At 38.3% G+C, this 263,304-nt stretch overlaps 5 protein-coding genes across 7 annotated transcripts; 3 read left to right on the top strand and 2 right to left on the bottom strand.

Moving 5' to 3' along the window:
- The first annotated feature begins 61,247 nt into the window (after nucleotides 1-61,247).
- On the top strand, nucleotides 61,248-180,049 carry tjap1 (tight junction associated protein 1 (peripheral)). 2 transcript variants are annotated; one of them, XM_052151075.1, is made up of 12 exons: nucleotides 61,248-61,540; nucleotides 75,279-75,340; nucleotides 106,749-106,895; nucleotides 118,336-118,397; nucleotides 130,830-131,025; nucleotides 134,493-134,521; nucleotides 148,484-148,645; nucleotides 160,617-160,683; nucleotides 166,746-166,775; nucleotides 168,571-168,678; nucleotides 169,947-170,030; nucleotides 173,003-180,049. In XM_052151075.1, the coding sequence occupies exons 5-12, from the start codon at nucleotides 130,870-130,872 to the stop codon at nucleotides 174,434-174,436; spliced, it is 2,070 nt and encodes a 689-aa protein (XP_052007035.1). In that variant the 5' UTR covers nucleotides 61,248-61,540; nucleotides 75,279-75,340; nucleotides 106,749-106,895; nucleotides 118,336-118,397; nucleotides 130,830-130,869; the 3' UTR covers nucleotides 174,437-180,049. The 2 variants fall into 2 exon arrangements, with proteins under 2 accessions (XP_052007035.1, XP_052007036.1); XM_052151076.1 differs by lacking the exon at nucleotides 166,746-166,775.
- Nucleotides 180,050-185,041: 4,992 nt separating this feature from the next.
- Nucleotides 185,042-201,868, bottom strand: LOC127660709 (leucine-rich repeat-containing protein 73-like). Its single transcript, XM_052151088.1, has 6 exons — nucleotides 200,420-201,868; nucleotides 196,891-197,051; nucleotides 196,473-196,595; nucleotides 194,063-194,163; nucleotides 186,238-186,433; nucleotides 185,042-186,124 (listed from the first exon to the last, which is right to left on the bottom strand). Exons 1-6 carry the CDS (start codon nucleotides 200,689-200,691, stop codon nucleotides 186,030-186,032), a joined length of 948 nt encoding a protein of 315 aa, XP_052007048.1. The 5' UTR covers nucleotides 200,692-201,868; the 3' UTR covers nucleotides 185,042-186,029.
- Nucleotides 201,869-212,190: 10,322 nt separating this feature from the next.
- Nucleotides 212,191-225,435, bottom strand: yipf3 (Yip1 domain family, member 3). The gene is made up of 9 exons (XM_052151086.1): nucleotides 225,201-225,435; nucleotides 224,434-224,643; nucleotides 224,193-224,299; nucleotides 224,056-224,101; nucleotides 221,771-221,863; nucleotides 221,455-221,586; nucleotides 221,228-221,341; nucleotides 217,381-217,504; nucleotides 212,191-213,388 (listed from the first exon to the last, which is right to left on the bottom strand). The coding sequence occupies exons 1-9, from the start codon at nucleotides 225,270-225,272 to the stop codon at nucleotides 213,258-213,260; spliced, it is 1,029 nt and encodes a 342-aa protein (XP_052007046.1). The 5' UTR covers nucleotides 225,273-225,435; the 3' UTR covers nucleotides 212,191-213,257.
- A 3,462-nt stretch (nucleotides 225,436-228,897) lies between these two features.
- On the top strand, nucleotides 228,898-249,035 carry LOC127660702 (nuclear receptor coactivator 4-like). 2 transcript variants are annotated; one of them, XM_052151077.1, is made up of 10 exons: nucleotides 228,898-229,041; nucleotides 241,041-241,167; nucleotides 243,281-243,421; nucleotides 243,595-243,683; nucleotides 243,888-243,996; nucleotides 244,680-244,754; nucleotides 244,860-244,991; nucleotides 245,482-246,483; nucleotides 247,524-247,616; nucleotides 247,721-249,035. In XM_052151077.1, exons 1-10 carry the CDS (start codon nucleotides 229,034-229,036, stop codon nucleotides 247,724-247,726), a joined length of 1,782 nt encoding a protein of 593 aa, XP_052007037.1. In that variant the 5' UTR covers nucleotides 228,898-229,033; the 3' UTR covers nucleotides 247,727-249,035. The 2 variants fall into 2 exon arrangements, with proteins under 2 accessions (XP_052007037.1, XP_052007038.1); XM_052151078.1 differs by lacking the exon at nucleotides 228,898-229,041 and adding an exon at nucleotides 233,853-234,025.
- An 8,583-nt stretch (nucleotides 249,036-257,618) lies between these two features.
- On the top strand, nucleotides 257,619-262,106 carry LOC127660705 (zinc finger protein 501-like). The gene is made up of 2 exons (XM_052151080.1): nucleotides 257,619-257,737; nucleotides 259,963-262,106. The coding sequence occupies exon 2, from the start codon at nucleotides 260,041-260,043 to the stop codon at nucleotides 261,421-261,423; it is 1,383 nt and encodes a 460-aa protein (XP_052007040.1). The 5' UTR covers nucleotides 257,619-257,737; nucleotides 259,963-260,040; the 3' UTR covers nucleotides 261,424-262,106.
- The last annotated feature ends 1,198 nt before the right edge of the window (nucleotides 262,107-263,304 follow it).

The following is a 263,304-nucleotide window of genomic DNA, read 5'->3' as shown; positions in this document are numbered from 1 at the left end:
GTATGTATGTATGCATGTATGTATGTATGAATGTATGTATGTATGAATGCATGTATGTATGTATGAATGTATGTATGTATGTATGTATGCATGTATGTATGTATGAATGTATGCATGTATGTTGTATGTACGTATGTATGTATAAATGTATGTATGTATGAATGTATGTATGAATGTATGTATGTATGAATTTATGTATGTATAAATGTATGTATGTATGTATGTATGTATGTATGAATGTATGCATGTATGTATGTATGAATGTATGCATGTATGTTGTATGAATGTATGTATGTATAAATGTACGTATGTATGTATGTATGTATGTATGTATGAATGCATGTATAAATGTATGTATGTATGTATGTTTGAATGTATGTATGTATGTATGAATGTATGCATGTATGTATGTATAAATGTATGTATGTATGCATGTAGGTATGTATGAATGTATTCATGTATGTATGAATATATGTTTGTATAAATGTATGTATAAATGTATGTATGTATGCATGTATGTATGAATATATGTATGTATAAATGTATGTATGTATGTATGTATGTATGTATGTATAAATGTATGCATGTATGAATGTATGTATAAATGTATGTATGTATGTATGTATGTATGAATGTATGCATGTATGTATGAATGTATGTATGTATGTATGCATGTATGTATGTATGAATGTATGTATGTATGAATGCATGTATGTATGAATGTATGTATGTATGTATGCATGTATGTACGTATGAATGCATGTATGTATGTATGTATGAATGTATGTATGTATGTATGCATGTATGTATGTATGAATGTATGCATGTATGTTGTATGTACGTATGTATGTATAAATGTATGTATGAATGTATGTATAAATGTATGTATGTATGTATGTATGTATGAATGAATGTATGCATGTATGTATGTATGAATGTATGCATGTATGTATGTATAAATGTATGTATGTATGTATGTATGTATGAATGTATGCATGTATGTATGTATGTATGTATGAATGTATGCATGTATGTATGTATGAATGTATGAATGTATGCATGTATGTATGTATGAATGTATGTATAAATGTATGTATGTATGTATGTATGAATGTATGCATGCATGTATGTAGGTATGAATGTATGTATGTATGCATGTATGTATGAATGTATGCATGTATGTTGTATGTACGTATGTATGTATAAATGTATGTATGTATGAATGTATGTATAAATGTATGTATGTATGAATGAATGTATGCATGTATGTATGTATGTATGTATGAATGTATGCATGTATGTATGTATAAATGTATGTATGTATGTATGTATGTATGAATGTATGCATGTATGTATGTATGAATGTATGCATGTATGTATGAATGTATGCATGTATGTATGTATGAATGTATGTATAAATGTATGTATGTATGTATGTATGTATGTATGAATGTATGCATGTATGTATGTATGAATATATGTATGTATGCATGTATGTATGTATGTATGTATGTATGTATGTATGTATGTATGAATGTATGTATGTATGTATGTATGTATGAATGTATGTATAAATGTATGTATGTATGTATGAATGAATGTATGCATGTATGTATGTATGTATGAATGTATATGTATGTATGTATGTATGTATGTATGTATGTATGTATGTATGAATGTATGTATGTATGTATGAATGTATGTATAAATGTATGTATGTATGTATGTATGTATGTATGAATGTATGTATGAATGTATGTATGAATGTATGTATAAATGTATGTATGTATGTATGAATGAATGTATGCATGTATGTATGTATGTATGTATGTATGAATGTATGCATGTATGTATGTATAAATGTATGTATGTATGTATGTATGAATGTATGCATGTATGTATGTATGTATGTATGTATGTATGAATGTATGCATGTATGTATGTATGAATGTATGAATGTATGCATGTATGTATGTATGAATGTATGTATAAATGTATGTATGTATGTATGAATGTATGCATGTATGTAAGTATGAATGTATGTATGTATGAATGCATGTATGTATGTATGAATGTATGTATGTATGTATGTATGCATGTATGTATGAATGTATGCATGTATGTTGTATGTACGTATGTATGTATAAATGTATGTATGTATGAATGTATGTATAAATGTATGTATGTATGTATGTATGAATGAATGTATGCATGTATGTATGTATGTATGTATGTATGTATTTATGTATGTATGAATGTATGCATGTATGTATGTATAAATGTATGTATGTATGTATGTATGAATGTATGCATGTATGTATGTATGTATGTATGTATGTATGAATGAATGTATGCATGTATGTATGTATGAATGTATGAATGTATGCATGTATGTATGTATGAATGTATGTATAAATGTATGTATGTATGTATGCATGTATGTATGTATGAATGTATGAATGTATGCATGTATGTATGTATGAATGTATGTATAAATGTATGTATGTATGTATGAATGTATGCATGTATGTAAGTATGAATGTATGTATGTATGAATGCATGTATGTATGTATGTATGTATGCATGTATGTATGAATGTATGCATGTATGTTGTATGTACGTATGTATGTATAAATGTATGTATGTATGAATGTATGTATAAATGTATGTATGTATGTATGTATGAATGAATGTATGCATGTATGTATGTATGTATGTATGTATTTATGTATGTATGAATGTATGCATGTATGTATGTATAAATGTATGTATGTATGTATGTATGTATGAATGTATGCATGTATGTATGTATGTATGTATGTATGAATGAATGTATGCATGTATGTATGTATGAATGTATGAATGTATGCATGTATGTATGTATGAATGTATGTATAAATGTATGTATGTATGTATGTATGAATGTATGCATGTATGTATGTATGAATGTATGTATGTATGTATGTATGTATGCATGTATGTATGTATGAATGTATGCATGTATGTATGTATGAATGTATGCATGTATGTATGTATGTATGTATGAATGTATGCATGTATGTATGTATGAATGTATAAATGTATGTATGTATGTATGTATGAATGTATGTATGAATGTATGTATAAATGTATGTATGTATGTATGAATGTATGTATGTATGTATGTATGTATGCATGTATGTATGTATGAATGTATGCATGTATGAATGTATGTATGTATAAATGTATGTATGAATGAATGGTATGTATGTATGAATGTATGAATGTATAAATGTATGTATGAATGTATGTATGTATGTATGAATGTATGTATGAATGAATGGTATGTATGTATGTATGAATGTATGTATGTATGTATGTATGAATGTATGTATGAATGTATGAATGTATGTATGTATGAATGTATGCATGAATGTATGTATGTATGTATGTATGTATGAATGTATGTATGAATGAATGGTATGTATGTATGTATGTATGTATGTATGAATGTATGAATGTATGTATGTATGAATGTATGTATGAATGTATGTATGAATGTATGTATGTATGAATGTATGTATGTAAGTATGTATGTATGTATGTATGAATGTATGCATGTATGTATGTATGAATGTATGTATGCATGTATGTATGTATGTATGAATGTATGTATGTATGTATGTATGAATGTATGTATGTATGTATGTATGTATGTATGTATGAATGTATGCATGTATGTATGTATGTATGAATGTATGTATGAATGTATGTATGTATGTATGTATGTATGTATGTATGAATGTATGCATGTATGTATGTATGTATGAATGTATGTATGCGTGTATGTATGAATGTATGTATGTATGAATGTATGTATGCATGTATGAATGTATGTATGCGTGTATGTATGTATGTATGTATGTATGAATGTATGTATGCGTGTATGTATGTATGTATGTATGTATGAATGTATGTATGCATGTATGTATGTATGTATGTATGTATGTATGTATGTATGAATGTGTTACCAAACATGAAAATACAGAATTAATATATAATGTTGTAGCATTCACAACGGAACTGCAGTTGAAGGTTTCATGCCAATTATTTCCCAGAGCTTTGCCCAGCTGCCCCACCTGGTGCAATGGATTTGTGCTCACATTGTTGTTTGAAAATTTCCACTTTGAATGCTCGTCACTGCATGTCAGGTTATCATCTTACAGTAAAACTTCCATTCACAGGCAAAAACTTTTTGCAATTTTTTTTCTACTTTTGGGGAACGCTAAGTGTGTGTTTAATAGTCAGAGCTTACAGCTGAGCAGCTTGGATGTGAGATATATTTTTCTTTCCAAGAAAACAGATTCACACACTCAGCCAATGTTAATGCTATACCTTTGATATTCATGCTGTTCACATGAAGACTGGATCTGCTTTATAGTACAAGATTGAAGTGGAGGATAAAATCATATTCAAGAGACCATTTCAGATGGGATTTAAATACAACTCATCCTTTATACAACATTTCTGAATGACCTATCACGTATCAAGCAAAGTGGATGAAAATCACAGTATAATCCTGGTTTGTGTGTCCGTGGTGATCACTGTTACTATAGCAACAGAGTGAGGCTGCCTTCTGTATGTAGAAAGCCGAGTGAGATTAAAGTAGATTTCCTGCCTCCTATTATTTCAAACATATGGGTTAAGCACTCGGCATACGGCACAGTGATTCATACGGCCAATTTAGTCTGAAAATCCCTGATTCATAAATGTATTTTCTATTCTTCCTTTCCAATGAAGTAATTCTATCTATCTATCTATCTATCTATCTATCTATCTATCTATCTATCTATCTATCTATCTATCTATCTATCTATCTATCTATCTATCTATCTATCTATCTATCTATCTGTCTGTCTGTCTGTCTGTCTGTCTGTCTGTCTGTCTGTCTGTCTGTCTGTCTGTCTGTCTGTCTGTCTGTCCGTCTGCCTGTCTATCAACATTCCAGCACAATTAAGAACACATTAGCAACACTGAAGATCACCCTAGCAACCATTCAAAAGTTAAAAAAGATTTAGTATCAACCTACATGTATTTATTAAACTATATATTAATTTATCTCATAAGTGTGCAAGTGTACTTTTGCTCTGTTCTTATGTCTGTCAGCCTTGGGTCTTATGCTAGACAGCTTAGCATGTGCCAGAGAAAGAAGATTATGGAGTTACAATTTTATGAGGAAGTGATGGTATTTATGAGTCCATTTACAACTCCATACAGAGCACAGCAATATGTCCGCCTATGAATTTGAGTCTTACAGTGAGTTGCTAGTAAGCAATGCAAAGCCCTTTTATAGAATTATATCCTGACCAACAGCTTTCATTGGGACTGAATGGACATTTATTCAGGTTGGCAGCTTAATTAATAAATTCACAGAGAATGGGCAAGGCAATTACTCAACCAAAATAATCAAAATAATGTGATTCAAACACTTTGATTAAATAATCCTTGTAAAATGTAGGGTATTGTGTAGGTGAGACCAGTAACTGTAAGGTTTTGAGGCAAAAGTCCAATTACTCAAATGTGTGTTTTCTCTAGCAGTGTATTTGTATGTTGAATTCAAAAATCTGGTTCAAAAAACTCTTAAATCGTAAACAGTGTTTGTCAATTCTATCCACCAAATTAACATTTCAATATCCATTTTTTTTTAAATAATTGTTGGGTTCACAAGGGAACACAATAAAATCCACACCGGCAAAAATTCTGTCAGGAGTCAACTATAATGAAAGTACATTTTAACTAAAGTTTTAACTTTTCAGCTTGAATGTTCTTTAAACAATGGTATATTTCATAAATGTAATGTCAGGGCAAGTTGGCACATTTTATTCACTGAAATTGTTTACAGTTGTTTGAAATTGTTTAAGAATTTATTACAGTATTTTTGCCCAAAACAATTGTTTTATATTTACCTTATAAATGTATAGTTACCTTACCTTTTTCATGAATTGCTTTGTGTTTCAAAATTGTTCTGCTGTGTAAAATTGGCAGAAAAGCCCATAAAAGCCTGTTTAATGGCAGGTTCCATTGTTACAACTAACCCCACATAGTGTAACAACATGCCCAACATGAGTTCAATGAACTACAATGGTGGAATTTCAATAACTTTTTATAGCCAAGACCTTAAGGTATGTAGCTAAAATAAATGAATAAACATACCCTATGAAATATTCATTGGAGTACAAAGTGTGACAACTAGCCTATAAATACAAATTAACTTTGAAACACTTGCCCAAAAAAACATTTTTCACCTACCCTCTCTTATAGCCTGTGCCTGAAGTTCTTCAGCATGAATATCAGGGTAAATCAAGATCCACTGAATGTCTCTCACTGATCGAAACAGTACACTGTGGTGTTTTGTTCTGTCTCTGAGATGTGTCGCCTTCCCTTCAGTTAGTGTATGCAGGGCAGCGTCTGTCTTTGAAGTTATTTCGGCATGTGTCTAAGTTGCAGACAGCATGAAGAAGGGGCTGCTTGACCTCCCCTTCACCCTAATCCACCCTCTCAGATAGGGGAAAAGGAGGCACACGCGTCCATGCACTTCACAGCCTCTCACCCTGCTCTGCTGCTCTGACTCTGGGGGCTGTTCACACACTAAAGAACGTCACTTGAGACAGAGTGAAAGGCAAACGTTCATCCTTTGTCACCAAGCATATCGCCAGATAACATGTCTGAAGCAGTGTTAACCCCCTGATAAGATGTGACATCAAGCGGTGGACTAATGCTAAAATGTTTTATCATACAAAAAAGTCCTTAAAATCAAACCTTATTTAGCCACCTTACACATGAAACAAACAATGGGCCAACTATTACATCAATATAAGCCAAACAGAATAATTTTGCACAAATATACTGTAGAGGTTGACAGGAATTTTAAGTACAGTAAGTGTGCTTTCCTTCCATTTAAAAGTGATTAAGCTTACTTTGTTTTCTAACCTAACTCTGCACTATTATGTAATTTTTATACTATTTTATTATTTGCATTTAGCCTTGCTTTGCCTACTGTCTGTGATCCTATCAGAACAGACCTGCATCCCAACCTTTGGTCACTAGTGTTGTTGCGATATCAAAATGTAGTCGGTACCGAAACCAATACCAATTTCGAACCATAGAAAAAAGTAAAAGGTAATATGCTATTAATCACACCTGTTTAGCCTATTAAATGGTTAAATTTCAGTGTAAATAACAAATAAAAAAATAGCATGTTTCTTTTTAACATGTTTCAAAATAATAATATCTCAATAGATGTTTTATTATAAAATAATAATAATTAAGTACGTTTTACTAAACACTAGTTGTATATTACTGTCGCAATTTCTTACATTTCATGCGTAAAGCTTTTATTTTGAAACAAACTTTTATTTTGGCATGAAAATGATTTTGGTTCTGCGTGATGGTAAATTCACACTTGCGCATAAGACATTGGTTATATGACCCAGTGTGATTATTGAAGCGCAAAATGCTGCAGTTTAATGATATAAATATGTAGTCTGCAGGCGCTGTGCTCGTCACATTGAATGAGCGCTCTCTTCTTTCATCTACTAAAATAAGCACAGCGTGCGATGCTCATCAAATGTGATGTTTTGATCAGTCTCTGTTTCAACATATGGGCAACTTCACACATGAGTTTACAACACATGCAGAATAATCACATCACACCCATTTGCGGTTTAATAATCACACCAGGTCATATCACAATTTTAATTCGATTAATTGTCCATTTCTATGTAAAAGGAGTATCAGAACTCACAAGCTCGTGAGTATTTGTAAGCAGCCGACTGTCAGTCTGAGAGCGCTCGGAGACCGAATTGAGTCTGTGCTTGGTACTACCGGTATTACAGAAACATTGGTATTGTTATTGTTTTATTTAGTATCGACTTGATACCGAATACTGGTACTTTTGTCATCACTAGTCACAACCCAACAATTGAGAACCAGTTTTACTGTACTTATGTTCTCATGCAAATAATGGTCAAATTTTATCAAGATTATTCTTGGTGTTCCTCAAGTCCCTAAATTGTACTTTATGACATAATTTCTCCTTTAGGTACTCTGCGGTTGTCTTATATCAGACAAAGTCCAACTAATTCTTCTACAGTCCCTTGGCACTGAGAGGTATTTCCAAAACTGGCTTCAAGTCAGCATTCAAAGAGTCCATTTATGAAATGGCAGTGAGTTGGCAATTCATTTGAATTTCTCAGGCTCTGGAGAAAACAGTCCACAGTGAGAGGTAAAGTGATTTTCTGGTTTTGACATCCAAGATCACATTTTATTATGAAGACCCAAGGTCTCCTAATATGCCTGACATCTGACTGTGTGCTGAACACCAATCCCTTTGTAAGCTTTCTTTAATAGGTGAAACTCTAAAGCTACATTGGCTGAAACCTGACACAGAGGGAAAGAGCAGCTGAACTCACACCCAGCTGACCCAAGGAGGTCTATTATACCTGGAGAGAGCTATCCGTTATTATTCCCATTCATCTCAATGGCATTTATTTGGCTTGTGCATGACTCCCTGGAAGTACGCAGTTTGAATTCTGACATCTTTGCTCATGGGTACTTCAGAAACAGTAGTTTTTTGAGCCAATCTCCTCTTTGCAAAATGGTATGTGACTCACCACTCTGCATGATGATTGGCTGGTGGCACCACAAGAATGCACAAAGTCAGAAGCCCTATATTATCAACGTTCCTGAGCTATGACATCAAAGGGATATATTGTTTATATTAGAAAATAGAAATTATGAGCCCTCAAATACTGGAAAAACATACCTACCATAACAGACTGATCTTACTATGAGTTCTGCAACATTTTACAGGTGAAATGTCCACAGAGCGGTGCCAAAAGTAAGTTGATTTTAATTGTAAATTATGTCATATTTTATGAACTCTATACCCAACATTAAACCTAACCCAAACATTAGTGGAGTCAAAATTATAACTTAGAAGAAAACTGCAAAATCTGAATCATGCTTGTCATTAATTATGTGAAATCAATGAATTCCTGGTTTTAACGCGGGACTAGAACCCATGTCTCTGATGCTGCTTGTGCAGCACACTATCAGTTGCATGAGAGGAAAAGGTAAATACTTATGAATTGATGCAAAAATGTCTGATGGAAGATTTCGCTTGTCAGTAACTGTGCAGAATGGGGTTGATGTCCAGGTACCTGGACATTCGGTAGTAACATGTTGGCTACTTGTGTGATCATGTTGACCATAATATTATGAAATACTTGGAATTTGTGCAGCATATTGAAAACATTTATTTAGTCAGAATAGATGGGTACTTTCCAGTCAAAGGAGAAAGAAGCTTTTTGCCCACACTATGGTGGCTAACTGGACTATGCCAACCAAAATATGCACATTTTGCACCATGGTAAAGGTCCTGAGGCTTCTTCTGTAGGCGTTGTGATGGGACCGTGGCCCAAGTGATGTAACCCAATCTTGTATCTCATTGTTACATTAATGGGGGAAGAGAGGTAAGCAGGGAGATTGTGTGGTCTGTGGGATGGTGGCGAGGGCTAATTTTGACCAGGTTTGTGACTTTGAAATAGCTGGTGGTTGAGGGGTTGAAAGGTGGCACATTTAGATGTATTGTGCAGCTGTGGGATGCCGTCTTCTCTAACTGGTAGTAATATACACACAATGCACAGTGGGGTAAGGAGTGATCCATCAAGAGGCAAAGACCTTGATGGCTATAGTATTGAGTGACTCTCAGATATGCATTACAGAGGTACTTCCAGGCACCTGGCACAACATGCTTGCTTGTTTATGCTGGGATGAGAATGGAGCTGAACGGCCAGTGCAAAGAACAACAAACATTCCACACTAGCGATGGCCTTGACCAAAGCAGCTGAGACTAGAGAGGAGTACAAAGGCCAGTGGGCATTTGAAACCTTGGAGTCCATGGATGACAAGAATAAACACACCCTTTTTGCAGCCTGCTATGTGTAAGCCCCTCCCTCTCACACAGCTTGGCCTCCAAACATTCAAAGCATTGCAGTCTAGCATGTGGTGCTCTTCTGAAAGATGTTCTTTCTTATTGGAAAAAAGATATTGTGCACAATTCATCAGTGCATGTTATTGCAAAGAAAAAAGATTATTTTTACTCTTTTATTAAAATGGAATTAATTGTAATTAATCCCGGTCTAAAAACCTCGTAAGAATTGTGTGCCGGTGGTGTTTTGTAAGGGGCGGATTCTTCCACAATCAAACATGAAGTCAGACCTGGCTCGGTGGCTCCATTCTGACATCTTATTTTGATCCAATCAAAAGTCCTGCTCTTTTTATCTATTTTTAATTTTTTTTGACTATTGTTTCAATTGGAAATACAGTATGTTGCATTACATAAATAAAATTAGTTGTGAATACCATTTCATGTTGACTTAAAACTAGTTTTCAGTTAGATTGTTGGCATAAAATATGAACAGTCAATACATATTAGCTATATAAATTATTTGTGTCTACTCGATCCTATTCCGTCACCTCTTTTCCAAGCAATTTCTCCTTCACTATTACCTGCAATCAAACACATTATTTATACATCTCTTCTCAATGGTACCTTCCCCACTACATTTAAGCAGGCTCAAGTAACCCCACTGCTTACAGTAGGAAACCCACACTAAACCCTGCACTCTTAGAAAATTACACACTCTCTCATTCCCTTCATAGCGAAAACACTTAAATGGTTCATCTTTAACCAGGCTTCCTTTTTTATGTCCCACAACAACCTGCTAGACAGTGATCAGTAAGTCTCCCAAAGTGGACATTCAACTGAAACTCCCTTGTTGACCATCACTGAAGCACTGCAGAATCTGTTCTCATTCTGCTGAATCTGTCTGCAGATAACCATCACGGTAAACCATCAGATCTTCCTGTCCACCCTCTCGACCCTCTGCATCACAGGAACCGCACTCCACTGGTTTGAGTCTTAAAGTACAGTTAGGTGTTTCAGGATATTTTGGAGGAGAGTGGTGTCCAAGTCACACCAACTAGCTAACGAGTTACCTCAGGGCTCAGTATTTGGACCTCTCCTCTTTTCCATATATGAAATCACTGGGATCCATCATTCAGGTTCATGGCTTTTCCTACCACTGCTACACTAATAACATGCAACTCTCCCTCTCATTCCTGCCTGACAATCCAATGGTTATGCTACACTAATCTTGGCCTGCTTGTTAGGCATTTTGTGTTGGATGAAAGAACATGATCTCTAGCTTAGTCTTGTAAAGACGGAGCTATTGTTGTCCCAGCTAGCTCAACATTACAACATGATTTCACCATTCAGCTAGACTTGTCTACGATTACACAATCCAGGCAAAACCCTTGATGTAGTGTTTAACGATCAGCTGAATTTCACGGACCACATCGCAAAGACAGCCTGATCATGCAGATTTGCATTGTATGACATTAGGAAGATTATGCCTTTCCTATCTGAGCATGATACACAAAACCTTGTCCAAGCTCTTGTTACGCATATACTGGACTACTGCAATGCTCTTCTGGAAGGACTTCCTGCATGTAAAATCAAAACTCTTCAAATGAAAAACACGGCAGTGTGTTTGGTCTTCAACGAGCCTAAGAGAGCGCACGTCACACCTTTTTATTTCACTGCACTCGCAGCCCTTATCTACACATTTACACTTATTTCTTCAACTTTATGTGCCTTAAGGAAGGCTGTGAGTGGTGGGTAAGCGGCGGGTGACCTCATGGTGCCATCTCATTGAGGCAAAAATAATTTTCCCCAACATTCACTTCCAGGGCCGGCCAGTGGCATAGTCGACATAGCGGGTTGCCTAGGAGGCAAAATGACAGAAAGGCACCGCAGGAAAGTTTTTTATTTTATTTTTTGTCAGAAGTGCGCCCTCTCGTAACGACTGTGCACCCCTCTACCTATATATTGAGCACTAGTACAACACGATTATATTATAATCAGATCCTTATCATATGTGGAAAATATTTTTGAAAAAAAGCCAATATATCAGGTGCACAAGGCAGGATGTGGCACAAAGAAGAGGAGCAGAAAAAAAGAGCAATATAAAGGTAAGAATCACAAGTTAACGACTGTTCATGTCAGCCATTGATGTTTATTTACTCATTTGAAATAGCTTATTTAGAACCTCTTATCTGGCACAGACACTGTGGGCCGTTTTTGCTTTAGTTCAAGTTAACTGCAAGTTAAGTACAGTGTTAAATGCAGCTTCTATAATGTTGTTTTGATTTCAGTTATATTGCTTCTTGCTTTCACTTCACAAAAACTCCTAAGTATCTTCTTTTAAAAGAGACCATGATTAGGACTGTAGTCTAAAGCATTCATGCTAAGCACCCTTAAACGAACCTTAGAGCACCTTCAATTGCAGACCAGGGCAAAGTACTGGGTCGATTTATCATGACCGTTTTATATTAGATCATTAATTTATCTGGCTTTTATCGTGCATCCACAAGCTTTTAATATGCTCAGGGTTGCCAGATAATAGATGCAACAACCCAATCAGAGATTTATACGTGCATAAATAGGAAATATTTAGCCTTATGTCATACTTAATTTATGCAATCTGGCAACCATGCATGTGAGTGCATGCTTTCTCTCTCCTCTTAGCGCTCAGTGCAGTATTCTGCTCAAATATGGTAAATGGTCTGCACTTATTTAGGGCCTTTTAAACCTTAACGGTATTCAAAGCGCTTTACACTGTGACTCATTCACCCATTCATACAACAATTCAAACCACCAACCCTGCGATTAGTGGCTGACCCGCTATACAAACTGAGCCACAGCCGCCCCATAAGTGAAGTGAAAGAAAAGTGTGATGCAGCCACTCCGTGTCCATTCGTAAAGCTGTGTGTGCCATTTAGTGTCAAATCTGTGAGCAAACCTTTTCAGTGATGAACTTTAGTCAAATCTCAATAGAGCAAAACCAAGTGAGAGAGGAATATGTTTGTTCTTTGTGTTATTTGTAAAATGCTGAAGTCCCTCACACCTGTATGCAAATGTTACTCTGGCTGAAATCATATATCAGTGTCATGCAGCCTGTTTTATTCAGTTTTGTGTTGAATGGGGTGACAAAGAAACCATTGACGAGACCCACGTCATGACCCTTGTGCATGTAACGGGTTGATAATGTTTTCAGAATAAAACAAGTAAACAGGTCCACTTCAAGTCAAGTCAAGTGAGCTTTATTGTCATTCCTCTATATGTGGAGACATACAAGAGAACGGAATGACATTCCACAGTGCTACATATATAAACATTACACATAGACCTATCTAACTTATATACTATACATATACTTTATAGAGAGTTAACATGCATAGTGCAACAGTACAGAAAATAGTGCAAAGAAAATATTCAGGGCAAACAGTACAAGACATTAAGGGCATGAGGACGTTCATTCTTAAATACACTGGAAATGTATATAGGTGTAAACATACCATACGGTACATGTTTCCCTGGTGAGCCTGGGTAGCAGCGAAGATGTTAAAGTGACCAGTGTGTATAAAACTGAGAGAAAGAGAGAAGAGAACACCCTCACAGTATTGCACATAAGAATTGTAAACAGTTCTTAAAAAGGATCAGATCTTGTAGAATAGCAGCAAGAGGTTATGTGTCTATCGAAGTGTGTGTGTGTGTGTGTGTGGGGGGGGGGGGGTTGATTGGTATTGTTTCTGATTCAGGAGGTGGTGGGGGGTCAGAGGGAAATGGGGTGATTGGTATTGAGGGCTTTCACAGCCTGGGGGAAGAAGCTATTGAGCAGTCTGGTAGAGCGGGCTCGGATACCGTCTTCCTGACGGTAGGAGCTGGAAGAGACTGTGGGAGGGATGGGTGGTGCCCTTCACAATACTGGTGGCTTTGCTGGTGCACCCTACCAGGAAAATGTCCATGATAGAGGGGAGAAGGACACCGATGATCTTTGCGGCTGTATTTACTGTTCGCTGTAGTGTTTTGCGGTCTGCTGCGCAACATTAAACTTTGCGGCCAACATTAAAACAAGCTTTTAGAATCTATAATTTCTGAATTGTATTTTATTATTACACCAGACACCTGGTGTAGAGTGTTAAATTGTATACTAAATTACCACTGCATTGAAGTATGGTAAAATAAACAATTAATAATTTTATTCAGCCTTTATTCAGTTTTACTAGCACTTTAAGCAATCTCAGAATGGTCCATCAGTCTGTATACACATCAGAAAATTGTGCATCATTCATTGAGTGCAAAGACTAATACTTCTGGGATTAAAAGATACAACTATGTAGAACTTTTTATCTTCTCTCTTCCATGTTATGCTGAATGGCTGATGTGGCCCCTGTACCAAAATAATTGCACACTCCTGCTCAATTGAATATGTAAGACTAATACTGTAAATTGGCAAGCAGATTTCCTTGAATCTCAGCAAACACACAAAAATCCCTACAGTTTGTGAACACACAAAATGCTGCATCAGTGTATGTCCTAATCTGCAATAAATGTTTTGTACATGAAAAACTGTTATTTACATTGTTTTAGTAGCATTTAATTCTGATTAAATCTATTACAAAACGTGTAATTACAATCAATCTAACATCTCGCCTGGGGCACCAACAGAGCCTGGGCCGGCCCTGTTCACTTCCACCATTCCTCACTGGAATGTTGAGCACCTTTTAATGCTCTGTTTTCTTTAAAAAAAACAAAAATCTTATTCCACTCTTTCATTTTTTTCTTTTCTTTTTATTTCATACTTTCATTTTTGCTTGTACTTCTTTGAGCAAATTACTTGTACTTCTTTGAAAAAAATTAAACATCTTAAGCAGTGTTGCTTATAAAACAAGGTAAAGTAAATGTACCTTGTTTTAAAGGGAGCATGACATGAGGAATCCAGATTGCCTTGATCTTTTGACATATAAGAGGTCATTGAACTCAAACTTCCTCCTTACTGAAAAAAGAGCATTTGTTGAAACCAAGCTGCCAAACGATTTGTTCTCTTGTGATGTCACTCTGTGGAAAACATTTGCATCTGACCGCTTAAACAACAACACATCAACACCTACGCTACCATATCACTGCGGTAGCCCGCCCAGTAGCGTTGAGTTTGTTATTTTGTCATCTTCGTGTCTGTCTATTTAAACCCTGTTGTTTCCCCTCTCCGTTGTCGATCGTTTTGTCATTTGATGTTCCAGTGTTTGTTGTTCGTCCGAGGAAATCTTGCCCTTCGTGGATGTTTATCTTGCCCTTCGTGGATGTCTAATTAACCTGTGTTCTCCTGTGTATCATTCTGTGTTTGAGTTTAGTTTTGCCCATCGTGGCCCTTTCCTTTGTTCCTGTGTTTCTTTATTTTTGCTTGTCAATAAAGTACCGCATTTGGATCCCAACCATCCGTCTGCCTTCTCCTGTTTCCCGCACCCATAACACATGCATGACCCCTTTATGGATTTTTAGATAGATTTACAGAGAAACAATGCAAAAATTCTCATCAAGAATATGTTTCTTGCAGTATTTCTCTGCCATAATTTTCAAGATCTTACTAGAGAAAATGTTTTATCATCTTATGTGGATTTTATTGCTAGAAAATATAATCGTGCCTGATAACAGGTGCATATATAAGGGATAAAAATAGGATTTATGCTTAGCATAAAGCTAAATGTTCACATGTCAATTTACACAAGGATAACAATTTCTGCTGCTCCAAAAATTTACACAAGGACATCATCTTCTGGTCGTATAACATCATATTCACCTTTTCACTCCTAAATGTGTGAAATCACCTGTCTGCTCGTATGAAAGTAAAAAAAGTAACAAAGTGTTTCACGGTTGTTGAAACACTCCTCAGATCACATTATTTATATGGATGAATGTATTCCAACAAAGCAGACTAAAAATGTTATGAAACAAATGAAAATAAAATGCAAAGTAATCTTTTCAGTAATTAAATTACTTTTTGAATGTAACTGTTTTCTGATTACCAATTATTTAAATTGTAACTGTAGTGGAATACAGTTACTAATATTTTGTAATTTAAATACGTAATCCCGTTACATGTATTCCGTTACTCCCCAACCATTCATTAAGGGCCCCGGTTGTATTAGCCTCCCTCTTAATCCACTCTGTCCAGCAGAAAGGAGACTTATTAATACATAGTTTTGGGTTCAGCTAAATGTTCAAGGCTACAGTTAAATAAATGTCAGAATTAAACACTGGACAATTTTTTCCATACCGAGTTCAAATGCGTGGTAACAGGGTTTAACTTAACCTCCGATTAGTTTGATAGAAAGGCTTTGCAATGGTGAAATAGGGGCAAGAACTTTCTGTTCAATACAAAACCAGGGAGGGGCTCTCTCAGGTGGAAGCGACCAATGAACCAAGTGTCTGAGACCGAATGCATAATAATAAAACATGTGTAGGCCTAGCCCACCATTGTCAATCAGCCTATGTAACTTACTGAAATGTAATATGGGACGTTTACCATTCCAAATGAAGGACTTCGCTATGCTATCAAATTGCTTGAAATAAGAGAGGTGGACATCTATAGGGAGAGATTATAGCAGGTAGTTGAATTTTGGAATACAAATCATTTTAATAACATGAATCTTCTCAATCATAGACTGAAATGTAATAAAGCCCACCTGCCCATGTCACTTGAAAACCTTCTTATTAAAGGGTCCAAATGATCAATAAAATAATCAAACAAATTTGCTGGTAATAAAATATCTACTTAATGCTCTGTTTGGGTCACTGGAAGGCACCAAGCTGAAAAGCTGTTACTGGACAGTAAGCTTCATATTTAGACCACTTAACTCTGTATCCTGAGAACTTAGAAAAGAATGAATAATTCTGTGCAGGCAAGACATACAGAGACAAATAATAAAATATAATCTGCATAAAGCAAAAGCTTATGCACCACACCTCCTGTCACCACCCCTGGAAAAATATCCTCCTTTCTCATCGTGGCTGTTAATGGTTGCAGGGCAAGACGGAATAATAATGGGGAAAAAGGGCAACCCTATCAGGTGCCCCTATCCAGAGTGCATTAATCGGAAATGAATCCATTTGTTTGTACCATTTTTAATATCTTCATCAGTAGACATAGATGGAATTCTTTAAAAGCATTATTAATATCAGTGGCTGAGGTAAAATTTTCACAACCACCAGATTTCACTGAGAGAATGGTAGAAAAAGACTCTCTCTGTTTTATATATCTAGCCAGACGTTTTGCTGCTTTGTCCCCCGACTCAAAGTATGACTGTCTTTCCCTGAATAGCCAAAACTCCACCTTCCGTGACAAAATAGAATTATATCTGTATTTCAATCAGGTCAATTCTCTGAGGCCATCAGATGACATTCGGTGCTTCAGCTCTGCCTTGGCACTTTTAATATTCCCTTCCAATTTCAGGAGTTCTTGTGATTTGTATTTTTTGGTGAATGAGCCATACTGTATGATCCGACTCCTAAGAACCGCCTTAAGTGCCTCCCAAGCCACACGCACAGAGGATACTGAGGACCAGTTGATCTCCGTTTATTAAAATGCCAACAGTATGATTTATTTTTCTCTGTATGTGGCAAAACCTCTAGACACACCAGGGCATGATCTGAGACTAAAATGCTTCCAATTGAGCAATCAAAACTGATGAAATGAGGGACATAGTTGTTGTAAAAAAAAAATGTATAGTCCCAACCAGATGGGTTCAAACATCTCCAAACATCTGTAAGACAAAGATTTTTTACACATCCTATGAAGCATCAGTGTTGCTCTAGTGGGCTTGCACACTTTCAGTCCATCAGAACATTCAAGTTTCCTCCCAATATTATATCATGAGCGGTGCCAGCGGCTTGTAACATCCCTTCAAGATCTATAAAAAAAGCCCTGATCATCAACGTTCGGTGCATAAATATTAGCCAAAATAAGACTTTGCCCCTGAATTTCAGCTATAACAATAATGACTCTTCCTAATTTATCTTTACTCTGTTTGAGACATTTGAATTGTAGATGTTTACTTATCAGTGTAATGACTCCCCTGCTCTTACTTGAACCAGCACTGTAAAAAAATGCCCACCCCAAATCTTTCCAAATTGTTCCGCTTCCTGTGGAGAAAGGTGCGTTTCTTGAAGAACTTGAGAAACACTAGATCATATTTCTTACTCTTAAGTAGAGAAATAACCTTCCTTCTTTTTATGGGGTGCCCCAACCCATTCACATTCCACGTGGAGAGAGACAATCCACTCATAGCAACATTTGACATTTTGACATATAAGAAATAATAGATTGTGAGTCAAAAACAAGATTATAAAGACCACATCCCGACCACAACCTGAATATACCCCGGAACAAAACAAACAGAAGAAAGAAACATTTGCATAATAACCCTGAGCACGACAATGCCAACTGGCATCATCCCTCAAAACTCAAACAGTCCATGTACACCTACGAGGACCCCCACGAAAACTTTGCCATCAGATTGCTCAAGTCCAGTGTTTCTATGCAAATTTTGTGGGACAGAATTACACAGCAAATGATAATCTATAAAACAATCTCCAGCCAATAGGTAGAACAAACAAAAAGAGTGTGTAGATTCATCCACAAAACTGTCCCGGAGGTGTAACACTCTACAAAATAAACTCCAGCCACTAGGTGGAACCAGCACAAAAAATAAGAAATAAAATGCTGTTTCCTCAAACAGTCAAGTGAATGTTCAGTGAGCCGGTCTATCCTGCTGCAACGTGAGAATCACAAAATGACTTAACTCCATTGTCCTAATGAAGGACATCGCTTGCTTTGGGCATGTGAATGTTTTATGGCCATCCTTAGCATCTATTCTCAATTTGGCCAGGAATATCAGTGCAAAAGTGATCTTACATTGATATAAAAGTTTCTTGCATTCCTTGAATCGATCACATTTCTCTCTTGTCGAATTCGAAATGTCTGGGAATATGAAAATGCTGTGGTTTTTCCAAGAAAGCCTTCCTTGACCATTATTCTGTATGAGTGGCCATAACTGTTGTTATATGTTATGATTTTTCATAAATACTGACGAGGGCAGATTTTGTATAAATTTTTAATTATATGTAAATAGTTGTTTGTGTGGAGTCGCCTGGTGCCATGCAAGGGTTGGACGTGTGAATGGCGAGCTCTGTGCACTTTGCTAGTTTTTAATACTTTTTATGTCATAAACCGGTGAGATTCTATACAACCTGACCCATAACTGTTCTATGAAGCCAATGTCTCAAAGAATTAAAAAATCCTCAGGCACTGGAGACATTAAAAGAAACGTACATGCTCCAGCTGATACCCCAGACAGGGCTGCAGACCAGGGACTCGGTTTGGACGGTGCAGCGGGAGAGATTCTGCATCAACTGGCAAGCATGTCGGCAATGCTGGTGAAGGTCGTAGCTGACTTGGAGGATCTTGCTGTAATACGTTGATCGATCACGGACATGGAGACTAAATTCTCTTGAATGGTTACAAGAGTGTCGGACGTTGAGAAATGGATTGATTATCTGGAGTCTTCGGAGAGGGAATTAGCTGCTAACCAACTAGCGACCAAGATAGACTTGAAGCGTGTTTTGACAAGATTTTTATTGGATGATCTCAGAAATTTGGCCAGAATTGATCTCCTGTCTCCCTCCGATCGCTCGATTTCCAACTTATGGCCTGTTATGTCGAGCAGATTCGGAAGGAACCCGTCCAGGAATAACCATATCTCGACCCTCTTCGGCTTCAGGAATTCTGAAAATACGGATGTTATTTCGCTGGCAACGGTTCTCCATGTCCTCCAACTTCTCCCAGACATGCTCTAAATCCACCTTGGTCACTAGTGGATTAGCAGATAATTCCCTCTCCGATAACTCCAGATAATCGATACGTTTCTCAACATCCCCCACTCTTGAAACCATCTCAGAGAACTTCGCCTCCATTGCAGTGATCGATCAACGTATCAACGCCAGATACACCACGTCAGCAACGACCTTCATCAGCATTGCCGACATGCCCAGCAACTCGCCACATTTCCCTAATTTCCCGACCAAATCGACTCCCTGGCTCGCGGCCCTTTCTAGAGTATCAGCTTGAGCACGTAGGTGTCTTTTAATGTCTCCAGAGCCCGAGGATTTACATTTTTTTGACATATTGTCCTAGAACAGTTATGAAACAGAGTGTATCGAATCTCACCGGTTTCTATCATTAAAAGGGTTAAAACTAGCAAAGTGCACAGAGCTCGCCATTCACACATGTGATCCTCGCATGGTGTCACGTGACTCCTGTAAACACATTTCTAAAATGTTATAACTCTTGTTTTAATTGCATGAATGATGATGGATTGTTTTAATTTCTCAATATTGGCAACTAATTCACATTTTTCAGGGTCGTGGGATAAAGTGTGCAATTGAATACAGTTGAGTGGCAAGCAAAGCAGCCGACAATGTAACCTCAGCTCTCTCCCCTTAGAAACATTGCAAAGGTTTTGATTTATGAACACTATGTACTTAAACTTCTCACCCCAACCAGCTCCTAGTGTCACCAAGGAAAAACCGCTGCATAATGCTTTGCTTTAACTGCGACCCAACAAACCAAATGCTGTGGAAGTATGATCATTTGATAAGTTGACATTTAGTATTACAACCATTCCAGCACCACTGCATCTCATGTACCACTCTGTCTTTTATGATATTTCTATTTATTTATTCATTCATTTTTTTATTCCTTTTTGGAGCTTGACAGGTTAAATAGTTCATCCAAAAATAAAAATTCTCACATTATTTACTCACCCTCATCCATCCCTGATGTGTATGACTTTCTTTCTTCTGTTGAACACAAATGAAGAGTTTTAGAAGAATATTTCAGCTCTGTTGGTCCGTAAAATGCAAGTGAATAGTGAACAAAACTTTGAAGCTCCAAATATCACATAAAGGCAGCATAAAAGTAACCCATAAGACTCAAAGGTTTAATAAATGTCTTCTGAAGCGATTCAATAATTTTTGTGTGAGAACAGATGATAATGTTACTCTGTTTTCACTATAGATCTTGAAATCAGCAGTCTCCTTTGCAATAAAGATTTCAAGCTCGATTACATTTCCTAGCACCACCTAGTGCTCTGCACATGTATCACGCACTAAGAAGTGTAATCAAGCTTGAAATCATGATCCTACCTAGAGACTGCAATGACGAAATGTACATTGAGAAAGGAGTTATATTCAGAAGACATGGATTAAAACACTGGCGTATTATGGATTACTTTTATTCTGAATTTATGTTATTTTTGGAGCTTCAAAGTTTTGGTTACCATACACTCGCTCTGTATGAACCCACAGAGCTGAGGTATTCTTCTAAAAATCTTAATTTGTGTTCAGCAGAAAAAGAATGGCATGAGGGTGAGTAAATGATTAATGTTTGGGTGTACTATTCCTTTAATCACTATGAATTGTCAAAAAACTATGTGAATGTTCCTCAAAAATTCAACGTTTTTGCGGGTTTGAAACAACATGAGTGTGTGATGACAGAATTGTCATTTTTGAGGGAACCGTTCTTTTAAACTGTATTAGGAGAGTAAAAAACAAAAGCACATACCAAATGAGATGGTATTTTATAGAGTTTTTAGGTTTTACATTTTGTGTGAGTACTCCAAGTGAAATGGAAACTCATCATCCTAGGAAATTGCCTGAACCAGTGGGCCTAAAAACAACCTGCACATCAGTTTTAATATAATCATCAAGAGTGCTCTTCACTAGATCAGTGGAAACCCTTTCAAAAGCAATCCAATGAGGAGCCATAGACCAGTCCTTCCTGGCCATGTGAACACTTAGTGTATCGACTCAAGTCCTCTTGCCTACTTACTCTAAGTGATTGTAAAAAGTGAATAAGAGAGGCTGTCAAGGTTGTCTCTATTAAAAATGAATGAATGTTCTGTGTCTGGTGGCCAAGTACCACGTCGACTAAGTTCAGCATATACAGAAAGTCTACATCTATGGCGTACAGTATATGACATCTGATCTTTACCTCCTCAGTGCATCTCTTAACCGCAGGGACATATAGAGCATGTTTTATGATGACCTATGATTCAGAACGGCATTATACGATTTTGCCCCTGATTCAAAATAATAATAAAAAACACCATACATGACTCTACAAATCAAAGGTTTGGATTCACTCATTTTCTTGTGATCTTAAAAACCACCTTCTTCTTAAGGTTTTTTTGTTTTTTTTTGCTTAAATGTTTTAAAGTTATTTTGTGGAAAAATGTAAGTTTAAATCCAGGCATACAAGTGAACTCCTTAAGTTGGCTGAGAGAATACCCAGAGTTTGCAGAGCTGTAATCTAGACAAAGGCTGGAATATAAAATAGTTTGATTTATTTCTCTTTTTTTTTTAAATCACAATCAAGTGTGCCACAAGTGTAAAGCATGGAATTTAATCCCACTGTTTGAACTGATTGTATGCGATAAAATAAGTCCCAGAATGTGAATTAATAAAGTAATTAATTAGTCAATTTTGATTCATATTGACCTCAAAAGAGAGCCGCTCTAATGCTAAGAATGCAAAAGTCAATCAAAGATTTTGTGCACTGATTAAACAGAAGTAACATTTTAATAGCATTTGATTTTATAAATGTTTTAATTTTTTTTCTAAATGTCTAGTGAAACCATTCTTCATAGTAGCGTGATGAAAAGAAGCCCATGTGTTAAACAGTTGTTCCTTCCGCACATGTTTCACTTGTGTCTAATTATGTCTACGTAACACAAGTTCACAAAGCTGAAAAGCTTTACCTGTGCTGGAGTCTAAAAGGAGGAAAACCTCAAACCGGCAGTCCCAAATAATCCTTTTTTTCTTCTTTTTCTTCCAAACCACCATCACACTCTTCTATGACAGCAGGACAAACTAACCAAGGCTGTTTATCGCTCACTGCAATCTGTGATTCACTCGGCCCTCGAGTGCAACTGTATGCTGGGAACCACCTGTCTGTTGGCTGATCCTGTTCCAGACGTCACTGTTTTTAAATGATAATGCAGATGTGACATTGCCAATGTGTGACATATAAAGGCCTGCTAAACATTTATAGCACTTTTGAGTATATGTTAAAAGATTGTGAAATAGTTTAGAGCTGATCAATAAGTCACAAACACAGTCACAAGCTGAATGCGATCATGTTTTAAGCAGTACATCATCTTTTGTGGGAAAGTGATAGGAGAGATATATAACATCTCTCAGTTCACACACTACTGAGTGACAGCACTGTAAATGAATGGGGAGCTATAGATCTGAGAGGTTTCCGTGAATGAAATCAAGGATGTGTCGTGAGAGTGATTAAACCAGGCCACAATTAATACTGTATTTGAAATGAAGGGGCCTGAAACTCTTAAAAAAAAAGAGTCAGTCTTTTTTTTTTTTTTTGGTCAGTACAAGTAGGAACATCAGAAAATGTTGATTAAATGAGTTTAATCTAAATATTAAATAAGCTGTTTTATTTTCTGTACATTTATACAGGTTGAGGTTTTTATACAGACATAATTAATAAACACAATGGATAACATGATTGCAAGTAACAGGGATGCAATTTTAACCAGTTTGGGACATATAACTATTCACTTATATTTCCCATATTGATCATTTGTTTGATCATTTGTCTATAACAACAATAAAAAATGTGCTAACTTCTTAGATCCCATTAAGAAGGTCAGGATCTTTGAGCTTGGACATACATTTAATGTATGTACCTATTTTTTATGCTAGTCTAATTTTATGTAAGAGAATAGTTTATCTAACATGTGTATTGTTTTCATAACTAGCCATTTGTGCCTCTAATGCTTTAACCCTCGTACACTTATCAACAGAGAACCCCGTTCCATCTGTTCGGGTCAAATTTGACCTGAAACATCAAATGTGGAACCCCCAATTTTTATTTTTAAAGAATAGCTATAACACATCTTCACAAAAGTAAAATCGCCAAAGTTATGCATTTCTTTTGGGATATTATGTTTATTTATTCATTAATTTATCTTTACTTTATCTACCACTTAATTACTCAATTACTCCATTCATTTCCATATAAAATAAGCATGTTTAATGTTATCTTCACTTCAATAAATACCTTCATTTCAGTAAACGTAAAGATTGGCAAAACATCAAAATATGTGACACATTGGGGGTCTTTAGTGTTATCTGCTTGAATAAAAATAACATTTACATGACATGAAAACTATGTCCAGTAGATGTTTTCAGTGCTGCATGCATTGGCTGATCTTTAAAAGCTAAAATTGTTACAAGCTTAATGACTAGATATTATTTTATGTCTATTAGATATTAAGTTATGCATTGGATATACAGTATATTTAGACATTACAAAACACATTTATTTAAAAAATTGTAGCATTTCTTTTAAACCACTTGCGTGGAAGGGTTAAATTTTGCAATGATGCCACAATATGCTTACAGTCAAACCTGACCATGGTGTGCAGCTTATACACCTAACCATAAACTTTCTCACAGTGGGGTCAAAATAAGACTTTGATCTGATCTGAGCTTGTGTGTGTGTGTGTGTGTGTGTGTATATTTAAAATAAGGATAGTAAAGCCTGAAAATGTTGACCTTTCAGTCCACATGAGTAAAATAGCTTATAAATCATACTAAATTACAGTTTTTGAAAATGTAAAAATGCAGAAAGTTTTCTGTGAGGGTTAGGGGTTGTGTTAGGGGTTAGAAGATAGAATATAAAGTTTGTACAGTATAAACATTATGTCTATGAAAAGTCCCCATAAAACATGGAAACCCAACATGTGTTTGTGTGTGTGTTCTGCATTGTTTCTGATTTATTTTTTATTGCAAATAAAAATAAAATTCTCTGTTATAGTCTCACCCATTCAATTCCCATGGTGGGTCAAATCTTTGATAACACCACTTAGACTCATTGAATCTATAGTCCAAATGTTTTGTGTGTGCTGAAGTGGCAAGTTTAGGAAAAGTCACCAAGATTAAGGAAAACATTATTTAAATAAATAAATAAAATGAATCGAACAGTGATCGAGGGTTAAAAAAGTAGTAAGACTTCTATTTGTGGAAAGTGCCTACACTATACCTTTTTGTCAAGTAATCTAAAAATGTGATTCATGTGGTGACATCTACATTTATCGGTTTTAATCAAGTAAAACATTTTATTTAATTTGATTTAATTAACCTGACAAATTAGATTACATCAAATAAAGTCATTTTTATGGATTGAATCTTAAAGGTCTTTAAGGTAACAATTGTAGGTTACCACTTCTTTCAGTGTATTTGTGTCTTCAGTGCAATGGCCTGTATGTATGTGTGTGAGCCAGTTTTGTTCCATATTTGGTGGATCTTTGATTGATTTAAAGGTTATAGTGTTAAATGAAACTGTTGAGTACTGATAATGTATTCACACACCTGTCAGCTTTAAATCAAATCTCAGTCTGACTGTGTAAAGGAGCCTTCGGCATGTATATGACTAGATACTGAGCACCACCATCATTTACAAGCCCTGGCTATCACCGAATACCTCAATGGTCTCATACCATTTCTCACGGTGCATTTTTCCAGCCGGCTCACACGACCAGCCCTCTGATGTTCCCACAATTTAAATCCCACCTCCAACAATTTAGGAAAAAAGTGAGATTTGGACTCAAAGCAGAAGACAGTGGAAAGTCTCACATGTGTGTTTCCTCCTGTGCCACTTCAAAGTTGTTTTTGTCACCGTTAAACGGCTATAATAACTGGATCTCTGACTTCTGAAGGTGGGTGTGAGGATACTATCAAATGTATCAATCAAACAGATGGAGAATGTGACAACCAAGGACAGGGCAAAAAGAAGGGAGATTGTCATGTGAAGACAGATGCCATTGAGAAAGTTTGAATCAATGTTTTATTTAGAAGATGTATTGTTTAATATATTACCCCCCCCCTCCCAATCCATAATTTTTGAATGAAAATTCTTTGCCTTATTTTATATTACACGTGGGTGGGATTGTAGGCTGATCATAGTTGCACCGCCTCTACTGCCATGACATTATCTTATCATCATCGTGACACAAACATTGCTGACCATAAACAATAACAGGACCGCTAGCTGTAAGCTACTAGCTCATTGTGCTTTTTGTTGCATGGTGATTTTACACAAGTGTAACAGTTAAATTGGCCTGGTTGTTTTAGAAGCAAGCTTCCAGAAGCTGGTCAACTAAATAAAGTGAAGCTTTCAAGCAGAATATAGAGTTAACGTAACAAAACATACCATCCTCCATCGTGGACTCTAACAACACCGTGTCCGAGTCCAGGGCACTCTCCCTACCATTGCTCCTATTGCCATAGATAGCGTAGATAGATTGCACTTTCTTCTGTTTGAACCACTCCAGCTGTTGTGGACCTTGATGGTTCTGTAGTCACTTTTAAAAGATTTGATCTTTTACCTTTTCGACTTTTTCGTTTCGCGTCGTTTCGTTTGTCGCTAACGAGAGGAACGTCTGCACCTCATTTATTGACCACGGTGTGGTTTTGCGCACAGCCATTTCTTTTTACAATTCGAAAGTCGCGTGAACAAATGATACTGCTATCGCTGTTTCTAACTTTAAAACTAGCGGGTTGTTGTCCCGTGTCGAAAATCCAGTGACCCTGACCAATCAGTGATCTGCAGGATTTTGCCATCACATTTAGTGTCGGCTCGCTTGGAACCTCAACCGAGGTTCAGGTACCAGGTACTATCCACAGTGTAAAACCGCAAACAAGCGAGCAGAGTTTAGTCGAGCTGAACCCTGCAGTGGAAAAGCCCCATTAGTTTCATCAGTCCACAAAACATTTTCCAGCAGTGTTGTGGAGTGTCAAGATGGTTTTTTGGCAAACTTCAGCTGTGCAGCAATGTTTATGTTTGAAAACAGCAGCTTCCTTTGTACTGTCCATGGCTGTTTAATGTTTTCTGTAATGTAGACTCATGAACAGAGATGTTAACTAGTTCCAGTGATTCCTTCAAGACTTTAGCTGACACTCTATGGTTCTTCTTTACCTCATTGAGCATTCTGTGGTGTGCCCTTTGGGTCATCTTGGCTGGACAGCCACTTCTAGACAGAGCCACAGTGCTAAATCATCTTTCTTAATAGATGAATATCTAAGCTCTTCGAGATAAATTTGTAACCCTTTCCAGATTTATGCAAAGCAACAATTCTTGATGATAGGTATTCTGAGATCTCTTTTTTTGCCAGGCATGATCCATGTCAGCAGATGCTTCTTGTGAATAGCAAACTACATTTTTTTTAGTGCTTTTTATAAGTCAAAGCAGCTCTAACCCACACCTCCAACCTTGTTTCATTAATTGGATGCCAGGTTTGCCAACTCCTGGTTCTAGTTAACTTTTGATGAGGTCATAAGCCTAGGGGTTCACATATTTTTTCCAGCATAGACTGTGAATGTTTGAATAATGTTTTCGTTATGTACAAGAACAATACAATAATTTGTATCTTATTAGTTAAAACAGATCGTGTTTGTTCATTATTGTAATGTAGATGAAAATAAAACCAGACAAATTAAAGACAAATGTATACATAAATGCAGGTAATATCAAAGGGTTCACGTGCTTTTTCTTGAAACTGTATATATTTAAATATAAACATTTTATTTGCATTAAAAAAACTGTAATACGATTGTTTTTCACTCAAAAATGTTTTTTTTTAAGATTTAAACATTTTGTACAAAATATTTAGGTTTAATTAATTTTATTTAGTTAAAGATCACACAATTCAATTTGATGGACTTTTTTTTAATTAAATTGAAATGCTTAATTTCTTAAAGGGATAGTTCACCCAAAAAATGTAATGACCTTTTATGTGTATGACTTTCTTTCTTCTGCAGAACACAAATGAAGATCAATATTTAAGTATTTTTTAAGGCAAGGCAAGGCAAGGCAAGTTTATTTATATAGCACATTTCATACACAATGGTAATTCAAAGTGCTTTACACAGTAGAGATTAAAATAAGAATAAAAAAATAAGAATAATTGAAACAGTTTAGAATAAAATAAAATACAGTACAAACAGTCGGACACACAGTGGCACAGTGCTCATTCAGTAAATGCACAGCTAAACAGATGTGTTTTGAGTCTGGATTTGAATGTGACTACTGTAGGAGCACATCTGATCTCTTCTGGAAGCTGGTTCCAGCTGCGGCTGGCGTAATAGCTAAAAGCAGACTCTCCTTGCTTAGAGTGAACCCTTGGTATTTCTAGCTGATGTGATCCTAATGATCTGAGTGATCTGTTGGGTTTATATTCAGTGAGCATATCTGCAATATATTGAGGTCCTAGCCCATTGAGTGATTTATATACCAGTAATAATGCTTTAAAATCAATTCTAAATGTAACTGGGAGCCAGTGTAAAGACCTGAGGACTGGTGTGATATGTTCATATTTTCTGGTTCTGCTCAGAATCCTGGCAGCAGCGTTCTGTATGAGCTGCAACTGTCTTATGGTCTTTTTGGGAAGGCCAGTGAGGAGTCCATTACAATAACCCACCCTGCTGGTGATGAAAGCATGCACAAGTTGCTCTAGGTCTTGACTGGAAACAAAGCATCTAATTCTTGCAATGTTTTTCAGATGATAGTATGCTGATTTAGTTATTGCTTTGACATGACTACTGAAACTAAGGTCTGACTCTAGAGACACACCAAGATTCCTGACTTGATTTTTAGTTGTTTGACCCCTAGTGTCAAGGTATGCATTCACCTTGAGAACGTCATCTTTGTTTCCAAAGACAATGACTTCAGTTTTGTCTTTGTTTAACTGAAGAAAGTTTTGGCACATCCAACTGTTAACTTCATCAATGCATTGGCACAGGGAGTCAATGGGGCTGTAATCGTTAGGTGATAGGGCTAAGTAGATCTGTGTGTCGTCTGCATAGCTGTGGTAAGCAATTTGGTTCTTTCTCATTATTTGGCTCACTGGGAGCATATACAGGTTGAACAGGAGTGGCGCAGAATTGAGCCTTGAGGGACTCCGCATGTCATGGACGTCCACTCAGACTTATGGTCTCCTATACTCACATAATAACCTCTCCCTTCTAAGGATGACCTGAACCATTTTAGGACCATCCTAGAAAGCCCCACCCAGTTTTCCAGCCTGTCAAGAAGTATGTTGTGATCGACAGTGTCAAATGTAGCACTGAGGTCGAGTAGTACCAGTACTGATAATTTGCCTGTATCAGTATTTAAGCGAATATCGTTTATTATCTTTACGAGCGCTGTCTCTGTGCTGTGATGAGATCGGAAACCAGATTGAAAATTGTCAAAGTATCCATTTGAGTTCAAGAATTTGTTCAGCTGATTGAAGAAAACTTTTTCAATGATCTTGCCTATGAAAGGAAGATTTGAGATCGGTCTATAGTTGCTTAATATGGTCTTATCCAGATTGCTCTTTTTCAAGAGGGGCTTGACAACTGCAGTTTTCAGGGAGTTTGGAAAACTCCCAGAGAGAAGTGAAGAGTTTATCACTTCTAGGAGATATGCTTCTAAACAGTTGAACACACTTTTGAAAAAAGATGTGGGAAGTGCATCAAGGGCGCAGGTTGATGTTTTAAGGTGCTGTACGGTTTCTTCCAAAATTTTGCCATCAATTTCTTTGAAATCAGACATAGTAACTAATTCTCAGGTTGTGGTTTGATTTGTCTGACCCCAGCACAACTCAAGGATGTGCTGATCACCTTTCTGATATTACTGATTTTTTCAGAGAAGAAAGAAGCAAACTCATTGCACTTGCAGTCTGAGTGCATTTCACTGGGAATCTGGCTTGGGGGGGTTTGTCAGTCTCTCTACAGTCGCAAAAAGAGTGCGTGTGTTGTTTACGTTGCTGTTTATAATATTCGAGAAGAAAGTCTGTCTAGCTTTGCCTAGTTCCATATTAAAAGCATGGATGCTGTCTTTGTAGATGTTATAATGGACTACAAGTTTTGTCTTCCGCCACATGCGCTCTGCTTTTCTGCATTGTCTTTTCATATTTTGCACTGCTGTTGAGGTTTACAATAAATCTCTTCATTCTTCTTCTTTTGTTTTTGTCGTTTCATATTTGTTTGTGCATAGCACCTTCTACAGGGAAGGAAGGAGAATTTATAGTTAAAAAGGACTTAAATCTTGATCTTTTTCTCAACCACACCTATCCTATCGCTTCTGAAGATATGGATTTAACCACAGGAGACTACTTTTATGCTGCCTTTAAGGACACTTTTGGAAGTGTCCTTTTGGAAGATTTGGTCACCATTCACTTGCAACAGACAACAGAGCTGAGATACTCTTCTAAATATCTTTGTTTGTGTCCAGCAGAAGACAAAAGTCATGCACATTTGGGAAGGCATGAGGGTGAGTAAATGATGAGAGAATGTTTTTTTTTTGTGTGTGAACTATCCCTTTAAAAATAGGCTTAAAAATAGGCTTAAATTAAAAGTATATGAAAACTCAACTTTACACCTACAATATCACAAAATTCCTTCTAATCGAACGGCACACAATGAGGGAGCATGTGAGAGATTCTACTATAACCAATTACACCGAACATTATAAACAAGTTAGCTGCTTCTTTCAGCTGCACCTGTGTGGTTGTTATGCTCCCTTAGGAGTTCAAGTGTTCCTTGGGTGTTACTCTGTGGTGGTCATGGACGGTGCAGTGGAGGTGGTGAAATGAGATGCTATTTCAGGTTTGACATACTGTAAGGCTCTTTGCCTTTGAAGTCTGAAGAAGAAGAAGATGACTTTTATACCAATGCTGTCATCTGTCAACAACTATATATTGAAAGATGAGCAGTGTATCTCTCAAACTTGCTGACTTGCACAATCTATCGTACTTTTCCATTAGAGACAGGACGTTTGGAGAGACCAATATCACAGGCCTTCTAAAATTACCCTGTTGGTTGTAACAGAGGGACCAGGGCCGGATAGAATATTATAAGCTCTTTTTCTATTTGTTATTCATTTTATATGAGGTTTGCTATTTTAATGACAAATTTGAATCAATTTCCCAGCCTGTCTTTTCCAAGCAATAGCTGTAGATAGTGACTCACTTTAAAGCTTAAAAAATGTCTCAGACCCCAAAGTGGATGCAGGCGGTGTATCATTTGTTGGCACTCATAACACTCAGTCACTCTGTTTTAGCCTTAATTTACTTTGACAGTAACAATGATGGTAAGTGAAAATGAGAAAAGTTATCTTTATAATATGTGTTAAGTTTTGCAATCAAATGTACATTTGACCATTGTTAATTCTTTCTGATTATGTTCTTCTTAGTTTCATTTTGGAGAAAATGCACCTGTCTTCTAAAGTCACCCTGGCTCAAGCCAAGAAAAAGGGTGACATTAAAAATACAATGTAAGCTAAGACGATGTGCTCCAACTCTTAAAGTGTCTTAATACATGTTCTTTTTTCTCACAGGATATCAAATTCTTACTTTACTCAGCAGTTTAAACTTGACTTATACTGACAGTATTACAGACTTAATAGATCAGATAAAGTACTTTTACTTATTTGATGTTGCTCAAAGGAACACAGGAAGGCGATGACTCGGTTTGGCTCGATCTCTGTGCTTCATGATATAGTCAGAAATAGAAGTAATCATGTACAGCCACTGAATAACAATATCTCTTGACACCAGCCAAAACCTTTAATTATGTTCCTCATTTAAAATAGGACACACCTTCAAAAAATATTAAAATATTACCATCAGCATTTCTAAAATGCTATTATTGGCTGTTGATTGAGCTTAAAAGGATTGTTCACCCAAAAATTAAAATGTTATAATTTACTCACCCTCATGCCAACCCAGATGTGTATGACTTTCATTCTTTTGCTGAACACAAACAAAGATTTTCTCAGAGAGAGAAGAATATCTCAGCTGTTTTGGTCCATACAATGCAAGTGAATGTGTACCAAAATTCTGAAGCTCCAAAAAGCACATAAAGGCAGCATAAAAGTAATTCACACGACTCCAGTGGTTAAATCCATATCTTCAGAAGCGATATGAAAGGTGTGGTTTAGAAACAGATCAATATTTAAGTCCTTTACTATAAATTCTCCTTTCTGCCCAGTTGGTGGCGATATGCATAAAGAATGTAAATAACCAAGAATAAAAGAAGAATGTGAAAGTGGAAAAAGGAGATTTATGTAAAAAAAAAAAGTGTGTTAAATATTTATCTGTTTCTCACCTACACCTATCATATCCCTTCTGAAGACATGGATTAAAGAGGCCCTATTATGTTTTTTGGGATTTTACCTTTTCTTTAGTGTGTAATATAGCTGTTTGTGCATGTAAAAGGTCAGCAAATTACAAAGCACAAAGTCCACACCAAAGGGAGTTACTCTCTCCCACAGAAAACAATGCTCCTGAACTGCCTGAAACGCCTGGTTTGCAGTCCAGCCATTACTTCTGTGACTTAGCTATGTCACTATGTAACACATTTGCATAATGTCTGCCTAAGAGCTTCTTCGGTTATGGTAAGGGGCGATACATTTACGACACAAGCTCTAAGCGGTTCTGACACACCAATCACAATAGACTAGGCCAGCTGACCAATCAGAGCAGACTGGGCATTTCAGAAAGGGGGCTTTAAAGAGACAGGAGCTAAAACAAAGCGTTTCATAAAGAGGGTGAAAAGAGGTGCAAAAGCAATTTACAGTATGAGAAATATTATGTTTTTTGAACATTAAAGCATGTAAACCTATTCTGGTAAGACCACCAAATTAAAATTATGAACCTGTAAATGAGCATAACATGGGCTCTTTATGGAGTGTTTTATGCTGCCTTTATGTGCTTTTTGGAGCTTCAAAGTTCTGGTCACCATTCATTTGCATTGTATGGACCTACAGAGCTGTGATATTCTTCTAAAAATCATTGTTTGTGTTCTTTATTTTGGCAAAATAGCCAGAACATTGTCAGTCACCCAATAATTAATTCTGTGTATGGTTTGCTGTTAAATCCTAAAAGCCTGTGAAACGACAATGTAAGATACACCGCAGAACAATGAATACAGAAAAACTGATCTGTCTATCTATTCTTTGGTCTGTCTGTCTGTCTGTCTGTCTGTCTGTCTAGCTACTGGTCTCCATTTGGAATGTGAATGGGTTGGGACACCCCATAAAAAGAAGGAAGGATATTTCTCTTCTTAAGTGTAAGAAATATGATATAGTGTTTCTTCAAGAAATGCACCTGTCTTCACAGGAAGCTGAACATTTTTAAAAGATATGGGGTGGAAATTTGTTTTATGGTGGGGAGTCATTACACTAATAATAAACATCTACAATTCAAATGTATCTGCCAGAGTAAAGATAAATTAGAAAGAGTCATTATTGTTTTAGCTGAAATTCAGGGACAAAGTCTTATTTTGGCTAATATTTACGTTGATGATCAGGGCTTTTTTATAGATTTTAAAGGGATGTTGCAAGCCGCTGGCACCCCTCATGATATAATATTGCGTGGAGACTTTAAACTTTTGATGGAATCAGTCCTTGACCTTAGTAAAGCAAATGTGTGCTAGCCCCTTAGAGCAACATTGATGCTTCACAGGATGTGCACAAATCTTAGTCTTACAGATATTTGGAGACTTTTGAACCTATCTGGTAGGGACTATATATTTTTTTAATCAGCCCATAAGATTTACTCTAGAATATAGATATTTTTTTCGGGGCTTTATATCTAAGCCCCTCATTTCATCTACCGTTGATTTCTCAGTTGGAAACATTTTAGTCTCAGATCACGCCCTATTGTCACATTGCCACATATGAAGAAAAGGAAATCATATAGTTGCCGATTTAATATATCCCTTTTAGAAAATCCTGAATTCCAACAAATGTTAATGGCTGAATCAATGTTCATATGGAGACCATCTAGTCTTCAGTATCCTCTGTGGGTTACTTAAGACAGTTCTTAGGGGTCATCATACAGAATGCAGCTTTCACCAAAAATTCCAAAGCACAAGAACTAGTGGAATTGGAAGGAAATATTAAAGGTGCCGAGGCAGAGCTGAAGCAGCGAATGTCGTCTAATGGCCTCAGAGAATTGACTCGATTGAAAAACAGATATAATACTACTTTGTCACGGAAGGTGGAGTTTTAGCTATTCAGGTCAAGATAGTCATACTTTGAAGCAGGGAAGCTTCTGACTAGATATATAAAACAGAGAGAGTCTTTTTCTAACATTCCCTCAGTGAAATCAACTAGTGGTTAAATATTTACCTCGGCCACTGATATTAATAATGCTTTTAAAGAATTCTATCTTGATCTTTATTAGAACTTCCTAAACTTTCGGCTGGGCAAAAAAATTGTCTTGATTCTGAGATAAACTTGGAGGAGCTTTGTGAGGTAATGAAGGCCTTGGCTACAGGCAAGGCTCTGGGGCTAGGCGGCTTTTCAGCTGATTTTTTTTAGATCTTACGCTACAGAACTGGCTCCAATTTTTCTAGAAGTTAGTACAGAATCATTAAAGAATAGAAATCTTCCGCCTACCATGAAACAAGCCCGGATCTGTCTGATTCTTAAAAAGGACAAAGATCTAAGCAAGTGTAAGAGTTACAGTCCAATTTCCCTGATCCAGCTAGATGTTAAAATATTGTCAAAAGTTCTGGCTAACCAATTAAGTAAAGTTATGACATCTCTTATACATACAGATCAGGTGGGGTTTATTCGGGGCAGTAACTCTTCTGATAATATTAGGCGTTTCATCAATGTCATGTGTCAGTGGCAAATGATCAGACTCTGGTCGCTGCCATTTCACTTGATGCCGAAAAGGGATTTGATATGGTAGAATGGGATTATCGTTTTAAGATTTTGGAAATGTATGGGTTTGGGAATACGTTTCTTGGATGGATTAAGTTACTTTATAGACACCTCTGCCATTGATCGAGGTCCCCTTCGAGAGAATTGTCAAAGATCCTGTCGGGCCATTAGAGAGGACTGCACGCGGCCATCACTTTGTATTAGTTCTGGTGGACTACGCATCACGATATCAAGAAGAAGTGCCTCTATGCAACATCTCATCACGTAGTGAAGCTGGGGCACTCTTCAGAATTATCTCCCAAGTGGGGATTCCAAAGGAAATCCTTACCGATCAAGGCACAACATTCATGTCAGGTACACTGCGCAAACTGTATGCAAATTATTAGGCATTAAATCGATTCGTACCAGCGTTTATTACCCGCTAACCGATGGGTTGGTCCAACGATTTAATAAGACCTTGAAAAACATGATTCGTAAGTTCGTACACGAAGACGCCAGAAACTGGAATAAGTGACTTGCAGTATATGAGAGGTCCCAAAAGCATCCATAGGGTTTTCCCCATTCGAGCTACTGTATGGGCGTCGCATGCATGGTTTGCTCAATGTCACATTTGACGCTTACCCAATGCCACTAATTGACAAGTTTCTCGATCGGTTGGGCACGACTCAATTTTACTCAACACTGGACTTATCAAAGTGTTATTGGCAGATCCCTTTAACTCCAATATCCAGAGAAAAAAACTGCTTTTTCCACACCGTTTGGATTACACCAATTTGTGTCGCTTCCGTTCGGTTTGTTCGGTGCCCCGTCCAGATTTTAGAGCCTCATGGACAAGATTCTCAGACCACACACAGCATATGCCACCATATATCTAGACAATATCATAATTTAAAGTAATGACTGGAGGCGGCATATGCAACATCTGAGAGCACTGTGGCAGGCGGAACTCACAGCCAACCCGAAGAAATGTGCAGTTGGGCGGGTGGAAGTTAGGTATCTGGGGTTTCACTTGGGTCACGGGCAAGTGTCTTCACAGGTTAACAAAACCACAGTCATCGCAGCTTACCAGACGCCAAGACCAAAAAGGAAGTAAGGCAGTTTTCGGGGCTGGCTGGCTACTACCAGAGGTTTTTGCCTAGTTATTCTGATGTCACCAGCCCACTGACTGACTTTACTAAAAAGTGGGCTCCCGATCTGGCCTTCACCTTCTGTTCCGATCAATGGATCCCCCGTTGGTAACTGGCTCTTCAGCCCTTTAAGTTCAAGGTGACCCACAGACCATGGGCACAGATGGTTGTGGCTGACAATCTCTGCAGAAATGGTGGGGGGGAGTAGGCAGGCCGGATGTTGCCCCGGCTTGAGTCGGTGGTGGGGGTATGTGGCATGGGGGGGCTTGGTCAGGTGTCTGTCTGCAGGAGAGGGAAAGTGGTAAGGCTCGTCACCTGGGCTGCTCTAACACCTGTCTCTCATAATAGTGATGGCAGAAGGAGACCTGATAAGGCTCGATAGAGCATCAGAGGAGAGAGAGAGAGAGAGTGGCAGAGGAGATTGGTGTCTGAGTGGTTGCCACACAAAAAGCCTATGTTTACCCGGTGTTTTAACAGACAAACAAAAACACTTTTTGTTCAAGTTGGCTACTAAGAGCCCTTTTAGAGTATGTTAAAGTGTAGATGAAAGAATAAATAAATACTCACCCCAACTGTTTGCCGTCTCTTGACTCTTCCATTGCCCACCAACTTAACATTATCACAGTTGTATAGAAGGCTAGGTAGCATGGATTAGTTTAATAAAAAATGGGGCAACTCTTTGTCCTTTTTGGAGGGTTCTCGGGGGGGTGGCAGTGGAGGAGATTTGTAGTTTGAAATTAATGATTTTATTTTATTTGTTCTTAAGTGTTTCCTCTTGTCTGTTTTTACATTTGTATTTTGTGAAAGGGGGATTTGATTCAAACCCATAAGATGACAGAATTACAATTTGCATGGATGAACTATCCCTTTATAGAAAGTACAACAAACACAGTATATACCTACTACTTTAATATATACAGTAGCTTGCTACTTAAATGTCATCTTATTTAACCAATATTAGAGGCCTTCTAAAATAACCCTGATGGCTATAGAATGGGGCTGGGGCAGAGAGAGAACAGCAGCTGCAGGAGTCTGGAGAACTCACTGCATTGTTCTAAGCAAAAAGGTTCATGTGGGTATTGTCTTTCCCTATGACGAGCTCAGCTGCACTTGTGCTACATGCCATTGGAATGCAAGAATTGAGGGGCCATCTCTAAGGTCTTTGTTGAGATCGACCTCTCTGTCATTGTTGCTTGTAAAAATAACCACATCATTCTTCAGAAAGCAGCTGCCTGCACAACTGCAATCAACCAGGACAAGGAGAGACAGACTGGAGCAGCTCCCTGATTACTAATGTGTGCTGATAACAGGCAGAGTTTTATGTTAATGAGACACAAATGCTGATTAAAGGTACTATATGTAACAATTTTCTTGTAATATTTCACCTATTTATCTTACCAATGTGTGAACGGCTTGTAACGCAACTTAAAAAATGAGCCCTTCCCGGACTTCCTAGGTTGCCTATTAAAGCCTGAAGACTTTCATGTGAAGGGAGTGGGTCGCTTTTACCGGGAAAATCCAAAGGATGTGACGTGTATGCGCGCTCCCGAGAGCCTTACCTCAGAATGTAATCCCTTCTCTTCCACTATTCAACAGCGACATCAAACTGCAACAATAGGTAATGTGATCTTAGAGATTGAATCCAGCAAACGTCCGGCGCCCAGCACAACACCGACTCCTACACATTGCCTACTTAGAGTAAGCTAAAAAAACAAAAACAATTTATCTACCGAATCCCGTCTGGCTAAGAGGGAACATAATATCAGTGATATATCAAAATGACAGTTTTGATGGAATCGCATCAATACTGAATTATGTCAACATATTTATAATGTACAGTTTATTTTATATACAGCTACTGTCATCATCCACCAAATTTAGCTAACAGCTGTTGATTATGCTGGCTAGCTAGCTAACGCCGACATAGAATAATATCGTATAAATGCAGTCAATGTATCATGCAAAGATAAGTGAAACTACAGACCTATATCCACACTTTGTTTTAGCCCTGTTCCAGCACTGGAGAGTCAAATATATATACAGTCTCAAAATGTATATTCAAAGTTTATCAAAGTTTATAGTAAAACAATCATAACTGTGTAATTTTAATTATTGTACTTCACCTGTCATCATGATGGTGGTGGTGAATCACGTTGTCTCTTTGAGCGTTATACCATTGTTTTGGTCGATGCTCCTGTCCCTATGGAATGTGTGCATGAGCATGAGCATGAGCAACAGGTAGCTGGCTGCAGTTCACTTAACGGCCACAGGTGTCATTAATAACAAGGGTTTCTTAATCTAACATACTGCACCTTTAAGTTTTGTGTAGTTCTATGGCTGAGTGAGCTTCAACTAGCATCGAATGTTTCTCTTTGTAGAAGCTGCTTGGCCTTTTATAACCTCACAGTTTTTGTAAATATTTGGCCTCTTTGGTACTTCTTACGCAACAAATCAGCATCTGCCATTGCTAGTACAAAAGATGCATCCAAGACTCTGTTACTACTAGTATACAACTAGCAATGACGGTTTGGGATGAGAAACAAGGATGTGTGTTTATGTGTGTGTGTGTGTGTGTGTGTGTGTGTGTGTGTGTGTGTGTGTGTAGAGAGAGAGAGAGAGAGAGAGAGAGAGAGAGAGAAACTGAGCGTGTTTGATTACTCCATTTGTCATGACTTTCAGCTGTGATCGGCAATAATGCTGAAGCTGTTATTTTAACTCTATTTCTCAGCTGTGGTGTAGCAGTAATACACTCAAGAGTGAGAGACAAGCCGATGACATCAATGAAACATGCCAGTGCATTATCTCTCAAAACATATATATATAAAAGGCAGTCTTTTGTCACCACCTGCTGGCTCAAATCTTTAATGTCACAGGGATGAATCAAAATCCCTAAGTTAGTAGCTCTTACACATCTGCACTGCTCTATACACTTTAGTTTGAAACACCACAAACATACTGTAAGCGGAGTAAAACAAAGAGTAAAGCCTCCTAGTGCTGGTATGTTTTTTGTACAGCAATTTAGTCAACATTTGTTGATTTTAAGTGTGTTATAAAAATAAACTTTGATTTGATATGACTTCGCTATCAGCACTCCTGGAACACCTCTCATCCAATCAGATTCAAGGACCAGAACAAACTGTTTGTGAACTACGGTAGGTCTTTTTTAAAGAAACTTAGAAAATTACTAGAGAAAACAAGCATTTGTGTAACTGAACTTTCAACTCAAAACATTATAATTAGTGAAATATAGTGCTTGTGACATCTTCCCTGTGTGACATCTAGCCCCGCTCTTCCCTATTTAGTGGTGTCTGATCTGTGTGACTCAATGTCTGAGAGTGCACTTATTGAATATATTTTTGTAAGCCATATGACAGTTTATTACAGGCCTGAAGGCAGAGAGGCTGACTGTGTTGTCCTTCCTGTTTCACATTAGAGGTAGAGAGCTTGACTGTGCTTCTTCATGCATTAGCAGAGGAGTGGAAGATTTTCCCACTGTGCCATGAATTGGTTTTCCAACAACCTGGAAACCACTTCAACTGTGAAAAACAAACTGCCACCCAAAGTGGACGGGAGGGAGTGTAATGTTTGAAGTGCTGGCCCTCTGTGAAACCTCATGGTTCAACAGAAAACCAATAAATGAAACTGAGTAAACAATTACAATGTTAAGGATGGTCTTTGAAAGGTAACTGTTTTCATTTTACACTGATCAGCCACAACATTAAAATCACCTGCGTAATATTGTGTAGGTCCCCTTCGTGCCACCAAAACAGAGCAAACCCGCATCTCAGAATAGCATTCAGAAATGATATTCTTCTCACCACAATGGTACAGAGTTACTGTAGACTTTGTCACTTCGAACCAGTCAGGCATTTCTCTGTTGACCTCTCTCATGAACAAGGCGTTTCCATCCACAGAACTGACACTCACTGGATGCTTTTTGTTTTTGGCACCATTCGGAGTAAATTCTAGAGACTGTAGTATGTGACAATCCCAGGAGATCAGCAGTTACAGAAATACTCAAACCAACCCGTCTCGCGCCAACAATCATGCCACACTCAAAATCAAATCATTGAGATACATTTTTTCCCCATTCTAATGGATGATGTGAACATTAACTGAAGCTCCTGACCCATATTTGCAGGAGTTTATGCACTGCACTGCTGCCACATGATTGGCTGATTATAAAATCATATGGATGATTTTCACACACTACAGTCACTAGAAGTTACTCTGAATGGTGCCAAAAACAAAAAACATCCACAGAGCGGCAGTTCTGTGGACAGAAATGCCTTGTTGTTGAGAGAGGTCAACAGAGAATGCCCAGACCGTTTCGAACTGACAAAGTCTACGGTAACTCAGAATGTTATTCTGAGATGCGGGTTGGCGCTGTTTTGGTGGCACGAGGGGGATCTACATATTAGGCAGGTGGTGTTAATGTTGTGGCTGATCAGTGTACACTGTATCAGAATAGCAGTTTATGGTCACCACCCCAGTTTAATGTTTTGCAAACTGAACTGAAATAATGTTTACTCTAAAAACACAATGTAAGGTTTAGATAGTTACAGCAACCCTTATTTCTTTGAGTATGCACATATCACCCAAAACAAACCAGATCCTTAAAGTATCCTTTTAGACTGCAGCTGGTTAAATTGTTTATTTTGTACACAGTAGGTCAATGAGACAGCAGTTTCACATTCAACCTCAGTTGGTTGGGTGTCATTACAATGCTACTACTGGGTGAAAATGTCCAGGTCACATTAGATCGCTGTGAGGAGGAGGGGGTGGCAGGGCCGTGATGGTGCGTGGACTGCGCTGAATCAGCTGATCAGTGGGAGAGCATGATAAAGGGGAGCTGGAGGAGCCAGTTTGCGAGAGACGCACGCAGCCGCGCTGCATGTGTGTCTGTGTTCGTTTATGTTTTATGTTGTTTTAAGTTCATTTATATCATTAAACTTTTATGTTGACTGTTCAGCCGGATCCCACCTCCTCCTTGCCCAACCTTGCACTGTGACAAAGTGGCATTCAACTGATCACAATGTATAGTCAGGACATTAATAATGTGAAAAATTATTATTACAATTTGAAAAAAACATTCTACTTAATCTACTTCAAAGAGTTCTCATCAAAAAATCCTCCAATGACAGCTTTGCAGATCCTTGGCATTCTAGCTGTCAGTTTGTCCAGATACTCAGGTGACATTTCACCCCACACTTTTCTGTTTCAAAAGTGGCTTTTTCTTTGCAATTCTTCCCATAAGGCCTGCAACCCTGAGTCTTCTCTTTACTGTTGTACATGAAACTGGTGTTGAGCGGGTAGAATTCAATGAAGCTGTCAGCTGAGGATATGTGAGGCGTCTATTTCTCAAACTAGAGACTCTGATGTATTTATCCTCTTGTTTAGTTGTACATCTGGTCTTCCACATCTCTTTCTGTCCTTGTTAGAGCCAGTTGTTCTTTGACTTTGAAGACTGTAGTGTACAGCTTTGTATGAAATCTTCAATTTCAAGCATTGTATAACCTTCATTCCTCAAAACAATGATTGACTGATGAGTTTCTAGAGAAAGCTGTTACGTTTTTGCCACTTTGAACTAATATTGACCTTAAGACATGCCAGTCTGTTGCATAATCTGGCAACTCAAAAACAAACACAAAGACAATGTTAAGCTTAATTTAATGAACCAAATAGCTTGCAGCTGTATTTGATATAATGGCAAGTGATTTTCTAGAACCAAATGATCAATTTATCATGATTACTCAAGGATAAGGTGTTGGAGTGATGGCTGCTGGAAATGGGGAATATTTCTGAATATGTTCAGAAATATTTTTTTTAAAATAGTGATGTGCTGTTTTTTACATCAGTAATGTCCTGAATATACTTTGATCAGTTGAATGCCATTTTGGTGAATTAAAATACCAGTTTCCTTCCGAAACAGCAAAATCTGTACGTTATTCCAAACTATTGGCCACCAGTGTGTGTGTGTGTGTGTGTGTGTGTGTGTATATATATATATATATATATATATATAAAGTTACATTTAGTCAACATTATTTACCATATATCATCAGTGTATTTACATTATAATTTCACTATATTACATTCATTTAAATCAGCATACTTTACAGGCAGCACAACAAATATTTACATGACATATAAATATAAGTCCTTTTTTTACCATCTATCCTCACTTTCACATTCTTCGTCTTTTGTTTTTGACGATTCACATTCTTTGTGCATATCGCCACCTACTGGACAAGGAGGAGAATTTAAAGTAAAAAATAAATTAAATATTGGTCTGTTGCTTAACCACACTAATGAAATAGCTTCTGAAGATATATATTTAACCACTCAAGTCATATGGATTACTTTTATGCTGCCTTTATTTGCTTTTTGGACCATCAAAATGTTAGTACCCATTCACTTGCATTATATTAACCAAAACAGCTGAAAACCTTTGTGTTCTGCAGAAGAAAGTCATACACATCTGGGATGACATGAGGGTGAGTAAATGATGAGAGAATTTTCATTTTTGGCCGAACTATCTCTTTAAGTCTGAAAAGTTTATTATTTTATATTATTTACTTGTTTGTTGAACATTTGGTCTAAATATGGGCAAGTCTGTGATAAGCTACCTGTGGCAATATGTCATGGCTGAATCAGAGCCGTGCTGATATTCAGAACAACAGCACTCTTGCTCATGTGATATTGCTTTAAGTCGCAGTGATTATTTGGTATTTTGGTGTCCTCCTGAAAAAGGATTTTGAGGCATGTCGAATGGCTTGCTCTTTTTAAAAACAAATAGCCAATAGGCTTTAGTTTACACCACAGCACACATTTAAATGCTTTATTTGGATTCACAGTTTAAGTCAAGAATATCTTACACAGGATCCAAATGTTGTTGGGGGCAATTTACAACAAGAGAAACTCCTCACATTGTGCTCTTTAATAAAGTGGAAATTAAGCACATTAGGAGCAATATTCTCACTGAATGTGTTTACATGCACATTCTTACACCGAATGTGCTTAATAACCTGACGACGCATGTGGTCATGTAAACACAATAAACGGCGTTCCTCTGGCAGTGTAAGGTCATATACAGCATAAGAATAAACCAGTCGACACTGGTAGATTTTAGCCCATTACACCAATTTCACGTGGCATGTAAACACCTTTATCGGTGTTCTCATCAGCTTATTTAATGTGTGCACATGTTGAGTGCATGTCTCTTCACGGTTTGACGTCAAAAGTAGAGAATAACACGATTATTTTAAATCTCATGTAAACATGTCTTTCTTGCTTTGTCAATTTTTTTAAATAAGAAGATTTTTAGGAGTCATCAGCATATTGGTGTGGATGTGAACGTGCACATTGACAGCATACTTGTCCCCTTCTGCCTTAACAACGGTAGTTACGACAGATGATAATCTGTCAGCAGCGCTCGCATGCCTGACAGAAAGTCCACACACTATGCTGGTCATTTCAGAGCTGGTTACAGGGGAAACAGTGTAGCAATCTAAACACTGGCTTGCTTTTTCACTGACTTGAGAACCAAACGATGATCTAACTGACAACATTAATCCATAACTTTGAAGGGGTGGGGTTAAAACTTACAACTGATTTAAAACTTTTGACATTGGCTTAACTGCCTGTGAATGGCTAACTGAAGACAATATAATGCATCAAACCCATGTGCAGAGAACAAGACATGAACATGAGGGAATCAGGATATCACATGAACAGACAACTAAGTGAACTAATTCAAAATAAAAGACCTGAAAATATGAACATGAATCTAAACATGAAACAAGAACACACAAATATGTTACAGCAGCCTTGCATTCGTCAGCAGAGAAGAGCAAGTTATTACATTTTTATACAAAATTATGAGGTCAAATTTGTATTTATTTATAATAAAACATGAATGAAACTTGTTTTAAGCATTATCCAGCATTTTGTGTTTGATTCATGCTCAAAACAAGACAAAAATACAACAATTAGCCAATGGGGATAAAACAAATCTTATTCAAGCTATATTCTCCAAAAACAAGTCTTAATATCATGTGTAATTTTGCTTCCCAAGTAAGTTTAGATTTTTTGATATTCTAAAGACCAAATATGGATTACTATATTATTGTATTATTTATTTTTTGCTGTGTCTTTAAAGGGATGTGTCTTTGAATATGTAGGCAGTCTAAAATCTTCATGACGACGCAAGTCTGCAGGTGTTCTGAAAATGAGATTCATTTGAAGTCTTTGCTTGAAATGCAAATGTTTGCCTTCCCATCTCTTCAATACAAGCCAGCAGGAGGTCTGAGGTAAGCAGAACATGACCTCTTTAGAAGTACATGCTTTGCACCGGCTGTTCTGGGGTCAGCTGTCTGCTACTGTGACAGACTAGTTCAGCATTAGTATTCAACCTATACTGACACTGGCTGTCAGATAAAGGGCCTCTTGTCTGGGGAAAAAAGATAACAGCACAAGCATATGACTTGTGCACTATATTCCAGAATTTTATTTTTAAGCGAACTATTCCTTTAAAGGGGAGCAAAAGAAGAAGTTGTGGCATTGTCTGTCGACTGATACAGATAAAACGGGAAAGGTTGCAAAAAAGAAAGAGGAAGTACAAGAGAAATTAGAACATTTTTGCATATTTATTTGATCAAGAAGTAAATGTAAATCCTGATCTGCACAGAGAAACCAATGAATTAGTGTTTCTCAATGACTTTTGGCCAGATCTCAGTACATTCTCATTGACAGAATGAACAAACATTTTGCAGAACTCCTCTTGGCAATGAGATGTACTAGCAGCATTGACTGCCATCTGGTGCTGAGTTTTCTCTCCATGAGATCTTGAATTGACGGCTCAGTTTGAGTGTTTGTTATCAACATCTAAACAGGGTTTCCAACAGGGTCACAAATTAACGGGGGCTAAGGCCAAAAATGCCATCAAAAGTAACAAAAATGTCACTAAAATTCAAAATGTGTGGGCACAAAGTGCTTCTGTATTGAATGCCTATATGTGCTTTATTTGTAACATCTGATATAGTTCTTAATATTCTATTCAAAGACTAGGTATGCATATTTTTGCATTCGATTTAAGATCTAATTATTCATATTGAGAATTTTTGTTAATACACTTATTACTTGAAATATACATAGACTCACTGTATATTATATTTGATTGTAAAACATATGCCCTATTAAAAGTAAGAAAATGCTCACCCTCATGCCACCCCAATGTGTATGACTTTCTTTATTCTGCAGGACACAAATTAAGATTTTTAGAAGAATATCTCAGTTCTAGAGGTCCATACAATAAAAGTCAATGGTGTCCAGAACTTTGAAGCTCCAAGAATCACATAAATGCAGCATAAAAGTAAGCAGCATAACCCCGATTTCAAATATCTTGGGATAGTATGAAAAATGCTTATAAAAACAAAAGGAAGTAATCTGTAATTATATTTACTCTGTACTACAAATTATATATATATATATATATATATATATATATATATATATATATATATATATATATATATATATATATTTATTTATTAAAAAAATATATAAAAAAAATTATAACGTACAATCATTTCAAATCAGATGATTGCAACACGCACCAAAAAAGTTGAGATGGGCAATTTAAGACTATAACAATTTGACAAGTTGAAATAAGGCAGTGTGTTAAACAGGTGAGGCAAACATGTTGCAGCATATAAGGAGCTTCCCAAAACATCCTAGTCTTTCAAGAGCAAGGATCATTTGAGATTTGTCAATTTGACAGCAAATAATCCAGCACTTTGAGAATAATGTTCCCCGGGCCAAACAGGAAAAGGACCATCCAAGCTGTTATCAGCATCAGGTCCAAAAGCCAGTGTCTGAATGGGCCAGAGGTGTGTCAGTGCCCATGGCATGGGTAACTCCCACATCTGTGAGGGCACCATTAATGCAGACAGATATGTAAAGATTTTGGAGCACCATATATGTGGTGCATTATGAAGTGCACAAAATGGCAACGAAGACCCCGTACAAATGAAGACCTGCATAATGGATGAATGGGGGGAAATTCCACTTTTTTAGCTTATCAAACATCAGTGTTTAATTGCTTAATAATTGTTATTAGAAGAAATTATGATTTGTTTCACAATGGTAAATACTCGACTGTGCCAACTTTTATGGAGAGTGTTGCAATCATCTGATTTGAAATTACTGCACATAAAAAACAAAACAAAAAACCCAGATGAAAATATCATATATTCAATGACCACGCAAGATTCCACCAGTGATTTAAACAGGGTCACTATATTAACATCCTGTCCTGTATTTCTACATTGGTGGGATTTTAGAATAGCTAGCTTGGCTTGACATATTAAGAAATTGGCAAGTGTGCACTATTGTTGCACTATTGTGACCTTCTATATTGGGAGCCAAATATGAAAAGGGTATTTGAATATAAAAAATAAAAAATACATTTTTGTGATTAATTCTGACACTATTTCAAATAATGGACCAAGTCTTGGACATTCAGAAAACATGTGAATCACGAGTATTGCAAAAGGGACATGATAGTGAAATAATTTCATTAAACTTTGAGACTAAACTGCTTGAAGCTATAGCACAATGGAGTACCCTCCACTGTAGATCTCCACATCTCTTAGAGAGAGGAGGTTTATACAATGCATGTACATCTTCATAAGGAGGGAGTTCAGCTCTCCATTTAGTGTCTATCCTTCTTTGTAATTGTCCAAGGTGCACAGATTTAACACAAATGTGATATAAGGTTTTCTTTCCCACATTATGAAAAGCTAAATCCAAACAATTCAACAAATTAATCTGATTTGTATTTTACCCTGTTCCCCAGTCTTTAGGTGTCAGCTTTAGCTCAGGGAAAGCCTGAGGTATAAAACCATTCATCATTACAGAGTTTATAAAGGAAGATAATGTTGGTGGGTAATCACCTTCCCTACAGTTCTCAATGATTTTAATCCAACCTGTTCAGCAAGCGATTGTAGTTCGCCACTGGCATTCTGTTAAGTCCATCATTAAGAATTATTTTACTGACCCCAGAATAAAAAAAAGGTTGTAACTGAACAATATACATTGGATGGTAGTTCATTAAAAAACAGGGGTTCTGCAACACCATAATGCGCATCTTCTACTCTTGGCAGATTAAACAATTCCCAAGATTTAACTACTGATGTATAGAAGGTGGAAGGGAAACAATGTACCTCCTCCACAAATGGCTTCTACATTAAAAACAACTGCTAATCCATATTTATTCCACTCAGGTCTGTAAGTATAGACGAACCAAATTCAACCCAACTCAAGCGATCAGAACAGTACATCAGCTTCTGCAGTGTTTGTAGTCTCATTGCTGATATTTTGACTCAGTATGTATGAGTCCCTGTCCACCCTCTGCCACCGGAAGGTAAAGGACACTCAGAGGGAGCCAGTGGTGGCCATTCTAGAAAAATTCCACAAATGCTTTTTGAACTGTACTAAGCAAGTCCTTGGGAGGGTCTAAAACAGTAAGCTTATGCCACAGCATTAAAGCTGCCAGGTTATTGATAACTAAGCATCTCCCTCTGAAAGAAAGCTGTGGGAGAAGCCATCGCAACCTCTGGATTCATCCAATCACCCGATCAGCTAATCCCTCCCAGTTCTATTCTGTGAACTGGGTAGTCCCAAAGTAGACACCAAGCACTATGAAATCATTTCGAGCCCATCTGCATGGCTGTGGTAGTCGAGTTGGTCCTACGTCCTCCCAGTCCCTCAGCAACATGGATGCACATTTGTCCCAGTTAATGCGGGCAGATGTAGCTTTCTGAAACCTGCCTAAACAGGAAGTGAGTTTTGTAACATCATCAGTGCTCTTAATTACTACTGTCACATCATCCGCATGAGCTGTCAATTTCACTGGGACCGCATCTGGGAAACCCGGAACACCAAACCCACAAAGCTGTTTCCTCAGCATAACCAGCAGAGGCTCAATAGATATGGCATAGAGCAGTTCAGAAAGAGGACAACCTTGTCTTATTCCCCTGGCCACAGAAAAAGGCCTGGTCAAGGATCTGTTAATCCTTAACATGCTATTGTAAAGTATTTTGACAAGAGAGACAAAATGTGGACCAAAACCAAAAGCTTCCAATGTTTTGAACAAATAATGATTTTCCACCCTGTCTAAGGCTTATTTGTCACGAACCCCGCTCCTCTGCCCCATCCCCGCTTCCTCGAGCACGCACACGCGCTCCCCTTCGTCCAGCTCACGTGCACGCTCGGCTTCACTGAGCACACACACGCACTCCGTGAGCGTACTCGCTCGCTTCCCGCTCCCTCACTCCGCCCCCTCGAGCTTCTACGCTCGTTTTGCTCACTCGAGCTTGCACGCTCGTTTTACTCCTACGAGCTCACATGCTCGTACACTATCTCCCCCCCTCGGCCTCACATGCCCACTTCTATCACCAGAACATTATGTACACCTGCACTCGCGTCATCTGCACTCCTGTTCATTGTATACACCTGCACTCGTCCCTATCACCTGTCATTGTTTACACCTGCACTCGTCTCTTTAAATATCACAGCACATTTGTCTCCCGCTTGTTGGTTATTGTGTTTAGTTCCCGTCTCTTTGCCCCCCGCTAGTCTCGTCTAGTTTAGTACTCCTCTCGTTTACCCCTTAGCTTGCCAGCTCCCCTTGTTCCCCTGTCTTTTGCTCCCACTAGTCCCGTCTCGCTGATTCTGATTACCCCGGCTTTGACCCTACGCTTTCCACGACCTCTCTCTTTGGATTTGCCCCTTTTATATTCTCCGATTCCCCGGCTTCGACCTCTCGCTCCCCTTGACTACTCTTCACTGGATTTGCCCCTTGATTGTACTTTTGCCTGCCTGCAATAAAACGCAGTTTTGACTTACATTGTGACTGTCTCTTCTTGTGCGGGTTACAAAATAACCAACCCTTTACCGAAGACAGTCACAATGCCCCGCGCTGAGGATTCGCGCAGCTCACTAGAGCGGAGGTGCACGTCACATTCGGCGCGAGGAGCTACAGTTTGGAGGCAGGACCAAGCGCTCGCGGCCCAGGGGCAGCAGGTATGTTCCTTGTCTGATTTATGTCACCCTGTTTCACCTGTGTCTGCCCCTGAGCCCGTTTATGCCTCCAGTGCATTTCTGAGTGCCGTAAGCCTTCAACCCCCTGAGAGGTTTGATGGCTCTTCGGGCGCTTGCCAAGGGTTGTTTATGCAGGGCAGCGGTTGTAGAACTTTAAACCGTGCCCTTAACATTATGGACCCAGCGGCCCAACTCATGGTTTTGCATCAGGGGAGTCAACCCTTGGAGGCTTATGTGGTTGACTTTTGTGCCCTGGCTAACCAGGTGAATTTTGATGAGGTGGCTCTAAAAGACATTTTTCAATATGGACTGAATGAGCCAGCCTCATCATTCATGCCTGGTGGTCGCTGCTCTCTCAACCCTCACCCTACTGTACGCTGGTTCCTCGTTTACTGTGGGGGAGGCAGACAATGAACCAGCGCTCCACACCACGGCCCCGTCTCGAAGCCTACCACGGCCCCCGTCTCGAAGCCTACCACAGCCCCCGTCTCGAAGCCCACCACGGCCCCCATCTCGAAGCCTACCACGGCCCCCGTCTCGAAGCCCACCACGGCCCCCGTCTTGAAGCCTACCATGGCCCCCGTCTTGAAGCCTACCACGGCCCCCGTCTCGAAGCCTACCATGGCCCCCGTCTCGAAGCCTGACACGGCCCCCGTCTGGAAGCCTGACACGGCCCTAGTCCCGAAGCCTGACACGGCCCCAGTCCCGAGGCCTGACACGGCCCCAGTCCCGAAGCCTGTCACGGCCCCAGTCCCGAAGCCTGACACGACCCTAGTCCCGAAGCCTGACACGGCCCTAGTCCCGAAGCCTTACACGGCCCCAGTCCCGAAGCCTGTCACGGCCCCAGTCCCGAAGCCTGTCACGGCCCCAGTCTCGAAGCCTGGCACGGCCAGCGAGTCAACGCCCATGCCTGCCACGGCCAGAGAGCCAGCGCCCATGCCCGCCACGGCCAACGAGCCAGCGCCCATGCCCGCCACGGCCAACGAGCCAGCGCCCATGTCTGCCACGGTCAGCGAGCCAGCGCCTGTAGCCTCGACCGCCCCAGAGCCAGCGCCTTTAGCCTCGACCGTCCCCATGGCCACGTCCGGAAGAGGGCCCCTTCTCCCCAGTCTCGTCTTGTGCTCAAGACCGCAGAGGTTCCCTCAGAGTCTTCCACGGCTCTGCCGGGTTCTGCTCCGCCCTCAGAGTCTTCCACGGCTCTGCCGGGTTCTGCTCCGCCCTCAGAGTCTTCCACGGCTCTGCTGGGTTCTGCTCCGCCCTCAGAGTCTTCCACGGCTCTGCCGGGTTCTGCTCCACCCTCAGAGTCTTCCACGGCTCTGCCAGCCTCTGCTCGCCCCTCAGAGCCCTCGCGGCCTCCACCTCTCGAGCCTCCCAGGGCTCCTCCTCTCGAGCCTCCGAGGGCTCCGTTTCTCGAGCCTCCCAGAGCTCTACCTCCCAAGCCCCCCAGGGTTCTGCCTTTCAAGTCTCTCAAGCCTCCCAGAGCTCTAACCCTCGAGCTTCTCAGGGCTCCGTCCCTCAAGTCTTTCATGGCTCCACCCCTCAAGCCTCTCAGGGCTTCTCCTCTCGAGTCTTTCATGGCTCCACCCCTCAAGCCTCTCACAGCTTCCCCTCTCGAGTCTTTCAGGGCTCCTCCTCCTCTCAAGCCTCTCAGGGCTCCTCCTCTCAAGCCTCTCAGGGCTCCTCCTCCCCTCGAGCCTTTCAGGGCTCCGTCCCTCGAGTCTTTCATGGCTCCACCCCTCAAGCCTCTCACGGCTTCGCCTCTCGAGTCTCTCAGGGCTCCTCCTCCTCTCAAGCCTCTCAGGGCTTCCCCTCTCGAGTCTTTCAGGGCTCCTCCTCCCCTCGAGCCTCTCAGGGCTCCTCCTCCCCTCGAGCCTCTCAGGGCTCCGCCCCTCAAGTCTTTCATGGCTCCACCCCTCAAGCCTCTCACGGCTTCGCCTCTCGAGTCTCTCAGGGCTCCTCCCCCTCTCAAGCCTCTCAGGGCTTCCCCTCTCGAGTCTTTCAGGGCTCCTCCTCCCCTCAGAGCCTCTCAGGGCTCCTCCTCCCCTCGAGCCTCTCAGGGCTCCGCCCCTCGAGTCTTTCATGGCTCCACCCCTCAAGCCTCTCACGGCTTCGCCTCTCGAGTCTCTCAGGGCTCCTCCCCCTCTCAAGCCTCTCAGGGCTTCCCCTCTCGAGTCTTTCAGGGCTCCTCCTCCCCTCGAGCCTCTCAGGGCTCCGCCCCTCGAGTCTTTCATGGCTCCACCCCTCAAGCCTCTCACGGCTTCGTCCCTCGAGTCTCTCAGGGCTCCTCCTCCTCTCGAGCCTCTCAGGGCTCCGCCCCCCCAAGCCTCTCGAGCCTTCCAGGACTCTGCCACTAGAGCCTCCTACGGCTCCGCCTCTCGGGCCTCCTACGGCTCCCCCTCCAGAGCCCCCCACGGCTCCACCTCCCGAGCCTCTCATGGCTCTGCTCCCAAAGACTCCAGAGCTTTCTATGGCTCCGCCTCTCGAGCCTCCTACGGCTCCGCCTCTCGGGCCTCCTACGGCTCTACCCCCTGAGACTACAGAGCCTGCCAGGTCGTTGCCTCGGGGACCTCCCACGGCGCCACCTCCCTTGGCTCCACCTCCAGAGCCTTCCAGGCCTACCTCGCTAGAGCCTCCCACGGCACCACCGTCATTGGCTCCACCTCCTGAGCCTTCCAGGCCTTCGCCCCGAAAGCCTCCTTCGGCTCCACCACCAGAGCCTTCCAGGCCTCCACCTCCAGAGCCTTCCAGACCTACCCCCCTAAAGCCTCCCTTGGCCCCACCTCCAGAGCCTTCCAGGCCTTCGCCCCTAAAGCCTCCTTCGGCTCCACCTCCAGAGCCTTCCAGAACCCCACCTCCAGAGCCGCCTACAGTGCCGCCTCTGACGGCACCGCCTTTCACGGCTCAGCCCGGACTTCCTGACCCCCTTCCTGTCCTGTGGCCTCTTCCCTGGCCTCCGGACCCTATTCCTGTCCGGTGGTCACCTTCCAGACCCCCGGACCCAGTCCCTGTCCTCCAGTCGCCTTCCAGACCCCCTGACCCTGTCTCTGCCCTACAGCTGCCCCCTAGATCTCCCGACCACCCGCCTGTCCGCTATGTTCCCCCTGACCTTGCCTTGAAACTGCCCATTGACCCCATGGACTGTCTCATTTCCCTCTGTGCCCCTTGGACTGCCCTCAATTTTGTTTGTGTGTTTTGTGGGTTGTCTGTTCAGGGTTTTTTTGTTTGTTGGGATCGTCCAGCACCACTTCCCAGAGGTTGCGCTCCTCGCAACCGAGCGCGGCCGTCAGGAGCCGTCCGTTATAGAGGGGGGAGTACTGTCACGAACCCCGCTCCTCTGCCCCATCCCCGCTTCCTCGAGCACGCACACGCGCTCCCCTTCGTCCAGCTCACGCGCACGCTCGGCTTCACCGAGCACACACACGCACTCCGCGAGCATACTCGCTCGCTTCCCGCTCCCTCGCTCCGCCCCCTCGAGCTTCTACGCTCGTTTTGCTCACTTGAGCTTGCACGCTCGTTTTACTCCTACGAGCTCACATGCTCGTACACTATCTCCCCCCCTCGGGCTCACATGCCCACTTCTATCGCCAGAACATTATGTACACCTGCACTCGCGTCATCTGTACTCCTGTTCATTGTATACACCTGCACTCGTCCCTATCACCTGTCATTGTTTACACCTGCACTCCTCTCTTTAAATATCACAGCACATTCGTCTCCCGCTTGTTGGTTATTGTGTTTAGTTCCCGTCTCTTTGCCCCCCACTAGTATCATCTAGTTTAGTACTCCTCTCGTTTACCCCTTAGCTTGCCAGCTCCCCTTGTTCCCCTGTCTTTTGCTCCCACTAGTCCCGTCTCGCTGATTCTGATTACCCCGGCTTTGACCCTACGCTTTCCACAACCTCTCTCTTTGGATTTGCCCCTTTTATATTCTCCGATTCCCTGGCTTCGACCTCTCGCTCCACTTGACTACTCTTCACTGGATTTGCCCCTTGATTGTACTTTTGCCTGCCTGCAATAAAACGCAGTTTTGACTTACATTGTGACTGTCTCTTCTTGTGCGGGTTACATTATTATTGATCCAGGGAAAGAGAACCAATTCCAGATTATGCCTCTTTGCAACTATAATAATGTCTCTCACAAGGAAAAGATTATAAAAAATTGTCTGTTTAGGAATGCAAAATGACTGATCCTCATGGATCACCTTTGTTTTTTAAACCTCTTAGTCATTGCTTTTGCTAAAATTTTAAAATCTGCACAAATCAATGATACAGGTATCCAGTTCTTTAGGCACCCAATGTCTCCTTTTTTAAATTAATTTTGAAACTGCACTCCAACAACTGAGAGGAAGAGTTCTTTGATTAATACATTCCAAAAGAATGGCAAACAGGTCCTGTCCAATCACTTTCCAGAAAACCTGATAAAATTCAGCTGAAACACTGTCCAGTCTAGGTGATTTCCTGGCACTCAACTCCTGGACAGCCTGTGAAATCTCAGCAAAAGTTGAAGGCTTCTCAAGGTCCAGCTGATTCTTCTCTGACAGCTCTGGCAGGTCATGTAAAAACTCCTCTGCTGCTACCCCATCACATGGTTCAGAACAATAAAGTTTCTCATGAAAGAAAAGGGCATGAGTATGAATTTCCCCCTGATTTGTTGTCACGCCACCATGTGGAAGATTAAGTTTATAGAATTGTTCTGTTCCCTTGTTTTTTTTTTTCAAGTCCAAAAAAGAATGCGGTAGGAGCGTCCATATCGTTTAGTTGGGAATATCTGGTACTTTAAAGGGCTGATTTTCCTTGATACACCAGTAATGTCTTTAAAAAGCACTTATTCTTCTGAATGGAATCAGTAGAGGTGCCATGACTACTTTGTCTAAGGATGTCTCCTTCAATGGACTTATCCTACAGATAAACCAGATTCGACTAAATGCTGAGCCATGGATACTTCTCTCAGTGAAACTACTAATGGCTTTATTCATCCTGGATGCAGACAAAATATTTCAAGCTCCTATTTCCCTGCTAATCACATTCAAACAGTCCTCAACTGTTACAGATTCATCAGGTAGACATTTGCACCCGTGTCAGGCTGTTAAGTTATAAATCCCGTCTGAATCTGTTTAAAGTGACAACTTTGAATGCCAGCTGATTTTCCAGTGCAGTGTGGACCACCAGTGCTCAACTAATCAGCTGCACTACATATAACCACTTATAAATTAATAAAACGAGTTGTGTGGCACAAAGAAGGATAACTGTGAGAAGACATTTGGCATACAGAGCGAGGGATTAATCTTAATAAACATCTCAATAAGTGTGTGTGTGTGTGTCGCTCTTATCAATTGCTTCACGTGGCAACGAAACCCTGTCTGCGTTCACTGAACATTTTTAAATGATGTGTATGCACTGTCTGACTATTTGATGAGAGCGATAGCTCAGCTGCAATTCACATGGTGCGTTTTGTAGAATAAATGTAATATTAACTGAATGTCACGTTCACTGTTGTCTTTTGGTTTTGTACTGTTATTTTGAAGTTTAGTTTAGTTCCTGTTTCCTGTTTTGGTTTTTGTAGTCCTTTGTAGTTTCTTTTATTCTGTCATGTTCACTGTTGTCTTTTGTTTTGTGTTTTTATGTTGAAGTTTAGTTTAGTTCCTGTTTTGGTTTTTGTAGTCCTTTGTAGTTTCTTTTATTCTGTCATGTTCACTGTTGTCTTTTGTTTTGTGTTTTTATGTTGAAGTTTAGTTTAGTTCCTGTTTTGGTTTTTGTAGTTTCTTTTATTCTGTCATGTTCACTGTTGTCTTTTGTTTTGTGCTGTCATTTTGAAGTTTAGTTTAGTTCCTGTTTCCTGTTTGGTCTTTGTAGTCCTCTGTAGTTTCTTTTTATGATTGGTGTTCCCCTGATTGCTTCTCCTTCCCTGATTGTTTCCCCCAGGTGTCCCTCATTCCCTTGTTTGTTCCTCTTGTATTTAAACCCTGGTTCTTTGTTCAGTCCTTGTCAATCGTTGTTTGAATGTTGATGTTTGTTCATGTTTTCTGCTCCTGTATCTTGTTCGCTCGAGGTCTCCCCGTGTTTTAGTTTCCTTTTCCCAATGTTGACCTTTTATTTTTTTCCTGTGTTTGTACAGTTATTATTTGTTCATTAATAAAGCCGCGATTGGATTCACACCTCCCGTCTGCCTTCTCCTCCTTCCACAGAAGCGTTACAGAACGATCGAACACAATGGATCCAGCGGTTCTTCAGGCAAGCTGCCACCTCCTGAACCTGAGGCAAGGAAGCCGCCCGGTGGAGGACCACATTAGAGACTTCCTGGACCTAGCGTGGGCTACCGACTTCCCAGACTCCTCCCCGGTGGTGTTCTTCCGGGCTAATTTGACCGATTCGCTCAAGGAGCTGTTGCCACCGGTGACGCGCGGCTGGAAGCTCCGCGATTTTGTGGAAGAGACTTTGCTGGTCAGCGGCTCGCCACTCACTGTGGGCGTGGCAGAGGAGAACCCAACCTCATCTCCCGCAGTGGTGACATTCCACTTGCCCATGGCTCTTCCCATCACGCTTGCCCCACCTGTCAGCGAGCCAACCCCCATGCCTGTCACCGTCAATGAGCCTGCACGGTCCACTTTGTCTGCCCGGAGGAGGAGGAGAAGCTTCCGTCTCCCGGCCCACGCCTGCCTCGGTCTGCGAGCCTGCGCCCAAGCCTGTCACTGTGATTGAGCCTGCGCCCACGCCTGTCACGGTGAGCGAGCCAGCGCCCACGCCTGTCACGGTGAGCGAGCCAGCGCCCTCGTCAGCCACGGTCAGCGAGCCAGCGCCAGTAGCCATGACCGTCCCAGAGCCAGTGCCCCTCGAGCCTCCCAGGGCTCCTCCTCTCGAGCCTCCCAGGGCTCCACCTCTAAAGTCTCTCGAGCCTCCCAGGGCTCCGCCTCTTGAGCCTCCTGAGCCTTCCAGGGCTCCTCCTCTCGAGCCTCCCAGGACTCCGCCTCTCAAGCCTCCCAAGCCTTCCAGGGCTCCGCCTCTCGAGTCTTCCAGGGCTCCGCCTCTCGAGTCTTCCAGGGCTCCTCCTCTCGAGCCTCCCAGGGCTCTGCCTCCCAGGGCTCCGCCTCTCAGGTCTCTCGAGCCTCCCAGGGCTTCTCCTCTCGAGCCTCCTATGGCTCTTCTCCCAGAGCCTCCCTCAGTTCTGCCTCCTGAGCCTCCCTCAGTTCTGCCTCCTGAGTCTCCCTCGGCTCCGCCCCCTGAGCCTCCCACAGCTCTGCCAACCACGGCTCCGCCTCCGGAGTCTCCCGAGCCTCTCCCGGCTCCGCCTCCTGAGCCTCCCTCGGCTCCGCCTCCAGTGGCTCCCTCAGCTCCGCCTTCCATGCCTTCCAGGGCTCCTCCTCTCGAGCCTCCCAGGGCTCCACCTCTCAAGTCTCTCGAGCCTACGGCTCCGCCTCCCGAGCCTCTTATGGCTCTGCTCCCAGAGACTCTAAAGCCTCCTATGGGCCACCTTCCTCGGCTCCGCCTCCCGAGCCTCCTACGGCTCTGCCTCCAGAGCCTTCTAGGGCTCTGCCCCCAGAGCCTTCCAGGCCTCCGCCTCTGGAGCCTCCTGCGGCGCCACCTCCATCGGCTCCGCCTCCAGAGCCTTCAAGGCCTCCGCCTCTAAAGAATCCTACGGCGCCGCCTCCAGGGCCTTCCAGGGCTCCGCCTCTAGAGCCTCCTACGGCGCCACCTTCCTCGGCTCCGCCTCCTGAGCCTTCCTCGGCTCCGCCTCCTAAGCCTTCCTTGGCTCCGCCTCCAGAGCCTTCTAGGGCTCCGCCCCCACAGCCTTCCAGGCCTCAGCCTCTGGAGCCTCCTGCGGCGCCACCTCCATCGGCTCTGCCTCCAGAGCCTTCCTGTCCTCCACCTCCTAAGCCTTCCTCGGCTTCGCCTCCAGAGTTTTCCATGGTTCTGCCTCCCTTGGCTCTGCCTCCTGAGCCTCCCTCGGCCCTGCCTCCTGAGCCTCCTGCGGCCCTGCCTCCTGAGCCTCCCTCAGTTCTGCCTCCTGAGTCTCCCTCGGCTCCGCCCCCTGAGCCTCCCACAGCTCTGCCAACCACGGCTCCGCCTCCGGAGTCTCCCGAGCCTCTCCCGGCTCCGCCTCCTGAACCTCCCTCGGCTCCACCTCCTGAGCCTCCCTCGGCTCCGCCTCCAGTGGCTCCCTCAGCTCCGCCTTCCATGCCTTCCCCGCCTACACCTTCCATGGCGCCGCCACCCAAGTCTTCGACTGCTCCGCCTCAGAAGTCCTCCTTGGCTCTGCCAACTTCCCCAGTGGCCACTTCTCCTCCCAGGCCCCCTAAACCGGTCCTTACCTTGTGGCCACCTCCCTGGCCTCCTAAACCTGTCCCTACCCGATGGATGCCCCCCAGGCCACCTGACCCTGGCCTCACCTCACACCCCCATAGACTGCCTGCCCGCCTTTTCGGCCTCCCTGGTCTGCCTGCCCGCCCTTTGTGCCCCCGTGGACTGCCTAATTGCCCCCTGTGCCCCCGTGGACTGCCTAATTGCCCATTATGCCCCTATGGACTGCCTGATTGCCCCTTATGCCCCCATGGACTGCCTAATTGCCCCTTGTGCCTCCTTGGACTGTCCCTGTGCCTCTTGTGCCCCCTTTTGTCTGTCTGTTTTCCCCCTTTTCTAGCCCCTCTCTCCTTGAAAATTTGTTTATTTTTTCTATTTTCTTGTTTCTTAGGACCATCTGGAATCCGGTCCTTTTGAGGGGGGATTCTGTCACGTTCACTGTTGTCTTTTGGTTTTGTACTGTTATTTTGAAGTTTAGTTTAGTTCCTGTTTCCTGTTTTGGTTTTTGTAGTCCTTTTGTAGTTTCTTTTATTCTGTCATTTTCACTGATGTCTTTTGTTTTGTGCTGTCATTTTGAAGTTTAGTTTAGTTCCTGTTTCCTGTTTGGTCTTTGTAGTCCTCTGTAGTTTCTTTTTATGATTTGTGTTCCCCTGATTGCTTCTCCTTCCCTGATTGTTTCCCCCAGGTGTCCCTCATTCCCTTGTTTGTTCCTCTTGTATTTAAACCCTGGTTCTTTGTTCAGTCCTTGTCGATTGTTGTTTGAATGTTGATGTTTGTTCATGTTTTCTGCTCCTGTATCTTGTTCGCGCGAGGTCTCCCCGTGTTTTAGTTTCCTTTTCCCATTGTGGACCTTTTATTTTTTTCCTGTGTTTGTACAGTTATTATTTGTTCATTAATAAAGCCGCGATTGGATCCACACCTCCCGTCTGCCTTCTCCTCCTTCCACAGAAGCGTTACACTGAGTCAAATTAATCTGAACAATTAAGCAGCAGGGAACTTTTATTCTGTCTCACAGCATTGAAGAAGATGACGGTGCAGGTTGACCAATCAGAAGAAAGGGGTGTTTCAGGACCACCTAAATGTGCAAATCAAATATTCAAGCCATACAGTATATAAAAATAATCAAAATGCACAGTGTCCTGTGGCTATTTTTCCAATTTTAACTATTGTTTTTTGAGAAATTGTGTAAAAAAAATTATTTGTTTTTAAATATTTGTTTTGAAAATGAATAATTAAATAAGTCTCTTTTTGTTTTTCTGATTTTGAATTCCTATTTGATTATGCAATGAATGATACACTGATTGTATTACAATGCATTTTTATTACTGGACGATGGCATGGTATTCTTTAAAGATTCTTTAAAGAATACCATGGTACATGCATATGGAGATCATTCAGTAGCATACCTAAGGTTTGTTCACTCTAAAATGAAAATGTACTCACCCTCATGCCATCCCAGATGTGTTTGGCTTTCTTTCTTCTGCAGAACACAAACGAAGATTGTTAGAAGAATATCTCAGCTCTGCAGGTCCATACAATGCAAGTAAATGGTGGCCAGAACTTTGAAGCTTCAAAAAGCACATAAAGGCAGCATAAAAGTAATAAGACTCCAGTTGTTTAATTCATGTATTCATAAAGGATATGATAGGTATAGGTGAGAAACAGATCAATATTTAAGTCTTTTTTTTTTTTTTTTTTTTACTATAAATTCTCCTCCCTGCCCAGTAAATATCAATACGCACAAAGAATGTGAATCACCAAAACTGAAGAAGTGTGAAAGTGGAGATTAATAGTAAAAAAGGACTTAAAATTCTGTTTCTCACCCACACCTATCATATCACTTCTGAAGACATGTATTTAACCACTGGAGTCATATGGATTACTTTTATGCTGCCTTTTTATTCTTTTTGTGCTTCAAAGTTCTGGACACCATTCACTTGCATTGTATGGATATACAGAGCTGAAATATTCTTCTAAAAATCATTGTTTGTGTTCAGCAGAAGAAAGTAAGTCAAACATATCTGGCATGGCATAAGGGTGATCAAATGATGAGAACCATGTTATTGCCATTTGATACAATCACTGCACCATGATGCTGCTATCACAGTACTTTTATGTCTGGACTGTGTTTGTTTATACAACTTTTTGGTTTCATTTTAATATATAAGCCAACACAATATGATTTTTACAAATCAATGCATCATTTATGGGAGGAACATATGTTATTTGTCAGCTTCTAAAAACTACATCCAAAGGTCATTCAAGACAAGAGCAACAATGTACTGCTAAACGAAAGCTGCATCACTTTGTCCGCGTCCCACCTGCTGTACAGGTGAAACTCGAAAAATTAGAATATCGTGCAAAAGTTCATTAATTTCAGTAATTCAACTTAAAAGGTGAAACTAATATATTATATAGACTCATTACAAGCAAAGTAAGATATTTCAAGCCTTTATTTGATATAATTTTGATGATTATGGCTTACAGCTTATGAAAACCCCAAATTCAGAATCTCAGAAAATTAGAATATTACATGAAATCAATAAAAAAAAGGATTTTAAATACAGAAATGTCGGCCCTCTGAAAAGTATAATCATGCATATGTACTCAGTACTTGGTTTGGGCCCCTTTTGCATTAATTACTGCCTCAATGCGGCGTGGCATGGATGCTATCAGCCTGTGGCACTGCTGAGGTGTTATGGAAGACCAAGATGCTTCAATAGCGGCCTTCAGCTCTTCTGCATTGTTTGGTCTCATGTCTCTCATCTTTCTCTTGGCAATGCCTCATAGATTCTCTATGGGGTTCAGGTCAGGCGAGTTTGCTGGCCAATCAAGCACAGTAATACCATGGTCATTGAACCAGGTTTTGGTACTTTTGGCAGTGTGGGCAGGTGCCAAGTCCTGCTGGAAAATGAAGTCAGCATCTCCATAAAGCTTGTCTGCTGAAGGAAGCATGAAGTGCTCTAAAATGTCCCGGTAGACGGCTGCGTTGACTCTGGACTTAATAAAGCACAGTGGACCAACACCAGCCGATGACATGGCTCCCCAAACCAACACAGACTGTGGAAACTTCACACTGGACTTCAAGCATCTTGGATTGTGTGCCTCTCCATTCTTCCTCCAGACTCTGGGACCTTGGTTTCCAAATGAGATGCAAAATTTGCTCTCATCAGAAAAGAGGACTTTGGACCACTGAGCAACAGACCAGTTCTTTTTTTCTTTAGCCCAGGTAAGACGTTTGACATTTGAAGCCCATGTCCAGGACCCGTCTGTGTGTGGTGGCTCTTGATGCAGTAACTCCAGCCTCAGTCCACTCCTTGTGAAGCTCCCCACACATTTGAATGGCCTTTTCCTGACAATCCTCTCCAGGCTACGGTCATCCCTGCTGCTTGTGCACCTTTTTCTTCCACACTTTTCCCTTCCACTTAACTTTCTATTAATGTGCTTTGATACAGTACTTTGAGAACATCCAACTTCTTTTGCAATTACCTTTTGAGGCTTTCCCTCCTTGTGGAGGGTGTCAATGATGGTTTTCTGCACAACTGTCAGGTCAGCAGTCTTCCCCATGATTGTGAATTCAACTGAACCAGACTGAGAGACCATTTAAAGGCTCAGGAACCCTTTGCAGGTGTTTAGCTGATTAGAGTGTGACACTTTGAGCCTACAATACTGAACCTTTTCACAATATTCTAATTTTCTGAGATTCTGAATTTGGGGTTTTCATAAGCTGTAAGCCATAATCATCAAAATTATATCAAATAAAGGCTTGAAATATCTTACTTTGCTTGTAATGAGTCTATATAATATATTAGTTTCACCTTTTAAGTTGAATTACTGAAATTAATGAACTTTTGCACGATATTCTAATTTTTCGAGTTTCACCTGTATATTCAACATTACATAATGCATTTCAACACTCGAGGACGCGCGGCGAATGCGTCGCGTCGGGATTCCTGAGGATTACCCGGCGTGCCCCGCGGAAAAAGATGGCGCTGGACGGGAGAAGATGGAGATAAACTTTATCCGAAATCTGGAACAGTCGTTATCTACACCTGCGATCAGCGGAATCAATGTATCTGCTCACTGAGAGATAACGGCAAGAGGACGAAGGGTCGGCGGTCGCTCGTAAAGGAGCACACGGGGAGACTTTAGTGGACGTTAGCAAGTGTGTTAACCAGCGAGGGAAAAGAAGGAAAAGCGGCAAAGTTTATTCAGTTTAAGCAAGAGTCAAGACTGATCTTCACCAAACTCGGGCTTTAACTGCAGGAAATCAATCAGAGGTAGGCAAGAAATTAGTAAATATGTACCTCTCTGTCACACAGTCTGATCAGGTGTTATGAAAGGTATATTTCATATATTGTTGATATACGCGGGCCAAACAGTCACCATTAAGATGAAATGATAAACACACCCAGCAGTTCTGTACTGAACATAAACATCTATGTGGTCTGCTTCTCGATCTCCTCAAAGCAGCGATCGGATAACAGATTAGTCAATGTTACTATTCTTAAAAGTGCCGATGTCAGTGTTTCTCATATATATTTATTCGGCGGAGTCATTCATGACCATTGGCAGTATACATAAGACCCCAGGCAGTGTAGTCTGTTTAACGCGGCCTCTTTATTCACGTAGTCTGTGAGTTTATAGTAAATGTTTAATTATTAAATGCCCTTTTTCTGTTCGTGATCACATACTGCCAACAAGATCCGCTTGTGAACGTGATCTTGAAACACGATTTTATTTAATACAACACGATCAATTCTGGATCATGATTTCATTACGCGATGGGTTTATTACTTTTGTCCAAATATCCTAGCGTGGAAATGTAGAACAACTTAACGGGATGCAATTCGGAATTATATATATTTTTTTATTTTTATATATTTTCAGCGTCTATAGATCAGCCTAATGTTATCGTAAAAGAAACCGAGCGCGTACCGCTCAAGTTTTGTGAGCGGTATGCGCAATACTTATCTTGCAATATTAAATGTATTGCTAATATTTCCCCTTGCGTGATTTTTCCCCAATCCCTTTAGCGCAAGCCACGCCCCACATTCATGACAACCCTCAGGAACGTTTTCATTGGTCACCTCAATCTCGTGCTGATTGGCTACACAACGCTACGCCCCAAGTGAGATTTTCTTTAATTAAATACACAAAATACAAAAATGCCAGGGCTACACAAATGGGTATATAAGATAATTAAACATTACATACAGTTGACAAATTATGAAAACAAACAAATAAAAGGGTTGACATGTTTTTTCTGTGCGCTTTCTGGTATTTAGCAGTGATCAAAAACGATTTTTAATCTATGAAAAAAGAGGGGGAACCCCCCCACAGAGAATCTGTTATGTGTGAAAAAGCCCTCTGCCAACACAATAAAAAGGGTTATAAAAAACATTATTTTTGAATTCTTTAACTCATTCTCATTCTTTAATAAAGTCTTGCAAAAAATATTACTTTATAAAATGCTGTCCTAGCCTTGAATTCTAAACACTTCATCTGCATTAACTTCACATTTTGAGCCCCTTAGATGAATAATTAAAAGCACATTCAAATATTTGTACCATGGCTTGAACATTATTTTTAAACACCTCAATTTTAAACATTCTCTTAAATGTATTGTTTTACAAAATGTTAAATAATTTGTAAGCTTAAATACCATGGTATTTGTAGTAAAAACCATAATAACCACAACATTATGATTTTTATTACCATAGTTTTAATTTTCCTTTATTATTAATATTTGTTTACTATGAATATCAAGGTTAAAATATGGTTACTGTAGGGTCAATTTATTGCAAAAATGTTTTGTCTTAGTCCTTTAAGTCCCCTACGTACTGACAGAGTTCACCCATAGGTAATTTGTGAACCAAATTTATTAATATAAATCATAGTACTAGTATCAGACAGGGTTTATATCAAATTCATTTAATTCACATTTGTAACCTTCAGAAGTGAGGCTTGGTCTTCATCACAACCAGAGCAAACTTTCTCCACTGAGGGAGATCAGACTTAATATGATGAAAATTAAAAAAACAAAATCACATTGAGTTCTTCATAAACCATCAAGTAATTCTGATATTAAAAACTACCGTCAGGATTATGTATACTGTTGGTTGTCATCGGATCCATTCACGATCTTTCTGGAGTCTGAACTATTTACAGGTGACTGCGTGATTGAGATGACAAATGAAAACATTCCTGAGGTTTTAGTCATGATTGCGGTGCATGGTTTGTGCTTAAGTGGTTTGGGGGAATCACGCATTTCCCCTTACAGTTTGTGATGTGTACCGATTAAGGAAGTCAGTCGAAGCAATATGCAGAGTCAGCTTTGCCTCAAATTTTATTAATGAAAGTAATACAACTGAGCAGGAATTGTGCTGGGATCGAGTTGTATGAGAGTCCTTTCTGAACCAATCAAGGAAGTGTCTTTAGAGGTCACCTGTATTATAATGTTCATTATTCGCTTTGTGTCACCCCCAGCATGCAACATGATGCACATACCTATTTCTGGAGCTGCCAATGTTGATATAAGGCCGGAGCATCACTAAGCCAGCTCTGCGTAAATTAGATCAGTATCCTGATGTCACTGACTTCTCTGGCTGTGTCTCAAAACCCAGCGAGCTGCCTACCTAGATAGCATTTTTCAAAAGTTCAGAGCACGTGTCTATGGTGCCCCAAATGCAGTCTAGGTACACTTAAATAGTTCTGTGCATTACAGTGATGGTAAAGTGGTCATTTAATGAAGTTTTTCAATGTCAATACAAGCACTGATGTCTAAAAAGCATAGTGGCTGGTTTAATGTTGATTTATACTGTACATGCAAACAATTTACTGTGAGCAAATAAAATTGCTAAATTTTTTATATGATTTAACACTTAAGCTCCCAGTATATTTTGACAAGTGACACCAGGAGCGGCTCATAGCGAAAACGTTCTTGCATTAAAAAAAGCTATATGTAGGGCAACACAAATAACAGAATACTTCTGTCTCAAGATGCCCTTTTAAAAGTTGCAGGATATACAGGATATGAATGATAGATTTCTAAAAGTCAATTTTACCTAGTTATAATGCTAATTCTTGATCTCAGTAAATTCATTTGCACTAGGAAAAACTTTTACATAAAAAAAAAAAATGTAATTATTACAAAAATACTTGTAATTTTTAACTAGTAAAAAAAATAATTTTTAGTGCTGTCATTTAATATTTTATTTAAAATCGCGATTTATGTTTTGTAGTTAATCACGATAATTCACAGTTTATAGTGCTGAAATTTGACTCTAAATATACATCTTTTCTTGTCAAAATGCATGTATTTCTATCTTAGGAAAGAATGCAAATTATTTTTTTTTATTTTCTCCGCAATTTTGGAATGCCCAATTCCCACTACTTAGTAGGTCCTCGTGGTGTTACGGTTACTCACCTCAATCTGGGTGGTGGTGGACAAGTCTCAGTTGCCTCCGCTTCTGAGACCGCCAATCTGTGCATTTTATCACGTGAATCATTGTGCACAACACCGCGGAGACTCAAGCATATGGTGGTTTATGCTACTCTCCGCGATCCACGCATTACATATCACATGCCCCATTGAGAGCGAGAACCACTTAATCGTGACCAAGAGGAGGTTACCCCATGTGACTCTACCCTCCCTAGAAACTGGGCAAATTTGGTTGCTTAGGAAACCTGGCTCGAGTCACTCGGCACACTCTGAATTTGAACTCACGACACCAAGGGTGGTAGGCAGCGTCAATACTCACTGAGCTACCCAGGCCCCCAAAATAATGCTTTATTAACATTTTCCAACGAAAGCCTTTGACAGTAAAAAGATAGAAATACACTAAAATAGCACCTATTCAAGTAACATTAGATGTTTCCCAATGTCTAAGAGAGAGTTTGACTTATTGAAAGAACTAGTCTCCACATAGGTTGCATATTTATTGCAATTGGCATTAAATCTCTCATCCTCCACAATATTAATCTGCTGGTAGACTGTGGTTATCCGCTTTCCTACATCTTGATTCATAAGAGAGCATCAGTTTAATGTCTCCTAGCGGACGCATCGCCAGCGATGGTTTATGCTGGATTAAAGGTAAAGGCGTTAATCGCGATAATGCGTTAAACTATTTAAATTAATTGCATGCATTAATTCTGACAGCTCTAAATAAAATGTATTCCATTCCGTGTAAAATTACAGACATTTTTTGCAATTTATATATATCTTACTAGTAAAAATTATATTTTTTGATGTCAATAGTTACATTGTTACTAATGCAAGTGCCCATTCCTCATATCAACAATGGAATTACAACTAGTGAAATAGGCAGCTCTCATTGAAAATGAATGAGATGAATGAGTCTGTGTGAATGCCCCTAAAGGCATTCATTGTAAATGGGCCCCTATGGGATTTTGAGTATGTAAAATTACTTTAGACACCAGAGCAGAAAGGATATGCTCTTGCTCTAGGGCTTCTGGTTTTAAAAAAACAGTACATCACAAATTATTGTGATATCGCAAGTCAGAGTTCACCAAGCTTGGAATTTTTGTCCCCAACGGAATGCAAAATTTCTTCGCATGACCTTGCTTTTCCGGTCTGCCTCATTTGAATGGGAGTGAATGGAGCACAAATTGTAGCGTGATCACAGCTTTAATCGGTCAAGCTGGCCCATAATATCAAAATGTCTAAAGATCGGCCTATTAATCAGCCTGCCTGAAATATCGCTCTATCACTGGTATGAAATATACCATGCCATTCAGTATGTAGTATTACCATATGCATGCATTGTGGTATTTATATGGTACTCCAAGGTACTTCAAAGAATATCATGGTACTATTGTGCCATGGTTCATTTTTGTGTGTTTTTTTTTTTTTTTTGTAGTCAGCTGAACGATACTGGATAAATTGAGAATCACAATTTTTTGCATGAAACAAAGAAGAAAAACTGCTTGTTTCAATGATTAAAAAAAAACAAAACTTGGACATAAGGGTACTATACAAAGAAACATGTAATTTACTAAAGGTTCTGACAAAATGTTCTCTGAAGCAGCAGTGTTGCACTAGTGGGCTTGCACACTTTTGCTTCACTATGATCAAGGACTGAGTCCATCAAAAGATTAAAGTCTCCTCCCAATATTATATCATGAGCGGTGCCAGCGGCTTGTAACATCCCTTCAAGATCTATAAAAAAAGCCCTGATCATCAACGTTCGGTGCATAAATATTAGCCAAAATAAGACTTTGCCCCTGAATTTCAGCTATAACAATAATGACACTGTAAAGCAGTTAAAGGATGGGCAAGGAGGCGGCGAGAACCGGCTTGACGATGTAAATCATATTTTAATGAGAAACTCAAAGGACAACATAAACAAACATGACGGACATGTCCGCTAACGATCTCTCTCTACCGCACGGCCCTCTGCAGTCGGCCTTTAAACCTCACAGAGGCATAATTAGCCTAATATGGGACCGGTGTGTAGTATCACGACCCGGCCCCACCCTCCGCCCTGCCACAGACACTTCCTAATTTATCTTTACTCTGTTTGGGACATTTGAATGGTAGATGTTTACTTATCAGTGTAATGACTGCCCTGCTCTTACTCGAACCAGCACTATAAAAAAAATGCCCACCCCATATCTTTCCAAATTTGTCTGCTTCCTGTGGAGAAAGGTGCGTTTCTTGAAGAAACACTAGATCATATTTCTTATGCTTAAGAAGAGAAATAACTTGCTTTTTATGGGGTGCCCCAACCTATTCACATTCCAAGTGGAGAGAGACAATCCACTCATATTAACATTTGACATTTTGACATATGTAAGAAAAAATAGATTGTGTGTCAAAAACAAGATTATAAAGACCACATTCCAACATTGGTGCAACCATTAAAACCCGAACTTCCCCCAGAACCAAACAAACAGAAAAAGAAAAACGTGCGCATTAACCCGCCGCATGACATCGCAACTGCCGTCCATCTCTCCAAACTCAAACAGTCCATGTACGCCTACAAGGACCCCTGCGACAACTTTGCCGTCAGATTGCTCAGGTCTGGTGTTTCTATAAAAATGTTGTGATACAGAATTATAAACATAAAAAAAAACATATTCATCGACCACTATTTTTAACCAAACAACTATTGTAACTATTTTACTCTTTGCATTAAACATTTAAAATGTACCTAGAGTAAAAATTGAGTGATGATGCAAATGAATCTCTAAATGAGTTGTATACCAAATCAAGTGGACAGTTTGAACAGTTTGAGTTGCTTCTTGTGAGCAGTTTTCTGCATCTTCTCTCGCTCTAATCACTGACTGTGGGCTCTGTTAGCACTTCACACATTCATTCCACCGGTGTGTGTGTGTGTGTGTGTATTCTTTAAGAGGCTTGCGACCGGGTGACGGGTTGCAGGGATTTGTGCTAGGCGGTCTAGTGCGATAGTGCAGCCCCCTGTGGAGGTTTATCAATTAGGAAACAACCAGTGTGAACATGTTTAGGGAGGGATTTGTTGAAAGATTACTCTGTCAAGTACCTCTGCATGTTGCTCAATTTAGCTAAAGAGATAGAGGATGTGTGCTGTCTGGAGGGTTTAATTGGGAGAATGTGGTTGAGAGTCAGCTAATTGAACTTTAAGTCTTATTCCATTATGGGAGGTGCCATGATCAGATATGTAATATTTAATCTAGGGCAATCGGCTGTTTCAATAGCTGGGTTTCCACTCACCTATTTTTCTGTGAATTATGGTATGTCATACAAAGAAATTGCTTTATGTTAACACCAAGATGCAAATAAAATTTCCACAGTGTACATAAAATCATATACGCTCACTTGAGATGGATTTTATTCGGTAAGATCTTGGGCATCCACATAAACTACGATGGAAACACATTAACAAATAGTCATGTTACAGAACAATTCACTAATAACTGGACTAACCAGTATACCAATATCACTGCTTGGCATCTCAAATGTTGCTCTGTTCATTCCAAAATAACAGAGCCAAAGCCTGCCTCAAAATAATTGGCAACCACCAACCAGAATTGTCTTGACACACTGTCACTCTCATATATGTGACATCTAGAGATGTCCTGATCGATCGGCCGGCGATCAAAATATGTGATCGGCGATTGGCCGATCGTGCATAGATTTAGGGCCGATCTTTTTGCAACATGCAGGCAATCACACGTACAGCCGTGGCCAAAAGTATTGGCAGTGACAACAACTGAAGTTTTGTGCTTCAGTTGTTGTGGTGTTGATTCACATTGTTTGTAGATTATTGGGCAGAGTGATCAGCAGCAATTAAAATAATTGCAAAAAGCTTCATTGGCCAAAATAATCATTGGCCACTTTATCACAAAATCCCAAATTTCACTGTTTTGTGGCCCTGGCACAAAATGACCAGCCAACTTTATTTCACTAATCATATCAGCAGCACCGGGAAAGTGTGGTGCGGTGTGTGATGCTTTCCTGGTTTTTACTGGTTGTCAGTATGTCACAATGACATTTTGATATTGACAACAGAACTATTAATAACTGTTTCATTATTGTTGAACTTGGGCCTGATCAAGTGTAACTGTTCACTAAAATTAAGTGGAATTTGCCAAATTTAGTTTTTATAGAATTTATTTTTTGTTGTGACAATTCAAGTCAAGCTGTTTACACCATTTGTAAGTGTGTGTAAGATTGCTATTCATCCATACAGAACTCAGTGGATATGTGATTTTATTTTTGTACCTGAATATTAAAGTTAAAATATGCTATTACACCATTCTAAGTAGAAGTTGATTTTATATGTGTTTTATAAAAATGCATTAAGCTGAAGACATCTTTTATATATATATATATATATATATATATATATATATGTATATATATTTATATATATATATATATATATATTATATATATATATATATATATATATATATATATATATATATATATATATATATATATATATATATATATATTATGATTATTATTATATTTTAGTTACTTTGTTATTTTTGTAAACAAAAAAACAGTCTGCTGCTCTATTATCAAGGCAAATACAAGTATCGGATCGGGACTCTGTATCGGTAGATATTTAATATTTAAATATCGGATCGGGGGTCAAAAAAATCTGATCGGGACATCCCTAGTGACATCTTTCCCCAATCACTAGAAAACCAGAGTGTTTCGTCTGCATGCTTTTAAAGGGATAGTTTACCCAAAAATGAAAATTCTCTCATAATTTACTCTCCCTCATGGCATCCCAAATGTGTATGACTTTCTTTCTTCTGCAGAACACAAAGATTTTTAGAAGAATATTTCAGCTCTCTGGTTCCATACAAGGCAAGTGAATGGTGGCCAGAACGTTGAAGGTCCAAAAAGCATATAAAGGCAGCAAAATATTAATAATAATTATTAGTATCATCATCAAAACAACAATAATAATACTTCAGTTTTGAATTACTTACAGTTTTGCATTGAATTGGACTGCGTTCCAAAATCTAACATTAAATGAAAAGTGGATTGGGACCCTATTACAACTGGACCAAATTGGACCAACAAGAGGTCCGAGTCGAATTTTTAGTCCAGATTAAATGTGAACGCGAACAGTTATCTGTTCATTTTTGGACCAGTCGAAAGATGTGCATGTTCAGTTCTTTTAATGTAAACTCCATTCCGAACACCCTTAAGGAACAACTTTCTGTTGGCAGCAGATCATGTTCAAAACACGAACTAATTTAGAGATAAAAGGCTTGCTTGCTAATTTTTAGTTTATGCACATCCTGTTGAACATGTGAGCTGCTGTTTCAAAGTTATTTTATGCCTTTTTGTTCTTTTTGCCTTGATATCTATGCAGCGACAGTATGAGGTGTTAATTATTTTGCATATCGCAATTCAAATACATTGCACAATGTGTCCAAATAATTGCAACATGACCAAATCGTGCAGACCAACTCCAGACCATCACCTTGAACACACATTTCAAAGCAAGAATCATGTGCTTTTTCCTTTGCTTGACATACAAAGCAGAGCTGTTGAAGACGACCTTGCAGTTCAAATTGGTTTTGAATTTCACATTCACTCGTTTCATCAGCATTTGCCCACACACTGCATAGGCTTTCACTCAGAAAAGTTATGAGTCAGAATTTTCTGAAGCAACCGTTTGAATGGTTTCAATCTTCAAATACATTAAGGTAAATAAACCGTTGTTTTCACTATATGGTGCAGTATTGGAAGGAGGCACCTGTGAGGTTCTTCAGAAATACCAAGGTCATTCTACCATCGGATTTGTCCGAGGCTGTAGTGTCATTGGAAGCAACGAGAGTTATCATTCTACAAAATATTTGTATAATTTCAAAGGGTTACATGGATTTATCTGTCACTAAAAAGACTACAAGGACATTGTTTGCTGAGAACCTACATGTTATACTGTTTTGGAGGCTTCTTTGGAATGCACTAAAATTATTTTTGAATGGAAGGGAGTGCGAATTGTGAGGATTGTGTGGCAACATTCCATGGCCGAGCTCCCATTCTGGTGGAATGCTCCTCCATAACCAGCATTCAAATCTTGTGCAAATTTACCCTCCGCTTGCTTGCTCTTATGTAAGCTTGTCAGAGGTGTATTCCTGAAAGCAAGGCTAACTCACCGTGACATAAACCCTGAACTCTCGGTTGATTAACCCAAAACTTGCTTACTTGCTGTGTGTTGGTTCCAGAACACCTGCGTGGTGTTAGTTCACTCAACTGTGAGCTTGAAACTCTGAGTTTGTGTGCGTTCACGATGAACTCAAAGGCATTCTCAGCAGAACATGTATTTTAGAGATGGACCATACTGTATCTACTAATGTAGTAGAGCAGGCCGAGCATCAAAAAGACATCTTTTCATTAAATCACTTGACCACCAGCTAAAGGAGGGCACTGTAGGTTACTCTAAATGACAGCATGACTCATTTATATTTTCAGATAATTGAGAACAATGAACAAGTCTGGAAATGTGTGCATTTATATGTACTGTATATTACATGAATTAAAGTGATAAGGAATCACATCTCTAAATTCCATGCTGTATCTGTGGTCTGTGAAGTGATCGCATATTATCTAGTTAGTGTGAAATGAGAATGAGTGATTAATTGCTTAAGCTTTGAATTGGCAGACATTACCTGCATATTGATACTATGGAATGTAATGTTATAAATAACATGAATATAAATTATTATTATTATTATTAAATAAAATTATTTACAGGGCTCTCGCCGATCCTTAAAGTCTTAATGTGTTAAATTCAGTTTTCCAAAATTTAAGGTAATAAAAAGTCTGAAATATCTTAAATGATACAATAGAAGTCTTAATTTTTATTTAAAAAGGTCTTAAATTCATGGGCAGAAAGACAGAAATCGTGATTTGACCTAAAGTGATTATCAAACTTCAAAAGATTAAAATGTAATTAAATAAACATATTGTGAGTGTTTCCAGCTGTTGCAGAGCAGTTCACAATCATTTGGTTATATCGGATATTTATGACAAGCGATCACTAAAGACCAACTGTTAATCATGATTTAGTGTTGATGAAATTATAACAGTTTAATTTTAATTGTTCATTTTGTAATATGTTGTAGAGTATTGCAAGAGTGCACGTTTTATTTCCCTTATTTGTTTAAATGAGCAGCTGGAAGCAGTGAAGCGCAAACATTTCAAAATAAGAGTCCCTGCTGTATTTCAGCCTTTAAAGTTCTGCTCTATGAATCAAATCTTTTTTTCTTTTTTCCCTGGTTATTGGTATTTTGGTTGTACCATATACTGCCCTTCCCATCACAGGAAGGAAAGACTAAGAACATTTAATATAGGCTACCAATTTTTAAACTATTCTTTCTTTCAACACATTATCTTTCAAACTCTACAGCAACCCTGTATATAGTAAAAAGGCTAAATGTAAATACATAAAGCCCTTTCTTTACTGGTAGTTACATTTTGGAAAAAAAAATATTTTAATAACATTAACCTTCCCAGTCATAGATAAACAAACGAACCCTGAACTTCCCCCTGAACCAAACAAAAAGAAAAACATGCGCATTAACCCTGCACACGACAGTGCCAACTGTTATCCATCCCTCTTAACTCAAACAGTCCATATAAGCCTATAAGAGCCCACTCGACAACTTTGCCACAGGATTGATAGTCCGGTGCTTCTATAGAAATTTTGTGAGACAGAATTACATAACAGAAGAAAATCTATAAAACAAACTCCAGCCAATAGGCAGAATAAACACAAAGAACATGTAGATTTATCCACGTACTGTCCCGAAGTTGTATTCCTGCCCAAAACAAACTCCAACACACACAAAAACATTCAGTTTCCTCAGACAGTCAAACGAATGTTCAGTGAGCCGGCTGTTTCATGAGTGCAGCAGCTGACCTAGTCATTCCAATGTCCTGCAAAAAATATTCCACAAAACAAACTCCAATAGGAGGCACAAGCACAAAGAATGTGCAGATTCATTCACAACTGTCCCGAAGGAGTGTTATTCCACAAAACAAACTCCAGCCGCTAGGCGGAGCCAACCCAAAAAGAAACAAAAATTGGTGCCCAGCTTCCTCGGACAGGCAAGTTAATGTTCAGTGTGTCAGGCTCACTTGCTGCAATGTGAGAATCATTCCAATCATTCCAACTCATTCCATTGACTTTTTGAAGGACAATGCTTGTTGTGGGCATGTACATATTTTGCAGCTATCCTTGGTATCTATTCTCAACTTGGCCAGGAACGTAAGTGCAAAAGCGACCTTCCATTGATGTAAGAGCTTCTTGCATTCCTTGAATTGATCACGTTTCTCTTGACGAATTTGTAAAGTCTGGGAAAAATAAAATGCTGTGGTTCTTCTGAGGAAGCCTTCCTTTGCTCCTCGCGTAACACGAGATATCTATCGGATGATCTCAGAAATTTGGCCAGAATTGATCAGGGCCTGTCTCCCTCCACGGATCTCCGAGCCGGAACACTGTGAGCTCGCTCCATTTTCAGCTTATTGCCTGATATGTTGAGCAGAATCTGGAAGAGCTCGTCAAGAATTTCACCATATCTCGGCCTTATTCATTCTCAGGAATTCCAACAATTTGGACGTTGTTTCGCCGATTCTGATTTTCAAGGTTTTTCAACTTTTCCCAGATGCGTTTCAAATCTGCCTTTTTCACCTGCAGGTTAGCAGCTAATTCCCTCTCCGATGACTCAAGAAAATCAATCCGTTTCTCAATGTCCCCATTCTTGTAACCAACTCAGAGAATTTAATCATTGAAAACATTCCCTGTCTTAGGTCAGATAGGATCACTATATTTTAAGAATGTGAAATGTCAGAATAATAATAGAGAATGATTTATTTCATTACATTTCCAGTGTGTCAGAAGTTTACATACACTTTGTTAGTAATTGATAGCATTACCTTTACATTGTTTAACTTGGGTGAAACATTTTGGGTAGCTTTCCACAAGCTTCTTACAATAAAATGTTGGAATTTTGGCCTATACCTCCAGACAGAACGGGTGTAAATGAGTCAGGTTTGTAGGCCTCCTTGCTCGCACATGCTTTTTCAGTTCTGCCCACAAATTTTCTATAGGATTAGTTCAGGGCTTTGTGATGGCCACTCCAATACCTTGACTTTGTTGTCCTTAAGCCATTTAGCCACAACTTTGGAGGTATGTTTGGGGTCATTGTCCATTTGGCTGATGTCTTGAGATGGTGCTTCAATATATCCACATAATTTTCCTTCCTCATGATGACATCTATTTTGTGAAGTGCACAGTCCCTCCTGCAGCAAAGCACCCCCACAACATAATGCTGCCACACCCATGCTTCACGGTTGGGATGCTGTTCTTCGGCTTGCAAGCCTCACCCTTTTTTCTCCAAACATAACAATGGTCATTATGGTCAAAAAGTTACATTTTTGTTTCATCAGACCACAGTACATTTCTCCAAAATTAAAATATTTGTCCCCATGTGCACTTGCAAACTGTAGTCTGGCTTTTTATGGTTTTGGAGCAGTGGCTTCTTCCTTGCTGAGCAGCCTGTCAGGTTATGTTGATATAGGACTCATTTTACTGTTTTATGTTTACTTGTCTACCTGTTTCCTCCAGCATCTTCACAAGGTCCTTTGCTGTTGTTCGGGGATTGATTTGCACATTTCGCACCAAACAACGTTCATCTCTAGGAGACAGAATGCGTCTCCTTCCTGAGCGGCATGATGGCTGCGTGGTCCCGTTGTGTTTATACTTGCATACTATTGTTTGTACAGATGAACATCGTACTTTCAAGCATTTGGAAATTGCTCCCAAGGATGAACCAGACTTGTGGAGGTCCACTATTTTTTTTTCTGAGGTCTTTGCTGATTTCATTTGATTTTCCCATGATGTCAAGCAAAGAGGTACTGAGTTTGAAGGTAGGCCTTAAAATACATCTACAGGTACACCTCCAATTCAGTACACCTTCTATCAGAAGCCAATTGGTTAATTTTCTAAAGGCTTGATATAATTTTCTGGAATTTTCCAAGCTACTTTAAGGCACAGTTAACTTGTGTTAACCTTTGACCTGCTGGAATTGTGATTATAGTCAATTAAAAGTGAAAAAATCTGTCTGTAATCAATTGTTGGAAAAATTATTTAAGCCCTAAATGACTTGCCAAAACTATAGTTTGCTAACATTAAATCTGTGGAGTTTTAATGACTTCAGCCTAAGTGTATGTAAACTTATGACTTCAACTGTACTCTGGAGCAGGTTATGTTCAGAGAGTAAGTTGCTTTGTCTACTAACATATCCTGAAAGTTACCTCCGTTTTGGAACCGAAAGTTGAGGTTATACACTTACTCGGAGTAAACTTACCCGGGTAAGTAGCTTAACCTGCTTTCTAGAATACCCTCCAGGTCTGTATTTATGTTTGTTGCTTGAATCCATTTATCTGTGACCTGCAACATAGCCTGAATCTCTTCTCTAAATTACAGACACCGGTTAATTCTCCTTTCTTCACACCATTTCTCCATTTGTCTCTTTCAGGGCACTTTCTGTTCTCCACCTTCATCAGTTCTCAAATAACGCTTCGGGATTCTCATTTAAAGGTAATGGAATCACTAGTTGCCCATAATGACCAAATTAGCAGCTGAAATGTCTCGTAAAGTGTCAGTACTTTAGAGAAGGGAGAGTGTGTGCTTTTGGGCTTAAGCAATTCACCCTGAAATTAAATTCCTCTGCCTTATATTAATTTGACGTACCTGTCTACTAATAGATTAAGAGGATTAGGCCTATTTTTCATGTTCAGGGTTGTTATTTGTAACATCAAAGTCAACAAAAATGTTTCTAACAATGATTATTTGCAGAATTAATATAAATTTTGAAATACTACAATAAAACTAATTTTTACTTGATTTTCATGTATAAGTTGTACACAATTCTTGGTGGCTTTAATTATACATTTTCAAGTAAATGTTACTCACTCTTTGTAGGTAAATTTTACCTAAGCAATGTAGCCCTGAAGCCATGCTTTTAAAAGTGTACTAACATTTCAATGCATTTTTAATGTACTTAGTTATGCATCACATGACACAAGGACATCGTCTTGCATGCAATGTATTCTATTAGACAACACTTTGCTTAATAGTGATAAAACAAGATCCAACGCTGCGCACGAAGATCTCAATACTTGGTGCACAAAACACATTGTCTTAACAATCATTAAGATAAATAATCATAAATAATTAGGGATGGGATGACAAATAGAATTTTGATTTCATGAAGAAAAAAAATACAACTTTGTTTCTAAATTTGCAACATTGTTTTCTGTCCATGTGACACGTCAAACATCACAGTCTCTCTATTGCTTGATTTGACCATTACTGCACTTTTTTCTACAGCGTTTACAGGGTTCACACAAGGTTGAAGTGCTTGAATTTAGCTTTTAGAAATGTAAGTACCTGAATACCTGGAAAATCGCCTTGTTTTGATAAAAAGTGCTTGAGTTTAAAGTGGATGGTTTTACTATGTGTAATGTGTGTCCATCAAAGATGAGGCGCCTTTCATTGAATAATGTGTGTTAATATCCTTTCTGTTCTCTACAGTCAGATAAAAAGTAACAACAATTACCTGAGATATTTTTGTTGATGTTCACTGAACTGGAACACTGAAATGCATGTTGAACTCTTAAAGTGACAGTAACCTTTTTATCGTTTCTTATACAAATGAATGTAAACTCAGTGTTTTACTTGTAAATTGTACACATTATTTCCAACAGTGATAGCACAGATCATTATTGTATATGCCATTACATGATATAATATTAAATAATAGAATGTTTATTTCTTTTTAACAAAATTAAGATGTAATTACAATAATTATGACAAACAAATTATATAAAAATAAAATTCACTTTCACATACTTTTTTCCGGATCTGTTCTGTTCTATTGCTTGTTCTACACCTAGACTGAATGTACCCCACAATTTTTTTAAAGATTATTTGTTTGTGATCTTTACTTATAAAGTTATATGAGCAACAATTATTATTTGAACTTTGAGCATTTATAATGTGTATTAAAGAACTTTATTTTGATGAGAATTTATAATTTGTATTTTGCTCAAACATTCTTTCAGAAAATAAAAAAAGATCTAATATTTAGTCATTGAAGTGTTATTATATGGAATTGAGATTGTATTAAATCATAAACCTCATTGTATATCAAACCGAATCATGAGATAACTATATTGTACCATCCCAATAAATAATATTAACTTTAAAGCTAGAGCATTCATTTACATGTTAGAATTGAGTACAAATGTTGAATTTGCTTATTATTTATAAGTTCACGCTTATACTTATTCAATGTAGAAAGTACTTAATCATTTCCACTATATTTACTACACCACAAAATGTTTTTTTCAGTGTACCCTATGTGATTTTGAATTTCTTACCTAGAATAAAATTCTTAAGCCATAAGTTTTTGTCAAGATTCTGCAGTGTAAATTGTTAAATGGGGTTACCTTCTGCAATGTTTTTTCTAATCATGCCAAAATAATGAAATCAGACTGAATTGTGACCAAATTTCAAACTTCACATCATTTATTAAGGAATTGTAATCTAATCGTTGTCAGATGATGGTTTCTACCACACAACAGTAGAAATGTATGAATCAGTTGAGATTTTTCACTACCCTTTATACCGTGGTATAGAATTATCGTAGCACTGTTATCAGTGGGTGGTACTTGACTTTATTATTTGCACATAAGTGCAATGGAGAAACATGGAGTTATGAGAAATACAGACCGGTCTCAAGCATGTCAACACATGTTATGGTGTTTGGCATAATGCAATGCCGTTTAGTTGCACGTTAATATAGAATTCAACTGATGTGCGCTCACAGGTGTGCGAATATCGGCTATTTTACAATGTAGCACATCCATTTAGAGTTAAGAGACTGACCTATTTGTTTTATAAGACTAATATATATATATAATTATAGTTTTAATCAAGGAGAAACAAAGGCTAGTTGTCACGTTTTTTTTTTACTCCAATGAATATTTCTCTGATTAGGTTTATTTTTAAAGATCAATTTCTGCATAGACTCATACTTTGAAGTTTTGGCTACTAAAAAGCTATCGAACATTTTCATCATTTTTGGCAAGAGAGAATGATACAATTAATTGAACACACATTGACCTTTTGTGAAAACATACATCAATAGCTGGGTTTTTAATTAGGTTTTTTTATGTATATTATATCATAGTTCAAATCACAATTGCAATATTTTTCAAAATAGTTCCAAGAAGTCATCTCGCTCTTTATGATGTCACTTGTTTTAGCCTGTGATGTTAAGAGAAACTGGCAACAGTAATCCCCATTGCACATTAGGCCTGACCACACACACACACACACACACACACACACACACACACACACACACACACACCAGCTGCTAGAGAGAGCTTAGCACTCGAGTGATCACAATAGCAGGTGGCTGTAGCCCATTGCACCGCCTCACCGTCAGTGTCATCATGTTGCCCGTAGAACTTTGGTTTCCAAACAACTTTGCACTTTGGGTCCATGCTTATCTAATTGTTATTATTGTCTTCCCCAGCACTTCCTTTTGAATATTCTGCTGTCAACTCTTCATCTCAAAAGAGCTGTTGATCATCAAGACTTCACATTCATATTTCAGCAGCTCTGTTTGCATGTGAACTGCATTGATTATTTTGCATTGTTCTATCCCTGAAAGGGAAAAATGAAACTGAATTGCAGCGTTAGTGTATAAAGAACCCAAAGCGTGACTGTGTCTGTTTTTTACGCCATTGCAGGATGTTACCTCGGTCTGCTACCAGCTCACGGCAGGCAGTTCATTGACGCACATCTTTTCTTGTCCCCTCCTCAACATATCACTTGCTTGTCCTCCTGACGTCAGCACTTTTACTATTTTTGTCCCCAATGGACATTTTTGCGGAAGTATAATTAAAATCCCTTCTTCCTGAATCACAAATTGCCCTTTTGGTGTTGGGTTTTTTCCCAACCCTGTCATTCACTGAAAGGTCACAGTGGATAATCTATCTGTTGGACAGAATTACCTATTTCTGTCAGTGTTGCCCTGGAGCTCATGTTACAGGTGCGGCTGACGTCTTCAGTTATCCAGTTGACACAGTTGAGTATTGGAATTTCCATTAGTATGAAAGTCTAATGGATAAATTCAAATTTAATAATATTTTTGGGTAGACAATTCCTTCATTCATGGTGCCTTTGTCTCCTTTCACTCTCTTTTTTTTCTGTTGCCTGAAGATTATCAGGAGCCTTTCCAATGTTGATTCGGGTTCAAGTGGTTGATTGTGTCGATTGCATATCGAGGCTGTGTGGATGTTCCCCCACCCAGAAGCAGTAGAGAAACTAAAAGAGCCACCTCAGCTATAATCCAAGCTCTTACCAACCCTGTGCTGTCAGCCAGGGGTCCCATTACCATTATGTATTTTAATTAGTGATCACTATTACTCATACTTTGGTTTGGGGTTTGTTCAAATTGCTTACCCTGAGTATGAAACTTCATTACTTAAATTGTCCCACATGTTTGTGCTTTGAACATTGATGATACCTCAACTTGTGAGGCTTGTGGATTAGCTGTAACACATCTGGATGTTTTACTTTTACTATTCCCATTGTTTTCAATGATGATTCCCATTTCAGTAAAAAGATTTGGTTAGTACAGTTATTTTTTTAATTGGCTAATTATTTTTTTAATAAACAGTTTAAATAATATTTTATATCATTTATTATAATGACCATCTTTTTTCTCATTGCGGTAATAAAAATGTGCATATTGGTCATGAAATTAAAATTTGGCTTAATTTTTAATGTGCAAAATCCGATTTCTTAGATTACGGAGTAAATTGGCTCTCTCTCGAACCATCGCCACCGGCCGTCTTTATCCCTCTCGTGCCTCATCAGGCCGATTGGGGACCGGGCGCGCGATATTCCGACCCGGCCCCGCCCCCCTCCGCTCCAAACTCCTCCCGCCGTTATCTCAGGCCGGGGTGCCACCGGCATGACGTGCATCCCCCTTATCCCTGGGGCGGGGTGTATCTTGTGTCCCGTGTGGTCATCCCCGCCTTCCTCGCCCTGGGAGGAGACAGGAGGGGAAGACAACAACAACAAAAAAATAAAAAATAGGTGAGGGAAAAGGCCAACACGGTGCGAGAGAGAGAGAGAGAGAGAGAGAGAGAGAGAGAGAGAGAGAGAAAAAGCTCACTCACCGGTTCTCTGATGTACCGTCGCGTGGTCCTCGAACACTCCTCCACACTCAGACACTCCTCCAAACCGGAGTCAAACCTTCGACCCCCAGCGGGCAGAACGCCCCTCTGCTTTTCTGGCAGCAAATGGGGACACTCTTCCGCCCCTGGCAGCGGCCCTACCGCTCGGGTGGTCGGGAGTATTCATTCCCTCCTGCCCCGCGGACGGCGGTCTCCCTCGATCCGGCGTCCGGCTACTCGTCACCGGCAGATGGCAGTGGCGCTCCTCGGCCGACGGCAGGTGGCTCTCTACGGCATCCAGCGCGCTCCGGGTATCCAGTCACCAATGCAAGTTAGCTGGGCAGGAGGCGGCGAGACCGCTTCTCAATATCAGTAGTATTGAGCTAAACTCAGACCAAAACACGGCAAGCATAAGCAGTGCGCACACACACATGGGTAGACGGACAGTGTCGTAGGTCTCTCTCGCAACGGGCATCGCCTCCTCTCTCGCGGTTTCGACACCAATGTAAGGGCGGTTAAGATGGGCACGGAGCGACGCCGAGCACACGCGCTTGTCAATATAAACTAATAGTTTGAAACTTGTAAGACTCAAAAGTTCTATGAGACCTTTCACCTACTAAAGCTGGATTTTCAAGCAATCCCTTGTTGTGGAGTTGGCACTGGCATCAATAAAATGTATGATTGTGCCGGAGTGGGATTTCTTTGCATTTTCTGTACGCACTGAGTATTCTAAATCCTGTCGAATTCATGAATGAATATAAGACGATTAGGTAGCTATTGAAACACGCGCTGGCCTTAACCTGCAGGCATGGAAATAAACTGGCTATGAACCTGTTAAAAGCAATAAATGAAAAAGCCCCATTATTATTACAAGTGTCCATATCCAATATTCTCTGCAGGTCTCTTAGGTATTTTTTAGAGGTGAGTCCTATATGCAGTGATGGTTCATTTACCCCATCACTCTTGGGGTTGGCTGGTGATATTAAACTTGTGATGAAAGCAGTTCAGTGTAGTCAGTACTGTGGCTCCCTGCGTGGGATTTGTATTTACATGCCATAACACAGAAGCCCACTGTGCCTCCTAGAGTGTGAGAGAAATGGGATGTCTCGTAAAGCTCTTGAACTGGATGCTTTGGCTACAAAAATGATACCTCAATATTTTTCAGCCCATTGACCATGTTCTCTCTTTATCTCGTGATTGCTCTGTAATTATGTAAAGCTGAAGTGTGTATCTTTTTCCTGTGTAAAAATACTTATTCTTATCCCAGCTTAATATATCAGAGACAACTGCAAGAAATCTATTAATATTCAGTAAGCTGTTTGAAAAAAAACACTTATTTTTGCAATTCTGTTTGGTGAAATTTTTTTCCCAATTTGGCATGCCTAATTCCCAATGCGCTCTTAAATCCTTGTGGTGGCGTAGTAATTTGGCTCAATCTGGGTGGTGGAGGATGAATCTTAGTTGCATCTGAAACCATCAATTCGTGCATCTTATCAAGTGGCTTGAGCGAATTTAAATTAAAAACATTTTTTAACAAAGTTTTGTGTGAAATTGAGTAAATGTGCTAAATAGGAGTTTACTTTTTTTTTGCATTTTTATGGTTATATTACATTGTGTGATATATCAGCATTGTATCGGCCACACTGCTCTCTGGATATCTGCATCGGCCATTAAAAAAAACAATATCAGTCGGCCACTTCTCCTGACCCGTATCTGCAAGAATACGTGTACAGGGGTTCCTAATTAAGTGCTCAATGAGTGTTAAACAATGAATAGTAATAATAAACCAACATATATTTTTACTAAAACGTTTTTGTGAATGAACAGGGTGTGCAAAAACGAAATCTTTACTAGCATATTTTTCAGTACAGTTTGAAAACCACATTATAATACTGAATTATTATTGTGAGATCCTCTCAAGTTTATTATTTATAGTAAAATACTAAATTATTATTATTATTTTGAGAATGAGATTTGTTTTATTCAATAGTTGGCTAATATATATTTTTGTTCTACAGTACATTGCGTCAACCGTTCACTTTGAAACAAACAGAATACATTAATTCAATTGCAGTACTTTGCGGTTTAATAATCACATATGACCATATTGCTATTTTTAAGTTATTATGATTAATTGTGCAGCTCTGAAGGATATTCGTGTAATGACGCACTCTTTAGGAGACATATTGGCTAAATAAAAAGTGCATCAATATATTTAGCGACAATCATGATATTGCTTTATTTTATATTGCCAGCAAAATCATCACGATTATATTGTAAATTTATCTTCCAGCCATAATCAGATCCCTTGTTCATTTCTATGTCTTCTAGAATCTCTTAAATTTTCCGAACATTAGCGTAAGTGTAAAAAAAAAAAGAAGTTTTTTTTATATAATAAAAATATATATTTGGTTTGTAAAAAAATTATGGTATCTTACATTCCTTAGGGAAACGGTCCCCAGATTAAAATGGCATCCCTTTTTCTTGTTTATTTTTAAATTTTTGTATTTAAAATTTTGTTCTATTAGACTATGCGAAGATGCAATATGGCATGTAATACAGCATTGTTGTTGAGAAATACCAGCTACTTCAAATGCTCAACCTTGTAATTGTGTTGCAAGTTATCATTGAATCTGTGTTTAGGACCAACAACACTTGCTAGTGCCCGAATTCATGTTCACACGATTCTGATTCATGTCGTAGTTGAACAAGGAGCAGGAAGAGACACAGCCTTGCATTGAGACCAGAGACCGCATTCTCCTTCCCACATCTGAAGGAGCTTAATTCAGACACAGGAAAGCACTCTTGCCCCTGAGTTCCTTCGGTATTTATAACCAGAGCGCTTCTGGGATTTACTGACATTCCAGATGTGCCACTGACATGACATTGGCTTAGACTGTCCAGATTTCCCAGTGTCCCTTTTCCTCTGCTGTTTTCCATCATGAAGAGTTACAGCAGTGGTGGTGATTGATGAAAGAAATCTCATATTCAAGCTGGTCACTAGGCAGAAAAGTACCATTTGAACTGATTTTCCAGAGTTGTTTAAAGGTGAAGTGTGTAATATCTGAAATAACTTTTATTTAATGCTGTCTGGGATGTTTTTCCTTAATATCTCTGTACTCCTAGAGTCAGGAAGTTCACAGTTAAGGCCAACGGAGTTCAAGCACTCTAATCCAATGGAGAGCTCCACAATGTCATGAAAACAATTTTCACGCAGGGCTTTCCATCTTCCTTTAAGCATACGTTACTTATCACTTTCTGAAAGGCTTTGTATGAATGTTGTATAGAAATCAGTTATCCTTCTTGGAAAATTGTTGATGGGCACACTCTTGACTTGAAGGAAATTAAAAGCTGGAATATGCTTTGTTTTTCTGTGTACATTTACGCCACAAGCATGGTCGGGTGTTCTTGCTTTTCGAAGTATACTCTTTTGTACTCAAGACTCCACTTTTCTTGCTATTTTGTTATCGACAAAGGGAAAATGCGTAAAACAAATTTTTAAAAATGTGCCGTCTTCTGACTATTTCCATTCAAATGGCCTTTGACCGATAAAATGATGTGCGTGATGGTGTCATGCCTAAAAAAAACTATTTGTCACATAAGTTTTGGTATATCACTAAAGAATTCTGCCCTTAAGCATTTTAGAATACATTAGGTTTTTTAGGCTATATCACAGGCCTATTTTTTCTATATACTTTTTTACATCGTAACTGTTGGTTAACGTTCTTTAACAGCTGTCATATTTACATCATGAAATATGTGCATCTTTTCAGCACATTTGTTTTCTCTCGTAGATTTGGCTTAGCCTGTCTGTTAATTATTTTCAACAATGTCCTGACTGTTTTAATTTTATGTAACTTTTACTCTGTGAATTCCATTTAGAAAAGGCTATTAGGGTTGCACTATTGGTCCGCTAATAATTCAATTGTTTTCAGTAAATAAACCTATATTTGCTAAAGGTGAATGTGTTTTATATAATGTATAATGATGATGATGATGATGCAAGGTGAGCATGTTGCATATAAATGCTCCTTTTCAGCTGAATTTTGTGACGGATTTGGAATCGATGAAGCATTTTAAATTGTTTTTTAGACTAGTCGACTCCAAACTTTTCAATTAAACGTCAGTAAATGTAGTCGTTCAGCACATCCCTAATCTTCACACAGATCTTCAACAGATCACTGGAGCAGTGTGAAGTTCCCTGCTGCTTCAAATGCTCCACCATCATCCCTGTCTCAAAGAATTCCAAAAGAGACTGGTGTTGGCCCACCTGAATGACATCACTTGACCCTTTCTGGATCCTCTTCAATTTGCTTATCAAGCAAACAGGTCTGTGGATGATGCAGTCAACATGGTATTGCATCATATCTGGACAGACCAGGGACATATGCAAGGTTCCTTTTTATGGACTTCAGTTCGGCTTTCAACACCATAATCCTAACTATTCTCTGGACTAAATTAAACCAACTCTCTGTTCCACACCTCTATATGTCAGTGGATCACTAGCGTTCTGACAGACAGACAGACAGGCAGCAGGAAATTCACTCCAGCTACTGTACGACCAGCACTGGTGCCCCCGAGGAATGTGTGCTCTCCCCACTACTCTTCTCCCTGTATACAAACGACTGCACCGGCAAGGACCCCTCTGTCAATTTCCTAAGGTTTGCAGATGACACTACTGTCATCGGCCTCATCCAGGATGATGATGAGTATGCATTCAGAATGGAGGTTGAACAGATGGCTGTCTGGTGCAGTCAAAACAACCTGGAGCTGAACACGCTCAAAACAGTGGAGATGATAGTGGACTTTAGGAGGAACACCCCAACATTTATCCCCCTCACCATTCTGAACAGCACTGTGGCAGCAGTGGAGACATTCAGGTTCCTGGGCTCTACCGTCTCACAGGACCTGAAGTGGGAGACCCACATTGACTCATTGTGAAAAAGTCCCAGCAGAGATAAATTCACCAGCTGAGGAAGTTCAATCTGCCACAGGCGCTGCTTATACAATTCTACTCCGCAGTCATTGAGTCAGTCCTCTGGACTTCAGTAACTGTCTGGTTTGCTTCAGCTACGAAATCAGTCATCAGAAGACTACAAAGGACAGTTCGGACTACTGAGCAGATTATTGGTTGCCCCCTGCCCTCCCTTCATGAACTGTACACTTCCAGAGTGAGGAAAAGTGCTGGAAAAATCACTCTGGACCCCATTCACCCAACCTAATACCTTTTTGAACTGTTGCCTTCTGGCCGGCGCAACAGAGCATTGAGCACCCGAACCGTCAGGCACAAGAACAGTTTTTTCCCTCAGGTTATCCATCACATGAACACTTAAAACTGCCCCATTGAGCAATAATTATGTGCAATATACAGCTCAGTTTGTGTGTGTGTGTGTGTGTGTGTGTGTGTGTGTGTGTGTGTGTGTGTATATTTTTAAGTTAATTCACTGACTACTAATAAAAGACTTCTTGGATGGGAGTCTCCATCTGTGCTTGAGCTTGGCTTGTCTTTTCGTTTTTCACAGATATGTCTGCTTCATTAAGCTAATCTTGAAAGGCAATACAGTTGCCATTTTTGTTTGCATTGCAATAGACATTTGATAGTCATTGAATGGATTGAGAAAGGACAAAGCACCTTTTGATTTTTGGAAACCTCAGTCGCTCTAGATGTCATGTGGTCTCCCTCTCACAGTGGCTTTCTCTGAAACTCTATAACAAACCATTCTGAAGCTCTGTTACGTTCCTGACTGCTGGTGCGTAACCCGGAAAACATTTAGTTTGTTCTTATTATTCCACATTCCCTTTCACTTGCTCACTCCTTTTTCATCCTTCTCTTGTCTATCAGGCAAGTCATAATTCTCAATATGTGTGTTACTTGCTTGGAGCGCAATAAGTTCTCTGTCTAATTAAACTAGTAGAGAAATGCTCTGCATGGCTTGTCCTGTGTTGTCTCTCATTGCTAGCAGGGTATTTTGAGATCCTTACATCACAAACAGTGGTTGCATCTGTTGAATAGCTCCTGGAAACTGGCTGTCTCGAAGCAGTTGCTGCTGTACAAAATAATTTCTTCTCTCCCAAGATCCCAGTGGTTTCAGCATTTTAGTGAAAAGTTTAAATGGGTTAACAAACCCTAACTTCTTTGTATTTGTTTCATCCCCTTTTTGTTTCATTCCACAAGTATGTGCAAAACCTGATGCTATCCAGCATGATTTTCGTGCCTCCTCAGGGGTTCCTCTGGGCCAACGGCCAATTACCTTTGGCCTGCCGTTTACCCTTGGGCCAAAAAAGGCCAACTGGGAATTTAGGCATGGTCAATGTCAAAGGTAGGTCATCAGCACCAAGATACTAATTTTCCAATTTTTTATATGTAGCTACCAGCTTCTCAACAGATCAACGTAGAATGGAGAATCGTCAGCACTGATCAGATGAAATCCGGGCTATCCTGAATATTTGGACTGGTGAAAATGTGCAACGTCAGGTCAGCGGCATCTGCCAAAATGAAGATGTGATTTAAGAATGTTATTGCTGAACTTGCCAATTTTTTATCCAGCTCAGGACAGTTTGGGCAAAATGCTAAAATTCGTGGACACATAGGGGCCTGGGTAGCTCAGCAAGTAAGTATGCTGACTATCACCCCTGGTGTCGTGAATTCGAATCCAGGGTGTGCTGATGGACTCCAGCCAGGTCTCTTAATCAACCAAATTGGCCCGGTTGTTAAGGAGGGTAGAATCACATGGGTTAACCTCCTCATGGTCACTATAATGTGGTTCTCACTCTCGGTGGTGTGCTTGTTGAGTTGTGCATGGATGCTGCGGAGAATAGTGTGAAGCCTCCACACAAGCTATATTTCTGCGGTAACGTGCCCAACAAGCCATGTGATAAGATGCATGGATTGACGGTTTTACACACTGATTCAACTGAAATTCTTCCTCTGCCACCCGGATTGAGGTCGCTACACCACCATGAGGACTTAGAACGCATTGGGAATTGGGCATTCCGAATTGGGGAGAAAAAGGTATAAAAAAAATTGCGTGCGCAGTCCAAATCCATGTTCATTTTGAGGTCTAGCTAGTCTCCAGACTCTAGAACCTCAGCTTGAGTTTACCTCTTGCTTGTGAAATGGGTGGGGCATGTGACATTGATGCCAAGGTGGCATATTAAGGTATTTTGTACAACGCTGCTGGACTATTGGCCCGATTGTCAATACAGATCAAGTTTGGTCTTGTGGCTTGAGGTCTGAGGCTATTGGCCCAGACTGACCAGTTGATAGCCCTGGCTTGCACTTGCCCGATAGTGGAAAAGTGGCTATTGAATCAAAAACATTAAATATATTCAATTGAAGAATACTCCACCCAAGTCATTACACAAGGCGTAGTCGACAGATCAATGTGCACTGCAGTGAGTATGCTAAAGCTTCTAAGTGTAACCCTGTATAAACACTGACATATTTAATGTATCAGCACTCTGCAATTTAGTGGAATGATTATGTTGGGTGACTGGCTCAATCACTCGCCCGCTTGCCTGCAGACGGGTGAATTAGGCAGCAGTGAGACCGAGTGTCAGCTGTTGTTATATTCAAATGTCTCTGATGTCCTCTTATATTTTTTTCTTACATGTGAATGTATTTTCTCTTCCCATCCATTTAATATTAGCAAAGTTTTAAAGTCACTAAAGTAAGTACAGGTGGGTTATGTTAATTAGAGAAATTCTACATTCAAGAGCTTCATATAGTTTCTCTGATAACAGAATAGTACTTTGTCTCTTTGATGGATTACTCACATAGTTCTTTCAAACAGAACTAAATACTCGCCTCCTCCTTCCCGGGTTTTGGCACCAGTGTAAAGTGATCAATGGAAAGGAGGCGGCGAGAACCGGCTTGTCAATATAAATAATAGTTTAATATAAAACTTAAACAAAGGACAAACACACACATATGACGGATATATCCGTAAACCATCTCTCTCTCTCCGCTCTCTCACTGCCACTCTGCGTTGGCCGTTTCCCTCTCTTTTAAATGTTAGTGTTTTTTGGGGGGGTACTACACTGTTACAGGAAGTACCCCCCCAGTTTAATTATTTCTGTTTCCCTCCCCTTGTCCTCTCCCTCGTCCAGGTAGACGGGGATGACATGCCAGCAGATGGGGCTTAGGGCACGCCCTCCTCCAGGGAAGGGGGGGGGGGGGGTGTACGTCATGCTGGGGGCTCCCCAGCCTGAGAGAACGAGGGAGGAATGTGTCAGGGCGGAGGGCGGGGCCGGGTCGTGATCGTACACACCCAGTCCCGTATTAGGCTAATCAAGCCTCCCGAGAGGGATAAAGGTCGACTGCAGAGGATTGTGCGGAGAGAGATAGTTTACGGACATGTCCGTCATATGTGTGTGTTTGTCTTTTGTTTAAGTTTTATATTAAACTATTATTTATGTTGACAAGCCGGTTCTCGCCGCCTCCTTTCCATTGATCACTTTACAGTGTTATTCTTGTGTATCAAGGTTATTGCGTGAATGTCAGAACTGGACCATGGAGCGATGGTCTGGTCTGATGAATCACACTTTCTTTTAGATCATGTGGACGGCCAGGTGTGTTTGCATCGTTTACCTGGGGAAGAGATGGCAACAGGATGTACCGTGAAGAAGGCAGGCAGGCCGGCGGCGGCAGTGTGAGGCACTTGGCAATGTTCTGCTGGGAAACCTTGGGTCCTGGCATTCATGTGGCTGTTACTTTGACATGTACCACCTACCTAAATATTGTTGCAGACCAATTACACCCATTCAGGGCAACTGTATTTCCTGTTGGCAGTAGCCTCTTTCAGCAGGATAATGCGCCGTTCCACACTGCAAAAATCATTCAGGAATGATTTGAGGAACATGACAAAGATTTCAAGGTGTTGACATGGCCTCCAAATTCCTTAGATCTCAATGTGATTGAGCATCCATGGGATGTGCTGGACTAACAAGTCAGATCTATGGAGGCCCTACCTCACAACTTACAGGACTTAAATGATCTACTGCTAACGTCTTGGTGCCAGATACCACAGCACACCTTCAGAGGTCTTGTGGAGCCGTTTTGTTGGCACGAGGGGGGCCTAAACGTACAGGTGGTTTAAATGTTGTGTGTGTGTGTATGAAATTCTGAAAAAACTGTCTGACCCAATCTGTGACGGATTGAATTGAAGCTCTTAAAAGGATAGTTCACCCAAAAATGAAATTGATTTCATCATTTACTCACCCTCATGCCATCACAGATGTGTATGACTTTCTTCTGCAGAACACATTTGAAGGAAAATAGAAGTAATATCTTGGCTCAGTAGGTCCTTAAAATGCAAGTGGATGTTGATCCAAACTTAGAAGCTTTAAAAACATCAGACAGTCAGCATAATCCCTCTCTCTAACATTTTCTGTCCTTCCTCTGAATAAAAAAAAAGACTTATGTTCAATGTCAGTATAAGTTAAGGAGCCGAATGAGATTCAGCCACACACTGAAGAGTGTTTTATATTCACTCTTTGTGAAGTCTGTGAACACTTGACTTGAAATGTCACTTTAGGCTAATGTAGCTGAGTGGCACAGATGTCAAATTGAAGATGTCACACACACATGCACACAGTTTTTCTTATGTCTTTCAGAGGCAAAGATGTATCAGCTCACTGCAATGTTCCATACAATTTAATTTAGTCCATTTCACAATGCTGGTACACTCGGTGCCACAGTGCACCTTTTTGGTTCCTGGTTCTGTATCTCAATGTTAGCAATTGGATCTTAGACTTTGCATTATCTCCTGAGGCATGGATAAAGACAAATCATGCAACAGCAATTTAGGCTGGAGCTGAATGACTTCAGGATGGATTTTTTTTCTTCATCTCGCTCAGCTCTTTATGATTTATTCTCCTTCTGCTTAATTGCATTTGTGAGATGCTAAAAGGGACAAGGGACTCTATAACTGGCATTAACGTAACTTGTGTCTTATGATCGGTATTCTCTTTCAGGTCAACTGGTAAAGTAGCAGTTTTCAGAGAAACTTTCTGAGCAAATAACATCTTCTAAATGCATTTATGACTCTGTCTGAATAATAACACCTTCAGGCTGTGGTCGTACTGTAGAACCCTCGAGCTTCGCCCACGCTGAAAACTACTGACTATAATCTGTATTCATTTCTCTTCAAAATTCTAAATAAATCTGATTGTGACATATGTATTTAGAATAGTCACTACTTGGCCATATTGCATACATTTGTGTATAATTCAGTCTTTTCTCTGATATGTGGAGCTTTTTTCCCCCAAAGTGTGTGAATTGTTTTGTCTTATGTGACGTTTGTTCTGTTTGGGTTGGTGTGTGGACATGAGTTTGCTTGTTTTTTGTGAAGTGTGGCTTTTTTGTTACAGTAAAGCTCCATTTTGAGAGTGCTTGGCAGAATGGATGAGAGCTGTGTTAAAGTGCTCCGTATCTTTCAGGTGTGTGTGAAGAGCAAGAACAAAATTAATGGAGGGTGTTACTCATTTAATTAAACCTCTTCAGTTTCATTAGCTGTCATAGACCTGAGAGATGACACACACACACACACACACACACACACACACACACACACTTTCATTCACACAGAAATACTGTGTCTAAATTAGTTAAACTGAAGACAGTACTGTATAATGGCTCCTGTATAGGCCATGTACCAAATGGCACCTTAAGCCCTTGCAGTCCTCCTCTGATTCCAGACTTTGATAGTCAGCAAGTCCATTAGGGTGCATGAGTGATAAAGTGTGCATTTGGGGCATCCTTCAAGACTTCAATAAGATAAAGGCATTTTCATATGTTAAATTCTTTATATATATAATTATTACAAATTATTATTTGAGAAGTCATGATTATGTCTTGGATATTTGTGTTTAATTGAATAATTCCAAGCAATACACTGACAATAAAGCATTAGGGATAATAAAGCGCACATATAACAACATTTAAACCCTATCTTTTAAAATTTTTGGAGAATAAATAAACATGATTCGGACACCTGGGTGGTTGAATGCATGTGCTGAAAACAGTCAAATGTATAGAAATGAGACCATACGTCTCACACCTTGCCGTATATTGCAAAAATCATTATATTTATACACACAGCCACATTTCTGCAGGTATAAATATAGCTGATAAAATGGCGGCTGTGGCTCAGGTGGTAGAGCAGGTCGGCCACTAATCGCAGGGTTGGCGGTTCGATTCCACATGCCGAAGTGTCTTTGGGCAAGACACTGAACCCCATGTTGCTCTCAATGGCAGGCTAGCGCCTTGCATGGCAGCTCTTCCATCATTGGTGTGTGTGAATGGGACACAGTGTAAAGAGCTTTGGTAACTGCTGTGGCGATTATTGGAATCAATATTTAATCCAGGATTGATATCACCTCATCCGCCATGTTTTTCCTCTGGCTCAGAAACTTCAGTCCGCTGTGATTAGTTGATAGAATCAGCAGCAGGGACTGTTGGGCAATAGTCTGCTGTAAAGCTCGCTCTTATGCAGGCTCAGCCGAAGGGTGCTTTGAGGGCGGAAAGGAGTGCTAAAATGCCAAATGAGACACCCTATGGTCTCGTGGACTGCTTTGATACGGCCCTGACCTCAAGCGAGCGTATACCCATTCAGGAGTTTTTATGCGATTATCCCAAAATGTGCATAAAAATAAATGGATGAAAACCCAGCTAGTTAGAATAGGACATTTCATTAATTTCAATAAAAAAAAATCTCTAAAAATAACATTGCTGCTTTTTCTTTATTTAAAAATAATTTATTTCATTTTAATTCTTGGGTGAAACATGATCCAGACATTTCTTAATAAGATTCACTCAATAATGGCAATCATGGTAATACCATCACTGTATTGTACTGTCATAGTAATTTATGTCTCGGAAGAGATTTTTTAATGGTAAAAATTAAGGACTAATCCATATTGAAGCAGTTGAAACACTTAATGGAATTGAATGGAAATAGACAAAAACACCAACAAAGAAATGCCTAGCACATTTTTTTGCATTCAATCTTGAGTCTACTCATAAATTTGCATGCATAAAGAATGAGTGTGGAAGAACATCTCCCATATTAAGTCGGTAACAACAACGGATTTCGTTGTCAGACTTTCATTGACCTTTAAAAGGAAAATCGTGAATAATGTAGACTCCTTATTCCTGCCTTGATTTATTATTAGAATAAATGATAATGCCAAGGTCAAGTGCTGCTAATATGCCAGTATCCGATGCTCCACAGGTACTGGGTAAGACCTCATTTGAGTAAAGGTAAGGAGTCATGTCTCTGACTCCCACAGAAATGGTGCTGTTCTCGTGCCGAAGCCTGTGCTTGTCTGGTTCTTGGCCGGAGGAATGTGGAGCCTATCGCAAACTGGCTCGCTTATCCACTGACTTGAGAACCGAAAGGTGCCGTAAAGGTTATGTGGCTACGTGGTGGTTTTTCATGACTACCTAACTTGCCCACAAACAAAAGTTTGCATATTATAGCCGCGTATAGCTTGTGAACAAGTAAAATTAAACATTATCTACTGCATATATTTAACTTAAATCATCATTGAGTGGTTAAAACAGCTTATTTTATTGACTTGAGTTCTACTCAAAGAATCAGACAAAGTTATTTATAACCCATTTTTAAGGTTTTACTGAGCATCCTCATATTAAAATGCTCCTCTAAACGCCTCACACAGCAGCTTTGCGTGTGTATTGAATGCTTGTTCACTCACCACTGGTAAAAACCAATGTCCAGACTCTAATTTGTGAATACCACTGAATACCACTTTGGTGAATTAAAGTACCAGTTTCCTTCCGTAACAGCAAAATCTGTGCATTATTCCAAACTTTTGGCTTTCAAGAAATTATTTCAGTCACCATTTTTAATGCCAAAGCTCAAAGATGAGTGTGAACAGAGTTTTTGTTATATTGGTTTTTATCAGTATCTGTGGAGTGCAACCCCCACTTTCGCAAACATTTGTTGAAGGAGCATAAATTCGCATTACAGGGACTTCAGGGTTACAGCTTTTATTTAACTTTTACTGGAATGTTTCAAGACTTTGCTCTGGCCCAAGAACTAGCCCCTGAACCATGTTGGTGGAAAAGGGCTGTGAGTGGCAGGTAGGTTTTGCTTTAATATAGTCAGCCATATATTCTCTCTGTTCAAGGGCTCAGTTTTGGATTTCTGGATGCAGGAAGAGACATGCAACGTGTCCAAATTAGACACTAGAGTGTTTCTTCAATGTTTAAGCACTTTTGGAATCTTCTAGAAAGTTAAGTCTCATTAAAACACAGTGTCATTTCCTACACATCTCAAATTCTATATTGCGTTTAACAGAATTCTCTAGTGGAAATGATGGTGATAAGAAATAAAAAATGTTTTTATGGTTTTGAAATAAAATTACAGACTCTTTTTGTTACATTTGATGTATCCTAAATACATGTAATTAAATAATATGTTCACACTTTTTACATAATTTGGCTAATTTAAAGCTTGATTGGAAATGATGCCAAATAAAAAATACTCGAGTGATATTTAAATAGATTTGACTATTTCCATATCAAGCATGCTCTCTAAATCTTTATTAGTAGCAATGTTGTTTGGTGTGGTGGAAATGACGCCACAATTGGACAGTCATAATTTTTGAATAATGAAAAGAAAACATTTCCACACAATAAATATAGAAATGGTTTGTTTATTTCATAAGATTATCATAATTGTATTAGTATTAATAATTATTAATTAGTATTTTATTATTGATTTTTATAGCTGACTATTGGAAAAGACTAAAACAGTATAATCTGTTCATAATAGTTTTTTTGAAAAGTACCAAAGAATAAATGATACAGACATGGTAAAATGTTTCCAGATCATATAACCTAAAGGAAAAGTTGAAATCAAATAATTGTTTTATAAATAAAAAAACAAGTTGAAGAAACCTAATGGAACAGTTTGCGTGCCAAATGAATGTGACCACATTGGACACCTTCAGTTTAGACGGCTTTGTTGATTATAATGGGAGCAGTCAAGTTTTGTGCAGTATAGTTTAGTTTTGCATCAGCTCTGTTTTTGAGTTGCTGTTCTGAAAGCTTTACATAATGAGAATGTTTCCTTTTGTGCAGGCCTGATTGGGAACCGGCATTGGCACTTGTGTTGATGGAAAGGGGCAAACTGATGCAGCCTTTTAGTGTAGATAATGCTTACTCTGCACAGTACGATAAAAGCATGTTTTACTTTTGTCTTTTCTATCCATAAGCAAAAGTCCACAACACAATGTTCTTTAAGTGTATCCTGTAAAAAGCAGCTTAGCTGATGCTGGCTTCACAATGTGTAATTTGATCATGCTTTCCAACTTCTAACCGCACAGTAGTACTTGTGTGGTTATTGCTAAAAGCTTCATCTGACTTTCCTCAGTTGCACCATGTAATGTGAGCAGAAACCTTGGGCATTGAGGGCAAATAAAATTGTGTGAGCAGAGTGTAGGGTAAATACAGTTAAAGTGGAACTCTTTAAAACTCTCATAGTTTGTCATTAACGTTGTTTTAAAATGTGATTCCAAATAGTAGGGATGTCCAGATACCGATGACTTGAGAATATCAATGCATAAACATTCAGTGCACCGATCGCAATGTTTCCAAGTGTGACTATTAAACCTAAAAGGCTGCGATTTTAATGAAATAAAAACAGTCTGCATGTGCTGCACTTTTCAAAGTGAACTTGTGAAGCCGGCTGCTCATACACTGAATATACCTCATAATAAACATCACATGCACATTAACATTCGCTTGTACATTTATTGTATACTGCATGTACAGACATTTCCTGCAGTGAAAATACTTGTTTGTTTTTGAATCACAAAACATCTCCGGTTTATGCTCTGAGGTTGTGCCATCTTGGAACTGTATTATGCTCAAATGCTCATGTATAATATATATAAAATATATATATATATATATGTGTGTATGTATAATATATATTTATACACACACACACACACACACACGCATTTATATACAGTACATATGTTAAATGTGTAAGAAATAAAAAATGTTATGCCTGTTGTAATTTTTTACAACAGCCTTTATTGTCCACTTTCATTGGGCTTATATGAAATGTGTTACTTTTTAATTATTAAATATTTAAATTAATAAACTAATACATAAAACACAATAAACTGTCAAGCATTGTATAGCTCATATGAGTGAAGAAATGTTCATGTTAACACGTTATCTTGTATTACCAAATATAGTTACATAAGAATTAATGGTTATTTGTTTTATATGTGTATTATAATGTGCTTTTCTGTGTATATTTAAATTGTTTTTCTAGTTAGAAATGTAAATGATTTGATATCACGAGAAAAAGGCACCACCAACGGCAGTAAAAGACACTTGATAAAATAACGGGACACAGTTGTCCAGCATCTGAAAAGAGCATAAACATTTTTGTGTATTTTCACAAAGTCAAATTGCATATATATATATATTTACATAAGGATTGTCTCTTATTAGAGCAACCTGGAGTAAAGTGCCTTGCTCAAGGACACAATGGTGGTGGCTGTGGGGATCAAACCGACAATCTTCTGATTACCAGTTACATTTATTTACATTTATGCATTTTGGCAGATGCTTTTATCCAAAGCGACTTACAGTGCAATTATTACAGGGACAATCCCCCCGGAACAACCTGGAGTTAAGTGTCTTGCTCAAGGACACAATGGTAGTAGCCGTGGGGTTAGAACCTGTGACCTTCTGATTAACAGCCCTGTGATTTAGCCACTACGCCACCACCACTCTGGTTCAGTGCAGTTCAGTGCTTTAGCCCACTATGCCACCACCACCCCGCAACCAAATTGTGGTTACTCCAGAGATGCTTGTGCATCAGTATTAGTTGCTGGATTGTCCCACCACTTACTGAAACAGAACATTTGATTGGTTAGCATATATCCAGTTGAGTCTAAATTGAATGTTCTGATTGGTCGATCAGCTTAGTCTTGCCAGTGCCATCAGTTGCGCTCCCATCTCCCGCTGTTTTGTGCGTGTTTAGAGAGAATCACTACACTTTTTAAAAATAATTAAAATAAATTTCACTCAACGGTGCTGCGGAAACGTGTTAGTTTATTGAAAAAGTTCCAGGTCAAAAGCCTACTCATTGTGGCGGCCCTACTTATCTTAACTTATTTTAGGTGGGCATATGTAAAGTCCTAAGAAAGATAGGTGGGCATATGGCATATGCCTGCGTATGCCCTAGACTACACTTGTGGATATGTGTGATTGTCATCTGTTTCACTGCATGTTGATATCAGACACGCTGAAGATCCGTGAAGGTCTTGTTTAATTTAACTTTTTTTTTGTATCTGTCTTTTTTCTCCCCAATTTATTATGCCCAATTCCCAATGCGCTCTAAATCCTCATGGTGGTGTAGTAACTCACCTCAATCTGAGTGTCAGAATCTCAGTTCTCCGTTGCCTCCGCATCTGAGATGTCAGTCAGCGCATATTATCACATGGCTTGTTGAGCGTTCTTTTAAATCCGCTCGTAACTGGCTAAGTGTAAACTTTTGTTTTAGTTCAGCGATTGGTTGACAGGTGAGGGGTGACTCTTTGCTGCTGTCTGGGATGCATTCAGGACATAATAGTTTCATATCTCAAATGCGATGTGGGCACATGTAATTTTTGACTACCTCCTGTATGTGGTTTCAGCAAACTGATCACAAAACGCTTTGGACCCCATTTCAACCTGTATTTAGATTGGATCATCAAAAATGCAATTTTAACCGGTCCTGCTTGACCCGCTCCGTGCGGGATTCAAACCGGGGTCATTCGGCATGGGAGGCGGGTGTGCTTACAAGGAGGCTAAAAGCTACAGCCTCTAGCGTCAGTCGCTAGTGTGCCTCTTGAGGCCAGGTGAGTGAGGTTTACACACGGCACAGCTATCACATACCAGCTGGCTCCAATTACACTCACCCCTCTAAACCTCACTGGATCACAGTACCACTGTAACTGGTCATGCTCAACCCACTCTGAGCAGGATTCGAACCAGCTTGGGTGGCAGACACTTACAAGGAGGCTGAAGGCTACAGCCTCTAGCGTCAGTTGCTAGTGTGCCTCTTGAGGCCAGGAGATTGAGGTTTACATATACCGCACAGCTATCACATACCAGCTGTCTCCCGTTACATGATACAGTAAACATTTAACCAGGATTGGGAGGTCTACTTTTAAAATGTTATCTGATTCAAAAACAGATTCATTTGTAAAAATATAATCGGTATCCTAATCCAATTGCCACAATAATAAAGTAGTGTATTTGGATTATTTTACTGTTGGGTTACCTCAGGGTCACATATTGGAATAACATCAAGATAAACAATTACTTGTTATGATGGAAAAGAGAAATGACAGTAAAGTTTCTACAGTAGGCGTCCCATATATGAGAATTCGAGCTGTTCACCAGGGGAGGTGCTCTTTTTTTACATGATTTCCATTAGTTGTAGGAATCAAAAACTTAGGCTTGATTTCATTAAGAATCATTCTGAAGCCTACAGGAGGATACAGGTATGTCGGAATCGGCATGATGACTAAGTTGATTTCTTGTCAGTCCTTACACGTTTGGCAGACGCTGTTTGGAGACAGCTGCCTGTTGCCTCATGCTCGGTGGCCATTCCAGCGAGAGGGACATTGGCATCAAACGTCTGCTGCACATTGAGCTGACAGCTTCCAGACCGGAACACTGAGTCAACTCAATCCGTCTCATACATGACAGACATTTTTGTGACTCAGCCCATCCCTCCTTCTTCTGCTCTGTGTGTGTGTGTTGGGAGAGTTCAGGCCCTCAGCCCATGTGACTAATGCAGTGTTTGCCAGCATCCGAAGAGCAGAGGGCTGATGGGATTACATGGTGATCAACAGAGCAGGATTTAGGCCTTTGTGGGGGAAGTTATTTTTGTGTAGACAATGCTCACTGAAGAACTAAAGAAAACTGCATTAATGTTGATTCTCGTTTAGTTTGTCATTCTGACTTTTTACTCATGCTGTGAGAAGTCTTGGCTCTGTGGACCACTCGCAGTCCGTTCAGTGACTGTCTGGCAAAGCACCATCAGAAAATCTGAAGTTCCAATCTGTTTGTCTAGCTTCTGTAGGGATTTACTAGGAAATTAAGTTGTGTCTACAAGGTAGCAGGTTGATGCAATGAGTACTTCTGTGGAAAAACGAATCACTGGATTTGCCAACGTTTGCCAGGTTAGTAGCATACAATCTCTCAAATATGCTGTTTGAGGTGCTTACTAGTAACTGAACTAATCAAAGTCCACAAATAGAATTGTGCAGGTTATGTCTGTAATATAATCAGTATCTGTTACTTTTAGACGGACATATTGTCATGACAAATTCTGCACATATTTACGCTAATTTCTGCACATTTCTGTGTGTTCTGTACTGGCTAAGCCTGATGCGATTATTAAATAATCACCTGATTGTGGCTATTTGATCTAAGCGTAATTATTTGAGATGGCCACGATTACTGTGCACTTTTCCAATCACATTTTCCAATCCAAATATAGAAATTTTAAGCCAAGTAGAAATGCCATTTAACAGTGTTTTAGTGTTATTGCATTATGAGCACTCTAAATGCACTCAGAACAGCTCCTGAAGACTGTGTTATGATTAACTGCTTGGTTACTCTTATTTCTGCGGAAATGACAGAATGAAGAAACATTTTCAAATACCAAAAGAATCTCAAATATCTTGTTTCATTTAAAATAAGGGCTTATGGGTTTAATTGGAGAGCCTTAAAACAACATAGTGAAGAATTTAGGACAGAAGTATTTTACAATTGCATCATTTTTCATAATTTATATTATGGCTAATCACCATAGAATGGCACTTTCCCTTACAAAGCGAAGCAAATGTTCACTGTTTACATTCACGCCTTTACAATAGGTGGCAAGCAATTGACAAGTAATTGACAAGCAATTTTACCCTGCTATGGTAGGCACCTATGAGATGGTCTGTCCTCTGCCCATCAACGGGTGAGAAGAAATAACAACTTGACAATCTTGCAAAACAAACAAGAAAATTCTGTAGCGAACATATCGAAAAAAATAAAACCGATTTCTCTACAAGCTGCAGCAGCGATGAGAAGTGTGTTGTGGATTTGCTCAACAAGGAAGAAAATATTTGAGACACTTCAATACAATAAATTTATACAATATATTTCAGTTCAACTGAAAAACCTTTGACCATTGGGTGCCGTTGGGCGTTCCAATTACTCACATTCATTTTAATAGAAGTGGCCCGTCTCTGCTAAATAACCTCTGGTTATAGCCAATTTTACAACTTTGTTGCCATGACAACTTAATGCCAACAAACTCTAAAATGACTGTAAAAATCAATACATGAGTTTTAACAGGAGGATTAATATATGTGCTTTTATAAAATGATAAGCTTCACATTTTTGCCTTTTAAACCCTCCAACAATTGGCCCCATTCATGTCTAATGTAAGTGCCTCATTGTAACCTTGATTTTTGCTTTTTTTTAAGTCACAAATGCTGTTGATTTGAGCTTGACTTTTTAATTATTGATCCTTGAATTTTCCTGCTGGCCCTGTTAAACCTTCAAACTACAAACAACTGTCAATCCTATCTTGACAAACTTTACCAATCTAGTTTTATTCTTGCAAGCTGAAAGTCTCCTAGATGATCACTTCCCTGAATACTTCACTTTTGCACATTAAATCATTTCATTACTGCAGATTTGATTTGTCAAAGGTTCACCTACTGCTCCAATTGTTTATGGTGAGATTGCAGGCTTGGGCAAGTGAGATTGTTGGCTCATTTGTTGGGAAGTGTTTACCAGTGTGAAAACTGAAATATTTTGGTCCATGCCTGAAATGTTCTTTCTGGGTGTCACACTTTATGATTGATGCTTGTTCATCTGAAGAGTTAGAAACAAGATTGACTCACAACCGACCCATTCTGTTTTTGTATGAGCCTTTTTAATGAGAAAGGACATGGTGTTGGATGATGCAGGATTGAGATGCAGAGGCGTGACACACTCACAATGCTTCCACATCACAGTGTTGTTGGATGTTCCCTTCATCTGCTGCTCCCAACAGTGTTGCTGTCACTAGCGTGGCTGCCTTTAACATAATCAAAAACATCTCTAGCACGGTTTTCAAAGCTAGTTTCATCCACAGCTGCCCAGTGCATTGTTTTTTTGATTAACAGTTTTTATTAATTCACACAATTGACAAAGAAAAGCAAAACATATATTCACAGAATCAACATTTAACCCCGATTATTCCCTTACCCTTTTCCCCTCCCAATCCCCAACCACACCCTGACCCTCAACAAATATGCCTGTGGTCACACTTGAATATACACACACAAAAACTATGTAAAACTTTATAAAAATAAAATAAATAAAAATAATCACACGTTTAAAACTACACTTCTCTCTCCACTGCCCCTCCCCGAGAGCTCTCCAAGATGGCCAAGTAGCTGCCCCATTTTTTATTAAATGAATCTAAATTGCCTAGCCTCCTTGAATGCCGCCATCCTCCCATCTTTGTGCATCACTCTTGAAATAAGGGTGCTCCAGTCGACTTCCATCCACTAAGAGCAATCTGTCTGCCAATCATAACACTGGCCAGGACCCAATTTTTGAGTCTTCGGCAAAATTACATTTGAGTGCCCAATACGTCACACATAAAACTCTTGTGTTGTGTCCTCATCTTCTGATTGGCATCACCAGCAGGTGGGTGTGTCTTTCAGATCAATCCTATACAATCTTGAGGGGGTCCAATAGAATCAGTGTAAAATCTAAAATGGCATAAGTCGCAAACTTGCATCTCTAGATGTGGACTTGACATTTTTTAGAATCCTAGCCCACACTGCCTCCTCCAATACCAAGTTTAGATCTTTCTCCCATAATCCCTTGAGGGAAGCTGAATCTCCTTCCTCCAGACTCTGAAATAGCAGGGAGTAATACACTGATGCCTCATGTACTTTTCCAAAGCAGTAATCACCTCTCCCAGAGTATCTGCTGCCTTAGCATGGTGTATGCTACTCCCCAAAAAAGTACAGAGCAGGTGGCACAGCTGTAAATACCTAAAAAACTGAGATCTGGGAATCCCAAAATGTTGAACATATTTTTAAAGGATTTCAACACTCCACTCTCATATGTCACAGAGCGTATTAACCCCCCTCTCAATCCACTCTGTCCAGCATAAAGGGGACTTATTAATGCATCATTTTGGGTTCAGCCATGTTCTTGAGGCTACATTTAAATAAATATCTGAATTAAACACTCTGGGCACTTTTGTCCATACCGAGTGCAAATGCTCCGATTAGTTTGATAGAAAGGCTTTGCAATGGTGAAATAGGGGCAAGAACTTACTGTTTAATACAAAACCAGGGAGGGGCTCTCTCATGTGGAAGTGACCAATGAGCCAAATGTCTGAGACCGACTGCATAATAATAAAACATCTTGGGTAGGCCTAGCCCACCTTTGTCAGTTGGCCTATGCAACTTACTGAAATGTAATATGGGACGTTTACCATTCCAAATGAAGGACTTCGCTATGCTATCAAATTGCTTGAAATAAGAGAGGTGGACATCTATAGGGAGAGATTGGAACAGGTAGTTGAATTTTGGAATACAAATCATTTTAATAACATTAACCTTCCCAATCATAGATTGAAATGCAATAATGCCCACATCGCTCAAACCTTTTTGTTAAAGGGTCAAAAATAACTCTTTAACTAAATCACACAAATTTGCTGGGAATGAAATACCCACATTCTTAATGCCCTGTTTGAGCCGCTGAAAAGCCATTACTGGGCAGTACGCTGTCAGAGCCAAAGCTTCGGATTTAGACCAATTTACTCTGTATCCTGAGAACTTAGAAAAGGAATTATTAATTCTTTGGAGGCAAGGCATAGATCTAGTAGTGTCAGAGACGAATAATAAAATATCATCTGGTTAAAGCAAAAGCTTATGCGCCACACCTCTTGCCACCACCCCTGTAAGATCATCCTCCTTTCTTATCACGGCTGTTAATGGTTGCAGGGCAAGACGGAACAATAATGGGGAAAGAAGGCAACCCTGCCGGTTTTCCCTATTCAGAGTAAAAGAATTTAACATTTGTTTGTACCGCCAATACCGGATGTCTATAAATAACTTGATCAATCCAATAAAAGATAAATCACATTCTACCATATCAATCGTATTTTCGGCGTCATGTGAGATGGCAGCGACCGGAGTCTGATAATTTGCATTGATTACACATTGATTACGCAATTCTTTAGTGTTTTTACATTTTGGACTCCTGATTAAGGAAATGCATTCCCATTGGATTGTTAGGATCCTTCCTTAATACTACAAGAGAAGCTTTCATCTCCTTGCATCCTGCTGGGCAGCGGTCCTCAATACATAATGGCAAGTTTTACTCCTTAATCTGATTCCAATGCTTTCATGCTTTATGCAGCTAGTCAAAAGCCTGACACCATTAGCCGATCTGAAAGCATGCCCAGCATGGATGTCTGGTCTTTAAGTGAAGCATGGGAAGAGTCTTGAAAGGGTCTTTTGAGCAAACTGTCTTAAGAAACGTGGGATTCATCCAGCCTATACTGAATCATGTGAAGCTGAATTTGAATCTTAAACGTGACATGTCTTCATTGACATCAATCAGTTTGCTGAGCCTGGGAATCTATAAAACATTAATTCACAACATATGCTTTGGGTTTCTCCTAATCCTGTTTTCAAAACGGAGAAAATTGGAATACGGGCCAACAGTCTTGCTTTTCTAAAGCAGCCGTGTAATTGATTTTCTTGGGTGTTATTGCTCTTGTAATATTTTCTTCATTGTGGTCAGGCAGCTTCTCAGCTCTAAATAGAGTAAACCGATTAATTTACGTGTTTGCTATTGTAGTTTTATGCAAGTTTAAATGATTGAACCACCCTCCAAGACCTGTATTTCTCCAGAGTGAGGAAACGTGCAGGTAGAATCACTCTGGACCCTCTTTGAACTGTTACTCTCTGGTCGGCGCTACAGAGCACTGAGCCCCAGGACATCCAGGCTCAAGAACAGTTTTTACCTTCAGGCCATTTTCCTCATGAACAGTTAAACTGTCTCAGGACTCCCCCATAGTGCAATAATGTAAATACATAACTCATGTACATATGTAAATGTACATATTTAATTCAATAACTGTACATACCCCTTACATTGCACATATATTACCACTTGCACATGTACATACACCATTCTATGTTATATGTTCTATTATTTGCATGTCTATTTACACTCTTACATTGTTTTATATTCTGTGTGCACTTGTTTCTCCTATCACCAAAAAAATCCTTGTGTATGTGAGAACACTTGCAATAGAGCTTATTCTGATTCTGATATGGTGTTTGCAATTCTCTTTTCCATATAATGACATTTGATAGTGACCATGCTCAGAATTACAGAATTCAGTCCAAAAATTGGAATTAAGTGTTAATGCTGAATTTATGACAATTTGATAATTAATCAAATTACTGATATGGCCTTTTTTGATAATTAAACTACATAAGGCTGCAATTTAATTAAATAAATGTATGGTTTGATTCCTATTCACAAGGTTTTGATTTGATTCCAAATCATATGGGCATATCTCAGTTATAATGGCCTTGTTTCTTACATATTTAAGTCATTCTCTCTCTAAATCTGTTAATTGTACAGGAGACCTTATAACGAGGTACGTTACAAAATATTAAATTTACAAATGATCATTTATCATTATGTTTTCATCATTTTTATCACGTTTAGTTTAAAAATGTACAAATTGGTGTATTACATAAATAAATCAACATGCAGTGAAAGGATGTCTGTACTGAACTGGTGAGTGAAATCTGAAGATTTACCATTCAGTGACTAATCATTTTCAGTCACAGCACGAAATTTGCTCGCACACATGAGTGATTTATTCACATTGTAGAGAGTTGCACACAGAGTAAAGAGATTGATCTTGGGTTTTAAGAATCAGTATTAAGATTGTTCAAATGAAGATCATGATGCATAAGAAAATATATATTTTTACCCAGCCATTATATAGTACAGAATAGCTATATATATATTTACATTTATGCATTTGGCAGACGCTTTTATCCAAAGCGATTTACAGAGGACTTATTACAGGGACAATCCCCCCAGAGCAACCTGGAGTTAAGTGCCTTGCTCAAGGACACAATGGTGGTGTATGTGGTGCTTGAACCAGCATCCTTCTGATTACCAGATTACCAGTTATGTGCTTAGACCACTACACCACCACCACCACTCCTATATATATATATACACACACACATACATGCTCATACATACAGTATGCCCATATATACACAATGTGTATGTATTAGCGCTGTCAGACGATTACAGTTTGTAATTGCGATGAATTGCATAATGTTTTGTAGTTTAACGCGATTATTTGCAGATTTTGAAAGAGCTGAAATTTTACTCTAAATATACTTATTTTAATAAAGAAGTATATTTAAATAATAAAGCATTGTATTTTTACAATACTGTATGTAAAAATACAATGCTTTATTAACATTTTCCAAACAAAGCCTTCCACAGTATAAAGATAGAAATGTACCAAAATAGCCCCAATTCAAGTAACATTAAATGTTTCCCAAAGTCTACAACTAGTCTCTACATAGTTTGCATCATTGTAATGGACAAAAAAATCTCTTGAACTCTCATCCTCCATAATATTAGAATCTTGAATCTTCTTTGTTACAGCAATCGTGAAGCCGCGTTCATGATTTGTGCCAGTATGTCAATGCAAGCAAAGAGGCGCGGAGTTTGAAGGTAGTCCTTAAAATACATCCACATGTACACCTCCAATTGACGGCAATTAGCCTATCAAAAGCTAATTTGATAATTGCCTAAAGACATCATTTTCTGGAATTTTCCAAGCTGCTTAAAGGCACAGTTAACTTTATTGAATGTGATATAGTCAATTAAAAGTGAAACAATCTGTCTGTAAACAATTGTTGGAAAATTACTTGTGTCATGCACAAAGTAGATGTCCTAAACGACTTGCCAAAACTAGAGTTCGCTAATATGAAATCTGTGGAGTGGTTAAAAAACGAGTTTTAATGATTAAATGAGTACTTTCTCTGAAAATATCCCTCAGATATTAAGAACTCAATTCTGCATATTCCAACTGGTGTGTATGTTAGTTTATGACAACTTGTAGAACCAGCGGTGTTTTGATGTGATGCGTCAAGGCGGCATTTTTGTATCTGTTTGTAATTGCGAATGAGATTTCAGAGCTTTGCCGCAGGGGAAGATTTTCCGCAAATAACAAATTCGGTTTTGGCCTGTCCCTCACACAAAGCTATCACATGACTTCAAAATGTTTGCTATACAGTGCACATATCAAATGGGCAGGCCCAGATGGAATATGCATACTTTTTTGCTTTTTCTGTGCTAATTTTAAGGGGAAATCTGCAGAATTCTGTGTAAGGTATTTAAACATGGTATAATGTTTGGAGCTGAGTACTACACTCTTATCGGTGGCTGAAAGCATCATGAAATGGCCAAAGTATTTAATAAACAAACATGCAAGCAGTGGGGAATGCGTTTTCTGCAGAGGTCCGTGTGCACAAATTCTCTCTGGACCTGCATATAGCCTAATTAAATGATACATATGATGTTTTTAGTTCATTTTGAAGATTGACAACCATGATCACCATTCTTAAATTTTTTCCTTTCACATACCACAGATGTCATTAATTAATGTCAAGTATGAGTTGTAGCTAGCCGTTGGTGCTCATGTGCGAGGAGATGTGAATATGATTCCACTCCCGTTAGTTTCCTGTGTCATCTAGGGTTAAAATTGACATTTTTGACATTAGTGGTATTTTATGAAAATGTATTAATTTAATAAATATCTTAATTAAATAGTCCAGGACAATACACCATTTGCAAGAATCTGTTCTAATAAAATATAAAATCTCATTGTTTGGGAATTTTTTTTATTTCCAAATATTTCTAAAGGAATAAAAGAACCGTTTAGCAAACTAAACTGTTTATCGAAAGTAATCGTTAAGAGGAATCAGATACAAAATAGTTGAATACCTTACAATTTTCGTCACTTGTCTGCTCTCAGATGTCTTTAAAAAAAACAAAAAACAGACATCGAAGAACAGAATAAAATTAAACCTCAAAATAATGAGAATTTTGATAGCCATTCAACAGTCACAAACTTCTGAAACACTGCAGTGTAATCTGCACAGACAAGAATTGTCTGGTAAAGAAACCCTTTTGATTGCCCTTGAGTCACCATCACATGCATTAAAACTCTCACACTGTGCTTGTTTTTTGTGTTTTCCCCCCCAAGCATCATCGTGTTTTGTGCCAGTCAGTTTATGTTAGGTGTGCAGTATCAGGGGAATATCTGGCTTTCTGCAGAGCTGTCCCTCCCATCCATTAATCAAGCCACTGTCTCAACATGGAACACACTTAACTAGCATCTATCTGCTTTATGCCGGCGTCTCTCCCACGGCCCAAGGGGACTGCGAAGGGGTCAGCGAATAGTTAGCGAATCAGTGAGTGTAAATGTCAAGCAGTGAGGCAGACGTTCATATGAGACACGTTCCGGCCATCCCACAGGCCCTGCCGCGTCTTCGTTGACACTTAATCCAGGGCCTGCATGATTGGCAGTGAGCTGTTCTGGCGCCAATGACGGTCATGTTTTTCCATCCACCTGCTTTTGTTTCAGGTCATTGATAGCCCTCAGGATCACATGCTGAACGGGGAGGAGGAGCAGGAGAAGAGGATTGAGACACGAGCTAGATTGAGTTTCCTTGGCGACTGGAGGGACACACTCGGGGTGATGACTCTGGAGAATGCAGCATGCACACTCGAGGTGAGGGGCGATGCCATGCAGTATTTTCGTGCAGTTCTGTAACTTTCTGTGATTGTGTGTCTTGTGCTGTACATTGTACATACGTCAGTGTCAGCTTTCTTTTTACTGGTGTAATTAAGTGTACTGGTTTCCTATGAGGAATCGTAATTCATGCTTTGAAAACTTTTTCTACCTTAACTGACCTTTTTGTTCACGAATGTCCCTATGACTCTGTGAGCTCTCAATTTCTCTTAGTGGTTGAGAGAGAAGCTTTTCTTTAAAGGATGATGCTGATCTCTAGAGAGCATGATGACCGATATAATTAGATTTATACTATTACATGATAGCAAATCATTTTAATTAGCATGAATTGTACACTATCCATTGATAAGTCTGTCTGTAGATTTGGAGACTGACACTGAATGCCCACTAAAGTTTATCAGCCAATCAGTTACCGCCCGATACCTATAATCAAATAATGGCCAAATATCAGCTGATTAATCAGCCTGTCCAATATATTGGTATGTTACTAACTTCTGTAACCTAGTTTGTGCTGTTCTTTCTTTCTTTCTTTCTTTCTTTCTTTCTTTCTTTCTTTCTTTCTTTCTATGTATGTATATATATATATATATATATATATATATGTGTGTATGTATATATAAATGCCTTTAAAGCTTTTTACCAGGCCTTCATTATTTATTTGTGGTACTTTTTAAATGCCTTGTGTTGATTTTATTTTTTTCATATGTGTAGATGTTTTTTCATGTTTAAAACTATAGTTATCTAAACAAAGAGTGAAATAAACCATTTCAATATTTTGGCATACAGAAGGATTTTTTATATGAATATAGCCCTGAATCATTATCCTGGAGAGTGAGAAAGAAAGAGTGGAGCTTGAGCTTGTCTACTCCGACAAGTGGTATATAGACCTAATATAATGAGCCAAGTTAAATTATATGCACCCCTCTTCAAGTTCCTGGAAAATAAATGACTGTCTATGTACTGTTAAATTATTCACTGCATTCCCAAGCAAAAGTGAACACTGGCCAGTAGAACTGAATGCTGCCCAGCTCAGGTGCTGGTTAATAATGAAGTACAGAGCTCTAAGTCTCATCTAAGTTTTCTTCTTTTTTGTTTTTTGTTTTGTCCCTCATCCAGTGCTGATTGGTCCTAACTACCCTAACTTAAAGGGATAGTTCACCCAAAAATGAATATTCTCTAATTATTTATTCACTCTCATATCATGCCAGATGTGTATGAATTTCTTCTGTTAAACACAAAAACATGTAGCTTTTAGGTCCTCACAATGCAAGTAAACGGTGATAAGACGTTTGAAGGGCCAAAAAGCACATAAATGCAGCATAAAAGTAATCCATAAGACTCCAGTGATTAAATCCATGTTTTCAGAAATGATATGATAGGTGTAGGTGAGAAACAGATCAATATTTAAGACCTTTTACTATAAATCTCCACTTTCACTTTCACATTATTTTGTTTTTGGCGATTCACATTCTTGCGTATGCACCTACTGGGCAGGGACAATTTATAGTAAAAAATACTTTAATATTGTTTTTGTTAATGACTTTTTTTATTTGCTAATAATGTAGCTTTGAAATGATTGGACTGCTGAATAAAACATTTGAACTGAGTGGTATATTTACAGCTCGGTGTCAAAGTCACAGTGGATGCTCAATTGGAGTTCAAAATATGTTGCTATGATTTTTAAAGATATTCACCTCTTGTTTTTGACACCTGCCTCTGCTGTTGCATGGATTATTATGCAGCTATGTGATACAGTGCAGTCAAGGATGAACACAAATAAACACATATTTATTTATAAACTCATAAGCAATGCAAATTACCATTAACAATAACAAGTGCCCCAATTCATTTACCTGCAACAGCAATATTTAGAGTGACTTCAGTTGTACTATTTGTACATTTCTTGCAATAAAGACTTACATTTTGGTTTGTTACTCATTCAAAGCAATCATATGACTTCAGAAAAATTGAACATACAGGTGAAACTCGAAAAATGAGAATATCGTGCAAAAGTTCATTAATTTCAGTAATTCAACTTAAAAGGTGAAACTAATATATTATATAGACTCATTACAAGCAAAGTAAGATATTTCAAGCCTTTATTTGATATAATTTTGATGATTATGGCTTACAGCTTATGAAAACCCCAAATTCAGAATCTCAGAAAATTAGAATATTACATGAAATCAATAAAAAAAAGGATTTTAAATACAGAAATGTCGGCCCTCTGAAAAGTATAATCATGCATATGTACTCAGTACTTGGTTTGGGCCCTTTTGCATTAATTACTGCCTCAATGCGGCGTGGCATGGATGCTATCAGCCTGTGGCACTGCTGAGGTGTTATGGAAGACCAAGATGCTTCAATAGCGGCCTTCAGCTCTTCTGCATTGTTTGGTCTCATGTCTCATCTTTCTCTTGGCAATGCCCCATAGATTCTCTATGGGGTTCAGGTCAAGCGAGTTTGCTGGCCAATCAAGCACAGTAATACCATGGTCATTGAACCAGGTTTTGGTACTTTTGGCAGTGTGGGCAGGTGCCAAGTCCTGCTGGAAAATGAAGTCAGCATCTCCATAAAGCTTGTCTGCTGAAGGAAGCATGAAGTGCTCTAAAATGTCCCGGTAGGCGGCTGCGTTGACTCTGGACTTAATAAAGCACAGTGGACCAACACCAGCCGATGACATGGCTCCCCAAACCAACACAGACTGTGGAAACTTCACACTGGACTTCAAGCATCTTGGATTGTGTGCCTCTCCATTCTTCCTCCAGACTCTGGGACCTTGGTTTCCAAATGAGATGCAAAATTTGCTCTCATCAGAAAAGAGGACTTTGGACCACTGAGCAACAGACCAGTTCTTTTTTCTTTAGCCCAGGTAAGGCGTTTGACATTTGAAGCCCATGTCCAGGACCCGTCTGTGTGTGGTGGCTCTTGATGCAGTAACTCCAGCCTCAGTCCACTCCTTGTGAAGCTCCTCCACACATTTGAATGGCCTTTTCCTGACAATCCTCTCCAGGCTACGGTCATCCCTGCTGCTTGTGCACCTTTTTCTTCCACACTTTTCCCTTCCACTTAACTTTCTATTAATGTGCTTTGATACAGCACTTTGAGAACATCCAACTTCTTTTGCAATTACCTTTTGAGGCTTTCCCTCCTTGTGGAGGTGTCAATGATGGTTTTCTGCACAACTGTCAGGTCAGCAGTCTTCCCCATGATTGTGAATTCAACTGAACCAGACTGAGAGACCATTTAAAGGCTCAGGAACCCTTTGCAGGTGTTTAGCTGATTAGAGTGTGACACTTTGAGCCTACAATACTGAACCTTTTCACAATATTCTAATTTTCTGAGATTCTGAATTTGGGGTTTTCATAAGCTGTAAGCCATAATCATCAAAATTATATCAAATAAAGGCTTGAAATATCTTACTTTGCTTGTAATGAGTCTATATAATATATTAGTTTCACCTTTTAAGTTGAATTACTGAAATTAATGAACTTTTGCACGATATTCTAATTTTTCGAGTTTCACCTGTATAGTGCATGAGTTACATGGTGGAGGAGATCGTAGTGGAATATTCTGCAAGTCTAGATCTGATTAATTCATCTTTTTTGCTGCTAGGCCAAGTATCATATCAAACAACTGATGTTAAACTTTGGGATTCTCCAAGAAATGTGCTTTACACCAACATTTATAAGAATGTGCTGACAATAAAAGAATAGCTTTTCTGTCATTTGCTCACCCTCATGTTTTTCCAAATCTATATTGTTATTTTTTCATAGTGATCTTGTATGTCAATCTCCAATAAACACCATAAGGATAGTCCATAAATCTTGTCTGCAATCGTTCTAGTCTTCTGTAGTCATAAAGTACACTTTGTATGTGATAACAGTCTAAAATTTAAGTCAATTTTCACTTTTTTGTTTAGCCGTCACTTGTCTTGTCACATGTCTTGAGACTCCTGTGTTCTGTTACATTCATGGAGGTCTATAATAGCATTCCATTGTAATGTGCGCCCGTTTATTTGCTTTGAATGCAAGGATGTGTCAGAATGGGGTCAGGTGAACCCGAAACCAGCCTTATTATACAGGGCTTCCTTGCAACCGATTAGTCGACTAATCATTCAGTCAACCCACTGTCTAATCAGTTTTCAACAGAGTATTTTTTTTAGTTTTTCCCTCGCCAGACGGCACATCATCTGACAATTCATAGCTCTTTAATTCTCTCCTGTGGATGCGCGCTTGCTGCAGAGAAAGATCATGGGGCTGGCGCGATGTTTTGATGCTGTTGACAGGATGCACACTCGTTTCATTACATCAACACAGAATGAAAACATTTTCATGAACTGAATAAAAGAATCTGTTTGTCTGTACAGTATATCTATATATCGTCTGTATATGTCTTAGCTGACAAATAGCGGTTCCCTTTCTACCAATCACTGAGGGCGACTTAAAAGAGCGTGCTAATAAAACGTGACATCATCATGTCAATGAGGTCAACTCTGCCTTACTCTTATCTTAAGATTTCCTTAGTAAAACTTGCTCTTAGCAGTTTTGTGAATAGGTTTTAAGCAAAAGCTCCTAGCTAGGAACTCTTTGGAGAACTGCTAATGGTAAGATATTTATTTGTGAATACAGGCCCTGATGTATTTGTAATCTTAGCTAACAGATAACACCCCAGATGTGATTATTGTAAATGGGAAATTGTACTTTTTTTTTTTCTGCCGGCGAGAACAAAATAATTATCAAAATATGCATATATGAATAGACATGGTTTTGAAGCTTAGTAGCTGTAGTTTATAACACATGTTGGCATCATGACCAAAACTGAACAAGTGCTTTGAAATTTGCAGACAAATCAGAAGTGTTCCGTTTTCATAATTGATTAATAATTTTGCACTGTACATTATTGCAATTGTAATTGTTGTGATTGGATGCATAGATCATTAGATAATCCACACAAAGCACTATATACACAGCACATTATGGCTAAAAACATGTTAGCGTTCCTGGATCAGATGACTCATCGGAAATGATGTAGAATGTTGTCTAGCATCATGGAACGCTAAACCAGTCGTATTGGGATTCAGATTGCTGCAAGAAGAGGATTTATTTGTTTGGAGAGGCTTTTAGACATTTGGAGACGTTTTTGAACTGTAGGATACATTTTTGTAATGCTATATTTTTGGATTGCTTTGTCGTATCAACAAAAATCGACATTATTAGGAACAAAACAAAAGCAGTTTTCTGAGCTACCATATTTACACCCTTAAACTTAAACTTTGGGCATGCCACTGAAACAGGACATCTTTAAAAACACCTTCAAGAGCCTAAAGGGTTAATCTGATTGTGGAGGAATCCTTTATTATTAAATCGTTCTTGCAAATATCAGCCTCTCTGGATCAGGGCGTTAACCGAGGCAATGGTAACCGTTTAACCCTGTTACAATTTTGTGCTTTTTTCAGAGTAAAACAAACAAATTACAGATCTGAAAATGCCCTGAGACAAACATACTTCCTAACGGTATGGGTTTTTGGAGCAATTTGATGGTCATTTGAATTGACATTTTTGGGTGAACTATCTCTTTGTTCTTTTTACAGTCTTTTAGTAAGGGAAGATAAACACCTAAAGTGTTTGAGGGGAGTGTTGGTATCAGGGCAACACCAGCTGACTGTCATGGATGGCTACGTGCCATGGACTTCTTATTTGTTATTTTCTGCCATATCCTGTGGCTAGGTATTCTCATCCTCAGACTCTGCAAGAATATTGCAGGAAGAAAAAGACCACTATAACAATACTTAAATATTGAATGCTTTCAGGTCGAGGAGAGTAAATGCTTTCTGTAGAAATACTGGACTGACAGTTGAAAACATCTCCACTGGTAAATTACAGGCTGCTTTTATCATTAAATGTGTTGGCCTCGGCTCCTTGATGGAAGTGTAATTACTAGCGGACTGTTTCGCCATTGTTACAAAGTTGCAAATGTGAGATTTAAGCATAGATACGAATATTTTAGCTCTGAGAAGCTGAATGTGTGAGACAGGATCAAGAGAGTCTGTTTGCACTTTCTTCAATGTACGGCTTCCTTTGTATTAGGCAAATGTAGAGATCCCAGTTATGTGAAGAGCATATTCATTTTCAACCTTCTGTTGTGTAAGGTAACATGGACATTGCATGCATTACATATGGTATTTCCACCACAGTGTTTGGGAGTAACTAAATACTAACGCTAGTAACTTAACTACATTTTTCATTAGTTCACACCGTAGCATTTTTCAAAACCGTGTATCCAATTAGCATGACAAAACGACATATTAACAATGTTTTGAATGCCACAACATATTGCTCACATCACGTTACAGCTGCGCAAACTGTGGCAAAACTAAATGAAACACGATTCATCAAATAAAGCAAAATCAAACGTCCTCTCTCATAGCGTTGGAAAGTCAGATAAATAGTGTATCATTTCCTTCAGACGATTAGTGAATGATTACTTATAAGTAGGCTTTGGATTGATGCCTATTTCACGCATTGTAAATTGGAATATTGTCCCAATGAATAGTCTTTATCTTTTCAAACATTTTTCTTAGCACAACTTTGGTCAATTGTGAGTAGCAGGGTTAATTAAAGGGGGTCGCACACCGGACACGTCTGGTGGATGACATGACGTGTTCAAAAATTCAAAACAATTATTTATTTTCTGTAAAGGCATGCACAAACCGGCAACGCTCAACGTTAAAACTCTGCAGCGCTTGGAGTGCAACTATTTTCAGTTACAAGAGTGTTGTTTTTTTGTTTGACAGCTTGAATGAAAGACCTCTTCAAGGCTACATACAGAGAAATTCAGCGTTTCTAAACTTTCAGTTTGCACAATTATGCAAGTTTCATACACTAACCTGCAAACTCATCAATATTACTTTGTTCATTCTTGAAGTACAAAAACCTTTGTATCTTTCGACTGCTATCTGCTGCACCGCATCAACTCGTCCTCTGTGATCATGGCCACGACCGGCTTCAGTAAATGTTATATCACCTTCTTGTGGTCTCCCAACGCTATTACACCAGACTGATAATCGGAATGAGTGATTTGGAAAACAAGCAAATTAGGCTTCTAATTTAAATGTTGGCTAATTGTAATATATCGATAAAATAACGTGCCGATCAGTAATCGATATTTTATGACATACCAAGTTTTTAGTGAATTAGTTGAACAAAGAAACAAATCACTGATTCAGGTCTTTGTGCAAAAGTCTCTGCATGGCATTTTGAGGTCTTTATGGAAAAATATATCGTTTATGATTCATAATTTTAGTTCATAATTAACTAATTTTAATTTTAAAAACGCATTAGTATACTGTATGTTGTAATTAAGTAGTTTAAAAGTAGTTTGAATGTATTTGAACTGCTTTAAATTATGTGTTGCTTGTCAAGCAACAGATTCATTGTAGCACCCCCAACACTACCACAGTAGAATTTCTAGAAGGGTTCAAATAATTTTACTTTTTGTGCTATGGTGCAACGTCCTTAATCTTATCTATGACTTACTGCTTATTGCCTTGAACATGTAACCTAGACGATTAAACTACAGTCGGCTCAGTAATGTGTAACCAGGTATCGTTTTCAGTGCCCTATACAGTCATTCACAGTAATGTCATTCATACGACGTTCACACTACAGGAGCACAGCTGGTTATGATGCTGTTGCTGTGGTAAGTGTGAGGGAGGGGGTACTGCCAGAGGTGGGTGGTAATGAACATCCTCTGTGTTAATTATGCAAAGAAAGAACAATTACTTTGACTTCTGATTGAGTGAGGTTATTTCTGAGAACCACTTCCTAAACTGTGTGTGTGGATTTATGATGGCTGATATTATTAGTATTTTGACACATTGATTGCTGTTTTGACAATTACATTTTTTAACGGTGTCAAATGGCAGACAAAAAAACAGGAGTTCACTTGGAGTTTGCAGACATGAACATTTATAAATCGATTCAAATGATGTTTGTTTCACATTTTCATTTATACTATGATGTTTTTTTTTTTGTTGTTTTTTTTTTTGCTGTTATGCTGAAATTTTCATTATTTTGTACATTGTATGTTATATAGATGCTAATCTTCTCATTGTGGATTACCACCCTGAATGTGCATTCATTTCCAAAATTTAATATGATACAGTCCTCATCGAATCAGAATGCAGAGATGGAACCAAGGCTGAACGATTAATCAAAATACAATTAAAACCCTGAAATATATTACTATTTGAATAATAATAATAATACAGTACTAATTAATACAGATCTTCTGCTGTTGTAGTCCATCTTCATGGTTCGACATGTTGTGTATTCTGAGATGCTGTTCTGATCACCACAATTATACAGAGTGGTTATCTGAGTTACCATAGCCTTTCTGTCAGCTCTAACCAGTCTGGCCATTCTCTGTTGGCCCTCGGGCGATCTTAGGCGCCTGCATTATATCATCATCAGCAGAAATGTATTTTTCAGCAGCCTATCAAATCTGAATGAATTGTGAGATGTCTATTTTCATGAGGATTTACACTAGTTCTCTTCATTGCTCAATCACTTTAGAGAGGGAATTCTACTGCAAGAGGATGTTACAAATCAATTATAATAAAAGAACAACAGATAATATCTGAGCATGTCTGATACTATGAGAGCGGCAGTCTGTCTTCGCTCGCGCCCGTTCATACACAGTACACGTGTGCTCACTCGCGGCCTGTCAATCAAGCATGCACGCTCACAATCTCATTTGAGATTTACTCATCACACTGCAAATCTGTCCAACCTCTGGAAAAGCTAATCAGAGATATGTACTCATCATGACAACAGTATTTACAGGAGCAAAAATAACAGATGTTCCTGCTGTGACGACGTTGAGATCACGCAAATGCTTTTAATCTACTTATGTGCAAAACGCTAAGGGGTGAACAAATTTGTATGACTTGTCACTGAAGGATTTTGGTGCTAATTTGGGATATATCGCTCTTGTTTTAGAACACATCTCTGGTGTAAGTGATGTTGAACACTCATGGTGTTTGTTATTTGACTATCACAGAGACAGCAGAACTGATCTATATAAAAAAATATCAAACTGTTACAACCCTTATGTTTAAAACTGTTACTAAAAGGGATAGTTTACCAAAAAATTTAAATTGTCATCATTTCCGCACTCATGCCATCCCAGATGTGTATGACTTTGTTTTTTTTCTTCTGCTGAACACAAATGAAAATTCTTTGAAGAATATCTCAGTTCTGTTGGTCCATACAATGCAAATGAATGGTGGCCAGAACTTTGAAGCTCCAAAAAGCAGATAAAGGCTGCATAAAAGTAATCCATATGACTCCAGGAGTTTAATCCATATCATCAGAGCGATACCATAAGTCTGAGTGAGAAACAGATCAATATTTAAGTCCTTTTTTTTTACTGTAATTCACGTGTGGTGCCTCTTTAGTTTCATTTTCACATCTAAAAGTGAAAGTGGAGATTTATAGTAAAAATGCTGAGGACTTAAATATTGATCTGTCATCCACAGATCTGAGATATTTTTTCAAAATAATCATCATGTGTCTTCAGCAGAAGAAGGAAAGTCACACACATCTGGGATGGCATGAAGGTGAGTAAATGATGAGAGATTTTTCATTTTTAGGTGAACTATCCCTTTAACAAACATTCCAAAATTATAACTATAAAAATTTGAACTTATAATTTTATATATTGCACTCCAAACGAAACAAAAAAGCAAATAAAATAATGAAGTGGTCAAAAAAATTATATATATAAATATATACACACAAGTAACCTTTCCATTTACCGTCAGGCAAGAATCCGTCTAAACATGCAGGTGGAAAATTTCTTACACAAATGAAGACATAAAAACAATTATAAATGTAAAAATAATAATTATAATGATGATAATAATCACTGAAATATAAATCATGGTTCGAGTTTAATGTGTTTTTGTATTATTTTATACAGTTTGTATTATTTTACAGGCTGCAGAGTTGTGTTCACAATAAACTGTTCTGTGGAAATAAAATGAACTGAACTCAAAGCACTTCCTGAGCTGAGATGTCAGAGGTCATTTGCAGCACTCATAGATGATACTGTTCTTGTAAAAAAAAAAAATTCAGAAGACAGAAACAAAGAAAGAGTGAGAACCTTTTACGCATGTTCCACGAGACAGCACGCCTCTGTATCAGCGTGTCACACATGCGCATATGTCTTTTCTGCCATCTGTTCTTAATAATATAATCAAGAGTGTTTCTTCAAGCACATGTCTGTGTGTCTACGGGCAAATTATTGTAATATTAATCTGATAATAATAATAATAGCCTAATAATAATAAAATACGAGCCAAATATCGTCTTGACATGGTCAAAAGCATCAGCTATTGGTGATCACTCTGACCATCATCGATCCCCGAGATCATCGTCTGTCGGTACAATCCTAATGTGCATTTCTCTCTATAAATGAACGAAATGTTCAGACAGTCTCTTGCTGGTTTTTCCGATACATTCAGGAGCATATATATATGTAAGTAATTAAATTAATATCATAAACGTGTGACGACTAATGGCATAAAATAACGCCTACTAGTCGACTAGGAAAATCTTTGTTTGGGGGCAGCCCTACAAACCAGCCCATCTGGCACCAACAATCATGCCATGCTCCAAATCACTAAGATCAAATTTTTTCCCATTCTGATGGTTGATGTGAACATTAACTGAAGCTCCTGAACCGTATCTGCATGATTTTATGCATTGCACTGCTGCCACATGATTGGCTGATTAGATAATCAATGAACAAGTAGGTTTGCAGGTGTTCCTAATAAAGTGCTCAGTCAATGTGTTTCTGTAATTGTTTGAGCCTTTTAATAATACTAATAATTAATACAATTGTTATTATACAATAGGAATATATATATATATATATATATATATATATATATATATATATATATATATATATATATATATATATATATCTGTAGTAATTGAATAGTAATAACTAATTATTAGTGTTGTTATTAAGTATTAATTTACTCTAATCCAATCCCTTTATGTTTATAATATCTCAGTGCAAATTGCAATCGCAATATTTTCCCCAAAAATATTTTTTGTCCAAATCATGCACTTTTAAAACACTTTTGTCAGTTTTATCCGTTTTATATGTATGTCAGGATTGTCCAACCAGACGAGCTGGATTATGCACTATTCTTTTTAATTTATATATATATATATATATATATATATATATATATATATATATATATATATATATATATATATATATATATATGTAAAATTATTTTAAATCTTTTTCTCCCCAAATGTTGTTTTTTTTTTTTTTTTTTTTAAGGCCATGACAAATCACATTTTGGTAAACCGACTTCCTTTTTGTTTTGTTTCAGAATGCTCAGGGCCTAAAAACTTGTTAATGAGGACATCACTGACACTCAAACTCCAGTTTCAGGTATGGTTACAGCTATCTAGATATGAACATCTAAATCATTTGTTGTGTTTATTCATCCTTGTCTAGCAAATCTGTATATTGTCCTCCATAAATATCTTTAATTGGATGATGGCATGTGTCTACAGAGCTCTTTTGTGAGACACAGTTGTGTCTTTCATAATACTTTTGCAGTCAGCTTCAGTTCAGGCATAATAAAAGATTTAGTTGTTCAAAAAGGTTTTATTTTTTTTACAAACCTTTCAATTTACATTCACATCGTGGGAAATGTTGAACTCATTCTCTGACAGCATCACTCATGCTTAAAGCTTTCTTGTGCATTCAGTTAAAGTATACCAAAGGTACTTGAGACTTTTTCTTGTCCAATTTTAAGTGAAGAACATTTTTTATTTGTGCACAATATGGATATTAACACTCAGAGACCCACTGTAGCAAATTTGCATTGTTTAAAGATAAAGGGCATTCCAAATGGCACAGGAAATAAGTGTACATCAATACATCACTTCACAGGAAGTGGTCAGGGAAATTTAGCCACCAGTCATCACGAACTATCAGTGTACTGACGTAGTTTGGCTAATATAAATGCTAATATAAAATAAACAATAGGGGTTTGAGGCACTAGCGTTTGAATTAAGTCTAATTCACCTCAGGTGTTCTTTCTATGGGTTGTGAGTTAGTGCAAAGTGCATGAGATGAGACCGTTGCATCCATTTTTATTACAATAGGTTGTAGAATGGTTAAGACATTATAATATAACATTTACATTGGACATTTTTGGAGTGGAGTTTACTTAAAAAACAACCTAGGAAACAATTTAGATGCAGAAATTGCTAGTAAATTTAACAGACCATTTTTTCAAGTAAAAGCTAAAAACTATTTTAGATAGCTGTTATGACCCTGATCTTTTTCTCTCTGTCCCACGGTGGCAGAGTGTATTTAAGTTACACTTTTTCTTATTTTCTCTGCTCTCGTAAGATAAATTGGGGGCTTGTCCAGGATGTATGTCTGCAACATGAAGTGGAGTCACATACAAAAAGATGTGTTCAACAAAATAGATTTATTGAAAATCAAATGTACAAAGTATACTGAAATGGTGTAGGGCTTTAAATGAAACAAACCACATGGAGCTGGTAGTTGCAGGTGAGTATCGAACAGAGAGTTGTACCGATGACTCCTCTGGAGAAATGCTTCTACCCCAAAGAGAAAGCAGAGAAAATATGCATAAAGGGTGACTTATATACACACCCCTAATTAAATCAATTAAACAAATTATTCCCCCAGCCAACCATCAACTGTCCTACTCTGTCACAGAGAAAAAAAAAAAAAGGGTTGTAACAGTGGCTTTAATTAAACATTTTCAAGTAAAGTTACTTTGCAATACTCTCAAGTAAATTTTACTCACTCTTTGTACATTTTACTTAAGCAATGTAACACTGAATTAAGAGAAGCTATCAAAAGTGTTATTGCATTTAAATGTGTTTTAACATGCTTAGTCATGTACCACATGAAACAGACAAGCCTCCCATAGGGAAGCTTAATGCATGCTATGTAGTCTATTAGACAATATCACCTTGCTTTAATGCAAAAGAAAAACTGTAAATTAGCTTGAAAACTGTGAAACAATGCAAGCTCAGTAATTATTCTAGACTGGTGCATGCTGGGAATACCTGCTTTGAAAAGTTAAGTTAAATGTACTTATTTAATTTACCTGTGAACTTTACTCCAATTACATTTACATTTACGCATTTGGCAGACGCTTTTATCCAAAGCGACTTACAGTGCAGTTATTACAGGGACAATCCCCCCGGAGCAACCTGTAGTTAAGTGCCTTGCACAGTGGCATCTTGGTGGTGCTGGGGCTTGAACCCCCAACCTTCTGGTCAATAACCCTGAGCCTCAACCACTGAGCCACCACTGCCCCCAATTATAATTGGGGGCAGTGACGAGTCGCAGTTTTGTCTCACCAGGGGTGATGGTCGGACTTGCTTTTATTGTCAAAGGAATGAGTATTACACCAAGGCCTGTGCTCTGGAGTGGGATCTATTTGGTGGTGGAGGGTTTGTCATGGCCTGGAGCGATGAGTCACAGCATCATCGGACTGAGCTTGTTGTCATTGCAGGTAATCTCAATGCTGTGCCTTACAGGGAAGACATCCTCCTCCCTCATGTGGTACCTTTCCTGCTGGCTCATCCTGATATGACCCTCCAGCATGACAATGCCAACAGCCATACTGCACGTTCTGTGTGTGATTTCCTACAAGACAGGAATGTCAGTGTTCTGCCATGGCCAGGCAAGAGGACAGATCTCAATCCCATTGAGCATGTCTTGGACCTGTTGGATCGGAGGGTGAGGGCTAGGGCAATATCCCCCTGAAATGTCACTGAACTTGCAAGTGCCTTGGTGGAAGAGTGGGGTTACATATCACAGCAAGAACTGGCAAATCTGGTGCAGTCCATGAGGAGGAGATGCACTGCAGTACTTAATGCTGCTGGTGGCCACACCAGATATGTCTCTATACATTGCTGCATTCATCTTTCCCTCGATCCTGACTAGTCTCCCAGTTCCTGCCCACTGAAAAACATCCCCACAGCATGATGCTGCCACCACCATGCTTCATTGTATTGATGGTATTAGCCTGGTGATGAGCGCTGCCTGGTTTCCTCCAGACCTTACGCTTGCCATTCAGCCCGTAGAGTTCATTATTTGTTTCATCAGACCAGAGAATTTTGTTTCTCATGGTCTGAGAGTCCTTCAGGTGCCTTTTAGCAAACTCCAGGTGGGCTGTCATGTGCCTTTTACTGAGGAGTGGCTTCCATCTGGCCACTCTACCATACAGGCCTGATTGGTGGAGTGCTGCAGAGATGGTTGTTCTTCTGGAAGGTTCTGCTCTCTCCACAGAGAAATGCTGGAGCTCTGTCAGAGTGACCATCGGGTTCTTGGTCACCTCCCTGACTGAGGCCCTTCTCCCCTGATCGCTCAGTTTGGCCGGGCAGCCAGCTCTAGGAAGAGTCCTGGAGGTTCCAAACTTCCATTTTACGGATGATGGAGGACACTGTGCTCATTGGGACCTTCGATGCTGCAGAAATGTTTCTTTACCCTTCCCCAGATCTGTGCCTCGATACAATCCTGTCTCGGAAGACAATTCCTTGGACTTCATGGCTTAGTTTGTGCTCTGATATGCACTATTAACTGTGTCTGCAAATCATGTCCAATCAACTGTATTTACTACAGGTGAACTCCAATCAAGTTGTAGAAACATCTCAAGGATGATCAGTAGCAAAGGCTACTTTTTATTTGTAATAAATTTGCAAAGATTTCAAACAAAGTTCTTTCATGTTGTCATTATGGGATATTGTTTGTAGAATTTTGGGGAAAATAATTAATTGAATCCATTTTGGAATAAGGCTGTAACATAACAAAATGTGGAAAAAGTGAAGCACTGTGAATACTTTCCGGATGCACTGTGTAAATGTGTATATATATGTATACACACACACACACACACACACACACACACACACACACACACACACACACACACAGACTGGTGGCCAATAGTTTGGAATAATGTACAGATTTTGCTCTTATGGAATTGTTATTTTTATTCACCAAAATGGCATTCAACTGATTGCAATATATAGTCAAGTCATAAATAATGTGAAAAATTACTATTACAATAAAAAAAAAAAAAATCAGAGCTTCTTAAACTACTTCAAAGAGTTCTTTTCAAAAATCCTTCATGTGCCGAAATGACAGCTTTGCAGATCCTTGGCATTCTAGCTGTCTGTTTGTCCAGATACTGGACATACTGGACAAACTGGTGACATTTCACCCCAATCTTCAGTTTTTTTGTCAATTTCAAGCATTGAAACAATGATTGACTGAGTTTCTGGAGAAATCAGTTTCTTTTTTTGCCATTTTTGACCTAATATTGTCATTAAGACATACCAGTCTATTGTAACTCTGGCAACTCAAAACACAAACACAAAGACAATGTTAAGCTTAATTTAATGAACCAAATAACTTTCAGCTGTATTTGATATAATGGCAAGTGATTTTCTAGTACCAAATGATACATTTAGCATGATTACTCAAGGATAAGGTGTTAGAGCGATTACAGCTGGGAATGGGGCCTTTCTATGTTTTATCAGAAATAAAAAATTTTCAAATAGTGATGGTGCTGTTTTTTACATCAGTAGTGTCCTGACTATACTTTGTGATCAGCTGAATGCCATTTTGGTGAATTAAAGTACCAATTTCCTTCCGAACCAGCAAAATGTGTGTGTGTGTGTGTATATATGTGTGTGTGTGTGTGTGTGTGTGTATGTGTGTGTATATGTATGTAATGTGTATATATATATATATATATATATATATATATATATATATATATATATATATATATATAAAAATACAGTTGAAGTCAGAAGTTTACATACACCTTAGCCAAATATATTTAAACTCAGTTTTTCTCAATTCCTGACATGTAATCGTAGAAAGACAAAACTGATGTAACAGACTCAGGTTTGCTGGCCTCCTTGCTTGCACATGCTTTATCAGTTCTGCCCACACATTTTCTAATGAATTGAGGTCAGGGCTTTGTGGTGGACACTTCAACACCTTGACTTTGTTGTCCTAAAACCATTTTGCCACAACTTTGTAGGTATGCTTGGGATCATTGTCCATTTGGAAGCCCCATTTGCGACCATCATACATGAGCGGTATGATGGCTTCATGGTCCCATGGTGTTTATGCTTGCGTACTATTGTTTGAACATGGTACCTTCAGCATTTGGAAATTGCTTCCAAGGATGAACCAGACTTGTGGAGGTCCACTATTTTGTTTTCTGAGGTCTTGGCTGATTTCTTTTGATTTTCCCATGATGTCAAGCAAAAAGGCACTTAGTTTGAAGGTAGGCCTTAAAATACATAAAAGGCTTGACATAATTTTCTGGAATGTTCCAAGCTGCTTAAAGGCACAGTTAACTTTTTTTGTAAACAGTTAATGTATGTAAACTTCTGACCCACTGGAATTGTGATATAGTCAATTAATCTGTCTGTAAACAATTGTTGGAAAATGTACTTGTGGCATGCACAAAGTAGATGACCTCAATGACTTGTCAAAACTATAGTTTACTGATATAAAATCTGTGGAGTGGTTCAAATGTGTTTTAAGGACTTACCTTAACCTAAGTTTAAACTTCTGACTTCGTATACACACACACACACACACACACACACACACACACACACACACACACACACACACACACACACACACACACAGTATATATACAATATATATACATATATTGCCCATCTTATGTAATAATCCTCTCTGTCTCCATTGGTTTCAAAATATTTTATCATAATTCACTATTGGCGCACATCGTACACGAAGACCTTCACAGTAATATTTAATTAAAACAGTTTAATTAAGTTTACAATCTGCTTGTGAAATGTCATGTTCCTCTCAAATGAAACTGTGGCATCTGTGTGGGCATGTGCTGAAGTGAAGGTCAATGTGTACTGTAATTCCATTCAACTGTTTACATACAGCTCTTTCTCTCTCCCACAGTCATCAGTTCTGGCATGACAAATAAACGGCTGTAGATATTGTTTCCTGTATGCCCTGCAGTGTTTTCAAATGCCAGAATGTAATATTTAATTAGCTCAAGATATAGTTAAAATCACTCTTAGACAGCAACACTCACATTTATATACACAATCAAATGCTGAGGAAGGTTCCACATACATATTGCTGTCATGTGCAACTTTTGTGTCACAGATGATGGTGATGATGATGATGATCAAGTTAATGTATGTAGGACTACAAACACAGCTCATCACCAGTTCAACAAGCAATATCTTGCCATGACTGCTATTCAGTAGTTGATTTTGCAAACAGTGTAAACCGTGTAGCCCTGTCAAAATATTGTATGTTTGAGCAGACTTTTCGTATACAGTGGGTACGGAAAGTATTCAGACCCCCTTAAATTTTTCACTCTTTGTTACATTGCAGCCATTTGCTCAAATCATTTAAGTTAATTTTTTTTCCTCATTATTGTACACACAGCACCCCATATTGACAGAAAAACACAGAATTGTTGACATTTTTGCACATTTATTAAAAAAGAAAAACTGAAATATCACATGGTCCTAAGTATTCAGACCCTTTGTTCAGTATTTAGTAGAAGCACCCTTTTGATCTAATACAGCCATGAGTCTTTTTGGGAAAGATGCAACAAGTTTTTCACATCTGGATTTGGGTATCCTCTGCCATTCCTCCTTGCAGATCCTCTCCAGTTCTGTCAGGTTGGATGGTACACGTTGGTGGACAGCCATTTTCAGGTCTCTCCAGAGATGCTCAATTGGGTTTAAGCCAGGGCTCTGGCTGGGCCATTCAAGAACAGTCACGGAGTTGCTGTGAAGCCACTCCTTCGTTATTTTAGCGGTGTGCTTAGGGTCATTGTCTTGTTGGAAGGTGAACCTTCGGCCCAGTCTGAGGTCCAGAGCACTCTGGAGAAGGTTTTCGTCCAGGATATCCCTGTACTTGGCCGCATTCATCTTTCCCTCGATTGCAACCAGTCGTCCTGTCCCTGCAGCTGAAAAACACCCCCACAGCATGATGCTGCCACCACCATGCTTCACTGTTGAGACTGTATTGTACAGGTGATGAGCAGTGCCTGGTTTTCTCCACACATACCGCTTAGAATTGAGGCCAAAAAGTTCTATCTTGGTCTCATCAGACCAGAGAATCTTATTTATCACCATCTTGGAGTCCTTCAGGTGTTTCAGGCTTTCATGTGTCTTGCACTGAGGAGAGGCTTCCGTTGGGGCACTCTGCCGTAAAGCCCTGACTGGTGGATGGCTGCAGTGATGGTTGACTTACTACAACTTTCTCCCATCTCCCGACTGCATCTCTGGAGCTCAGTCACAGTGATCTTTGGGTTCTTCTTCACCTCTCTCACCAAGGCTCTTCTCCCCCGATAGCTCAGTTTGGCCGGACGGCCAGCTCTAGGAAGGGTTCTGGTCGTCCCAAACGTCTTCCATTTAAGGATTAAGGCAGCAGAAATTTTTTTGTAACCTTGGCCAGATCTGTGCCTTGCCACAATTCTGTCTCTGAGCTCTTCAGGCAGTTCCTTTGACCTCATGATTCTCATTTGCTCTGACATGCACTGTGAGCTGTAAGGTCTTATATAGACAGGTGTGTGGCTTTCCTAATCAAGTCCAATCAGTATAATCAAACACAGCTGGACTCAATTGAAGGTGTAGAACCATCTCAAGGATGATCAGAAGAAATGGACAGCACCCGAGTTAAATATATGAGTGTCACAGCAAAGGGTCTGAATACTTAGGATCATGTGATTTTTCAGTTTTTCGTTTTTAATAAATGTGCAAAAATGTCAACAATTCTGTGTTTTTCTGTCAATATGGGGTGCTGTGTGTACAATAATGAGGAAAAAAATGAACTTAAATGATTTTAGCAAATGGCTGCAATATAACAAAGAGTGAAAAATTTAAGGGGGTCTGAATACTTTCCGTACCCACTGTATGTCAATGTGACGTAACCAATGGTGTGAGTATGGGGCAGGATTACCTGTTTGTGAACAATTATTTTTGCAACTCATTTGGTACCGCAAAAATGACTTCGCACTTCACCTGGAAATCATGGGGCACTTGTGGACGCGGGGGGGTCGCACGAGGTTAATGCACTTAAAATTCAATTTTATCAAAACATGCAATGAGTAATCCAAAAGTAGATTCCCTTTAAAAGATTGTTTCTAATTTTTGTAGTTCTCTCATTTGTAATGAGTTCCATATGACAAAGTCATCTACCCAACACTGTCCATTACATGTACAAAGTTTTGTTTAAAACATAACCCAGCCTGTAACGGTGGTGACCCCAGAATAAATGTAAATAAATAATTCAATTAATAATAATTGAACAAAACAATTTTGGCGCTAGACAGGTTTTGGCCTGTATATAGTATAATTTGACCCTGGATAGCTCTAAGCCACCATTTACAAAAATAGTTCAAATTAACACGGTTTTGTTTAAATTCAATGAAAACGCATACAAAAAAGGTTCAATTCTATCTTGTGTATTTTTTTAAAAAGAACAAAGGCAAATGGATCAAAGATACAATAAATCAAAATAAACAATAAACAGCAATAATTAAGGATCCACAAATAAATGTATGCATATGTTTGTGTGTGGGTGCAAAGAGGGAGTTTTTAGGCTTTGGGGGTACATGAATGAGAGGGTGCTGGTTAGGAGAGTTCACATGTACCTTGGTGTGGTTTGAGGCTACATGGACTCAGAGGGAGAGTCACAAACGAGGGAATTGAGTAGGTCAGCAAACTTAGGTGATCACCTGACACTTCAGACACTTTTATCCAACTTAACTCTGCTACAGAGCACTTCAGTGGGTCACCAATCCTCTGCTATTCATGCCACTCCATTTTAAACATTGAGTCAATGGTTGGATGGCTTGGTCCATTCTTTGTATCCAGGCAAACAATGTTGAGCACTAGTTAGTACCTTTTTGTAGTCCCCTTTGTTCTTTCTCACTCCAATAGCATTCCTCATATCACACGTACACTGGGCAAACATTCTCCAAGCACTTACTCTGTTCACCCCACACTTGTCACACCTTCTGTATCACACAACTCACGCCCTCAAATGAGCAGCCATTTTACACTCTTAGGTTTGGGATTGGTGGCAAATCCTTAAAGTGACAGGGCACATTTTCTCCTCACCACAAACCACTTAAATGAAGTAGTTTTGTCATTGGTTTTGGTGGAATTTAAACTGAGACCAAAAGTTAGACCTTGACCTACTCAGATTAGAGGATAACACTAATCCTCAACAAGTTTACAGATGTACTGTAGAAAGTGTGTTAACCTGTTGCATAACTGTGTGGTATGGCCACAGCACAGCACAAGACAAGAAGGCATTGCAGAGGGTGTTGAGGTTAGCCCAGAAAATCACAGGGATGAATCTCCCCCTCACTTCAACACTTTTGGCACTTTTCCACTGCACGTTACGGTTCGACTCGACTCGCCTCAACTCTACTCACTTTACATTTCTGAGCTTGTATTTCCTTTGCAGTTTAGTGCCACCTCAATGTGGATGGGATTACATTCTGATTGTCATAGTTGCGACGCCCTTACTGCCATGACATCATCTTAAACATGACACAAACTGACCAAAACAATAACACAACCGCTAGCTGTTAGCTACTAGCTCATTGTGCTGCATAAAGCAGTTGTTGCATGGTGATTTTACACAAGTGTAACAGTTAAATTGGCCTGGTTGTTTTAGAAGCAAGCTTCCAGAAGCTGATCAACTAAATAAAGTGAAGCTTTCAAGCAGAGTATAGAGTTAACGTAACAAAACATACCATCCTCCATCGTGGATCAACGCCAGTCCAGGGCACTCTCCCTCCCATTGCTCGCTGGTTTAGATGGCGTCCATTTGGTCGAACCACTTCCACTTTTCCTTGATGGTTCTGTAGTCACTTTTACGTTTATTTTACTTTTCCCTACACTGTTGGTAGGTCCGGTGGTAGCCGTGTGCGGCCAATATTTGAGACACTTCCAGAGAGACTTTATCATTTTGCTAAATTCACGTGAACAAATGATACTGTTATCGCTGTTGCTAACTTTAAAACTAACGGGTTGATGTTGTGTGTCGGAAATCCAGTGACGCTGGTATCAGGTACCAGGTACTATCCACAGTGGAAAACCCCAATTTTTGTACCATGCAGTGAAAAAGCCAAATAAATCTACAATAATAGAATGTTCAAATAGGCTAGTTATCAGTGACACCACCCATCCTGCCCATAAATTCTTCACCGTCATGAAGTCTGGCAAGCGGTACCGAAATACTGCAGCCAGAAATTCCAGACTCCGGGAGAGCTTATATTCACAGGCCATCAGGATGATCAATATTCGCCATCCACTTCCACTTCAACCAGTTTCATCAGGATAAGACCATCCCCTGCTAAACTACACTCTGCAGTTTACCAACTGGACTATTATACACACATTTCATAATGCAATGATAGTCACTGACACTACTGCTCACTTTATCAGTACCTGCACTGCATCTCTTTTCATATTTATATTTATCTCTTCTTAAAGTTGGGTATTGCTTTTATTGTGCATATTTTTATATTATATTGCTTTTTATTTTATTACATTGTTGTTTTCTTTTTTGTTTTCTTTTTTCTTTCTATGCCCTGTTTCACCTGCAAAAAAGCACAGATGACAATAAAGATCTTGAAGCTTGATATCTTGTTGAACTCTGTGTAACTTAAGTTTATTAGTTCAGCTGGGGTTACTGTCTTCAGTGGAGCAGTCAGTTCTGAAAAACATGTTTAGTTGTGTAAGGTTGAATATCTATAGTCCTGCTGTGTTTAGTGCATTTTGGGTAAAACGTGACGTCAAGAGGGAAAATTTGCTTGCCAATGAGTTGCACATTCTGGCAGTGACCCCCTCGTGTGTGTATGTCCCAGCATGTGCCCTCCAGCACATTAGCAGCATGCACAGGCAACACCATTGATTTCTTATTGGCACCACACTGTGAAACACCAGCCAAATCTCCCTATATGTCTCACATTTTACCAGTGAGGAGTTGCAAAAATAGCCACGGTGATGAAAAAAGTGCTCTCCTGCAGTGGAAGGTGTGACCCAGGAAGAAGTGGATAGAATTGAAGTGCTAACCATGAGCTGCTGTAAGGTAGCATTGTGACTGCAGGGAGTCCTCTAGCGTCAATGCTAGCTGCAATTCTACTTGTTTCATGGACTCCAACACCTTGTTTGGTTGCAGATATGTCTTGTGAATAGTGACTCATGCCAGAGCTTTTTTGACTTTTTGATAAACTGCATAATTAATTCAAATAAATTATAAAAGCAGCTTTATATTTTCATGTGTTAAGGCATGTTTTTATAGTGTGTGAAAATAGTGTGTATGATATTATAAAGACAACATGTTGTACATCCAAATTGCAAGGCACGAAATTTAGCTTGTGCGACCTCAAAATATATTTTGGAGCATTTGTGCAAGTGCAAATAATTCTTGTGGTGCGACCTGTTTTCCAGAGATGCACCGGTTGACCGGCCATAAATCTAACTGGGAGTATCCCAGTTTTACAGGATGATTGTTGTTCACCTAGCTGCTGCAATGCTTAAAGGAATGTTCCATGATCAGTACAAGTTAAGCTCAATCAAAAGCATTTGTGGCATTATATTGATTACCACAACAATTATTTTCGACTCTTTCCTCTACTTTAAAAAGCAAAAATCGAGGTTCCGATGAGACACTTACAAAGGATGTGAATGGGGCCAATTATTTGAGGGTTTAATCAGAGAAATGTGAAGCTTATAAAGTGGTTTAAATTGCCATTTTTACTGTTGTTTTATGGAGGGTCTGTTGCCATTACATAGTCATGGTAATGAAGTGAATGGGGCCAATTTGTGATCAAATTACTTACAAACCTTTTCTGTGTAAGTTATGGCCAATTTTAAAACTTGTGTGAAGGGTAACATAAGCAAAAAATATTGATGTTGAGTTTATGGCTAAATTTTTATTCAGATTCTTGAACAGATTAATTCGGACACAGACTTGACTCGACTAAGGTGGACTCGAACCCAACACTACGAGTCGAAATACATTTTGTGGTAATCAGCATTACGCCACAAATTGTTTCGATTGAGCTTAACTTGTAATGAACATGGAACGTTCCTTTTAAACAGGCTGTTTTTTGCAGTAGAATTTTGTGGCTTCACTGTGCATTAACAAGCCTACTGTAGTAAACATCTTACAATCTAAGTAGCTTTGATATATTTTGGTATTATGATTGATTGTCATTTGAGAGGTTGAAGATTAATAGTGCCCTTACAAGTGATTGGATCCCAACTACACTTTTCCCATTCTAAAAATAGCTTTGCATTATCAGAGTCATTCAAGCAGTGGTTTAACAGTTTGAATATTGGAAACACATTCCAACATGAAACCAATCACACACTTTAGAGCAAGCTCACTTTTTTCTCCCCCTCCCTTGTGCCCCTGTATTTATGTCTCTTAAAGCCTATATCCATTATCTCTTCCTTTTCTCCCCCAGTTCTCCACATTACAGCACAAGTATTGACAGATGTTTGGTGGTTGTTCAAAGAGGCATGTTTTGCCCCTCTTTTACACACTCAGCTCCATCAGTCTGTTTCTGCCATAGCTGTTTTTTTTTATTGGCTGTTGTGTTTTTTAAACCGCCCAGTGCTGCTGCTCTCATAAATGCCTATTGATTCAAACTGCTTTTTTCTATGTTGCCACTTAGGGAGAAAGAGGCAGGGAGGCAAGGGACAGTCTTTTTGTATGGGACAGGGCTTTAAGCTGCTGCTGCTTTGGATTCTCATACTTCTCTCTTGGCAGGATTAACGAGCAGTGTATGGAAGCACGCTGATCTCCCAGAATGACGAGTGCTGCTCCAACCCGGAAACCGTACCGAAAGGCACCTCCGCAGCACCGCGAATCACGCCACACTGTTCCAGTGTTCAGAGAGGATATAAGCCAGAGTACTCTGCCGTCCGTCAACCCTGCATCATCAGCCCAGCCTGACCCCTGCCAGGTAATTTTCCTCCGAAATCATGCACACATTTTGCAGCGTACACGGTTTACAGACCCTTACCCACAATGTCCAGAGAGACCTTTGTGGTCGCAAGTGTCCGACAGCGAGCTGGATGTCTCCAGCCTGTCTAGTTTGGACCTTGGTGTCCTCCCCCCACCACGGATCTTCAGTCACAGTTCCCTCGGTGTGAAGCATCAAAAGCATTATGAAATGGGCCGCTTTATCAGTCATAGTGTCGAAGACGATCTCCCCTCCTTGGAAGGCTCCCAACAGTGCATCCGAGGCTGCTCCCCATCACACTCCAGCAGGAATGAGGAGCGCTCCTTGGTCTTCAAAGAGAAAGCAGAGATACTTGTACCTAGGGAAGAGCAGCGACTACCCAATGCTGCTACTGTGATGTATGCCCGTCCACCCAAGGGTATTCTCAAGCAATCTCACCAGCTGGGAGTGCAATCTTCTGACAATCTGCGGAAGTCAAAGTCGGTAGAGATGCTAGGACAGGTGCGAAGTCACAGGCGCAGCAGGAAACCCAAAAGCATGTCCTTGGATAGGGAAAGAGGTGTAGGGAACTCTACCATGGGACATGCTGCATCCACATCATCTATATCCCCCAGCTCTATGCCACCAGATTGGAAAATACAACTTCTGGAGGAAAAGATTACATTTTCACAGTTTCTGGATGAAATCATCTTCCGGGTCCTGAGCCCTGCCAGCGTAAAGATGCTGGGTGGCAAGATGCCAAAGCCAGCAGCGTCTTTAAAAGGCAACCAAACCAAACACCAAAATAGTCCCCAACTTCCTGAAAAGCAAAATAGGAGCCGACATTGGGATAAGTGGGCCACTCAGCACATCAGGGAAGCCAGGATATCAAGAGAGGGAAGACCCAAGACCCGGCTCATCTCCGCGGACAGTCCAGAGAGGGTGTCTGACAAGCGAAATGTAGATCCCCACCTGAAGGGGGTTCGTGATAAAGCTGTGGGCCCAATTTACAGCCAGGTGGGGGGCAGCAAAGATTCGAAAAGGGATTATAGGATTCCACGGGGGGTTCAACACCACCCTCAACCCCATCAGTTGTCCCATGTAGAGAGCAGAGCCCTAAAAAAGGACAATATACATAAATCAGGACTACTAAAGAGCGAGATTCCCACTACTCTTTTGGAGGGTGAAAAAAAACTTTTATCACAAGCGACTGCCTTTTCTATATTATCACAAATCAAGGTATGTCATTGACTTCATTTATTTTACTTTGACTCCCCCAACACGCACACACACACACACTCTATGTACATTCTACTCATATATTGCATATCTTACCTATCATATTTGATGCCTTTAAAACAATTGTGCCAGAATGCTTTTGTGTACCCCCATGTCATTGCAAAATTGTATGATTTACTTTCTTCTGTGGAACACAGAGTATTTTGAAGAATGGTGCTCTGCTCTTTACCATACAACATAAACATACAGTGACAAGGGTGTGTTGACCACCAAAATGACAAAAAAGCACAATAATAGTGTTGTAAAAGTAGTCCATATGTCTTTTGAAGATATTATTTATTGAAAATCTTCCACTTCGTTGGAGCTCTCGAATGTAATTTGCGTCACGTACATTCTATCTTGCTGTGTCGTATTCGGTAACGAAGTGCAAGAACCAATGCTGTTTGGCATCAACACTGCACAAGCTTTGCATGTGCGCATTTGTAAATGGGATTTGAGAGCTAGCGGAGAAGGGTAAAATGATCAAAGAATTGCGAAAAATGTCACGATTGGCTCAGAGCCGTGGCAAATTAAAGTAGCACACAGTGAATTGGTGGGGTTTAAGGAAATTTCAAAAATGTTATTCAGTCAAATAAAGAATAATTCTTATGGGCTTGGAACAAAATGAGAATTAGTTAATCAGTTAGTTTAATAGAATAATTAGTTTTTTTAGAGTGAACTATTCTTTTAACTGTACCCATTACATGACTAATTGTTCTAAACAAGAAAACAATTTTTTTTAAAAACCTTTATCATTAGCTTTTACTTCTGTCATTTTCAAGTTTGTCATTTGCAGTTTTATTTGGATCACAGATATTCACAAGAGTTGTTCACAAGCTTTTTGTACATTGACAAATGTTAAAAATGTATTTTTCTTATCTGTGGGATACGGTGGCTATTTAGCTGCCAGAATAAAACTGTCAGACCGATTTCATATCTTCACTAGGCTTGTGTATATTGACTTGTTTGGCAGAAAGCACAGCATAAGATTTCAAATGCATCCTGCATCCTTTCTGTTCTTTCATTTTCAAGGAATTAAAGGGGTCATGACGTGGGTTTTTTTATTGTATTATTATGTTCCCTTAGGTGCAATTATAGTATTAATATATTTTTTTTTAAGAAAAACTTTTAAAATCTAGTGATTTATGACCTTTTCCCACCCTGTTTCTCATCCTCTGATTCAAACAGTCTGTTTTGGGGGCGTTTTCCATTTAAGACTTCAGTGTTAACGCCCACTGTTATGATTGGCTAACGTCAGTGCCTATGTATCAATTATTGACGCCCCAGCCAGAACAATATGCAAGTAAACTAAGTAAAAACACTGTGATTATTCATAATGAATGAAATTGCGCTTTAAAAAGTAGTTTAAAGTTTAAAATAGATTACTTACAGTTTGCGTCGTCATTGTTCCCAGAATAGTCGGCATGGACTTATCTTTGAGCAACAGTTTTCTGGCAAAGCCAGCATCATATTGAGATTTGTTCTCAAAACAGTCATCCTTAAAATGTACAGAACAAACGCTTAAGTTAACACTGCCGTGACTGGGACGTCCGCAAAAAATAAACTGCATCCATTTTTCCCTGACGTCTGGATCTTTCGGCAGGTTATTCAGAGGTTTTGTTTGACCACAGCCAGGAACAGCACATCTGTGTGGCATCGTAATTTTCCTGTGCACAAGTAGTCTCTGTCAGAGCTCGCTGTCCATCGACTGAACACTTGTGAGGCGACGGCGATACTGAAATGAGCGTAGTTGTCTTGGCGCTTAAAGCGTAGTTATCTTGTGCTGGAGGCGGTCATATGCAAACGCTGGTACGTCACTTCTAACCGTCACGTCACTTCTAACCATGAATCCAGAACGAGCTGTATTTTGAGCTTGATTAAATAAATGATTCGTTTAGAATGGGGAGGACGTCTTAAAATATTAAACTTGCAGGACGTTTTAATGATACAAAGACCTCTTATATACCAAAAGATCAAGGCAAATTTGGTTTCTCATGTCATGACCCCTTTAAGAAATTAATATGCTTACACATTTATAAAACTGTAATGTTTCATTGATACTTGTCACATGTGATTGCAATTATTTGATTTAATGTATTTGTAATGCAAACTTAGAATGCACGTTTAAAGTGTACTATCAGATATCTGTAATGCTTATGTGTATGATGACATTCATTGAACACAAACTAAATTGATGTTCTTTCTTACAGGAGTCTTTATCAGATGCCGACAGAATCAAGTAAGTCTATTTTATTCACCTCACTGTGATGTCCATAATTAATTGTATTATTCAGAAGGTGAATTTCATGAAAACTGTCTAGAAATTACTGAGTCATCTTCTAACCCAACACAAAGCTCATTGTTCATTGGCTTTTAGTGTTGTGTGGCCTGGTTGGCCAAGAGCCTGTCAGGTGAGGACACACCCCTATGAGATCACCAGCTCATTAGCCTAGAAACTCCAGAGGGATTTGGTGAGACTCCAGCATATAGGGGTGTAAGGTGGTCAAGGCTGGGTTATATGCAGGCTGGGGGAGTAACAGAATACTTGTAATGGTGTTATGTAATCAGGATACAAATAATGTGTACATTACGTAAAAAACAACATAATCAGATAAGTTACATTTAGGAAAAATCAAAATCTTTTTTTTAAATGTATAACCAAAGAAACTAAAGATCCTCCTGACAAAATTATGTAGACCGCCACTAGCTTTAGAGTGGTATAGATATGATCAGATATGCGCTTGAGATCTCTTCTGGCTCTCTCTCGTGACATATGTGAAAAAGGAGCGATGAATTCAGACTTACCTTTTTGACATTTTAGTTTTTTTTCGTGGAATCAAGGTTTTGCATAAAATTGCAGATGCTGTAGTTAGATACACTGTCAAACCACCAATGGCTGAATATAAAAGAGAAAAACAAATGTTCGCAGCACTTGGCTTGATGCCGCCCTCAATCTGATAAAATGAGCGTGTGGAAATATGTGTGGCTGCACGCTCCAACATAACGTAGGTTAACAACACAGAGACCGATATAAAAGCCGGTAATATTTCCAGTATGATTGTAAAGTGTGATTGTAGGTAGACTTCGTCCATCATGCATGTTTACACCAGTATAATGAAACAATAACTATGTTCTGTGTAAATTGTGTAAGTCATAAAGGAATAAGCTGCATTTTCTGAGATGTCAACAGGAATGTGTTTATAATAAAGTGTAAGAACGTACATGACAGTTATGGGCGCTTCATATCAAATCATATAATGGTAGACTATAAATGGGAGAATCATCCACATCATCTTTTATCATGATGATTCAGATAGACCGCTAATTATTGCTTTGTTCTGTGATGTGTTTGAAATGTACTGCATTTATAGCCAACATTTAGGAAGTGAAGCGATCATTTTGACAAACAGCGATATAATTTCATTTAGCTGCCCTGCTCATTTTGAACCGCTAGAGGGTGCCACGTTCTCACAGCACTGATTGACGTCATTATTTTTAACTGAGCTTTTTGCTTCTAGGCGTTTTCAACTACACTGAAATGTTTCTGATATCTGGACTCTATCTGCAGGTGTTTATGGTTATACATACAAATTGATTGATATACTAAAAATGCTTTCTAGATATTGATTTTTAGACTGTTTTCTAGATGGACTTGATTTATATAAAAATAATACCTAAATTGGCTTTGAGGTATTTTGTAGTTTTCTTATTTTATGCTATTATTAATGAACATCAGTGTTATTTTTAATTAATTAATTTATTTTACTTTTACACTGTTGACAATTTTCTCTGTATTGCGCTTTTTTGTGCATTTCTGTTACACACTTTTTTTTTCTATAATAAAATATCATAGATTTTTCTAACCAGGTTGCCTTGTATTCCAATAAGGAACATGTTATTTGAATGTTGTTTGAGTTACTTTTAAAAAAGAAAAAGATTTTTAGTTCAAATTAAGCCTTCCAACTGTCATTTTCCAAGGACCCAACATATAATTTAAAGAATCATTTGAAGGTAAGACCCACGTGCAAATCACATTAGCTAGGTTTACTAAAATTAGTTGTTGGATTCCCTCCTCTGTAGCACCCCTTTAAAAATGGCATGTATTTTGGGGCTCTGTAGCACCGCATTAAAAATTGCAATTATTGGGGGCTCTGTTGCACCCCCATTTTTACCTACAGTCACCAAAATTGGTACACATATAGATCTCATCAAGCCGGACAACTTTCAAAATTACAGCAATTTGCTCCGCCCAACAGGAAGTTGGCCATTTTGGGTTGAATATGCATATTTTTGGAAAATTGCAAGTCCTGAACTTTTGAATACTCCTCCTAAGGGATTCATGTGACTGCCACCAAACTTAGGAAATATTATGCCAAGACATTGAAGATACTAAATTGCAAACAGATTTTTATATATCGAATTGCGTTGCCATGTCGAGGCATTAAATAAAAAATGGAAACACGAAGTGTTGCATATCTTCTGTGTGCAATGTGAGATTTAGATCAAAATTGAGATGTTTTAGTCTTGGGGGCTAATCACATTTGACTATTTTGGGTTATGGTCATAGTGCCACCACCTGGCAGCAGGAAGTATGGCTCTTACAACAGACTTAAACTATTCCTCATATATTATATCTTATATTTACCCATATTGCTTCAAAATTGTTTAGAATAATGTCAAATTCCTAATGCGTGTGTCCACCTTGCATTGTTTATCAAAAGGCATCGCTGCTAGCAGCTATATTAAATTCAATTTGAAACTCTTAAATTGTGCTCTGAAATGCTATTGTGATGTAATGACAACAGTATTAGAGACATCATTTCTTCAATATTGTACACATAAATACCAAATTAATCGTACCTAATGGGTGTATTTTAGTTGATGCAAACCAGTGGTAAAGAAGTGTTTATGAGGAAATTAAGAAAAGCATAAATTCATAATTAATAAAGATATTAAATATGTAATACTTTGGATAAACAATTTTGCTTAATGTGTATATGAATGTTTTATGAACAATTACTATTAAATCAATTAATGCTTAATAAAGGTCGTAATAAAGCACATAACTAATGGCTGTCTAAGCATTTTGGGACCTAATCTAAAGTGAGAACTATATATGCCTAATTAAACATTTATTAGCATGGTTCAACAGCAAGTATGACCAGCTGGCCCAGGGTCAGTGTGAGAGATCCATTCTCTTGAGTTGCAAAGTGATGTGTGAAGGCGTTGACCTGCTAAAAACATCACATTATGACTTCTGTAATCTGTGTATTGGATTACAGATAGCAAAACGCTCTTTTAATGTGAAGTGTGCAATGCATTCCAGACTATTTATTTAATGAAATTGCTGCCTCTTACGGTGTAACAATCAAATGACTCGACTGTCTGAAATCAAACAGACTTCAAATGATCCATCAAAATAAAAGTTTGGTTTAAATAGATGAAGAAATTGAAGAAATTATGGCAAAATATAGATTACTACTGCATAGTAAAAAATATGTTCATTTTAATAATAATAATTACTATTATTATTATCGTTGTTGTTATAATAATAATAATTATTATTATTAATATTATAGTATATCAGGACTAATTATATTTTAGCAAATTTTACAAGCAAGTGTGCTTTTGTTCTGAGTGTACTTTAAGTTTTTAATTTATACAGAGATTATTTGTTATGCTCAAGTTATTTAACAAAAAATAACTGTTTTAGCTGGGAAGATGTTTTTGAAGCACTTTATTTGATCAAATAATTTCATTTGATGAACTCTTTATGAATTAATGAAGAAAATAATCTTTTAAACATGGAATTCTGAAAAAAATCAATAGCAAGCAAAATTAGGAAAGAAAATATTTCATCTGGTCCTATTTTTTATGCCTTGCAAACTTAAACTTTTGTATTTTCTTTGAAGTAATAAAAGTTGTTGATGTATTGAATATCTAATTTTGCTCATTGAAACTTGTCATCAAAGTGGTTATTTGGTAAAAATTGTTTTATATGAGACACAAATATGTGTTCCTGAAGGGAGCGCCTCTCAGCCTGAATCCTGAAAGCTGAATTCTTTGTTGATCAACATTGAAATTTGAGGATGTTTTTGTCATACTGCAGACATTTGCACATTAAATACTGGGCTTGTATCATTTTACAACAAGGATTGGTACCTGAGATACAAATCCGTCCCTGCAATCTCTGGAAAAGTATTACATAAAATGCCTATTCAGTAACTACAAACTACTGTTATTGTTCCATCTGGTGCAGCGCTGAGAAAAGTAACATGTACGGCGTGACAACATAGCCTGTACACTTTAACAGAATAGTAAGGACATTATCACTAATAAAGATTAATCGGCAACAAATTGGTAAAATATTGTTTTATGTCAATATTGTAATGTTACATTATCTTTCCTATTTCAGTTTTTTTTGCCATTTCATCACTGTTATGTGACCGTGCTGGCTGTTTCCAGAGCGCACGCACAGACTGTAGTGGGATTTTTTGACTTTCCTTCTGGAATTGGATTAAATGTAATGAAATATTTATAGTAGGTCCACTGGTGAAACTGAAATTATCCATCATTTTAAATGGCAACAATGAGAACAAGACTACTCCTAAAGCTTAATAGGATGTAAAATGCTAAAGTGGTGTTTGAGCAATTAGAGGATCTCATTTAATAAACTGTGGATTTTCCTCTCTCACAATTATTCCTGTATTTTGTGTTGTGTCTGTTTTTAAGGGTTCAAGCCTGAAGGGCTAGAAACCTTATTGTTTTTGGAAGTATTTTTATGAATATTATTATTTTTCTGCCCTAAAACTGATCATGCAGACCAAACCGTAAGGCCTAGAGACTTGAAACTTTGGGGAAAGGTAGTACCCCTCGAGTCTACGACGGTGCAAAGTCTCACCCGATCGACCTCACGGTGGTGCTACAGTGACCTAAACAAAGAAAATGCACTTTTTGGGTGAACCATAAGATAGAAACAAAATTCCTCTGATTCCTTGCGTCATGGAGAATCTTTTAAGATCTGTATGTTTTTGGCTCCACCCCTTTATTGTCCCACTATTTTAGATTGTTTGAAAGAAATTCGTTGTGGGCTGGTCCATTTTACTAAATAGTTATAACTTTTGAACGGATTGAGATAATATCATCAAATTTGGTGCACATGTGGATGGGCTCATTTTGAGGAATCACTAACTATGGAACCGCTGGTCCGATAAAATTTCTCATGCAGTGTTTTTGTCCAAGGTGCCATCAAGGTCTTTGAGGACAGTTGCATATCTTTAAAAACATGGCCGCCATCGACCTATCAGCAGCTTTTATATAGGGTTAAATAAGGCCGATCAGAACTAAACTTGGTAGGCCTATTTGTTTCTTTGCCCAAGAGGTTTGTGCAAAATTGGAAAACAACTGGCCACCGGGTGGCGTTATCACATTTTACATGCGTGTAAATCATTGTATATACTTACCGCTGTGTTTCACAAAGAAACATTCATGCCATATTGTAGATCTCCTCATTCTGAACAAGTTTGCCTTAAGTACCATTGGTGTGAAACAAAACGTTCAATAAATACTTTTGATTATTTTAAAAGATTACCTTTTCAATCTAGTCCTAGGTTGTTCGCCCAATCGGAACCAAAACAGTGGAGAAAGATTCTCCGGAGTCCTAAAATGAAAAGTTATCAAAGGATAATCGAAGAAAGATTTATCGTCAAACGGTATGCCAGAATGTTCATACTGGTCGTGGCCTTTTTAACTAAATGGATTATAACTATTGAAAAGAATCTGATATTGTCACCAAATTTGGTACACATGTGTATGGAGTCATTCTAAGGACACCCAAAAACATTTGTGCATCTCCACCTCTTGGTGAGACTAAAAAAGTTGAAATGGCTCTAATTATGGAACGGTTGGGCCAATAAACTTGAAATTTTGTGTGCAATGTCTCTGTCTAAGGTGCCATCAAGGTCTATGAGTACAGTCGATTAAGTTGAGAAACATGGCCGCCATCAACAAAAACATCTTTCAGCTGCTATTTGAACTAATCCTAGTCCGTTAACCCGATCTGAACCAAACAATTGCAGACTAACTCTCTGGAGTCCCAAAATGAAAAGTTATCGAATTAACTTATACATTTTTATTTATCATGAACCAGAACATTTGTACTGGGTATGGCCACTTTAACTAAAATGGTTATAACTCTTGAATTGAATGAGATATTTTCACAACATTTGAGACACTTCAGAGAAAACAAATACATACCTATGCCTCTTGGTGTTGCTATAACAGTCAGAAATTTGTTTTAGTTGCGTCCAGGCTATCCAATTAATACTAAATATCTGTTGCATGTGAACTTAAAGGACCTTAAATGCTTGAACCCAGCTAATCACTTCTTGCACTGAGAATTCTTTTTGTTTGACAGAAATGTAATAAGCAATGATCCTGCCCCACATTTAGGAAACACAGGAATTTGGATGGATGGATGGAAAGTAATGCCATGTAAGCACCAAACATTATTATCTTGGCAAAAATAGAGTAGTTTAAAAAGCAAGGTGCAGGGTTGATTCATTCAAATTCTTCCATGCAGCAGAAAGTCCCTTAGTGTGCCATGAATGTTAACACTTTATCAAAGAAAGATACAAACAAAACTTTGAAAGCAACCAAAGTTCAATCAGGTATTTGGCAATGTTAGTGTTAACAAAAAGTTTTTTTTCCTCTCACCATTTTTTTTGATTGGGTGGGCAAGACTCACGTTTGGGTGGGCTCAGCCCACCCCTGCCCATGCCTACATTCGGCCCTGCTCACGTGTAGGAGTCTGACTCTGTGTTTCCTCAACCGGATCACTCATGTGACATCAAACGGAAGCATGCAGGTCACAGTCAGGTTTATTGACTGGTCTAGTTGTTTGCTTGATGGGTGGAGAGAGCTGAACAGTGTGTGAGGATGGGTTTCTCCATTGTGTTTCCACCACCCTCTGAGTGGAAATCTCGAACAGATGCCGGATATTGTTAACGCTTTGTGGAAATCGCATAAAAGCATTGTGAATCAGTTGTAATCTAATGCTTTGTTTTTCCACCTGCCGTTACGTCTCGTGCATGGTCACATGTTCTAGCCTTTCAAAATATACTCCATTGACCATGAGCAAGTACGGACGTGTTCAACACTTACAACAACAGTAGAACTGTTTTGTGATATTTTTTAGTACAGTTAACTCCAGGCACATACAGACGACTCACAGAAAGATATAGCGGCAAGCGGACATCAAAACACATGTTCGTCTTTAGAGTTATCCTGCCTGTGGGTCTGTCCAATTCCCAAACACTTTGAGAGGCTAATGATATAGTTACAAGTAGCTTTTTACTTTATATTTTGAGCTCTTCTCATCTGGCAGTTGGTTACAATAGAGTTTGACATTAGCATGTTGCTAAGCTAACAACACACAAAAATACATGGCATGCACAAATATAGGCTACAGTGATACACTTTAAATTAGTTTGAACTATTTATATTGATGGCTCTCTTTATTTCAGTATCTGAAACGGGAGACTCGACTCACAGTTGATTGCAATAGAGTTTGACATTAGCATGTTGCTATGCTAACAAAGCATAAAAATGTTATATTGGATAAAATTGGATAATTGGATAAAATGGTAAATTTTTAATTAGTGCGAACAATTTTTATGGATTCTTTAACTGAACTCTTCTCATAACAAAAGGCTCCGTTCCAAAAACCTAGTAAGCTGCCATTCTGTCTACCACCTACATAAGTTGGTACCTTCTAAGGCAATGTCCTGAAATGGAACCTTATATTTGACTGAACTGGAATGCTATACATAGGCAGCAACTCGTAAAAATAGCACTCCTCACGCAAAGTGCAGTGAAGACTTGACTCACAACTGATTGCAATGTAGTTTGATGTTATCATGTTGCTAAGCTAATATTGCATCAAAATATATGGTACGCACAAATATTGACTAAAATGATACATTTTTAATTAGGTTTAACTGTTTTTATTGAGAGTTCTCAGTATTTCTGTATTCAGAAGTATACAAAACGGGAGAATACATTGCAATAGTTTGACGTTAGCATGTTGCTAAGCTGATGACAAGATACTAGAATGAGGATAAAAATACTTAAAACACCAACATATTGGCAAAAAAAAATTGTATATTCAATTAAGCTACTTTTTATCGATACTTTCAGTATTGTATGATATCAGGAATCAGTATTTTTCTTATTTGTCCCTCATCTTTATTTAACATTTTTTACTGTTTATTCTGGGAATATATTTGCTAAAGATACACACGGCAAGTCTGCAAAATTATTTTATAACTTCAACAAAATAATCACAAATATATTGCACAGCTGTTCTAATTTTTCTAATTTCTCTTGTTAAAACCATTTTCTCTGTGCATTTTCCCTCCTTGGCTCATAGTGATAATCATAAAGCAACCTGAAAGCAACAGATGTCAATTCAGGAAACTGTGACTGATGAGTGCATGAACCTCTCATCAATTTTATAATGACCTGGAAGCTTTTCTAAACAAGGGTTTGCACACACACATCTATAATATGCCTTCTGAATAGCATGCCTCGCATTTAATTTAGAATCTTGTATACAACATGATGGTAAAATGGCTAATTTCATGTGTTTCTTGTTCTGAAATACTTTGTGGAATGTGAGGTATGTCTCTTAAAAGCACATGCTCACTTCTTTCCTTACATTTACAGATATTCTACTACTGCTGTCTTGTACTTAGTCCTTTTGTTCCATTTGTGCACTGAACATGTCCCCAGGAACAAGCAATTTTCCACTAAAAAAGTTACATTGGTGTATTTATAGCCTAAACCCCCTGCCCCCCATCCAGGCCTATAGTATGAATCATTGATGTTCCCGTTTCTCTGCTTCGCTGTTGCTTTCAGCAGTCATGTTGGCAGGTGTACAAGCATGCGTGTCTGGATAAGTGGCGCTTTCTTTGCTTCCTTCACTCCGAGATGTGAAAGAAAGCCCTGAAAACAGAAAGAAAAGGAAAAGAGGTGTCACAAATTATTTGGGAATTTCAGGGTGTTTGTGTCAATGAAAAACTTTGTCTGCAAGCTGCTGGATGGAACACTCCCCCATTCATGTGTGCATACAGTTTAACTTGAGAGGTTGAGAATTTGATTCCCACGGCATGTCTACCATCGCTCCTAGTGACAACACAATGCTTAAGCTGGGTTCACACTGATGATTTTGCCATCTGAGACCTATCGTAAAACATTTCCTTCATCGTAGATAAAAATCATCCGTCTTTGTTCACTCGGTTTGACATGTTCACCGACAGCCGACACAGTGAATCTTAGCCTCCAACAAAGTTCTGGCCATGTCAGAAATTTTGCATTGCGGTCAGCGCTGTCAATTGAGACAGTTTGTATCAAAGTCTTGGGTGAAATATGTATCATACAGTCTGACAAGGAATGATCTTAGAGGACCGTAGAAATCTAACAGTGATGTTAACCAACCAGCTTTAGACTTGCATTAGGGTCCTCAGCTTTTTTGCCAAGTGTTTTTCGTGTTTTCTTTGAGACACATTTGACAATTCTGGCTGCTCTCACTCTCTCTGGTTCCCTTTTACAGGTGGCATTAACATGATCACAATCAGATAGCACTTGATCTCTATGCACACCAGAGGCAACGCGATAATGCGCTAAACGTATCTCAAACGAACTGCACTTTTACATTAAAAGTGAGGTTAATAATCGCCGTTAGCACATTCACGCCTTCACAATAGGCGGCGCTAATTGACAAGCAAATTTATCCCCGTGCGGAGGTGGCGCAAAGCACATTTCAGCTACCATGGAATCGCAATACAAAAGACAAGAAAGCGAGTTCTCTAGCGAGACGATTGTTAAAATAAAATGCATCTCTCTACATGCTGCTGCAGTGATGACAAGTGTGTTGTTGATTTGCTCAATGAGGAAAAATATAATTTGAGACACTTTAACAAATTATTTCAGTTCACCTGCTGTATGAAGGGGGCCTGCGTATCGTCAATGTGCGGCAACAATAAATAGTCAACACAAATTTCTATTGTGTTGCAATGTGCTGTCTAACTAAATGAAAACAAATTGTTGATTGGTGTGCTTCTTTTCAGTGAATGAGCCAAACTGATTGGTGTATCAGTCGAACACGGGAGATATCGGTCTGAATCATGTACTGAATCGGCAGGTTATTTTAACCAACTCAAGAATTGTTTTATGTTATAAGTACAGAGCCATGTGAAAAACAAATCCACTAAAAAAACTGAATTGCTAAGCAGACAGGGAAAAAGTATACATTCTAAACATGATACACATCATGTACACTGTATACTAAAGCAATATCTCACGAGCCACAGTGCTGTATGTCCAGCTGTCAGTACGGCTGTGATTCGGTTGTAGGCATGTTATACGGACAATATATATGATATATGGACAATATAGCATCGTTTTTATATGTGTTCAACAAATCAATTGAAATACTACATAAATAGTACAAATGATGCTTGTAAACAATAAACATGTAACAAAATATATTAAATGCAATATAACATACTTATTGATGGAATATATGGATTTGTTCATTTGTGAAAAGCTATAATGTGAACAATATGATGGAAAAACTAAGCAAATATAAATGGTAAAATTCATAATTTTTTTAATGTTCCACATTAGAAAGTCCAAAGTATAATAACCATCATTAGCTAGAAAATAATTTATTTCATTTGTAAGCAAAGTGGACTTTATAACTGAAATATACTCATATGAATCAATATCGGAATCGAATTGAATCGAGAGCTTGTGAATCAGAAACAAATCAGAAAATCTGTGTCAATACCCAACCCTACTCATAACACACACACAATATGGTCTGACACCACCTGCTGGTTTAAGGGTGCCTTCACACTACCACTTTTGGTCCGCACCTGGTTCTGAATGATGTCAAACTTCGGTTCGTTTGGGTGAACACTGTTTTCTGAACTCTGCTGTGCACCCGGGAACCACACCCAAGTCTGCTTTAAAAAGTGGTCTGGGATACAATTCACATTGATAACGGTATCAGACTGCAGTTCACACCAAAATAATATGATGTGAACATTAATATGATGGGATGGGGGGGGGGGGCTGTATGGATCTGGATCAGCCCTAGCAATCCAACCAAGTGTGAAAGTACCCTTAATCTTTAATGCACTGGAGTGATGCAAACAGTAAAGCTTCCCAGTGCTGATGGTGTGAGCTATCAGCACTCTTGGAACACCTCTTGTCCAATCATGTTTGAGGACCAGAACTAACTATTGTATAAATTACAATAAATATGTATAAAAAAAAGAAGATTATAAACAAGGTTTAAATGTGTTATTTGGGTGTATAGGGATAAATTGACTTTGTGTGACTGTTGGCACACAGCAGATGTGTTGAGCTCAGCATAGAGCCAGCTGCTCTCATCTCACCCACCACACACAAACACTGTTTGCCGGTTCTTATGCCTCCTAATCACACATTCACACACCTGCATGACTAACACTAAACTCACTCACAGTATTCAGCATTTAGCCTTATGATATTCTACTGAGTGCATTTTAATTATAGGGCTCAGGTTTGTTCAGGGCTTTGTTGTTAAGTAGTTTTCTCTGCATTTGGTTTTGGAAAGGTGTCAGCCTGCCTCAATTTCATTGGCTTGAATGTGCTCAGAACGGTTGTGAATGTTGTTTTCTCTGGAGTAATTGGCAGCTTTCAGGAGTTTTGGCTGGTTTGTAGACTGAGGCATCGTTATGTGTTTGACACTTTCTCCTGTACCTTGTATGTATGGTGTGAAATCTCACATAGCTGACGTGCACCTATAGTCTTGTAAAAAATATTTCTATAGGGGATTTTGTTTGCTGGCCATCAATTTAGTTCAGCACTCATTTTCTGACTCAGAATCAACAAAGCTTTACCGGCATGACTAAAGAATTACCTCACGTATTTCTAATGCATTCTAGAGTTTGCATAGTATTGAAATATATCGGTGAGCACATATTCATGTTTTTTTTTTTTTTTTTCTACTTGAATTCTCAACCCCATTTTTTGTGTGTGCAAACATGTTTGGTTTTACAAAATATCAAATAAGGCCCCTTGTGGATAAATTGTGTCTATTTGTTACTGGATGTATTTCAGTGTTGGATGTTTTGAAGTCAAACAATGTCACACAATTGTATTTTCATGATCAGTCATTAGTGTCAGTTAAGAGAACCCAATATAATAGTTATCTGTCAATGTTTCTAGGTTTTTAAATTGTTAGTATCAGTCTAGTTGGGTAATGCCAGGTTTTTTTTTTTTTTTTTTTCAACATTCAAACCATTTTGAGCAAAAAAAGTTGAAGGATGAAGTGCGTAATTTATGTGACTCCAGTAAATATTCTCTTATTTCCAAGTATCTAATAGAAAATGGTTACTTTAAACCATTTATGCAAATTGGAAAATGTGGATTTAGACTGAATGGTTTGAAGCACGAGTGTATTGCTGGATGTCGATACCTATTTGATTCCAATTATAAGCTCACGATTCAACTCTATACTGAATTTGGTACAATTTAAATTTTGATTCAGATTCATTTGGGTTTATTTCAGTTCTAATGTTTGTTTCGATTTTAGATTAAATAAATGTAAAACATTTTGCATGCGCACAGAACATTTTGTAGAGGTGTAAATCGATTTGCAAGGGTCAGAAAATTAGCAGTATTTTAACGCTTTGCATAAGTGTAAATCAGGTGTTGTGAATCTGTAACTTCATAACACAAAATACATTTTATCTGTATTCTTCGGACTTCAGTCTTACACTTTTGTTCCTTTTTTCCACCTTAATTTGGCTAAGAATATTGCAAATCTGAAAGCAGCGGAAAGTAGGATGCGGGAACTGGAGTAACAAACAACAACATTTTAATCATACAGAACATCTAACTGAAAAAACAGCAACATAAACACAGAGCAGCCACGTGTGTCTCTCTCTCTCTCATCTCTGGCATCCCTGGCTCTTCCCTTTTCTCCCTCCCACTGATTAGGCAACTCAGCGCCGGTCGTGTACCCTCATGGCCTGGTCATGACCTCCTCCTCTTTGTCAAAATCCTCCTCCGCCTGATTCAGGCCGGGGCGCCATCCGGACTAGCTTACTCCCCATCTCCATCTCTGGATGGGAGACGCTGCCCTTTCCTGGCCATTCCGGCACCCTATGGTCCACCCCGCCTCCTCAGAATCTCAGAGGGGGCGGGAGAAAGAGCAAGCGGGAGAGACAGAGAGAGCGAGAGAAAAGAAACTCTCACACACCCAGACCTCAGCCGCTTCTTAACCCCCTGGCGGACGACAGCCACTCCTTCATTCCCTGGCGGACGGCAGCAGTTCCTCCGCCTCCCAGTGGATGGCAGCGAGTCCTCCGTCCCTTGACGGACGGCTACTCTGCTTCCTGGCGGACGGCAGCGGCTCCTCTTCTTCCTGGTGGACGTCAGAGGCGAGTTCTCCTGGACAGCTTGCCCTTCCTCCTTTCCAGGGTTTCGGCATCAGTGTTACAGTTTGGGAAAGGAGGATGTGGGAACCGGAGTAACGAACAACAAAACTTTAATCAAACAGAAGATCAAACTGATAACACCGCAACGTAAACACACACACATAGTATCTGTCTCTCTTCTCTCTGGCGTCCCCGGCTCTTGCCTTATCTCCCTCCCGCTGATTAGGCAACTCAGTGCCAGGTGTGTATCCTCACGGCCCGGCCACGCCCTCCTCCTCGCCTATATATGGTCACTATGTCATATATTTGTAAACATCCATCCATCCATCTGTCCATTCACCAAAATATTTATATCAATAAATAACCTCAACTCTACACACAGAATATATGAATCCCCCTTTCACTTGCAAAACTGTGAAAAGCTGGGCCACAACAAATGATTTACACTTATGCAAAGCATAAAATACTGCAAATAATTTTGTAATAAAAAATAATTGCAACCTTTACCAAACGTTCTGTGACATTCAAAATGGTTTTATGCTTGCAATTTGATTTACGCTTTCACAAATGTTACTCTGCGTATGCAAATTTTTCTATCACGCTTTCAACATCATTTAACTTAACGCTTTTACCAATCTTATTCTGCGCATGCATATTTTTTTGGCACAAATGTATTTGTTTTTAAATGTATACTCCTGTTCATGTTGCAGGATCCTCCAGCAGCAGAATGAAGACCTTCGTCGCCGTCTATCCCAGACCACTCATAACATGGAAGCGATGGAGACAGAGTTTGAAACCAGTCGACATTACATGCAGGCAGAGTTGGGTCGCACCAGAGACGACCTGGAGAAAATGAGGGACAAATTCAGAAGGTAAGCTGAGCACGCATACTAATTGGTCACTGGTAAAGCATCTGGTAGTTATGGTTTCTACCAGTAGAGACTGACTGTTAATCATGTTAACCAGTCAAACCTGCGCACACCAGATCATGTTATCACTGCAATCTTGCTGGAACACTCACTTCCTCTTGGTTGCTGCATTTAAAAAATAATATATATATATATATATTTTCTCCCCAATTTGGAATGCCCAATTCCTAATGTACTCTCTATGTCCTCGTGGTGGCGTAGTGACTCGCCTCAATCCAGTTGGCGTAGGATGAATCTCAGTTGCCTCTGTGTCTGAAACCATCAATCTGCGCATCTTATTACGTGACTTTTTGAGCGCGTTACCACATAGACTTGGCGCGTGTGGAGGCCCACGCTATTCTCCGTGGCATCCACGCACAACTCACCACGTGGCCCACAGAGAGTGAGGACCACACATTATAGCAACCATGAGGATGTTGCCCTGTGTGACTATACCTTACCTAGCAACCGGGCCAATTTGTTTGCTTAGGAGACCTGGCTGGAGTCACTCAACACTTGCAACTCCAGGGGTGGTAGCCAGACCCAGGTTGCCGCCTTTTTTAATGAGTACAATCAAAGCAAGCAAATGTATGAGCGCTGTTAGTGGTATGAAGTTGGCAGCCATCACTTAATCCCACTGACCGGTGATGGCATGTTGAGTTGCAGGACCCTGGCTGAGGTCAGGCAGACCCAGTCCACAGGAAGTCAAGGGGACTGGGGACTTCTAAGTCGCCTAGACATTCAGCTCATATAGAAAGACGTCTCTATCTAAAAGACATCTTTTCTCATTTAGCGTTTCATCATTTTAAGTGAGATTTAGATGGGTGGCACAATTCTCGCCTCATTCAATGGAAATTGTAAGGATCTTAATGATTATGATTCAGATTCCACTGAATGATTCCAGTTCTTTAACAATTAAATTCAAGATTTTTTAGTACTTTTGAGGAAGCAGCGCAGCTGTCATTTAAAGAGATACTCTCTGTTTGGGAGGCCAAGGGCCTTTTTAAAAAATGGAACGGTTTCTGAGTAAGAACCTTCTTCTAGTCCTTGCATATGTTGTCACTAAAGATTATTTGGTCTGGATTCTGTGCTTTGCACATCCAGTAGACCATTACAATGTTCCTTTGAACCTTTTTTCATTTTAATTTCAACAAACATAAATGGAAGTTGTCAGTCGCGACTTGCTAATTAGAGTTAATTAAAGAAGAGTTCATTAAATTGTCTCAACGGATGTTGCTCTACTGTGCTGTAAAACAAATAAAAATAAATTGTGCCTAACAGCTTAGTTTTTAAGGAAATAAATAAAATATTTTTTACAGGCAATTAAGCACCTCTGTTGTTTGACAAATGACTCGCGTTTTTGCAGACTAATTAAGGGTTTGGTTTGAGACCCTTAAGTGGCTGTTATGTGTTACTTTAATTACCAGTATTGGAGGAGAACAGCAAACTGGCAGACCTTTGGGGTGAGGTTGTGCCTGATTTTAATGAGCACAAGTTTGCTTCGAGACGGTGCTGCTTGTGTAAGGATTTAGTTGCACAGTAATTATCAGTTCATCTCTGTTTAACGGCTAACCGTAGCCTCTGCTACATAGTCAGGAAGTTTGTTGTGCGAACAAAGCCAAACATGGTTTCTACGACCATGAATCAACACTGTGTTGATTCAAGGTCTTATAACTTCAGATGCACCATTAACTGTTTGTTTTATGTGAAATTCAGACATAGTATCCTAAACAAGTGCAGTGTGATAAAGAAGCATGCAATAAAACACAATCACAACCCATTTTGTTTCTGCAATATAACAGAATTCTGAGTGAAGCAGGGTATTCAGTGAGGGAAAAAATATTATATTTATCTGGAATTGATTGGATTTTGCGAAGTTGCTGTTCCATACCAGAATGGAGCGTGACCTGGAAGTCAGATTGCAATTGATAGTGGAAGCCTATCGATTAAGTCAATTTAGTTGCAAGATATATTTTGTTGAGAGAAGCTTCCAAATAAAGATAATTTAATCTATATTAATGAAAATAATGTCAAAGGTAGATTTCAGGGCTTTTCTCACAGGATGCATTCTTGCGTCTGTCTGTTTATGTTGGTCCATATACACGAGTCAAACAGACACTTTGAGCGTCTTGCTGTGGTTTTGTCATGTTTAACTGGTGTTTAGCATCTTTCACATATGCTGTGTCAAGTTAAATGCAGTCTTCTAAAGGCCCCGGTATACTCACGGCGAAGTGCTTATTTGTTCAGAGCAAAAAAGAAGTTTGAAACATCCGAGCAAAGAACTACTGTTTGCGAAAATTCAGACAATGGCCACGCTGCTGTGGGAGGCATTTAGAAGAGCATTTAAATATGAGGACAAACAAGACTACATGGGAAACATCAACTAATATGACATTTAAATGTGCTTTCTATGAGAATAAATCACACAAGATCAGAAAAGAAGCTGTTTGAACTACTCAATGGTGATTTAAAGTAATATGTATGCCGTAGATAATGTGTCATTTGTCAGTAATATGCACCGATTCCATTCTGTTATTGTAACTTATGATGCCACTGATACTACTGCAAAGATGGGTGTATAAAAGAGTGTTAATGCTATAATAAAGACAAAAGAATGATAAGAGAGGCATACCCCTTACTTTGGGTTGAATTGCTTATGGCTTTCCCTGCAGACGGCACATGAGTAAAGCAGCTTATCAAATAACAGAGTGAATGGGCACTTAAGAGTATTTGTAGACCAATTAAACAAAAAAATAGCATGACACGGTCTTGGAAAATGTCACTGTTTGCTTATAACTGCACGTCGGTGTGTTCATGTTGACTGATCTTGACTGGACAATGCAACTGAAAAATGGTCGTCAAATTAAGGTGGAGCTCTAGGTCACATCTAACGATGAAGTGGACCAATGGCAGTAAGAAGGTGTTTAGCAGCCGGTACGAAGTTTACCTTAAGGTTCACCTTGTTGAGCTGTTACAAACCACGATGTCACACTCGTTTGTTCTTTGATTTCGTATGAAGTATACCTGGGCCTTAACTCATTTAGTGTTCTTCCTCTCGGTAAGACTGGTTTGTTGACCGTACAGCTGGAGTTGCACTGACTGCCCCCTGCTGACTGCGACTCGCCATAATATGACGGTGGTACTTCAAGCTTGAATTGCTCCATTGCTAAGAAAAAACCAAAACACATTATTTTTATGCCCTAAATGAACATGTTAAATCGAAACCCTTAATTATTATATTAATATTAACCATTACGTTAACGTAGCCAACATTTATTTTGTCCTGTCCATCTGTGATGAGCAAAAGACATTTAGTTGGTCCTGTGGTTTGTAATTATGTTGCATTGTTCTGGGTGGCTCCTCTCACAGCAAAATCTCATTGGTCCAAAATCCCACTGCATTTTGAACATTGAATATGTTTTGATTGGGTGTACGTGATTTTGTCTTGTCGCACAGCATTTTGGCTTTTGTTTTGGACAGAAGCATTACTTGTCAGTGCAAAACTTTGCACATGGTTCAGTCACATTTTTATACATTTTCATTTTCAGCAGATTGGTAGGCCATTTGGCTGCATTCATGCCACTTTATCTCAAATCAGGAAGCATCTCCATCTTATACAATTTAAATTTTTAGCTAGATTAAATCAACCAGCATTCCTCCCATTATAAATGAGTTCTGCTTCCATTTGCTGCTCTGTTTACCCTCTTGCCACATTCCAAACCTGCATGCCAGCTGTTTGTAGATAAAGCCTCATTGTGTTTTAATTAGTTAGTGATTCTGTAGCGTGCCATGTGCTAGTGTTTAAATGTGATTTTTAGCAGGTGGATGGGGCTCTAGGAATCTTCGGAAGCATTATCGAAAGAGCCCTAATTATTGTTATAGCTATTGGTTGGTTGGTTTGTTTGTTTGTTTACTTATTTACTCATTCATTTTTATCTGTTTCCAGTTTATTGGCAGTCGGTGTGCATTCAACTCCCCTCTCTGAGAAGTTGTTTTATTTTGCTTCTGCTTTTCAGGCTGTTCAATTGGTCTTTCCCATCCCCTGTATTTCACAGTAACCATCAAGCTGCAGTAATTATTGCACACATTTTACTGCACCAGCTGTCTTCAGCTATGAACTGCAGCAAGAATGAGTTTATGAGCCAAGGCTCAACGCAAAACAGCATAGCTTGCTAAAATGAATTGATTAAATACTAATTGTTATGATGCGAGACAGTGAAAGTCCCTTATGATCTGATCTGCCAGGCAGTCAAACAGTATTGATCAGTAACAGCACCGAGGGATTGAGATGGAAGTTTCCATCATACACTGAAAGGCAGAACTGATAATGTGTCATGCATGCCAGATGCTTTTTGTAAGCATTAATTTTGTGTTTGTATTGTATTTTGTGAAGATAAAGTGTCTCCAAAAAGTATTTGGACACTTAAGCCACACTTAAAAATGTATGAATGTTTTAAAAGAAGCACATTTGTTCAAGCAAAACGTTTAAAAGAAGAGAAGTTGTAATAAAAACTGCCCATATACTTTTTGGGGCTATTGTATATGAATAAAAGGTGTACGTTTTCTTAGTAATTTTGTGGAAGTGAATATCAACTAAGTTTGTAAAGCGATTTCATATTTATACTTATTCTTACTGCATACTTCGGTCACATTTAAACCCAAACAGTAATAACAAATCAGAAATAAATTGTATATAATTCTCAAATAATTCAATTGTATTTCCTGTTCACAATAATTGTATTTAGCAGGTCGGTCTTTGTCTTCGGTCCTATAATAGGATTTAGTTTTTCTGTGAGGCATGTCAGAGTTGCATATACAACAAAAGGTGCATTTTCACAGACGTTTGATTGCAGGAAACAATAAATCATGTTTTCAAAAGTTGATTATTGATTCGCCTGCACACTGATAGAAAACGAGATATGTGCTGATCGTCATAACGACGTCTTTCATGCTCATACTGCATATTTTATTACGCTGATCTATGGGTCATTGACACATAGGGTTGTGCGAGGTGCTATAATTAAAAAACCTGTGAAAAATCTTCTTTCAAAGACGTGTCAAGTTCGTAGACATTTTACCTTTGTGTCCATGTTGGTTTTTACAATAAATAAAATAAATAATAATAATAAAAAAAACCATTTATAACGTTTTCTACAATAAAACCTAATGAATTTAAAAATGTAACAATCAAGAAAAAGGTATTAAAATATTTTCCTTGCACCTTGAATACATGCGAGTACTTAATCCTTAATTTCAAAAATCAAGAACGTCAAGAATATCAAATCGTTTTTTCAGGGTTTTACCAAATGAGCAAATTTACCAAAAAAATGTGCCTTTTCATAAAAATATTAATCTTAAATGATATATATATATATTATACTTAAAGAAGAGTATTGAGGGTCTGGACGAGGCTTCTCTTTTTTGTGATGTTGGTTACACCACGTGACTGATTTGGTGGACAAAAATATATAAGATATTAAAAACCTTTTAAAGCAAGATTGTTTCACTACTTCTGTTTTTTTGTTTTTTAAGAAAGAATTATAAAAGATGATTCTACACTACTAATGCCATTTTTTTTATTATTTATTTATTTAGTTTCCGAATGGTTACACCACATGACATTTTTGACTTTTTAATTGAAAACATGTTCATCATAGAAGAGGTTTACTTAAGTGTGTGTGTGTGTGTGTGTGTGTGTGTGTGTGTGTGTGTGTGTGTGTGTGTGTGTGTGTGTGTGTGTGTGTGTGTGTGTGTGTGTGAGAGAGATCTGGACAAAAATACATTTGCCTCACGTCATTTCGCCAATAATAAAGAATGCTAAGTGTGCTGAGTAGAAACTTGTGGATTCAGCACTTTTTCAGCTGCACCTGTGTCTTGGGGAGTCCTTTCTGCTTGTCTGCATTTGCCGTCTTGACAAAGCTTTCCACTTTTTTGAAAGTGGCACTGGTATCACTTCCTAGTTGTCGCCCAAGTGCCTAGTTTTTTTCATAGTTCATTGCCATTAATTGTTGGAAAGGTGAAATGTGAGTTTAAGAGGCGGGTACTATTACCAACCCAAATAAATATGATCATACTACTCAAACAACATTCATCACTGCCCTGTCAAGTCAGAAACATGGTGTGTCGTTGAAACTGTCCTGTCAGGTCAGAAATGTATTATCTTGTTGAATCCGTGAACTCAATGACTCTTGTACTGTGTACAGTATTCACTCAAAATTCCAGAGCACCTTTTAAAAGTTCACAAAAGAAAATTGTTAGAAGATTTAAACATCAAATTTACAGTCTTTGTTCAGAAAGTCTTACTTTATAATGATCCATTTTCAACTTTGTTAGATAGAAGCTGTTTAGAACATGTTTATGTATGTGTGATGTTAAACGATATATATATTTAGGTTGAATATTATATGCAAGATATCTTAACACTGTCTTGTAGAAGCTTTAAGGGTTGGTAAACTCTGAACCCAGTAACAAAATAATTGCCTTTTCCTTTTATTTGCAGTATGTTTCCGGCAAAATAAAATCCATCACACATTTTGTTCAAAGGACTTGCAGATAGAGGAGAAATGTAATGACTTATCCTGATGAAAATGTCTGTTTCTTAAGTGGCTCTTCTGGCTTCTTCTGTAATCTGCATTGGCATTCTGACCATTTGAATATTTCATGTCTTTGCTTTAACATCAGACAGTCCCTAACACAACTCTCTGGTTGAAATATGAGGTCTTATTACTGCAATAACATGTGAATATTCTCCTCCGGTTGGCATGAATACCCCTTCTGCTCAAAGCAAGCCAGTACACATCAGAGAGCTGTAACATTATCTTGCATGTGATCCGATAAAATGCAAAAACATTTCCCAGCACATCAGGGAAATGTTGTTCTGTTGTAGTGCATTGTTTAGCATCAATGTTTTTAAGCCTTGCCAACTGGTTTTCTGTGATGTTTTGAACATTCCACCTGCTGATTGAAATGTCACCAAGGTAACATTATGCATGTAGCTGGCTGAAGGCGCGGACAGATTTACCTTTGTGCGATGGAATTTCGTGGCCGAGAACGAGTGGGCGGACGTTGAGCACGTGAGAAACCAGCAAAAAATTTATTTCCAAGCTGCCTCTCTTTAATGCTGCACTTTTTACTCTGTGAGAAACTTGCCACTTAAATTTGAACTTGTCCACACAGGTCACTACCAAAAAAGCAACTTCCTCTTGGTAAATGCAGCCTGTCAATGTTCACCAAACTTGAATTCCACATGAAATTCAAAGATTTTTTATATAACAGTATGTTGCTAAAAATTATATATATATATATATATTTGTGCTGTCAAGGTTAATGCCTTAATAACATGTTTACGCAAAATTTGTTTAACGCTGTTAACTCGTAATATAGAATAACCCTTCCAATAAACCGTAGTTCATGAGAAGAAGAATTCATGCAAACACTGCTAATGTCATATGCATTGACCATTGGGAAAACAGATGGTTGGACAGGGTGGTAACCACAATATACTTTGGGTGGGACAAGTGCCCACCAATAATCGGTGTCAAATTGTCATTAAGTTCATGCAGGAGTAACATAATGGTTTAAAAATGTGACATTTTTACCGCACTCAGTAGTCTAACACCACACTTCAATGTCATTTGAGATAGCCAGTCAAATTGATGAAGGTGGGACTAAAGTTTAAGAAGCCAAACGGGAACCTCGTGAGTTATTCCAGTGCTGCGCAACAGCCAGAAGTTCAGATTAAGAGTGTTTGTGTCATGTGAGATGTACAGTAAGTATCTAAATATACTTGCGATATTTGACCACTGTTTTATGATTGAAATATTGTACCGACCGACATTAATTTCCAAGGGTGCAAACTATTCACCATTTTGCAAAATTTGCCATTTTGAAAATGTAAATGTCATGTACAGTACATGATTGGTATGTCATTCATAATTGTGAATGTGAAAACATTAACAGAGCAGTTTTCAGCATGTCAGGCTCAAGACAAAGAGCGAATGTGTGTACACTGTAAAAGAATTGAATGAATGTGGTAATCTGGCTTTCTAAAAAATAACTTTTTAGAAAATTATCTTGACATTGTCTAAGAAAATGATCAATGCAAAAGCAGAGTATCATTATCACCCTCAGATTAGAACTAGAACATGGTAAGACTTGTGACTTCTGTTGTGCTTTTAGGTTTTGGCAAGGACAGTGTCAGATATCCTTAATGAAAATATTATTAGGTAATAATTTCAAATCAATTTAAGATTTTCTAAATAATTTCTTTGTCTTCAATTAATTCAGAATTTTGTACAGCATCTCATAAGTGTCTACTTTTAAAAGAGTTTATTTTGTGGATGTCTTGGCAGATATGTGCTCAAAAAATGATCCGGCAGTTAATGGCGTAGTTCACCTAAAAATAGAAAAAGTACATTTACTCACTCATTTACTCATCCTTATTTTGTTCAAAACCCATATGCTGTTTTTTTTCTTGGAAAATAAATATATTTTAAGCAGCTCTATTTTCAGTTTATTGTGAGCAGGAGCTGTCAAGCTTAAACAATAACCAATACTATAAAGCACTATTAAAGGTTCAGTATAAAGACATCATAACAGAAGTCCATATGACAAGTGCACTATATTCCAAGCTTTCTGGGGCCATACAACAGTTGTGTGTTGTATGGACTACTTTTATGGTATTCTTGTAATTATTCTTTTCTCTCTTTAGGCCTTGACAGCAGTAGTCAATATGAACTGTTTTGTATGGAAAAGAGCAGAGTTAGGGTTCTTAGCGGTATTCAAAGCGTCTCATTCTCCCATTCACACACCATTGATTGTAGAGCTGCCATGCAAGGTGCTAGCCTGCCATTGGGAGCAACTTGGGGTTCAGTGTCTTGCCCAAGGACACTTCGGCATGTGGAGTCATGTGGGCTGGGAATCGAACTGCCAACCCTGCTATTAGTGGACAACCCGCTCTACCACCTGATCCACAGCCACCCCTCAAGTGTGACAAAGAGGGACAACTTGTGGCCAGTAAATAATTTGTGTATTTTGTTTTTGCTAGCCAGCTGACACAGTCATGTCATCTTACAGATACATCAATGATGAAAATACATTTAAATTTAAATATTTTTTTCTTTGATAGAGCACAAAAAAATATAGAAAAGATAACTGAAATGGGCAAATTGCTAGCAATGCAGACACAGTGTTTGTCTTGTACTGTGTGTATTTAAAAAATACATGTATCTTTTAAAACCAAAAATTAGGCCTTTATCACATTTCAAGCCTTTATTCAGAAAATTATTGCATTCAGCACCTTTACTATATTAAAGGACCAAAGAGGACAATAATGTTTGTGACCTCAACACCCTTTTGTTTATAAAGATATTGCGATTAATCACGATTAACGACAACAAATTGTACAATTAATCGCAATTAAATATTTTTATCATTTGACATAATTTATATATAACTCTGGAAAAAAAAATAAGAGACCACTACAAAATTATAAGTTTCTCTGGATTTATTATTTATAGGTATGTGTTTGAGTACAATTTAAAAAAAGTACTGACAACATTTCTCCCTAATCACTAAAAATATTGTCACTTAGAGCATTTATTTGCAGAAAATGACAACTGGTCAAAACAAAACAAAAGATGCAATGTTTTCAGACCTCGAATAATGCAAAGAAAACAAGTTCATATTCATTTTTAAACAACAAAATACTAATGTTCTAACTTGGGAAGTTCAATATCAGTATTTGGTGGAATAACTCTTATTCTAGAATAAAGCTTACATGCGTCTTGGCATGCTATCCACCAGTATTTCTCATGGCTGTTGGGTGTCTTTATACTACTCCTGGTGCAAAAATTCAAGCTGTTCTGCTTGGCTTGTGGCCATCCATCTTCCTCTTGATAAAATTCCAGAAGTTTTCAATGGGTTTAGGTCTGGAGATTGGGCTGGCCATGACAGGGTCTGATCCGGTGGTCCTCCATCCACACCTTGATTGACCTGGCTGTGTGGCATGGAGCATTGTCCTGCTTGAAAAACAATCCTCAGAGTTGGGGAACATTGTCTGGGCAGAAGGAAGCAAGTTTTCTTCCTGGATAACCTTGTACGTAGTTTGATTCATGCGTCCTTCACAAAGACAAATCAGTCTGATTACAGCCTTGTTGAAGCACCCCCAGATCAACACCGATCCTCCACCCAGTCGTCTAATAGATAGATGGAAGCCACAGGCTCTTGGTGGAATAACTCTTATTCTAGAATAAAGCTTACATGCGTCTTGGCATGCTATCCACCACTGTGAAATTTGGTGGAGGATCGATGATGATCTGGGGTGCTTCAGCAAGGCTAGAATTTGGCAAGTTCATCTTTGAGAAGCTCACAATGGCAGGTCTTGTGGGGTGGTCCCAGTATGCAGTGGTTAGTATCTACCAAAAGTGGTCCAAGGAAAGACAACCGGTGACAGGGTCGTGGGCACTCAAGGCTCATTGATGTGCGTGGAGAGCGAAGGCTAGCCCTTCTGGTCCAATCCCACAGAAGAGCTACTGTAGCTCAAATTGCTGAAAAACTTAATGCTGGCAATGGTAGAAAGGTGCCAGAACACACAGTGCATCGCAGTTTGCTTCATACAGGGCATTATAGCCGCAAACCAGTCAGAGTGCCCATGCTGACCCCTGTCCACCACCGAAATCACCTACAATGGGCAAGTGAGCATCAGAACTGGACCATAGATCAATGGAAGAAAGTGGACTGTGTCGTTTACCTGGCGAAGAAATGGCAGCAGGATGCACCATGGGACCATAGGATCTGCTGCTAACGTCTTGGTGCCAGATACCACGGTACATCTTCAGCAGTCTTGTGGAGTCCATGCTTTGACGGGTCAGAGCTGTTGTGGCGGCACAGAGGGGGACATACACAATATTAAGGAGGAGATTTAAATGTTATGGCTGGTGTATAGTTGCAAGAAAAAGTATGTGTACTTTGGGATTACCTGTATTTGTTTATAAATGTGTCTTAAAATCTTATCATAATTTATAATAAGTTATAATAATGAACAAACACAATCCGTTTTAACTAATAACACCCAAATTATTGTATTGTTTTTGTACATATTGAATATATCATTTAGACATTCAAAGTGTAGGTTGGAAAAAGTATGTAAATCCCTAGGATAATGACGTCAACAAAAGCCAATTACAGTCAGGGGTTGGAAAACCTGGCATCCAATTAATGGAGGTGTGGGTTAGAGCTACTTTGACTTGTAAAAAGCACTCAAACATTTTGAGTTTTCTATTCTCAAGTAAATATTGTAAAAAAAATAAAAATTTGCCTCAGTCTGATCCCTGGCCTTAACCCAATTGAGATTCTGTGGAATCACCTCAAGAGAGCCGTTCACACCAGCCATCCTAAGAATATGGCTGAGCTGAAGCAGTTCTGTAAGGAGGAAAGTTGCAAAATTCCATCTGAGCATTGTGCAGGTCTAATCCGCAGCTCCCGGAAATGTTTGGTTGAGGTTATTGTTGCCAAAGGAGGATCAATCAGTTATTAAATCCAAGGGTTCCCTTACTTTTTCCACAGAACTGTGAATGTTTAATGGGATGTGTTCAATAAAGACATGATTATAATGTTGTGTGTGTTGTTAGTTTAAGCACATTGTGTTTGTCTATACTTGTGACTTTGATGAAGATGAGATCACATTTTATGACCAATTAATGTTGAAAGCCATCTGATTCCAAAGGGTTCAAAAAAACGATTTTTCCACTATATACATATAATTTTTTTTATTGTTGTTGTAGGGCCAGTGGAATTCTGATCTGCTGGCCTGAATGGGCCAGCATTAAAAATCCTTTTTTGTTGAGCGCTGATATATCATATTATTAATATTATTTGTGAAGATAATTTTCCATACCCAGGTAGTGACATGCATGTGGTTTGATTTCCCCCACAGACTGCAGAACAGCTACACAGCGTCTCAGAGAGCTAATCAGGACCTGGAGGAGAAACTACACGCCCTGGTAACCTTTAAACTCTACTTCAGCATCCCCTTCTAAAGCCCTCTGTCCTAAACTCTGATGTCTTTCATTTTTGTTGTTTGTTTCAAATGCACTAATGATGCCATACTCTGTCAGTATGGAGACCAATTGAGAAAACTTTTGCATATATCTCCAGAAACTAACAAACCCAAAGTTGCACAAGTATTCATTTGCTGCATGTTTTACTGGAAAACAAGACAAATATACTAATCAAGAATAATTTTGCACTGCAGCAACACTTTGATCAATAGAACGTTACAAATGCCAAATGATTGTAGTTTACTTGAAACTGGAATTTTTCATTCATTACAAGATATGCTCAATTGGTTTAGTAGCATAATGTCAGTTACTACAAAAAAAGTTGGCTGTTTGTTTGTTTGTTTGTTTTGTCTTTGGAAGTTAAAATCAGTTACAGTAAAGTTTTGGAAGTACACTGGGCAGGACAAAAAACATTGAAAATCCACACAACTTTAACATTATGCATGTTGGCATGAGACTGGTGTGGTATTATCGCTGATATGATATCCAATATTTTAATTTAAATGCCATGCAAAGATGGTAAACCAATATAATCTTGTAATTTTCACATTATATGCTCGTGCATACCAGGATGGTAGCAAGATTCACCCACTGGAATTACATATGTAACGTCTAACCAGAAGTTTGTCCATTTAGAAAAGCAGTCCCACCACAAAAATTATGATTTTGACAACTTAACAGCTCAAATAATACACTGGTTGAAAGTATAATTCATTCAATTCAAATGCTTTAACAAAAGAACTAGTTTCACATTTCTGCTTTTAAACCCTCCAGAACTCTGGCCCCATAAACGTCCACTGTAAGGGCAAAACTAGAACCACATTTTTTAACGGAGAAAATGTACCCTTTTGCTCAATGCTGTTTTTTCATAAGTGGAAAAAAACATTTATCATCCGATTTATCACTGGTAAGAGTTCTAAAGCAAAAGAATTCCCTTCTAAAAGAAAAGATTTGACTTGACCCATAATATCTGAGTGTTATCATACTGCTTTAGCATTGTCTTGTTCATTTGTCCGCTTGCAGTTCTGTCTAAAGTTCAGTCACTCGAAAATTATTGATTTGCCATTGTGGTTTTTTTCCTTCTTTCAATAAAACTACAAATGCAAAGTGCCCCGAATGGCCACTCTGGTTGTGGTTGTGATTGTGGCCATTGTGACAGATCAGCACGCTTTTTCCTGAAAGCTTTGATTCGGCGTGAAATATTCTTTGCTTTACAGTCCTTCTACCAAACAATGACGAGGAAAAAATTATTGAATAAATGTCCCTAAGCTTCTTTCTCTTTCACTATGTATTAAATAATTCCCACTGGATAAAATACATCATAATATCTGTCATATACTGTGGTCATTGTCAGAATCAATGTGATTCAATTAAGATGAATATGTGATTCAAAGATTATTTAAATGTAATTTGTTTGCAAAGAGCATCACAGAATCTTTTGTTTCATATGGTGCATTCATCAAAATATTTTTCAATTCTGCCGTTGAAATAAATTGTTAAAGGATTTCATGTTTTATTAAAGTGCTGTTAGAGCTTTTATGAATCTAAATTTTCCCCCGACTCTGCCCTTTCCCAATTTCTCTTAAATGAAAATAATTTTATGAAGCACACATCCATAATCTGTTATTTTAGGAATCTATTATCACTTTTAGGTGGTCTGCAAAATGATCTCTAGAGTAATTTGACATTACTGGGAAACGGTTGGTTACAGTTCAGTTAACTGCAAGTATTCACAAATGGTTATTAGGATATTTGTCATGAATAAAAAATGTTTATTGTAAGGGATATGCACCAAACACTACTCAAAATAAAGTCCACAGTGAGCTATGAGCCTAAATATTACACACATGGATCTTCAATTAATAAAACCACTCATATTAAAATCAAACAAAAATAATCAAACTGTTACTGCTTGTAACATAGTATTGTTCACCAATGGAAAAAATGTCATTTAAAGGTGCACTCTGTAATTTTTTCCTTACAGTATTAAAAAAGTTGAACTCCTAAAGACATAAATTGTAATTTTGCAGTATGTGTAGGAAATCATGAGCACTCACATTAAAATGAAGACAACCATCAGTAACCGTATAAAAGCTGTTTTATTCTACATGGAGAGGGTCCGCACATTGGGACGGCCATGTTATAGTCACATGATCAGCCGAAAACTGCTCGCTTAATCTCAGTAACCATCCTGTTATTTGACACTTTCACTCATTGATTCAAGTAATCATGACAGACTGTGAAAACAAAATTTCTACAATGTCATTAAACTGAAAACTATTGATTTTAAATGATGCAGCATCCAAGACACTAGGTGTCAGTGTATATCCAAGTTGACACAAAGACCAAAGTTACTAAGTGCACCTTGTGGAGCGGAGGGGGGGCGGGGCCGGGCTAGAATGTCGCACGCCCGGTCCCCAATCAGCCTGATGGGGCACGCGAGGGATAAAGGCGCCCGGTGAAGACGGTTCGAGAGAGAGAGAATTACGGGCATGTCCGTCATGTGTGTGTGTTTATGTTTGTTTTAAGTTTTCATAAAATTATTATTTATATTGACAAGCCGGTTCTTGCCGCCTCCTTGCTCCTCCTCCCAGGGGATCGCCGCTGCCATCTGCTGGGTGACTGAGTAGCCGACCTCCCAGACGCGGGGCGAGTGGTGACTGGATTCCCCGACCTCCTGGAGCGATGGAGCCGCTGCCAGGGGCGGAGGAGTGCCCTGCCATTCTCCAGAAACACGGAGGGGTCGAGGGAAGACCGCCGTCCGCGAGGGGAGGAGGGAAGTAACTCCCCGATCGCCTGGAGCAGTAGGGCACTTATCTGCCCCTGGCAGCGGCTCCATCGCTCCAGGAGGTCGGGGAATCCAGTCCCAGCTCGCCCCGCGGACAACGGCCGTTCCCCTTGTCCGGGCGGTCGGGCTACTCAGTCACCCGGCAGATGGCAGTGGCGCTCCCCTGGGTGGACGCCCCATCAGGCCGATTGGGGACCGGGCGTGTGACATTCTAGCCCGGACCCGCCCCCCTCTGCTCCACACACCTTTAAGTGCCAAACCTGATAATGTGCTCTGTCCGGGCAGGTTCACATTTGTGTGTGACAGCAAATGCTTTTATTGTCAGGTAGAGTTACACTGCTGCGATTTGACAATGGTTTTGGATTTAAAGGTGCGCTCAGTATTTTTTCCCTCAATATAAAGTTTTACTCTTAAATCCATAAATTGCAATTTTTAAACCTAAAAATTTATATATAAAAATATATATATATAATCATGAGCACTCACAACACTAAATTTCTACAATGGCATCTGTGATTGAAACTATTGATTTTGAATGATGTTGCATCCACACCACTAGGTGTCACTGCAAGTCCTAGATGACACAAGCAAAAATTTATTGAGTGCTCCTTTTACTTGTGAAATTAATGTCTGCACACCAGAGGGAAAAAAAAAAAAAAAAAAAAAACTTACTTTGGCTCACCGTTTATCAAGCATTGAAACTTTTCTGGGTGAAGAACAATCTGGAATCATGCGTAACAGTGTAACAGTCAGTATGAAGTCCTCTTTGCAACCTGAAATTCTTCAGATGAGTCTCTGACACCTGTGCTAAAAAAGCTGGTTGCAGCACAACGAACCATGAAAAAGAATGCAGGTGTCTTGAGATGCATTTATAAATATTGAAGGTCTTTTTAACTTGATATAGTGTCTAAAAAATGCGGCAGTACTGCGTGAGACCCTGAAAGAAGTGAGATGAGTTGCAATGGTCAAAGACGTCCGACTAGCACTTTCACATAGAAAAACAACAATTGAAATACAGCGTAGATGCACGAAAAACAGGTGTGACCAGCCACAAACTCGCCCTATACTTGAAAAACTGACCCAGATTAGCCCAAAACTCGAAGTCCTCCATTGCACGTGTAGAATAACTGAATATTGATTTTGGTATTGAGGGGTGTCAGACGGTTTACCAAATGTTGAAATATCCATAAAAATCTCTAATATTGAAAGTAAATGAATACCGCGATAGAAACATAGAGTGTAGGTAGACCATACAGTATTCTTGAAATACATGTTGTAAGATAAGGCCCATCTTTAAATCAAACTAAATTTCTATACATTTTGTGTATAATTTGATAATCATGAACTAATGATGATCATGAGGCTTGAAAATATGTATGAGCATATTTTCCAATTGTAATATTCTTCTTAAATATGTTCAAAAAATACATGATGCACTCAAATATGATTGACAAACCAATGCATTCATGCTTTGTGTAATTCTGCCTGAACTGCAAAGCTGTGTTGACAGTTTAAAAATATTGGTACCATTATAAATGTTGGTATACTTTTTGTACCAGTATGCTGTTCAACCCTGTTTCCACCTGTAGCTCTTAAGCACATCTGATGACTGCTTGCGTGTCCAAGGACCGCATTAGCCCACGATGATTTTGGTTTATTTTCATTTAAATCTTAGTGGTGCCTCCGTTCTGAAGTTCTCTCATACTCATGACCCCTGCTTAGTGCTTTGCCAATCACAGGTGAAACAGGTGGGATTCTGCTCTGTAATCTCTCGTAGCGGGCATGGGGATTATCCCGGCCGACCTGTTCCACCTCGTGGAGGGCTCATCATATATTACCGTTGGTGCTTTCAGGACACGACCCCATTCAGAGAGTGCTGTTTTGTCAGATTCATCCAGCCAAATACAATCAGCGAACAGCAAAGATGTGAAAATCTGTGCTCAAGGTAGATTTACAACAGCATTTCAGAAAAAGCATTATGAATCGGATTGTTCCAGAGAATTCCAGCAGTGCTAAAATCAGTGTTGTGTAAGTTACTCTTTTAAAAGTAATCCATTATATTATTAGACTAATTACTTCTCTTAAATTGTAATCAGATTAATTGAATGATTATTTAATTGAAAATGAATTGCATTAACGATTACTTTTCATATGTATATATACAGACATTCATATGAACATAATTCATGTTTTATGTAATCTAAAAGTGTAACCCAAGAAATGTACTTAAAAGGAATTAACTTAATTACACAGTAACGGACATCTGATTACAAGAATATTAAATGTAATGTGTTACACTATTTTTGACTAAAAAGTCATGGGTAATAGGATTACAGTTATTAATTACTTGTATATTGCAAATATCACGCAATATGTCTTTTTATCTGGCTGTTGTGTAAAACTACACGACACCCATAGAGAACACGTTTGGGTTTTTTACATCAGGTTTATTATAGTTTTAATAACTATAACTATAATTTGAATACTACTGTTTGGTATTTTGATTTTCAATTTCAGTTTAGTTTTTTGATATTAAAAAAAAATATATATATTTTGCGTTAGTATTTGTTTTTATCCCAGGTAATAATATGTCTGCCAATCGTAACACAACACTCGTAAAATACAACAAACAAACCATGATTGGTTGTTTTACTTGTCAATCAGCCACTTCTTTTCTAAATGGGTGGTTCTTTTTTTACACTAATAGTGTAAACTTGCTTTAAAATGAATGATGAAATATTACTATTCAAAATGTTATTGAAAAAAAAAAAGAAATCTAAAGGCATTTTCTTTGTGTTTTCATGTTTTAATTTGTTTTATTGCACGTTTGTAGTTTTAATGTATCGAAGTCTCATTTCAAATTTTTTTTTAATTATTATTATTATTATTTATTTCATAGATTTTTTTTTTTGTTAACAAAAATATTTTTAGGATGCCTCTTAATGAATTTGCCTTTTGTTTTAATAAAAATCTTAATATTTTGTATTAAGTAGTAACTTATCTTTGATGGTTTCTATTTTTCATCTTTATTCTCTTATTGCTCTCTTTTCATCTTTTATCATTTGCACTGATATGTGTATAAATAAAGCTTAAAGTATAAAAATACAAGTTTTTTAAAGATGCAAATGAAATCTTTCTTTCTCCTCCTCTTTCTCTCCCTGTTCCCTCATGCTGCCTTGTGATTTGGGTATTTCACCAACATCATCATGATCATCAGGCTGCCATCAGTCAAACTTGGGTCTATGCAGTTGCGTTCTCATTCTATTTCTATTCATCCCTTTCCCTCTTTCTCTCTTTACTCTCCCGATATGTAACAGTAGACACCATTCCCATGTCTCATTGCATCTGTCTCCTGTTTCCTCTCTTCCTGCAGTAAATAGCTGTGGTCATGCCAGTGTCCGTGCATGTGGAGGGGGATTATGGGATAGATGTCATATCTACACAGTAGATCACAGTCCAGTTGTTCGATACAGTGGTTAAAATGTACAGCACAAACTTAAGAATACTGTAATAATGGCTATCATGTAAAGTATACATCAGTGATTTTTTTCACCATTTAATGGCACTGTGGGAATGGAAGACTATTCAAAATATAGACCATGATGTTTCTTTTAATGTTTGTAAAATGGTAGTAAAAAATTGTTTTGTGTGTGTCCTTGCTCCCTGAGTGTTTCTTCAAAAGCTTGATTTTTCATAAATGTCCAGATCAGAGACTATATAGCATAACACTTCAATTAAAATGAATGGGAGAAATTTGAACACCCCACGGTTGTAGAAAAGGAAGTCCCGCCTTACAGGTAAAAGAGCTAATCAGCTTTTAGATACAGAGATTTCATGTCAATCAACTCCAGAACACGCATTAGCTGAACCAGCCTGAAAAATTGCATTCTTTTAAGCATGTCTTGACATAAAGGAGCACAATGCAGATGTTGTCAGATTTTTGGAGATTTCTGTATTTTCACATTCAAGTCTATAGGAGCTGTACTTTTATGCCTCTTGTTTACGTAGAAAATAGTTGCCCGGGAGCGTTCCCAAAGATTGCCGTTGAGTGGACTGACTTGCCTTAAAAGTTACTTTGGTCTGTATCTAATGTCACCCAGAATTACTGTTTGAACATGTGCAGATAAAAATCGATGATGAGTTATGATGGATACTCTGAAATTTATACTGAGATTAATACTGGAACATCTCAAGAGTGAAACATTTTGAAACTGGATATTCACCAAGAAAAATGTAGGACTTAAACGTTTGTTTTTATTGGGTCATTAAAAGAGGCCGTAACATACCAGAATGCAGCCAGGTGTTTGGATGGTGATAATGGCCAAAAAGGAGAGTTTATTGAGACAGGGAAAGTTTGATAAAATATTAGAATGACAAACTTTTCTTTTTTTATTTAGAATAATGTCGACCAATGAACAATAAGGCCAGGAACTTTTATTTTATATATATATATATATATTATTTTGTATTTGTTTTTTTAAACTGTGCCAGGAAAATCTTGAAAAGTGCATGTAAGTGGAAACAAACTTGTTGATTTTAATTTTTTATTGTAGTATTTTTTTTTTATAAGCTGTGGCTTTAAAACTAGTTTTCTTACAATGCTATAATAGCTAGTTCATCAGAGGACACAGAAGTGGAGAGAAAGTGAACCTGTGGCCACGTCCACACTAATGCAGTTTCGTTTGAAACCGCATCTTTTAAAAAAAGTCTTAAAAACGACATTGTGGACTGAGCGATTCAGAAACTCTGATTAATGTGGACGTAGCCTTATAGTTCCTTCATTCACTTGGTTTTATAGTATGTGCAGTTAATCTGCATTGCCTCAGCCACATTTCCACACTGTAGATTTTGTTTTTATTTGTGGCCAATGTCGCCCTGTCAACAATGAATAGACGATTCAAGGCAAAGTAAACTTTCTCTTACAAATTAGTGTGTTAATGACTATTGGTGCCTTTGGTTTAACAAATAATAAGTTGACCCTCACCCGAGAGACTTTTTAATGTTAAAATTCACATTTATTTCCTCTCTTTTCCCTTTCACAGCTCCGTAAGGTGGAGAGAGACAAGAAGACAATGGATCAAGAGATAGTGGAGCTCACGAATAAACTAGTGGATGCCAAAAACACTATCGACAAACTGGAGGAACTGAATGTACGTGCTGTGCCAGAACTTTGTGTGTGAGAGACATGTTTTGCTCTGAGGTTATCAGTGCTATAGTGTTCCTGGGAATGATAACTACTGGAGCTGAAAATTGAAAGTTGCATGCAAAGAATCTGTTGCTAAGCTTTCACAGGAGTCTATAGTCAGATAAGTCTGTGCTCCACAAATGATATCTGCCTCGGGGAGCTTCACATGGGAATACAGCAAAGTCTTCTTAGTCATTTCTCTCTGTTTTTTCTTTAAAGTTAAGATGTGAAATTTCCAAGCCACAAATAAAACAAATTTGAAGGGAAAATAATGACTGTTTTCATACTGGTTTCCCCAGTATTGACAGGAGACTGTGTTGAATAGTGGAAAAATCACTTTGTTCAATTCACTATGTAAACTCTTCATTCATCTCTTGGCAATCAAGTAATTAACACAGGAGTTTAAATTAGCACACAGATTTGTATTCTGGAAATTGGTTCCAATACTTCAAGAAACTCCTTGAGGAATAAAGAAGATTCAGAATGCCGGTACTTGCGAAATGTGCCTTTATTACACAGCATGTATGAAAGAGTGCCACAGGGAACTAATTATAGCCCCTGAGAAACTGATAGCCGTCTGTTCACCATGTTTAAATGGGGTGCTTCATCTCCTTGGACAAATAAAACACATCAATCTAAGCTTTATTTTAGCCATGACTCCCACAGACCGCACAACCCTGGATTGCCATTTTCCTTATTTTATTTTATATATACTGCCAGTCAAACATTTGGACACCTACTCATTCTTTATTATTACTAATTTCCATGTTTTAGTATAATGGTAAATAATAGTCACCAAAGGTATGGCATAATACCTATTTTATTACCATAAAATCATTACCCAATAAGCTTCATGAGGTGCTTCCTCTAGTGCTTTTTGAAAGTTTGTTGACTGATTTTCCTTCTCTATATGCTCCAACTAATCCATTCCAACAATTCTTTTCTTAAATGTTTAGTTGTCAAAAGAAGTTAATACTTCATCGTTTCAAGCGTTATCACATAACCTTTTACGTAAAAAGGATTTTAATGTCATGAAAAACATACAGTACTTTCATTCAGGTGTGCTCAAACTGTAAACTGGTACTTTATCTTCTTTCATAAATTTGAAATTCATTAACCGAAAGATTAAGGGAATTTAAGGACAATTTGATTCCAAAAAGTTCCCATATTGATGATTCTTCTTATATCCATTTCCCAGCCATTTATTGTCATACACTTTTTCTCGTCATGCAGGAGCGCTATCGGCAAGACTGCAATTTGGCCGTGCAGCTGTTGAAGTGCAATAAGTCGCATTTCAGGAACCACAAGTTTGCAGATGTAAGTATGACTTCTGCTTCTCATAGGTACCCTGTCAAAGGGTTTAAGGCTCACCAATCCTTTAAATGTGTGAGGGGGGGGGGTGAGCCTTAAACCCTTTGACAGGGTACCAAACTTGTACGACTTCTTTCTTCTATGAATCACAAAAGGAGCTCTTAGAGTAAATGGTAAATGGTCTGCACTTATATAGTGCCTTTTTAACCTTATCGGTATTCAAAGCGCTTTACAATGTGACTCATTCACCCATTCACACACATATTCATACACCAAAGGCACTAGCCTGCCATTGGGATTAACTTGGGGTTCAGTGTCTTGCCCAAGGACACTTCGGCATGTGGAGTCATGTGGAAGAAAACGTGATGATGGCATTTTGCATTTTTGGGTGAATTATTCCCTTCTTGGAGGACTTGTTGGAGTCTGAGTGTGTTTTGCACTCCACAGTGACACACGCAGACATTGATGAGAGTGAGTGCACTTGATTGCCCACTTACTACCATACTTTGAAATGGATATGGACGTCTGAATTTACCGGCTGACATCAGAAAATAATAGTCAGAGAGAGATATAACGAGAAAGAGGCCAAGAGAATCGAGAGAGGGAGAAAGAAACAGATTCATGGTTGTGCTATATGACAGTGTTTAGGGTGAAAAATGTCTGTTAGTGCAGTTGTGCTGTGAGACAGGGCTGGTCTTTGGATATGCATGGTCTTGCTGGCAGAGTCAGGCACAGTATTGACAAGGTGCCAAACTCCAGACACATCTGTCTGTTTGGCCTTTGTGTCTGTCTGTGGGGGAAAACAAGGACAGCTCTGTGTGTCCAGGAAAAGAGAGTTATGACTAACCTCATGGGCATAGGAGTATTGAACACATCAGAACATTAGCACCTGTGGCCTGCTCTCTACACTATCTTATCTATCACTATGTTTGTTTGTGTGTTATACTCTGCAAACAGCATCACATCCTGACCCAAGTGATGATGCCGCACATATCTGTAATCTGAATTGCTTGTTTATTAAATAAGTCATGATTTTACTGCATTCACTTTAGACTCTTGTGCATTTATTGGCTGATTGCAAAATTAGAATATTGTTGCATTATTTTCAGACAGAGATGGCACATCATTCACCTGCCATGTTGATTGTATTTGAGTTTGTGGGTGCAGATTATTCCTCCTTGGCAGCAATTAATTCACAGCAGATCTTTGCACACCCTGTAATTTTTATGTGAATGAATTGACAGCAGTGACTAATCTTTAGTATTGGGATCTCTGCAGGAGAACTCCAGTTGAGTGAGACAGCAGTTGACAAGGTATTCTTTCGAAGATACATCATTTTCGGAATTATCGTCTTCCCCTGCCCTCAAGAACTTTGTAATCTATTACTCTGGAAGCAGGACCACCAAATATTCTCAATGGTTGTCAGCCGCAGTTGATTCTTAAGCCTTGTTAATGCTTGAAGCATCCACTCTAGTGCTGTTTATAATTGATGTGGTCAATGTTGCACTATTCACCGAAACAACAGGTGGCATTACAGAGAAAATCAGGCTTGGAAATGAATAAAACCTCCACAAGTCATGAAAATAATGTAATTTTTCTCACTGTGCTTAGCCTTCATTTATTTCAGCATCTAAAATGAGTTCTTTAAATGCAATCTCTATACAATTCTTTAAAATCCTTGTCGAGTAATAACAAACAACTGGAAAAGTAATGGAAATTTTTTGGTCAAAATGAGCGTGAACCCTGGTTCTACTACTTCATCGTTTATGTCCTATTATTATTTGAAAAGTGACGTTATTTAAATTACTTTTGATCAGTAACAATTGGGAGCCAGCGATTTATATCATGATGCATTTAATCATGACATACTGTATGTGTCGCACTGTGTATCGTTTTGTGGGGTACTGTAGCCCTATTTATCTCTGCTACCTGAAAGAATAGAAAGACCTTTAGTTGATTTGGTCTGTTCTTTGTGTTTTAAAACATTTGTGGTCTTCCCATACTAGCATGTGATAGATATTGGGCATGGGATACGCATGCACTATGCCTCCTGGGACAATAAATGTAGGGAACGCCATGTAGATTTCTGAGCTAAAAGGCCATGAAGGGGTCATGCTTGGAAGTGAGGTATGGACACATTGATTCTCCCATGCCCTCATGCCCAGACGAAGTGAGGCCTTTGTGGGTAATTGCTGCCCTACAGGATCGTTACAACATAAAGCTGAGCGGGGCAGTGTGATCACTGATTTTCCCTGCCTTTTTTCCACAAATCAATAACCTGTCCTGGCTTCGTCAAATCGTGGCAAGCTGTAAAATAAAGGTCCTCATCACCTGCCTTTTTTCTTTCCGTCTCTTTCTCTCCCTTTCTCTGTCTGTCTCGCCTCTATTCAGTAATAATCTAATTTGAGGTGAGCTTTTTACTCTATGTTCTTTTGTTCTGCATCAGAGCGGGGAGAGAGTTGATGGTGTTATATGAAAAGATGCCATTTTCTGTTGTTCTCAATCATGACTGAGATAGCCTTCATTGGGGCAGCATGGGTTTCATCAAACACCCTATTCACATCCTAGTGACCAGTACATTAGTACAGAGTACATGTTAGTGGAACTGCACCTTGGAAGTTCACTTGCCAACCCTCCTGATTCTGCCGAAGATTCACCTTTTTTAGTGCATCCACCCATATTTTCTGCTTCTGTTTCTGACCTGTCTACTTAGCTATATATACCTTTCCATTGGGATTTTAAAAATTACCTTGGTTGATAATAAATAAAAACCAGTATTTCTACAGTTCCGGTAGCAACGAGAACTGACTCTATTCAGTACCTAATGAGCTGTCAAATGCGCTCAGTCAAAATGCCAGTTTTGGTGAGATATTAATGTAAACAATAGACCTGCTGTCACAGTTTCAAAATGTTCTCTATAGAAGAAAAAGGCAATCTTGTCACGTTTGTCTGTTTTTCTTTTCTCTGATGTTTTGCAGTTGCCATATGAGCTGCAGGACATGGTGAACAAGCATATGAAGAGCAACTTGCCGAAAAAGACTCAGGGCTCTCCAGGAGCTCATGTCCAGGACCCTGACACTCTGAGCCTGACCCCTGCAGATGTTGTTCCCACTTCAGTCATTGCCCGTGTTCTCGAGAAGCCAGAGCCCCTTGTGCTCAACTCAGCCCAGTCTAGCAGCAGTGCAGGTCGGCCAGTGGCTGAGGATGTGTTTGTACACGTGGATATGACAGGACCCCAAGATGACAATGGAAGGAACGAGAACGGGGGACCTCACGGCAGGCCTCCTTTAGGACCTGGTTCTGAACAGCAGCATGTAAATGGCATGTGTCGAAGCCATGGAAGCCTAGATGGTCCAACCGGGGAAGATGGGACAGCACCCTCCTTTGAGAAGCTGAACCCTTACCCAGCCCCTATGCCACCACATCCACTTTACCCTGGTCGCAAAGTGATTGAGTTCTCTTCAGATGACAAAGTAAAGATCCCCAAGAACAGCCCACTTCCCAACTGTACCTATGCGACTCGTCAGGCCATTTCACTTAGTATTGTGCAGAATGAAGAGGAAGCAGCCGAGCGTCAGCGTACCGTTCCCAATAGCCCTGCTCTATCTGATGGGGGTTGGCGGTCAGGTACATCCTCATCTTCCTGTGGACGTTATGCTTCTCACCAACGAACGCCTGCACAGATGGATGGCACGGACACACTCTCCAGTTATTCAAGCCCCTTTAGCAGTCCTCCTCAGCCCCCCAGCGCCTTTGCCAGCTCAGGTAGCTCGGAGGAGGACCTACTGGCCAACTGGCAGCGCATGTTTGTGGAAAAAATGGCGCCATCCACAGAAGGCTCCCTTGTCAACCGCACATCCTTTAGCTGCGAGACAGTAAAGGATCTCCAAAGAGGTCGCAATGGGAAATCAGGGGTAGGGGTCCTAAGAGGTGCTTACTCTGATGGTGAGGAGGGATCCTCGGCCCATAGCTGGACCGCAAGTAGAGAGTCGAGTTTGGAAACAGACACCAGCAGTTTGGCAGACCTCCGTGCAAAGAAGACACAATATGGTGGTGACTTTTCCCAGGAGGAGGGTGAACATCTTCTAATGGCCCTTGATCCACTTGACAATGATGGTGCTAGTGGTGATACCATGGTCACCGTAGAGAGCAGTCCAGCATCTGCTAAGCATCAGGAGTTTGCAGAAGATGCAGGCTCTGCAGGAAGTTCAGCTGAGGAACGAGATATCCTAACCCAGGACTTTCCGGTCATTAGCTCAAAGGTCGTAGCTGCCCTTGAGGATTATGCAGACAAGCCCCCTCGGACTGGCTCTTCACGACCTCTGAAGAGCCCCAAGAGGATGGGGGTTCATCATTTGAACCGCAAAGACAGCCTTACCAGAGCCCAAGAGCATGGAAACTTGCTAGACTAAGACTTGCAGCCTCACTCTTTTCTTTTTCTTTATTTTGAGTGCTCTTTGTCTTACTAGCAATCACTAGTCATTGCAGCACATAACAAGGGATCAGACCAGCATTGCTGCAGTCATACCTGACCATGTCACTGTTGCTGAGGCATCATTGTAACTCTTCTATCCTCTCTCTACGGGGCATGGGCTCTCTTATCTGTGGAACCTATGGTATTGATGGAATCTGTGATGTACTGTAAATCTAGTTGCAGCTTCATTAAGTCAAAGTAGTTAGTTTCATCCCACATCAAGAGGACAGTGCTTCAGGGATTATAGAAGAATGTTAAAGTGGGATTTAAGTTGATTTTCCCTGCTCCAATTCTTGGCTTCAGCTTTGTGTGACATGATTTGAGTGGGTGACAACAGTACATCGACATCCAGTCACATCTCTGAAAGAGGAAGAGTTCTTCATTGAAGATGAGATAGAACAGCTCAAGAATGGGATCCCTGTTGCATGTTACAGACATGGAACACCTTACAAACAGGTTGTTTTGCCATTTTCTTTTGCCCTAGGGTGAGCCTTTTTTCCCCAATGATGTTGTGGCAGGGCGGAGGGCAGAGGGCGGGGCCGGGTCGTGATCATACACACCCGGTCCCGTATTAGGCTAATCAAGCCTCTGAGGTTTAAAGGATGGGCAAGGAGGAGGCGAGAACCGGCTTTTCAATTTAAATAATAGTTTTAATGATAAACCTAAAAGAAGACATAAACACACACATGACGGACATGTCCGTAAACGATCTCTCTCTCCCGCACGATACTCTGCAGTCGACCTTTAAACCTCAGAGGCTTGATTAGCCTAATACGGTACCGGGTGTGTATGATCACGACCCGGCCTCGCCCTCTGCCCTGCCACAGATGTATATCCAGTATCCCAGTAAAAGCCCTTTGTTGCTGGAAATGGCACCAAATGGCCCAAAACTTGCCACATGTATTCTACTGGTTGAAGCAGGTTTAATGGGATCTATGGGGTTCTCTCATCAATTTTCAGTGCCTAACACTTGCTCTGAACAGAGCAGGCTCTCCATCACTCTTAAAATGAACATCTTGTTCCTTTAGTTGGCTTTTGGTCATGATAAACTGAGAGGATCATTCACCTCAAATTTTCAGACGGTTACATCTCTTCATCGATCTACCACTGTATTTCAATACCTAAAAGACAGCTTTTTACTTTAATAATATAAATTATGATTTTGAATTTAGTGTCAGTATACTGGTTTAATGATCAAGTTCTTGGATATACTTCCTGATTTTCATTCACTTGTTTTATTTGACTAATGATATTCAAAACTGATTATTTTAAGTATATAGTGTTTTTTTTTTGGTGCATTTATTTGTCTTTTTTTGCTGTTTGAGAGTCTAAAGTGTCCACTCAGAGCTGTTAAGCACTTGCAGACATTTATAAAAAGCACACAGGTAACAGATTCCTGATTTGAAATGGGATGGTATACAAATCTGGATATTATTAGTTGTGCTACTAGAATGCAATAGCAATTAAACCCAAACAGTGCTGTATTTGGCATAATTTCATGCAGCAATCCCAAAAAATAAATTTTCAGCTATATTTTCAGCCATCAGTATTTAAGACTAAGGCTGACATTTTTGGATGTCCCATTGGTATTTCGTGTCCTCTAATTTTGGGATGTATTGTGTCCCCTCGCTGCTAAGAGCAGATTGCCATTCAGAGGGTGTATTAACATTTCAAAAACTATGCATCTAGCAAAGTAGAAAAATACCACAAAAACTTGAATCATGGCCAAGAATTGTATACATTATTATAACATTACTGACATTTAAATTAAGTAAGTTGCATACAGTAGACTAAAAAAAAAAGTCATTTTGGCCAGAAACATTCTTTTGTTGTTTATTTGTTCAAATCCTGAAGCCATGTTTTGATCTTAACGAATGTAACCATCTTTATGTAGCATCCATTTTTACTGGTTCTTCATTATTCTCAAACGGATCATACCTGCTATATGTATTTTTGGGGGAATGTGCATCCCACCATCATTTGGTGTGTTTTTGTGTGTATTTTTGTGTGGAAATCTGAATTACCTAGATTTTTAGTGATCAGTCTGTCCAATTGATACTTTATATAGATGTTATTATTTTTTTCTGTTATTCCAGTTGTAAATTTCAGTCATTTCATTTAAAATACCTTTTTAATATTTTATTACATTTATCAGCTTTTCTTAAGTACTGAGTTGCAACCACTATGAGCATCCCCACTCTTTTGTTTTGTTTCTATATTTTAGAGATGATTCAAATCTGTATTGCCTTTTTAAGTGCTTCTTGCTTTGAGCTATTTTTATTTGCAATTTATTTGTTTTAGTCTTTAGACCTCTCACTAGCCAGATGTCCCACGACATACTGTACTCGGGTCAAGTAATTAATGCAGTATTGTACTTTGTGTTTAAATTAAAAAAATATATTTTTTGGACACACAATACCCTCCACCTTTAATGATTGAAAGGAACAGTTCACCCAAAAATAACCCTTTAAGACTCCTGCCATACTGGTGATATGCAGCACAGTAATCTCCAGGTAATGTGTAAGAGTATCTTGTGTATTTCAGATTCTTATATTGGTCTTTTATTTATGGACATATCAACCATTTGGAAGTGAGGTACAACGGTGTGTATTATGTTTAGCAGTATTCCTGAAGGACGGTCAGACTTTTGTAAACTGCTTCGCATTTAAAAATTCAGCTACGTATTTCTCAGTTAAGGGCAGATTGTGTAATCCAAGGGCTCCCAAGTCCATACTTACTGTTTTCTTGTCTTACACTTTGCTCTTAGTATGTAGGATTCATCATCTTTTTTTTTTTTTTTTCCCGCAGCATATGAGGGTACCACTAATAGCCCATGATTAAAGTGTAATGGCCCACCATTCTGAACAATTCATATTTTATCATGTTCTAAAATAGCTCTGTGATGTTTTAAAGAGACAGAGTGCAGCCTGTCAGGGTATTGCATACAGAAATGGATGCCCTTAAATTTTCATCAGATGTTACATAGACTCCAGTCCAGTGCACATAAAGATGATAACAAACAATGGCTAGGACGTGTCTAAATATGCTGATCTTTGCACACGTCAGAGACTTGCACATCTTCTCTTTAATCCAAGGTGACCCTCCTGGGGTGCTGCATGCAAATCATGCTAAATTTCACTGAGAAATCTAAGAAAAGAAAAAAATCTAAAGGTTGTCCTCCTACCGAATACTCCAGTCCTCCACCCGTCCAAAGTATAAAAAAAATACAATTAAGAACAGTCTCATGTTATCTCTTTAACCTTCAAGATGGTCTGTAATCTGCACCTCTTCCTTTGATCTGATAATTGACCATTGAATTAATCAGTCGAACAGCTTTCATCTATTCATCAAGATTTATAATGGCAAGTCAGATTGAGAAGTCTTAAATTAGCCTTCGCTATTGACTAATGATCCCGCTTTAATGTCGATATGAAATCAAAATTGACCCTCTTGATATACAGTACATTTAGTCTTATTGTGCAAGGTTAGTCAGTGCATGTTATTCCTAAGAAAAATAAAATGTCTTAATAATGTTTCTTCAGAATGCAATAACTTGCTCTGCCTCTGAAATGAATTTCCTTTTTCCATTGATGTCATCTAGGACATGTGGGCTATTGGTTTATGTTAACCAATAACAAAATACCTGTTCAGGCATAGTTTGAAGCAAAGTCTCGTTCAGGTCTGGCTTCATGCTTCACTTTTTGTGATGCAATCCTTTTCATATGGATTGGCCTAAACTCTACATTTGTATCTCAAATGTCTTATTGCAATCAGAAATATGTCACATTATGGAAATAAAATGTTGCAAATGTTGTATCATGTTAACTTTAAACATTCTTTTATTTAGATGTCTTTAGTAATTTAATGCTTTTAGTATTTGCTGTTTGTTGATTTATTTGCTTTGATTGTCTTAGATCTTTATTATGGTGATAACATTTCAAATGATTAAAGGGGATATTTCAAGGGGGCAAAAACTAAGCAGAATGGAGCCTATTTATTTCATGTTGATGGTAATGGCTCACTCAATTGCATTTCAGATGTTTATAATTGAATTTTGTGGTTTGTTGATTAAATTTGTCTGTAAATGGCCAGATTTGTGGTGCGTACTCTGCATACCTTGTCTCTCAGTCTTACAAATATACTGTAGCAATATGGTGCTTTTCCCTTGTCTTGTGTTCCTTAGATTATTATTTTTTTTTTTTCCCCATCATGGTTTCCATAGTTGTGTAGATGTACCATTCACATTTTATTCTCCCCATTAAGAAAAGAAAAAAGGCTTATAACTGGAATAATTTTATTTTCTGAATTTGTAAACTGATGTATATTTTAAAACAAATAAAACTATTTTAAAAGTATTCCGTTTGAGCTGTACACCAAGTGTACTTTGATTAGCTCAAGGTACCACTATTATGGAATGATGTGTGGTGTTCTTTTGATGCGTAATATGATGTAAGAGTGCCCACTGCTGGTGAAAAGGTATGAGACCGGCACTTCTGTGGAGTCGGATGGCTTCGAGCACCTAGCAACAATTGACCAACCGTCATACATTGTAATTGTCAAAACTAATGTAAGCACTAATTAGGCTCAGTAGAGCAGATCAACAGAACTGTCTATGTTTTATATGACAGTTTCCTGCATGATTGCATTTTCTAACACCCTCAGACTTTTTAAAGGGGTCATATCATATGTTTCCAAAGGCCACTTGTAATGTCCGTCAGAAACATAAGTGGCAGAAAGCAGTATTTATGACCTTTTTTTTGCTGCTGCTGTGCCTTTAAGAAATAGTTTGCCCTCAAATCATAAAATATTCTCTCATTTACTTGCAGTCATGCTATGCCAGATATGTATGAATTTCTTCTGCAGAACACAAAGAATATCTCAGCTCTGTAGGCTCATACAACACAAGTGAATGGTGACCAGAACTTTGAAGCTCCAAAAAGCACAAATGCAGCATAAATGTAATCCAACAGACTCCAGTGGTTTAATCCATATCTTCTGAAGCGATCCAATTGATTTTGAGTGAGAACAGACCAAAATATAACTTCACATTTTTCACTGTACATATTATCATTGCAGTCTCTAGGCATGATCATGATTTCAAGCTCGATTTGACTTCCTAGTGCTTAACACATGCACACGGTGCTAGGAAATGTAATCGAGCTTGAGATACTCTTCTATAAATCTTTGTTTGTGTTCAGCAGAAGACAGAAAGTCACACACATCTGGGATGGCATGTGGGTGAGGAAATGATATGAGAATTTTCTGTTTTGGGTGAAACTATCCCTTTAAGACTAATGTATAAACGCCGCGTGACAATGTTTACAGGTTGCCGGTTTGCATTTTGGGTACATTATAGTTGCCAAGGAGTTAAGTTTGGCATGCTTGACTACAAAAACAAAAAAAAAAGCATTTTGATGGCCATTCAAAAGTTGTGTGTGTTTTGTTTTTTACATCGGAGTGCTCTTCGGTCATAATTTACTCACCCTCATGTCATTCCCATTCTTAAGACTTTCTTTTGTTATGCAGAACACAAAAGGAGTACAAGGCTTTTCTGAGCTGTTCCGCATGAACCAAGATCAAATGGACTTGATCAGATATACAGTTCAAAACGTTTTTGGGATCTGAAAGTTACAGTATGTTGTGTAAGTACATCAAACGTTTATTTCAAAAGATTAAATAAAAATTATTATTTTATGATACGCTGCTGAGTAAACGTGTGCTGTATCTTTGGCCTGTTCTTTTTTACTCTTCATTAGAAATGCAGAATTAAGTTTTACATATGAATGTTCCTTCTCAGGTCAATAATGTTGCATTTGCAGGTATTTCCAGTCTTATTCAGCCCTTTTGTGCGTTGCATATCCTGGATCCGATCGCATTTCAGTTAAAACCAGATCTTTCGTGTAGACTTAACACTAATGAGCATTTCATCATGTTGAATCTTTTAGTGTACTCCTGTCAGGAGGAAGAGCAAAAAGCGCAGAGGATTCATTACAGCATTACACACTGGAAAATTGCCTTTCCGTTTGTCTCAGTCCTTTAGCAGTTCGGTACATTGATCAAAGAGCTTTCATTAATTATAGACAATGATCTCCTTTATTATTATTTGCCTTTCCTGGCAGCTGCTGTATGTGGGAGGAGACAGATATTAGGAAGCCGATACGGGGTGTCCGTTTTAGCATTTGATCCCTGCCCGTGTATGGAGAGCTGCTTGGTCAAAATCATGAAAGACAATAGATATAATAGTACTTGAGTGGAGTCAGAAGTTTACATACACTTAGGTTGAAGTAATTAAAACGTATTTTTTAACCACTCCACAGATTTCATATTAGTAAACGTCTCAGGTTACGACTGTAACCCTAGTTCCCTGAGAAGGGAACGAGACGATGCGTCGATGACGCTTTGGGAACGCCTTTGCGTGAACGCCCCTGAAGCACGTATGTCAACTAGTCCAATGGAATGAATGAACGCCACGGGCGGGTGACGTCATGACCAGGAAAGGATATAAGCACATCCGGTGCGTTACTCGCGTTAGCCTTTAGAGCCGAAGCAAAGTCGATCGCAGGGATGCAGGAAGTATGGCAGGGCGACGCATCGTCTCGTTCCCTTCTCAGGGAACTAGGGTTACAGTCGTAACCTGAGATGTTCCCTTACTGAGGAACTCGCGATGCGTCGATGACGCTTTGGGAACGATAATACCCAATACGCCATAATTACAAAATGCCAGATGATAAAAACTGTCGGCAAATCAGTAAAAAGCACCTGGGATCCTGGGGCAGCTTCCAGGTCCAGGCTATAAAACCTCACAGAAGTTAGCGGCGAGGACCAACCTGCCGCATCAGAAACCTCCTGAAGGGAAACTCCTGATACGAGGGCTTTAGAGGCCGCCATACTTCGAGTAGAGTGAGCTCTGACCACCGAAGGGCACGGCTGGCCAGAGGACTCATAAGCAAGCGAAATAGCCTCAGCTATCCACTTACTGATTAGATCTTCTCCACGGGGCAGCCCTGTGGACATAAGTGTACAATAACCACAGGCCTTAGCCTCAAGGTGCCACGAAGGAAACGAATAATCATAGCTCACTATGTAGATCCGGAAAAATGGAAGGGCCCGGTTGAGATGAAACATTTGATGTGAGAAAACGCTCATCTAAATTGCTTTTAGGATGAGTATCTCTTTTCTGCTGGCCAGTCAACATTTAATTTATTAACAGCATGAGTTATCACCTCAATAAGCTCCTCATATGCTGGGGAGAGGGAGGCGAATCCTCTCCCCCTATTGTTTTAGTGTTTGTGGCACTCTCATAAACGCTCAGTAACTCCACCTCCTCAGAGCTAGAGCACCGAAGCATCGGGCTCTGTTCCCAGGCGGAAGAAGCCGCAGCGCGGGCTTCCGACACCGGCAAGAGAGCAATGGATCCCTCGGAGAGATCCATTTGCGAACCCCCAGTGAGCCTTCTGCGAGCTGCCTCGTCAGCCGCGGGTCCAGAACCCTGAGGTTCGCGAGCCTGTCCATCATCCTCAAATGCAGACAGACGGGAGCGGAGCATGCGGAGCGGCAGACGCTCACAATGGTGACAGTCAGCCCCCTCGAAAGCTGACATCGCATGCTCCACTCCCAAACAAACTACACAAAGCTCATGTGTATCTCCACCCGTGATATAACGAGGGCAAGGAGAAGCTTTAAATAGTTGTTTCGCCATAATATCAATATAAAGAGACAGTTTTGTGCTTTGCTGAGGCACAAAAGCTGACGCGAGTAACGCACCGGATGTGCTTATATCCTTTCCTGGTCATGACTTCACCCGCCCGTGGCGTTCATTCATTCCATTGGACTAGTTGACATACGTGCTTCAGGGGCGTTCACGCAAAGGCGTTCCCAAAGCGTCATCGACGCATCGCGAGTTCCCTCGTAAGGGAACTATAGTTTTGTTGAGTTGTTTAGGGCATAAGTCATTTTTCTACAGTTGTTTCACTTTTAATTGACTATATCTCAATCCCAGTTTGTCAGAAATTTGCATACACTAACTTGATTGTGCCTTTTAAGTAGCTTGGAATATTCCAGAAAATGATGTCAATCCTTTAGGTAATTAGCCAATTAGCTTCTGATAGGCTAATTGGAGTCAATTGGAGGTGTACCTGTGGATGTATTTTAAGGACTACCTTCAAACTCATTGCCACTTTGCTTGACATCATGGGAAAATCAAAATAAATCAGCCAAGACCCCAGTAAAACAATTATGGACCTCCACAAGTCTAGTTCATCCTTGGGAGCAATTTCCAAATGCTGAAGGTACTGCATTCATCTGTACAAACAATAGTACGCAAGTATAACCACCATGGGACAAAGCAGCCATCATACTGCTCAGGAAGGATATGCATTCGGTCTCCAAGAGATGAGTGTAGTTTGGTGCGAAAAGTGCAAATAAATCCCAGAACAACAACAAAGTACCTTGTGAAGATGCTGGAGGAAACTATATCCAAGTATCTATATCCACAGTAAATGAGTCCTATATTGACATAACCCGAAAGGCTGCTCCGCAAGAAGCCACTACTCCTAAACCACCATAACAAAAAGCCAGACTACAGTCTGCAAGTGCACACGGGGACAAAGATTTTACTTTTTGTATTTCACTTGAATTGTATGGACCTACAGAGCTAAAATATTCTTCTAAAAATCTTTTTTTGTGTGTGTTCACAGAAGAAGTCATACACAGCTGGGATGGTATGAGGGTGAGTAAATGATGAGATCATTAACATTTTTAGGTGAACTGCCCCTTTAAGAAAAACAGATCTCTGAAAGCTGCAGAGAATAGACTGGGCATGAAAGTGTCTGGAGTGAAAGTCTAAACACTGATCACATTTGTTCAAAATTAGCATAAACAACATAATCAGCTTTGCACAGGAGCTGCTTTAACAATATGAAAGCACAGAAACATGGCACTGCTGTAATTGTAATGGCAATGTCTGCATTTTTTTTATTTATTTTTTTTATCATTTTAAATTAGCATGTATACTGATTATTATAAATTATAGATACTGAATTAAAATTATTAAGTAAAAGGTGACATCAATGGTTCCTTCAAAATAGTCAAGGTTTCGAGACACTTGAAATATATATTTAGGGCATGAATAGGATATTTGAGGCTCTTTTCACGGATCTTCAGAGGGTTCTGCCGGTGTGGCATATGAAGAACCCTGAATTGTGCTTTGAGGATGTTTTCATTTTTTCAGTGTGCATATTATGTTATCACAAAATCTATTTCTCTATAAAGAAAATTAATAGGATTTTATTTTTATAGCAAGTAGCAAATCATGATAAACTAAAGCCTACTGGCTATTTAGGAAAATGGAGGAGCCCTTCAATACATCCCACCTCAACGTCCTGTTTCAATTGGAAATACTGTATGTAAACACAGGAGAGCAAATTGTCCTTGTCAAATGATTTCTAACTTGATGTCATGAAAATTACACGACTGTGGGACAATTTTGTAAAATGATATGATGTGGTTCATGCCACATTTCACTGCAGTTTTGAGGTGAAATGTTCACAGTGTGGCGCTATAAGTAGGTTCAATTAAATTAAGTTTTTAGATTAATGCTTGAAGTTTTAAATAAAAAAAACCACCTCCCTACCCTAAATCTTAAAACTAAACCAAACCAATAGTGTCATAAAAGCAAATGTTACATAAAAAATGGCCTGATCTCATAAAATGTACATGACAATGACAACATTTTTGTAAACCAAAATGACATGACACGTTTGGCTGCAGTTTCCCAGTTGAAATTATGTTGTAATCAGACAAGATTTTTAAGGTGAATATTAGATGGATTTTTTAAAACATGCCTACCTAAACTTTAAAATAAACCTAAATAGTAGTGTCTTAAAAGATAAATGAGAAGTGAACAAAGCAGACATACTTACCCTAAACCAACACCTAAACCCAACTGATAGTGTTTTTTGTAAAACATTTTATTGCTTTTATGACACTTTAATTTTACTTACACTTTTGTTTCAAGTGTTCTTGGCTGGTTTTGAGCCTTGGTCCTCTGAGTCCAAAGTCCAACACTCTATTAGGTGAGCTACAGCGCAAGCTGATCACATAACTGGAATAACTGTGTAAATGTTGGTCGGTCTGTTATACAAGCAAATAATGCATTAGAGTAAAAGTGTTTTGATACATAACAGCAGTGTGTGCAAAACAAAAGTGTTAATAAAGTCTTAATCAGCCATTGTTGTGATTTGTGTGAAAGTTAATTAAATGCACAGTTGTTAATTTCACCAGGCAACTGCGGCAAAACATAGAATTCAGCACGTAAAAGTCAGTTTGCAAAAATGTAGTAATGGTAACGTTCATTCTAGGTTGTAACAAAACGCAAGTGATTCTGCATTTTTCTGATGATTCTATGAGAACAGGTTGACCATTATGGGGTGTTTAATGCTCACTGACATAGTTCTTATAATATTTTAACAGTCAGGTGCTGGAAACAACAAAAACCAAGCATGAATTTAAAAAGATGTAAACGTATTTATTCAGATACCAGGACATCACATCAATCCTATACAGCTCATCTAACGGAGTATACTTTTATTGGTTAAATACTTATTTATAAATAGATTTTACATCTGTTAAATAAATCATTCACTATTGTGTATTATAAGTCACTTGGTGTTTAAGGTTTTTGCTCCAGCTTCAAACTGTCTTCCGCTAAGTGCTACAGGTCATGCGGTGTAAGTGCTGGCACGCAAACTGGTGGTCTTGCCGCAGTCATACACTGCAAACACAAAACACTGGCAGCTCCAGATTCACATCTCTGTCTCTGCCAAAAAGCTCTCACCCAGTCCTGATGTCATCAGGACCATCTGGGAGCTGGAAGAGTCTGGAAGGGTCAGAGACAATTTGGTAAATGTTTGAAATGTGTACTTCTAAAGAGGACAGGAAAAGACTGAACCAGTTTCTTTGTCTACTAAAGTTTCTTCCATATGGGATAGTTCACCTAGAAATTAAAATTCTGTTATCATTTATTAATCCTCATGTTGTTGCAAACCCGTATGACTTTCTATTTTCTGTGAATTTTTAAAATTGAAAAATTCCCCAGCTGTTCTTTTCCATATAATGAAAATGAATTGGGACTGCAAATGTCAAGTTCCAAACAACATAAAAGTAGACCATATGACCTTTGTGCTATATTCCAAGTCTTCTTAAGCCTTACGAGAGCTTTGTGTGAAGCTCAGACCCAAATTTACATTTTTTACTTTTTTTTTTTTTTGAGCTCCAAAGACCCCCAGTCTTCATTCACTTTCCTTATATGGCAATAAAGCAACCAGGAGATTCTTGCAAAATTCACCTTTTGTGTTCAACAAAAGAAAGTTTATGCAGGTTTGGAACAGCATAAGGGTGAGTAAATAATGACAGAATGTTCATGTTTGGTTGAACTAATTCCTTTAAAAAAACCTTACAAAAAATCTAATGACTTTAGGACATACAGTACAGAGAACAACTCACAACCTGGCAATTATAAGAAATGTAAATCTCTATTTCATAAATAATATCCGATCTCTCCCAAATATTGCATGAGAAATGTGAGTTTCTGTACTTCCCTTGTTCCCCGGCTTCTTAGAAGCAGTTACTCCAGGAAAGTCATCCACACACAAAGAGGGAGAGAGAAAGCAGGAAATCTAAATGAAAAAGTCTTGAAGCAAAGGGAACAGGCTGAGAGAGTGAGACTGGGTCAGCCCTTACTGATGTGGGGAACCCAGGCCGGTTTCTCTCTGGGGGTCACCGAGCTTCCACAGGCCTCTCCGTCTTTATCTTCCTCCTCCTCTCCTTCAGAGAGCAGATCTGAGATCTGCTGCTGGAGCTCAGGGCTGATGTCGTTTTCGGCTAGAACCAGCACACGGAGGCTGGTGGGGTAGTTCTCCACCATGTCTAGGAAGACCTGAACACATGAGGAAAAACATGCCCACAGGATAAAAGATTGCATGTAGAGAATGTTGAAAATGAATGAAATAAGTGAATCTTTCCTGCAACTTGATTTATCAGTAAAGACATACAGTACATGACCAAAAGTATGTGGACACGTCTTTCTAATTAATACGTTTGGCTACCTAAGATATCATTTCAGCTTGCATCAAATCAAGCATATGGGCATTTAATCTGATTAGACAAAGTCCTGAGGTTGTCCTGAATTTACCTTCTCAGTTCAATACAAGTTATGCTCAATCAATAGCATTAGTGACATAATGTTAATTACCACAAAAATGATTTCAATCAGCCCCTTTTTTATTTAAAAAAAGTGGTTACAGTGAGGCATTTACAATGGAAATTAATGGGGCCAATCTATAAATGCTAAAATACACACCGTTTCAAAAGTATAGCCACAAGATGTAAACATTGACATTGACCAAACCAATTACAAACATTTTCTGTGTAAAGTTATATCCAATACTGTGATTTCATGGTTGGTAATATTGACTATATAGCTTTACAAGATCAGGCTAAAATCATGTTAACATGTATTATTGTGGCTGTACTTTAAAAAAATCTGTATTTTAGCATTTAAGTCTAATTTATGATTTGTAGTAATGAACATTATGCTACAAATGCTGTTGATTGAGCTTACTTTGTGCTGCACCCGGAATATTCCTTTGATAAATTACGATCTTTATGAAGTATAAATAAACTATATCTGCAATGTGGCCATGATTTGACCTGTATGTTCTTGGACTTCTAACATACTAACAACAACCCAAAAATAATTTACTCCGGAGGAATACTTAAGGTCAGTGCCAAAAACAATGAGCCACTACAAGCTTATCTGTGTCACTTTATATTAGGTGTATTTAATGTACAAACATCAAAATACATACAATACAATGTACATTTGTGTAATTATATGTTGTTTTCAAGATTCTCACAAGATTCACATTTGCTGCTACTGAGGTTGAGGTATGTGTAGGGTTAGGGTGTGGGGTAAGGATTGGGTTAGGTTTAGGATTAGGGGTAAGGATAACAGTGAAACTATAGATGTGATTAAATGCAGGTACTTTAACACTTCTATTCTGTTAAAGAAGGACTGCTTCACAGTTCATGGTCATTTTTGACTGGAAACTGTACAGGTGTATCTTCTTTTTTCTTTTTTTTTACAGAAATGATTACATTTATTCTTCCCTGAAGTAAAAACAATAAAATGATGCACTTATTTATGTAACTTCACTACAGTAAAAACCTACACTTCTATAAGTAGAAACATGAAGAACATATAAGAATGTGTCCTGTATTGGGGCAGATTGCTGCCATCTGGTGGACAAATAAAAATAACATGACATGAAAATCATGTTATGACAATAATAGCCAGTAGATGGCTGCAGTGTTCAATACAGCCACCTATTGTGTAAAAATTCAACATTTTATCACAAGTTATGCATTTGGATACAGTGCATTCAGAAAGTATTCAGACCCCTTAATTTTCATTCTACACTACATTACCCATAATGAAAAAGCAAAAAACAATATATATATTTTTGATAACTTTGCAAATTTATTCAAATGAAAAAACTGAAATATCACATTGACATAAGTATTCATAAGACCCTTTGTTATGACAATAAACTTCAGCTCAGTTGCATCCCATTTCTCTGGATCATCTTCAAGATGTTTCTGCACTTTGATAGGAGTCCATCTGTGTAAAATTAAATTGATTGGACATGATTTGGAAAGGCACACACCTATCTATATTAGGTCTCATAGCTGAAAATGCATATCAGAGCAAATATCAAGCCATGAGGTCAAAGGAACTGCCTGTATTTTGTAATACTCAGAGACAGGATTGTGTCGAGGCACAAATCTGGTGAAGGCAAAAAAATTTTTTGCTGCATTGTATTGGAGAAGGGCCTTGGTAAGAGAGGTGACCACTCTGGTTGAGCTCCATAGATCATGTGTGGAGATGGAAGAAACTTGCAGTAGGAAACCATCACTGCAACACTCCACCGATCTGGGTTTTATGGCAGTGTGGCCAGATGGAAGCCTCTCCTCAGTGCAAGACACATAAAAAGCATCTAAAGGACTCTCAGACTGTGAGAAACAAGATTCTCTGGTCTGATGAAATGAAGATTGAACTGTTTGGCCTCAATTCCAAGTGTCATGTCTAGAGGAAACCAGGCACCGTTCATCACCTGCACAATACCATCCCAACGGTGAAGCATAGTGGCAGTAGCATCATGCTATGGGGTGTTTTTCAATAGCAGGGACTGGGGGACTGGTCAGGGTTGAAGGAAAGCTGAACACAGCAAAATACAGAGATATCCTTAATTAAAACCTGGCCCAGAGCGCTCAGACTTGAACCCAATCGACCATCTCTGGAGAGACCTGACAATGGCTGTCCACTGACTCTCCAAAATCCCCAAATCCAGGTTGGCAAAGTTTGTTGCATCATACACTAAAAGACTTGAGGCTGTAATCGCTGCCAAAGGTGCTTCAACTAAGTACTGAGTTAAGGGTCTGAATACGTATGTCAATGTAATATTTCAGTTTTTGCTTTTTAATAAATTTGCAAAGTTATCAAAAATCAGTTTTTTGCTTCATCATTATATGGTATGGAGTGTAGATTGATGTGAAATATATATATTTTTTAAAGCATTTTAGCATAAAACATAACAAAATATAAAAAAAAATGTAGGGGTCTGAATACTTTGTGAAAGCAATGTATATATTTAGACATTATCAAACTATGTGTCAAAGTTTAGCATTTGTTTTTGTTTTTTAACCATTTTGAAGTGTAAGTTTTTGCAATAATGTCACAATGTTTACAGTCAAACCTGTTACAAAGAGTATTTTTTTTACCCATTTATTTAAAACATCAAAATTGTATAACAAGTAATACATTTACCAATTTCATTTTAATTTAATAACTTTATAACTTTAATAACTTTTGCACCTTTTCTGTTTTAGCATTACAATGCCCTTGTGCACCAGCAGATAAGCACACTGAGAATTCGGCAACAGGATGTCGTTCTGTTGCTGAAATCGTTTTTTTTTAGCAAAAGTTTAAACCACTACCCCCAGCGGCTGAAGTTGGAAGTGATGTTTATGTGAAGTGACCACAGGGTGGAGCCAAACATTTTTGTTGTATTTTTAGTTGTGAATGATGTACTACAGTCAACAGGAACGCATATTTTATTAACCATATGCTCAACCCCCAAACCTAGCCGTTAGTGGAGTAAAAATGCAACCTCCGAATCATGCTCATCATGGTTTATGTGAACGTGATTACTTCCTGACTTCCATGGCACAAGAACACGTGTCTTAGAGGCTGCTCGCAGAACATGCTATTAGTAGCTACAGAGAAGGTAAACACATCTGAATTGATGCCAAAATGTTGATTTCCAGTATGATCATTGTAACAATGATCATACTAAGCAAAAGGAGGAAGCGGGAGATGACAAATCCAACTCAAATAGTATGTTTTATTTCTTTGAAACTCAATATTTATGCTTTTCAGCAATCACAATCAGAAACTACACTTTTAAACGGACCAGCTCGTTTCTCGTAACTCTCTCTCGTGACTGGCATCTGGCTCACTCTTAAAGCCCGTCTCCACTGTCACTGCAATGACAAACTGCTATTAGAGACAATCATTGCCAGGTGATGATTCGTACCGTTCTCATCTCCTGATTTTGCTCTCCAGTCACAAAGCGACACTTAACCATGCCCCCACCACCACAATCATGTTGGCATAAGAGTGTTTGAATGGTGTGGAGAGGAGTTGTGTGATTCTGCCTTGAGTGTGGAGCAATGTTTTTGAAAGACAGAGCATCTGTGTTCTCTCTCGCTCTAAGATTGCTCCAATACTTCTCAATTATGAGTAAAAAAGTCCAAGACCTCACCGTGTGTTAGACAATGTTACTAAACAATTAGCAGTCAGAATAAAAGAAAGATGGAGTCTAAGTGTAGTCTAGGATGGTAATGGCATTAGATCATTGGATGAATGGGGTTGAGATCAAATTATGGAGACATAACTGACTGAGTCTCTTCTCTCACTTCTGGCTCCCTGCAGAGACAGTGTGATTCAAATGCTTCTCTGGATTCTCAGCTGTTCTACTTTTAATTATAAATTTTTTTTTTTTTTTGCTGAAAAGCCTATAATAGGCTGTTTAAAGAGGTGTAGATTTGGTATTGGTTGAGGTCGTGGGATGACGATATTGGGGCATGTTGTCACAAAAGGTCAACGTAAGTTTATTGAACTGCATCTTTAATCTCTAGGTTTCAGAGTGTGTGCTAATTTAGATTAACTGTAGGAAATTATATAAATAAATAACTCAATTTGATAAGGGTCTAAAATATTAATGCAATATTATGAGAAAAAGAGTCTCAATATATTGATATATGCTTGTATCTGCACATCAAGAGACAAGATGATTTGTCATTTGCTGGTTTTTATTTTACACTACAATGAAACCTCATTGGTCCAAAATCCCACTTCATATAGCTTTGTTTAAATGACATACACATCAAATATGTTCTGATTGGCTACGATTGTGTCACACTATGGCAAGCCCTTTTAACATTTAAAAGCTAGATTGGATAGGTGTTGCAGATATCTGTAATTCAGTTTTGCCTAGTCAAAAAGAACATTTCAGATATCCGAAACTACATTCTTCCTATCCATAATTGTCATTTCAGATATCCATAAAGACATTCTTCCTAGGACAAATGACGTCACTTTTGCCATTCATTTGTATGGGGTTTATCATTACAGATATCTACAATTCAGTTGCAGATATCCACTATGTGAATTATGGATATCTGCAACTGAGTTGTAGATATCTGTAATTCCAGTTTGTGATATCTACAATTTGATTCTGACTAGTCATAAACTCCAGTTCAAGATATCTTTAATTCACCTCAATTCAAGATATCTACATGTTCCTTTTCAGATATCTTAAATTAAGTTTTGACTAGGCGAAATTATGTTGTAGATATCTGTAACTGGAATTATGACTAGTCAAAATAACGTTGTAGATATCTCAAACTGGAGTTAGGGATAGTCATAATTTAATTGTAGATATCTATTATCAATTTATAGATATCTTGAAATGAATTTTGATTAGAGATATCTAAAATTTGAGATATCTGTAACTTTCATTCTGCCTAGTCAAAATGTAATTACAGATATCTCTATCTGTAGATTCGACTGGTCACAGTTACGTTACAGATATCTTGAATGACAATTCCAACTATCCAAAATGTAATTACGACTAGTCAGAAAGACGTTGTTGATATCTACAATGTTAATTCCGGATAGTCAAACTTTGCTTTTAAATGTTAAAAGGGCTTGCCATAGTCACACAGTATTTTCACTTTCAGTGCGGACAGACATATTGCATGACGCTTGAAACTGGTGTCCTACCTGGATAGTACACTGCGTGACTGGGGTTGATATGAGCAGAGGAAGTAGTTGATGGATAGAGATGTCAATGTATACTTTCATAATTTCCAAGCCAGTTATCTTTGATGTGTTGACTCATTCATTAAAGGGGTCATGACATGAGAAACCAAATTTGCCTTGATCTTTTGGTATATAAGAGGTCTTTGTATCATTAAAACGTCCTGCAATTTTAATATTTTAAGACGTCCTCCCCATTCTAAACGAATCATTTATTTAATCAAGCTCAAAATACAGCTCGTTCTGGATTCATGGTTAGAAGTGACGTGTCGGTTAGAAGTGACGTAACAGCGTTTGCATATGACCGCCTCCAGCACAAGATAACTACGCTATAAGCGCAAGACAACTACGCTCATTTCGTATCGCCGTGCGCCTCACAAGTGTTCAGTCGATGGACAGCGAGCTCTGACAGAGACTACTTGTGCACAGGAAAATTACGATGCCACACGGATGTGCTGTTCCTGGCTGTGGTCAAACAAAACCTCTGAATAAGCTGCCGAAAGATCCAGACGTCAGGGAAAAATGGATGCAGTTTATTTTTTGCGGACGTTCCAGTCACGGCAGTGTTAACTTAAGCGTTTGTTCTGTACATTTTAAGGATGACTGTTTTGAGAACAAATCTCAATATGATGCTGGCTTTGCCAGAAAACTGTTGCTCAAAGATAAGTCCGTGCCGACTATTCTGGGAAAAATGACGACGCAAACTGTAAGTAATCTATTTTAAACTTTAAACTACTTTTTAAAGCGCAATTTCATTCATTATGAATAATCACAGTGTTTTTACTTAGTTTACTTGCATATTGTTCTGGCTGGGGCGTCAATAATTGATACATAGGCACTGACGTTAGCCAATCATAACAGTGGGCGTTAACACTGAAGTCTTAAATGGAAAACGCCCCCAAAACAGACTGTTTGAATCAGAGGATGAGAAACAGGGTGGGAAAAGGTCATAAATCACTAGATTTTAAAAGTTTTTCTTAAAAAAATATATATTAATACTATAATTGCACCTAAGGGAACATAATAATACAATAAAAAAAACCATGTCATGACCCCTTTAACACACATAACAGACTGAAAAGGACCAGATTTTGCAATTACAGCCATCATGAGGGGAGCACACATGAGAAAGCAATGTTTGCAAACACCGAAAGCACGCACAAGGAGTTTACTGTGCAACTTTGCCCTCTAGTGGAAGGTTGTGACAACAAAATAATTAACTTCTATCAATATACCCTTTGTGGCAGTTACAAATTCACTGAACAACAGATACAATTTGACAGGTTTTTTAAGGAAATACTTCACCCTTCACATGAAGATTATCTAAGGATTATCATTGGGGAATATTATCGAGTTTGCTCATCACACAACACATAATTTCATATGGACTACTTTTAAGGTGCATTTTTGTTCTACAGTTGAAGTCAGAAGTTTACATACTCTTAGGGTTGAAGTCATTAAAATTCATTTTTTAACCACTCCACATATTTCATATTTGCAAACTATAGTTTTGGCAAGTTGTTTAGGGCATCTACTTTGTGCATGACACAAGTAATATTTCCAACAATTGTTTACAGACAGATTATTTTTAATTTGACTGTATCACAATTCCAGAGGTTTAGAAGTTTACATTCACTAAGTTAACTGTGCCTTTAAGCAGCTTGGAAAAGTCCGTAAAATTATGTTAAGCCTAATTTAGCTTCTGATTGGAGTCAATTGGAGGTGTGTCCATGAATGTATTTTATGGTCTTCCTTCAAACTCAGTGCCACTTTGCTTGACATCATGGGAAAATCTAAAGAAATCAGCCAAGACCTCAGAAAAACAATTGTGGACCTCCACAAGTCTGGTTCATAATTGGGAGCAATTTCCAAAAGCCTGAAGGTACCACATTCATCTGTGGATGAGTATAAACATCATGGGACCACACACTCATCATACTGCTCAGGAAGGAGATACATTCTATTTCCTAGAGATGAACGTAGTTTGGTGAAAAAAGTGCAAATAAATCCCAGAACAACAGCAAAGGAACTTGTGAAGATGCTAGAGGAAACAAGTAGTGGAATAAATTCCGTAAAATTACATAAATAAAATAAAGATTTTACATGGAGTAGTTCTGAATCTACCTGTGCTGACTTATTGCTGAGGCCAGTCCCCTCCAAGTCCAGAACTTCCAGAGTTCGACTGGACGCAACAGTGACAGCCAACATTCCAGCAATTTGATCCCCTGAAAACACAACCAGTGGGAGAAGCGGAGACAGAGGGGTCAAGATGCAACATTCAATCCTTGTGGTTTTAAAAGTGCAAACCCTGCATTTTTCCAGCAGCAATGTTTGTGTACCAGAGTAGCAATTTCATGCACTGGGGAGCAATGGTCAGCTAAATAAATGTCTTAAAGAAAAGAAAAACATAAAACATCTATACCATACGCTATACTTCAGGGAAAGACTTGCTTCCTTGCAGTAATTATTGAAGAGATTTATGTGTCAAACTTTGTGTTATGTTACTGATTAAAAGTGTTGTAGTAGTACATTGTTTGACATACAGTGGGGTACAAAAGTGTGGAAACACTAGTGAAAATGCAAATAGAAATTTGGTATCTTTTATTGAAAGATATAATGTGGCAGGGCAGATGGCTAAGCAGGCTAATCAAGCCTCAGAGAGGGATAAAGGCTGAGTGGAAGCTGCAATGCGGCAGAAAGAGAGATTTAAGGACAGCTGTTTGACACCTGTGTGTGTGTGTGTGTGTGTTTGTCTTTTTGGTTAAGTTTATAATTAAAATATTATTTATATTGTCAAGCCGGTTCTCGCCACCTCCTTTCCCTTAACTCCTTTACACTGGTGCCGAAATCCAGGAAGGAGGAGGGATGTGCCGCAGTGGAGTTCTCGGCGCTACCATCCACCCCAAAGGAGCAGCCGCGGCCATCCGCCGGAGGACGGAGGAGCCCGGCCGACTAGAAGCGGAGGAACGGCCACCAACCACAAGGGGAGGAGGGGCTTCCACCCAACCACCTGGAGCAGTTACCGCAGCCAGGGGTGGGGGAGACCCCTACAGTCCACCAAAAACGCAGTGGGGCATTCTGTCCGCAAGGGGCCGGAGGACTGCCTCCCATCCGTCCGGGGAGACATGGCTGTCGTCTATTAGAGGGGGGAGGAGTGGCCGAGGACCAAGCTGCGGTGTATCGGAGAACCGGCAAGTAAGTGTTTTTTTCTCTCACCTCTCTCGCTCTCCTATCTCTCCCACTGCCACTCCGTGTTGGCCTTTCCCTCTCTTTTTAAAATTGTTCTGTTAATTTGGCACGATCGCGGTTACGGAGTGTAGGTGCCACATTTTATTTTATTTCCCTCCCCTTGTCCCCTCCCTCATCCAGGTAGACGAGGATGACCTGCCGGCAGATGGTGTGGAAGGTACGCCCCTCCCCAGGGAAAGGGGAGGGGTGTACGTCATGCCGGGGGCTCCCCGGCCTGAGATAGGAATGTGGCAGTGCGGAGGGCAGGGCCGGGTCATGATTCTGCACACCCGGCCCCTAATCAGGCTAATCAAGCCTCAGAGAGGGATAAAGGCCGACTGGAAGCTGCAGTGCGTGAGAGAGAGAGAGAGTTATGGACAGCTGTCCGACAACTGTGTGTGTGTGTGTTTGTCTTTTTGGTTCAGTGTATAATTAAAATATTATTTATATTGTCAAGCCGGTTCTCGCCTCCTCCTTTCCCTTAATCCCTTTACATATAGTTAAAAGGAACATTCCATGTTCAATACAAGTTAACCTCAATCAGCAGCATTTGTGGCATAATGTCGAATGCCACAAAACATGATTTTGACTTGTCCCTCCTTTTCTTTTTTTTTAAAAAAAAGGTTACAGTGGGGCACTTACAATGGAAGTCAATGGGGTCTATTTTTGGAGCAATTAGAGGCAGAAATGTGAAGCTTATAATTTTATAAAAGCACTTACAGTAATTTTGCTGAAACTCATGTATTATTTGAGCTGTAAAGTTGTTTAAATTGTAATTTTTACAGTTATTTTGTAAAATTGTCTATAACTTTACACAGAAAAGGTTAGTAAGAGATTTTATCACACTAAAATCATGTTAATATGCATATTGTTCATGTTTTGTGGCTAAACTTTTGAAACAGTGAGTGTATTGTGCCACAAATGCTGTCGATTGAGCTTAACTTGTATTGTATTTTAGATTTTTCTAAATCAGAAAATCTTTAACTATTACCAGGTTTAAATGAAAAAGAAAATCCCACATTTTCATTGTGGCCGTAGACTTTTGGACCCCATTGTAGGTCATTTCAGGAAACAGTTTTCTGTTGTTTTATGAGTAAAACAAAATATGCATAAAATCTGTGTGTGCTGATAAGCAGCAACTAAACTTGTGAACATATGACAATGAGTTTCAAATAAACCCCATTGCTGATCAAACTTACTGTTAGTTTGCTAAGCTGCTGTCAGTTCACCAATATCTGTGTTTAATGGCAGTGTAAATCTATTCCTGTTGGGCATTGTCTTTACACGGCTGGAGAAATGTGCTCACCTAAAGGATTGTAGTCAAGGTTGAGGACCCTTAACTGTGAGCTATGTGCTACAGCGATGGCCAGTCGAGCCCAACCCTGGCTGCTGATGGCTGGGTTGGCACTCAGTGTAAGCTCTTTAAGCCCTGTGCAGTAATATTGATCACATAGAAGAGCATTGTTAATTCAACATAGCTGTAAGTCTTCTGCTAAATCTCAGTTAATTTGCAGATATCACATTCTTCATATAAATCTTAAAAACTCACCGATAAACTTTGCAAATAGCCCTCAAAACCAAACTATCCAGTAAGATTCACAATCACACATTTTTCATTATCAGGTGGAATCCTCATTTGTTTATGTAATCTGAATGCGTCACACTGCGTTTAAAGTGGAACGTGTCATGAATACTGTTTACTGGTTAAATTGTGATTGCTTTACCTGATTTAGCTCCATCCGGAGGTAGCATGCCACAGATGAGACGCACTGCTTCATCACCCAGCATGCAGTCGCCCAAATCCAATGACACCAGCGAGGGGTGAGTGGAGAGAGCTGCATTAAGAGTGACCAATCCTGCATCTAACAGTGGACTCCCATGTAGACTATAAGTGGAAGAGTGACAAGAGTTTCAGGGACATCATGTTCTATGCTAGATTCCAATTCCCTGAAGAAAATAACAGTTCTTGCAAAACAACAAAAGCTATGGTTCTGTCTGAATGAACAGCTGCTTCAGAGACATCTTAAACTTGGCCACTGACATGACACAGTGACATGTATAAAAACAAAACAATCTTGATTTTTGTGCATGAGAATCAATAAATAATGCTTCTTTGAGTCCTTATATAATATAAAGCAGTAAAAGATAGTTAAAGGGATAGTTTACCCAAAAATTAAAATTCTCTGATGATTTCCTCACCCTTATGCCATCCCAGATGTGTTTGACTTTCTTTCTTCTGCTGAACACAAATGAAGATTTTTAGCAGAATATCTCAGCTCTGTAGGTCCATACAATGCAAGTGAATGGTAAACTTTGAAGCTCCAAAAAGCACATAATGGTGGCATAAAAGTAATCTATAAAACTCCAGTGATTTAATCCACGTCTTCAGAAGTGATATGATAAGTGTGGGTGAGAAACATATCAATATTTTTTTTTTACCATAAATTCTCCTAGGTGGCGATATGCAGGAAGAATGTGAATCCGCAAAAACAAAAGTAGAAGAATGTGAAAATGAAAGTGGAGATTTATAGTAGAAATGACTCTCACCCACGCCCATCGTATCACTTTTGAAGACATGGATTTAACCACTGGAGTCTTATGGATTACTTTTATGCTGCCTTTATGTTCAATTTGGAGCTTCAAAGTTCTGGCCACCATTTACTTGCATATGGAGCTACAGAGCTGAGAGTTTAGTCTAAAATCTTCATTTGTGTTCAGCAGAAGAAAGAAAGTCATACACATCTGGGATGGCATGAGGGTGATCAAATGATGAGAGAATTTTCATTTTTGAGTGAACTATCCCTTTAAAGGTCATTCTACTATGCAGTACAATTTGTTGTCCCCATTGTATTTGTCTTAATATATTGAATAAAATATATAGATATTAAAGATATTAATCACTGATCAATGTCTAACTTTAGTCCATTATTTCCATCTTGTTAGGCATTACTTTTTCTTGTGCAAATTATCAAGTTAGAATTAATAAAGTTTAAGTGTTTAAGCTTGACCAGAGCAAGTGTGGTAGTCCCTTTTTAATATTTTATAATTTAATATATTTTTTAAAGTGTACTGCATAACAGGAATGACCCTTTCTAATAATAGATGCAAGAAAGAATTTACATTGCAAATATTGTGATGTCATTGCTGTCTGTTCGAATTTTACTGGTACTAACAAGGTAATTCTCATATGCACACTTGTTGGTGTGGCTATCCTTATAAGGAGTCTCCATAGACATAATGATTTGTTATACTGTATGAACTATAGATTCTATCCCCTATAGTACCTTGCCACTAAACCTAACCCTCACAAAAAAAACTTTCAAGCAATTTGAATTATGGGGATAAACCACATTTATAGCATAATACCCTTGTAAATACCAGTTTGTAACCTAAATAAAGTCCTCGTAAAACACCCAAACCCACCCACACACACACACACACACACACACACACACACACACTCAGTCGATTTGATTGAAGTTAATATCTTGTTTATTTTCTTTTGGAACATATATTTATGTTCCTGAAGTCTGAAACAGGGCTGGCCCGACCCAATAAACAACATAAACAGTTGTTTAGGGCCCCATAATTGGTTCGGGATCTCACCCACCACCCCCATTTATTTATTTTTTTGCCCATCAATTACTCTAATCAACAAAACACACAACCGTATCAATAAAACGTAGTATGTTTCATTTTGTATATTTTTTTTCTAAATTAACTAGTATTTTCTAGAAAACTGTAGGGCCCCCAAAACCCTAGATCCGGCCCTGGTCTGAAAAAATCGGAAATGTTCAAAGAATTTTTAATTTTTCCCCTTTTTAAATTTTTTGGCCAAAAATCTGACAAGCTGAATATTTTGAAAAAGACTTTCAATTGATTTTAACGTTACATGTCAACATTTAGTAGACACTCTAAACAAATAATCATTATTCATCTAATTTGATTAAAAAATAAACAATTTATCACATTACCAAAACACAGCAACCAATTTTACACTTTGTTGTGTTTGTGTGTGTGTGTGTGTGTGTGTGTGTGTGTGTGTGTGTGTGTGTGTGTGCGTGTTTTTGTGATTTACAAGGACAATTTTGTAAGTTACAAACTGGTAATTACAAGGTTATTATGCTATAAATGTGATTTATGAGGACATTTCTAGTGTCCCCATAATTCAAATCGCTTAAACATCATACTAAACAATGTTTTATTGAAAATGTAAAAATGCAGAAGGTTTTCTGTGAGGGTTAGGTTTAGGGGTTGTGTTAGGTTTAGAGGATAGAATCTATAGTTTGTACAGTATAAAAACCATTATGTCTATGGAAAGTCCTCATAATGATAGGTAGACCAACGTGTGTGTGTGTGTGTGTGTGTGTGTGTGTGTGTGTGTGTGTGTGTGTGTGTGTGTGTGTGTGTGTGTGTGAGCGTGTATTTATCACTTTGTGGGGTCCAAATGTCCCCATAAGGATAGTAAAACCCGAAATTTTTGACCTTGTGGGGACATTTTGTCGGTCCCCATGAGGAAAACAGCTTATAAATCATACTAAATTATGTTTTTTGAAAATGTAAAAATGTAGAACGTTTTCTGTGAGGGTTAGGTTTAGGGGGAGGGTTAGGTTTAGGGGATAGAATATAAAGTTTGTACAGTATAAAAACCATTATGTCTATGGAAAGTCTCCATAAAACATGGAAACACAACATGTGTGTGTGTGTGTGTGTGTGTGTTTCTTTCAGATTCAGGTTTCAGATTAACCCAAACAGTTTTTAAAAGGGTTTATGACTAATGGTTGGTCTGAGAATAAATTAGCAAAACTGGCATTTATTAATTGTTAAAAGATTCCTGGCTGTGTAAATCTGTCAGGTATTATTGTTTAAAAAATGATAAACAAGTTGAAGTAATGAGAATTAAATGCACAGTTTACTGCTAAATATAAAAATATTTGCTAAGATAATTTAGCAAGATGGAGCACACATTGTATTCAACGATTTAGAATAGAACTTCATATTGAGTTTTATATTTATATTTCTGAAAAGTATAGGCTATAAAGGACACTAGTAGGGATTATAAAATATACATTTAAATTGAGTCATGGACGTTAAGTGATTCGAGCTAAATTCATTGCAGAGAGGAATAATATGAATTAGTATTATTAATAATAATGATAATAATTATTATAATAATAAATGAATATTATTAATAATAATTCAGTGGTGCATTGCAAGCAGTGTAACAACAGACGCCTTTGCTCGAGCACTTACAAGAGTGTCTGGATGGATCTGTTGGCCTTCAGCGCATCTGCCAGCTGCTTCGTCCGGTTGATGGTGGACACCACACCGAGGTTCAGGTTCAGTTGCGCGAGAGAATGCGACTCTGCCACGCCGCGACACACACGGCCGAAGTCTCGATCGGACAGCTGACATCCCCGAACAGACAGAAGCCGCACACTGTTCTCTTTCAGATTGTCGCATATATCTTTGATTTCAGCACCGGACAGCGCCTCTCCCGTTATCTGAATCGAGCCCGGCAGCATTTCGGTGGCATCAAGGTTGACTAACGTTCCAAGAGGACAGCATTATGGATCGTGGAGTTAAAGAGATGCCCGACAAGCATGTTCTTTGAAGCGAGTGCCAACTTTGAGAACACAACACGCGAATATAGATGACATCATTCGATTACACAGCGACGTATTCTACAGAGTGGCCAGTTTTAGTGAAAGGACAATATAAAATGTCAACTAAAAACGCAAAAATACGCTTGTTTGTTTGCAATTAAAGCTCCGGACTGCTCAGTCGGAACGCGTTCTTGCGCTAATAACGCCAGACGCAGCGCAACGAATATAACGGAACGCAATATGTCTCCAGATGCGTTTTTAAAAGTTGACGTTCTTTTATCTTAACACGGCGTCTAAATAACGCGGCGCTCCTGCGCAAGACACAGAAAAAACATCGAGACGCGACGCAACTAATAACAACCCAAGAGTCTCGAGGCGCCTTATTAAAAGTTGACCTTCTTTTTAACTTGTCACGGCGTCTAAAAACGCGGCGTTCCTACACGAGACGTTGGAGAGAAAAAAGATCAAGATGTGGTTCAACAAATATAACAAAAAGGAGGTGTCTAAAGCCCCTTTTTTAAGTTCACGTTTTTGTTTACTTGACAAGGCGTCTAAAACATGCGGCGCTCTTGTGCGAGACGCTGAAAGAAAACGCACCGCATAAAAACGTCCGTCTAGAGCAATTTTACATAGAAAAACAATTAAAAAAAACAAAGCGGACAGACGCAAAAACGCGTTCGATGTGAACAGCCCCTTATAGTTCTAGCGTTCTAGTGTCTATAGCACTGACACCATTGACCATCGACTGTCATTTCGCAGCTGAAATAAAAGAACATTGGCACGCAATTTCTAACACATCCGATTGTTGAGCATTTTGCTATCTTTAGGCTCAGAAAAACGCGGAAAGGTGTGGTGCGCCTACTTCAGCTTTTTCTGTTTCCTTTGCGCATGTATTCCCGACATGCTTGTTTGGTTCCTCGGTTCTTCATCCTTTCCAGCATTAAGGCAAAGATGACAATGGAGTGTTGCAAGTGCTGTGGGTTACTATGGACACCCTATAAATGTCTCCCATTCAATTGTGCTCATCCTACCAACACCAGCACCCCCATTGCCAAACAGCTGTTTGGTCTGTTCAGGCTTTAGGTAATCCGCTTGACAGCTGATGTTGTGCGATTGGCCACAAGGAGAGAATGTGTCTTCTGAGTTGCGCGTATGTACAAAGGCAAAATGGGCGAGCCAAGAGCAAGTGAGGTAACAAATGACCATCAGTTGCAGTGTACGGACGATCACGCATGATTAGTTGGGTCTTGGAGCTAGATTGTTGAGCGTTATGAAATATTGGGGGCACGGGGGCTAGTTGACACACGATTTATCACAGTTAATAGGTCATTTATTTGGGTAGGTTTATTTTGGAAAGTCTATTTCTGCATAGTCACACCATGAGGTCTTGGATACAAAAAAAGCTATTGAACATTTTCAATATTAATGCCTAGGGAGGAAAATATATATATATATATATAGTTACTTTAATATGAACTAATAGTAAAACTGAAAAAGCTAACATAATATTAAACCATTGTTCTGATCAACAGCAGTTCTAATTAATAAATTAAATATATAGGGGGTGACCGAGGATGGTCGGCTACAGGGGTAGGTTGTAAATTGATTTACGGTAACATAAACATTTTCACCTTTTTGACCTTCACTGATTGTTTCTGTCAGTGCGTTTGAATGCTAAAATCTGACAACTTTTAATTTCATCTGTGTCCAAACAAGCATTAAACCCCTCTGCAAAAACATAATAAAAATTACACTGAGAAAGATTTTTAAATATATAATAATTTTAGTTTATAGTTTTGGGTATCCGTTTTGGTAGAAGATATAAGCTTGTGAAATTTGCTAGTTGTCTAACATTGCTAACGAAAAGAATGTAAGACCCCACTTGGTTGGCACATTGCTTGTTTTTTTTGGCTAGCACATATTATATCAAAAGAGTGTTCAGGTTCATAACCTTTATACACACTATTTACCAACTTAGATCTCTACATAGTCAAGCCATTTTTATTTGTATAGAACGTTTCACAACACATCTTTAAAGAAAATGATGCTGTAACAGTAAATGATGCTGCAATGTCTTGAATTCGTCATGGCACAGTTTAAATTAAAAACACGATTGAAAATCATGCCTTGAAATTATTTGCCTTTAGGCCCCCAGTGATAAAGCCAAACCTGACAGTGGCAAGGAAACCAAAACTCCATAAATGCACCTCACTGTCTGGTTGGCACAGACTACAGTTAGTAGTCATCGCTCAGCAACACATAGTGGTGGGTAGTGTTGTCAAAAGTACTGGTAATTTGGTACCAAGTCGATACTAAAATAAAAAAGATGTAATGATTCCAGTGTTTCTGTAGTACCGAGCACTGACTCAATCCAGTACCAGCGCACAGTTTGACGGACACACAACAGCTTTAAAATGCTCATTTTGAGTGCGTGCTCTGTTACTCCTTACACTGAAATGGACAATTAATGAAATTAAAATCGTGACATGTCCTGTCTAAAGTGTGATTTATTAAACCGCTAAAGGCTGCAGTCTTAGTGTGGAAGAGCTGCTTACCTTGAATGTATAAATCTGACCGCACATACGGTACGCATTGTATCAGATGACAAAGCAGAGCACTAATCTGCTGTGAACCACGCAGCACATGTAAACTATATATTTATATAATTAAATCACAGCAGTTGCTCTTTAATCTCAACTCAACTTTATTTATAAAGCATTTAAAACAACAGAGTTGACCAAAGTGCTTCACAGTAATAACATTTAAAACTTAACATTTAGAAATTACCACATACAAAACACCAGTAACCTAAAACACAAAATACAAGTACTCCAAAACGGTGTCCTATATTTCATTTGTCAGACACAAAGGCCAGTGTAAAGAGATGAGACATAAAAGTCTCTCTTTATCCAGAAAGTGAAGCTTCCGGCAAAAAATACACGTCATAATAAAAGCACATTTCCAAATATAAGCTAGATTCCTGAAACTAAAGAAATTGTGACAGAAATACATTACAACTGTATAGTAAAATGTAAACATTTATTGTAATGATGATGATAATAATAATAATAATAATAATAATAATAATATAGCAAACAAGACTGCTGTTGAATACAATTTTGGAATGACATATTGAAAAGTTATATTTTCACTTGTTAAAAGTTTTAAGAATTAATTGATTAGACATCATTTTGATGATTAAATTAAACTCTAAAACATGGAATTCTGGAAAATACTACTAATTATAATAATAATAACAAAAAGGAAAGCATGATTTGGTAAAGAATAAAACAGATTTCAGTAGTGTGCTACTTTAAAACACTTAAGCAATGCATCCTTGATTGAGAAACACTTGAAGGAAACATGGATTTATTTTAATTTATTATTTACATTGAAATGTATCTTTTTATATAGGCTAAATTAGTGTGTTCAATAGAACATCGTCATATTAGCATATTTATGCTGTGGTACCGAAACTGGTATCGAGAACCGTGACATTTCTCTGGTATTGGTTCTGACTACTGAAATTTTGGTACTGTGAAAACAATAGTGGTGGGATTTAAACATCCGGCTGGACCGAAGCTGTTTCTGGCAGGTATATGTATCCTGAGGATGAGTCAGGGAAACAAATAGAATAATATTAACAAATTCCATTAACTTATATGCAGAGCTATAGAATATGAGAAGTGTTTCCAGCAGACCTGACTAATGCATCATAACTATGAGTTGAGGGATATATTAGGTGTATGCCTGTCTGAAGTCTAGACTTAAACTGAGAGAATGTGTCTGAGTCCTGAACAATGCTAGGAAGGCTATTCTGTAGTTTAGTTTAGCCAAATAGGAAAAGGATCTCCAGCCTTTTGTGGATTTGTATATTCTAGTGTAAGCCCGTTTATCGGTCCAATGATGGTCTCCAATAATACGGGTGAAGGTCTCTGCGCGTTACTGTCTTTCATGTTACGCGACACAACAATATTAAATGAAATACATTTTCTCTTATGTATTACCTCGTTTATTCATCTGACTCCATAAATGAAAAAGGTTTTTAATGATATCTGAGTATCATTAAAAGTGAGCGAATGTTTGATTATTCCTTTAACTCTTTAATTATACTTTACCTGTTTAGATTAAGAAACTATGTCGCTTTGAGGTCCTCGCGTGTTTTCTCTACACCGCGGGTCTCACGATCACAAGCAGTCAGTATTGGATCATCAAACAGAGGTAATTGCTATATACCTGAGATCGGTCACGTTCACGTATACACAATCAAAGATACTTCAGTATAGCCCCATGGAATTGCATACACTTGAATGTAACTTAACGTTTTCTTCAGTAGAGGTCACGGCCACTATTATAGATGTAAGTTGACCAACATAACTTCTCTTATAATAGCTTTGGATTGGCCATGCGTGGTTTCCACGTACATTTATCTGGAGAAACATCAAATTAAAACAGAGGTTAGACACCCGAATTTAGATTGGTCAAGCAGCGTTTGCTGTTCTAAACGGAAATTCCCTTTTTGTCTTTGCAAACCAAGTACACTTGAATCGATGCCAAATATTAGTCGTCACTAATCTGACGCAGACTTGCGGTAACATATGAATCATTTAATCTGTTTGGGAAACACAATGTCAGAATCAGTCAGAATAAAATCAAATGTTGACAATTTATTGACCAGGTAACATAATCAATTCATCAATTCCAATTAGACATTGATAAGTCAAAGTTAGACATTTTATTAAAACATAAGAAATTCGAATTGAAATCACCTGAAATAAATTACAAACAGTAAACTGTTTGGGATCATCTGATTACAGAGAGCCCTGAGTAATGTGTCACCTTTCCTTAAATACCCAAACCATGGACAAAGGGGATTTTGGGAGTGGTTAGGTTTGGAAGTCCTGGGGACATACTTCATTAACATACAAGCAGGGATGGAGACAGACCTCCAGAATTATAAAGCATTTGGCAAAGACCTTATAACTTTGCTGTCATTAAGTTTACAAACCTGGGAATAAGAGCACAATACCAGACACACTGAGACATTTTAAATGATTCCAAACATGTTACACTAGTTACATTATTTGTATACATCAGATATAGACTTTTGTTACATACAGATCTTAGGTGATTCTGAGCTGAATGGGGGAGAGAGGAGAGAATGGGACAGATGTGTCTAGGTCAACAATGAGGTGTGCATTTGAAGTCTTCGCTCAGTGGGGTGTGGTGCCTCAGGAAGAGTTGCTAATTGCAAGAAAGTTAGTTTGTTGATTTTCTCAAAGATCATACATTTGCTCTTTGCCTTTGAATGCAAACACATTGGCACCCTGCCTTACACTAGGTACTATCAACAGGCCAGAATTTTGCAATTGTAGTGAATGTGATGGATAATAGTGCGATAGTAGGTTGCTTAAATCTGAGTTTGTTGACCATTCAAAGCTTTGTAAGTAATAAGCAAAAATGTTGAATTGATATGAAATTTAACAGGTAGCCAATTTAGCAAAGATAACGTTTGGCTAATATGATTATATTTCTTGGTTCTTGTTAGCACTCTAGCTGCTGCATTTTGAACTAACTGAAGCTTATTTACTGAACCTGCAGGACATGCTTGCGGTAATGCATTACAATAATCTAATCTTGAAGTCATGAACGCTTGAATTAGTTTTTCTTTCTCAGAAACAGAGTTCATGTGTCGTAACTTAGCAATACAAGCATTGGAAATGTGATGTTCAAAGGACAGATTGCTATCAAACATAACACCCAATTTCTCCAATGTAGAAGCGATGTAGCAGCACATCCATCGAGAGACCAATTGTTTTCTAGCATCTTATTTTTAGAGTTTTTTGGTCCAATAATTAGTACCTCTGTTTTGTCAGAATTGAGTAGAAGGAAATATCTAGCCATGTGGTCTTTCATATAACAATAAAAAAAATAACAAATCTCTTCTAACTATGGAGAAATGGAAAATTTCACCAAGTCTTGAATAAATATAAAGCTTAGCATCACCAGCATAACAGTGAAAACTATTTATATCAGAAAATTCTCTGGATGATTGGAATTATTACAAATGTAGAGAAACATATACTATTTGGCGTAAGCCCCATCCTATGGTTCGGCGTTCAGAGACTCGCTTGAACCATCAGATCCTGCAGGAGGCGATGACGGCAGGGGAGCAGAGCTTACCCCAAAAGGAATAAGAACCTCTTTAACCTATGCAACCAAAAGAAAATATAAAACCAAATAATTAAACACAGGATAACGCCAAGGTCTTCAGAAGGTGAGGGACAAATCTGAAATTAGAGGAAATATCAATAAATGATGCAAACATAAGCCTGTATATGACTGTGCCATATCCTACTGTTGTGCCAGACCCTGCAGAAGGGTAGGTAAGCTTATTAGAATTGTAGAGCCCTTGTGAATGGGTGAGCCTTGTTGTGCAATATCTTTTAAGAGGGGTTGACAATGATTGTGATTGAGCCCTTGCTTGTCATTGAGCGAAAAGATGGACATAGTTGTGCAGTAACCCTGCAAAAGTACAAACAACATTTTGCATTTGAGCCCTTGATAAGAGCGATGCCTTCTGTGCAATACTACTACAAAAGGCGTTTGAGCCCCACGATAGGGGTGATGTGGTTTGTGCAATACCCCTGTAGGAGGAAAAAGAAGTTTGCATTTGAGCCCTGATAAGGGTGATGTTGTTTGTGCAATACATTTACAAAAGAATAACACATTTTGCATTTGAACAATATTTTGCATTTGAGCTCTACGATGGGGCAAACATTGTTTGTGCAAAACCACTGCAAAGATAAACAAAGCTTATAGGCGCTTGGGTAGCTCAGCGAGTATTGACGCTGACTACCACGCCTGGAGTCACATGTTCAAATAAAGGGCATGCTGAGTGACTCCAGCTAGGTCTCCTAAGCAACCAAATTGGCCCAGTTGCTACAAAGTGTAGAGTCACATGGGGTAACCTCCTCATGGTCACGATTAGGGGTTCTTGCTCTCAATGGGGCACATGGTAAGTTGAGCATGGGTCACGGAGAGTAGCATGAGTCTCCACATGCTGTGAGTCTCCTTGGTGTCATGCACAGGGAGTCATGTGATAAGATGCGCAGATTAGACTGTCACAGAAGCGGAGGCAACTGAGACTTGTCCTCCACCACCCGGATTGAGGTGAGTAACCACGCCACCATAAGGACCTACCAAGTAGTGGGAATTGGGCATTCTAAATTTGGAGAAAAGGGGATAAAAAATAATAAAAAAGCTTTTCCATATTATTTCATAATATGAATTAATGTTTTCTTTAAACCTGTGTTGTGGGATGCTTAGAAGCGTAGCCCAAATGACATGCCACAGTTGCGGCACTTAGATAGCACATTTGTGCTGCCTAGGAGATGTACTGAGCTAAAACAGATAACACTCCACAGGTTGCAAACACTGCCCGAGGAGAGAATATAGCAGTGAGCGCCAGGAAGTTTGAATGTTTTTAAGAGTAGGGAGAATTGCAGTTGCGAGGTCAGCACTCCAACTGAAGGGTAAGGGACAGCGAATTCCACAAGATGCAGATCAAAAGGAAAAACATGTAAATATGAATAATGATGTGATGTTTGATGCAGAAGCTTTGATGAAGCCAATGTCAAACCAACAACACAAATGCACGGTCCTTTACGTGTGAAGCTTCAGTTGACTGAATATTCTGTATACGTATGCTTCTAAATAAGTGCTAATCCAGCCCTGTTGTAATAATCCACATATCACTAATTATAAGAATTAAAAGGTTACAGTAACAATTCCTACCACTAGGTGTCAGAGGGCCTACAGCTATGGATGATACTTCCCCTTTAAGAGGAACAGGTATGTACACATTGAAGTCAAGAAAACAATCTACATTTACAATTTATGCATTTGGCAGACGCTTTTATCCAAAGCGACTTACAGAGCCAATCCCCCTGGAGCAACCTGAAGTTAAGTGCCTTGCTCACACAATGGTGGTGGCTGTGGTGTTCGAACCAGTGTCCTTCTGATTACCAGATTTCCAGTTATGTGCTTAGACCACTACACCACCACCACTCCAATCTGTGATTTAACGTGTAATAGGAGCGCCGACAGACCACAGGAACCATAGTTTTGACAGATGTAATATTGGAGCCTGATACCCCAGTGGGAGAATGCCAAGGGCTTGGTTACCGCATGCCCGTCTGCCACGCTAGTGGAATGCAATCACCTAACATGATTGGTTGATTACTGAGTACTGATATAAAAATAAATATTGCTGCTTGAAAAGTGATATTGATGCAGTAGAAAGGAAATTATGCACATATAATTGAGAACATTGATAGCAGAAAGCCTAGAACCCCAACGGCAACCAGCTATTTGCATTGATGATTGTTCCCCCAAAGAAGAATATATGGAGAAATTAGCCTGATGGAGACCAGCTGTGCTCAGGTGTGTGAACACTGTGAGTATACCACGATGTATAAAATTCGACATGAAGGTGCTGTTGCTTGGAGAAGCGAGGTATAGCATATGACATGAAAATGAATGTATGTGAATAATAGAGACAGGTGTGTAGGTTTATAAAGCAGAGGCTGTATTGTGATTGGATGAGATGCCTGATTGAATGAAAACATAAGGATCCAAAGTTTTCCTGCTAGAAAAACCACTTACACTTCCATTTCCATGGTTCATGATAATGTCTCACAGGGAAAGCATAAAAAAGGAGAAAAGCAAAGGACCTAATACTGAGCCTCGTGGCACTCCAAGCATTAATTCTACTTCAACTGAAAATTCCTTGTTTATACAAACAAAGTGGTTGCAGTCCGATAAATAGGTCCTATGTCCATAAAGCATAATTGTTATTTTTTTTGTTTTCTTTTCTAAGAAGGAAATAAATACATAAACATATACAACATAAAATAGTGTATTATACTGTAATAATAATAACTTTCATTATTATTATTATTATTATTATTATTACATAAACACACACGTCATGCCAAGCCAATGATACAATTCCTGTCGTTTAATTGATAAAAGGTTTTGACATTTACACAAGTGTATACAAGTAAAGATGTTTTTATTTATGCACTTTTATACAAGTAAACATTGATCATATTAATTCTAAATAATAAACGAATCATATAATCATGGTAATTTTAATTACATAATCATTACTCATATTTAAGATAAAAGCCAAGCATGTGTTGAGATCTGTTGTCCTGGTTTAAAATACATTTTAGTTAGAATTTCTGTGCTGCTTCTCTCTTGAAACTATAGAGTTTTGATATTGTGCCAACAAACCCCACAGCTGGTGCCAACCAACCCCAATATGGGGTTGGTTGACACAAATAAACAACATAATAATTAGAATAATTAATTAACAAAAGTCATTAAATATTTAGTGACATTAAATGTGTTCGTTTTTTTAGCTCAGAACTTTAATCTGCACATAGTTGGGTTATCCTAATGTTTGTTCTACCAGAGATATTCAACAAAGAATAAAAAGTGTGCCAACCAACCCTGTTTCCCCTAAACACGTGACAACTTGTAAAAATGTATTATGGTTAAAATCTACCTTCATTATATACAATAGTTGACCCTTTAATTAATGTGTCCCAGTGAAGGATAAAATTCACAAAAATGATTCTAATTTAAGAAACCATACAACACCACTGCCAGAGAAAACAAACATTTGTGTAAATGGATTTTTGATTCCAAACCTGCATACACTTTACAATAAGGTTCCATTTACTATTAATAGTTAACAACATTACTTAACATGAACTAACAATGAAAACTACTTTTACAGAATGTATTCATCTTGGTTAATGTTAATTTAAATTTATAGTAATACATTTTTTTATTCACTATGAACTAACATTAACTAAAAATGAACAATTGTATTTTTAATAACTAACATTAATAAAGAATAATAAATGCTGTAAATAACACATTGTTCATTGTTTGTTCAGGATACCTATTGCATTATCTATTGTTAACCAATGTAACCTTATTGTGAAGTGTTGCTGTTATACTATAGCCATTTTGACCATTTCCATGTGAGACAACTAGACCCAATATATTTGGCCCTTTCACTACTAAGTAAATTGAGCTTAGTATGAATCAGAAATCATGCTTTATAATTACAATTTCAATATAACTAACACACATCCAGTAGAAGCTACATCTTATACAGTAGTTTTGTGGCACAGTGGACTTGTGAATAATATATTAAAGGGATCCATGTGAATGAAACTTGTCTTCCCTTCAGCAACAGTCTGAGAATTTGAAGGTGGATATTATAACCAATTGTGGCTAGCACGTGTCTAGTTGCAGCTATATCTTTGTGACAGGCTCAGTAAGAGAAGGGAAATGTGAGCCCTCAATGAAAATAATGCAGTTCATTCCTAATGCTGCTCAGTGCTCAATAGACTCACATTAACCTGGTCATTGCCATCCCCCTGAAATCAGGGATTGAAAGAAACCTTACATTTAAAGAAAGAGTTCACCTAAAAATGAAACTTCTGTCCTTACTGTGACTTTGTTTCATGGAACAAAAAATAATAATTTTTAAAGAGTTTTGACACAGCTATCTTTTTCATCCCATGAGAGTTACAGTGACCACAACCATCAAATAAACTGCATTAAATAACCATAAAAGTAATCCATATGACTTGAGCTCTATAGCATTAGTCTGACACGAGTTGACGTGTATCTGTCTAATCATATAGGAAAATAATATTTGACGTAAAAAGATTTAACAATGACTCAATCTGCATGCATTAAAGGGATTTTTCACCCAAAAATGAAAATCCTCTCATCATTTCCTCACCCTCCTGCAATTCCAGATGTGTATGACTTACTTTCTTCTGCAGAACACAATTGAAGATTTTTAGAAGAATATCTCAGCTCTGTAGGTCCATACAATGCAAGTGAATGGTGACCAGAAATTTGAAGGTCCAAAAATCACATAAAGGCAGCATAAAATTAATCCAATTTACTTAATTCAAACTAAAGCAACACAATTCTAGAAAGTTTTGTCATAAATTGATTTATTGGAGAAATCACTATATTGGGTGTCAGCCATTTTGTAGTGGTGTCCAAATTCGTTCCCTACATTTGCCCACTCATTCTTACTCCCATTGCACTTTGATTTTGAATGCACAGCCGATGTACACTTGCCGATGCTATATTGCCCATAATCCACAGCGGGGAGGAACAGGGACGGATTATGACTTGCAAAGGCCCTGGGGCCAATTATCTCCAAGGTCCCCCCTCCACCCAAAAGTTGTTGGGCCCCCTGGGCACTGGCCCCATTGGACTGGTCGGTAATCCATCCCTGGGGAGGACTGATATGCAGGGAGAGAGATTTGCAAGTAAGACATGACACCATGAACAATGAGTACAACAACAGCTTTTTTAATTTGTCTTTATTTTCTCTTTAAAAGAACCCTTTAAATAGGAATATCACATGTAAAAGACAGCATAATGACAGAGCAAATACCCTCGGCCCCAACCATAGCTTTAAATAGCAGAACTGAACAGCACCACAATGGATGGTTGAATGGATTAGGAAACAAGATCTAATACACCTTAAAGACCTTTCTCATTTTCACATAAAAAAATCATTGCATTTCTGCATCTATATATTGTCTTGATGAAGACTTATTCTTTAACAACAACAACAAAAAAGTGTAAGCAACAAGATCTAAGAACAGAACAAAAATGTGACATCTTTCACCGTCTCTGTAATTAAACCTTTTGTGGAGACAATCAGTTAAAAAGGCCAAATGAAGGCTTTGGAGCTGTTTATGTATGTGTAATCTCAATGAGCACAAGCATACAGCTGCATTAAAAGGGACAGTTCATCCTAAATTAAAATCCTATCATCATTTACTCCCCCTCATGTTGTTCCAAACCTGCATGACATGTTTTCTCCAAATGTCAGCCTTAGTCACCATTCACTTTCATTGTTGAAAAAAATCTGCATAAAAGTGCCCTTTTCTTACACGTTTCAAACAACATGAGGGTGAGTAAATAATAACAGAATTTTCATTTTTGCTTGTACAATCCCTTTAATGTCATCAGGGTTTTTCGAAACATTTTAAAGAATAATTTCAGTTATTAGTATCAGCATCTTAAAAGAAAGTCTACTGTACATCATTCATAATCTGAATAAACCATTCTAACATTAGCAGGCAATAGGTACTGTTACCTTTAACAACAAAAATGATTAAGACAAGTGTAAAGTGAATGGGATAGTGTCAAAACTGTTGTGTCATTATAATATGAGCTTAAAGTGAAACCATCTTGACCTAGAAGTATTTCTTCAGTTTAGTTTGACAGTATAAGAAAAGTTATACAAGAATCAAACAGTTCATTCCCAAGGTGTTTGATGGCGACAGCCCCATGATTTTGTCTTGCCCTGCTATATGTACACTAGCCTCACTGGCCTGTGCGACCAACCCAGACACCAAATATATAAATCACTGTGTCTGTACAACTGCAGCTATTGAGTTGATTGTGGCATTTACAATAGTATTTGCAATAACTGGAACATCTCTGGCCACTCTCTGGATTGGTGGAATGTTGGGTCCTTCCAAGGTTTCCAGAATACCTGCAGACAGGTAAACACAAAAATGACAGTTTTATGTTTTACAATGCAGAGATTAAAGTGCAATAAAGCTGAACGTAGGGACAAATGCACATTTAAACGTACAACATTAGCCTGGACCTTGTTCGTTTCGGTCTATTCACCTGCCATCAATCTCCACACAGATTTTTATACATTCCTGATTGACTTTTAGACTTTTACATTTTTGAAGGGGGTTTTGACATTGGAAGGTTATAACTGGTCAGAACAAGCTGACTAGATCTAACAAAAGCCTCTTTTTCTACCATCACACTGCATACACTGTCATACCTCCCAGCCCTAGACACAAATTACTGCATGTGTACCATGTTTCAGACAAATTCAAGTTTGATGTGGCCTCATTCTAAAGATTAAGGTAGAAAGGACCGAAAAACACAAGTGTTTAATTGGCGCTAAAATTAGATTAAAAGGAAACTCAATTACAAAAGGTCACAAAAATGTCTCAAAGATATTCTCATATGCCATCTATTCCATTATATTGTTGCTCAAAGGGGATGACACACATAAGTTACCTTAGTCATTTCATTTCTTTATTTCTGCACAAGTCTAGCAGAGCTACAAAGTAACATTTAGAATTCTATTGGTGCATTTTAATAACCCTTACTGTTACTTTTCTGCTCAGGTTAGCTAGTATTTTGTGAAGAATCCATTTGATTTTGGATGAGAACAGACCAAAATGTAACTCCTTTTTCACTGTCCTTGCCATTGCAGTCTCTAGGCTAGAGGTCAACCGATATTGTTTTTTTCAGGCCGATGCCGATCTTTTGAAATCCGGGTCGGCCGGTGGCCGATTAATGCTGCCGATTTATTTTGGCCGATATGTGCTTGTTTTTAACCTCTTATTTGAAAGATAAAATGTAACACAAATAATTACTTAAGATAGGCAACATTTCTCAACAAATACATTTATTGAACACTTGACCAATCTGCACTTGTACACTTAAATTAAAAATGTATAATGTAAAAACATATTGTTTAAATAATGTATAACAAATATATTAAATAAACAAAGCAGGTGTTACGAACTGGTCTGAGACACAAAGGTTGAGATCCAAATGCAGCTTTAATTAAGGTGCAATCCAGACACGTAATCCAATATTCAGAGCATCCAAGAGAAGCACAGGCATAACTAGGGATGGGTATCGTTAAGGTTTTAATGGTATAACTACTCGTACCGAGACTGCTTATCGATCCGGTACTTTAACGGTATTCTTAACGGTTCTTTTTGATATATATATATATATATATAAATAATTTAATTTCAGGAAGGTCTACTAACATTACTGTTCAGGTGTGGTCTAAAAAGAAATCTAATAATGTAATCAATTGTAAAATAACACTGCATAGATTATCATAGATAGATTAATGCTTATTAATGCAGAAGTTATTCATTCAAGAGCTGTAAGTGATTTTCTCTTTGCCTTTTGTTGTTTGATTCGCAGTAATGGCTCAATCGTCACATGTTTAATAGACAGCTTCCCCTTTAAGACCGAGTTCAGATCTAATAGGCTCCTGATGCAGCATATTTTCTCCCAACTATTTCCATAACTACGTCCATTTAAGACATAAACTGTGTTTAAGTGAATCTCCAAGCCGGTCGTTTTGACATATTTTTGTGTATATTTGATCGTTTAGACGCATGAAACCCAAAGTAGCCTATACTTTGCTTGTCTCGTTGCGGTCTGTTTCGGAGCGCGCGCCGCCTTGGGAACGGTATCTCTTGCGCTCTTTTTATTATTAAACGCGTCCTGCAATTTAGCAACAGTAGCTAGACTGCATTTTACAACAATCACTGATCGTGCTGATTCTGACGTTAAGTTTGAGTTTTAGGGAGAAATGTCAGTGCACCGCTGTGAAGGGAAGGAAGTTGTGCTAGACAGAATGCGGCTTATGTATAAATATTATTTTTATAATCTTTGGAAGGCGAAATCTAAAATAAAATCAGACTAATAATCACAGATCTAAACCAGGCTATGTTTGAATGTTTAGTTCTGTCACTCATTTAGCTGGGCTGTGTTGTGCTCGCTGTGGCACCGCGTGAGCGAGTTCTCTCTCTCTCTCTCGCTCTCTGACAGCGAATAGCTAAATTGCATCACAGACGAATGTTTTCATATTATTATACATAGAAATGGCTGGCGAGATAAAATAACTTTCTCTTTATAGCAATAAAGAATGTATTTTCTTAATTTCTCCAGTACCGACAGCAGAACCGATAACGTCCGAGCTTACCAAAGCCAGTCCTTCAATAGCCTATAGTGCGTTGGTATATTTGTATTACTTATTTATCTGCATTGAGTGACAACCCTCTCAAATATAAGACACACAAACAGAACAAATAAAAGTCTCAGATTCACTGTCTGTAATTGCAAAATTCTTGCTTACTTATTGTGACATGATAGCAACCCTTCTGCTGTGAAAATGCAACTTCAACTACGCTATCAATATCCAAAGTAGCCGAACGTCATGTCAACTATCGCGTTTGTCACGTTTTTTCTTGAAGTTGGCAGTAACATATCAAAAGTTTTTAATTAAATCTAAAGAAGTTATACAAATGTAATCCTTACTGTTTTCTCCAAGGAACTTAGCTCCTTCCTTAGGCACTGGATGAGGTCTGCTCACTCTGCTGGAAAATGACTCTAGGGGCAGTGTGCGTCGAACACGTGTTCCACAACAACACTAGGCTGCCCACAGATACACCTGCCTAATAATCGGCTTGATATGCGTGGATATTGGCCGATGCCGATTATGTAAAAAATGCAAAAAAATCGGCCGATTAATCGGTCGACCTCTACTCTAGGCACGATCATGATTTCAAGCTCGATTACACTTCCTAGTGAGTGACGCATGTGCAGAGCACTAGATGCTGCTAGGAAGTGTAATTGAGCTTGAAATCATGATTGCCACGGAGGCTGCCGATACCACAATTTATAGTGAAAAAGGAGTTATATTTTGGTCTGCTTTCACCTCAAACTGACTGGATCATTTCAGAACACATGATTTGAGATTCACTGGAATCTCATGGATTACTTTTATGCTGCCTTCATGTGCTGTTTGGAGCTTCACAATTCTGGCCACCATTCACTTGCATCGTATGAGCCTACATAGCTGAAATATTCTAAACATCTTTCTTTGTGTTCAGCAGAAGAAAGTCATACACATCTGGAATAACATGAGGGTGAGAATTAGAGAATTTTCATTTTTGGGTGAACTATTCCTTAAGACAGATGTTTCATAGCATCTCTGACTTAAAAACAGTTCAAATTGATAGGTTCGATTAATTTATATGAATCAGTTAATGAATCAATCAAAAACTATTTTTTGTGATGTGTGCGTGCGTGCGTCATCACTCAAAAATTTCCACAGAAGTCTTTGCATAGCATTTTTCATATTTAAAAATGTTTAGTTAAATATACAGTAAAATGTCAGTAAATATTGCTGCGTATTACTATGTACAGTTATATTGGTGGTAACTGTCTGCTACCTCAATAACTGCTATGTGCATAGAACATTATCTCATAGTATGTAATGTTTACATTTTTAGAAACTGTCATCTTTTTGCACTACTGAGTACTGGTCGGCGCTGCACTGTCTATTGTCCTGTTCATTGTCAGTAATTTGTTGTACTGTCCTGTACTTTTTGCACATGTTTGCACGTGCACTTTATATAGGTATATGTAGGTTTTTTTATATAGGTATTTTATTTCGTTGTGTTGTCTCATGTGGTCCTGTGTTGGTCCTTTGTTGTTTTTATGTAGCACCATGGTCCTGGAGGAACGTTGTCTCGTTTTGCTGTGTACTGTACTAACTGTATATGGTTGAAACGACAATAAAAACCACTTGACTTGACTTGACTTGATATAAATGAAAAGAATTCAATTGTTCATCTTTGTGTTTGTGTCAAATACAAAATTATATTTGGCTAGAGTGCCCAGCCCTACTTGCCACTAATGTCTTACCTTCAACCATCTTATGGTAAGCAAAGTGCAGGTAGAGCAGAAAGAGCATGTGCAGAGCAGCCAGCAAGCCACACACAATGAGGCGAGGAGTCTGACCAACAGTACGGGAGATCAGCACAGCCACCTAAGAGAAGGACATTTCATTTTGACATTATAACAAAGAAAATGAAGGCCAATCATGATATGCTGAATACAGATCAGCTTATAATGTTAGTAAATGTTTTTGTGCCAAAAAGAATCAAAATTTAGCTTGACCATTTTCAACCCTCTCTCTGACCCTTAGAATTAAACAAGATATTTTTGCTGCTGTGACACCTTTAACCCTTGTGCAGTGTTTAGTCATTTTTGACCACAACACATCCACAATGCAGAACACACACACCTTTACATTTTCAAAAAACATTGTTTAGTATGTTATTTTTAAGCCATTTAATTAAAAGGACACAAGGGGTGTCCTCATAAACCACATTTATAGACACATAATACCCTCATACCCAGCCTAAAAAAAAAACCTCTCTCTCTCTCTCTCTAATTCAAATGAGCTTTATTGGCATGACTTGTACAGTATTGCCAAAGCATTGGCCATTACATAGGCAATGAACAAATAATCAATAAAATTAATCAGTGAACAAATGCATGAATACATTTATATATTAAAAAAAAAAAAAAAAAACTTTTGAACCAACATTCAGACCTTAGTTTTGTCCACTGGCTGACTCTCGTAGTTTGTGGCAGGCTGTTACATACTTTGCTGCTGTTATGATTGAGCTGGCGTTTTCTCCCAAAATATATGCCATAAAATTTGGTTCTAGTTGTTGGAATCTAGTGAAATAGTCCGATCTAATGCTGTGATAGTGATCACAGTGTATGAGGAAGTGTTCTTCTGTCTCCACCTCTCTCTGAGAGCACAGAGAACACAGTCTCTGCTCTCTCGGCTGCCACCTCTGCCGGTGCTGTCCTCTCTCTACAGCCAGACAGTGGGCACTCAGCCTGTATCTGGTCAGGGTCTTACTCACTTTATGCTCTTTTACACAGCTCAGGTATTCTGCTGGTTTATAATCTCTTTTCAGGTTTAAATAGAGTTCCATCTTTTTTTGTGATTTAGTAGCATCTTTCCAATAGGTAATATAATTTAGTTTTTGTAATTTTATAATTTGGTTGGGCCAGATAGTGCTGTGCTGGTCTGGCTGTAGTTTGAGCATCAGCTGTGAGAGTGCGCTCCGGGGCCGATTCTGCACCTGACACCGCAGGGCTTCGGCCTGGTAAGAGCTCGGGTCACTGCGCTTCAGGTGCTGGTAGAATTTCACAGCTCTTTTTTGGATATTGATCAATAGGGGGTATTGTCCTAATTCAGCTCTGCATGAGTTGTTTGGTGTCGCTCTGTTTACTTTTAGGATGCTTTTACAAATTTGGGTGTGCAGAGTTTCGATTTCCTCTTTTTCCCATTTTGAAAAATGTTGGGTTTTTAGAGGTCCCCATATCTCGCTGCCATACAGAGCAATGGGTTCAATTATTGCTTGTAGGATTTTTAGCCAGGTTTGAATTGGAATTTCATGTCGAATAGTATTTTTGATCATGTAGAAGACCCTCATTGCTTTTGCATTCAGTTCATTTACAGCCAGATTAAAGTTCCCTGTCGAACTCAGTTTTAGCCCCAGATATGTGTATTCGTGGGTGTGTTGGAGGACTTGGTTTCCTGCTCTAAAGATGTATTTATTTTCCCTACACCTGGATCTATTTTGAAAAATCATTATTTTAGTTTTTGCAAGGTTAATTTTGAGAGTCCACGTTTGACTGAATGTCTCTACGACATCGAGGAGCTGCTGTAGTCCCTCTTTTGTTTTTGACAGAATGACTAGATCATCTGCAAAGAGGAGACATTTAACTTCTGATTAGCGTCAGGGTTGGGCCGGGGCAGTGGACTTATTTAAGGCTTTGGCTAATTCGTTTATATATATGTTAAATAGAGTGGGGCTCAATGGGCAACCTTGTCTGACTCCTCGTTGTTGGGAGAAAAATTCTGTTCGCTTATTTCCTATTTTTACAGCACATGTATTGTTTTTATACATGGTGCTTATCAAATCAAATGTTTTCCCTCCAATCCCATTTTCCAGTCCTTCGTGCCAGATCGAGTCGAAAGCCTTATCAAAGTCAATAAAGCAAGAGAAGACTTTGGATTTATTTTGGTATACATGTTTATCAATGATCGTGTGAAGAGTGTAAATGTGGTCCGACGTTCTGTGTTTGGGCAGAAATCCAATTTGACTTTTGTCCAGAATTTTGTGAGTTTTGAGAAAGTTCTGCAATCTTATGTTAATAATCGAACAGAATATTTTCCCCAGGTTGCTATTGACACATATGCCTCTGTAATTGTTTGGCTCATATTTGTTTAAATATTGGTGTCGCTCGCTCGCTCTCGCTCTCTCTCTCGCTCTCTCTCTCGCTCTCTCTCTCTCGCTCTCTCTCTCTCTCTCGCTCTCTCTCTCTCTCACAGTAATGAATTAGTGGATCTCTGCAGCCATCTACTTGTTATTTTAGACATTACATGTTTTCAAGTAATTTAATTGTTCTTTTTGGCACCAGATGGTGGCATTCTGCAAGTAAAACACGAAACATTGTCATATATGTTTCATGTTTCAACTTATAAATGTGTAGGTTTTTACTGTAGAGACATTACCATATATTTGATATCTGCATATCCAAATTGATGGTATAATTAAGAAACTTCAAAGTAGAAAATATCTAAATAGCATATCATCACCAATAAAGTGTTTTTTAATTTACTGAAGTAGGTGTTATTACATTTTATTAATAAAAATACATGTTTATTGTTTCTGGTCAAACTTCTCCATGAACAATACAAGTGTGGGTCTAATTCAAACAGTGCACGTCTTCACTTGTTAAATGAGATAAATGGCTGTGCAGTACTTGTGAGCTGCAACTGTTGAATCTAATATAGTTTTTAACTGCCCCACTTTTCAAATAATAAGTCTGCATTACATTGTGATTGTTCACAAATCAATCCACACTGAACTGTGCCGCACAAACTGTTAAGATCTGACTCAAATGATTCAATCACTCTTTCCTAACATTTGGATTCTTCAGACGGATTTTCATAGTACAATGAACTCTTTCTCTCAAAAGATCAAGGAAAATATCATTCCTCATGATAAGCAATTTTTTTGGCTAAATATGAAAGGCAGCTGAGAAGGGGAGCAAAGGAACGGTCAGTGCAAGTGGAATATTTTAAGGGGAACTGAAAATTTAAACCTGAAATTTACTGGACGTTGAATTCTATGTACTGGAATATGCAGCTAACGGTGACTGGAATTTTCATCAGACTCTCTTTTAATAACTAGATTTCATAATGTTGATCTCTTGCCAAGATTCTAACTAACCTATATCCAATCAGAATAAAGTAAACAAGTATCAGGAGAGATTGCGTAATGTCGTCTATAAAAGCTTGTGTTTAACTTTTCTTGGGTGAGTTCCACAGCTGCGTCTGATGGAACCCTCAACCGTGTATTAATAAATGAGCAAAGCAGAAACTGGAGTCTGGGTAAAGTTATTATGCTGCAGCATATGTCTAGATATGAGATGGGTATTATGGTAAAATTGCAATTAATCGAAATTAGTGTGTAGTGACAGAATACAAGATTCTTGGATTGAGTGAGTATTGTCTGTGGGCAGGATGCTGCCAACCTCTCAGTGGACTCAGAGTTGTAATGCGCTAAAAAAAAGTAAACTAGGAGACCACCTAGTTAGTCAGGTACTTCAGGGAGTTATGTTTACTTGGGTCAGTATTTAGAATTTCCATGACAACCTTTAAAATACTTTTTTCCTTTACCATTCTTAGAGCAGAGAGTCCTCCAATCACCAGCCAGAGAATGTAGAAGAGCGAGTGAAAGTGGACATTGTAGGTGATGAACAGGACCACACAGTGGCCAAAGAGACCATAACCCTGAAAACATCATGATAAAATGAGACACATTTCATTACACCGTAAACTAAATATTTCCAACATGAACTGGGCATGCCATCTACTTCCTTTAGAGGAAATGTAAGGGTACTTACTAGCAAAGACAACATCTGCAGCATGGTAATCTGAGTATTGCACAGATAAGCAAGGAAGTAGATAAAAGAGGACACTCCCATCCAGTATCCGAAACAGGTTCCGATGGCAGTGCCCATCAACGTGCCCTCTCTCTGTTTCAACAAACCAAAAACAGTCATGGACAAGTGAGCTATATGGAGCAAAGCAATCATTCACAGCATATAAATAAGAAGTAACATAGGCAAGGTGCTAACAAGGTGCTTAAAGCTCACAGTGGATACAATTTCTCCCCGTCACATACAAATCTGTGGAACATTAAGACAGGGTTTTGCTTACAATGACAGTTCCTGAGGTCTTCATGCCATGCAGCAGAATGGCCACCAGTGTGAACACCAGCATCATTGGTCCATACAGTTCTCCAGCAACTTTCTGGGATTAGAAGGGGGGAAAACTGCTTAAAGAAGCCAAAGTGAGCTCAAAACATGTGCTTTTATATATTAAAACACAATGCTCATTGTAGTACCATGAAAACTAATTAAAATGTCAGATGTGCTGGTGTCTGGTATGAATGAGAGCATTGCACTGCAGTATGAGTACCAATGCAAATTACTTCCACGCTCTTTACTACTTTTAATGTTTATGGTAGTGTATGGTAATGGTTATGTTAATAAATCAACATTAAAAATGTTATCGATTAAGCCTCAATCATCGATAAATCAATTTCATAACAAATGCGTTTAGTAATCATGCCATGTTAAAAAGAAATGACTGTCAATATAGTCATCTGCCACTAGAGGGCTCACTGCAATGGCGCGTTGCATGTCACATCTTGTCTGCAACACTGAAGAAAAACCACAAAGACGCAAATCCTTCCCTTCCTCTCTTGTAACGCTGAAGTGCTAAACATAGCCTAAATGTATTAAAATACTTGGAACTGACAATATTTTAAAAGGAAAATGCAAGAGTACTTGCAAGAGTATTAATTTAAATTATATATAAACAGTACGCTACATGCGCATATTATTTGGAGTTTTGCAGTATTAACGTTAACGATTAATTGATTGTTAATTTCCATGACAATCGATCATATGATCCATAGGCTATGTGTAGCTATGACGGTTACTGCATAGCCTATGCCATAGCCTGATGTGCACCTCTTAAAAAATGTAACAACGCCCATGTCGACGCACATCACGACAGCTGTGATTGGTCCGCTGTGTAACCAGAGTCCATCCCCAGCTTGACAAGACATTATCTGAGGTAGCAGCACATTTTCTCCAAGATGATCGCATCTATGCATTGTAAGTATCCATGGATCAGTGATCTAGTCACGATGTATTTGGACTCGTTTCACTTTTCCTGAGCATCTGCTGTTTTAACATTCTGTTAATTTCATGAACAAATGAAAATGTGACAAAAGACGCATCTGTTTACAACTACATACTCCGCTTTTTTCTTGGGTCTTTTACACTATATAATATTTGTTGTATTCTTCTCGAGACCCTTCCGATCTGTATGTTTTGACTGTATGTTTGACAGTACTGTGTACAATAAATAATCATATTTCATAAATTATGAAAAATAAATAATTCTAATTTGTCAGCAGATTAAAAAAGCATCTGTTCATAGTTGGTTATTTTAACTGCATAGTACACATTAAAAGATTTAAAATGACACCCATTGTGTGTTGGTCAAGCAAGCAGTCATTTATTAATTTGATTAATTTATTCAGCATGGAGCATCACAGTATTCCATAATGTTTATTTATTATTATTTAAGTGACCCAAAAGCAAGTGTGAAGCTCCTGTTCTACCCGCTCCGTACAGGACTCGAACCGGCGTCTCCGGTATGGAAGGCGGGTGCGCTAACAAGGAGGCTAAAGGCTACAGCCTCTAGCGTCAGTCCCTAGCACACAAACATCAATCCCATCCGGGTCACGACACCATTATGACGGCGTCTCCGGCATGGAAGGTGGGTGCGCTAACAAGGAGGCTAAAGGCTACTACTGCACCGCTTGAGGTCAGGAGAGTGAGGTTTATACACATTGCAAAGCTAGTCAGCAGGCCACCATTACACAAGCATGCAGTCTATGCTTGATTTATTGTTTTTCTACTTTGTACCTAAATACTACATACTTAGTATTTAATAAATACTTTTAAATCCATATATTGCATTGCTTTTGCTTATTTATGAAAAGTACTGTACAGTTATTTCAGAAACTAAAGGCATTTTCTCTCAATGCAATAAAATGTTTGGCTGTGAACTCACAAAATTACACAGACACACAAACGCAGAACTATAAATGCAAACAACCGCGTTGGCCACTACGCATAGATTTTACGCAAAAGTATAAACCTTTAAGCGTCATGTGGTGATGACTTTGAGTGCATCTCTTCCCTTTATGTAGTGAATTTCTTTTACAAAGTTAAGAACTGTGTATGCCGATTTGCAAATAATAATATGTAAATAATAATTATGTGTCACAAGATGTCATCATCTTCTTCTGCAGAGATCCTCATTTTAAAACGCTGTTGTGGAGACATCTAATTTATATATGCATTATTATCTAAGAGCAAAAGGCAACCAAAAAGTAAACTACTTCATTGCCGGTGGAGACATACCTGTGGAAAGTTGATCATTCGGACTGGGATCAAAGATTCAATCAACCTGTGGATGAACCATGTCTCAGAATCAGTGATGATCTCGCAGCAAATTTTCTGATAATGCTGCTTGCTAGAAAGTGTGACATGCACCGTACCTGTCTCTCACTTGAATAGGCTCCACATCAAAGTATGGCCGGAGGATGTCAATATTGGCATACAGGTTAAATGCTTTAGAGGCCTGACGCTTTCCTGCCTGCCATACCTGTGGAGAGACATGTGGATGTGGGTGAGTATGATTTTTGTGTGAACTGTTCCTTTAAGTGCAAAACGTTCTGTATCTCTGGGCACACGTAAATCACCATGTTCCTAACATTCCATAACATAACGTTAGCTCACCTCATCAGCGACCTGTCTGCCCAACTGTCCCTTCAAGCCCTTCATGCCGAGGAAGTCGCCATTCTCTCCGTTGTCCTCCTCTGTAGCTGCTGCCTCAGCTGACACCTCCTCCTCCTCCTTCATCCGTTGATGCATCTCCCCCATATCCTCAAAGCTGGATCCAGAGGTGTCATCCATATTCTCCATGTCTATCACTGCTGATCCACTGCCCTGGGGGTCACATGGATGGGTTACAAGGGGTTTAGTTACTTTGTTACACAAATTGGCAACTCCACAGCCAAACTGATTGTTTATTTACAATATTGATACAATATTGACTATTACAATATGATATTTACAATATCGTAAATACTCAAAACATAGGCAATTGAAGCTAAAACATGCACTATAGAAATAAATTGTCAATTTAGTTAATTTCTAAGGAAATTGCATTGTTTATCCACCACACAAGGTGTGCACCAAAACTAACAGCCACATTAAATGGTTTCAAAAGAGAGATCAGTTACAAATTGTTTCCAATTTGTTATCAATAATCAATTTCCAGTCGTAGACCAGATGTATGATATTAAATTTATACGAAGGCGTATGTCCATACAGTAATATGCACTGTATAGGTGAGAGAAGCAAATGATTATGAATGCTTTTGGTATTTTTAGTTGCCTAAATTCCAATGTAGATGAATATGGTGATCATACTATCGCATTACCCTCTGACGCACACAAAAAAAGCACGTTTATTACAGATGTTATGTGCATTAAGTGAATTACCTGGATAATGTTGTCATCAAATCCTCCCCATGGTTCCGTGTTCGTGTTTTTGATTCCTTGTGGTGCCGACATTGTTTCGCACTGAAGAGGAAAGTACTGAGCACAAACTTTAGCGGCTAAAATATCAAGTTGTTACTGCCTATACATTGATTCTGGTGTTCATCGTAAAATACTAGATTTGTGGGAATTGTTTTGCCAGCTGTACAGCGCTGTGACAAAATCGGACGTGATGACGACGAACTGTCTGACGCAAGTTCCGCTTAATGCGGAGGTGTACAAACTTCCGGGTTTGACCTACAGGTTTAAAAGGACACAGACATCTTAATACATTTTTATTAACCAACAATTTTGATATTAACTCGTATCCAACCACACATACTTTAATAATTTATGTTCAACAGCACAATAAATATTAGTGCAAGGCAAGCTCTCGTATGACAAAAGTGTTATGACGGCTTTATAAACTGACACAAATTCTAATTATTATTATTATTATTGCATCTATGCATCTATTAACTCAGTATCTCTCAGAATTCATGAAAAATAAAATACTTTTTAACAGGACTTTTTTGTAAGTGCACATTGAAACAATTTGTGTTAACCCCGTATTGTGTAATTAATGTCTCAAACAAAGTAATTAATGTCTGTAAATAAATTAGGTTTTCATTGAAAAAGTAAAGTAAGGGATTACTCTTAATTTTTCAATAATTTAATTACAGTTACTTCTGATGTAATTGTGTTAAATACTGCATAGACTATAGAGCAATTATATATAAAATAATAGTGAATTTCAATTAGAAATTTACCATCTAATGTTAAAATAATGTAAAATATGTTTGAATTTAATGCTGCCCCTTTAAATTCTTTGGCCAGTTCATGAATAATTTATTTGGTTTCATATGATTTATTTGAAAGAATTAAAACAGTTTCATGTCTATCCTTGTATTTTTCATCTGGTCAAGTTTGATAAGGGTTTTACACAGTAATTAGTAATAAGTAATGCAATTACTCAGACAGAGTAATCAGTACAGTAATCTAATTACACTGTAGAAAATGTAATTAGTAGATAGTAACACCCAACACTGGTTAAAACAAATCTAAATATAAACTCAAATAACCAATAAACAGTGTTACAATTTTTTTTTAAAATCAGTGCTACCAATTTATAAATAAATCAAAGTTTTTTTTCTAGAGGCATTTTTATGCATAAGGTAGGACAAATATATAATGATCTATCTCATTGTGGTTTCTACAGGCCAATGAACTTTTCAGATCAATTATTAGAGCAACTGGTTGATCACATAGTAATGATCTGCTTACATCTTTTACAGTACACCTATGGATGTAATCCACCATAGTGACCCATAATATAGACTATATGCAATCTTATTTCAGGTTATATTATAAATATCCTAATAGTTGATCAAATAGGCTACTCACAAATCTGTGCACAATCATGTCATCAAATCTATGCATTCTAACTTTGATGAACATGATATTTGATGCTTGTCATGTAAAAGTGTTTTTAGATGAATCTAGGTTTTAATTAAATTTCAGTTTTTATATTTTATTTAGTCTATTTTTATTTGATTTATTGTTTATAATGAAACTCACCAACAGCCTGATCATAAGGAGCCTAAAACAAGCACATCTAAACAGTTCAAATAAAGTGAAATGCTATATATTCATTGGCTCATTCTTAAGAAAAAACTGCGACCTTGCTCTGGTGTTCTCATGGTCAGTTTTTGAGTATTCATGAACTGAGAAATTGTGACATGTCATGCCAAAATGTGAACAGGGAAATTCAAAAATAAATGAACAATCATTTATTTTTCACCATTACAAAAATAGCAATTGTAATCTATAGTCAGATGAAAGTGCTCTAGTGTTTCTTTCACATGATATATTCTGTAACTTTAGTTACTTTAGTTTTATTTGATACACAGTAACAGTTAAGATCTCCTCAGATATTTTACCACACAAACGAGTGAAACATATTTATCCCCACATATTTCGATGGTGGAGTAGAAATATTATCAAAAGGAGATCTAATCATTTGATTACGCTTTTCATTAACCATGTCAATATTATCCAATAACAATTGCTTAACCATAACCCTTACCACCTACTACAATGTTACACCATGTGCTTTGATCTCTGAACAGAGATTGTGTTTTGATAGAAATTGAGTTCACGTCAGTACAGTATTCTTTAACTGAAATATGAACTTAAATTTACAACATAGTTCATGAATACTCAAAAACTGACCATGAGAATTCTATAACTGACTAATAATATTTCAGAGTCAAAGTACAATCTAAAAAACAGTGATCTATGTAAGTGTTGATATACTTAATGTTCCAAATGTAAAAACAGTGCTGAGAAATATTGTGTTTAAAAATAAAGCACCACGTCAGAAGGATTTCAGTTTTGTATTCATTTATTCAAAAAATAAATTTCAGTTTTACTTCATTCATATAAATATGACATTTAAAAAACAAAAATATTATTGCTTTGTTTTGTTTTTGACATCAGGCCTGTCACTCTGATGTCTGTGGTCATGAAGTCATTTGAGAGACTATTGCCCACCTGAAGGACATCACTGCATCCTTTTCTGGAGCCTCTTCCATAATCAAGAAAACAGGTCTGTGGATGATGCAGTCAACATGGGATATCTGGACCGACAGGAGACGTATGCAAGGACCTTTTTGTGGACTTCAGTTTGGCTTTCAACACTATAATCCTAACAACAGCTTTCTGACAGATAGGCAGTAGTTAGTGAGACTGGGGAAATTCTGGTGCACCCCAGGGATGTGTGCGCTCCCCACTATTCTCTCTGTTCACAAATGACTGCACCGGCAAGGACCCCTCTGTCATGCTCCTGAAGTTTGCAGATGACACTACTGTCATCGGCCTCATCCAGGATGATGATGAGTCTGCATTAAGAATGGAGGTTGAACAGCTGGCTGTCTGGTGCAGTCATAACAACCTGGAGCTGAACACACTCAAAACACGCCCCTCACCATTCTGAACAGCACTGTGGCAGCAGTGGAGACATTCAGGTTCCTGGGCACAACCATCTCACAGGAGCTGAAGTGGAAGACTTACATTGACTCCATTGTGAAAAAGGCCCAGCAGAGGTTCCTTTGCCAGCTGAGGAAGTTCAACTTGCCACAGGCACTGCTGATGATACAGTTCTACTCCGCAGTCATCGAGTCTGTCCTCTGGACTTCAATAACTGTCTGATTGGTGCAGCTACGAAATCAGACATCAGAAGACTACAAAGGACAGTTCGGTCTGCTGAGAGGATTATTGGTTAACCCCTGCTCTCCCTTCAAGAACTGTACACTTCCAGTGTGAGGAAAAAGGCTGGTAAAATCACTCTGTGTGTGTATATATATATATATATATATATATATATATATATATATATATATATATATATATATATATTGTCTTATATTTTCCATTCACTTTTTATTCTATTTTTATTTATTTATTATTATTATCTATGTCTTGTTGTATTGTTTGTGCACTGAAAGCTTCTGTCACCAAGACAAATTGTATGTGTAAGCACACTTGGCAATAAAACTCATTCTGATTCTGATTAATAGGAAAATATTAAATTCATCTGAGTAAGTGGAGTGAATTTACAGGCCTTTAGAGGGCAACCTAACATCAGAGAAACAACAAAGTGGTGATCACCTCTGAAGTCCTCACGCGAAGCTCTTTGCCATTAGCTTTAGCAAACTTACCTCACCGTCTCCCCTCAGAAGGCTATTATTTATTAATTCTATTTATAACCTTAATTTCAATACAAGCTACCTCAGCTGATGTTCAGGTATGTACACTCAGCCCTGTAATGACATTTGTTTCGGGAAATAATGCCACTGTGTTGCTAATGCGGCATCGGAATGGTTTAGAGGAGAGTGCACGAGCGCACTAACTTTACGAGTTAGAATTTCTATGTTTAGTGTTCTGGTTGTATGTTTGAGATTATTAAAAGTAATCATTAATCATAGAAGTTACAGGTTTGTATATGATAGTTAATTGTTTATGAGTTGAAAATCAGTCTACTGGGGGGTTCTCGCCAATGTGAAAGAAAGAAGGAGGATGAAGACGTACGACGTTTAGGAGATATTTTCAATGTCCATTTTAGGTTTTCACTTATTTACGTTTACATTTATGCAATTTACAGTGCATTTAATGCACACATTTTATCAGTTTGTCTGTTACCCGGGATTGCTGATGCATGATGCATTATGCTTTTTAACCTGTTAAGCTGCAACCCCACTTTTGAAAAATCCCCAGAAATGGCATACCAAACTGAAACAGATACAGTTCATAAACCATTTGTTCTAAAAGCACAAGTATGATCCCATTTGAAAGCTGACACCTGGCAGTTTATTGTAAATGTAGAATTAATTATTGTCATAATGAAAAAAAATAGTTATAAATAGCTTCAAAGTTTTGTCAAGTTATTAGAAATGTATTTTTATGAAATATTTTCATGAAAATAAAATTGAAGTTGGCATTGCAGCAATCTAGAAATGCACTGCAGCTAAAGCCACACGTCTGACCATGTTATATTTAAAATCTGAAGATGACAAGTCTAAAACTCTGTATTTAGTTAAATGTTTTTCAAGCTCATGTCATACGACTTTATTTTGATTAGACTCTAAAATGCAAACTGATGTTTATTGTCATGTTCTAAGCATCTATTCAGTCTATTGTCTCTGTTTATTTATGTGGTGTAAACGATCTCCATTCAGTCTCAGTCTCCCCTGCACACATTCACACCTCTCCAGCCTGGTTATGGCTCTAAATATGCTTTTCTTTTGTCTGCATTAAAAACTTACTTTATAGCACAAGTCGAGTGTTTTAAAAACCTTTTGTGCTCTGATTTGGCTTCAGATAAAAAAATCAGACAGAAAATATATTATTTTATAGTATTCTGCACGATGATAAAGTCTATATCGATTAGCATTACATTATCAATATAATCTATTATTATGAAAATACCTGACATGGCTCGAAGAACACAGATAAATCAAATATCATTGCAATCATGTTTATTGTCTTCAAAACATCTTTATCTGCAGTTACAGCAATCTCTGATAGCTTTGTTGTGTCAGGGTCTTCCTGGAATGTCACATGATTATGGCACTTCTTCGTGTGTTCCATATATGGAGTTCCATATACTGTGCACAGAGCCTGGCCCTCAGGCTGCCAGTATGGATTGATAACACAATACATCAGAGTCTCCAGCGCTCATAATGATTACATCGACACATTTGGGTATATATTCAATAAATATGATTCCTGTCTATATAAATCTGATGTAAACCTATGAGAATCTATCAATATTTCTCCAAATCTGCAAATTTTTGAGCTAAAAGACCTGAGGGACGTTGTTTTGTCAAGCGCTGTCATGACGGTCTCACAGGAGTTTTTTTCTGAATGAGAGCGGCTGACACTCATAATTCATATTAAAGGTATCGACTCATTTTTTGATTACATAACTCCAGACACAAATTAAGACATAACTGTCACTGTAAGTTTCTCAGAATACAATAGTGGTCAAATACTGAACCTTGAGTCTTATATCTTTTTAATGATGTATAGTTTGTCAAGGTAATAACATTAAATCTGATAGTAACTTTGAACTATTTAAAAAAACAAATGCTTCAGAGCGCCAGCGCTCTGGCAACGGTTAACAGGTTAATATGACGTATGTGTTTTGATAAAGTCTCTACTTGATCTCTGTGTTTGAATTTTGTCATTGGAAATAGAGTTAAAGTTTGATAATTACTGTAGCAGTGCAAAGTAGACATAGATAATATGCACCCTTCATAATAACGTGTATTTGAGTTATATAATTATATAGATTTAGTTTGAAAACTTTGACCTACTTTTCAAAGACTGAGGTTTTAACCCCAACTTTAATCAGGTGCCAGTTTTAGTTTGATTTGGCATACAGTGTACGTGTCCAAGAATAGGATTTTCAAGAACATTATCTCATCTGACACCTTTTTTTTTTTTTTTTAAACCCATCGAAACATTAACCGTTAATGCCATTTACACATTATCAAATGGGAAGTTTTTATGTTATTTTATTTAGCTTGATGGCATAAAAATGGCATTTGCCAATTCTACATTTCTGTATCTTTATTTGTACTGACAGTCTTGCATCACTTACAGAGAGTACTAAATACTAGATATAGTGTAATTACATAATCTCTCAGATTAATTTATATGTTTGTTATTTGTAACATGACCTTTAACATGTGTCTGTCAGTATTGTCATTGTGATCTTTATATAGTGATCTGTGGTAACAGAGAGGTGGATACTTGGAAATCATTTCTTTTTAGCACATGGTAGGTACATCGAGGTCTGGGGTCAAGTTTAATGGTCAAACTCAAGTTTAATCTCTTCATAACAGTTTATATAGAATATAATCCAGCAGCCCATTCACAAAATCAACCATTTCACATGGTTCATACAAGGTGCTTGAAGTACTTGAATTTGGCTTTTAAAAATTTGAAGTCCTAGAAAAAACTTGAAAATATCAATTTTTACCAAGATGATTTTCAGTACTGTTGGTTCTGTTAACGGTTCTCAAACATACTGAACAATCTTATGCTGGTGAAGACGAAACACCGTACTAACTCTGTGACAGTGTTTCGAGAAGCGATATTCAATTGTGTGTGCTGTGCAGCAAGAAACATACAACATGACCAGTAGTCAAATTGATGAACAAATGACTCCTATGAGCCGGTTCTTTTTAACCAAATGGGCAGAGGTCCAGACGACTGCTGAAGCAGCACATAGACAGGTAGCACTGTTTAGAATGGGCCAATCACAATCGATTGTTACTGGTTGAAGATTTAAGAAAATATTTTATAGATACTGCTGTGGTGGATTTCACAAGTATGAATTCTTGCAACTATCAGTTTTAATGACGAATTACTCTCCACTGCAGTGAAAAAATTCTCCAATGAGTTGTATACCGTTCTGAATTTGAATGCAAATCGATGGAGGATTCAGTTTTGTAAGCTGTCTAGCGCCCCCTTGTGTTTAGAGCGAGAGCTTTGTGTCTTGCAAAACAGGGCTGTGTTTCCCAAAAGCACCGTAAGCCTAAGTAGATCGTAGAAACCATTGGTGTCTCTACGATCAGCTTAAGCTTGCAATGCTTTTGGGAAACACAGCCGTTTGTTTCTGACAACATTTGGATCAATATCAAAGTATATTGAAACATATGACAAACATATCCCTTGACGTTTCAAACAGCAAAAAACAAAAACAAAAAACATTTAAACATTATAAGAAAAAACATTATAATTCTATATCATAACCTTAATAATATGAAATGGCTTGACTGTTTTGCACATTTTTTAGAAAGTATATGGAAATTGATCAATTGCCTGAAAAATATCCTTATCCCCTTCAGCTGGTACACCACTTCCATGACATGTAAAGTTATTTATGTTAATTTTTTTTAATACAAGAATTAGTGTGGAAAAAAGCCAAACAAAATAATGTATAATTTAAATAATCTTTAATCTTTATTATAATCTTTTTAAGTTTGTCATTTCATTTCATGCCATTGGTGTTATCAATGATAAAATTATTTTTTATGTTTTAAAAAAAAAACAATTTATACAAAAAGTTGTGGAAAAGAATTAAAGGCCAAGTTCAGATGCCGCTTAAATATGCATTGAGTGATTTTCCCAGCATTTTAAAAAGTTATTAATTCACATTTTATCTAAAATTTGAATACAAAAATATTGGTGTTGTACCCTATTGAACCCTCAAAATGTAACCCATTTAATCCTCATTAGTGTTCATTTGTTTTGTTCGTGAAACAAAATTAATTAATTAAAAGAAAGAACAACAGTCAAGTTGTCTTTTATGAATAAAAATTAATGTCAACATGTTACAAAATGTTTAGCCTCAGCGTTTATAGGCAAAAACGGAACAATGGAAAATTTTAACATTCTGAAGATGGAAAGTCAAAACATTTTGAGAATGACAAATCAGCAATTTGGGTCAGTTCCTCAATCTGTTGTGTGACTTTAGAAAACATGAAACACAGCACATGAATCACATGGACTACTGTTTACAGTTATTCACTTTGTTGGAAAGTGAAGTTTGTTTTAAGGAGCACACTACAATAACACATCAATTTCGTCATGAATGAACCAAGAATTCTTCATGTAAAATATGTAGTTAAAGATGCACATTGAGGTATGATGAACTTGTAATAAGTGGTGTTTTATAAAAACAAATAAATGGAATTAATAAAATATGTTTATTTAAAATGACAAATAAAGAATTTGTTTTAATGAAATCTGGACCACAGTCTTTGAAAACAAAACATAAAATGTGTTTGAAAAGTCCTTGATTTTCACTTTGAAGCATCTGTACGAACCCTGGTTTCAGTTCCTCCTTTGGTTTTGGTTCCTTGAAAAGCACAGAATTCTTAATTTTCAAGGCAGTGGGTGCTGTTTTTGTGCTTTCTCAGTGTTTTGGGGTCATTGATTGAGGTCGTTGAGTGTATACGAGTCCAAATGAGTCGTACGTGGCTCGGCCCCCTTGAGTGGGCCCCGCTCCGTGAGGCGTACGTGCAAAATCAGTCCGGTCTTGTGGAGGCGACAGCAGAGCCAAAATACCGGTGGAGGCGATGACGTAACAGTGTGCAAAGGAAAGGGTGGTTTCAGATAAATCGTGAGAACAATTACACTTTCATCTAATTGACAATCTGCGACTGAAACACACGCCTGGATTAACTTGATGTTGTGAATCGTTTGATTGACAAGACGAGGTAGGAACCGAATCGGTACTATGTAAAATAAACAGACCGGGAAGTCGTAGCTCCCAGCAACATAACATTATCATATCTTTAATGCAGTGCAATAGCTTTTGTTTTGACAGATCTCTTCGTTAGTTTTGGTGTCGCTACCGGTTTGTTTGCGAGTAAATCGAAAACGAAATGACATTCGTTAAGCTGATAGACTCGTAGCTTTATTTGACAACACAAATGTACAGCATAACACCAGGCTTCAGTGCCAATGCATTGTTTAATGTCGTGTTGTTTTTGAAAATACATGAGATACGATACAGTAAAGGACAATGCCATCACTGTGCCATGGCTCTGTCACAGTGCTGTTTTGTAGTGACAAAGCATTGTTTTAGTAAACTAAACATGTCAGTATTTTAGGCTGCTAATAAAAAGGGTATTTTATAGATGAAGTCGTTTAATCACAATGCCCAGAGTTGTTTCTTCCGCTGGTTTTAATGCCCGCAGACAGGCAGGACTGATTCACTGCACTGAGCAGAGACTTTGAACATTCTGTTCTTCAGTGCTTGTTTCCTGAGCATTTCTTTGAAGTATTAAGTGAATATGAATTCCCTAATTTAGTTTTCATTTAGTTGTTGAACTGATTATACCATCGCATCATCAATGTTTACAAGGTCAAAATGATGTGAAGAATGATGTAAAATGAAGTTAATCTCAAACAAAGGATAGTTCAAGAGTTCAGTTCTTTCTGTTACTGAGGCATTTCTGGACTTGTAGCATTCTGCCCTTTGGCTGTATATTATATTACACTTCACATGCTGTTCTAACTTTGGCAGCCACATATCGTTACTGACACATTTGGGGATGTCAGATATATCTGCAGGGTGTAGAGCCCGAAGCCATTTGTTTTGAGAATAATGGCTGGCTGATGAAGTTATTGGCTGGCTAGCCGGCTCAGCCAAAACCTAAATGGCTGCTGCAGCCGCCAAACTTTTCATAGCTGCAAATGGCTGAAGCTGCCACTTCATGTCTACAGATGTCTATGTTCAGTGGTGGACAGTAACGAAGTAAATGTAATTCGTTACTGTACTCAAGTAGCTTTTTTGTGTATCTGTATTTTACTGAAGTATTTAAATTTGGGGAGACTTTTACTTTAACTCCACTACATTTCAAAGTCAAATATCTTTTTACTCTACTACATTTTCAAAATCAGTCGTTCCTTTTTATTTATGAGTGGATAAAAATGTAACTGGTCAAACGAGCCACCAATCACAGTACAGCTGCGCTTTGTTTTGAACTTGCCTTGGCGGCATCTGCTAAGCGTGAACCAGGGGTGCGTTTCCCAAAAGCATCGTTAGCCAACTATGGTAGCAAGTTCCGTCGTTATCATCATAGTTCAACGAGTCGGTGTTTCCCGAAACCATCGTTCCAACGAACATTCGCAAACAGCATCGCAGAGTTGTGTGGTTGGAACGACAGCTCTCGACCTGTGGTTAGAAGCGGAGTTTCTTGTTATTATAACATGTGGGCTTAATAAATTATTATCTTGAGCCAAATAAGCAAGATGACATTCAGTACAATCAGTATCTTTTATTTAGAAGACATACAAATGTCCTTTATGTCTTTTAGTTTGTCAATAGATTTAAAGCAACCGCTTTTGAAGAGTGCGCATGTGTGAACGTGCTCTAGTGCGTAAGAACGAGCCTATGATTGAATCTGGAAATAAAGCAAATAACTGAGAAAAATATGAGAGAGTCCTCAGATGACATGTCCGTAATTTATAGCAAAACATCTAGCATTAATTCGATCATTAATTCGAACAGATTCATTAAAAGTAGTTTTTAATCCACCACATGTGTGACATCATTAACCAACGTGGTTGAACAACCAATTTGTGACAATACGGTTTTGGGAAACAGTCGTGACTAGCAAGTTGATTTCTTCAACAGTGCATCGTACTACGGTAGTGGAGCAGCAAGTTACGTCGTTGTACGGGAAACGCACCCCAGAGCCGTTAAATATGAGAGTTGCGAACAGACAGTTGCGACAGTGATCTCGCCGCCGCGCGGTCACGTGATTCGTGTAGCTCTCAATAGTTCCAAACAAATTGCGTTGCCAATGATTTTAAGCGGGGCAGAGAGCAGCAGCTATTATTGCAGCAATTATCGGTAAATATTGACGCATAATGTACATTGCTTATTATGTTGACACTAAAATGACTTGCATATAATAGCATTGTTTTTCTGGAGAGTAGCAGAAACACTGCATTAATACGTTTTTGTGTTTAATTTTGGAGGAAATTGGCTGCTCCCATAACATAGAATATATATATATATATATTCTGTGTGTGTGTGTATGTATATATATATATATATATATATATATATATATATATATATATATATATATATATATTTAATGGCGTTGTGCAGGTTTATGTGAATGTATCATAACATTAGGATGTTAATAATTATGACCATAGACGCTCGAGAAAAATATATACAGTAAATACTGTAAATGTATTATACCTTATGGGAACAGTCCCCTTCCCTCCAAAATTAAACACACAAAAAATGTATTCAATTCAAATATATATATATACACACATCTGACTAATTAATGTCATATTATTAATAGATTGGTGTGCCAAGAGTGACATTAGTCTTCATGTAGACTGAGTTAAGCAAGAGTCTTGTGACAAATTATAATAGGACATTATGGCCATAAAAATCATAGTACTTGGATACTTAAGTACATTTGAAGGCAAATACTTTTGTACTTTTACTCAAGTGAATTTTTAAAGGCAGCACTTCTACTTTTACTTAAGTAATATTTTACCTTGAGTATCTTTACTTTAACTCAAGTACATGGTATGTGTACTTAGATCCACCACTGTCTATGTTATACTGATTTACTAGATCTCAATATTTCCAAGCAATGCATGGCTTACACTATATTTCTACAAAATGCAATACAATGTAATAAAGAAAACACCAGATTTTACTTTCACAACGTATGTACATATTTATTTTGTAGTCTGTATGCTACTAAACATTTTCACATAGCCTACAATGTGTTGTGTTTAGGCTAAATGCATGTAGGCTAAGTTGTATACAATAACTTGGCATTATCATGGATGAAGCTTATCATATTACACCTTGATTAAGAATGCAAACTTTTGTTGAATTTATGAGAAATCTACAGAGCATAAACAGACGAAGTGTAGTAAAATAAAGACCTAAATGTGTATTTTGGACTTTTTTCACCACAAGTCTGAAAGAAGACATGTTATTGAAGACAAATATCCAAAAATCTCAAAATTGACCAGTAAAAAAAAACTATGTTTTTGCCTGCCGTGTCTCGCCTTAATATAAACACACACTGTTATCAGTAGCCTATTATTTTGGACAAAGTTTTGCACATTTCACTTCAATGTACACTGAAGCATGCGTCGTGAATTAGCAAGGTGGAAATGGTGGTTTGTTACTGCAGTAATATCACGTTCAGTGCTATAAATCTCTCCGTTCCAGAATATTTGGTTCATAACATCAATCTTTGATTCAGGTGTTTGTGCAACCGTGCCCTGAAGATTTAACAAAAGTCTGGGTAGGCCTAAGTTAAGAAAAAAGTAAGTAGGAATTAGGAAAGTATGTGAGAAGTGAGATCAAAATTACCTTGCTTGCTTCTTTCCGCCATTTCACCTCAGTGCGAGAAAAATATGCATTGCTTTGTCTGTACGGAATACGAGCAATTTTAATTGGTCGTCAATTCACTGTGAGTCTGTGTATCGTGGCAATGGGCACAAGACTGCGCTGTTCTGAATCCAGTGGGAAAATAGATCTCGTGTATTGTTTATATAGTTCGTGTGTGTATGTCTCTATGTGATAGAATTATTATTTGATGCAAATAATTCTAGCCGGCTCAGCCAAACTTTATCAGATGGCGGCTCAATTTGGCTTACGAAATTATTGGCTGGCGGCGGCTGAAATTCTAAATGGCGCAAATGGCAGCGCCTGGCGGTGGCTTCGGGGTCTAGCAGGGTGTCAGGGAGGCTTTGAGTTCACAGGAAAAAGATGACAAGCAAGAATATGACCACGATGCTTTATGTAAATCAAGCAAACTGGTATAGTGGTATTTTCTTAAAGAATCTAGCTAAGAACATCTCATAAATTGCCAGGTTTTAAAATGTGAACTTGATCTTGTAAACAGGTTAGGGTTATAATAAAGCAATCAAAGGTTGTTATTTGCAATTTAGCAACTCAAGCACATATTTGTTTAAAAGAAAAACGTTACTACATATTAAAAATACAGTAGTGGTTGAATGATATATCGCAGAGGCCAATAAATCAGACGATATTCCGTTTTTTTTAATTATTGTCATCGGACAATAAATCCTAAAATGTCATTTTAGGGCCGTGAGGGTTCTAATAATCACCTGCTTTGTAAATGGCCAGTCATGGTTCGTTTTCTTGTTATGTGCCTTCGTGTTACTACAATAATAGACTGGTGTACAACACAGTGTCATTTAAATGATCCGCAGACGCATTTGAGCTCATAATATTTAAGTGCTCACCTGTTTCATTCTCCCTCTCTCTCCTCAACAGTTCCCTGTAACTTTTAACTGTCTTGTCTAATGATAAAAAGGCAAATATCAATTAAACTTCATATATTGCCTGCTAATATGCAGATGTCTAGTTTAAATCGATGTAATTCATGAAAATCCAGCCATTTCATCTAATAAAATAAAAAAATGATCAAAAGTTCCTCTCGTTCAAATCATGATTGTCCGTTCGTGACTATCCAAGCAGGTGACTCCGCCCATTTACACTGTTAGGAGATTGTTGTCCGCACTGGATCTGCACGAGTGTGTGAGTGTGACTTCAAAGTAAAAGCACTTTATGTGTGCTATGAGTAAATGTCTTATTCATTATGCACTGTATGTACAATTGGTTTGATTCTGTATTTTTTTTCAGTAAATGTGATTGGTAACCTGGACATACCATCCATGGTTACTGGATTATTGTGTTTACTGTTATTGCCTCCTTCCTAATATATGAACAATTTCATCATGTTCAAAGAAATTGCTAAAGTTTGATGACTAAACAGAAATGGCTTTTTGGCATTTAAAATACAATCTTATTTACAAAGTTTAAGTGTTGTGTAAAATTAAGTAAATATAGTGCAAAAAAATGAGTTTAATTGTTTGTTTGTTTTTTAGCAATTTTATGTATGTTATGTAATATATTAAATTGTGTGATATATCGGCATTAGGGCTGTCACAATTATGAAATTTGGCTGATGATTAATTTTAAAACAAATCATTGCGTTTATGACATATGTCATATTTCTTAAGGTGTGCTTTTTCCTACATGTGTGCTTCATACACTTTAAGTCATTTAACTTGAAACATAAAAATCAAATAATAAAACAGGGATAGGTGATTTCCTTAAGGCTTTAAAAACTAATGACTGACAAAAAAATTATGTTTTAAATATCAGAATATTTCTACATACTTGAGTGTCTTTATTATTATCTTATATTATCTTTTTGTCAACTTTAGTTTTGGTCAACTTTACATTTGCACTGTTGTTTTTTGAACTCATATTTTACATTTATTTTTATAAAAAAAATTGTATATCAGTTATTATAGTTATATAATATTTTGTTATATTTATGTCCTAATTTCTTCAATTTCACATGTTATTTTAATGCTCTGATTAAACCCATGAGCTCATGTTTCTCATGAAGCAAAACCTTGAGATTTTGTTTCATTTCATCACTACACAGATTATAAAGTAAGTGTGAATCTCCTGTCACTGCAGCTGAAAGTGAAAACCAGAGAGCTTTGCTTTTGTTTATTTAATAATCGCGACAGGCTTAATCTGCATTGTATCGGTCTATCAGCCACCCTGCTCTCTAGATATCAGCATCAGCCATAAAAAAAACATATCTGTTGACCACTAGTATACAAAACAAACATTTTGCATTGGGTTTGATCCATTTAGGAGTTTTATTCCCTTTTCTCTTCCAATACTTCTGTAAGAGGGCTGAAAGTTGTGGTGTTCTAAAATAATGGTTATTGGGAACTTAAGTAATTTTCATTGGTAATTATGTTTGAAATAGACTATAATAATTGTTCTCCTTTCAAAGTGCCCTCCAAAGGCATCATTAATGCCATGTGGAATGCAGGGATTGTTGCTGACGTGTCAACAATAACAACATGCACAGTAATAAACATACTTGCTAAATAAACTGGTGTTTTTCATTTTAGCTGTGTAATCTAGCATGCTTGAACAGTATTGACCAATCAGCATCCAGGTCTGGAACAGCATTTTATTCTAGAATACTAAAAACTGAAATGCTGTTATGCCATATTTGACCTTTTATAGTCATATTTAAACAATCATTTGACAATAGAAACACCAATTAGACATGTTGGGCACTTTATTTGGACCTTAGTGCTCCTAATAAAGTGCTCAGTCAGTGTATGAATGAAGCAACATACCTCTGTTTGTGTGTTTTTCACCAGGAGAAGATGGACACATCTCACACATGCTATTGATGAAGTCATTAACAATAGTTGTTCAGTTCAGTTCCGTACATACTGTGTGGAATTTTTGAAAATGCAGTTTTCTTGTCACTAACTGAATTTTTCAGTTGTAGAATGGGGTTGTAACTCCTTTATTTTATCAAACTGTGTGTGTACAGAACAGTATTTCACACTAAAAGGTGAACTGACAGCCAAATTTACCTGCGTGTATGTGGCCTATGGGATTTTTCAGATTTTTGATTATCCGCTGTGTGAAAATAAGTCCAATCAGTTAGAAAAGACATTGCAGACTATTCAAGAACAGTCTGAAGGTCTGTGCCAAGTTTGGTGAATGCAGCTTGAAGGCTCTAGAAGTCTGTGTTAAACATTTTGATCTTGGTTTAGAGATTAGAAAAAAAAATGATACGTTTGTAGAATAACAGTGTTGGCTTTGTTAAGCCAATGTAATGTGAAACAATGTTTCAGCTGACATGTTTTCTTTGTCTGCAGCATGTCACCATTGGGGCCAAGAGAAAAGGCTGCCCTCAGGCAGTGCATTCAGGCCCAAGCCCAGCTGGAAGAGGCCATTGCTGAGGTCATCAATGCTGAAGTACAACTAAAGAGCAACTCCAGAGAGGTGAGAGACACAAACTTGTTTTTTAGCTCTGTGACTTCTTCATTTATGACAGACAAAGCACTGACCCATTTTTAGTTTTCCATTTATTTTCTGCAGTCTTAAAACACAGTTTTGTGTCCCAGCTTTACCCCTTTTTATCTTTTCTTACTGACTTATCATATATGGTGGCTGTGGACACTGACTCTAATATAAGGAAAAGGCTTGAAAACTTATATTATAACTTGTATATTTTTAATAAGTACGATAACCATTTGGTTAAAGCGTTTACCCACACAAGATTCTTCTTCTGGAAGACTTCTAGGGCAGAATAGCTTAAACTCTACATTTGATCATGGACACAAGTTAGGCCTAAAGAAAAAAAACTGCACTGTTTACTGTAATGTTCACATTGTTTTCATGTGTTTCTTCAACTTCTTGAATATCCCACCTCTGTGTTCTTTCCAACACGTATCAAATTCGATAGAATTGTGTGGTGTAAATTGTATAAATTTTTTATGTTTTTAAATCAAAATGGTTTGCTTTTTTTTCTTGGTTATTAAGTACACTAACTTTTAAAAAACTTAAGTAGGGGCAAAATTGTTTGGTTTGATAGAAATAACACCATATAAATTATAAGTTTTGAAAGTCTACAATTTTTTCACAATTTTGAAATAATTTTCTAACAATAACTATTAAAATAGTGCCTTCTTATTTCACACTTTGTCTATATTATCATAGTTGATATTTATAAATTTTCATAGTTTAATATTTAAACTCTGGGTCTGGGACAAGACTAAAACAGTAAAGTCTACATATAAACGACATTTGAAAAGTACCAAAAAATAATAATGAAGTCAGTTTTAATGTGATCTTCGTATAGCAAAAAGAAAAAAACGTTTCAATCTTAGTTAATAATAAAAAAAAATGTATCCCCTTTTCTCCCAATGTTGGAATGACCAATTCCCACTACTTTTGATAGGTACTCCTGGTGGCGCAGTTACTCGCCTCAATCCGGGTGGTGGAGGACGAATCTCAGTTGCCTCCGCTTCTGAGACCGTCAATCTGCACATCTTATCATGTGACTCGCTGTGCACGACACCGTAGAGACTCACAGCATGTGGAGAATCATGCTACTCTCTGTGATCCATGCACAAATCACCACACGCCCCATTGAGAGCGAGAACCATTAATCGTGACCACAAGGATGTACCCCATTTGACTCTACCCTCCCTAGCAACCGGGCAAATTTGGTTGCTTAGGAGACCTGGCTGGAGTCACTCTGCACACCCTGGATTCGAATTTGCAACTCCAGGGGTGGTAGTCAGCGTCTTTACTCGCTGAGTTACCCAGGCCCAAATCTGTTCGTTTTAATTAAAAACAAAATCAACCCATGAAATCAAAATTAATTCGGTTTAATTAAATTAAGTTAATGTGCATGTTGCTTATTTTGCTGTGGTATCAAAATTGTTTGGTGAATTATGACATTTCTCTGTTATTGTTTTTAACTACTACAATTTTGGTATTGTGAAAACCCTATTTATTTGTGCACAATGACAGATTATTCTCTTTGTTTTTATTATGTACATGAGGAAACATCCATGTGCATGACATAATGATTTGTCATAAACACTTCAGTGTGCAGGTTGAATAGAGTGCGACTGTTTTGACCTTTGCTCAATTCATAATTGCTACCTTGATGCAGGTAGTCTATATGGAGAGGGATTTACTAGACCACAGCTAAACACGTACGCCCATGAGAGGTATTAACAATTGAGTTATTGTCTTCCAAATTGGTTGTAGGCTAAAATTGGGGCTCTGCACTCATTTACTTAATCTCTGTTGTGAAACCTAATGTGAAGTTCCCTTAATCTCTTAAAACAGATGTATTTTACTGGGAGTGTATTGTGTTTCTAAGACACCAGTGAACAGGGACTTTGTTCCCTTTATTGTGGATATCAGATGATGGCAGACTGTTTTTAGGAGGTGGAGACCTCAGACCAGGAGTTTTAAAAGCTGCTTGGCATGGAAAAGCTTTCAATTCAAAGGCAGACTGGTCAAGAGTTGCACATGTGAGCATTCATACATCTGTGTGTATATGCCAAACAAGCATTCTGAATTTTGTGGTTCCTCTCAGGTGAAGTCTCAGTTGCACAGCTGTATCAGCAGACACCTGGAGATCCTGCGCTCTCGTGAGGTCTGGCTTCTCGAGCAGATTGATCTTTTGGAGCAACTGAAAGGAGAAACTTTACAACAGCAGCTACAGCAGCTCTATTTGGTGAGTTTCTTATTACAAATAAAAAGTAACAGTTCTTGAGAAATGAAACCTGAAATTTCTCTGAATATTGAAACTAAAATATTTGAAGTGAAGCTGGGTTGTTGCAGGGGTCTGTTTTGGTTGAATACCTTTTTTAAAGCTTAACCTTATTTTTCGGTCATGGTTCCACACAGTTCAAGGGCCAGTTTGACATTCTCATTCATGAGCTGGAGTATTCCAGTAGTACCAGTCCTGCCACCCAGCTCACCAACTGCTTGGAAAAGTAAGAACCAGGTCACCTTTTTTTTATGTTTTAATTTTTATATCTGCTGTCTAAATTACCGTTTCACATGCCTAGCTATTCAACAGAGGCAGTGTTGTGATTATAACATCCCATAATCCATGTCAATCTCTGTGGAGGCATCAATGTCAGACTTGGAATAGATATGGAGGCTAAATGTGAGACTCTTCTGTTGTCATCTTCCAGGTTGTCTTCTCTGAATTTGACTCCCGAAGAAACCCCAGAGATGAGTTTCCAAGCAGATGCTCGCACCTTGCGGCAGGCCATCACATCCTTTGGGACCATTTCCACCCAGGTTTGTGAAATGCATGCTTATTTGCACACATAAGGCTTGTTGCTGATACATTGATAGACATAAATACCAAGAAACCAAGCCACCTGATTGAGAGAGAACAAAGAATTTCCCTTTTATGTGGCCACTGCCAGTAAAGGCTGTGCACTATAGATAAAAAAAATGATCTCAATATTTTTCAGCCTTTTGATAGTATTCAATATATATATATAGATATTTATGTATTCAGTACTCACTGAAGAACCTTTAGGTCATATTTGATATTTTACAATAAAATGTAAATAAACAGGTTCAACCACTCCCCTTCATGAACAGGCTTACTGCTCAAAAGTACCTACATTGTTTCCTTTAGTCATAGTTCTCATTTGGCCTCATATGCTAGAACAGCTTCAATTGGGAATTAATGCAGAATTGAATAGTTCTTCTGTTTGTAGAATTGTAGCAATCTTCGTAGTTTTGTGTTGTACTATTGGATATTTAAGAATCCTAATTAAACAGTTTACTTTATACAAACACAAGATCCAAATTATTAACTCAAGACTGAAGTGTCCATTGACTTTTGACAGGAACACATTGAATTTCAAAATACTATATTTTCAAAGCTCTGTTATTAAAAGTCTGTCAATTATGCCCACTTTCCTATTTGTCTACAAAGCTAATGCATTCATAACTTGTCCCTACTGCAGCAGATGGAGATGTCTCAGAACTCTCTTGAAAGATCATGGCTTCTCCAGGACTGCCCAGTTTCAGCCAAGAAACAGGTTTGTTTGTGACATCCTACCTTGGATTTGTTGTACTATGATTGTAATTTCCTGCTCAATAATGCACGTGCATCCAGAGTAAAATCCCTAGTCTTGTTTCCTTAGAAAATGGGTCCTGAATGGGGCACACCTCTGGCTGAATGGTTTCTTGGGAACCATCCAGTAACCAGTGCTCCTGTGGGACACCAGTTTGGCACGAACACCCAGGACTGGCTGCTTGCCTCCAAGCAATCTCAGGTGAACTGTTTCTTTTATCTCATGTGGGTACATGCGAAAGGAATGCTTTTGGTACTAAAGGGTAGTTTCACTATCCAGATTAAAGATTTAAACCAGTGGTTTTCATCTAATTTTACTTCAGGTTTAGACATTTTTAAGAACAGCATAGACCCAGCAATATTAATTGTCTTTAAGAGTGTTTGGTTTCAAAGTGTCGAAATTGGTTTCATGTCAATTGCTGCCAATAATTCACTGCACAAAACACATTGTTATCAGTACAAACCATATTTATTTTCATTGCAAGTGACTCTTTTTTTTGTATGTCTGGAAAGATTAGTGTCAAAGATTTTGAGGATGAGGGCATGTCACACAACCGGTCCGTGTTGGCATATGTCTGATTTTTCTAGCTTCTAACAAGTGACAGATAAAGATAATTTGTGATACATTTGTGTTATCAAATTGAGGTGTTTAGGAAATTGCAGACTGAGTTTTATTTATTGCTCCCATATAGGAAGTTCAACAGTTGCCACCTTTTGACTTCCTAAAGGCTTGGGGTCAACTCCAAGACCTGGAGTCATGGCTTCTGAAAGAGAAATTGCCTATTCGTGAGCGAACCCTCAGTGGCAGCACAGCCTTCTCTATTGAGATGATTGAGGAAGTCGATTTGAACCTGAATGAGGTGGAAGAGGAAGATGAGCAGGAAAAATTGGATGACACTACTGAGGAAGAGGAATTCAGCAAGTGGCTCATCAGCACAAGCAAGCAAGACAAGAGCAGCCTAATCTCAGACCCTGACCGCTTCAAGCAGATTGTCCAACCCTTCTACGAGAGCTTTTCTCCCAGTGATTGGCTCCTTAAGGCAGACTGCAGCTCTTGCGGTGCCACACGATCCGTAGACGTTGAAATTGAGAACCTCGGAAAGCTCAAATGTCTAAAGACTCCCCAATCATCTGCTGCCAGCACCATTGTCACCAACCCAGAGTCCATTGAGATGTGGCTTCAGAAGACCATACCTCTCGAGACCAACTGCAAAGCCAACGAGACCTGTGCCAGCTACGTTCAATGTGTGTGTGATGATAATTGTGGAAAAGAGGCCCTAAGTGCTTGGCTCCTCAAGAAAGAGGGGTGGGATAAGAACAGTGTTCCTGTCAGTAAGAATGCAACAAACAAAGCTTCCAGTCACCAGCAGGAGCAGCAACAGAAGGTTCAGGCCATCCTAGAAGCCTGGCTACACCCAAGCAACAGTGCCAAGACTCCTGCTGCCCTGTCGTCCCTCTCTGCCTGGGTGACCCCGCACTTAGTTGTCGGTGAGGAGAAGAATTCACGCTTAACAACCTCAGAGATCTCCTTCCAGAAGCCTGTCCAGAGTGAGAACTGGCTTCTGCCAGCGATGAAGCACATTAGCAGTACCACTGAGACGCAAAATGAGCCAGAGAGCAAGAACACTAAAGAGCGAGACCACAAAGACCTAGAGGAAGACAAATGGCTTCTACGTAAGCGGTCAAATGCACAGGTGAGGCTTATTTCTAAATTGTGTTGGCATTAAGTAGGGTTGGGGATCAAAAACTGGTGCTGGATTCATAAAACATTCTTGAAAATATTTCTTTATTCTTTAATCAGAATGTAGTGATAAAATGCTCTCTCTATTGCATTGTCCTCGCTGGTTGCACACAACAACAAATATGTACAAGCACAATTTCAATTTGCAAATGAATGATCTGGTAATTTTTATTGAATTGCAAAATTTTCATGAATCGGTCTCAATCTGTTTATGTATACTTAAGGATCTTGAGACTTAAATCAGGTTAATGGACCTTATTCATTTTTGTGCCATCCTTAAATTTGGACTCCTGAAAATATACATTGCATGCCATTGACTAGAGTGTAAAGGCTTGGGGATACTTCGTTTTTCTGCATTCCGGATTGCCTCACACGGTCGAGTGCTCAGCCTTTCAAAGTAAACTTTTTTTTACCGTGAGCAAACAGGATAAGGTTTGCTGCATGTGCACTACCACTGCTTTGTGATACTCTTTTAGTACAGTCCACGGCAGGCTTTTGGTGATGATGCACACAGATGAGGACTGTGTCGAAAATCGGGGCCGCACGTGGACAGTTCATGCAAGCTGTGGTAATGAAGAAATTTAAATCACGCATACTGTGCGTGTTCCAATCAGTAACACATACAACCATTGGCCTTAAGTCTATCCTCACTGCCTCATTTTCATTTACGTCAAAAAACAAATGTGGCGCTTTGTGGTTGTTCAAAATACGTATAGATACAAATTCAGAACAGTTTTTTGTAATGAATTACAAATAATAAGTATTTAAAATGTAATTAAAAATAAGACATTAAAATGTTACCATCAAAAGTATTGCTTTTTAGCAATCATTAATGTGTCATTAAGTGGAATCTGAATCTGAACCAGATTCATTAAATTACTTATGATTCCCATCCCTAGCAATATGTCATGAGAGTGTGGAGAATGTATTACTCTGAAATCGGGTCACAAGATATGGTGCATTCCATATAATTTTTAAAAAATGTTTTTGCAGGAAAGACTTGGCTTGCCCATAGTATGTGACCTATTTTCCTGCTTGAAGCTCAACGGAGACCAAGAAAAGTGGCTCCACCAGGCAGCTACACAGGTGAGAAACAATTACATGAAGGTTTTGAAACTAAGGTGGTGTCAAGTTAAAAAAATTACTTTCAGAGGACCTAAAACCATTTTCTCTTCTCATTTCTCTTTCAGATATGAATACAACATTCATTGGCTTTTTAGAGATTTACTATCACTTTTTAATCGCTGATTATTGCACAATATTTTTCTTCTGTGCTTTTAAGAAAGATTCTTTCTCTGTTCTCTTACATTCTGGAGATTGAAAGAATGATAATGGACTAGAGGTCTTGGCCCAGAAGATTTTTTGGACAACCATCGCTTGAAAGTATTTTGTGCATTGGGATTTTCTGTCATTTTGCCTTTTATTGGCATAAAGTTAAATTCCAGTACCGACCAACATGTTGACATTATAATTCAGGAATTTTATTTTTAAATCAAATGGACCAGGTTGGTATGTACAAAACAAATAAAAAATGTCTTTCTTTTTTTACCCTTAGTGCATGGTTTGAGAGTGGCTTAGGAAGAACTGAAATAAAAACAAATCTATATTCATTTTAATCACGCACAGTTGTTATAGCTTTTTTCATGCTGTGAAACTCTCCCCTGCACATTTGCTCTTAACTGAAAATGCTTTTCTTCACATTAGATCTCTGGAGAACATTGATATTGAGTTTTCTCAATTAAGATTACATGTGCTTCCATTACCATTTATTTTATTTTATTTTATTTACTTTTTTTTATTATTATTGTATTTTATACTTCAGTTGAATTTGCTACTCATATAATAGCTAATAACCTGCCATAACTGTCCAAACATGGTGGAGCAAATAATTCTATTTTATGTGGAATATTTCAAAAGCAGAGTGTGTCTGCCAATTCTGTTATTGAAACCTCAAAAAAGCTCAGATAACTTGTCTGACCATAAATGTGTGGCAATGCTTGCAGTCCGTTCACCTCTTTTGTACGTTAAGAAAACAATCTGGGGGTTAAGGTTAGAGCAGGCAATGTTCATTGTGTGTCTCTCTGTGCAAGACTTGTGGTAAATATTTACTAGAGAGTGAATGTATAGTTCTTTATTAAATTGCATCTATCATCTTGTAACCACTTGATTTAAAGTGTCTCTACTCTAATCCACCCTGTCGACATATAAAAAGAATTATACTTTGCTCTTTGCACTTACAGAGCAAATGCTACAGGGAAATTTAAAGCTGGCTCAAAGATTAAAATTAAGCTGCTTCTTATAGAGATAATATTATATAATGGTGTCATTTCATGTACTAATATTTTGCCTTGTAAATGACCATGGATGTGGTATATAAAACATTAACAATGTTCAAATATTGACTATTGATCATATGCACCATACATATTTTTGTTTTTCTTTTTTGTGCAGCATTGTTGTCTCTGTCTAATGCTGTGATCCATGTCAAAAACTATTAAAAGGAAATAAATCAATTTCCTGTTATAAAGTGTTTTCTTTTCTGTTTCATGACACACGTTTATGCTGAAAGAGGAACTTCTATGGAAAAGGAAATTTAACACAGTTTGGTCAGTTTATTGTAAAAAAAATTAGGTAAAATATACATTCACCAAGCACTTTATTAGGAACACTATGGTCATGTGGTCTTCTACTGTTGTAGCACGTGCTTTGCATACTGAGATGCTATTCTTTTTACTACAATTGTACAGAGTGGTTATCTGAGTTACTGTAGCCTTTCTGTCAGCTCTAACCAGTCTGGCCATTCTCTGTTGGTCTCTCTCATCAATAAGGTGTTTCCATCTGGAGAACTGCCACTCACTGGATGATTTTTGTTTTTGGCACCATTCGGAGTAAATTCTAGAGACTGTTGTGTGTGAAAATCCCAGGAGATCAGCAGTAACAGAAATACTCAAACCAGTCCATCTGGCACCAACAATCATGTCACACTTGAAATCACTGAGGTCACATTTTTTCCCATTCTGTTGTTTGATGTGAACATTAACTGAAGCTCCTGACCCATATCTGAATGAATTTATACATAGCACTGCTGCCGCCTGATTGGCTGATTAGATATTCGCATGAATAAGTAGCTGTACAGGTGTTACAAATAAAGTGCTCAGTGAGTGTACATTAGACAAAAAGCAAAATAGTGATGGCTTTAAATACAACTTTTAAGGTATTTACATTTGTAAAGATTTGTGAGATATATTAATGTAGTGCTTTAATAATATCAAAAATATCAACGCAAAGGACTTGGCATAAAGTGAAAACGTGTAACTTCATGGACTCACTGATGTTTATAAACCCTCATGAATGTACAGCCTGGAACAGAATACACAAAAGTAAAAAGAAATGTCATCTTATCACAGATTCATTTAATTCGGTGACATATTGATCATTTTAAACCATGTTTTAAATCCAGTTATCCTCTGGCCATATATTTAGCATGTGCATTGAAGTATGGAATGATAGATGTGCTTAAGTATCATTTATTCACATTCACAATCATTTAAATATTACAAAATGTAAACACTGATTATCAGTTTCTAGTGCAATGTTATGGAGGGCCAAATAACTTTGTTACACAATTATTTAATAAATTCTCATTTTCGTCCATTGAGTGACATGCTGATAACTGAAATCTTGAATTTAGGACACAAAACACATGCCTATATGAAAAGTCCAAGATAATTCTAAAATGAAAATAATCCCATAATAAGTGCAATCAAATTCCCCCCGACACACAACATTTATGTTTAATGATGGAGGACTTGAAAATATGTCTCTTTGATCATATTGCATTGCGTATTCCTCTTAACCAACTAAACATTGTTAATTGTGCTAACTTTGCTGTGTAAAACAAAGCACACAGTACAGCCATATAAACTTGTTGATCAAAAAGTCTCGAGTGATAGTCTCACAGACGTCAGACTGATGGAACCGAGTTTAACTTCCTCACCCTGATCGAGAACATGGAGAAGAGCGATAGAGCTTTGACAACTGTGAGGACTCCACACCCACCATGAGTGGAGGCTTGATAAGTGCAGATTGAACCCACACTTCACACTCCCCTTGGACACTTAAGTCACCCTTACAAATGTCTATCAAACAAGGTGGCATCTGCAAACTTTTTCTTAGTCATTTTCATTCTTAACCAACTGGTCTCAATGCGAATTTAGTGGAAGTTTGAAGTCAGTTCCTCTCAAGTACTCACAAGTGTAGCTCATCACATTGACTATGGACATGATACTCTAACGTTTGACAACCAGAAAGTGTTTAAATGCACTTGATCTTTTTACTCATTTAAAACCAAACAAATGTAATTTTTCCAAATATTTTGTGCTATCTTTCTAATGCAATTACATTATACATTTTTAAAGTGTGTCTTATGTGTCCAAATACTATTTGGGCCAATGTTTCTGTATTTGTCTAAAACTTTTATATACATTTTTTTGTACAACTATACATTATTGTAAGCATGACAAACTGATGCAGATCAACATTCTTGTTTTCTGTTAATATGAAACAGAATATGCAGAATAACACTAACCCTCGCTATAATTGACTTTACAGCACCATTAGGATCAATTTAACACTTCCCCTGTGCTTGTAAATATGTGTTGATTTTGTCTGTGTGGCACATTATGTGAGATAAAGGAAGTTACGAGGGATCTTGTGATTTGGAGATTATGAATGACACGGAAGATGGCAAAAACTCATATCTGACTGAGTTTTTGGGCAAATATATTTTGGATGTATGATTTAGCAGAGGAATTTCCCCCTATTATCTTCATGACAAAAATGAGGAAGTTACCAAACAGTCCAATATATTCATATACTTATATCACTTCAGAAGACATGGATTACACCACTGGAGTCTTATGGATTACTTTTATGCTGCCTTTTTGTGCATTTTGGAGCCTCAATGTGGAATTTTTATCAAATAGTATAAGCAATAGTTAGTGAACACTTGCAAGTGGAAAGACAACAACTATGACCAACTCTAGTTTCAAATGAGTTGGATCATTGAGCTGACTAGAATGGCGAGTCACCATATTCAGGATATTGAATTGGAAAGGATGCAAATTTTCAAGTCATCAAGTAATGAAACAACACAAATTGAAGTGTGAGAATTACATACTGATTAAAACTATTTTTATTACACATGGATCATCACCTGTTCTTTCAAGGTTGGGTTGTTTCCTTGACCTGTCACAATCTTTAAAAGAGTACATTATGACAGGAGGATCATTACAATCTTTCACTCAAACATCCTGTAAATGTGCTGAGAACAGAAGCAGTCCTGCACGTAAGACAGCAGTTGAGTGGCAAACTTTGGCCCACAGTACACATACAGTTAGCTAAAAACTGCACGTCACCACAACATGCTGTAAATGGTCTGCACTTATATAGCGCCTTTTTAAACTTAGGTTAAACCACAGCACTTTACGCTGTGTCTCAATCACCCATTCACACACATACACCAATGCAAGGCTCTAGCCTGCCATTGGGTTTCAGTGTCTTGCCCAAGGACACTTCGGCAAGTGGAGTTGTGTGGGCCGGGAATCGAAATGCCAACCCTGCAATTGGCAGCCGACCCGCTCTACCACCTGAGCCACAGCCGCCCCTGCTGTGGGTCACACAGGTCTGTATACACAGATGTATTTGATTTATTGATTTAAAAGAGCATTCAATCACACTGAATCTTTATTGACAACCTAAAACATCTGCAAATGATGTACATAACATAAATAAAACTCATACCAAATAACAGCTTTTGGTTGAAAATGTCAATGTGTAGTAGTGCATCACTGCAAGTTTGAATTCATTGATAAGAAAACTAAATATTCATCAGCAGTCTTGAAATCAGCTTACTGAATCAGTTTGGTTATTTTCAATGAACTGGTCAAACTGATTCACAAATCGGCCAGAATCAAAATTGTTTAAGAAAACAAAATCCTTATCCAGTAATAACCAATGGCTGGAAAAGTCATGGAAAATGGAAAAATATACCAGATTTTACTCCACATTAATTCTTGACAAAGAGCTATTGGTGTGATATTTGGAGTGGCTCACTGACATCCATTTAAGAAATGTGCAGCAAAAGTCTGAACTCTATGAACCTCGTGTAGCACATACTTACACAGAAAAAGACGAATGCGTTCTGAGTGAACGGCCCTCAGAGATGGAGGACTTTTACAGTTGTCTTGACTATGCCTTGGCCTGCTGTTACGAGCTGCAAAAGCAAACTGTATTGAATGAAAAACTCTGTGTTTCCGCCAGTATTATAAAGCTTGAGTCCATGGTAGTACTATGGCACCAGTATACGCTACTGCGCAACACAAACTAAATTAACATAGAACTAAATGTAATGGCTAAATCTTTTGTCTTTATCATTTTAACCACATTTGTTAACAGCCAGATGTTCGTTGGAACACGTTGTGCACTCTTAGGCACTCGTAGTTTTAAATATTAACTGTCTTCTAGATTTTTCCCCCCACCTGAAATAATGTCTTTAAAATTCAAATCTAATACAAATTTAAGTGAAAAATTCTTACTTAAGTTTGTCAGCCCTACATTAGACATATGCTGTCTTTTTGAACACTGATGTTTTTGTTCTTTATTAATGTACTTAGAACATGAAACTTTACAATGCTGATATTAAAATAATGCACTATGAAGCATACTTTAATCACAAGAGTACTTCGAGATTAAGTGATACTGCTGCAACACAGCCCTCCATTATTCATTTTTAGAAATTTAATTTCAGGAAATAATTTCAGTTTGTAATTTCTTGTTTCTAATAGTATCTAAATAACTGCTTCACCCAAAGTGATCTTTCACCAGTTTTAGGTTTACTATTTGTTTTTTAATGTTTTCCCTTTTTCTCCCCAATTCCCACTACTTTTGATAGGTCCTCGTTGTGGAGCGATTACTCACCTCAATCCGGCTGGCAGAGGACAAGTCTCAGTTGCCTCCGCATCTGAGACGTCAAGCCACGCATATTATAACATGGCTCGTTGTGCACGACACCGCAGAGACTCACAGCATGTGGAGGCTCATGCTATTCTCAGTTATCCACGCACAATTTACCACATGCCCCATTGAGAGCAAGAACCACTAATCGTGACCACAAGGAGGTTACCCCATGTGACTCTACCTTCCATAGCAACCGGGCCAATTTGGATGCTTAGGAGACCTGGCTGGAGTCACTCAGCACACCTGGATTCGAACTCGCGACTCCAGGGGTGGTAGACAGCGTCAATACTCGCTGAGCTACCCAGGCCCCAATATTTGTTCATTTTTTAAGTATTTACTCTATTACTCAGTTTTCCATTATTCTATTGCTTTAGGAAGTAAAAAAATACATGACTGGTTATATTAAAAAGTTGTGTATCACCAAAAAGGAAACATGACACTTCAGAGCTCAGTGTGGTTTTCCAGCCTGTTCATAAAAATGTACCGTCTCTGTCATCATGGAACACCTCTATTGTGTGTTACCTAACCCCACATTTACTAGGAAACCCACTTCTGATGTTGGTCCTTTAATCAGTTCAGTAAACACTGCCCTCTGCTGGTTAACTGTTTATGAAAATATGCAATGTGATAAAAGATAGAACTAAAAAACTGTTAATGTTGTAGACATTCTGTTTAACCTGTCCAGGAAAACATCCTTAAAAAAACACAACTGTAAAAGTTTATATTTTGTTACTGAAAACTTACCTTACTGAAAAGTCACACTTTTGTATTCAACTGCCCTTCTGATGTGTTCTGTGTGCTCAGAAATGAATGATGTTGCTGTACATTGCAAGGTTTAGACCAAGCCATGCTTCTGGTTTCAGACAAACCCATCCATGGCCCGAAATAGAGCACCTATATACGCATACATATAAAACTTTGTTAGCAATTCGGACTATCTACTGTAGGGTCAAAAAGTCTGAGACCAAATTAAAAACCGGGATTGAATTCCCATCTTCCATTGAAGCACAGAATATGCTCTTGGAAAATTCTCAAATCATTCTGGATAACATGGAGGCCCCCAATCGGGGTAATCAGCTGAGGAGAGAGATAAGGCCGAGCCGGATGCGGCAAGTAGAGAGAGAGAGAGAGCCACATGCAGCTGCCATGTGTGTGTTTGAGTTTTGTGTCTCTTTGTTCCATTAAATATTACTTTGAGTGTTCAGCCGGTTCCCGCCTCCTCCTCCTCGCCCATTTGAACCGTGTTACAGTCAGATGCAACTTCACCAACAAACAGGTGGAAGCGAGAGCAATTTTCTCAATTTATAAAATCAGTCTTAATTTTTCTCTAAGTTATGGTTATCTGGTTGTTTTATGTTTTGTTGTTGTTTGTTTTTCAGCATTTCCTACTGGACATTTTTTCTCTTGATAAAACAAATTAAAGCTATAAACACATTTTATTTATATAGTGAACAAATATTATAGACCTACTATAACATGATGTCTGTTAGAAGCTTTATGTTAACAAAACATTCTTGAGCCGCATGCCCCAAATATTTTTTCAATCTGGCCCACTTGTCAATGAAGTTGAATAGCCTTGCTGTAGAAGATGATCCTGATGGATCTTTGTCCATATTGAGGCTCAGTTTATACACATTCTTCTCTACTAACCGTCATTTGCTTGACAACACAATAATTTAAAGATATGTCTTGCTCAACGCAAATAGCTCAGAGAAACTAGTGATAACTAACAAATAACTCATTTAAACTTTAAACCAATTTCATTTTTAAGTTTCGATGAGGTTCAACTTGGTAAGCAAGTAATGACGTCAGGGCAGGGCTGAACCTGAACCTCCTGTACTTACTTTGGGAAATCAGTCTCAGAATCTTAAAAACACTATTTTGTGCTTTTTATTTTTCTATTAAATGAATTGTTTAAACGATACAATTTTTAGATGGACTGGTGTTATTTTCACCACTGCAATATTAGATATATCACAATAAGAAACTGTATTTTAAGGACTGGATGGAGAACGGTATCTGATCAGTGCTTCATTTAGTCAATAGCAGAGGATGTCTTATTTCATATGAGAATTTTTGTCTTAAATATGACATAACCTGTAATCGGAACACAATTCTATAATTAAAGCTGTCCCCAGCTCTGTTAAATGTCTTCCAGTGAATTTGCACAACAAAGATTTGGAATTGAAATAGTAATTGTGCATTTTGTGATGAGCTTGAAACTACTGATCATTTATTTTTCCATTGAATGTATGTGCTTTATAGCTTGATTTTCATGAGTGGCTTTACCCAAAGGTTTCTTTTCTTGAAGTCTTCTCTCATAAGGACATTGTCTTTGGACTTGTTATGAACAGCAACAAAGATGATTTTCTGGTTAATAACGTCCTTATTTTTGGGACATTTTATATACACAAATCTAAATATTTGAAAGTGTAACCCAGGTTTTCTGTATTTCACAAGGCGTTTCTTTTTTTTATACAAAGGCCCTTAAAATTATGAAAAGTAAAAATGCACAAAAACTTTTTGAAATAATAGAAGAATATGATTTGGAAAACAAACCCTAGCTTTTTGGTTTTATTTTATTTATTTATTTATTTTAGTTGATCTTTTCCTGGAATGCACTTTTGCACCTGATTTCATTGTTATATTGCAATGTTATACGACTGTTGCCATGCTGTTTGTATATGATATTGTTCAATTATAAAAATAAATATATATAAAAAATAAAAATGTGGAAATAGGAAAAAAAGAAAAAAAGAAATGTCAGCACTGCATGGTGAATGCTGTTCCTCCTCTTTGCCGTAAAGTAAGCTGTCAACGGGTCATTGAACTACTCGTCCAAAATCCTTCTCATCCCTTAAAACACAATATTTTTTACTGTCCCATATTTTTTTTTTTTACGTTATAATCTCATAAAAATAAACGATGTTGTGATTATGATAAACTAAATATGAAGTACGCTAGCAAAAGCTTTATCAAAAAACATTCACGACACTTATTGCGACAGCTAACGATTTCTGGCCAAATGTAAACACATACAAATCGTGAAAGATACACCAGTGCCCTTCTATTAATGTCCCTTTTAAATGCAGAACGCGGCGGTCCCATAGACACTCTTTTTTAATGGATGTCAATGGAGGACATGCTTAAGTGTGCTGAGATACTGCTTTTGTGAGAAGGCAGTTCATCACTTAATGAACTGACCACCTGTTCGCTAATCTTCAACATGTTTACACTAATTAATCTTTTGGAATAAACTATTTGTGGTGTTTACTACGATCCAGTTGATGTTTTATAAGAGAACACGCTCACATTTTTGCGACAGGTAGGTGTCAGTTTACGGCTCTCCCTAACCGTTTGTATGGTATCCGCAAACGGTGACTTACTGTCGTAACACAGTAGTTGACCGTTTCCAAAGGGACTATAAAGGCAAGTCAGACCACTCGGCGGCCGTCTTTGGAACGCTCTTGGGCATGCTGGAGATGTAAACAAAGCGGTATAATAGTACAGCTCATATCGACCTGAATGGGGAGAGACCAAAATCCTCAAAAAGGTTGGCCAAGATTAGGTTGAAAAAACATTTATATTTATATATCTATTTTTTTTTTTTTTTTCTTCTCTCCAGGCTGTTTAAGCTAATAATGCGATTTCTCAAGATGATTGACAGACGATTGGCCATTTTAATAACAGTGGTCCGTCTCTCATAAACTGTCTCGCCCGTTACGATCTTTAACTTGAAATGGAGACTGTACACACACCCTTTTTAATGGTCCTAATTCGTCTCTTTGGGCAAAATATGTCTTCATTTCTATATGTAAATGATGGTTAGTGTTGTCCCCAATATCAGTATCGGCTTTTGACTTAATTGTTCTGAACATAAAAAAGGTATTTTTTTATTTTATTTTTTTTTAACAATGGAAATATTATATTCATCAGAGAACGTGGAGTGACTTTTAGTAATTAATTGATTTATGTATATATGAAAGGTTTGTAATGTAATGCGTTCTAACTATAATAAAATAAAAACGTTCAATATGGAATGCGGAAGTCGATCCATATGTTTTAAAAATCAACGAGAAGCGCTAAGGGGAAAAATGACATTCGTGACGACATCGGCTATGATCTGAATCTGACAGAGGTGCGGCAGAAACCCGAAGCAATTTCCAAGGATCAAGCAACACATATGCTTGGTAAATACTTTAAAATGTATTTCTAACCTATTTATCGCAGGGTAATATGACTGAACAACGGACACGTTTGGTGAATCAACAAATGAAGTGCAGAAAATTAAGATGCGAGTGATAATATTACAATGTCTCTCAGTTTCTGCTGTATTGTGGAATTTAAACGCATCTGAGATCAAGCAGACACACCGACCATATGTCACTATCCGAGTTTTCCCTCTAGATCACTATGAGACCTTTTGGGTCGGTAGATTATATTCTGTCTGTGTTTTATTATTATTGCTATCAAGCATCAATATGCTTAAAATACATACATCGAAGAAGATTTTAAACTGAATTCTTTAATGATTTGTCTGTCTTCTGTCAAGCATACAGTAAATGGTCCGTGATTATATTATATTAAATGCGTTTTCAACATCAAGCAGTAGGACAGAAAGTACAGTTTGTTCACGTAGTCAGATGTAGTATGTGTGTCGTTGGGCCTCAGTTTGTGAGAGATGCTTAGATCGCCTTTCTGTCTGTGGTGATGAATATATATGTGCCATTTTATGAAGGATCTATTGAATTCAGGCCATAATAATGAATAATATCTGTACAGCCAGGTTATGGCGAATGCCTCTTATGTGCCGTGGCAATGTCGGAATAATTTACAGACAAAGTGTTTAACTTCGGTGCATGGCGTGGATATGGAAATATTTAGCACGAGATGCATTAACTGCTCTTAATTTAGAGGAAAATGTCAGATTGAGACACTCGGTTGCTAACCCATTTAATCCCTTCCCACAATCCACCATGCCAATGCTGTTTACTGTTGTAACGCTTTTGTTTGATTGTTTTTCTTCACCGTCGAGGCTTTGTGTACATTGTTATGGTTTTCTTTGAACACTATACCTCAGAGAGGATGAGTTTATAAATAATTAAGCGTAACGTCAACTCGCGAAATGTGGCGAGAACGGTCGCCAGCCGTCGCGGCATCCTGCTGATGAGGAAATACCCTTGCGCGAGAGTCCACTTTCATTTTACCCTTCCACATATTATGGCGTTCCAAAGGATTCGACAGTTTTCGCGGGAATCGCAGTATGATTCTTCATAACGTTCTCTAAATGTAAAAATGAGTGTCCAGAATGTTTAAATGTTAGAATGTTCTTTTGAACGTCTTTCAAATTTCAGAATGGTTCTTCAGAATGTTCTCCAAATGTGAGAATGACTCTTTTGAAAGTTCTTTAAATGTCAAATCGATTCTTCGGAATGTTCTTAAGATATAAGAACAAGATATTAGCAAATATATGTGTGGTCATGAAAGACCTTATTCACGCTAGCGCCATCTTTGATTTTTAATGGTAATGACAATGAGACTGTGAGGAATAGACTTGCCATCTCTTCAATGGCATGAACTGTATAAAGCTGTATTAAGCTCCTAGATCACATTGATTTTCCAAAACTTATGTTGTCTGGAGTTCATTCACGTATAGTGAATGTTCTTGAACAGATATTTTATCAATGTTTTATCAGCGAAACGTTCCAAAAACACTTTAAACGGCAGGACAGCCAATAGAAGAGATGGTAAGTCTATGCCTCATAGCCTTGTTGTCATTCCCATTAAAAATCAAAGATGGCGCTAGCGGGAATGATGTCTATAGGCTTAAAAACTCATAACTGCTTATGTTAATGAAAGAGGAAGTAAAACATCTTGCATCATAGTTGATCATGAATCTCCATCTATTTTTGGGAGTGAAAAACAATAGTTCACAGCTTTCATACTCTGGCATCACTCAAAGCACACTCAATTATTTCTGTTTGACCAAAAGTGTCCAGTGCAAATACATAAATTTTTTTCACAATACTCTAAACTTAATGAATCACAATATCATCATCATTATAATATTGTATCTTACGGTCCCTGCTGATTCCCACGCATTAGCAGAAAAACCTTTTTCATAATATTTACTCAAAAATCACTAAGCAAATATAAAAGATGAAAATTTGTATTATGGTAAGGCTATCGTAGATTCTTGAACAGACACAAAGAGTAGGTATAACACTTCTGTCAATGTGCCAAGCCAGCATGGTTTTCATAAACTCCAAATAGCTAAATGTTGGCTGATTAATAAGCCTGGCTTATATGTGGGTTTATCACTACTTTTATCACTTTTACATGGAAGCAAATTCATAGTTTTATCACTGGAACTGTATAATCAAAGTCAGGCTGTGCTGTTTGTGTTTCCTTTTAGGATTCGCTGAGGTGTGAATTAAGCCTGGAACTGCTACCTTGTTAAAAAACGATAGAAGGGCAGTGAAGATCAGCCCTAATGGAAGAGATAGAGACAGATTTGACCTGCTCTGAGCAGGATGCTTTAGGGGCGGAATTCATCACTGTGGAACTTGACACCCAGCCCATTGAATATGTGGTCAAGTGGGCCGAGGTGGGCTCTAAGTTCACTATATCCTGTGTGAAAAAGGAATTGGATGAGGGTGCTTGCTTCATTTCTGATCAGGTGGTAAAAGTGGATCCAGATGAGACGTTTTTTGTCCCGTATGAATCTGTGTACCCAGAATGTGACGAGGTGGTTCCAGATTTGATTGCAACGCATGAGGAGCAGGTGGGGAGTGAGACAGACTTGGATGACACCACCGAGCCGGGGAGTAGCCAGCTGTGCAAAGATTATTCTGATATTTCCTGGGAGAAGGAGGTGTATCGGTCCAGAACCTATAGCTGCCACTTTTGTGGCAAGACCTACAGCCAATCCTCCAGTCTTGCCCGCCATCTGCATGTACACACAGAAAAATCATCAAATTGTTCTGCGAAAGAATTCAAGTCCGGCGACAACAAAAAGTCTCTCCAATGCAATCTGTGTGGAGTGAGGTGCAACGGCAAGCGGCTTTTGGCGATTCACAAAAAATGCCACAAAACCAAGAGACTGCACACATGCAACACATGCGGCAAAACCTTCAATCACAGCTCTAGTCTGTCGCGGCATAGGTTGATCCATAAAAAAGGCCTGGATAAAAATGTTAGGCCATTGTACCCAGCTCCAATCTTGGCTCCCATCATGACCCAGCGTGGTTTCCCATCCAGCTGGGCAACAAATGAAAGTGTGACGCTCTCAGTTGAGAGAGAAAAGCAGTACCAGTGCCCACAGTGCGACAGGGTCTTCAGCAACTCCACCAGCCTGTCCAAACACCAGGTGGCACACGTGCGACAGCTGCTCAACTCGTACACGCAGGGCAAAGATGTTCTCGACAAGTCTTCGGACCTAAAGATCCGCTTGAAGCTGTGCTCCCGTGACAAGCCCAACTTCTACACCCTCTGCAAGAAGAGTAAGGGCAAGAAAGGGGGTAAGAAGAGGTGCTTGCCCAACGAGGAGCGGCCGTACCCTTGCTGCATGTGCGAAAAACGCTTCAGCCACTCCAACAGCCTAGCTCGGCACGAGTACACGCACGCCAGCGAGAAGCACTACGCCTGTAACGTCTGCAAGAAGACCTTTATTCGGCTGTCCAACCTGAAGCAGCACCAGCAAACGCATGCTTCGGGGAAACTCTACGAATGCCCACAGTGCGGCAAAACTTTTGTTCACTCCTCCAGTTTCTCACGCCATAAGAAGGTTCATGCTGGGATGAAGCTGTCCCCGAAAGAGTTCGAAGAGGAACTGGTCATTGACGAGACGACACCCTTGGATTTTGAGTTTGACTGAGTGAGACCTGTGATTCTTGACCTGTCATGGTTGACACCGATGTTCTGAAACTGTCCAGGGCCAGTGGATGGGGAAGATGTTGGAAGATGTTGTGTTTTTTTCTTTACCCCTTATTCTTATTTTGCTAAAGACTTTGAATTATAAATTTGGGTGTGGTGTCCCTGGCTGTGTGTTCTTCAATCTAATATTTTTGGTATTGTCCCTTTTTGGGTAGAGGGTTCCTTTTGTTTTGTTTCCATTCAATTCACAGGCAGGGTAATCTTTTGCCAGACAAATTGTGTAATTTATGTCTCATAACTTTTAGCCATCCATGAGAAAAATGGACAGAAAATAGAGAAAAGAGATGGCCTCGGCAATGCAGGTGTTATTTATTTTTCGTGCTTGCACTAACACAAAATAAAGTACTTATTTGGGAGGGATAGTCTAGGACAAAGCTTAGACTGAATTAGTTGGAAATCAGAGTTTTGTAAGCAACAAGTACATGTTATATGCAAATTATTTGATGCATTTTGCTTTAAGTATGTGGTTTGAATCCTTTATTTTACTCATAAAGATAATTTTTCATGACTACATTTCCTGGACCGACAAATGCAGGGCTTTTCTCACCTAAAGTCTCTGTTCACACATGAACAGATTTACCAGGTTTTTATGATATATATATATATAGATATATATATATATATATATATATATACATATATATATATATATATATATATATTATTTATATATATATTTATATATATATTAAATGAATGGAGAACAAACACTCCAAACTAAATTTTGTTGGGGTGATTCGGTTGTCCTTGATTTGTTTCTCTGAAAATGATGGCTCTTATGGTTATTCAATTTGTTTGTACAAAAACATTGTTCGTTTCCTCTGTTGTTTGTTCTGGTAATTTTTCAAAATATGAAATCCAGTGTGTCTATAGAGATTATTTATAATAATACATTTGATGCTTATTAGACATCAATGTGTACAAATGCATTAAAATTGTGTTTGTGTGTGTGCTCTTGACAAATATGACAATATACTCGCAAAAATGTGTGATTTTTACTTCTGCTTTGTATATGTGTAAAAAAAATTTGCACTTGCAAAAAGAAGGTCTATCTGAACTGCTTAAATGATTTATTTTTCTGTATCTTCATAAGTTTTTGAATAGCCAAGGGATTTCATATTTTAACAAGCATTGCACTATTGTATTTATAGACAAAAAAGCACTATGTTTAGGAAATTGGAACATGTTAAAGGCATGGTCCTCACAACTTTGAGTCTCCTTGTCGAAACCTCAGATGAACAAGGCATGGAAATTTCTTGCACACATTTTGAGAAATTGATCAAGTGCCCTCAGCTACGTTGTATATAGCCAAAGCGCTTCAAAGCACACATGCACCACATAATCTGCAGTTCAGTAAATCTAAAAGTGTTTAATCAGTTTCCTGTTCGAAGTTCTTATGTTTCCTTAACGTTTACTGTTTGAATTGAAATGGAAAAGCAATTACTAACCTTTTAATGGTGGTTGTATAGTGAGGCTTTCAGGAGTGTTGATTTGCACATAGGAAGCACAGATTTCACTGTTGCACCCAGAATGTTTGCTATAAAAAAATAAAAAAAAAACTCTCTTGTTACTTTATACTTCATTTTTGATTTGTTGGTTGTTTTGAAGTATGAAAGTAATATACCCCAGTCATGGATCTTTTATTGCCATTGTTCTCATTATTTTTCAATTCCTTTGTGTGAAAAAAAGTTTATCCCCTCTCTTATCCTCACTCCTCATATTTTGATTCATGTTTGTTATTTATATCCTTTTTCTAATGCTGTAGCTATTCATCTTTCAATGCAGCAGACCTACATCTTTAATCGAGATGTATGTTTTATAT

This window comes from Xyrauchen texanus, chromosome 20 (genome assembly GCF_025860055.1).
Source record: "Xyrauchen texanus isolate HMW12.3.18 chromosome 20, RBS_HiC_50CHRs, whole genome shotgun sequence".
NCBI classification, from domain to species: Eukaryota; Metazoa; Chordata; class Actinopteri; order Cypriniformes; family Catostomidae; genus Xyrauchen; species Xyrauchen texanus.
Note: the sequence above shows the minus strand (reverse complement) of the source record. Positions and strands in the feature narration are given on the sequence as shown.

Coding starts and splice junctions, on each gene's coding strand:
- yipf3 (XM_052151086.1), bottom strand. CDS start 225,272: ATGTCGGCACCACAAGGAATCAAAAACACGAACACGGAACCATGGGGA. Junction 221,587..221,770: donor AGACCTCAGGAACTGTCATT/GTAAGCAAAACC, acceptor TTGTTGAAACAG/AGAGAGGGCACGTTGATGGG. Junction 217,505..221,227: donor GACTCTCTGCTCTAAGAATG/GTAAAGGAAAAA, acceptor TCCTTCTCTTAG/GTGGCTGTGCTGATCTCCCG.
- tjap1 (XM_052151075.1), top strand. CDS start 130,870: ATGACGAGTGCTGCTCCAACCCGGAAACCGTACCGAAAGGCACCTCCG. Junction 148,646..160,616: donor ATGAGGGACAAATTCAGAAG/GTAAGCTGAGCA, acceptor TTTCCCCCACAG/ACTGCAGAACAGCTACACAG. Junction 168,679..169,946: donor ACAAACTGGAGGAACTGAAT/GTACGTGCTGTG, acceptor CTCGTCATGCAG/GAGCGCTATCGGCAAGACTG.
- LOC127660702 (XM_052151077.1), top strand. Junction 241,168..243,280: donor TAAAGAGCAACTCCAGAGAG/GTGAGAGACACA, acceptor GGTTCCTCTCAG/GTGAAGTCTCAGTTGCACAG. Junction 244,755..244,859: donor CAGTTTCAGCCAAGAAACAG/GTTTGTTTGTGA, acceptor TTGTTTCCTTAG/AAAATGGGTCCTGAATGGGG.
- LOC127660709 (XM_052151088.1), bottom strand. CDS start 200,691: ATGCTGCCGGGCTCGATTCAGATAACGGGAGAGGCGCTGTCCGGTGCT. Junction 186,434..194,062: donor TCAGCAATAAGTCAGCACAG/GTAGATTCAGAA, acceptor TCATGTGTTCAG/GTCTTCCTAGACATGGTGGA. Junction 186,125..186,237: donor GGCCTGGGTTCCCCACATCA/GTAAGGGCTGAC, acceptor ACTTTCCTGGAG/TAACTGCTTCTAAGAAGCCG.
- LOC127660705 (XM_052151080.1), top strand. CDS start 260,041: ATGGAAGAGATAGAGACAGATTTGACCTGCTCTGAGCAGGATGCTTTA.